A 287762-nucleotide genomic window follows, 5' to 3' on the forward strand; every position below is an offset into this window, starting at 1 on the left:
AATGGAGGAAGTACATTTGGGCACATTCATACAACAGAATTCTATACGTCAGTGGAAAAAGAACTGCAAGTACACATAGCAACATGGATGAATCTCATACGCAATTTTAAGTGAATAAAGCAAGTCACAGAAGAAATGTAAAATATCTTTCTATTTTTATATATTTCGAAATCAAGCAAAACTAGAGACCCATAACTTCTGGGAAGAAGAAAACACTAATGAAAATTAAGGGAATGAAAAAAGTCAGGATAGTGGCTATCTTGGGGCAGGGAGAGAGGAGGATAGGGTCAGAGAGGAGCACACAGGGAGATTCAGTGGCATTGGTGGTGTTCTTAAGTTGGTGGATTCATGAGTACTCATTTTATTACATAGCTTCATAAGTTATGTATACACCACTTTTGTATATAACTGTATTTCTGTAATTTGTACTCCTTTGTATGTTATTTCTTAATGAAACTATTTATAATTTCAGTTTATATTCCCAGTTTATTTTCTAAACCTCCTAGCTCTGCCACTTACTACCTGTGGGAACTTGGGCATGCTACTTAGCCATTCTGAGCCTCAGTAGGCTCATTTGTAAAATGAAAGTTATAATGTAACAATAATGCCTGCCCAGCTGGCCCCTGGGGAACTGCTGTGAGAATTCTATACCTGGTACCCGGTGGCGTTAGTAAGCGCTGGCTCCTCTGGCGGACACTGTGTTCAGATGAGCAAACCATCCAGCCTGAACCGCCTATAAAGATTTAGTGAAAGCAGTCAGTTTTTCTTGATTTGGGACTCATGGTTTCTTCCAGTGTCCTTCTCACTTCTCTTCCACTCCTGGAGGGAAAATTTCTCTGATCAGTAGAGCCCTTTTTAAATGTAACCTTTGGTCATTAACTTTGGTGTTTGTGTTCCTTGCCCACACGATGGCAGAATAGACAAAGAAGTGTGAAATGCATACTGGAATGTCAAGATCTCTTTTTGAGCATAGTCAAAACCTTCTAGAAAACCACCTATTACAATTTCATTAATGTCAGTCACTGAATAAATTGAGACTGGACCAACAGTTCAGATCAAACCTGCTTGTAACCCTTTATGTGGTAATGAATAGAGCACATTAACAGGCATATGAGATTTTAAAATCAAATTTCTAGGCCGGGCGCAGTGGCTCACACCTGTAATCCTAGCACTCTGGGAGGCCGAGGTGGGAGGATCACTCGAGGTCAGGAGTTCGAGACCAGCCTGAGCAAGAGCGAGACCCCGTCTCTACTAAAAATAGAAAGAAATGATCTGGACAGCTAAAAATATATAGAAAAAAATTAGCCAGCCATGGTGGCACATGCCTGTAGTTCCAGCACCTGGGGAGGCTGAGGCAGAAGGATCGCTTGAGCCCAGGGGTTTGAGGTTACTGTGAGCTAGGCTGATGCCATGGCACTCTAGCCCGGGCAACAGAGCGAGACTTTGTCTCAAAAAAATAAAAAAATAAAAATAAATAAAATAAAATTTCTAGTACTACAGATGCTTCCTACAGGTTCTTACCTGAGGTCTTAAGCATATATATGCATGTGTTTGTGAAGACATTTGAGAGCATGTATGTGTGCACATGTTGTGAGCATGTACAGGTGAGAACACACATGACTTTGCACTGGCAGGGAAGTCTTTCTGGCTAAGCACAGGGGCATAGGGAGGAAGAAGTTGCTACTAGCCTTCTCACCAGAAATGCCCAAGCCTGCAAAGAGGAGGGATGCTGGTAGCTGCTGATAGGGGGACATTTGCAATTCCAGTGAAAGTTGGTCTCAGCCTCATTCCCCCTCAGCAGCATGCCCTGTGCTAGAGAGGTGTGGCTGGGGGCCACTATCCTGAGACTAAGCATGTAGAGCCTGCCTGTGACTCACTGATCTGAATTAATGGCTCAGGGGCCCTTTTGGTATTATCCTGTTGTTTACACACACAGCCACACCAATTTGTATTACATAGAGCTCTTGTGGTTGCAAATGACACCCAATTCCAACCAGTGAAACAGAGAAGCAATAAACTGATACATATAATCAAACCACTGAAAGGGCAGGGGTGCAGATGGCCTTGTGAACGACTTGGAAAACTCCCCATCTTTCATCTTTATGTTTCTCTTTATGTCAATTTTATTTTCTCAATTAGCGTATTCTTGCCAACAGGGGCCGTGCCACAGGCGACTTTGGAGTCACATCTTTTCCAGGTTTACTATCACTGGTGATTACCAGAAGTTTAATCTGGGAACTTAGTAGCCCAGATTGTTTGAAAAACCTCGGGGGAAGATCTCTAATTGGCTTGTCCTGAGTCACAGGTTCAACGATAAATGAATCACTGTGGCCAGAGATGGGAAACTATTACTAGTCTAGCCTGAGCCACGTGCCCACCCTTGTGGCCCAGGGGGAGGGATACTGTGATTGCTATTTCTTATCAGGACCACTTGGGTGAGGTGAGGAGAAGTGGTTTTCCAAAATAATAGATATCCTGTTCCCAGAAGATAAGACAACTCATCATGCCCATGAAAAATCTTAAAAATCGGTCATAAAGTTCCATATTTATATGTAGATATGATCAACTCTATTGATTGTGTTGTTTATGTCTTCTATCCCCTTACTAATTTTGTGTCCAATTGATTTATCTTGCACTGAAAGTTGTGTATGGCTATGCTTCTGTCTTTGTGTTCTTGCATCGAGTCTACTTCTTTGTTTCATAAAGGTGATACTAGATTTGGTTGGCAGCCACTCACATTCCTTTCTTGGGCCCTTCTGCTACCCTTTCTGGCCCTCATTCTCAAATTCCCTTAAGTCCCTGATTTCTGCTATTAATGTCATAGGTATTATCTGCTGACCTACTTCATTGACTCTCTAAAGGTGGACAGTATGTCCAACAGTAACAGCTAATATTTCTTCACCACATTTCTTATGTGCTAAGTACAATACTAAGTGCCATACATGCATTATTTAATGTAATCTTCATTGTAGCCCCATTCAGAAGCTTCTATTATTTTTCCCTTTTAAAAAATTTTTGAGGCCGGGTGTGGTGGCTCACGCCTGTAATCCTAGCACTCTGGGAGGCAGAGGTGGGAGGATCACTTTAGCTCAGGAATTCAAGACCAGCCTGAGCAAGAGCGAGACCCTGTCTCTACTAAAAATAGAAAGAAATTAGCTGGACAACTAAAAAAAAAAAAAATATATATATATATATATATATATAATTAGCCAGGCTTGGTGGCGCATGCCTGTAGTCCCAGCTACTTGGGAGGCTGAGGCAGGAGGATTGCTTGAGCCCAGGAGTTTGAGGTTGCTGTGAGCTAGGCTGACACCACGGCACTCTAGCCTGGGCAACAGAGTGCAACTCTGTCTCAAAAAAAAAAAATTTGATACATAACAATTATACATATTTGTGGGGTACATGTGATATTTTGATACATGCATCAGTGTGTAATGATCAAATTGGAGTATTTAGGATATCCATCACCTCGAATATTTATCATTTCTTTGAGTTGAGAACATTTCATATCTTCTAGCTATTTTGAAATATGCAATATATTGTTAACAATATTTAATCAACCTATTATGCTATTGAACACTAGAACTTATTCCTTCCAACTGTGTTTGTACTCATTAACCAATCTCTTTTCATAACTACCCCCCAACTCTTTCCAGCCTCTGGTAACTATAATTCTACTCTCTACCTCCATGAGATCAACCTTTTTAGCTCCCACATATGAATGAGAACATACAATATTTGTCTTTCTGTGCCTGGCTTATTTCATTTAACACAATGTCTTCTAGTTCCATCCATGCAAAAGCTTCTATTATTATTTGTTTTATAGATGAGGAACCTAAAGTACAGAAACTTTAACTTGCCCAAGAGTCACCCACCTGGCAAATGATGGAGCCAGGATCTCAACCCAGTCTGGCTCCAGATCTGTGTTCTGTGATGCATGTAAATGCACAGAAAAAGAACTCAAGGGACATACACCAGACTGAGAACCATTACCTCAAAAGAGGAGAATGGGATGGAGAGTAGCCGAAGGGGTCAGTCATGTTCTACCCTATAAATGTTTGCATTTGACTCTTTTACAAGGAAATAGTTTAGGTCTCAGTTATGTAAGTTTTTTTCTATTTTTTATTGTGGTGACATATATATATAATATAACATGAAATTTATCATTGTAACCCTTTTTGAGTGTTCAGTTCGGTGGCACTAAGTATTAATATATTCACATTGTTGTACAACCATCACCTCCATATCCAAAACATTTCCATCATCCCAAACTGAAACTCTGTACCAATTAAACAATGACTTTTCATTCCTCACTCTGCCCATCCCCTGGTAACCACCATTCTGCTTTCTGGCTCTACGAAATTTGACTACTCTAAGTATCTCATATATTGAATCATATAACATATGGCTTATTTTTTAGTATCATGTCTTCAAAGTTGATTCATATTGTATTATGTATTGGAACTCCCTTCCTTTTTAAGGCTGAATAATGTTCCATTGTAAGTATATACCACATTTTGTTTATCCATTCATCCATCTATGGATATTTGGGTTGTTTCCACCTATTGGCTATTACGAATAATGGTGCTATGAACATTGGCGTACAAACAGATGTGTGATTTTTAAAACCCTGAAAACCAATACTTACAGAATGATCTTATTTATGTGCAGTATGTGTGTGCATCATGTACATAGCTATATATGTAAATGTATAAAAAGAGATCTGAGAGATGCACATCAAACTTTTGAGTCATTATCTCCAGAATAGGAGTAGAGGGGGTGGGAAAGGAAAAGCATCTATAACTTTTTATTCTGTATATGTCTGGGGGGTTTTTTGTACTTTTTATAATAAGAATAGATTAATATATTACTTATGCAATTTTAAAATGCAATTAAAAAATAAAGATGAAGATTTCAAGCATCTTGGCAGGCCGTGGGTAACGAACATTTAAAACAATTTTAAAGGGTTCAGAAGAACTCAAAGGATAAAGGAAATCTGAAATACCTCTGTGTGATTTGAAAGTTTTATAAAGCATATATATTATTGTTTAGTCAAAAAAAATCTAATGAAAAAAAACAAAACAAACAAACAAAAAAAAAACAAAAAAAATCTAATGGGAAAAAAGTCAAAGGCCTGAGGTGGAATTGTACTGTCAATTGATGCCCAGAGGAGGGCAGTAGAGAGCCATGAAGCGGCAGTCCCTGAAAGGTGGTTCCTCCCTCTCGCCTGGAAGAGGGCAAAGGCTCAAACTCACTGTGTGTGCTGGAGGAGCTTGGGTACTATCGATTCCTATGGGAATGGTGCCGGCCACACATTGGGAGCAAGGCAGTCAGATATAGTGGGAGAAATCAGAAAAGTGGCAAAGGTTCAACTCTGGAAATCCAAGGCAAGAGAAACCAGGAATAGGCATTCTCCATCGAGAATGATCAAAGGGACCCAGGAGTAGCTCTCTGGGCCAAATGACCTAGTGAGATTTCTAGGGGTCTTGGGAACACAGCCCTGTTTAGAAGCTCCATGCTAAGTCCTTGGACCCTACCCTCTGCTTTTTAAAGTGGACAAGGATGACACAAAGCTGGGATTACGGTGAGGGGAGTGAGACAGGTCGTGCAAGTGCAGGATCAGATCCTCTCTTTATTGAAAATGTTTGCTATTTTGTTCATCATGGATTTTTTTTTGCATTAATTTCTATTCCTTAAATATTGCATTAAATACTATTTATCTTGATTACTGAGTTTGGGGGCACCCCTTAAATTTTGTGCTAGAGGCAAGTGCCTCACTGGGCCTCAGTCTAGTCCTGGCAAGTACAACAACAATAACAAGAACAAATATGAAGCAAGAAATGTGCATCTTTATAGTGCGTCTATGATGCACAGTTTTAATCAAAATTCTACCCCAGAATTTCTGAGTGAAATGAATAATTACTAACATGCCAGTCATGTAAACTTGCAAATGAAATAAAATCATATAAGTCTATGTTAAAGCCAAAATAAAAGTGTTTCTGTATCTGTTGTGAATATGAAGTTAATGTTCAAATTAATTTGGAAGCTATTTCTGGAATATTGGCTTTAAGATATTTGTCTATCATTTATCCATCACTAGGGAGAAAAAACCTGATTTTTAAAAAAGTCTACAGATACATTTTTTCATTTTATAAGCCCTGCTCAAATTTTAAAAAGCTCTGATTCGGGGGAAAAGGGGGGACAAGGGCAATATGCCTAACCTAAACTTTTGTACTCCCATAAAATGCTGAAATTAAAAAAATCTAAAAAAAATAAAAAGCAGTTTATTTAAAAAGCAATAAAATAACATGTTCTGATCTTTATATAGTTAAAAGATATTTGAGGAGCAGGATTGTTTAGAGCTTCAGGGTAAAAGTAACTTGTATTTTCCAATGAATATTTAATTTTGTTCTATTCCAATGGCCCCACTGCATTCCAAAGGCTGCAACTTTTATAGGGCATGTTCTTTCATCTCTTTTCTATTCATTTTAGAGGTGAGGAGATAGACTTAAAGAAAGGCCTTTAGCACACACGCCTTTCATACTCTGGTCCCTGCTGACCCACTCTAGCCTTATTTCCAAATCCACCCCTACACCCCCCCCCCCCCCCCCCCCCCCGCAGCCCTGGACATTGTTCATTTTGGCCATATGGAAATGAAGTTCCCTCAACCACGCTTTCCACATATTGACTTCTCTGTCTGCAATGCAGTGTCCTTTCCCTCCTTTTTGGGTTGAAGGAAGTCCTACTCATATTAAACAAAACAAAAATCCCAACTCAACTCAAAAGTCATCTCCTCCAGGTGTGGCCATTCTAAATAGATACTCCTTTTCTGTGGTGGCGCATACCCTGTGAGAACACCACAGCCCGCCTGACAATACACACCCACACTGCCTAGTGATTGGTTATGTACATGTCTGTCTCCTCCGTTAGATTTTGAACTCACTGAAGGCAGGGACTATGTCTATTAGAAGATTCATTGCGGTAGGGCGCGGTGGCTCACGCCTGTAATCCTAGCACTCTGGGAGGCCGAGGCGGGAGGATCGTTTGAGCTCAGGAGTTCGAGACCAGCCTGAGGAAGAGTGAGACTCCTGTCTTTACTGAAAAATAGAAATAAATTTGGCCAGACAACTAAAAATATAAAAAATTAGCCAGGTGTAGTGGCATATGCCTATAGTCCCAGCTACTCGCAAGGCTGAAGCAGGAGGATCACTTGAGCCCAGGAGTTTGAGGTTGCTGTGAGCTAAGCTGATGCCACGGCACTCTACCGGGCAACAGAGCAAGACTCTGTCTCAAAAAATATACATATTCATTGCCTAACACACAGCTTCCTGTCACATAATAGACACTCAACACTTTTTTTGTTGAATGAATGAATTATTGTTATCAAATCAAACTGGGGTCCACTAGCCCAGCACAGCCAAGCCAAACACTGAAGCTGAGAGTTGCAGTGGCAGAAAGAGGCTAAATTTACAGGGTGCCACAAAAGGAGAACAAGCAGCTAACACTTAAAACTCAGGCTCCCCGATGGCTTACAAGTTTTTAAAGGGAGGGGTACATTTCAGGTAAGGAAAATTGCGAATCAATACATGGAGGTTATACATTGGTCTAGCCCAAAAAGGCGGGATATCCTGAAGTGGGGTGGGCATAGGTGGATTCAGAGATTCTTGGATTACCAGAAAGGAATGTTAAAATTGGTGTGACAGGGCCCTCGGGGAAATTTAGAACAAAGAATGGTGATCAGAGTTCAATTCCTCAATTCCCTCATATCTGTATTTTCCTTCTGGTGAGGATTTCTGAAAAACAATTCAAGGGCATATGTTAAGATGCCATCTTTTAGGTTCCCATAGGGAACCGGAACACCTCAGGACTCTGTCTCACTTGGAGGGCCACTGTTCTCATCACGTTGCCCATTCACTTTTCCAGGCTATAGCCAGGTGTCCTGACTTCCCCTGAAGGAACTCAAGATTTTCCTTTATTTCCATGCTTTGGGGGCCCCTGGTAGGCCCCTCAGAGTTGTCCCAGCTCAGTTTCATTATCCTTGCTGCCTCTCTTTCCCTCATGCCCCATATCCCACCCATTATCAAGTCCTATTCATTCAACCATCAAAATATTTCTCAAATTAGTCCATTTTTTTCCCATCTTCACCTACCACCCTACTTCAAGCCACCATGCTCTCTCACTTCGTCCACTGTAACAGCCTTTTAATTGTCTTACTATTATACTTTCTTCCACTTGTGCCTCTCAAACCTATTCCCCATACCACACCCAGAGTGGTTTTGCTAAAACACAGATCTTTTTTTTTTTTTTTTTTTGAGACAGAGTCTCACTCTGTTGCCTGGGCTAGAGTGAGTGCTGTGGCATCAGCCCAGCTCACAGCAACCTCAAACTCCTGGGCTCAAGCGATCCTCCTGCCTCAGCCTCCCGAGTAGCTGGGACTACAGGCATGCGCTACCATGCCTGGCTAATTTTTTTCTATATATATTTTAGCTGTCCATATAATTTCTTTCTATTTTTAGTAGAGACCGGGTCTTGCTCTTGCTCAGGCTGGTCTCGAACTCCTGAGCTCAAACGATCCGTCTGCCTCGGCCTCCCAGAGTGCTAGGATTACAGGTGTGAGCCACCGCACCCGGCCTAAAACACAGATCTTATCATGTCACTCCCTAGCTAAAAACTCTATTTTTTCCCACTATTCTTAGAATAAATTCCAGTGTTTTTAACTTGACCTACAAGGCCCAAACTTCTCTAGCCTCAACTCCCTTACCTTCCTCTGGTTTATCCAACTTGCCACTCTTCCTTCCACCACAGTGCCTTTGCACGTGTGCCTCCTCCACTTAGAACATTTTTCTTTTTCCTTGTCTCATAATTCACTCCTACTCATCTTTCAGAACTCAGACCCGGTATTGCTTCCTCAGGGAAGTTTCCTGCGCCCCTCTTGATGAGATCAAACCTATTATTCTTGGTTCTCCTAAGACCTTTATAACATCTATCACTGTTTGTTTTAGTTTAATGTCTTTTTTCACCCACTCAATCATCTCTACCACTGAAACCCCAATGGCACATAGGAAGCTGTCAATAAATATTTGAGAATGACTTACTAGAAATTCACGGCAATACAACACAAAATTGAAAGAGCCAGTCCATTTGAGGGAATGGACTGCGCTTTCCCCATTGCCACAGAACCCTGTAACCACACACATCTCTCCAGAGGAAATTTCCTACAAGTAAGTTGCCCTTATTCATATGTGATACAGAAACTAGGGCAGGCAGAGTATAGCCTGAACAAAGGGAGACTGGAGCATGTACTAAGCAAAGAGTTTCATGATTTCTCTGCTGTAGGGGCCTAGGCTTCAGAGCTCTGAGATGAGTCAGCCCCTTGAACAGTGTGTACTGGTCCATGCATCACATATTGACAGAATATGGTTGTTAGGGAAAACTCTTCAGCAAATTGAATATTTTGTTATGGAGAAGCCCTGATTAACATCTGCTTCTCAAGTAGTATTCATTACGATGATTAATTTTTAACTTAATGAACACGTCAACTACCATAAAAATAGCTTTATCATTAAAGGGAAACATATTTTCTCATAATCCAGAGAAAGGGCAAAGTTCCCAAACATACTGCATTGTATAGCTTCAGTTCTCCACAGCATCTATTTCAAACCTTCCTGTGCCATTCTTCCTTTTAAAGAATGACTTCCACTCTTAATTTATTGGGAAAATAGAAACCATCAGATGGAAAATCTTCAAATTCTTTTCCCCAACACCCCCATCCCCATGCCTACCCCTATCTTGATTAGGTCTGTACAAGATTCCCATCTTTTGATCTGCATTTCTATCCACCTTGAAGGGTGATGTTCTATCACATTCTTTCCTGCTCCCTAAGGAGGAGCCTGAATAGTCAAAGCAATCTTAAGCAAAAGCAATAAATCTGGAGGCATCACATTACCTGACTTCAAATTATACTACAAGGCTACAACAACCAAAACAGCATGGTACAGGTATAAACATAGACACATAGACCAATGGAGCAGAATAGAGGACCCAGAAATGAAACCATATAGCTATGACCAACTAATTTTCAACAAAGCAGACAACATCATACATTGGGGAAAGGATGCCCTATTCAATAAATGGTGCTGGGATAATTGGATAGCCACATGCAGAAGACCCCTATCTCTCACTATATACAAAATTAATTCAAGATGGATAAAAGACTTCAATGTAAGTCATGAAACCATAAAAATTCTAGAAGAAATCGTAGGAAAAACTCTTCTAGATATTGGCCTAGGCAAAGAATTTTGCCTAAAACCCCAAAGGCAAATACAGCAACAACAAAAATAAACAAATAGGACTTAATTAAATTTTTTTTTTTTTTTTTGGAGACAGAGTCTTACTCTGTTGCCTGGGCTAGAGTGCTGTGGCCTCAGCCTAGCTCACAGCAACCTCAAACTCCTGGGCTCAAGTGATCCTTCTGCTTCAGCCTCCTGAGTAGCTGGGACTACAGGCATGTGCCACCATGCCCAGCTAATTTTTTCTATATATATTTTAGATGTCCATATCATTTCTTTCTATTTTTAGTAGAGACGGGGTCTCGCTCTTGCTCAGGCTGGTCTCGAACTCCTGAGCTCAAACAATCCACCCACCTTGGCCTCCCAAGTGCTCGGATTACAGGCTTGAGCCACCACCCCCAGCCTACGACTTAATTAAATTAAAAAGCTTCTGCACAACAAAGCAAATTCAACAGAGTGAATAGACAACCTTCAGAAACGGAGAATATATTTGCAAACTATACATCCGACAAAGGACTAATATCCAGAATCTACAAAAAACTCAAACAAATCAGCAAGAAAAAAACAAACAACTCCATCAAAAAGTGGGCAAAAGACTGGGCACACTTGTAACCCTAGCCCTCTGGGAGGCTGTGGTGGGAGGATTGCTTGAACTCAGGAGTTTGAGACCAGCCTGAGCAAGAGCAAAGCCCCATCTCCACTAAAAATAGAAAAAATTAGCTGGGCGTGGTGGCATACTCCTGTAGTCCCAGCTACTCGGGAAGCTGAGGCAGAAGGATTGCTTGAGCCCAGGAGTTTGAGGTTGCTGTGAGCTAGGCTGACGCCATGGCACTCTAGCCCGGGCGGGCAACAGAGCGAGAATCTGTCTCCAAAAAAATAAATAAGTAAATAAAATCTTAAAAAGAAAAAAGAAAGGAAATCAGTATATCAAAGAGGTATGTGCTATTCCATGTTTGTCACAGCACTATTCCCAATAGCCAAAATATGGAATCAACGTAAGTGTCCATCAATGGGTGACTGGTAAAAAAAAAATGGGGTGTATATTTACATAATAGAATATTATTGCACCATAAAAAATGTAATCTTGTCATTTGCAGCAACATGGATGAGCTTGGAGGACATTATGTTAAGTAAAATAAGCCAAGCACAGAAAGACAAATATTGCATGTTCACACTAAAGTGTGGGAGCTAAAAGAGTTGATCTCATGGAGGTAGAGCAAAGAATGGTAGTTACGATAGGCTGGGAATGGTGCGAAGTGGTGAAGAGAGGTTAGTTAATGTGTACAAACATATGGTTAGATAGAGTGAATAAGTTCTAGTGTTTGATAGCACAGTAGGGTGACTATAGTTATTAATAATTTATTGTATATTTCAAAATAGAGAAATTCATTGTATATTTCAAAATAAAGAAACAGAAGATTTAGAATGTTCTAAATAAAAAACTATAAATGTTTGAAGTGATGAATATCCCAATTACTTTGATTTGATTATACATTATATACATGTATCAAAATATCACATGTATCCCATAAATATGTACTATTATTGTGTATCAATTTTTGAATTAAAAAATTTTTTTAGATACAGGGTCTCACTCTGTCACCCGGGCTGGTGTGCAGTGGCACAATCACAGCTCACTGCAGCTTCAAACTCCTGAGCTCCAGTGATTTCCCTGTCTTGGCTTCCTAAGTAGCTAGGACTACAGGCAGGCACCACCATGCCTGGCCTAATTTTTTAATTTTTGGTAGAGACAGTTCTCATTATATTGCCTAGGCTGGACTTGAACTCCTGGCCTGAAACAATCCTCCTGCTGTGGCCTCCCAAAATGCTGAGATTACAGGCATGAACCACCATGCTGGCTTTGTATCAATTTTTAAAATCCATTCATGACAATCTCAGCTTCTAGCATGCACTCCAAAATTCTTCCAGCCTCCACCCACTACCCTGTTCTAAAGCTGCTTTCACATTTTTAGGTATTTGTTACAGCGGCACTCCACTTCTTGGTACCAATTTCTGTCTTAGTCTCTTCAGGCTGATATAACAAATTGCCATAAACTGGGTGGCTTATAAACAACAGAAATTTATTTCTCACAGTTCTGGAAGCTAGAAGTCTGATACCAGGGTGCCAGCACTGTTGGGTTCTGGTCGGAGTCCTCTTCTGACTGCAGACTTCTGACTTCTCCTTGTATCCTCACATGGTATAAAGAACGAGCTAGCTCTCAAGACTCTTCCTAAAAGGGCACTAATCCCATTCATGAGGGTTCCATCCTCATGACCTAATTACCTCTCAAAGGCTCCACCTCCACGTACCATTACATTCAGGATTAAATTTCAACATATGAATTTTGGAAGAACACAAACATTGAGTCCATAATAGGCTACAAAGTGTTTCCTTATCATTTAATAAGAAGAAATAGTTTTTCTATTTCTGGAGCTATCCCATTTTCCCTTACCTTCTCTAAATACTTCCTTCTCTGATTAATACTGCTTCAATTTTCTTGTTTTTAATTTGATAGGAAGGAGAAATAAATTATTAAAAATAATTTGATAAAATTTGTCCCCAGAAGCTATCCTTCCCCATGGTGAAATTATGTTGTCAGAATGTGACACAAACCGATAATGATGTCATAAACCCCTGGAACATACTGAACCATATAAAAGCCAGTAGTTACCTTAGGAGAAGAAACATTCGAATGAAGCCTTGGACATGAATCTTTTTATTTGTATCCTACTTTTGTCCGTTTGGACATATAATTGTTTAAATACAAACCAAAGTGATGTATCTACTACTACAGGTATGTGCCTAACCTTAAAACTTATAAATTATGATCTATTTGTGGATTCAAGCACTTAGCTAGAAAAGCTTCCTGTGTTTAAGAAATCTATCTCTACTTTGGTGTTATCATTGGTAGGTCATCAAGAGTTTCTGGAACAAGAGCTGATATTTTGACTTTTGTGTGAAAAACCCAAGCAAAATACAAGCATAAAGAGTATAGACTTATGGTTCCCTTTCACCCTTCTTCCCCACCCAATCCACTAACCCCCCCTCCAACCAAACTAGATAATACTATATGAATGGATTTGGCATGGGACTTAACATATAGTAGGTTTTCAGCAAGAGTTTGTTCTTTTCCTATCCCCTTCCCATCACACACATTCACACACTCAAGTGCACTCACACAAGCATGACATAAAGATACGCATACTCAAAAACCTAGATAATGTAGTGAGCAAGCCATGATTCAGCAGTAACCCAGGTCATGGTTTGGATTAACCAGAGATGCCTCCCAGATTTGACTTCTAGACCGTAGCTGGGGACTTGATAGAGGGGAAAAAAAAAACAAAACAAAAAAACAAAAAAACAGTGCAATGCTTATCAGGCTTTAAAAATCATTGATTTGATTTTGATCTATAGTGACAAACCACTATCAAAGTGGAAGAAAACTTGGTTACCTAACACCTTCTCTGATGATACAATCTCTTTGCAGGAGCTAAGCCCTTGAAATCAATGGAGACAAAAATGGACAGTTTTAGGAGACGTCTACTCATTATTGTAATTGGTGTTATGATCATAGCCTTTGTCTCTACCTGTCTTTGTTTCCTCTATTTTAATTGTATGAGCGATGATGCCTCCAAAGCAGGAATGTAAGTTTTACATCTTTAAATTAAGAATACAAGGCATGTGTGTGTATACATATAATGGAAGTTTCATTGTTGTTCAGATTACTTAATGTTAACTTTAGATTTCTAAAAAGCTTCCAACCTCTTTTGGGTGGATACTTTCACTTAAATTATATGGGCTCTTAAATATTCTCAAGTATATTATCAACTTTATCCAAGGCTGTTTCCTATTCAGGGTTCAGCTGAACCCCAGGCTATTAATTTAATTATAAATTCGGGGTAGGAGAAGAGGGCAGGAGTATCTGAATAAGAATGGGAGAATGAAGAGAGAGAGAGAGAGCGAGAGAAAGGGAGTTGGGTCTCTGTTTTCCAAAGACAATAAAACATTTTGGATAATCTGCCATTTTAAGATTTAATATTCTGAAAAATTATTCACTGTTGTTATTCTCATGATCTCAGTTCCTGCCTTTCATATTGGAGAATCAGATTGGCCTTAATATACTAGTTCCCTAAAAATTTCCCAATCCAAGGACTTGTGACAAAAATGTGGTACCAGTGCTCTGTTCCTTTAGTTTTACAGGAATATTATGAATTTAAATATGCATGAATAGATAATCTGATGTTGTAAATATGATAGGAAAACAATGACTTTTGTAAAGAGATTTTTATTTTCTTGTGACATGTTATCAGTTTGTGACTTTTTTATAAAAAATTTAATTTCTGGAATAAGTGAGATATTTCTCCCCTCTCTTTCTCTCTCTCTCTCTCTCTCTCTCTCTCTCGACAGTAGATTTGAAACAACTTTGTGTCATTCCATATATAGGCTATATGGTCATCTAATGTGGTTGAATTAGTAAAATATTCTTAAGAAAAAGCATTCAACATGAGTTCATATCTGTAACATGAGTCATGGCTTTCACCATACTCCAATTCTTACTGTGTCCAGTTTTCTTACTAGAGCCCAAAAAAGACCAAAGGTCTAAGCTGACACAGTATTCTATGGTTTCTGATGTTATACTCTAAATTTTCTATACTTTCAGGGTCAAGAAACAAGGTGTAGCAGCCAAGAAATCCAGATCATCCAAAGTGTCATTCAGTGCATCCAAGACAGCCAGTCTGTGCAGGCCAGAAAAACAACCCATGCTATCCACTGTAGACAGGTTATCTAGGCCCTTGCATGCAGAAAAGTCATCCATAACATCTAGTGCAGAAAAATTAATTAGGCCATTAAGTCCAGAAAAGTCATCTATATCATCCAGTACAGAAAAGTTAGTCAGCTCATCAAGTCCAAAAAAGCCATCCAAACCATCAGGCTCAAAAAAATTATTCAGGTCATACAGAAAACACTCTGTGAAAAAATCATGTAAGCTATCCCATGCCCCTAAGCTAGTCAATCCATTCAATGCAGGTAAGCCAGCCATCCTACAATATCCAGCCAGTGCGCCATCCAAGACACCGTGTCCACTTTATCCACAAAATCAAACCTTGCCACCCAAGCCATCTAGGCGACAGAAATTGGCTAAGCCACCCAGACATCTTAAAAGGTCAGTGAATGTAGGCAAGGCGGTATTGTTATCCAGGCCTCAATTAGCCAATACCTGTCAATGCTATGAGGAAAGATGCCTTGCTTGCAAAACTTTTTCTGAGCCATTGGTCAATGATATTTCTGAGGCAAAGAAGAAACAAGCACGAAACCTACCTGTTTCAAGTAAAGTGAAGTCTTTTCCCGGGTCCTTTCGTAAGGTAGATTTCAGGGACAATACATACCGTGGTAATATGTGCAACAGTGATATGATGACATATAACAGTGATGATGACAGTGACAGGGAGATAACCATTATTTGCAATGTGAGACAAAATGAAGTCATCTTTAAAAGCACCCCAGATAATTAAGGGCTCAATAAAAATAAAATCCAACTGTGAAGGAGCAAACTTATACCAACTATTTTATGCTCATCATCTTTTAAGACACTAATAGAGGGAAAATCCACTTGTGATCACTACTGAGATTAGCCCTATCCATCTTGGAGGCAATTTATTTAAAAAACAGAAATTAAATTCATGCCATAACAAATTATTGTTGTAAGTGTCATTGTATTTTAGTCCAAAATGCTCTTTTGATGTATCTTACTTAGATCTGGTCACTTATATGGGAACCACAAACATACACACACACACATAAACCTAGAAAGGAATTGCAAGATGGGTACCCTGGACTCCACCTTTCCTTGGATTAGCTCTCAACTGAAGTCCCAATCCAATTAAGTTTAGTTTTTAATGTTTATGTGCAGTCCTCACAGTTTAAGACTGTCTCTTTTTCTGTAGTGCCCAGTGCTTCTCGGAAATAACTCTGTGCTATGGACTGAATGTTTATGTTCCCCCTAAATTCATGTTTTGAAACCTAATCTCCTATGTGCTAGTATCAGGAGGTGGGGCCCTTAGGAGGTAATTAGGTCATGAGGGTGGAGCCCTCATGAATGAGATTAGTGCCCTTATAAAGGGCTAAAGAGATTGGAGTTCACTCCTTCCACTATATGAGGACCCAGCCAAAAAACTCTGTCTATGAACCATAGAGCTGGCCCTTGCCCGACACTGAATCTGGTGGTATCTTGATCTTGGACTTCCCAGCCTCCAGAATTGTGAGCAAGAAGTTTCTGTTGTTTATAAGCCACCCAGTTTATGGTATTTTGCTATAGCCACCTGAACAAACTAAGATATTCTGGGTGCTTGGTTCTGGCTGAGTTGGGAAAATTCCTGATAACCAACCACTTCTAACACCATTGCCTCTAGTGGTTGCTACTTAACATGAAGATCCAGCCTGCAGTATCCACACCTGGAGCATCATGATATTAGTCTAAGTGTTCTAATCTTTATAACTCTCAACAAGGCTTTCCATTCTTTTTGTTATCCTTCAAAATGGTAAAAGAGTTTTTCCTGGTATGCACTCTTAAATGATTCCAGTTGGAGGTCTGCTCTTTTATATATTTTTCCTACATGGTACCTCCCCACTCTGAATCAGCAGGGATGGGAGGCCAGGGGAGAATCTTGAAGATGTATCCTCTAATTTCTCCATTGATAAAATATTATTCTTGTTTTCTTCCAAGGGCGTGGTTGAAAAAACAGGCAAAGTCTTAGATTCTCAGCCTATATTCTTGTACAGTATGGTTTGTTCCATATAACATCTAGCAGACACAAGGTGAATGCCAGCAGCAAACATATATTAAATATGTAGTATTTTTCAGGTACTGTACTAGTCCCTTTATGTCTCACAGATCCTAAGGTCACCTTCAAGTTTGCTGATTCACCAAGAGGACTCATAAAACTCAATAACAGGTTATATTCATGGCTAAGATTTAGTAAAGCAAAATTATACAAACCAAAAGCAACAGGAAAAACATATATATCAGAAAAAATCCAGAGAGGTCAGGCACGAGCTTTCAAGTACTTCCCCATGTGGGGCCACACAAGATGTGCTTTCTCTCTAGCAGCAATCTACATGGACATGCAAAATGTTTCTGCTCAGGGAAGTCTGTTCAAATATCTGGGTCTGGGGCTTTTATTGAGAGCCAGCCACATAGGGACATCATGCTATATGACCAGCCATGGCAACTGAAACTCAGGATCCCAACAATGAAACGAAACACACATCATGTATATTGATGTTCGTGCAAAGTAATCCTGACAAGCTGATATAGCATGGTCTGTTGCTCCAGGTGTACACAACGTAATTATCAACCATTAACATAAGAACATTCTGAGCCCATGTTCCCAGGGGTTGGCCCAAAGGTTCCAAATTCCCTTGAAGACATGCAAGGACTGAACAACCAGACCTGCTATGTTAACACTTTCCTTACACTTCACATATTTTATTTAAACTCCCAACGGTCCCCTATTATCTGAGGGATTATATGAGTAAACTGAGGCTCTGTGACACATGTTAAGATCACATCTAGTAATTGTTCAAACTGAAATTTGAATCTATGACTGGCTTATGATCAATCTTTTATTATGCTGTACTGCCTTCTGACTACCAGCTACTAGAGTGTTCATTATTCACAGATCACCCAATCCATTGCTGTGAGCAAAATCCCTGCTAGACTCAATCTCCCAGCCTGCCAGGGGCATATAAAGATGTCTTATGTTCATTCAGATCTGATTTCCCCATGGCCTCTGCGCTACACAGGTGCCCCCCTGACCAGGCTCTGTACCTATAAGGCCATCATAAAATTCTCAAATGGCACAAAGTAACTCCTTATGCATGAAAGTTTTAAGAGATACTATATGCATTAAATAAGCATTGTGGGAGCTACAGACTTGATTTCCTACTGGTATTACTTATTTTAAACAGACAAACAGTACCAGGAATGAGTTGCAGTTCTGGGTTAGAAAAGCCTAATCTTTTAACAACTTACAAGTGGAAGCAAAAGTTATGATCAAAAATTTAAACTGCTTCCTATGAAAAAAGGTCAAACACATACAGAAGTAGAGCAAGTAGTATATTGAACCCCCATATAACCATTACTCAGATTCAACAATCATCACTAAATGGCCACTCTTTTTTCATTTATACTCCTTTTCTCCAGAAGTAGAGAGATAAAAATAAACAAAAAAATCATTTATATTCCTATCTACTCCCTCTCCCATTTATTTATTTAAAAGATAATTACTTTTTAAAATATATAAACACAATACCATTATCTCACCTAAAAATTAATTATAATTTCTTAATATCAATTATCTGGTCTGTGTTCAAATTTCCCCATCCATCTCCTAAAGTCACTACAGTTGCTTTGTTCAAATGATGTTGATCAATATTTGAAAATATCTAAGTTTTTTTTAAATCAAAATTACAATTTCAGTAGGGTGAGGTGGCTCACGCCTGTAATCCTAGCACTTTGGGAGGCTGAGGCAGGAGGATTGCTTGAGCCCAGGAGTTTGAGGTTGCTGTGAGCTAGGCTGACGCCAGGGCACTCTAGCCCAGGCCACAGAGCAAGACCCTGTCTCAAAAAACAAAAATTGCAATTTCATTGCCTAATCTGGCTTCATATTTTAGAATGATTTTGGAGCTAATCTGAGCTAGCCTGGAAAGTGGCAAAAGTTGAAATTGTATGATTTTCAGTTTAAATTCATCTGATGTCTTGACAGACAAAGCCAAATAATCTAAGCTCTATTCTCTTTCTCAGTTGAATCTATAGATATATAATACTTCAAAAGCTGTGAATATTACTATCTGATAAAAATGACTACCAGTGACAATCAATAATAATGACATCTTAAGAAAAGTTATCTGCATGACTATTTATGTTCCTTTTTAAACCACACTTAATTATAGAGTAGGAGTCTACATAATATTTGAAACTCATTCAATATGCAAAATTCTAAGTGCATTAATGGGGCTTCATACATAAAACCAATATAGAATATATAACAAAAATATATGTACCCGAGTCAGAGAAGTATTTTAGCAAGGAAAGAAGGAAGGAAGGAAGCAAGAAAGGAAGGAAGGAAGAGAAAGCAAGCAAGCAAACAAACAAAGAAAGAGTAAAAAAAGGAAGGAAGGGAGGAAGGAAAGAAGGAAGGAAGGAAGGAAGGAAAGGATTTACCAGTGAAAATTTGCCCAGGCTAATAATTAAAATAATTAAGCCTATCACTCCAATATATAGTCTTTAGTACTTCTTAGAAATGTCCTGATTTAAGCAAGAGAGTCACAAATTTCTTCTTACTGCTCTTATTGCAGCATTGTCTTATCTCTTACGGTACTTCACTCCCTTCTCTCCCACTCTCCATTTTTCCCCTACTCAGTAAGAGTCAGGGTCATAGGCTCAGTCCGCCCATTGGTTCCCTACATGTCCCTTGTCCAGAGAGCACTGTGAAGCCAATTTCAAGTGCGGTTCTTCCATTGCAGACCTGCCCTCTTTCTGTTGAATCCGCCTTCCTAACACTCATTTACAAAACTCATACCTTGCTCCTGGCTATAGGACTGAAATGGATTATATTTTGCTCATTTTATTCAGTACAACCTTTTCTAAAAATGCATTATTTTTTTTAAAGTGCTGAAAGGTCAGATCTTATTTTTTTAAACCCCTCCCTCCCCTAAAGGTTAGATTTTAAATATTTCTCTTGTATATTCTTTACATGAACGTATGTAAACATGGAGCTGAAAGGATGCTTAGAGATCCTCAACTCCACCCTCTTGTGGGGCGAGGGGGTACTGTGAAGAGCTGAAAGAATGCTCGTTCAGCAAGAAGACCACTCTTGATCAAGAGTTGGGGTGAGGCGGCTGTGGCATGGTGCTGAGAATCACAGATCTTTAAGCAGCTACCAAGAAGTGATACACCAGATATAGGATGGTTATGGTGGTATCAAGCAGGGACTTACTAAAAGTCTTCAGCTGTGTCAGTTCCCACAATTCTATAGTTCCTGCCACATAGTACGCAATCCCTAAGAATTAGAAGCAGCAAAGAAAGGAAAATAGAAGTAGAAAAAAAGATATTTTGAAGCTTCAGCCAAACATCTCCTTCATCGTAACCCATGTACAACCCACAATTATTCCTGTGCTGCTGCAACCTTAGAAGAAAGGGGTTAAGCATGATTAATTTGTTTTGCAATTATTTGTATAGTGCATAGAAAGGGCATAAACAAGGGCTAATTATAACTTATATCTAAGAACTTTCAGAGAGTTTTACTTGTTTAGAATTAGCCTTTTATGGGCCCGAATCAAAATAACACATCGAAAATATTACTCAAAGAGATGAGGAAATAAATTGCCATCAATCTGTCATATGTAAGTAATTTACTTAAAAAAGTAAAACATAGGAATAATGTAGCCATTTTTCTCTGAATAGTAGAAATTTGCTGATAATAAAAAATTCACCTATATCCTCTATCATCAGTCTCTTCCCTTAGTTACACCATTTCCCAGCAAAATGGGCTATGTGTGAATATTGTATTGAAATGAGCAAAAAGCAGGTAACTGGAAAGAGAAAAAGGAAAAAACAGGACTACAGCAATGCATGGCTGGAATGTTTAGCCCTGGAAATATTGAGAGTTGACTATATCTATCATAAACAGACTTTCTCTACCATTTTATAAAATAAGAAAATCAATGTCAAATTGTTTGGCTACAAATTGGAACAAAAGAATGTTACTGAGCTTCTTGCTTTTAATTTCTACATATTTATCTAAATAAATATGAAGCTGCTCACAGCAAAGTTAAATAAAATTCTAAAATACTTCAGGACTAATGGCAGATATTATAGATTATTACAATAAAAAGTCAACTTCTGAAAGTGATACTTGTTTGAAAAAGGAATATATTACTGTTGTGAAAACAAGCCTCTTTTATAAAGCTTAGTTTCATTGAAGGAACAGAGATGACAAAGAGTGGAATTGTCAAAAATAAAGCTTTCTATGCTGATCTCTTGTGGTTACTATACAAAACAATAAGAACATATTACATGGCCGGGCGCAGTGGCTCACGCCTGTAATCCAAGCACTTGGGAGGCCAAGGTGGGCGGATCGTTTGAGCTCAGGAGTTCGAGACCAGCCTGAGCAAGAGCGAGACCCCGTCTCTACTAAAAATAGAAAGAAATTATATGGACATCTAAAATATATATTAAAAAAATTAGCTGGGCATGGTGGCACATGCCTGTAGTCCCAGCTACTCAGGAGGCTGAGACAGGAGGATCACTTGAGCCCAGGAGTTTGAGGTTGCTGTGAGCTAGGCTGACGCCACGGCACTCTAGCCAGGGCAACAGAATAAGATTCTGTCTCAAAAAAAAAAAAAAAAAAAGAGAACATATTACATAGGCACTTGAACAATTAAAGGTGGTGGAGGAGTAAACTATTACAGGATCCATATGCCACTTGCTGAGCTAATGGATTGCCAGCAAACTAGCCTGGACTACTACGCTCTAATTCAAGCCACTTTTCTTTTTTCATCACTGTTATTTTGAACTAAACTATAAAAGTGTAAAACAGAAATTTATCAGTCTCTGCAACCACTTTTAGGTTACAACCAGTGTCCCAAAATTCGAACACCTCTCTTGTTCATTAACTAGGTACTGGATGCTAGGCTGGAGGGAACAAAATAGTGGGTTTTTTTTTTTTTTTTTTTGTCACCATGTCATCCCATGGGTCCTAGATATATGCCAGGTTTTGTTGTTTAGTTTCTCTCTCTTCCTTCCTTCCTTCCTTCCCTTCCCTTCCCCTTCCTTCCTTCCTTGCTTGCAACGGGATCTCACTATTTTGCCTAGGCACGACCATAGCGCACTACACCCTCAGCTTCCCAAGTAGCTGGGACTGCAGGTGCATACCACCATAGACAGCTTAGGTTCTATTTTTAAAGCTCACATTTTCTTGTACACCTCTGTTGTACCACGGGCAGTATGGATCAAGTTTTATTCAATCATACAAGACCACAGAAGGCTTGCCATAGAAATATTCATATTGAAAACATTTTTTGTAACAAGTACTCAAATAAGAGGAGAAACAAATCCAGGAGATGCTGGAAGCGGTATGTGGTTTAAGAGTGATGGAATACCTTGGTGTTATGGGTTGAATCATGTGTCCCCCAATTCATAGGTTGAAGTCCTAACCCCCAGCACCCCAGAATGTGAACTCATTTGGAAATAGTGTTGTTGCAGACATACTTAGTTAAAATGAGGTCATACTGGGGTAGAGGGGGCTCCTAATCCGATATTACCTGCATTATAAAAAGGGGATAGTTGGATAGAGATACACACACACAGAGAACACATGAATATTGGAGTTCTGCTGCCACAAGCCAAGAAACTACCAGAAGCTAAGAGAGAGGCCCGGGACAGACCCTTTCCTAGTGCCTTCAGAGGGAACATGGCCCTCCTGACACCTTGATCTTGGACTCCTACCCTCCAGAACTGTGAAACAAAAAAATTTTTGTTGTTTAAGCCATCTAATTGGTGGTATTTTGTTATGGCTGCCCCAGGAAAATAACACACTTGGTGAAATTTGCTATTGCCTTCAAAATAGCTAAGAGCAAATAATAGAAAAATAAGAGGGGAGTGATAGGCAGAGAGGGGCTGTCCTTTCACACCCCACCCCTTGCACTGACACCTCCCCACAGAAAAAGAAGCAACCAATCTGAGTGTACAGAGTTTAACGGACATTAGGTCACACTTCACTAGTGGGTAAGGTCACTGCCTTGAGGGGTGACGCATGTTTGCCGTGTTCTCTGTACAGCCTGTGACTGAGTATGTGAGGCAGCCCTGGGGATCCTCATCCATTTTGCTAGTTGGATAAGTGGACTAGAGTCTGTTTTAAAACCCTATTCAAGGCCAGGTGTGGTGGCTCAGGCCTGTAATCCTAGCACTCTGGGAGGCCGAGGCGGGTGGATCGTTCGAGCTCAGGAGTTCGAGACCAGCCTGACCAAGAGCGAGACCCCATCTCTACTAAAAATAGAAAGAAATTATATGGACAACTAAAAATATATATAGAAAAAATGAGCCAGGCAGGGTGGCACATGCCTGTAGTCCCAGCTACTCAGGAGGCTGAGGCGGGAGGATCGCTTGAGCCCAGGAGTTTGAGGTTGCTGTGAGCTAGGCTGATGCCACGGCACTGTAGCGCGGGCAACAGAGCGAGACTCTGTCTCAAAAAAAAAAAAAAAAACAAAACCGTATTCATTTCTCTGCTGCTCTCTCCCTCTCTCTCTCTGCAAGTGCACGTGAACATGCAACTTGTTCCCAAGATTTCAGTTTCAGTGGAAAGTCAGAGGAACCCTCTTAAGTATCCAGTCTAACCTGAATCCACAATTAACCTCTTTTTTTGTTTTGTTTGTTTGTTTTGAGGCAGGATCTTGCTCTATTGCCTGGGCTATACTGCAGTGGCATCATCATAGCTCACTGCAACCTCAAACTCCTGGGCTCAAGAGATCTTCCTGCCTCAGCCAATCGGGTTATTGGGACTACAGATGTGTGCCACCACATTTGGCTAGTTTTTGAAATTTTTTTTTTTTTTATGGAGATGGGATCTTGCTATGTTGCTCAGGCTGATCTCAAACTCCTGGCCTGAAGCAATCCTCCCGCATCCGCCTCCCAAAGTGCTAGGACTACAGGGGTGGTCCACCTCACCTGGCCCATAATTTACCTCTTAACAACACTCTGTGTTGGGTTATTGGATCTTAGCCAGCCATTAATGAATAAATCAGTCCTTTATAATCAGTACTTTTTCATTTGGTTATTGAAGAGGAATGAGTAGTCCTGAAAATCCTGGATATATCAGAACCTAAAAGCCATAAGCCCTGGCCAACATTATTTCACCTACTGTTGAATAAACTGGCAGGAAAGCAATTTTTTGAAATTGTGACATTTGTTATATACTCATGATGCTACAAAAATTCCACTGAGTGAGGTACATAGAATTAACATGAATCGGACTCTGCCTCCAAACAGCTTCCATTCTGTGGTTGAGGACCCACATTAAAAAAAGAAAAGAAATCTCAACTAAAATCAATCTGGAACGAAAAAAAATCAAGTCATCAAGAATAGTCAAAAATAGTAAAACATGTAATATTCTAAACTCAGACTATTACTATGCCACATTGATCTCTGCTAGTCAGAGACATTTTAGTTTAGGATATTTACCCACACTCTGTGGGTAATAACTATTATTATTTATTTATTTGTTTTTGTTGGAGACAGAGTCTCACTCTTTTTGCCCGGGCTAGAGTACGGTGGCATCAGCCCAGCTCACAGCAACCTCAAACTCCTGGGCTCAAGCAATCCTCCTGCCTCAGCCTTCCTAGTAGCTGGGACTACAGGCATGTGCCACCATGCCCGGCTAATTTTTTCTATATATTTTTAGTTGTCCAGCCAATTTTTTTCTATTTTTAGTAGAGACAGGGTCTTGCTCTTGCACAGGCTGGTCTCAAACTCCTGACCTCGAGCGATTCTCCCGCCTCGGCCTCCCAGAGTGCTAGAATTACAGGCATGAGCCACCTCGCCCGGCCGGTAATAACTATTATTAATAAATGTCTAGAAAAAATTTCATTGCACCTGCTCAAGGCATAAGTATAAGACAGAACGCAGGGATAGGTTTGCCAGATTTAGCAATTAAAAATACAGGATGACTACTTAAATATAAATTTCAAGTAAACAATGTATAATTTTTGGTATACATATGTCAAAGAATATTGATATTTTATCTGAAAGTCAAATTTAATTGTGGGCCTCCTATATATTATCTTTCAACCCTACTCAGGGAGGACAAATGGGAGAATATATGTCAGTGGACTGGGAAGTCAATATGGCCACCATAATCGAACTTCTTCAAGTTTAACCTGGTCTGTTGTTCATAACTCCGGGAGGGAGAGCCCTTCTTACAATGTTATTCTACTCCTCCAGCCACAGCTGACTGAACCAAAAGTAGACAATTTGACCCCTAGGAGCCCATCCATTAGTTGCCCATCAGATTTGTTTTCTTGAGAAAATTCTTGAGAATTTTGACTAAGAAAGACACAGAGACTCTAGTGAGAGAACTGGAGAACTGTGTGGATGTTTGAACTAAATAATATGTAGGGTAGGGCTGGGACGGCATATTCGGTAGAAAACAGAAGATGATAGTCAAAAGAAAGAGGAGACAGAGAGAAGCACAGAAAAGAAAGACTATGTGATTGTGATGGTTAATTATAAGTGTCAACTTGACTGGGCAAGGGATGCTCAGATAGCTTATAAAACATTATTTCTGGGTGTGTCTGTAAGGATATTTCTGGAAGAGATTAGCATTCAGATCAGTAGACTGAGTAAAGAAGATTCATCCTCACCAATGTGGAAGGGCATCATCAAATCTGTTGAGGGCCTGAACAGAACAAAAATGTGGAGGAAGGGTGAAATTCATTCCCTTTTCTGAAGCTGGGGCATTCATTTTCTCCTATCCTCAAATGTCAGAGCTCCTGAACTCTCTCCTCTTTTTCTCAGACCTTCGGCCTCGGAATGGGAGTTGCACCTTCCACTCCCCTGGTTCTCAGGCCTTCAGACTAAGCCTGAATTATACCACTGGCCTTCCTGGTTCTCTAGCTTGGAGATGACAGATTGTTGGACTTCTCAGTCTCCGTAATTGCATGAGCCAACTTTCATAATAAATATCTTCATGTAGCCTATTGGTTGTTTCTCTGGAGAACGCTGACTAATACAATGGACTTTGAGAAAAAGAGCAAACAATCTCAGTTCCTGCTTGCCAATTCCAGTTTCAATCACTCTGTGGCCTGGGCTGTACTTCACAGTCCAGACATCTCTAATACTGTCTGTTGTATTAATAAATCCCCCTTTCTTGAGCTAGTTGGAAATCAGTTTTTTCCCCTTGCTAGCCCTGCTCCTTGACTAAGACAATGTACTGTATGTCTTCTTAAGGTTAGAACAGGAATGACAAATGAGTTTTATCTCAAATAACTACTCTGATCTATTGATATGGCTGTGTAGAGGGCTGGACTGAAAAAGAATATGGGATCGCTTCCAAGTTCAGAGACAAAAAGTGCCATAATTGACTAGCACTATCTGTTATGAATGTGAAAGTGGGGAGTAGGGAGTGGCAACTGGCAACAACATGTGTGTCATATATTTGCCATCCCTGCCACTGCGGAAGAAATTGAGATTAAGTATACAATGGCTTCCTCTAAGGAATGCCAAAGGTCACTGTGTGACTACATTCTGGAAATATGAGATACACATAAAGACCCAAATATATTATACATAATCTCATGACCCATAATCACAGCAATTTGCTTAACTTTTGCCTGTTCCTATCCATTCTTATAGTTATGCAATCCTCAGGTCACCAACAGAAATGAATATGAATCAATTACTTTCCTAGTGTGCTTCATTTCAAAGCTTGTTAATGTTTTAAAAGTTTATGGAAAAATATGTCAAAGCTATAAATAAATTCTCTGTACATTTTGAGATCATGAATATTGTTTATGATCTGGGCCAAGAACAAAAACTAATTGGGAAAATTACCATATATTCCCAAGGAAGCTGTGGTTGAAACCAAACAAGATATTGACTTTTCCCACTAAATAATAGTAAGTAGTAGTAACCGATGTTAATATGGCACTTTATAGACTGTCAAAAAGTGAAGTAGTCTCACATACCTCTATTAAATACACAATTGGTGATATCAGGAATTTTGTACATATTTCAAATATGTACACTATCCAGGAAGCACCACCCCTAAAGTGGATGAATCAAGGCAATTATCAAGAGTCCTGTACTTCAGAGAATGCCAAATTGCTGGTGGACTGAGAAATAATTCAGGGAGGCAGCCCAAAAGAGATAAGGAACCTAATGATCCAGCGTTTAAAGAGAAAAAGAAAACTGTTGCCTGAAAAACATGCACACACTTGGTCCATAAACTCTATTCCACCCTGTTGTGACTTTTCTATTCCTTTATTGTGATTTTATTTGGATAACAACGTTGGTATGGGGAGGGGAGTGGGTTTGCAGGAGATTCACAGTGATTAGAACTGGCTCAAACTTCCCGTGGATGCCTGCGGGTCTTTGGAAACATGCCTGCCCCACGGTAAAAAGTACAATAGTCATTAACGATAGAAGATTGCTCAGCACTCAAGGAATGGCAGTTACCAGAAAAATAGCCTAATTATTAATTATGACTTACAGCTGAGCAGGAGTTGAGCTATTACCAATCATAGTCTTAGTAATGTTCTGCAGGAGAGGAGCTAATTAACTTCCTGTGAAGAATGACAAGACCACTGTGTCTTTGAAGTCCCATATTCTGTCTGGTTGCCTGGGTGATTCTGGGCAATCTATACGTATGTATACAACTAGTGAAAGAAGCAGCTTTACTTTTAATTTTAATGAATGTACAGTTGAAGTACTTAATTCATTTGATGGGTTTACTCTTTCTTTTATTGTTGGGTATTTTCTGGTCCCCCCAGTGTTCACTAGGAAGATTATCCCATCCAAGTACTAACCAGGCCCGACCCTGCTTAGCTTGTGAGATCAGATGAGATCCAGCGTGTTCAGGGTGGTATGGCTGTAGGCAAGATTCTCATAAACCACTGATGTGGTAGTATGGTGTGGGGAGGACAGAGTAAGGAGGAGGTATTGAATTTTGTTTTTTTGTTTTTGTTTTTGTTTTTTTCCAAGACAGGGTCTCTCCCTGTTGCCTGGGCTGGAGTGCCATGGCATCAGCCTAGCTCACAGCAACCTCAAACGTCTGGACTCAAGTGATTCTCCTGCCTCAGCCTCCCGAGTAGCTGGGACTACAGGCATGCACCACCATGCCTGGCTAATTTTTTTGTAGAAACAGGGTCTCGCTATGTTGCTCAGGCTGGTCTTGAACACCTGGCCTCAAGTGATCCTCCCACCTTGGCCTCCCAAAGTGCTAGGATGACTGGCATGAGCCACCATGCCTGGCCAGGATGTGTTGAATTTTGAAAGGTAGGCCGACTGGGGCAGAGAGGAAACTTGGCCCTTCCCACAAATGTAAAACAGAAGGTATTGAGCAAAATAGTTCGCGGACACTTAGAAGGTGTGATCTGAAGGGCAGTAGGTGAGTGAACACACCCAAAAAGCTCATTTATTGATATTTGAAATCTCATCACCATAGACTCAACATTACTCATCTCCTAGAAACATCTAAACACTTTTCATTGTAAAACCGTTTCCTTACATGTTCATTATAAACATCTAAACACTTTTAGAAGTCCCCAAATTCTTAGACTGAAGAGGTTTATCAGATCTCATTCTTTCATTCATAAGCTGGAATTGCAGAAGAGCCCTGGACACTCGAGGCAGGGGCTGGAAGAAGGCAGTGCTAAAAGGAGGGGAGGTCTGCAGACACCTGTCAGGGTGGCTGCCTTGATCATCTTGATTTCCTGTTTTGTTGGGAGCTATCTTCTTGAGAAGAATCTCCTGGTTTGCTGATGGGTTCTAGTGGAGACTGAATATCTGGCCAGGTAGGATAAGACACAGGCTGCCCATCACAAACTGAGTGTTAGCTGACCTGCCTGGCCATAAACTCTGGTGTGCCCAGCAGTATCCCATCATCTTGTGGAAGGTGTATATGTGAGATGGGGCCTGAGCAGGCTCTGAAGGCATACGTTAGTTTCATGAGCAAGTGCTCCAGGCCCCCATGGCACTTGCTTCTGCCATACTGCTGCCCCTCCCTCGATCCATACCTGTGGCCTCATGGCAAGTTACCTATGACCACATGACTGAAGATAAAAAAGAAATAAATGAGCCTGATTTACACATAACTCTGCAGTTAAGCTGGCACCATCTGAAAGTGGGTGACTGCAGTACTGCCACCTCACTACGGGGTGCTCCTAGAAGACAATGGGAAAGAGAATTCTCCCTAGTGGACAGAACTTTGAGGAGCATATGTGGTTTTCTATTAATCCTAAGAGAGAGGACTTGAGGTACAGACCTACTCTGATTCACAGGCAGTAGCCAATGAGCTGGCCAGGGATTTAGAACAAGTTTCTAACAGCAATCTAAATATTGCTACTTGGAAAACTGAAATTATATCTGCTTTAAAATGGCATGTAAAATTCATAAAATTCAGTCAGAAGCAATTTAATAAGTCATCCAGTTCCCTCATTTTCACATGGGGAAATAAGGTCCAGAGAGTGTAAGTGATTTGTCCAAGGGGAAACTCTCATTAACAGCTAGAATTGACATCTGCTGAATCTCAGTTTAGGGCTCTCTCCTTAACAGCACATAGATAATCATTCATTCATTCGTCAGCATTTCCTGGGCTTCAATGATATGCCATATTCTTCCCAGGGAAATAGGGGCAAAGATAAAATAAGGCATGGTCCCTGTCCTCAAGCAGGTCTTGTGTTTGTTCTGTGTTTGTGCATGTTGGTGTATTTTTTGTGCATGTTGATGTATTTGTGCACAGTTATATCCTGTGATGAGAAATAAGTGGAATCAAAATGGCAAATACTTTTTCAAGTAGGGCAGATTAAATACTTGCTGAAGAGTGCCAAATGGAATTACAAATGCTAGAAATTGAGCCAGTAAGAACTATAAGACTTAAAAATAAAACAGACACCAACAGAGATATTAATTAATTCAAGGTTGGATTTGATTGTTAAGGGGAGTTTGCATCTTTATCACTGCTGGGAAGAGAGCCATTTTTAATGGATTTTGATGGCATCCTGCCTGAGTCTTAGTACCTAAATGTTGGCCTGGGTGAGACAAAATCTGAATTAATTGATCAGGAAGACTGGAGGATGGTGCAATCTGCTATTATTTTAAAACAGGAGAAAGCCATTTAAATAGGGATGTGGAATATCCAAAGATTTGGTAATTTTCAGATCTGAATCTCAAACTCTGTTCTTTGATTCCTTAGGAAGCCCCATCTCCTTTCCCAATTGTTTGTTCTAACAAAAACTAAGCTTTGCTCAAAAGATAAAGATGGCTGGGTGTGGTAGCTCATTCTTATAATCCCAGCACTTTTGGGAGGCCAAGGTAGGAGGATCTCTTGAGGCCAGGAGTTTGAGACCAGCCTGGGCAACATAGCAAGACCCCACCTCTACAAAAATTTAAAAAGTAGCTGGGTGTGGTGGCACATGCCTATAGTCCTAGCTACTCGGGAAGCTGAAGTGGGAGGTTTGCTTGAGCCCACTTCAACCACTGCAGGTTCGAGCCTACAGTGAGCTACGATGTGCCATTGCACTCCAGCCTGGGTGACAGAGTAAGACTCTGTCTCAATAAAAATAAAAAACAAACAACAATAAAAAAAAATTTTAAAAGATAGAGTTCACTTACTCCCATGCATCCTCTTCATCTAATACCATTGGATTCACTCTCTCCTCTCTCAGCCTTTTTTCTTGCCTTAAGGAAGAAGTATTCCCTCCCCACCTCAAACCTGAGCCCTGTGTTTTTCAGTTCATCCCCGACTCCCTCATTTCACACCCAGCTTTCTCAATTACCTTCTCTTTCTAAAGTCTTTAGCTTCTCGTTTCTACAGAACTTTTTCCCTTTCTGCCTTTAAACATGTACAGGTCTCCTTTAGTTTGGAAAAGAAAAGTTGCTAAATCCTGATGGCCCTGCTAGCTTTTTTACAATATATTTTTCCTTCTTCCACCATCAAGCTTTGCAAATGAACAGTTTACACCTATAAACTCCTGCAATCTGCAAAGTGCAACTACCATTGAAACTACACTCTTAAAGCTCATACAGAATTTCTGAAGCATTAAATGAAATAGCTTTTCTCTATTCTGATTTCCCTTGACCAGGAATAGATTTTTGAGGTTTAGAGCACCTTACCCCAAGCTCTAACATCACACTTTCCATGCATACAAACATTTTTATTGGACATCCTATTGTTACTTAAATATAATTAAAACTGAACTCATCCCCTGAATGATTTTCCTGTGTATGACAGACAGTAAGCTCTATGAGAACGGGGATCATGTTATATTTCTCACATTCATTGTTATATTTCTATCACATTACTTGGGTGTAGTCAACATTCAATAAATATTTGTTGAAATGAATAAATGAACATCATTCTCCTGCTAAATGAGCCTTAATTTTTTAGAGTCATTTTGGATTCACCTCTTTCCTTTGTCCTATAAGTTAAATCAGTGATAAAATCTTGTCAATTATTCCTTCAAAATGTAGTGATTGAGAGGATGGATTTGGAGTCAGACCTCTTTGACTCTTTGCTCTTCCAATTTTTTTTTTTTTTTTGACAGAGTCTCACTCTGTTGCCCAGTCTAGATTGCTGTGGTGTTATCCTAGCTCACAGCAACCTCAAACTCCTGAGCTCAAGCAATCCTCCTGCCTCAGCCTCCCAAGTAGCTGGGACTACAGGCATGCGCCACCATGCCTGGCTAATTTTTTTCTATATATTTTTAGTTATCCAGCTAATTTCCTTCTATTTTTAGTAGAGATGGGGTCTCGCTCTTGCTCAGGCTGGTCTTGAACTCCTGAGCTCAAACGATCCTCCTGCCTCAGCCTCCCAGAGTGCTAGGATTACAGAGGTGAGCCACCGTGACCGGCCGATAGCTATTAAAATTATCTTTCATTACTCCCCAGTGTGGACTCTCACTCCCCTAGGGAGATCTACTTACTATTAATACTTTGTGTCTTTACTGTTTCTCTTGGCTGAAATGTTCTCCTTCTCTTCTGCCCATTCAAAATGCTACTTATCCTTTTTTTTTTTTTTTTTTTTTTTTTTGGAGACAGAGTCTCACTCTGTTGCCCGGGCTAGAGTGAGTGCCATGGCGTCAGCCTAGCTCACAGCAACCTCAAACTCCTGGGCTCAAGCGATCTTCCTTCCTCAGCCTCCCGAGTAGCTGGGACTACAGGCATGCGCCACCATGCCTGGCTAATTTTTTGTTTCTATTTTTAGTTGACTGGCTATTTTTTTCTATTTTTAGTAGAGAAGGGGTCTCACTCTTGCTCAGGCTGGTCTTGAACTCCTGACCTCAAGCGATCCTCCTGCCTTGGCCTCCCAGAGTGCTAGGATTACAGGTGTGAGCCACCATGCCTGGCACAAAATGCTACTTATTCTCTTTTATTAATTTTTATTTTTTAAAAGTAATGTACATTTATAATAAAAAGTTAAATAGATTTAAATGACTTATGTTATGGTCTGAGACTCGAGAAAATGACCACTTGAAAGCCGAATTGAGCCAAAATAGTGAGTCTTTATTAGCTGGCCAGCGACCACCCCTGTTCTGGGAAAGTCCAGACACAGAGAATGGCCCCGATCTTAAAGCGGGCAGGGGTTATATACCTTCACCACTAACAATACTAACAATACACATACAGCTCAGCACAATAATTCATAAGCAAGCGACCTTACAGAAGCAGATAGCATCAGTTAAATTAAGGAACATTTCTTTAAGGAACATCCAAGGAACTGCCAAGCGTAGTACAATGTAACTATACACACCTAATGATTTTAAACAATCAGTTACAAGTTAATCAGTGTATAAATTTTTTTTTTCTGTTATTCATGTATTCTTCTCTCAACTTCACACAGCAGTGAGTCTGTACACAAGATGGCTGCACTAGCCTGTATACAAGATGGCTTCCCTTAAGCTCATAAAACTATAGTGAGTACTGTGCCTCATCACAACTTATAAAGAAAAAGAGCAGACGCCTCCTCCATCCCTCCCAACTTCTAATCTGCTCTACTAGAGGAACCACTTTTAATAAGGTTACCTGTTTCTCTTAGTATTTACTTCCATATTTCTCTATAATGTACTTATACTGATAATTCTTGATCTTTCAGTTTTTAGATAGTACTTATTTCCTTTTTTTTTTTTTTTTTTTTGTTGAGACAGAGTCTCACTTTGTTGCCCAGGCTAGAGTGAGTGCCGTGGCGTCAGCTTAGCTCACAGCAACCTCAGACTCCTCGGCTTAAGCGATCCTACTGCCTCAGCCTCCCGAGTAGCTGGGACTACAGGCATGCGCCACTATGCCCGGCTAATTTTTTCTATATAGATTTTTAGTTGTCCATATAATGTCTTTCTATTTTTAGTAGAGACAGGGTCTCGCTCAGGCTGGTCTCGAACTCCTGACCTTGAGCAATCCACCCGCCTCGGCCTCCCAGAGTGCTAGGATTACAGGCGTGAGCCACCGCGCCCGGCCACTTATTTCCTTTTTATTATGGAAAACAAAGATGTAGGTCTCTTACAACACAGTCCTCTCCAACTTGTTCTCCCTTCATCCTTCAAAAGAACTTTAATTTTGTAAACCAGTAATGCAAGGCTGTTTTTTGTGGATAAAAATATATATATAAATATATTTTTAAAAATATGTAAAATATATCTCATAACACCACATGCCACCCTCTGGTTTTTGAAATCAGATCCTTTACATCAAAATACATGCAATCATTACTAATTAGTCCAGTCCAGCATACTGCATGAATGTCTCCCAGGGTAATGTCACTAAGGTTTGCAGGCTTCCATTCGATCTTACCAGGTTCCAAAAGCAGGAGTGATCTTGGCAAACATATAGCTTCATCCTTTCAGGTATCTGGTATAATTGAGCTAAGAGACAATGTCATCTCTTGCTATGTGCCTCTTTCAAGTGTTAATGTAATATTGGATTTCCCTCAATATATAACCTATTTTTTCATTTTTTTACCATCAGATATTATTCCTCCTTTTCTCCACTTGTCATTTATTTTTACCCAAACTTTTCCACCTTTGGAAGGGACATTAGGTTCAGCTACTGTGCTGATCCAGATTGCTGGTACCAATACTAGTCTAGCAAATGCCTCCCCCCAAGTCCATCCCCATTCATATAGGGTTATGTAGATTCCACACTGGTGAGTCATTTTTACTACCAGGCAATATAGCTGTATTCATTCTCAGCCTCAATTTTTTTAGATGGGGTAAAGGCTCAATCCACCCCCAACAGGCCCTTAGGAATGCTGACATAAAGTTTAAAAAGTCACAGTTGCTTGTTGAGAAATCATCTCTGCTTCCAGCATTTGTAGTTAATAATGCAGTGTTTTAATTGCTATGACTATGTGAATGTCTTTCACTGTGGAACCAAGTAATATTATGTCATGATATTTACTATCTTGAGCAACTTTCTGTTTTTCCTGGAGTTAAAAGCTGCATCGGTTTTTGTTAGTTTGTTTGCTTCACTTTTTATGTGTCTATCACTCATTTTTCACTAATTTTCCCATAGAACTGTAATACCTTTCTGAATGTTATTCTCTGGGTCAAACATATCTGGTAACCTCTTAGCTTCAGTTCTTTTCTTTTTTTCTTTCCTTCTTTTTTTTTTTTTTTTTTTTTTTTTTGAGACAGAGTCTTGTTCTGTCACCCGGGCTAGAGGGCAGTGGCATCATCCTAGCTCACTGCAACCTCAAACTCCTGGGCTCAAGCGATCCTCCTGCCTCAGTCTCCTGAGTAGCTGGGACTCCAGGCCCACACCACCGCACCCAGTTAATTTTTCTATTTTTTGTAGAGATGGGGTCTTGCTCTTGCTCAGGCTGCTCTCAAACTCCTAAGCTCAAGCAACCCTCCTTCCTCAGCCTCCTGGAGTGCTAGGATTACAGGTGTGAGCCACCGTACCCAGCTAGTTTTTTCGTTTTTGTTTTTGTTTTTTTTTTTTGCTAGAGATATACCCCCTTGTTCCCTCTATCTTCCTACTCCCCTCTGGCCTCTCTAGTTGTGCTACATAGCTGTCTAACCCTGAACTTTTATTCATTACCATCCAGGGAATTCCTTTCCAGTCTCTTTTATGTTCCTTCCATTTTCTGGATCTCATATCTTCTTCTTTCTTGGTTTACTCTCTTCATTTGATGAAATGCATATTCCCGTAGCTTCCTGAGAATGGAAGTTAAAATTCTGTATCATTTACTAATCCTCAGCATGAACCTATGGGCAGGTCTACTTACTACTTACTATTTACTGAAATATTTTCACTTCCACATATTTGTCATTTTTCTTGGCTACGATGCTCTTATATTTCCTGTCTGTGTGTCCAAAAGCTAGTTGTATTTTTGAACTAATTTTTATGAAAATAATGCATGTACATAGTTAAAAAGTTGATAAGACTTATAAAAAATAAAAGTCCCTTATTCCTTTCTTCCCCACTCTGGATTTGTGTTCCCAGAGGCAAGTATAATACTTTTCATTGTTTTAACTGTTTCTTCTGCTATTTACCTCCTTATTTCTAAATAAAATAATTATACTGCATTGATATATCTTGAATGAATAACTTCTTATCATGAGATAAGGATTTAGTTTTCTCCATGCCATATAATTTCTAACCTCTTCTCTGTCTATCCTCTCAATGTATTTTAGTAGGACGTAGAATTTTGAATTAGAAATAATTTCTATGAAATCACAGAGGCCAAACTACATCTCAGTGAACTCATTGTGGTTCCTAGTGATTGTCTCTTCCTTTCCACTGTGATAAAAAAAATCCTATCCTTTTAATGGTCGGTTCTAAAAGCTTGCCTGCCTTTGATATCATGATTATTAGACTACACCTACTTCCTCTTTTTGAAAAAAAAAATAATATTAGATCATCCTCAGTCCCCTTGGACTTCTGCCATTCTTCATGATTACTAACCTCATCTGTCAGTACCCTGGGATGTAATTAATATGGGCTATTTGGAGCACAATAACAGGGAGCCCTGATCTCATCTGAGGAAGTGACATTTAAGCTGAGATCTGAAAGATGAATAGCAAAGGCGGGTGAAAGCATTCCAACAGAGATGGTTGCCTGCGCAAAAGCTGTCAGGAGAGAAGGAGCTTTGGGAACTCAGGAATGAAAGGTAGTCAGTGGGGTGGAGCCAGGTGAGTGAGAAGGTAAGTTGTCTACTTGAGGTTAGAGAGGAAGGCAGGGGTCAGAGAATTCAGTGCCTTGTTGGTGATGTTAAAGCAGGATTTTGAACTTATCCCAAGAGCAATGGGAAGCTACTGAAAATTCACAAGCATGGGGGTGATTTGATCTGATTTCTCTTCCAAAGATTTCTGTGGTTGCCATGTAGAAGAGGAATTGTAGAGTGCCAATAGTTAGGAAGATATGGGTAAAATTGGTCATAAATAAACACCAAGGCCAGCCTTGAAAGAGGAAAAGGAATTTCAAATGGGCAAAAGATAGTCTTATGCTTGGAAGCCCAGCAGAGACAGTTGAATTTCTTCAAGTCAATCGATGATGGGGTGATTTAGATGCTGATATAACAGCTTTATTTTTTCTTTCTTCCTTTTTTCTTTTTAAAGTATTAGATGGAAGAAGCAACTCCTTCTCTTCACCATTCCCCTCCTGCCGGATCCCAGAAGCAGTGTGCTGTCCTCCCGAGTGTGGCCTGCAGCCTGTGCCATAGTGGTTGTTCTGCCCATTCGCCATGGTGAGGTTTCTGAGAGGTTGAGGTAGAAGGTAGGAAAAAGCAAGGGGTGGGGGCAAAAGGGAAGATAGGCTCTTGAGTAAATTGCACAGAAATGGGGCAACAGAATTGAAAGGGTTGAGGAAGAACTCTTTCCCTTCCCTCCCTAGGGCAGCAAGGGATTATCTCTAGTCAAGTTGGTAACAAGGACATAAAGAAGATTGCTTCCTCTGAACTCCTGCCTGCTGGAGACTGGGGCTTCTTTCTGCTGCAGTCAGCTGATATACCAGAAGAGTTGGTGTTATGTGCCACAGGTTATGACAGTTTAGGCAGGAGGAAGTTAGTTTTTGCAGTTCTGTTTGTGGAGTTGGCTGAATGAAAATGCTGGCTGACAGTTGGCTTTTCATAGTCATCGACAACGGCTTTCTACAACACCTGGGTTTTCTTTGGAAACTGTGAGGGAGGCACTGAAAAAAAAACAAACAAAAATAATTTCTTCTTCTCTTAAAAAAAAAAACTCACAAAGGAGTGACTCTAAAGGATGTCTGTGAGAGTAGCTCTAATTTCAGGTTGAGTTTGGATATGGAAAATAATCACCTTGCATAAATTTCATGTTTTGTTGAGCATTTTTGATTTGTATGGAATTGAATTTTTATAGTGGAGCAAATTAGTCTGGACCCACGAGTGTAGATGTTGTGCTGAAATAAATCAGGAGGACAAAGAGATAGTGGAATTATAATAACAAACGAAATATGACCAAGAATACTGCTATATCCTGGGGAATCTTATAATCCCTGCTTTTAAACTGCAGCAACATTACAATGGGTGAGTATGAGAGAATACTGCAAAAGAAATTCCAGGTCTAATTTTTTTTAAAGTTAATCTGTTTGAATCTGTAAGCAAAGTACAATTTTTCCATTTGTTTAACATAATTGAACATGGAAAGATATTACTTATTATTTACTAGCAAGCACTTGCATCCCCAAATGCCTAAATTAGTTTCCTATTACTTATTTTATAGTTAAGAATGTGTTTTCTTTCTCTTTTTTCTTTTCTTTTTCTTTTTTTTCTTTTTTGAGACGGGGTCTCACTCTGTCACCTGGGCTAGAATGCAGTGGCCTCATCATAGCCCACTGCAACCTCAAACTCCTGGGCTCAAGGCATCCTCCTGCCTCAGCCTCCTGAGTAGCTGGGACTGCAGGCTCACACCACCATGCCCAGCTAATTTTTCTATTTTTTGTAGAGATGAGGTCTTGCTCTTGCTCAGGCTGGTCTCAAACTTCTGACCTCAAGCAATCCTCCCACCTCCGCCTTAGCCTCTCAGAGTGCTAGGATTACAGGAACAGGCGGGACCCACTATGCTTGGCCTAAGAATGTGTTTTACTGATAAGGATTCTAGACTTAATCCTAAAACAATGACAGTAACCTCCTGCACCTCCCAATTCCAGTATCTAGAATAGTGCCTGCCACATAGTAGTTGCTCCACAAATAATTAGTGAATGAAATTACAGTAGTTGCTGCATTCAGTAAATGTAAAGCCAGAAAATAAATTCTATTTAAAAATACAACTTTAAAGTAGTAGAGAGCAAAACTTTAGCTCCATTTTGTCAATAAAATAAAATATTCTAATGTCTAAGTAATATACTTTTCTTTCGAGACAGAGTCTTGCTCCGTTGCCCAGGCTAGAGTGCAATGGCGTCATCATAGCTCACTGCAAACTCAAACTCCTAGGACTACAGGCACAAGCCACAGTCCCACTAATTCTTCTCCTTTTTGTAGACACAAGGGTCTCATTATTGTACTCAGGCTGGTCTAGAACTCCTGGCCTCCAGGGATCCTCCCGCCTCAGCCTCCCAAAGTGCTAGGATTGCAGGCATGAGCCACCAGGCTTGGACCTAAATAATACACATTTAACATAAATCTTAATCATAAGATACAGCCTGTGGATGGAAAAATCCAAACTCTGAAATATATGAAAGAAGTTTATTCTGAGCCAAATTTGAGGACCATGACCCGGAGCCACGCCCAAGAGGCCTTGAGCAAGTGGACTTGCTGTGGCTGGGTTACAGTTTAGTTTTATACATTTCAGGGAGACAGGGGTTACAGGTAAAGTCATAAATCAATACATGGGAATCACACATTGGTTTGCCCCGAAAAGGTGGGACATCTCGAAGCCGGGGCTTATGGTGGGTTTGAAGATTCTTTGGCTGACAATTGGCTGAGTTAGGCTTTATCTAAAAGACCAGAAAGGAAATGCTTAATTTAAGATAAAGGTGTAAGCATTCTAGGAGGTCCAGACAGGAGAATCTCTCAAGTTAAGATGAGGATCTGCAGGGATACTCGAGTTAAGATGGGGGTTTCTACCTTTTAAGTGATGTTAATGCTATACCAGAATCAGGTTAGGAAGTAAACCACGCTATATTTGGTTAACAAAAACCTGCTTAGTGGGATTTTATCATTTGTGAGCCTGACTCAGCAGGCCTCCTTAAGGAAGGAATTTGAGCAAAAGGAAAAAATCAGAGTTCAGTCCTCAAGCCTCAAGAGTGAGCAAAGAGAAGGAACCATAGCAGAGGAAGAATTGGAAACGGTTGGTTTTACTTCTTGGTAGGTAGGATAGTTTGGGAACAAACCTTAGGACTCCTGCATTTGCACTTTATTGGGGATGGCCTCTTCGTTGATCATAGAATCAAATTCAAACTTCCTAATATGTTTCTGAAGATTCTTTGAGGCTTTCTTCAGCTTTCGTTTGGGCCGCCCCGCCTACACATCCTGGGCGTCTGCCGAGACAGTGTGTTCTTTTTCTTAGCTTATCCTGCACTTTTTCACTGACCTCCCCCTCCACCCTGGACTTTGCCCCCTGGGCTACCGTCGGCTTCTCTAAAGCCTTTCCACGTTTCAAGGCCCAGTTTAATCTCCAGCGCTTTCTGGAAAGTTTCCTTTTCAGATGCAACGTTGGTCTCCTCTATTTCTTTCAGCATTTTGAACTTCTATCCTAACGGCCATTACATTCTAAAGTGGCGTTTTCGCTTGCTTTTATCCCCTAACTAGATTGCGATCACCCTGCTGGGGAGCTTTTTGAGAAAACTGCTCTGTCCAGCCCCTAGCACAGTGCCTGGTACAAAGAAAATACCCAGTACAGGTTATGAAAATGAATCTAAATCCCAGAGTGGAAAAGGAGAAGCACCTGCATCCAGCAGTAAGGGGCCTTCACGACCTTAGGGAAGGCCTGTGGTGTAGCTGGGCCCTGTCCCCAGCTCCAGGCTGGCATGAGAATGCGGCGCGGCGGAAGTCTAGTGTAAATGTCTCTGAACTCCCTTTACTTATTTAGAAGAATCTGCAAGTTCTTTTCCTACAGCCTCGGGCCCGCCTTAGAGGGCGGTGCAAAAGGGGTGGGGTTGGGCGGGGATGTCCAGCCTCGTGGCGAGTCTGGACTCAGCTCTCATTTTTTTAATTTTTAAAGTTTCGCAAATTCCAGTTCTAAGCTAGGGCCGAGGGTGTCTGTAGAGGGTTTCCCGGTGCGCAAATTTCGCGTTCTAGGAAAGGCTCCCAACGTTCGGAGCTTTGTCTAATTTAGCCTTCTCACATTTCTCCCCGCTAGGAATCTCCAGAGCACTCCTGGCCTCCCCACCCAGCCGGTGCGGAACACCGCGGTTAGGCCCGGCGGTCTCAGCCTCTTCCTCAACCCTCTGGGCAAACCCGGGGCGGGCGAGTGGGGGAGCTACCAGCCCGCAGTACGAGGCGGAGGAGGGGGACGGTTGGACTACAACTCCCAGGCTGCTCCGGGAGCAGTGCGGGGGAGGGGGTGAGCGGGAGGGGTTGGGTTTGGGGTGGGGGGGTGGCAGGGAAATCCCGCCCCGCTGCGCAGCAGCGACACAAAGCCTGACTTTACAACCTCACTGAGAAAGTGGAAGAGGGCTCAGGTGGGGAGGCAGGACGGGAGAAAGAACGAGAGGAGGGAAAGCCGCGTAGGTGGGAGAGGAGCAAAGCTAAGCGAGGGTAGTGGGAAGACCCTCGCCTTTGGAGATGAGAGGGGGTCGGCTTTCCTAACTAATCCCCCGCCCGCGCCCCGCCCCGCCCCACCCCGCCCGCGCCGGGGTCTCCAAAAGCCCTGCGGGTCCCCACTCTCTCTCTGAGTCCGGCTCCTCCCCGCCAGGAAGCGGGGAGCCCGGCCGTCTCGCGGGCTCAGGCGGGCCGGCGGGCTGCGCCGAGGCTCCCTGGCCCGAGTGTGGGACCGAGCGCGGGGCGGCGCGGCTGCCGCGGACTGAGGAGGGGCTGCGAGCGAAGCGGCGCGGCGCGGCGGACGAGTTAGGGCCGGGGCGAGGGAGGCTGTGGCTCCCGACCGAGACAGGGGAGTAGTGTCGGGCTGAGGCGAGGTGAGGCGCGGGGTGCCTCGGGAGGGTGCCCCGTGTCCCGAGCGGGACGGCCGCGGAGGCCAGCGGGGGGGCGGGCGGTGGCGCTGCCGCTGCGCCGGGGAAGAGTGTAGACAGCGGGGTGCCGAGCCCGGCGCTGGCGGAGAGGTTGGGGCGTCCCCCCCGCAGGAGGAGCCTAGCGCTCCTCCGCCATCCCTCCCCCGCGTGCCGGGCTCGCCTTCTCAGCGGGCTGCTGCGGGAGCGACCGGCCCGCGGTGCTGAGGCCAGATAAGAGGGACCAGCGGGGCCGTCGCCCCCGGGACGGGCGGGCCGGGGGCGGGCAGCGAGTGAGGCGGGGCGGGAGCCGCGGGCGCGAGGGCGCGGGCGGCTGGGGGCGGGGGAGCGCGGAGAGCCAACGAGGGCAGGCGGCGGGCGGGTGGCCGGGCAGCCCGCCTCGCTGTCCGCTTTGCGCTGCCGGCCCACTCCGCAGTGTGTTTTGTGGACGGCGCCTTCCCAGACAGCCCACTAGAGCCCAGCTCAGCGCCCGGCAGCCTTCGACGCGATGTTCCGCCGGAGCTTTAATCGTTTTGTAAGTACACTCGCTGCGGCTCCACGCGTGCCGGTTTGCTTGTTCGCTACCCCCTTCGCCAGGTCCCTCACGACGATTTTCTGAGGGGGTCATTGCGTCTCCGGGAGGCTCCACCATCGCTGCCCTTTTTCGTTTTAACTGAAACATATTGCCCCGGCGGCCAGGGTTGGGAGGCAGGTAGGGTTCTCGGGGTATCCCACCCTCGCCCCCAGGACAATTTAATCAGTGCTTCCCGGGGCTGTTACGAGCTCTGCCTTAGACTGGGGGCCGCCCTCGGGCTGGATGGTGGGGGACTCGTGAGGTGACCGACCCGGGGACCCCTCAGTTTGCCAGTTAGGCGAAGATGGCGTTTTATTATCCGGGAGGTTGCTTTCTTTTGTTTCCTCTGCCACGAGCACATGGAGGTAAACCTAGACCTGTCACTGTGGCCCAAAAGAAGAGCTGAGGGTTGAGGGAGCCCGAGGCTAGGGCAGGACTCAGCCTTGCCTAGGGCTCGGCCCAGCAGGGCGGCTGCTGACCGGAGACCGGGCAAACTTTGGGGACCCAGCCTAAAGCTCACATTTAGGGTGTTATAAAAGAGAGGGCGATTGTCAGGGTGGGCTGGGTGGATGTGGAGACGCGAGGAGGCTGCACCGCCGCTGGCCATGCTGCCGATCGCGGGTCTGAAGCCTCGCGGAGACATCGAACCCATGGGAGAAAAGCAGGCTGCGACTGGACTCCTCCGTCCACGTTTACCGCCTTCCAAATCCGCAGAAAAGGGAATTTCGTTTTCGTGGAAGTTTGACATAGAGAAAAGCGATTTCTGGCTACTGACTTTTTTGAGTAACCTGTTTACTCCTAGAGGGTATGTTAAGAATGGAGCAAAACAGGGCCATTTACTTCAATGCTGCTATTTGTAGCAACTTCCTTGATTGCTAGAGGTGGTGGCGGGACTAGGATTTTATTTCTGCCAATGATGTGAAAGAAAGGGTTCATCTGCAAATTTTGATTTTTCTGTAGTTAAGAAAAAGGGTTGAGTGCTGAGCGCATACCCCCTTCCCCTTTAAAATACACGTTTTGAGAACTTGTCGATTTGATTCTTTTCATGCAGTTATTCCTAATCAAAGCACTGCTAACCTATTTTTCATACGTTGAATGAATTTGCTCTAATTTTTCTCTATTTGAAACTTTCACAAATGTACCCTGGCTAAAAGTAATACTTGTACGTTCCTTTTTAAGAATATTATTATCACAATATGCTATGTTAATGGCTTTTCTAAATGTTTACCTCACCAGAAACATGCAGTATGAAATTGGAGCAGATTATTACCTGTAGCACAGTACAATAGAGGTTGTATATATCAAGGATCTTGAAATCTGTAGGAAATGTACTGGATGCTTTAAAGCAGGTGACCAAAATTGGTTTCTCACCTTTAGCCTGATAATGTAAAAGAGCATTGTACTTCATAGTTCTATTTCACTTGGATTCTTGTGATCTTGGAGTGTTGTTTAGGAGTGACAAAAAGAGAAAGGTGACAAGAAGAGCTAATTGTATTTAGGAAAACAATAACCTTTTCATGTGGCACTCTCATGGTGGCAAACAACTGGGCTCTGAAGCATAGTAAATTCATTAGCTTAAAATTGAGATGTTGAAGTCCCCGTTTAAGGATTTGAATAACTCAAGTACTGGTCTAAAAGCCCCATTTGCTTCCCTTTTGCTAAGAGTGATCTGCATTATATTATAGTCTAACAATTAAGCAGGACTGGCCCAGGAAGCCAGGGCATGCAGTAGAATTTGCAGCAGTTGTTGAGGTGCCAGCCTGCAGGTTTGAGGCTAGTACTTTGCCTCCCCCACCGAGATCTCCGCAGAGAATCACTTTTGCTCATACTGAAATGAGCTTTGACCTCATCATTGTTTCAGCTGGAATGTCCCACTGTTCACATTTTCCTGTGCAACCATGACTTTGGTAAGTCCCAGGAATTTACCAGTGCAGTAAGCTGGAAGGTTCTTAGGAGTTGTGTCTGAGCGGTAGGCCAAGGAGTTAATCTGCAAACCATTGGACTGAATGTGGAAAATACTATCAAATACTCATTGTTAAAATGGCTTCAGGCCGGGCGCGGTGGCTCACGCCTGTAATCCTAACACTCTGGGAGGCCGAGGCGGGCGGATCCTTTGAGCTCAGGAGTTAGAGACCAGCCTGAGCAAGAGCGAGACCCCCGCCTCTACTAAAAAAGTAGAAAGAAATTATCTGGACAACTAAAAATATATAGAAAAAATTAGCCGGGCATGGTGGTGCATGCCTGTAGTCCCAGCTATTTGGGAGGCTGAGGCAGAAGGATTGTTTGAGCCCAGGAGTTTGAGGTTGCTGTGAGCTAGCCTGATGCCATGGCACTCTAGCCCAGGCAACAACAGAGTGAGACTCTGTCTCAAAAATAAATAAATAAATATGGCTTCAAAATTTTGGGGAGCCAAATTTTAGATCCCTTAGATCAGTAAATCATATGCTGTCCTCATCGTCTGCCTGACAGATTCTTTGAGGGGCAGGCACTCCCATTTAAATCACTAGAAGGCTAAAATTAAAGATTTAGGTGGGACTTTGAGATTTACACAGCAATGTAGATGTAGTCCAAGTTGTCTGCTGTCTTATGATTGTTTTAATATTTTAGAGATAGAGCAATGAATTCCTTTCAAAATCAGTTATTTTTTTTGGTGTACCTATGTGTCTAAACTTGCTTTGAATGTGAAATAAATTTATGGTGGTGTTGATTGTGGTTACTGGTCATTGCATGTTAGAGAAGTGCTTTCTCTATATCTTAAACCTGAAGTGGGAAATAAGAATCTCAGGAGTAGCATCATCTTCTATAGCTCAGTTGTGTTTGCTGAATCATTTTTAAAATGCCATTTATTTTCTGAGGTTCTCCAATTTCAAGCTAAAAGAAATAGTGATTCATTGTATTTTTTAAAGACACTGCCTTGACGTCTTTGCCATTAATTATCGTGTTCCTGCCTTTCTGATGAATTATGACTTTCCTTTTGACAGTTTTGAGGTAGAAAGAAATTGGTGGATTTGGTGTATAGCATTTTAGGGTTTAGGCATGTAGAGGGTGTCTTAAAAGATTTAAGAGTTGGATGTCTCAGTGCAATAAAAGCACTGTCTGTTCTCAGTGAATATCTCCATAAATACAATAAATAAATAATAGTAGCTTTGTACAATTTATTTCCTTCAAAGCCATGTTTAATCAGAAGTCTGGACTACTTGAGACTTAAGGGTCATGGACTTTTATGTTATCCTCTCTTTTAGTAAAATTCTAGTGACTATAGTAGCATTTTCACATGGATTTAAAGGTTTATTGAGAAGCTAAACAACAATTCCCCCCTCTTTTTGGCTTATTAAATTATTTCATTCAAAATAAGAGATTTCCTTGATGAAGTAGATGGGGGGGCTTAGCCAGTCCACTGGATGCCATCAATTTAGCTTGTCAGAGAGTGATATTTGACAGGTATGAATTTCTAGATCATCGATTCATGAAAGTTTAATTATGAGTGTGAAATATTGGAGTAAATTTATATCTCTGATTCTAGAAGCTCTCAAACTGCTTTGGTTCCGTAAAGCATGCAGCATATAATCATAATATCACACAAAAACACCCAGGACTAGAAAGAAATTAAACTGCATAAGGAAGAATGAAAATTCAAAATAAGACTAAAAATGCAAAATAAGAATTAATGAAATAGGTTGCTAATTTATTACTTTTGAGTCCAAGGCTAGGCTCGTCTAATGAAGCAATGTATGGAGGCAATTAACAAAATAATTCAGGTAATTGCTTTTTTATTTCCAGGAGCAAGAAGGTTTTTGGTTTCTTCCTTGAATTATCAGGGTAATTAAACATTGTTTTTCTCTTTCACTTTACTAATAACCTTGGTCTGACATTGCTAAGCATGGAAAATATTGATTTTATTTGATTATGTTTGGAAATATATCTGCATGTATGTTGCAGTATTTTTGCATTTACACAAGTATTACAAATGGTCTGGGAATCTTTGCTCTTACTAGGTAGTTTGTACAGGTCTAGGTTTAGCAGTTGAACTTGACCCTGCCTAAAAGCAACCTTTTTATCATATAATATTGTAATTGCCTTTTAACTTGTGGCTCCCTAGACCAGTCTTTCTCAACCTGGAGAGAATTAGCACTAATGCCCCAGGGCATGCATTGTATGCAATAAATTAACTTTCTCCTATGCAAGGGAGATGAAGAACCCTAATTTTGAAAGGCTGTCCTAAACAGGGACAGTTTACAGTGTGTCCTTAGCTTCTAGCACAGTGCCTGGTGCATAGGTATTTAATAATATTTGGTGAAAGAACAACTTTTACATGTTTCACATGAATAATAACCTTTACTTATAGGCAGTGATTTATAGCAAACCCCTCCTTATCCAGAATGATTGAAGAATGAGGAGTTTTAGTTAATTGGGGTATATCATATACTGATTATCAGTTTTCTGAGAATTAAAATAAATGCATCTAATACCAAAACTATACTGACCATAATACAATCTTAGATGATTAAGGCACTTTATGGTTTTGCAGAGCATTATTTCATTGAACAAATATTCACTGAACGCCTCCTATGTGTTGGGCACTGTGTTAGATTCTGGGGATATATGGGTGAGTAAGACAGATAAAGTTCCTGTGTTCATGAGCTTTAATTATCATTACATGCATGACTGTAAATATAGAGGGCATGGTAACTGTATGGCATCTAATAAGCTTGGTGACATATCAAGAATTTTCATCTTTATGAATAAGATATATACTTCCTTGTCACTGGCTTTCTACCAAAAATAGATTGTACAATATCAGTTATTTTCTGGTTGTTTGGATGTCAGATAAAAAGGAGTTTGTTGCATTTGACTCCTTTGATATGACCTATACATGGCAAATTGTTCTTTTGTAAATAGATACTAGGCTGACCCCTGTGCAAGGTGGGTAACCTATTTAAGAATGAACCACTATAACTTGAAAGTAAATCTTTACACGGTGAAAACCGTTTTTGTCTTTTTTTTTCCCTGATCTGCTTTTTACTGATTAAGCAGCATAAAACTCTGAATGCCTCCTAAATACCTTCTATAAGGGTTTTCTGTTTGTTCCTTTTGTTTATGATTATTACTAATAATTCAGCCCTTTAGTGGGTAATATGAGTGCCTACACGTCAGGTAGTTTCCAATGTTCCTGATGGCCTGTTAGCAGAGGTGAGATTTGGGCAGGTGAAGCTGGCCATTTTCATGTTGATGCAGCTGTCCAAATGAGCTTGTTTTCTTGCCCTAGCTGCCAGTTGACCACCCACTGGGCAGTGGGTTCTGGGAGGTAAAGGATGGCCAGTGACCCCTGAAAGGACCACTATTAAACTCTCTGTGTCTGCATGATGTGCAAAGAACTAGCCCATTGAGTGAATCCAAATACTGGTTTGTTGAATGATGGAAAAAAATCATCAAGACTAACTGTCTAGCCTGGTTGATCAGTTCTCTCAAAGAGGGTGAATGCATAGGATACAAAATGCAATTACAATTTTTCTTCTTCAAGGTGGTAGAATTCCCCGTATATCTGTAGTGCTTTATACAGATTAACAACCTTTTAGGTCTGGAATCCTTGGGATTAGGGGAATTTTTCTGGTTGGGTGGAGGCAAATTCTTGGCTTCCACAAGTGAATTAGGTACTGTTCTCAAGTTTATTTCCCTTCAGTTAACATTTACCTTCTTGCCCTGGTATAAGGGTAGATGAGTGGTGATCGTGAAACAAACATATTAGCACAACTGCAGCATATGTTAACACTGCTGCAGCTTAATGATGAATGAGTGCTCAGCGCTGCAGATATGGGCACAGGATGCCCTATACCAGCACATTGGCAGACAGCCCCTCAATTACTGCAGTGTATGGATGGATTGCTGATTCGGCTGACTTCTTGATGGTTGAAGATGATGTGGATAATAGATGATGTTGGACTATGGATATCCAGGTTTAGGAAATTAATCTGTATTTGTGAGGTATAGACTGTCATTGATTTTTGCCCCATATTTATTTAATAAAATGTGAGAGGATTGTTGAGGCCTGTATTCTTCAAGCAGATATCATCATTTGTTTTTTAGGGTCTTCTATTATATGTTGTCTTAAAGTGTTAAGGTGGCAAGTTTTCCTAGTCCCTTTCTCTTTTCACCAAAGTATTCTTGGAAAAATCAGAACAGTGTTCTTGGTAATGATCTTGCAGCTAGCACAGCATCAGGTAAACAGTAGATGTTCAATTAATACTCGCCGAATTATTTTGAACTGAACTGGTAACAGCCTGAGTCAGTAATAACAGAAGAAAAATGATCATTTGAGTAAGCAGCCACCAAGAAGCTTATGTATTTTGGACTGGGCTATAGATCAAGTGTATAGCACTGAAAATAATTTCCTTTTCAGTGGACAGAGTACTAACTATACTTAATTTTAAATGAGAAAAGATAATAATTACATGTCCACTTAAAAAGTTTGCTATTTACTTAAGACCATTTTTCTCTACCAGAAAGATAATCTTTAACCCCCTTCCCTTTTATGGCCCCTCGTAGAACATTATAGTTAATATATTGCCCTCAACTTCTAAAATTGTAAACAAGTTCATACTGTATTAAGTGCAGTTGATAAACTTATATTTTTTGTTGCCACCAGCACATCAAATCCATTTTGAAAATCAGATTTGCAGTGTTAACCTCCAAGAGCTGTATCATTTGACTTACCCTAATAAGTGTGCTTTCTTTGGATTCAGAATACCACTTAATATTTGGTACTGGAAATGGAAGATACTTACTTTCCTGTTTGCACCCGATTACCATCAGCTGGATGGACACCTGTAGCCAGAAGACAGCAAACCAGAGGAACTGCAGAGTTTGAGGGATTTGGAAGCAGTTGTGTTGTGAAAAGAGTTTCAACCTTGTTAAAAGAGTTAGTTCAAGTCCTACTTCTGCCATTTACTACCTAGCTTGAGAAACTGGGCACCAAAGGCTGTAGTTCATATACATAAAAATGTTTCTTAAAATGTGGTCCTTGGACCACTTGCATAAAAATCATCTTAGATGCTTATTTTATTTTATTTTATTTTTTGTAGAGACAGGGTCTTGGTGTATTGCCCAGGCTGGTCTCTAACTCCTGGCATCAAGCTGTCCTCCTGCCTTGGCCTCCCAAAGTGCTGGGATTACAGATGTGAGAGGATGCTTATTATAAATACAGATTCCTGGGCCTGAAACCCACTCAACCCAAGTCTCAGGTGATAGGTTCCAGGAAACTGCATTCAAGCAAACACTCTAAGTGGTTCTTAGGGTCACTAAAATTTGAGAACACCCATATATAATATAGTAAACACTGAAATGTTTATTTTCTGAGCATACTCTTTGTTTACCTTTTTGAACTCCAGTTTCTTCATCTATAAAATGGGAATAATAGTTACTTCACAAGATTGTTGGAAAAAACATTTGGTAGACTCTTCAACACTATACCAGTTGTGTCAGAGATCCCCCCCCAAACCACTCCTTGGTTCAGTGGTTCATTGGCAGGACTCGGGACTTACTGTATACTTGGGGCTGTGATTTATTACAGCAAAAGGAAAAGCAAAGTCAGGAAAGGGAAAAGGCACATGGGGCCAAGTCTGGAGGAGACCGTGTGCAAGCTTCCAACAGTCCTCTTGCACTGAAGTCACACAGGTCATGTTGAAATTCCTCCAAGCAATGCGTTGTGACAACATGTGTGAAATATTGTCTACCAGGGAAGCTCATTAGAGCCTTAGTGCCCAGGGTTTTTATTGGGAGCTTGTCACATAGGTACTCTCCACCCGGCACATACCAAAATTGCAGACTCCAAGAAGGAAAGCAGGTATTCAGCATAAACCCTATTTGTACAGTTTAGGTACAGTGAGGCACTCTTATCAATTAGGGTGGTGGGAACCCTCCTGAAATCCAAGTCCCCAGACACCAGCCAGGTACCAACCTTGCAAGCAGGCCTTTATAAGAATAGCAGTTTCAGGCCTACTATGTTAACTCTTTCCATCACACTAATGCAAAACACTGGTATTTTTCAGTGAAGGGAAATGATTTGCCCAAGATCATTCATTAAGCAGCAGAGCTGAAACTCGGACCCCTAGGAATCACACCTTTCCATTGCTACCCACAGCCATGCTTCGTGATTATAAGTCATTCCTTTTCATATTGTTGAAAGCATTCACTATTTGTCACTTGCATCAGAAGATCAGCCTGCCGGTGGTAAATTGATGCCCCCAGTGGGGGAGCCAGGAAGTATTGATGTTTCTGCCAGTTTAGCGTCAACACTTGCTGGTTTCCTTTCTGGAGCATCACCAAGTTCGTGGATTTTCATTTTTCCTGACTTTTGAACTTTAATTACTGCTCCCACCCCTCCTTGTTCCATTCATTTGCCCATAATCCCAGCACTCATTTGTTCCATTACTCATTCCATTCAGTACCTTTTGTGTAACACAGTTTCATAGTGGGCATACTGTATTTTGTCAAGGAAGACTATATAGGAAAAACAAATTCTTGGGCTAATAGATGAATTTTATGGCAATATTTACAAATACTGTTTTATTCCAGGATTTATTTTTGCATTTTATCGTCATAGAAAACCCCAGGGATAGCTCTCTGGTTTTTCTTAAGTTTCAGCCTTTTTTACTGTTATCATAAAGGAAAATTAACAATTTGTTTATGAGTTGAGGAAGGAATAAATCAGAAAATCATACTGGAGGGTGCAGTAATCCCACAGATCGACAGGGAGCAGAAGCCAGGAGGGAATTGTCACAAATAAGTAACAGCTGGGTAGAGCAGATTATGTAAGCTACACCTGTTGTGTAAGCAGTGGGGATGTTCTTTAAGCTTCACAATTAATGTAGTTTGAAGTAATGTGGATTAAAGGATCTATAGTATAGTGCGCAATTTACTTTGGCCTCTTTTCTGAAAACATTCATAGGAATCACAGCTTTCTTTGAACACTTATGCCCTACATAGTGCTGGAAGGGTGTGTAAGGTATAACCCTGCTCTCCAGTAGCTTGCAATTTGGCAGAAGAGACAAAAGACAAGCACACAGAACCAACCCCCCCCCCCCAAGGTCAGTGAGTCATCAGTGCCGTCCTCTTGAGAGAGACACAGTGAATGCAGTAGGCATTCAGAAGGAGGCACTGGCTCTCACTGTGGCTTCAGTAGCTGGGAAGAGCTTTATAGAGAGGTAGGTAACATGTGAATTGGGCCTTTGGGGACCCAAAGAACTGAAGGTTGTGAGATTTTAGGGATAAGCAATTTCATTACTGGAGGGGGCAATTCCCTGAGCAATGGTGCAGGGTTATTGTTTATGGCACTTAGAGCAGGAGAACCAGTCAATATAGAGGGCAAGTTCTATCTGTTATAACAAAGTACCATAGTTTGGGTGGCTTATAAACAACAGAAATTGATTGATTGATTGATTGATTGAGACAAGGTCTTACTCTGTCACCCAGGCTGGAGTACAGTGGCATGATCATAGCTCACTGCAGCGTCAAACTTCTAGGCTCAAGTGATCTCTTGCCTCAGCCTCCTGAGTAGCTGGGACTATAAGTGCATGTGCCACAAGACTCAGCTAACTTTTTAAATTTTTTGTAGAGATGGAGTCTCGCTATGTTGCCCAGGCTGGTCTCAAACACCTGGGCTCAAGTGATCCTCCCACCTTGGCCTCCTAACATGCTGGGATTACAGGCACGAGCCATTGTACCTGGCACAACAGAAATTTATTTTTCACAGTTCTCCCGGCTGGAAGTCTGAGATCAGGGTGCCAGCATGATTGGATTCTGGTGAGGGCCATCTTCCAGGTTGCAGACTGCCAACTTCCCATTGGATCCTCACATGGGGGAAAGAGGCCAGAGAGTTCTCTGGGGTCTCTTTATATTATAAAGGCAGTAATTCCATTCATGAGGGCTCTATTCATATTACCTAATCATCTCCCAAATGCCCCGCCTCCTAATACCATCACTTAGGTGGTTAGAATTTCAACATAAGAATTTTGAGGGGGACACAAACATCCAGACCATAACACAGCAGAAAGACTACAACCTTGATCTTCAATGCCTTATGTTTGCTGTAGTATAAAAAAGGGAGTGGTAAAAATGGACATCAGGTGGCTTTAGGTCTCCACAACAATAGCTGTAGATACTTCTCATAGACACTCTTTTCTGAAACCAGTGACTCCAATGTCCATGTCCTCAATCTTCTCATTTGGTGCAGGAACAATAAGGCAGGGACTGGGATGAAATAAGCATTTGGGGTAATATATCATGATACTACTTCATATAATCTTGTATGATTGGTTACCCTAGTTGCCCTGCTTAAATGATGAGTGCACAATTCTGGGAACTTTTTTACAACTTGGAGACAGGGTGGTAGTTTGTTATTTGAGTACAGATGGTCATTTATTTAAAAAGCTGAGTATCAGGCCTTTGTTCAGGAGCATATTACTTACCATAACACTTCTTTTCACTGCTATTAGATAACATGGCTTTTAATGGACTTTCAGATCTGACTACATAATTCTGACTTACCAAGACATGAGTTGCATCTTATTCCCTCATAACCGATTCGTCACCACACCATGCCCAGTCGATGCCACTTTTTCTTTAACATCATGACTGCTACTCTTGTCCAAGTCATCAGCATCTCTCCTCTTTCGTATTTGTTCCTCCTCCAGTCTTTTCCCTCTTAATAAACATTATCTCCTACTTAGTAGCTCAAGCTAGAAACCTAGCAGTCATCCTTAATACTCCCTTTTTCTCTTCATCCCCCACATCTGTCAGCAAATCTAATAAGTTCTATTTCTGAAAGTGCTCTCAAATCCACCCACTTCTCTTCATGCCCACCTCTACCACCATCCAAGTCCAAGCTACTAATATGTCTTAATCTGGACCATTGCAATAAGTGATCTCATCCACTCCTGCCCTCTCCAAGCCATCCTCCACACAGCCCCAGAGGAATCTTTTACAAATGCATACCTGAAGGCGTTCAGTGACTTTCCACTGATTAAATAAATACCTTGCTGGTGTTATTACTCTCTCTCTTCCTTACTTTTTTTCATTCACTTTTAAAAACTGAGACATAATTCATATAACATAAAATTCACCACAGTGGTTTTTGGTGTGTATTCGCTAAGTCGTACAGCCGTCACAGCTATCTGATTCCATCCAGCACATTTGTTATTACCTCAAAAAGAAACTCTGTGCCTATGAGCTGTTAGTCCCAATTCTGCACTCCCTAGCCCTTGGCAACCACCAGTCTACTTTCTTATCACTATGGATTTGTCTGTTCCTCATGTTTCACGTAAGTGAAATCATACAATATGTGCTCCTTTGTGATTGACTTCTTTCATTTAGCATATTTCCAAGGTTCATCGATGTTGCAGCATGTATTAATATTACTACTTCATTCCATTAAAAGGCCAAATAATATTCCATTGTATGGATATACCATATTTTGCTTATTCCTCAGCTGGTGTAGATTTGGGTTGTTTATACTTTTTGTCTATTATGAGTAATGCTGCTTTGAACATTTTTGTACATGTTTTTGTGCAGTTGTACGTCCTATATACTCAATTCTCTTGAGTATATAGGAATGGAATTGCTGGGTCATACGGTAATTCTGTGTTTAACTTTTTGAGGAACTGCCAAACTGCTTTCCACAGCTCTTCCTCACTTCTTACATAATTTTTGGTTTTAATTGTGGTAAAAACACATACTATAAAATTTACCATCTTACCTTTTTTTTTTCTTTTTCTTGAGACAGAGTCTCACTCTGTTGCCCAGGCTAGAGTGCCGTGGCATTAGCCTAGCTCACAGCAACCTCAAACTCCTGGGCTCAAGCAATCCTTCTGCCTCAGCCTCCTGAGTAGCTGGGACTACAGGCATGTGCCACCATGCCCGGCCAATTTTTCTATATATATCTTAGCTGTCCATATAATTTTTTTCTATTTATTAGAGGCGGGGGTCTCGCTCTTGCTCAGGCTGGTCTCGAACTCCTGAGCTCAAACAATCCGCCCGCCTCGGCCTCTCAGAGTGCTAGGATTACAGGCGTGAGCCACCGTGCCCAGCCTTAACTTTTTTTTTAAAGTGTAGAGTAGTGCTAAGTATATTCACATTGTGTGCAACAGATCTCTAGAACTTTTTTATCTTCCAGAACTGAAACTCTATACCCATTAAACAATTCCCACTTGCCCTTCCTCCCAGTCCGTGGCAACCACCATTCTATTCTCTTTGAATTTGACTATTTTAGATACCTCCCATAAGTGGAATCATGCAGTATTTGTCTTTCTGTGACTAGCTGATGTTTCACTTAGCATAATGTCCTCCAGGATTCTCCATGTGACAGGATTCTCTTCCTTTTTAAGGCTGAATAATATTCCATTGTATGTATGCACCACATTTTGTTTATCCTTTCATCCTTGAATAGACACTTGGGTTGTTTCCACCTCTTGGCTATTGTGAATAATTCTGCTATCAACATGAGTGTGCAAATATCTCTCTTTTAGATCCTGCTTTCAATTCTTTGGATATATACCCAGAAGTGAAACTGCTGGATCATATGATAATTCTATGTTTAATTTTTTGAGGAATCTGCAATACTGTTTTCAACAGTGGCTGGTAACATTTTACATTACCATCAAAGGTTCTAATTTCCCCTCATACCAACACTTATTATTTTTATATAGCTGCCTTAATGGGTGGGAGATGATATTTCATTGTGATTTTGATTTGCATGTCTCTGATGATTAGCGATGTTGAGTGTCATTTCCTATGCTTTTTGGCCATTTGCGTATCATCTTTTGAGAAATGACTGCTTAAGTTCTTTGCCCACGGAAGTTCTTTATATATTCTGGATAACACCCCTTATCAGATATATGATTTACAAATATTTTCTCACATTCCATAGGTTACCTTTTCCTTCTGTTGATTATTTCCTTTGATGGGCAGAAGTTTTACTTTTTATTTATTTTTTAATTAATTAAATTTTTTTTTTTAATGAGAGTCTCACTCTATCACTCTGGGTAGAGTGCAGTGGTGTCATCACAGCTCACTGCAACTTCAAACTCCTGGGCTCAAGCTATCCTCCTGCCTTAGCCTCCCAAGTAGCTGGGACTACAACTACAGGTACACTCCACTGCTCCCAGCTAATTTTTTCTGTTTTTAGTAGAGATGGGATCTCACTCTTGCTCAGGCTGGTCTCAAACTCCTGACCTCAAGCAATCCCCCTGCCTCAGCCTCCCAGAGTGCTAGGATTACAGGCGTGAGGCACCATTCCTGGCCTGGGCAGAAGTTTAAAGTTTGATGTAGTTCCATTTGTTTATTTTTGCTCTTGTTGCCTTTGCTTTTAGTGTCCTATCCATGAAATCATTGTCAAATCCAAATGTCATGAATCTTTTACCCTATGTTTTCTTCTAGGAGTTTTATAGTTTTAGGTTTACTTTATAGTTTAGTTTATAAGTCTTATATGTAGGACTTTAATCTACTTTGAGTTATTTTTCACATGTGGTATAAGATAAGGGTCCAGCTTCATTCTTCTGCATGTAGACATCCAGTTTTCCGAGCACCCTTAGTTGAAAAGACTCTCCTTTCCCTGCTGAGTAGTCTTTGTACCCTTGTTTAAGATCATTTGACCATATATATATGAAGATTTATTTTTGGGCTCTCTATTTTATTCCATTGATTTATATGTCTGTCTTTATGCTAGTACCACATGGTTTTGATTACTTTGATTACATATTATTTGGTAATATGTTTTGAAATCAGGAAGTGTGAGACCTCCAACTTTGTTCTTCTTTTTCAAGATTGTTTTGGTTATTTGGGGTCCCTTGAGATTCCATATGGATTTTGTGATGGATTTTTCTATTTCTGCAAAAAATCTTCTTAATTTTTTTTGTGTTCTATCTGCCACAGGACCTTTGTATATATTATTGCTGGTACACTTCTCTCCTATAGTTAATTGCCTCAACTCTTACCTTTCAGAGCTCAGCTTAATCATGACTTTCCCAAGGAAACTGTCCCTGAGCCTTCCTTCAGACAGTGCCAGGTTCTCATATCACTATGAGCCTTTCTTTCATATTTTTTGTGCAATTGACATTTGCTTATTTTATTTGTTTGCTAACTTATTTAGTACCTAGCTTCCCTCTACATAGTTTGCTCCATGAAGGTAAGAACTGTGACTATTTTTGCTCTTTGCTGTATCCCTAATGCCTCAGTGCCTGCCATATAGAATGTACTTAATAAATGTTTGCTGAATGAATGAAATATGATTTCTATTTGTATTTCTAATCTTATTCCCCATTTATACACCTGTAGAGCTTGACTGAAAGATCAAAGATTGAGCGATGGCCAGTCTTTAGATATTACTGTTGTGTTTGGTAAGAAACAAACAAAAACATTACTCATACTTTAGAAATGAAGACATTTCCTCTAGGCTCACATGCTGTGTTTTATAACATATACAACATCATATCTCTTCATTATGATTTTAGGTATTTAATATTCTCTGATGTAGTTAATGAATAACTTTATGAGCATCACCATGGTTGTACACACATTTACAACATTGAGTTTCTTGAGCAATTTGCTATTATATTTTAAAATTACTCACTTTGGGTACCCCCAAAATATGTACGACTATTATATGTCAATAAAAAAGTACTCACTTCACAGCTTGAGCAACATAGTGAGACCCTGTCTCTACAAAAACATTTAAAAAATTAGCCACGTGTGGTGGCAAGTACCTGTAGTCCCAGATACTCAGGAGGCTGAGGCAGGAAGATTGCTTGAGCCCAGGAGTTTGAGGTTGCGGTGGGCTATGATGATGCCACTGTACTCCATCTTAGGAAACACAGCAAGACCCTGTCTTAAAAAAAAAAAAAAAAGTACTCCACTATAAATACCAAATGAAGTATTTACTAATCAAATATTTTTTCATTTTGTAAGTCTTTTTGATAACTTTTGTCTAGATATTTTTCATATACTTGTTCATAAAATTTTTTAAATAGTTTTATTTTATTTTTATGAATTTATTGCAATTTTAATGTATACCATATATTCAGAAATGATAGTGGTGTCTCATTTAAGTCCCTATTACACAAAGATGGAAATAATCTTAGCATTTTATATGGATCAAAATTCAAAATGGGTTTTCTTTTTTATCTTTTTTTATTTTCATTTTACTTTCAGTGTAGGCATTTGTGTTCTGTTAGGATGTCTGTGCAGAGATAATTATTTAAATCAGAGCAGATAATTATTTAAATTAGAGCATTGAATTGCTGATCCATGGTTTCATTGATAAGTTACAAGTTTATGGAGTTGTTTTAGTTGTAAGTTATCTTTCTTTGTCTTACCATTATAATAACAACAACTAGAGTCATAAGTTTTGGGAACTGTTTTAAGTGCTTTATAAGCATTAGTTCATTATACACATTTGATTATTGTATTAGTCAGGATTCTCCAGAGAAACATCCAATAGGATGTATACATATATAGAAGGAAATTTATTTTAAGGAATTGGCTCACAGGATTATGCAGGCTGACAAGACCTAATATCTGCAGTTGGCAAGCTGGAGACCCAGGAGAACTGATGGTGTAAGTTCCTGTCTGAAGGCTGGTAGGCTCAAGACCCAGGAAGAGCCACTGTTTAAGTTCAATTCTTAAGGCAGGAAAAACCAATGACCCTGCTCAAAGGCTGTTAAGGCAGAAGGAGTTCTCCCTTACTCGGGCAGCTTTTTTGTTCTATTCAGGTCTTCAACTGATGGGATGAGGCCCTACCCACATTATAGACTATAATCTGCTTTACTCAGTCTACTGATTCAAATGTTAATCTCATCCAGAAATACCTTCATGGACACATCCATAATTATACTTGGCCAAATACCTGGGTACCCCATGTTGACACATAAATTTAACCATTACACTTATGTCCTGGGATCTTGTGAAGATGAATGAGCAAATCTAAAGTGTCCATAGACCAGAAATCAAAGACCCTACCATGAATAACTATAGTTTGTGAGGCTCTCCATCTGTAAAATGAAGGGCTTGGGCTGCTATATGGTCTGTAAGGCTTGGCAAGTCCTAGAACTGGTAAAGGACCTTTGAGACTTTTAGTAGCTTAACCTTTTCTTTACAGCTGAGGAAATGGACAGAGAGAGGGTAAGTGGCTTGTCCAAGATTCTTCAGTGAATGGGAGTTCAGAAATATGGAATTCAAAAACATGGGTTTCCAGGCTCGGTTCTGTTACCTATGTCCTCAGTTTCCTCATCTGTGAACTGCAAGGGCTCCTGGGTGATCTATATCTATATTCTCTTCCAGCTTTATAATTCTATACTATGTATTTAGGCTTCACAGTCTAGGAGTAGACTTTTTGGACTATTTTCTATTGGGTTATTGTCTGTTTCACTCTTCAGGACTCCATCTCTTGATTTATCATTTAACTCTGCCCCAAATTTTAGTTTCCCCTTTAATAGTCAGTGAGTTTGAACTGAATTGTTTATACTTTGGCTGGGAACAATGAAAAATTTTAGGAAGTGCTATTAAGGGGCTTTTATACATTTTAGTTTTACACTGGCTTGAATGATTGAGGATTAAATATAGACCCATGCCTTTGTTAGTGCTGTGCTCTAGAATTAATTAAACTCAACCCTGATTATATTAAACTCATACCTAATAGCCCTAATGGAGGAAAGGATTTTTGTTGATGCTAGAATGTTATAGGCAAGCTTCTTAGGGAACAACACCATTGTTTTTGCTAGTGGTCACCTGCTATTATTTACCAAAGGCACTCTTACCGATCTCTACTCACTAACACAATTGTTGCAAAATGGTGGATAGAGAGAGGCAGCCCTTGGATTGGCTGAGTGACACTGCTAGGAGAGACTAGGGGGCAGTAAGTAGGTAATTCATATGTATATGCTTGAGAACCATAGTAATTTGGTGGAGCAGAATTAGGTGCCAGCTTTATTACAACCAAAGGATGATAGCCATAGCAAGGGAGTAGTTTCAGAAAATGAAATCTGTAAATAAAATCTATTTTAAAAGTCATAATCATTTGTTAGGTACCTTGATGAAAAGTATCAGAATATATATACCTGTTTTGAAATTTTAAGGCAGAAAAATTAAAATATTCTTGTAGAAATTCAGACATTAACATTTCAAAGATACTTATGAAGGAAATGTAATCAAAATAAAATCAAATGTAATCAAATGAGAAGACTTATTAATGGATTTATAGAATCCATGTTTGGAATTAATGATTTTAAGTAGTCATGAAATTCATGTTACATTAGTGTCTGTTTAATTCCTAATATGTACCTAGCATTGTGGAGGTTCTTTTAGGTTATGGGACTGGAAACCTCTTTGTTATGGTGCCTCCACTAATTAGCAGTATGGCCTTGGAAAAATCACTTCCTTTTTAAAGAAGCTGTTGTTTTAAAATGTAATATTCAGTGCATATAGAATAGATGTAAAATATATGCATAATGATAAAATAAACACATATGCTACTTCCTTATCTCATCTCCCACCTCCCTGCCACCCTGTAACCATTAGCCTTATTTTTGTTATAATCATTCTGTTGATTTAAAAAATAGTTTTAACACATATGTATGCAAACCTAGATAATATAGTATTTAGTTTTCTTATTTTGAGCCTTATAGAAATAATTTATATACTGTTTTTTAATCAATATTATTAGGTCATTAAGTATGAAATGTCCGATTTCAAATAAAAAATGTAGTTTATTATATCTCAAACAAGAAGCAGTACAATTAATCAAAGTATGCGCCTAAACTTATCGACACAGTTTTGCCATCTTAACAGTAGCTTGTTTATGCCAGCAGAGAAGAAGCCTGGAGAGCGAGTGGCGATAAAATCGCAAAAGGCGTTTTCCACAGCTTGTTGAGAATTGAATATTTTTCCTTGTAAGAAGTGGCCCGAGGCCTGGAAGAAGTGGTAGTCAGTTGGTGCAGAGTCTGGTGAATACGATGGATGACAGAGAGTTTCCAAGTCCAGCTGCTGTAGTTTGAGTAGTGTTGTTTGTGTGACATGTGGGTGAGTGTTGTATTGCAAGAGGATTGGCTTGTCTCTATTGACCAATCAAGGCTGCTTAATTGTAACCATCCTCCTCATTTTGTCCAATTGGGTGCAGTAGACATCTGCTGTAATCGATTGACCAGGTTTCATGAAGCTATGGTGGATAATACCAGCGCTGGACCACCAAACATACACCCTTAGTTTTTCTGGATGAATATTTGGTTTTGGACCATGTTTCAGCATTTTGTCTTTAACAGTTGTGCTGAATGCTTGTGATTATCAAAAAGAATCCATTTTTCATCACAGGTCACAATACGGTGTAGAAATGGTTCGCCTTTATGTTGTGATAGCAAAGAAAGTCAAGCTTTGAGACGATTTCTCTTCTGATGCTCGTTTAATTTATGTGGAACCCATCTATCTAGCTTCTTTACCTTGCTGATTTATTTCAAATGGTTCAATATTGTTGGAATAGTAACGTCAAACCTTGCTGGTAATTCATGCGTAGGTTGAGATGGATTCGCTTCCGTTATAGCTTTCAGCTCATCATTATGCACCCTGGTCTCAGGAAGCCCATGGGGCTCATTTTCAAGATTAAAATCACCAGAATGGAACTTCTCAAACCATTGAGGTACTGTGCATTCATTAGCCACATCCTTCCCAAACACTTTGTTGATATTTCGAGCTGTCTGCACTGCATTGGTTCCATAATGGAACTCATATTTGAAAATAACACGAATTTTTGACTTACTCGTGGTTTCACAAAAATTCCTCTAAAAAAAAATTTGAAAGATAATAACACACCAAAATGTGCATTTGAAATACTGAAGATGTACCTTCACAATAAAAATAAAACAAGATGTGTCAAAGTGAAATGTCAGAGATATCAACTGTTGAGCTTAGTACTTAAGGAAATCGGACATTTCATATTTAATAACCTAATATATTGTTGGGATCCTTTATAAGGTTTTATGTAGCTGTGATTCATTCATTGTCACTGTTGAATAATATTTCACTTTGGGAATATACCAGAATTTATTCATTCTTCTGTTGATGAACCTTTAGCTTGTTTGCAGTTTTTTTCTGTTATGATCAGTGCTGCTATGAATAATCTACTGCTATGAAGTGTCTTGTGGTGTGTATGTATAAAAGGGTTTTCCCCCCATAGTATGGGGGGGTGTGTGTGGGTGTGTGCATGTGTACATGTAGGATACGCATGTACACAGTCAGGTGTATATACATATAGGAAGTCTCACACTCAATAGGTCTTGAAATGTGCAGCTTTATAGGAAGAGGTGAAATTGTTGTCCAAAGTGGTTGTGCCAATATGCATTCCCACTAGCAATATATGAGTTTCCATTGCTTTATGTTTTCTCAGCACTTGCTATTGTTTGACTTCTTACTTTTTGCCAGTCTATAATATGTGGAATTTTATTTCACTTTGATCTTAATTTGCATTGCTCTGATTACTAATGAAGTTAAGCATATTTGCATATGTTTATGGGCCATTTATGTTTCCTGTCTGAAATATTCATTTTTTTTTTACTATTTTCATTGGGTTATCTTTCTCGTACTGATTTATGAGTCTTTTTCATTTTCAGGACATTAAGACTTTGCTGATTATATTTCTTGCAGATGTCTTCTCTAAGTTTGTGGCTTGTCCTTTCACTGTTTTTTTGTTTTTGTTGTCCTCTAATAAATGAGTGCTTAATTTTAATGTAGTTAACTTTTTCAGTCTTTTTCTTAATGGTTAGTGCTTTATGTTTCTTGTTTAAACAATTCTTCCCTATGCCAAAGTTGGAAAGCTAGTCCATTTCTAGAAAAAAGTTTGGCAAATTATTTTTTGAGCCTCATTTTTGAGGTCTTTTTTTTTTTGAGACAGAGTCTCACTCTGTTGCCTGGCTAATTTTTCTATTTTTGATAGAGACGGGGGTCTCGCTCTTGGTCCTCAAGCGACCCCTCCCACCTCTGCCTCCAAGAGTCTAGGATTAGAGGCGTGAGCCACCATGTTCGGCCTCATTTTGCAGGTCTTTAAAGTGGGTGTTCCGTTACAACCTTTTACTCTTTGATATTGTGATCTGAAGTAGATAGAGGATATGTGTGTATGTTTTCAGACAGTGTGGTAGTTTTTTGTTTTTTTTTTGTTTTTTTTTTTAGTAATTTTCCCTCTATAAAGTTTCACATTTACTCCTACTTCTCTTTATGTCATTTCCCCAGGCTCTTCCTTCCTGTTTTCTTCAGAAAAGTAACCAGCTGAATTCTGCTGCATCCTAGAGTTTCTATGTTGAAACAGCATTTTTAATGTAAAATTTTGTTGAGATAATACACATGGAATTGTAAGAAAAAATACGTAGATATTCTGTGTAGTCTTTACCCAGTTTCTCCCAATGGTAACATCTTACAAAATTGTAGTATAATGTCAGAACCAGGATATTGACATTGATGCCATCCACCAATCTTATTCAGATTTCACATTTTGTACTCATTTGTGTGTGTACATGTGCGTGTGTATGTTTATTTCTATGCAGTTTTATCCCATGTGTAGGTTTTTGTGTACCCACCACAGGCCAGATACAGAAGGAAACATTATTTTTTAAAAAGTATTGTTCGAAGTCTGTATAACTAAGTACCCTCGGACTCTTCTAGAGTGTTCAGTTTGGCTAGTGCCCACACAGTTTTAGAGGGCCATCACAGGTTATGTAATCCAAAGGCAAATTGATGAGCTAAAACTTTGACCTGAGAAGCAGAGGTCTGAGGTCCTGGGAGGCCAATTGGCATGCTCCCAAAGTATAATAATCATTTATTTTGAATCATATGCCCATATAAGCCTGCATTTGAGACATCCTGGAAAAGCTGTTCTTAGTCTATCATGCCAATAGGAGTCACTGAAATTCTACCTTCTATTTTTTTTTAATAAATATTTTTAAAAATTTTTAAATTTAAAAATTTTCTTTAATATGAAGTGGGTAGTGAGGAGGGGAGTTCAATTTCCTTTTTTTTTTGGAGATAAAGTCTAACTCTGCCCTGGGTAGAGTGCAGTAGCAGTCATCTTAGCTCACTGCAGCCTCAAACTCCTGGGCTCAAGTGATCCTCCTGCCTCAGCCTCCCAAGTAGCTGGGACTACAGGAGCATGACACGATGCCCAGCTAATTTTTCTATTTTTAGTAGAGACTGGGTCTCACTGTTGCTCAGGCTGGTCTTGAACTCCTGAGCTCAAGCAATCCTCCTGTCTCGGCCTCCTATATGCTACAATTACAGGGGTTAGCCACTGCGCCCAGGCAAATTCTACCTTCTTATTAGCAACTAAAAAGTAGTAGAGGAAAGGAGAAATGATAATCCTTCTAAAAAAGCAATTAAAAACATTCCAGGTTGTGCACTGGTTTATATCCCTATAAATAGAAACTTACATTATTGCTAGGCTGGTAGTTAAGGACATTTGAATACCATATTTATGGAAAACTACATATGTTTTAACTCATGCTTAGAATAAACACTCAGCATTTTTAGTGCAGTTCATTCATTCACCCCTTTGTTGACTTTTTATGATCAGCCAGGCACTATAGGTTTCCAGGCTAAATGAATCAGTTCTGCCTTCCTTAGCATTTGGTTTTCAAGTTCCAGCCAGAAAGAAGGAAAGGGAGTCCAGGACAACCCTCTTTAGGAAGGTGACCAGGAAGTTGCACATATCACTGTTGCATACATACCATTAGAGAAATACTAGTCCCATGACCCTCCCTAGCCACAAGGGAGACAGGAAAATATAGTTTTTGGCCAGAAAGCCAGGTGCTCAGGAAGAAAGGAAGAACAGATTTGGGGAGGACAATCAGTGAACAGACAATAAACAAGATTAATTGTTTTTTGGTTTTTGTTTTTTTTGTAGACAGAATCTTGCTCTGTTGCCCCAGCTAGAGTGTAGTGGCATCATCATAGCTTACTTACTGCAACCTCAAACTCCTGGGCTCAAGCGATCCTCCTGCCTCAGCCTCCCAAGTAGCTGGGCCTATAGGTGGGCACTGCCATACCCGGCTGATTGTTTCTATTTTTAGTAGAGAATAGAGGTCTTGCTCTTGCTCAGGCTGGTCTCGAACTCCTGAGCTCAAATGATCCTCCTGCCTTGGCCTCCCAGAGTGCTAGGATTACAGGTGTGAGCCTCTGCGCCCAGCCTGTGATGTCTTATATGCTAGTGATGAATGATAAAGGGAAAATAAAGCCAGAAAGGACAATAGGAAGTGTCAGGTGGGTGGCAATTTTTCATAGGGTGACAAAAGGAAAGCCTCACTGAAAAGGTGTCATTTGAATAAATCCCCAAATGAAGTCTTGTGAGCACGAAATACCATTCTTGGTTGTTATTTAAGCCTACCAGAACACAGGTTTGGTTTTTACGTGCCTGAATCTTAGACCTACCTCATTGGAAAGTGTTAGTGGAAAGGCACCATTATGCCACAATTTCACTTACTGCAAGCAATATAAGGAAGGCCGGTAAACAGTGAATGCTAAACTAATGAATTATAATGCTAGGACCTGGACTGAAGCATCTGTCTGAGAGATTTTGGACTGAGAGATTTTTGTCTTGGCTTTTTGATAGATGTTAAGCTTAGCTCCTGAAGAAGGGAGGGACTAAGATCCCTGTGCAACACATAGTTCAGAGTGTGGTACATATATACTTGGTGTAGGGGTACTTATAGGGGTATTTGGGTGGTAGATTTTTTTCTAAGCGTAGAAATTATTTATGATCTGAGTCTACTGTAGAACTCTAGTTAATTTCAGTCAACCATTGTCAATGCAGTTCTAAGGATGTGGTGACAAAAGAGTGGAAGTATTTTCATCTTTGCCGTCGATCATCCAAATCTTGCTTAGTAGCCCTTCTAATTACAGCAGGCAATATTTTCCAACCTTTTACTATTTTATTATAAATAAATAAATATATTTGAGTGGTGCTTTAAATATATTCTAACATAAAATACATAAGCATTTTTTTTTGTACTCCTGCATCTTCATCACTTTTTTTTTTTAAAGGACAACTCATTTGTTTAACGGGACAAAAGAAAATCTTCTGCCTATCTTTTTCCTAATCCGTTTCCTACTCCCGACACCTGTAGGTTGTGGGGTATGTAGCGTGTCTTTGGGATTTCTTATTTATGTAGTAATCATTGTTTCATTAGTTTACAGTTGAAATTACAGTTTTAAAAAGGAGATAAGATATATAATGAAAACACAAGACAGAAAGTGGTAAATGCCAGGAGAAGGTAAAAATATAAGATGCTCCTATAATTCTGAGACTGCAGAATGAGTAACCCTGTCAGTCTGCTACCACAATTGTGAAAGGAGACAATAAGGTTAACTATGAGCTTAATATATAATGCTCTCAAAAGGAATTTTCCCTTCTTGGAAAAGGGAAGCATTTGATCTGTCGTCCTACTATTTAAGTATTTTTGTAAGCCCAGTCTTTTCCTAGACACAGATAAAATCTATTTTTTTTTTTTTTTTGCCCCTTATGCGATGCCATAGGGAAAAATTCAAGTCAGACTGTAAAAGCACTGTTAATCTCTTTACAGCACTTTATAGAGGCATGGAAATTAGCCTTCAATCTTTCCTCTCCTTCACTCCACCGTACCCAGTTCATCACCAAATTACAAAAATTGTATTCTTCTGAATATTTTCTGATGTGTTCTTGCTACTCTTAATCTATTTCTGCAAAACAGCTAGGCTGACTCTTTTCAAAACATACTTTAAGTCAGTTTCATGCTAAGAATCTTTGGTAGCTCCCTGCACACTTACAGTGAGATTCAAACTCCTTACTGTGCCTGCCAGGCCCTGTGTGCCAGCCAGAAACAGTATGTCTGACCTTCCACACTGCAGTCACACTGGCCTTTCCTCAGGGCTCTGCCCTTATGCTGATGCTGTTCCCACTGTGCACGCTTCTCTCACTCTATATGCTTCTCCCACTGTATGGCAAGGACCCTGTTTTTACTCCTCCTTCAGAACTAAGCTCAAGCATCATTTCCTTAAGGAAGCCTTCCATGACCACAGCTGAGGTCAGACCACCCAGTGTTACAGGGTCTCATTGCACCTTGTCCTTCTCTTCTGCAATTGTAATGAATAATGAATAATGAAACTAGTTATTACTGCCTCCTCCTCTAGAACAAGATGTAAAAAGGCATGTGTGCTTTTATTTATTCACTACTCTACCCAGTGTTAGTGTCTGATCTAGTTCTGGGCACTTGAGTAAATGCTCTAAAAAATACTTGTTGCAAAAGAAAAAGCAGAAAATTTACAAATCGTGTAAATTTGGTTTTGGATTTTGTTTAGGTCTTTACATTTGATTATAGGTTTGCTAATGTTGGAATGTTTACTAAAGACAAGAAAAGGAGTATCATCATCACCTGGGAGCTGTTAGAAATGCTCAGGCCTCTGACTCAGACCTACTACTTCAGAAACTCTGGGAGTAGGGCCTTGCAATCTGTGTTCTAACAAACCCTGCAGGTAATGCTGATGCATGATAAAGTTTGAGAACCATTGTTCTATAGAAATATTGACTGAAGGTTGACTGACTGTCTTAGTTCAGGCTGCTGTAACAGAATACCACAGACTGGGTGGCTTAAACAACCAGAAATTTATTTCTCAAAGTTCTAGAGCCTGGGAAGTCCAAGATGAAGGCTCTGGCAGACACAGTGTCTGGTAAGTGCACTCTTCCTGGTTTTTGGTAGATGTTGTCTTCTGGTTGTATTGTCACATGACAGAGAGGGATAGCAAACTCTGTGGCTTTTTTTTTTTTTTAAGAGACAGGGTCTTGCTCTGTCACCCAGGCTGGAGTGCAATGGCATGATCATAGCTCACTGCAGCCTCAAGTTCCTGGGCTCAAGTGATCCTCCTGCTCCAGCCTCCTGAGTAGCTAGGGCTACAGGTACATGTCACCACCCCTGGCTAATTTTTTTTTTAATTTTTATTTTTGTAGTGACAGGGGTCTTGCTATATTGCCCAGGCTGGTCTAGAACCCCTGGCCTGAAGCAGGCCGCAGGCGATCCTCCCACCACCTACTTTGGCCTTCCAAAGTGTTGACATTATAGGCATGAACCACAGAGCCCAGCTGTCTACCCTCTCCTTATAAGAGGACTAACTCCTTGAGGCTCCACTTCCATGACCTAATCACTTCCCAGAGGCCTCACCTCCTAATATCATATTGGGGGTTAGGATTTCAACATATGAATTTTGGGGGGACACAAATACGCAGTCCATAACACTGGCTAAGTTAAATATGAGGTACAATTTATACCTACTTAGAAAATGAAGTGCATTGTTTCTGACCAACAGTAGGTAATGAACTACCTTCCCCCCCCACCCATTTTATCATTTGATGTCTTCAGATGTCAACTGAAATATAAACAAGGTCTACTTGATCAGTCAACTCTAACTTGATGTTTAAAAACCTCCACCTCCTGTGAACACTAACTTTTGTCTAGTGCCATGTGAATCCAGGAAATGATTGTAAAACTAATAATGCCTATGATTCTATAGTAATTATTGGAGGGTTTTGTTTTAAAATGTTTATTGTATAAGGACAAAACGATTTTTTGTTTTGTTTTGTTTTTGGCTAAAGCTTAGGTTGTTGTAGTTTGTGGTTTTATATGTAAGATATCGTGAAACATGAACAAGGTATGAATGTATATATTCTTGGCTGTGTTTGGACTCCAGGGCTGTGCTACATCATCAAGCTGTTATTGCTGATGGATTGACTGTATTGTTAAAGGTCACTCATCCTCGATTTTGGCAATGACTCTAAATTTGCTTCATGTATGACTCAAGGACACTATTTTGACAAACCATTTCCACCTGGTGACTATTATGTGCCCATAGGAGATTAATTGTAGGTTTGTTTCTCATACAACAGGTATCCAGGGCTCATTGATTCTCTTTCTGATACTTGGTTAGAAGCACAGGGTTTGAATGGGGAATCTTCTTTCTTGATAGCCAAAAAAGACTTTAAAGTGTTATTAAAAACTTTATCTTAGAATAGTTTTAGATTCATAGAAAAGTTACAAAGATAGTACAGAGTTTCCATATATTCCACACCCAGTATCCACGTCTTGCACTAGTCATATACATTTATCACAATTATTGAATCAATATTGATACATTATTTTTAACCAAAGTTCGTACTTTAAGTTTCCTCAGTTTTCCTTTAATGTCATTTTGCTGTTCCAGGATATCATATTACATTTAGTCATCATGTCTCTTTAGGCTCTTTTGGCTGTGACAGTTTCTTACACTTCTCTTCATTTTGGTGACACTGACAGTTTTGAGGGATACTGGTCAGGTATTTTGTAGAAAAGAATGTCTCTCAACTGGGATTTTTCTGATGTTTTTCTCATGATTAGACTGGAGTTATTGAGTTTTGGGAGGATAGGCTAGGGAGGTAAAGTGCCATTTTCATATAAAATCAAGAGTACATGTTATCAGCATGACTTATCGCTGTTGGTTGTTACCCTAAATCACCTGTCTAAATGTCAGATTCCTCACTATAAAGTTACTTTGTTCCCTTTTGTATACTCTATGGAAACAAGTCACTAATAGTAGCCCAATAGATTGTTATTTGAATAGGAGAGTCCAAATAACATCTTTCTTGCTGAGACTTTCTCCGTTTGTTGGTATCTCCTTTTAAGTTTTACTTTAAAAAGTTTTATTTTAAAAGATAGTTATGCAGTTGACGTATGTTTCAAATGTTTGCTTAAATTGTGAAGTGTATTTAGCTGATGAAGGGATTTGAAATTTAAATGAATATTTTAGTGAATATTTGTTCTGTAGCTCTTAGTGGGAACCTAATGTATTTTTGCAAATGCTCCTGTGTCTAGCTGCTGCCCATATCTACTCATTCCCACATGTATTCATCTCTCAACTTCCAAGCCTTCTCTGTTTGCCTGTGGCTCCTGGAATTTAATTGCCTGGTAGCTAAAACCTTTATGAAAACATTTGGGAAGGTAGAGTAGCCTAGGATTTTTTTGCTGGGTAAGAACTCACTTGCTAAAATGGTTTTTTAATATGTTTGTGCCTCTCTATTCTTTTGCCAGAATAGATGCAGCCCTAAAGATTTGCTTGTCTTCTTAATTCCTTTTTTAACATCTCAATAGCAGTGACTGAGCGATTAATCTGAAGGGATATTAATTATAGCCCAATCTGTGCTTTTTGCACGTTCTGATATCTTAAGAACTGAAAGCTTTGAAAAAGAACATTGCTTTACTTTGCATGAACTCAAGGCTGCTTCAAACCAAATAATATATCGCATGTGTCTTAAAGAAGGTTCATTCCTAGAAATCATTAGATTCAAAGGGAGCAAAGGATGAGGGAGAAGGAAGTAAAGCAAGTGACAGTATTTGCTCAGAGACTGATGACCAGAGTCAGCACCATGAAAACACCATCTCCTGCAGTCCCACTCACTCTCTACACACCCCAGCCCTAATTCATGTCCCTGGCTTCTAACATGCACTTAAAGCACTTTTCAGAAAGACTGTTCCAGAAGGAAAGGTACACAGAAAGTAAACAATTAACTTTTCACTGGAGTTAACCTTTAGAATATTATTAATAGTTTTAGATTCTAGTTTGACTCATCAATAGAGAAAATAGTGAACAACATACCTTACTATGTTTAAATGTATTTCAAATAACTGAAGATAATACATCTACCATATAAGGCAAATAGATAAAAATACAGGGTTTTTTTGCTGCGTAAGTTTATTAATCTAAGTTCTGGCTAATAAGGTCTAAGGGAGCTTCCTGAATTTGAGAGATATGCCAGAAAAGGGAGTTAAAGGATATTTAGGTTTACATTCTTATTTTCTCAATGTTACTCTCTAGTATCCTTTATATATTATATTTGTTTACCACATGGAAGAATCTAGTATTCATTTTTTAAACTTGTTTTTAACTTTTATTTGTAAACTTCTTTTAGAATAGTTTTAGATTTGCAGAAAATTTACAAAGGTTCTACAGAGAGTTCCCATATATGCCCCACACCCCAGTTTCCCTTGTTATTAACATCTTATGTTAGAATGGTACATTTTCACAATTGTGAACCAATATTAATATATTATTATTTATTTTATATTAACTTTATTATTTTATATTATTTTATATTAACTTTAAAGTTTATACTTTTTTCAGATTTCCTTAGTTTTTTTCTAATGTCCTTTTTCTTTTCCAGGATCCCAACTGCGACATTGCATCATATTTAGTCATCATGTTTCCTTGGGCTTTTCTTGGCTGTAACAGTTTCTTAGACTTTCCTTGGTTTTGGTGACATTGACAGTTTTAAGGAGTATTGGTGAGGTGTTTTTTAGAATGTCCCTCAATTAGGATTTGTCTGATGTTTTTCTCACTAGATGTGAGTTGTAGTTTTTTAGAAGGAAGACCAAAGAGGTGAAGGGCCATTCTCAATCACATCATATCCATGGTGCATGGTATCAGCATGACAACACTCATGATGTTAACTTGATCACCTGTCTGAAGTAGTGTTTGTCTGGTTTCTCCACTGTAAAGTTACTCTTTTTTAAAATAGGGATTTATATTGATTTTTCTGTCTCTATGATTCTGGGGAGATAGGTGATTCATTTCATTTATTCATTCAACAGAATTTATTGTGAGTTGAAGAAAATGTGGTTTTAGGTAAATTTTAGGCTTTTTCCTTCAAGACCCACTCTTACTAGTTGGAGAAATAAAATATACTTTTTAGGTAAAAAAAGTTGGTCAAGTTTCTGGAGTACATTGTGTATTTGTTTAGCTCTTCTAAATTTACTGGGGGTTTCAACAAAATTCTATTTGATTACAGATGAATAATATTGAATAATTAAAATCATGTTCTTCAAATGTTATACCAACCCATTTGTGATTTACCAGTTATTAGACTTTCTCACCTTCTTTTTCCACTTGTTTTACTTTTTATTGATGCATAATAAATGTACATATTTTCAGAATCCATGTGACATTTTGGTACATTCATATAATGTGTAATGATCAAATCGGTAATTGGGATATCTATCACCTTAAACATTTATCTTTTCTTTATGATAGGAACATTTGAATTACTCTTTTTTTTTTTTTTGAGACAGAGTCTCACTCTGTTGCCCAGGCTAGAGTGAGTGCCATGGCGTCAGCCTAGCTCACAGCAACCTCAAACTCCTGGGCTTAAGCGATCCTATTGCCTCAGCCTCCCAAGTAGCTGGGACTACAGGCATGCGCCACCATTCCCGGATAATTTTTTCTATATATATTTTTGGTTGTCCATATAATTTCTTTCTATTTTTAGTAGAGACGGGGTCTCACTCTTGCTCAGGCTGGTCTCGAACTCCTGACCTCGAGCGATCCACCCGCCTCGGCCTCCCAGAGTGCTAGGATTACAGGCGTGAGCCACTGCGCCCGGCCTAAGCCTAAGGCACCTGGCATTCCCAGGTGGTCTCCCATCCAAGTACTAACTGGGCCTGACCCTGCTTAGCTTCCGAGATCAGACGAGATCGGGCGCGTTCAGGGTGGTATGGCCCTGGACTGAATTACTCTTTTCTAGGTATTTTGAAATATACAATAGAGTATTGCTAATTATAGTCACCCTACTGCTCTATTAAACACTAGGTTTTATTTCTTCTAACTGTATGTTTGTACCCATTAATCAGCCTTTCTTCATCCACCCTTCCCCACTACTTTTCCCAGCCACTGGTAACCACCAATCTACTCTGTCTTTCTGAGATCCACTATTCTAGTTCCCATATGTGAGTAAGAACATGTGATACTTGTCTTCTTCTTCACTTATTTATATTCAGAAGTAACAGTAAAAAGTATTAATATTTCCCTAAATAAGACGCTTTGTATACTCTTAGCTTTAATATAAGCACAAAGGATTATATAGATAGATATTAGGGATAGAGCAACCTCCTGCTCATTTACATTCCTGCAAATGCTAGTTGCAGTAACAGATGAAGATCAGAAAGTACTAGGAAAAGAAACCACCAGCACATGTTGTGTTGAAATTTGTTAGGGAGTTTTGATATCAAGGAATGAGTGTGTCACACAGCAGATGAGCTTCTAGGATGAATTTGATTAATTCTCCACAACAGCAAAATCTCATAATCAAATGGTGCTGCTTGAGGCCTTCTCTTGCTTTGGAGTTGGAAAATCTAAATTGTGTAAGCTTTAGTGGATTTCCATTCTGTCGTGTATCAAGGATCATCTGCAGATGGAAAGAGAAGATTTTCTGTTGGGCTGTGTATGAGCTCATTGGGAAGGGTTAAGCATTGTGAGAGAATGCATTTAACTGGATTTTGCTTCTTAATGACAGGCATCTCTACCAGATTTGGTAACATTGCAAACATGGAAGCAACAGAGGCATCTGGGTTTCTTTTTTTGGCTCTGCCATTAGTTTGTTGTGTGATTTTCTTTTGTAGTTTGTTGTATAGCTTTTCAGTGGTCCTTAGATTTTCATCTGTACAGTGAAGATGAATAGACCAGAGCATTGCTTAAACCTCTTAAGACTGTCTAAGTCTGTGGTTCAGAATGGGAAATAAGATTAGCAATATGAGCTGTCCTCCTAATTACATGTTATGCTCATGATAAGGTACATTAGGTAAAAATGTAAGGGGAATCTGTCCCACAAAGTGTTTTATATATTGTTGGGGGCATGGTCTTGACTAGTGACCTGATGCCAAATTATTTTTGCTATTAATAGACATGACCACAAATTTGAAAATGAATAGATTTCTGGGTACTACCTATGGGGCTATAGAGCTTTTTAAAATATGTATTCTTGATTAGGTAAGTGGTGGTATGTAGAGAAAGTGGACAGAAGCGATGTCTGTGCACTGGATTCCATATTCATTGATCTTCCTGGGTTCTTCCCATGTGATAGACACTCTCTTTTTCATTGGAATTTTTGTAGTCACGGGCTTGCTTCATACTGTCTGACGTTGGGATGACTGTAAGGGCTTGCTGACTTCCATCTCTACACAGCTTTCCGGTGGACAGAGTTGGGGCAGAGCAGCCCTGAATGAGGCTTTGAGCCCCAGCCTGCCCTGAGTTGGAGAGAATTTTGGGAACCTTAGGCTGCTAGCTCAGCATGTTTGCTAGTCTCATTCTTTGTGTGGTCAGGTTTTTGTAAGGCTGTTCTTGCCTAGTTCCTTGTGATTAAGACAGGCCTTGTATTTCTGTGCTAGAAACTGGGCATTGTTCTGTGTCTCTCCTATGAAGTCCTTGTCTGGGTACAATGGTTGGTACCCCAGTTCCTCCAAGAGTAGGAACATGCTTTCTTTTAGCTAAGCCTCTCAGGAACTCAGTCTCTGCCTGGACCCATACCTGTGGTGGGGCCTTTGCTACCCAATCCTGATGTTGCTGATATTTACCCACTAATTGCCTTTCACCACATTTCCCTGTTGTTAAGTTCTGTCTGATTTTTCCCTGATGAATATCCTGATGCTCACTGCTCTCCTGTCTGGACTCTTGCTTGTTGCTGCACTGTTTTCTAATTATGTGCTCGTGTGTGTGTGTGTGTGTGTGTGTGTGAGAGAGAGAGAGAGAGAGAGAGAGTGCGTGCGAGCATGGAAGCATGCACGTGAGCACGCATTTCAGTCCTTAGGGACCTGCTAATCCAATGAGGGTAGAGAACTAAACAATCACAGTGGCTAGCTAGAGACACACAGTGGGCAGGATAATGGGTCATTTTCTCTGCATTTCTCTGCATGGTTCACAGAGGGGCTCTTTCTGCCACTCTAGTTAACACCAACTTTCTGGTCCACCACCAGCTTTTCAGCTACTCAAAAGGGAGAGAGAGGAAACTCTCCATCTGCCTTCTTCCTTTGCCAATTCCTGACTTGCTCTTTGGAATCATCTTTCTACATACAAATCTTGATTTGTTCCTCTCATGTTCATAGGCTGCCCTTTGTTTACCTCACAGCCTGATATTTAACTCCTTGGTACAACTTATAAAGCCCTCAAGCTTTCTGATTCATGCCTGCCTCTCCACTATTATTACACACTATTTTCCATCCAGCTCTCAGTACCAGAGAATTTTATGCAGTTTCCTGGCTACACCGTGCTACCTGCACTGTACTGTTATTGCATATGCCATATACTGTTCTTGCTGCTGGGAGTTACTGCCATTTTTGTCTTCCTGTTGAAATCTGGGGCACTGAGAACCTGATAGAAAATGGTGTACAAAAAGAAATAAATCACAGCTCTAGCTTTCTTCCGTTAAGCTGTACTCAGGCCTGTCGGCTGCTATTGCACTTTATACAAACCCCCACCGCTGCCCACCAGAAGATTGAAAGCTCCTCCAGACCAGGTTATCTCTATATCTTTAGCTTAACACAGAGCCTGGCTCAGAGTGGGCAGTCAATAAATATTTGTTAGATAGATAGATAGATGAATAAATGAGTGAATAAGTGAGGACAGGTCTTCTGTACTCTTCAGTTTAGTTTTCCTTGGAGCCCTAAGAATGGTACTTGAACAACTCCTACCACTGTTTTGACCATAGCTCCCTGCACACCCAGGACCATGCACACTGGCTTATCCTCTGCTCAACACCTGCCTGCAACTGTCACTGAATAGCCTGCCACACAGAGAGAAAAGCCCTTCAGGGATTTTGGACAACTCTTCACCTCTCCCACCCTACAGTCTTTGCTGCCAAGATAAGCTTCTACTGTGTCTTTTCAGAACTCTGATCAAGAAGGAAGAAATTGAACAAAATGAAAATGTTTCTATCCTGCTCTTTTAAGTCAGAATGCTTATGAAGTGAGGAGGATTAGTACTTGAACAGGTTCCTGTCTTATTAGGCAGTCCTTTGAATGAGTTATCTACAAATTCAAGCAATTTATAAGGACAGTTATAGCCATTTATTATCTTATTGGCTTGTTTTGAATAGATACCAAATGGAGTATTTTGGTCCTAAAATATTAATTTATCTCCTTCTTTCCAGAGCCCCCATTTACACAATTATATCAATTAGCAGTGAAGGACACACTAAACTTTCGTGAACTTTGTCTGCCCCATGTCTTCATGTCCTGTGATCATGGATCTTAAATTTACAATCAGAAATCAGCATTTTCAGTTCTAATTAGTTGTAGATCGCTGCCTAAAATAGTTGCCATTTCTGAGGTATTTTTTTTTTAAATTAACACAGTTTCCCCCCCAGGATTACTGAAATATAAAATTCACCCTGTTTAGCTATGTACAAGTCTATGAATTTTGACAAAATTACATAGTTTGTAATTACCACTGAAATAAAAATAATAGAATTTTCTGTCACCGAAAAAGTATCCTTACATTCCTTTGTAGTCAATCCCCTACCTATACTGCCAACCCCTGGCAACCCCTAATCTGGTTTCTGTCCTTATAGTTTTGTCATTTCCAGAATTTCATATAAATGGGATCAAAATATCTAGCCAGACTCAAAATATGAAGTTCTAGGTGTCTGACTGATTTTACTTAGCATAATGCTTTTGAGAGTCAGCCATGTCATTGCGTTTATCCAGTTTACTGCCTTTCATTGCTGAGTAGAATTCCACTATGTGTTGTACTACAATTTGTTTATTCTTTCACCAGTAGTTGAAGGACATTTGAATTTTTTCCCCAATTTTGGGTGGTTATGAATAAAGTTGCCATAAACATTTATGTTTAATTTTTTGTAGATATATATATATATATATATATATATTGTGTTAGGTAAATATGTAAGAGTGAGATGGTTGTATATTTTGATAAGTGTGTATTTAACTTTATAAGAAATTGCCAGACTTTTCCAAAGTGATTGTCCTGTTTTTGATTCCCAACAGCATGTATAAGGTGCCAGTTGCTCCTATCCTCTCCAGTATTGTTATTGTCTATCTTTTAAAATTTTCTTTGTCTTTTTTTTCTTTAGATTTATTGTTTACAGCAAATATCTTTTAAAATTTTAGCCATTCTAGTATGTGGATAGTGATATCTCATTGTAATTTTATTCTGCATTTTTTCTAATGACATGATTTTGAGCAAGTATCTGTTAACATTGTGTTGATTGGGTAGGATTTTTTTTTTATTATACAGTTTTGAGGGTTCTTTATATATTCTGGTTATTGGTCGTTTGTCAGATACATGTTTTGCAAATGTTTTTCCCAGTCTGTGGCTTGTCTTTTTGTTTTTTTTTAATAGTGTCTTTCAAAGAGCAAACATTTAAATTTTTGATGAAATTCTATTTTTCAATTTTTTCTTTTATGGTTCATGATTTTTTTGTCCTATCCAAGAAATAATTGCCTGACCCAGGACCTTGAAGATTTACTTCTATTTTTTTTTTTTTTTTTTACAAGTTTTACAGCTTTAGGGTTTATATTTCAGTCTATGATCCATTTCAAGTTGACTTTCACATGTAGTGCAAGATATGGGTTGAGGTTAATTTTTTTGAATATAGATATGTCTAATTGTTCCATCATCATTTGTTGAAAAGACTAAAAGACTATTCTTTGTCTATTGGATTAACTTGGCATCATTGTCAAAAATTAATTGACCGTGTATGTGTGGATTGATTTATGCAGTCTTTATTTTGTTCCATTGATCTGTGTGTTATCCTATTGCCAATACTGTGCTGTCTTGAATATTATAGGTTATAGTAAGTCTTGAAATCAATGTGAATATTCCAACTTTATTTTTCTTTTTCAGAATTGCTTTGGTTATCCTAGATTATTTGTTTTTTCATATACATTTTAGAATCACCTTGTAAATTTCTGGAAAGGGAAATCTTTGGGGATTTTATTTGGGGTGAATTAAAATCTATAGATCAATTTGCCAGAGAATTGCAATATTGATTCCTCTGTTCCATGAACACAGTATATCCCTCCAATTAGGCCTTCTTTGATTTCTCTCATCGGTGTTTTTTTTATACTTTTCAACATATAAATCATACAATACTTTGTTAGATTGATCCCTGAGTAGTGTGTGTTTCTTGGTGCTATTGCAAATGGTGCTTTTGAAAATTTTATTTCCCAGTTGTTCACTGCTGTATATAAAAATACAATAGATTTTTGTGTATTGATCTTATATTCTCCAACTTTGCTAAAGGCACTAATTAATCTAGTAGTTTTTTATAGTTATTTTTGAATTTTCTTGATAGATAATTATGTTTTCTGTGAATAAAGATGGTTTATTTCTCCTCTCCAATTTGTATGCATCTTCACTTCTTTTTGTGCCTTACTGCATTAGTTAGGACTTCTACCTAGTAAGATGATGTTGAATAGGTGTGGTAAGAGTGGATTCCTTGCTTTGTTCCTGATCTTAGGGGGAAATCATTTAGTCTGTTACCATTCATTAAGTATGAGTTAGCTATAGGTTTTTCATAGATGCCCTTTTTCAGGCCAAGGAAGTTTCTTTCTATTTCTAGTTAACTGAGTTTTTTTTTTTTTTTTTTTTAAATCATGAATGGCTGCTGAATGAATGTCACACTTTTTCTGCATCTGTAGAAATAATCATAAAGTTTCTTCCTTAGGCTGCTGATATTGTGAATGGCGTTGTGTTTGATTTATGAATGCTGATCCAATCTTGCATTCCTAGGCTAAATCCCATGTAGCCATTATATATTATTCTGTTATATTTTATGGCTAAAAATCATGAAGGGATGACATAAAGTAGGTGGCAATTCCTTAACTGTATGTATGTTGTATAGATCATAGAGCTTCTTCATCCTAGTTAAGGGAAGTGCTAGCTCTCTTGCCTGCCACATAATACAGGCAGTAAGTTTTTGCTTCATCTTCATTTGGTCTTTAGGCTATCAAAAGAGAGCAGGGGAAAGGTGACAAAAATAGTGAGTGCGTACTAGGCAGTAGGTATGTTTATCTCATTTAATGTTGCTTAATAGGAAAATGAGGTCTATGAAATAATTTTTATCACCCAAGTCTTGCAGGTGGTAAATGGCAGGGTCAGAATTTAAGTGCAGGTGTTTGAGGGGTAAAACCAATTATCAGGCCGCTACATAGCATTAACCTCTCCGGAAGTGAGTTGGTGCACACGTTCAAGTACTGTGAGTGAAGGAGAGAAGGGAGGAAGGGCAGGAAGGAAGGAGGAACAGGGATTGGGAGGGTAGGGGAGAGATAGACAGAGATTAGGAAAGAGAGAAATGCTCTCCCACCTTTCATTGCCATCTAAAAATCTGGGGTTTTAGATATCTTGGTTTGGATCTTAGCTCTGCCATTAACGTGATTTGTGGCACATTTGTCTCAGCTTCATTTAAAAAAAATCAAAATGTAAAATATTAACATTGACTTTTTATGAGGAATACAGATAGTATATGTATTACTACAATGTCTTAACGCATAGAATGTGCTCAATAGAGTGGTGTCCATTACTATCATCATTATTGATTTCCTACCATTAAATGTGTTTTGTAACTGAAAGTAATTAATTTGGTTTTGGAAGATACCAGGTGAGGCTTAGAGTGATTTCTCTAGTTGTTTGTTTAGTTCTTTTGCCAAAATAGCCTAGGGAAAGTTCTTTTTTATAAAAATTGGATTTAGTTTCTTCCACTTTTTACCCCTCTTCTTACCCAGTCAAAACAACACCAATGTATTTACTAAATCAATTTGCAAAATTGAAAGATTTTTTAAAAGTACTGCTGAATGCTTTGCCCTTTCCTACTGGTCTGGAAGTGGTTATCTCAGCTGGGAGGACTGGAGATGCCATTTTTATTTTACACGGGCAACAAACCATTGGTAGTTAACTTTAGCCCACTACATAGTATTACATAGCCCATGTACATCTGACAGTTTATGACTCATGAGAAGACTCTCTTTAAGGTACACAAGCCAATCCAGGCTGTCTCGATATAATGATTGCTTTTTCCAGCAAGGTCATTTTGATTATTACGGGTAGGGCTCAAGACCTTCTGTGTGTTTTATCAGTCAAGTCAGGGAGGTAGGAATGAGAGAGAAGGCTGAGCCTGAGAAAAGGCATCAGGCTATTATCAAATGACTCTTCAGTGTCCAAGACCTTAGGAGGGCTGTTGGCACCAGCTCCACCAATCGATAGCCTTCTGGGAATTGATTCCCATGACTATTTGATTTCATAACAGTACCCTTTCAACCAAAAGTACTGCTTGACACATCAAAATAAAAGCAAAACAATTGTATTTTGAGAATTTTGGGGATATCACACCGTCCCTTAATATTGTTGAAAATCAGAATCAGTAATCAGTAGTCTTTATTTTGAATATATTCCTTCTAGCCCTGAAGTCCTTAAGTATATATGTTAGGCTTAGAGTTCAAATGCAAACTCTGTGGTTAAAAATGACCTTATTTAGCAAGGTGATGTCACAATTAATGCAATAAATAACTTATGTTTATCATATTTGTTCAGAAATCCAGGACATGTTTGTGTTGGGATGATAATTTAGATTTTAATCTCTTAGATTTGTTCATTTTCCCAAGTTATATATTCGATTTGTAAAATTTATGTTTTCAAATCACATTGGCCACATCTTACTTAATTTTCACCTTACTTTGTACATCAGTTTAGGGTAGGTCTTATTTCCACTTTATAATGAGAAAAATAGACCCTAGGGCTATGTTTTCCCAAAGATCACCATTGGACTTTGTGTCAATATCCGGAACCTGATTCTGATTTTTGTCCAGTACTTTGGATAAGACCTTTGAGCCTTGAGCCTGATCTAGCTTTCTAAACTTCATTGATGTGGTAAACATTCAAAAACTGTCTAATGGCTACTTTTGTCCCCACAATTAGGATCAACAAATGTGATTTGATGCCTATCTTCAAAGGAGTTTATGAAATAACTAGTTGGAGAAAGACAAACTTTTGGGAGTAACTTCTTCCACCCTTCGTTTATTATATATTCCTTTCTAGATTTGCTGGACAGAATGTTTCAGTGTCCAAGCAGGACTGCCCAAACGCTGGTCAATTTTGGGTGGCTTTTGGGTAACTTTAACTAAAACGATAGGCACTGAGGTGAGGCCCAACCTTGTAGATTTAGTGGAGCCTCTTGAGGAGCTACGTTGTGGTAAACATTATTCAAAGCATTATAGGAGGACAGAGATTAAAATGAAACAAACAAAAGATATGATTCCATTCCTTAGGACCAGACAAGCTAGCAGACAAGATGGAAGCATACATAAAGGTGCTTCTAATTTCTGTTTCATCCATTCCATCCTTTCTTCATTCTGCCAGCAAAACAATTTTTTTTTTTAAACATATGCCTTTTGCCTGCTTAAAATTTTCTGGTGGCTCCCTATTTCTCATAGGACCAAGTTGGAGTTTGTTATTAGGACCTACAAGGCCTTCTGTGATTTGGCCCAGCTTCTTCTTTCTCCATATCCATACCTCCACAGCATGCTCCAGGCATATACCATGCCTTGGGGTGCTCAGAGCCTGTCATGATTTTTCATACCTCTAGATATCTATTTCTGCTGAGCTCTCTGTCTAGAATGCTGCATTAGTCTGGATCCTCTGAAAAACAGACACTCAGGATTAAACCTGAGAGGGTTTATTAGGCGCGAATGCCTGTGGAAGAGACAATGGTGAGGGGGCTGGGGAGGGTGGGAGTGCCATCAGTTCTTGATGCAAGTCTGACCCCTAGTGAAGGGGAGAGGGAGAGTTGGTTAGGGAGAAGCTTTTTAGACTGCTGTGCAGTCTGAGAAAGGTTCAGAATAGCTACTGGAGGAGTCCAAAGTCAGCTGTCAGTGGAGTCCTGTAACTTTTAGCGACAGTCTGCCTCTATATCCCTGCTGTACTCAGTCACTGGCTGGGAGCACCCCTTTGGAAGTGTGACTTCACAACCACTGGCATGAATTTCCGAGGCAGATGGGGTCCTTGATCAATTCTGCTCCTTGTAGTTGTAGTGATGTTCCTTGTAGGTAAAGGCCCTTGAGTTGACTCCTTGGCCTTCTCTTGGCTGCCATAAATGCCTTTTCCCTTCTGTTTAATTTCTCCTACTCATCCTTTAAGGGCCAGCTATAAATGTTTCTTCTTCCAGAATACTTTTCATTGAAGGAAAATCTCAGAATGTCCATGATGATCTCACCACCTATAATGACTATATCCTAATCTTTGGCAAATTCTTTTTTTTTTTTTTTTTTGAGACAGTCTTGCTCTGTTGCCCAGGCTAGAGTGAGTGCCGTGGCGTCAGCCTAGCTCACATCAACCTCAAACTCCTGGGCTTAAGCGATCCTTCTGCCTCAGCCTCCCGAGTAGCTGGGACTACAGGCATGTGCCACCATGCTCAGCTGATTTTTTTCTATATATATTTTTAGTTGGCCAGATAATTTGTTTCTATTTTTTAGTAGAGACGGGGTCTTGCTCTTGCTCAGGCTGGTCTCGAACTCCTGACCTTGAGCGATCTACCCGCCTCGGCCTCCCAGAGTGCTAGGATTACAGGCGTGAGCCACTGCGCCCAGCCTTTGGCAAATTCTTAATACATTTATTTGATTTATACCCCTCCCACCTATTATAGGACCAAACATCTAGTAGGTGCTCAGGAAATATTTGTTGAATGAATGTATTGGTAGGACTTGGACAGGCAGACCTAGGGAGAAGATAGTTGAGGCAGAGTGAACTGCTTAAGCAAAGCCATAGAGGGAGAAGAATGAGTTGCTCTGTAGTTAATAAATGTCTTTTTTCCCCAAATAAGTATATCTTGCCCAAAAACTGTCATTTCAGAGAAAGTGTATTATGATGCAAAACAGTGGGGGGAAGGAGTGTCTTCTTGGCAGTTGAAATGATTCATATTTAAGAACTTTGTTGAGAACAATGTTTTGAGTATTTCCTGAGAGACTTCTTTCCTGAGAGGAAACAGAGTTGATGGAAATGGAATTTTACTGCTGCCAGGAAAAGTGCGATAAAGATCAAATCTCATACAACAACTACTACCAGAATAGAAATTTCCATAGAGCAAAGAGATTTCAAAGTCCCAGCTAATGGCTCATGTGTATTTAGTATTCAGTGCAGCTGAATTGTAATTCTGTAATGGAATTTGACCAATTTTGACAATTTAGTTTGTAATGTATGAATTAGTGCAGGCCCATTCATCTTGACGTTTGCTTACTCTGCCAGATTTTGGTCATATTTTTGATAGAAAGAGGGAGCTGGCTGGGATCCCAAATCTCAGCATCATTACCAGCCGCCTACCACTGCCACATGTTGCCAGAGGATATAAACATGCTGAGGAGATGGCCTGAAAAAAATCACTCTGCCAGCAAGTAGAGATTTAGCCCTTGGTCCCTATGAAACATTCTACTTTGGTGGCCTACGTTGGAACAAGTATGAGGCAAGTGCTCCTTTTAGCCCAGGCTCTAGTCTTGCCCTATGCAATCTCCCTCATGTCTTGTTTCGCCAGAATTACCACTTGAAGGCATGCAAGTTTCCTCATTTGTAATGTGGGGACAAATAATGGCACCTATCTCATGGGCTTGCTATGAGGATTCAATCAGATAATGCATGCTAAGGGTTTAAACTGTGCCTGTCATTAAGTGCTCAATAAATGGTAGCTAGATTTTATTATTATGCAATAGAAGCAGGGGTCTGAGGGCAAAATCTTAATATTTCTAGTTGAGCATTATCAAAGTCAGTTGTTCATGCATTTGTTGAGTGTCTGTTCGGTGATAATGCTGCATGGGACTCTAATGACCTGGGCTGCTATGGCCCATACTGTAATCTAACACACACAATTGCTGATATCCATGTCTTCTCTTAAGTGAGGACAGTTCATTTTGACTTTTAGGAAAACAAAATTGCTTGCTTCTCCACTGTGTTCTAACCAGTATTCTGGTATGGAATACTTTTTCTTCTCTTTCTCATGACCCATCTTTCCCACCTTCAAATTTCTATTATAATTCTCCTTTAGGTTACATATAACTAACTTAAGAAAGTTTCAGATGAGAAAATAAGATGGGCATATGAAGCTCCCCACTTCCAATGATTTTTGCTGATCAAATTGGGAAACTGACACAATAGCTCTTGCCATCCATATTTTCTTCCCTTTTAGTGGAATAGTTCACTTGGGATATTTATCCCCTTTACTTCTGTCTTTTATTACTAACATATCTCTTTTAACCATCTTCCTCCTCTTTTTTCGAAGTCTTGCCCTATTACATCAAAAACTACCCCTCCTCACTTTTCTATCCCATTTGAACGCCAAAATCATGGATTGAGTTGTGACTGATAAGAAATAGAATATTACTTATTGATAGATGTGTACCAAGGCAAAAGAAAGCCATACATTAAAATAAGAAAGGGGAAAGTAGTATTTGAATTTCCAAAGGCATCTCAAATCTGAAATCATCCTCTGTATCTTTTTCTCTAAGCCTTCTCCTACTGGAGCCCTCTGAAAGTTTATGCCATAAACTCTGAAGATGTTTCTGAAATGTTTTTTCCCCCCTTCTCACTCCTCCTGTCCTTGTCCTGGACCAGGTTCTCATCATCTTCCATCTTGAGGCAATAACTTCTTTCTTCATCTTTTAGTTACCTCTCTGGCCCCGACTGCCTATACAGTGTCACAAGATGGTGGATTCTTTTTTTCTTTTTTAGCTTTTATATTGTAAAATGAAACAAGGATTCAAAAAAAAAAAAAAAAAAAAAAAACCAAACCAACGTGTACCTTAATACAGTATTACGAGGCAAACATACTTGAAATCACCATCCAGATCAAGAAATAGAACTTTGTCAGCCACCCCAGAAGTCCTTTTAGGTGCCCTATTCCAATCAAAAACCTTTCCTCCTTCCTGAAATAACATTGTCCTGGCTTTTAAAGTAGTTATTTCCTTGGATTTCTTTATTTAGAGGGTGCTTTTTAAAGATATCAGCCTTGCCATATCTGGTTACCTTTATGCCAAAGCCTAGGGGTATAAAAATTCCCCCCTAACAAGTTTTATTTAATTGACAAATGAAGATTGTATATAGTGAAAGTGTACAACATAATAATTTGATATACATAAACATTGTGTAGTGATTATCACAATCAAATTAATTAACGAATCCATCACAACCCATGCTGTACATTAGAGCCCCAGAACTTGTTCATCTTATATTTGAAAATTTGTACTCTTTAATCAACATTTCTCTATTCTGCCTCCCTAGCCCCTGGCAACCTCTATTATCTTTGTTTCTAGGAGTTCAAGTTTTTTAGATTCCAAGTATAAGTGAGATCATATAGTATTTGCCTTTCTGTGTCTGATTTATTTTACTTAGCATAATGTCCTCCACATCAATCCATAGCAAGATTTCCCTGTTTTTTTTTTTTTAAGGCTGAATAATATTCCATTATGTGTATGTACACACACACCATTTTCTTTATCCATTCATCTATTAGTGGATACTTAGGGTGTTACTGTATCTTGGCTATTGTGAATTATTGTGTAGTGAACATGGTGGTGCAGGTATCCCTTTGAAATTCTGATTTCAGTTCCTTTCTCCCCTGTCCTCACAGGTTTTCTCAGGCCTATCTTTACATTCCCCTTTCTATTAACTCCGCCCCCCCCCACCCCCCACATACCCTCCTCTTTGGCCAGACTGCTTTATTCACAGGATGCCCTATACCTCACATGCCTCTAGGTGTTTGCCAGATAGCTCTAGGCAATGGCTCCTGTTTTTGGCTCCTCTTTTTGGAGTTGCTGCTCTTCCTATTCACCAGTGAAATCGTAGCCCCAACTCAAATGTCTTTTCTTCTCTGATATGCTGGCCTAGATGTCCCTTTCCTGACATACCTGGGGCAGAATGAATTCCTCCCTTCTCTGTGCTCTGTTTCTATTATAGCATTTTACGCATGCTTGTATTATTAGCATTTTCCGTAATTTCTGGTACCTGATAGATTGTTTGAAGGTACTCAATAAATGTTTATTGAATGAATGAATCTGTAAAATCCATTTTTAAAGCTCTTTCATGGTGTCAATTTTTTTTCAGAATTTACAGAAAAATCTTCTATTTGATCATATGATCAAGCTTTTTCTTCAGTATTCCTATTTCATGCAAAGTAAAAACATGTTAATTTTATTTTCTTTCAATAACTAATATTACCAGTATTTGGTTTTATTATCTTTTCTTTGTAAATATTTTCTATTTTGACTCCATTATTGGTAAAAATAGGCCTTTGTGGGCCTTTCTGGCTACCTATGCACCTTTTTTTTTTTTTTCCATCTTATTATGGGGGATACAGAATTTCAGGTTACATACGTTGCCCATGTACCGCCTGTCCCCCCAAGTCAAAGCTCCAGGCGTGTCCGTTCCCCAGACATATGCACCATTTTTATTCTTTCAATAATAACAACTAATAATTATTAAGTACCACCTATATGCCAGCCACTGTGCTAAGCCCTGTGTATTATTTACTGACTTGTCACTATAATCCTTTATTATTTTCATTTTACAAGTCAAAAAGTGAAACTTAGAGAAGTTAAACAATTTAAAGTTATAAAGCTAAAAGGGGTAGATTTAGGATACAAATCTAGACATCTGACTGTAAATATAAAACCCATGCTTTTTTCCTACCACTGTTACCTCTTATTAAGAAAGATAATAGGGCCGGACGCCATGGCTCATGCCTGTAATCCTAGCACTCTGGGAGGCCGAGGAGGGAGGATTGCTTGAGCTCAGGAGTTCGAGACCAGCCTGAGCAAGAGTGAGACCCCGTCTCTACTATAAATAGAAAGAAATTAGCGAAACAACTAAAAATAGAAAAAATTAGCCGGGCATGGTGGCGCGTGCCTGTAGTCCCAGCTACCCAGGAGGCTGAGGCAGGAGGATCGCTTGAGCACAGGAGTCTGAGGTTGCTGTGAGCTAGGCTGATGCCACGGCACTCTAGCCCGAGCAACAGAGTGAGAGTCTGTCTCAAAAAAAAAAAAAAAAAAAGAAAAAGAAAGATTATAGTTCTCAGTAGCAAACACTAGAGTTTTGCAAGGCTTCTATGGAGCATGATCCATTTGTAGAAGTATGCTACCCATTGCCTCACTGGACTCTAGTTAGTTCTTTAATGCCTTCATTCCTCCTTCCCTAAATTGCTTCTGTGCAAGGCCCTGTCCAGATCTACTGATATTAGGTGTGTATATCTTGTGTTGAATGGGTGGCAGCTTGGTTAATGACTCTTAATGAGTCACAAAGAAGGAGGTTGCTCCTGTATTGGCATGTCTCTTCTCAGCCACACATGTATTATTTAGCTGATGGCTGCTGCCTTAAGGGTTGTTATCACCACAAATGATGTGCTTTGTGTCCGGTAAGGTGATAAGTTATATCTTTTAAAATGATATTGGTCATTAACATTAATTACTATTTCTTTCCTTTGAGGTGCTAAGAGGAAATCCATGTGTGTACATTTAAAGAAGCAATTAAGTGAAAGAATACCAATACAGGGATGGTCCAATAGTTGGTACCACACACAGGCCATGGGACTTACAGAAACTCAGAGCAAGGACCCTGGAGGAATTGACCTAGCCTCACCCATTTGGGGAATCATTGATGGTCACTGGTAGGCAGGCAGACACATGAAGTCCAGTCTCACATGTGTGTATATGGCAGTGCCAGTGTTTGTCCTGTTTCTCTTATTAGTGTGTCAGCCTCTCCATGGTAGAACTGTAGTCTTTCTTTGGTTGAACCCTGTGCCCCCTAGTACTGTCCAGTCCTGCATATGGCATAGATATGGCATTGCTTACCTGCTAGTGTTTCTTGTCTATTTTAAAGAATTCTCTTACTACATTTTGATTTTTAAAGTCAGCTTTCTACTTAAGCAAATTTCAAGGTTTATCTAGAATTTTTGGTTGTGTAAAATTTTATCCCATGTAACTATTTCTTAAAACGAACAACACCAGCAGCAGCTAACATTTTTTGTTCCCCTAGCAAATGCTGGGTGCTGTTTAAAGTACTTTATGCACGGTTACCTCCTGGAGTCCTCTCAAAAATCCTTTGAGGTAGGTACTATTATTATCCTTGCTTTCTAGCTCAGGATGCAAATAGTTATTACTTACAACTTAGCATATCTCTTGTTATAAAGAAATTTGTTAGCTGGATGTGGTGACATGTGCCTGTAGTCCCAGGTATTTGGGAGGCTGAGGCAAAAGGATCCCTTGATTCCAAAAGTTCAAGGCTGCAGTGCACTATGACTGTGCCTGTGAATAGCCACTGCACTCCAGTCTGGGCAGCATAGGGAGACCCTGTCTCAAAAAAAAATTGTTGTGTTAGGATTTGAACCAAACTGCCTCAGGTACTGCTTTGTTTGGAAAGGGCACTTGAAAACATCAGTGTGGCCAAGAAGGTGCCTCTGCAGATAATGATTGTCTCTAAGATCAGTTATATGTAACCATTTTGGGGAAAAAAACACACCATTTTTGTTGCTGTTCTTCTTGTTAGTGAAGTGGCTGTGGCATTTTCTTTTAGTTGGCACTTTATCAGTAACTTTTCTAGTAAGTTTATTTGTGGGTGGCAGGAATGAGGAAGGTTCAAGGCTGTAGTTGTTGCTGTTACTTCTTTTCCCAGACTACCCTACTTCCTGTTATAGTCTAAGCACTGTGGAAGGATTTAGTGACTGATGGTTAGCAGTTTGGTTCTCTTGTTAGTTCCTGATACTGCAGATGAAGTAATGTGTTTTCTTGTCAGGTAAAATATATAAGGCTGCCGCTCAACTTGACAGGAAGAATGAGCTAGAAACACTTCTCAAAGAAAAACATTTCAGAGACAACTTGGGATTTTTCCTTTTTCATTTCCCGAACTTGTCCTCCCATGCCCTGAGAAAATCTACACTTACCCAAGGGCCAGGATGCTGTCCAGGTCAATACGCTAGGATTGTTGTTATTGTTCTCCAAAGAAAACCCACATAGGTATCCTGATTATCCTAAGGAAGGTTCTACAAAGGTGCTTTGCTTTTCTTGCCTAAAGAGCATGAGAAAAGCAATAACTACTAAGACTTTAGTGGCCAGATGAGAAATCAAGTAGATCTTAGAAATAGGTATTATAATACCTAAGTTTGTGTAATTTTATTCTGAGAATATGACATTTGATTTCATCTTCTCTTTCCGCAATGGAATCAAATGACTGGATAATGAAAAGTGGTGTGATGGGAGAGGATTGAGTCTTAAATTTGTCTGGTATGCTCTTCCATCAAGGATTGAGTCTGGGGGGAGGAGATGGGAAGAGGAGGGAAGAAAATTTAAATTAGATAAGACATTTAGCTGGTCATGCAAATAGATGTCAAGATCCATGCACCATCTGCTAGTAAAGTTAATCAAAATGAGAGAAATCCAGGAAGCCTCACGGTAAAACAGATCTTTTTCATTTTCCTTTTCCCCTCTTCTCCTCCTCTCAAATTCTCCTCATTGTGTCTGCAGCCAGGTGTGGCTGGTAGTCCCACACTTCACCCCCAGAGATTTAGATTCACTAGCTTTGGCTTTGGGTCACAGAGCTCTATATTTTGAACAAGTTTCCTGGGGATTGTCCTGCAGCCCTTCCCAGAAGCAACCTTTGAGAAAGCCTGAATTCAAACTAGGGCCCACATACCCCATAACTGGTCAGCCATAGAGTAGAACACCTGGAATCAGCCACACACATCCACCTGTCCTCTACACCTTTGCCAAAATGGGAACAAATGCACCTTTCTTTAGTTTGGGAAAATCAACTTTTCATACCCATATGGTTGCTAATAATAGCTAAGGTTTATTGAGTGCTTTTAATATTCTAGTTCCTATAATGTACACTGTATAGGTATTATCTCACTGAATCATTAGAGAAACCTGGTTATTTTTGGTATTTTACAGATGAGGAAACTGAGACTCGGAGAGGTTAAATGACTTGCGCAAACACTTAGCTACTTAGGAGGAGAACAGGAAGTTTATTCTGATAATCTAATCTGTACTATTTTGTTCTTGATGGACCTCAGGGGGCATGGAATTAGAATCATCATAATGCTTGGTTCAAGACTTGATGGTTGCACTCTAATTGCTACATTGCAGTGTCTTTGGAGCCAATCAAGTTTTTAAAAAATGTTTTAGGAACAAGTTAATATGCTTTTTAAAAATTATTTGTAATTGTAGTAAAATACACATAACAAAATTTATCATCTTCACTATTTTTAACTGTACAGTTCTGTGGCATTAATTACATTCACACTGTTGTGCAGCCATCACCACCCTCCATCTCTATTACTCTTTTCATCTTGCAAAATAAACTCTATACTTATTAAGCAATTACTCCCCATTTCCCTCTCTCCCCAGCCCCTGGCACCCACTATTCTACTTTCTGTCTCTGTGATGGAGCCAATCAATTTTTATGTTAAGAGTATACCATTAATCTCCACAGCCAACAGCTTTCTATTGAATTTTGAGATTTAAAAAATTACACATCAAATCAGGGTTTACAAACATATACTCAATGTTGAAGCAAGAAGCTATAGACATTTTAAATAGAATTTATAGTATGCCTTTAAAAATATACAATTGTATCTCTTAAAGCACTTGAGGTCTGGTCCACTGTGTAAAACAACTAGATTTATATTTGACAACTTAAACATAAGAAAGCTGCATTGAAAGGAAAAACAAGCCTTATTGCTGGGTGGTTCTTTTACTCTTGGGAGAGCAGTTTCTTTGGAAAATAAATACATTTCTGGTCACATGAATTAATGCAAATTGCTGCATCAGGCTAAAAATTCATTATACTCAGTAATTTTAAATAAGGAAATCATATATTTTGGGATGCTTTGGACACAGCAAAGCATTATATGCTAAAAGTGCTGATTATGAAAGCTGAAGCCCCACTTTTCCCTCCTGTCAGTTTTTTTTAAGTGAATCATCCACAGGCTACTAATATTAATACTTAGAAAACTCGCTTGTGTGGTCATACAGGTATAATAGTTTTATTTCAAGCTTTTAAAGATACAGCCTACCCCCCCCCCACCCCTTGTCTTTCTGGGAAAATCTTAAACCTAGAAGTTTCTTTTGCTAACTTTGTTCTACAGCAGATAATTAGATTAAAGGTAAGCTTGATGTAGGCAATTTCAGATGCTGTTGTTATTATTCTGAAAGTTACTGTGGTCAAAATCAGTTTTTACCTATTGAAAGGTAGCAGTTCTGTGTTTGAATTCCGTAGGTTATCTTTAAAATATTTGAGTTGTGTCAGCCAAACAGGGACTGAAGTATACTTTATAACAACTTAAAATTTGAATCTGTTTTTATCTGATCATAAAATCAATAGAAGTGATTTTTTTTCTTTCAGGGTCAGTCTGTCTCCCTCTGACTCTCTTTCATTTTCATTTTATGTAACTAGTATAGATATGATTAAAAAAAACTTTTACAGCTAGTCATCAGGATAGTTTTGAAATTGAAAAGTATTGTATGGGGTTAGAAATTTTAAAACTACAGAAGGTATAGAAAAGTTTATCTCCCTGCATTATTTATAGTCCTATTCCCCAGAGGTAACTACTATTCAATTTCTTGTCTAGGCTTTCAGATGGTTTTTATGTCTAAGCGTGCACACACATACACACTCATACATATGTCTTTTTTTATACATGATAGGAATTATACAATGCATAATACTCTTTAATTTTTAACTTAATGTATATTACAGATGATTTCATATTGGCACTTACAGAGCTCCTCATATATTTTAACCGTTACACAGTGGTCCATTGTTTGGATATTCCTTAGTTACTTAAGCAGTCCTCTCCTGATGGACATTTGGATTATTTAGTTTAGGGTTTTTTTAAACTATTATAAATAATGCTGTTACCAAACATCCTTCAACATTTTTGTTTATTCTTGTTTGTAGAATCACATGCTAATTTTTTAAAAGAAAATTTGGAGTAATGATATTATTGCAAGTTTATACATTTTACTGTTTGATAATTAATAATTTTGAAATAAAGCCAGATTAGAAAGAACTTCTGGAACAATAAAAATGAAAACCATTATTACATACTTGAACACAGTTATCTAAAAATGTGTGTAAATATTATTTTGAATACTATAGCTATCATTTAATGATCACCAATGTTCTTACTTAATTCTCACAACACTATGGGATATGCACTGTCTTTAAAAAAATATAAAGCAGCTCTTTTTTTTTTTTGAGACAGAGTCTGGCTCTGTTGCCCGGGCTAGAGTGCCATGGCATCAGCCTAGCTCACAGCAACCTCAAACTCCTGGGCTTAAGCGATCCTCCTGCCTCAGCCTCCCGAGTAACTGGGACTACAGGCATGTGCCACCACGCCCGGCTAATTTTTCTATGTATATATATATTTTTAACTGTCCAGATAATTACTTTCTATTTTTAGTAGAGACGGGGTCTCACTCTTGCTCAGGCTGGTCTTGAACTCCTGACCTCAAGTGATCCTCCCACCTCAGCCTCCCAGAGTGCTGGGTTTACAGGCGTGAGTCATCGCGCCTGGCCTTAAAACAGCTTTATTGAAGTATAATTGATACACAAAGATTTGCACATATTTAATGTATACAATTTGATGAGTTTGTGCATATGCATACACCTGTGAAACCATCACCTACAACTAAGATAATAGACATATCCATCATCTCCAAAAGTTTCCTTGTGCCTCTTTTTTTGGGGGTGGGTGGGAGGATTTGCCAAGTGTGGGGAGTCCTCAGACTAGGCCCACGCAGGGGCCAGACTTACTGTATTTTGGGGTCCAACACAAGGAATTTGAGGTTTTTTGGGTTTTTTTTGCCAAGGTGTATTACAGAACTATGAAAAACAATTTTTTCATCATGGCCCAAATGGCGGCCTCTGAACCTTCTCTTGGTGGCTGTCACTAAGGGGTGAGTCTCCAGGCAGCTGTCAGCATTCACTATCTCTGTGGATCTGTTCTTCTGAAATAGTGGCCTCAGGCTGGACGCACAGGCCTTGTGCCTCTTTGGTTTGTTGTTGTTGTAAAAACATTTAACATGAGATCCGTCCTCTTAATAAATTTTTAAGTACACAATACAGTATTTTTAACTACAGATACTTTGTTGTACAGCAAACGTCTAGAACTTACTCAACTTTTGTAACTGAAACTCTATACTCATTGAACGAGAACTCATTTCCCCTTCCTGCCAGCAACAACCATTCTATTCTCTGGTTCTATGAATTTGACTATTTTAGATATTTCATAGAAGTGAAATCTTGCATTATTTGTCTTTTAAATGGCTGGCTTTTTTCACTTAACATAATGTTCTCCAGGTTCATCCACATTGTCACAAACGGGAGGATTTCCTTCTTTTTAAAGGCTGAATAATATTCTATTGTATGAATATATAACCATCATTCATCTGTCAATGGACATTTAGTTTGCTTCCTTATATTGACTATTGTAAATAATGCTGCAATGAATATATGGGAATATGGGAGTACCGATATCTCTTCAAGATTATGATTTCAAATTTTTGGATATATATCCGGAAATGGAATTGCTAGATCATATAGTAGTTATATTTTTAATTATTTGAGGAACCGCCATGCTGTTTTTCATAGCAGCTATACCATTTTACATTCCCACCAACAGTGTTACACAAGTTCCAGTTTTTCCACATCCTCACTGGCTCTTGTTATCTTTTTGTTTTTTGATAATACCCATTCTATTAATAACAGGTCTAAAGTGGTATCTCATTGTGGTTTTGAAATGCATTTCCCTGATGATTAATGATGTTGAGTGTCTTTTCATATGCCTATTGGATATTTGTATGTCTTTTTTAGAGAAATGTCCATTCAGTTCCTTTGTCCTTTTTTCTTTTCTTTTTTTTTTTTTCTTTGAGACAGAGTCTCATTCTGTTCCCTGGACTAGAGTTCCATGGTGTCAGCTTAGCTCACAGCAATCTCAAACTCCTGGGCTCAAGTGATCCTCCTGCCTCAGCCTCCCGAGTAGCTGGGACTACAGGCTGTGCCACCATGCCCGGCTAATTTTTTTTTTCTATATATATTTTTAGCTGTCCAGATCATTCTTTCTATTTTTAGTAGAGATGGGGGTCTCACCCTTGCTCAGGCTGGTGTCGAACTCCTGACCTCGAGCGATCCTCCTGCCTCGGCCTCCCAGAGTGCAAGGATTACAGGCGTGAGCCACCGCACCCAGCCCTTTTTCCATTTTTTAAATTAGATTATTGGGGCTTTTTTGCCATTAAGTTGTAGGAATTTCTTATATATTTTAGATATTAGTCCCGTGTTGGATATATGGTTTCCAATTATTTTCTCTCATTCTATGGGTTGCCTTTTCATTCTGTTGATTGTTTCCTTTGCTGTGCAGATACTTTTTAAGTTTGATATAGTCTTATTTGTGTATTTTTGCTTTTATTGCCTGTGCTTCTGGGGTCATACCCAAAAAATAATTGCCACGACAGATGATTTTTCCTTATGTTTTCTTCTAGGAATTTTGCTCTTTCTGGTGTTATGTTTAAGTCTTCAGTCCATTTTGTGTTGATTTTTATGTGTGGTGTAAGATAGGGGCCCTGTTTCATTCTTTTGCATGTGGATATCCAGTTTTCTCAACATCATTAGTTGAAGACATTGTCCTTTCCCCATTGTGTGTTCTTGGTACCCTTGTCGAAGATCAGTTTGACTTTATATGCCTGGATTTATTTCTGGGTTCTCCATTCTATTCCATTGGTCTTTATGTCTTTATGCCGTTACCATGCTATTTTAATTACTGTAGCTTTGTTATATATTTTGAAATCAGGAAGTGTGATGTCTCCAGCTTTGCTCTTCTTTATCAAGATTGCTTTGGCTATTCTGGGTCTTTTTTCTTCCATATGAATTTTAGGATTGCTTTTGTTATTTCTAAAAAAATCCTATTGGAATTTTTTTCTATGTCTTTCCATTTATTTGTGTCTTTAATTTCTTTCATCAACATTTTGTAGTTTTTAGTGTATAAGTCTTTCACTTCCTTGGTTAAGTTTATTCGTAAGTATTTTATTATTTTTGATGCTATTGTAACTGAGGTTACGATTCTTAATTTCATTTTCAGAAAGTTTGTTGTTAGTGTATAGGAATGCAACTGATTTTTGTATGTTGATTTCATATGTTGCCATGATCATGTCATCTGCAAAATAATTGTACTTCTTTCCTATTTGGATGCCTTTTATTTCTTTTTCTTGACTAATTGCTCTGGCTAAGACTTCAGTATTATGCTGAATACAAGTGGTGAGAGTGGGCATCCTTGCCTTGTTCCTGATCTTAGAGGAAAAGCTTTCAGTTTTTCCCTGTTGAGTATGATATTAGCGGTGGGCTTGTCATATATGGTCTTTATCATGTTGAGATACATTCCTTCTATACTTAGATCATCGAGTGTTTCTTATCACAAAAGGGTGTTGAATTTTGTCAAATGCTTTTCTGTATGTATTGAGATAATTATGTGTTTTTTATCTTTCATTCTGTTAATGTGATATAGCACATGTATTGATTTATATATATTAAAGCATCCTTGCACGCCAGGGGTAAATCTCCCATAATCATGGTGTGTGGTCCTTCTAATGTGCTGTTGTTTGCTAGTATTTTGTTGAGAGTTTTTGCATTAGAGATATTGGCTTGTAGCTTTCTTTTCTTGTAGTGTCTTTGTCTGGCTTTGGTATCAGATAGTGCTGGCCCCATAAAATGACTTTGAATATGTTTCCTCCTCTTCCATTTTTGGGGAAGACTTTGAGAAGTGTTGGTGTTAGTTATTTTTTTAAATGTTTGAAAGAATTCATCAGTGAAGCCATCTGGTCCTGAGCTTTTCTTATTGAAAGATTTTTGATTACTGATTCAATCTCTTTACTCATTATTTGTCTGTTCAGATTTTCTATTTCTTCCTGATTCAATCTTGGTGTAGGTTGTATATTTCTAGGAATTTATCCATTTCTTCTAGATTATCCAATTTGTTGATGTATAATTATTCATAGTCATCTTTTATAATCATTTTTTATTCATGTGGCATTGGTTGTAATGTCTTCTTTTTCATTTCTGATTAATTTAAGCTTTCAATTTTTTTTTTTTCTTAGTCTGGCTGAGGATTTGTCAATTTTGTTATCTTTTCAGAAAACCAACTCTTAGTTCTTGTCTTTTTTTTTCTATTGTTCTTCTAGTCTCTGTTTCGTTTGTTTCTGCTCTAGCATTTATTATTTACTTCCTTCTGCTAACTTTGGGCTTAGTTCTAATTTTTCTAATTCCTTAAAGTGTAAAATTAGATTGTTTATTTGAGATCTTTCTTTAACGTAGGTTTTTATTGCTATAAACTTTCTTTGTATTGCTTTTGCTATATCCCATATGTTTTGGTATGTTGCGTTTTCATTTTCGTCTCATGATCTTTTCAGATTTCCATTTTTGATTTCTTCTTTGACCCATTGGTTGTTCAGGATTATGTATATTTCCACATATCTGTGCATTTTTTACTTTTCTTTCTACTATTGATTTCTAGTTTCATGCCATTATAATTAGAAAATATACTTAGTGTACTTTACTTTTAGTTTTCTTAAATTTGTTAAGATTTGTTTTGTGGTCTAACGTGATCTATGTTAGAGAATGTTCCGTGTGCACTTAAGAAGAGTGTGTATTCTGTTGCTGTTGGGTGGAATGTTTTTATATATCTGTTAGGTCCATTTGGTGTATAGTGTTGTTCATATCCACTGTTTCATTTCCACTGTTTCATTATTGATTTTTCTATCTGGATATTTTATATATTATTGAAAAGGGGGGGATTGAAGTCTCCTACTGTTATTTGTATTACTGTCTATTTTTCCCTTCAGCTCTGTCAGCGTTTGCTTTGTATATTTAGGTGCTCTAATATTGGGTGCATATATATTTATAATTGTTATATCTTTCTGATGAATTCATCCTTTTACCGTTATGTAATATTCTTCCTTGTCTCTTATAACTGTCTTTTAGTTAAAGTCTTGGAGTAGGTACTTGTATTGTTCCCATATGTAGATGAGGCACGTGAATAGAGAAAGATGAAATTATGCATCTAAGATCCCACAGGCAGTAAGCATCAGAGAAAGGACTCCAAAACGGTGTGTATTCAACAGTAAAATGACAAAATAACCCATTGAAAAATAGACAAAGGATTTGAATAGACATTTCTCCAAAAAATATATACAACTGCCCTATACATGGAAAGATGCTCAACATCGTAAGTTACTAGGGAAATGCAAATCACAACTGCTCGCTAGGATAGCCATAAAATATAAAAACAGAAAATAATGTTGATGCAGATATGGAGACATTGGAACCTTCCTACATTGTCCGTGGAAATTGACATGGTAAAACTGCTGTGGAAAACAGTTTGCCAATTCCTCAGAAAGTTGGACATGAAATTACCATATGACTTAGCAATTCTGCTCCTAGGTGTATTCTCAAGAGAAATGAAAACATATGTCCACACAAAAACTTGTACATGGATGTTCATAGCAGAATTATAGCCAAAAGGTAGAAACAACCCAAATGTCTACTAGCTGTTGAATGGGTAAATAAATAAAATGTGGTATGTCCATATGGTGGAATATTATTTGGCCTTACATAAAAAGGAATGAAGCACTGATATATCCTACAACATGAATGAACCTTGAAAACATGCTAAGTGAAAGATGCCAGACACAAAAAACCCACATAGTATATGATTCCATTTATAAAAAGTCCCAGAGAAGGCAGACAGTAAAATAGCGATTATTCAGGGCTTGATGAATGGTGGGAGATGGGTAGATGGGGTGTTGGGGAGTGACTGCTAACAATTATGGGGTTTCATTTTATGGGGATGAAAATATCCTCAAACTGGACAGTGGTGATGGTTGCCCAACTCTGTATACATACTAAAAAACCCCCATTGGATTGTACTCTTTAAATGAGTAGGTTGTATATAGTGTCCAGCATTATAAAACTATAGAGAGCCCTAAAAATATTGATGGCCTTAGAGGTCTGTCCTTGGCCTTCTTTCTGTGGGTTGATATCATCCAATGCCATGCCCTCAGTTGCTGAATTTAGGATGAAGAACAAATCTCTCTTCTCCCGTGCGGTCATTTCCCCTGAGCTATACAACTATATTTGGGGCTGCCTACTGAAGAGGTCCACTTGGATTTCCTACAGGCCTCTTACACACAGGAGTGTGTCCAAAACAGCTCATTATCACCTCTATTTATAAATCTAGTTCTTCTTCTGTATTCCCTGTCTGGGTGGTGATGTTCCCATTTACTCTGTCATCTAAGCAATAGACCTTCAAGTCTTTCAGTTGTTTTTTTCTCTCTCAACTCTGTCTACATCTTTTTCATTCTCATGGCCATAGCTATGGTCCAGGCTGTCAACAGTTCTTGCCTATGTCAATGCAGTCACAAGCACCCCAGTGTGGTTTGGCCCCCGTCCAACCTTGCCTCTTGTCTTTCTCCTTATATATTTTCCTTCAGCAATAGGTGGACTCATTGTATGTCACTGAGTCACCCCATACTATCTCTTGCCCTTGGGCCTTTGCACATGCTGGTTCCTCTGCCAGATCCTTCCTCTTACTTTTTAGTCTATCTAACCATTACTGATCTTTGAAAGACTCACTTCAGACATCAGATCCGGAAAGTCTTTGCTGACCCCTAACTGGGTTTGGGTTAGGCACTCTCCTTTCCCTGACTTGCCTGTAGGTCCTCTGATATTATATTCACCATACTGGGTAATGATGATTTATTTGGGTGCCTGTCATCTCTACTAGATTATAAGTTCTGGAGACTACAGCCACAGGGAAATCTTTATCAAGTCTCTGTGTATGAATGGTGGGGGGATCTCTCCTTTAGTCATAATGTCTCCATCTCAGGGAGGCCTTCCTTCGCAACCCTATCTAAAATTACAACCTCCCTAACACTTCTTATCTGCCCTCCTTGATTTATTGTTCTGCTTGGCGCTCACTACTGTCTACCATACTATATATTTTACTTATTTATTGCCTGTCTCCTTCCATTAGAGTGTAAGCTCCAGGGGGGAAGGGATTTTTGTCTCTTTTAACTGTTCTATTCTTACTGCCTAAAGTAGTACAAGATATGTAGTTAGCAATCAGTGAATATTTGTTGAATGATTTGAAAGAATGTTTGCCTTAGCTGCCTCACAGAGTATACTGTTAAGAGTGTAGTGTCTGGAGCCAGTCTGTTGGACTTCAGATTCTACCTATAGATTTTCATCTGTGTTACTATGGGGAGGTCTCATAATTTCTGTGTGCCTGGATCTTCTGTTCTATAAAATGGGGCTAATAGTAATAGTTACTGCACAGAGTTGCCATGAGGATTAAACAAATAAGTTTATATAACATATTACAAGAGTACCTGGTATACAGTAAACATTTAGAAAGTATTAGTTATAATTATTCGTATCTTGGGAAGTTGGCCTCAGAGACACAGAGCCTGGCTTGGTATTGCACAATTGAAAGTATCAAATAATTCTTTGTGAGATAAATATTTGAATAGAATTTAAACGGTTTTTAAAAAACTATTATTTTATCTTTAAATTTGTGTTTTGGATTTTTGATGATTAATGTAGCAGTTTGTATTTAATTAGATACGTTAATACCTAAAGGAAAATCATAAACATTTTAGACCAAAATAAAAACTTTCAAACTTTGACCTTTATTAGACCAGTAAGTCTGCTCAGAGTCTGAGATTAGAAGCCCCTTCAATTTTTTTTAATAATTTTTATTTCAAAATATTAGGAGGTATAGGTGTTCTTGTTATGTGGATGAATTGTATAATGCCGAAGTCAGGGCTTTTAGTGTGCACGTCACTAGAATAGTGTACATTGTACTGAATAAGTAAGTTTTTATCCCTCCTCTCTACTCCCTTCCCCCTTCTTAAGTTTGCAGTGTCCTTTAAACCACTTTATGACCATGTGTACCCATCGTTTAGCTCCCACTTATTAGTGAGAACATGTGGTGTTTGTTTTTCCCCCTTAGATTTTTGAGGAATATGAATAGTATTATAGAAATCCAGACTGTGCTTGAGCTAGTGGATCTGTTCTACTTTTTAAGTCCTTGCTTGTTTGTTTGTTTGTTTCTTTTGTTTTACCAGTTCTAGAGCCCTCCATCTTTTGCAGCCGGGAAAGAAATTGGTTCAGGCCTGTAAAGACTGACATCTAGTCAGGATAGGCAGATCTTGAGTTTTCAGAAATCTGGTGCAGAAAAGGCAGAAAACTACTCATCTTGCTATCTTGGAAAGTGAAATTGTATGTGTACTAAGCTCCATCTGTCCAAAGTAGTATTTTATACTTTTTCCTTACCATCTTTTCAGAAAATGGGAGCGCGGGTGGTAGTGATGGAAATTAACATTTACTGAGTGCCAACTATGGGCCAGGCACTATGTGTATGTCATTTTTACATCTTAATAGGAATATAGTATGTCCCCAATTAATGTATAAGGGAACTGAGGCACAGAGTGGGTAAGTAACTTGCCAACTTGCTAGTAAGTGGCAAAGCCAGGGTCTTGATCCAAGGTCTTTTTTACCCCCACTTTTACAGAAACTTGGGTAAAAAAGTACCATTGTTGTTCATCTTGAATGTTGATAACTTGTCTTATTTGTCAGGTTTTTGCTACTTTTCAAAAATTTTTACCAAGTTAAAAGAACCTTAGATTTCTTAAAGTTGAAAGGTCTATAGTTCCACTTATAAGAAGTTAAATCCTAAAAATATATTGTCAAGTATGTTCAATGAGCAAATTAAAAATTAATAGCTATAAAATTATATGTTGACATTTATATTATACATACACTGATTAATTTTATGTAATATAAACCACAAAATTATTTTAGATGTGTGAAGTATCCTTAACATAATTACATGTATTTCAGTTATTCTAAAATACATTTTTTGCTAATACTTTTTTCTTTAAAAATACTTTAAGGATTTTTTTTTAATGGCTTCAACATTTTTTGGAATTGTACTCTAACTCTGGAGCAGTATTTCTATGTGTCATCAGTCATTTAAATTTGAATAAAGCATCTTAGTAATTACATACCACTTGGGCTGCTATGTGGCCCTAATGAGTGCTATTTTATACAGTTTTTAGGAATGATGAAAACAAATGTGTTTTTCTAAGTGTTAGAACAGATAAGATCATTTAGAAATTAAAGTCAACAGGTAATGTTACAGTAAGTGTTACAGTGAGTGGTACCGAGGACAAACCGAGCGGCACAGGGAGAGTCAGAGAATTAAGGTTTATTTGCCGGCGGGCTCACAGGGGTCTTGTTACCAAATTTTGAGCCCCGTCTACCCAATTTTTTCCACTTTTATTAAGTTGGGGTGATCCAAGGGATGGGGTCTCAGGTGACTAATGCCCGCCAGGTAATAGGTTAGTATTATGTTGATGTACCAGGTAATAGGTTTAGTGTTATGTTGATGTGCCAGGTAATAGCTTAGTTGATGGGCCAGGTGTTAGGTTAGTATTATGTTAATGCAGGTCTTTTGTAAGGGGTGGGGGGTCTCAGGTGGCTGCTATGTTAAGTAATAGATGGGGGTTTTCCTTATCAGTAACATAGAATGTTTTTCCCTAGGCCGTACAGACAGTGGCTCATGCCTGTAATCCTAGCACTTTGGGAAGCCAAAGTGGGAGGATCGCTTGAGGCCAGGAGTTGGAGACAGACCTGAGCAAGAATGAGATCCCAACTCTACAAAAAGTAGAAAAATTAGCCAGAAGTTGTGGTGTGTGCCTGTAGCCCCAGCTACTTGGGAGGCTGAGGCAGGCAGATCACTCAGGATCACTGAAGCCCAGGAGTTTGAGGTTACAGTGAGCTATGATGACACCACTGAACTCTAGCTCAAGTAACAGAGCCAAGACCCTGTCTCAAAAAAAAAAAAAAAAAAAAGAATTCTTTTTCCTAATTTTCCCTAAACAAGTCATTATGAAGCACGCTCTAATTACAACAGATCCAGTTGTGTTATACCAACAAAACTATAATAATGTCAATCCTATGTCCTGGTTGTTTTCTCCTCTGGGGGTGGTTCTGTCTTATCAAAACAAATTAGAGTTCACTGTGTGTTGCTAGTCTTCAAGAACTGTTAGTGTCTGTGGTTACTGTGTGGTTAGCACTTACATCTCTAAAATATAAAGTGTTTTAAAGCCAATTAGGATTTGTATTCTGGCTCTGCTGCTTAGGTGGAAGACTTTGAATGATTTAGTTATACTCTCTGTGCCTCAATTTTCTCCCCTTTAAAGTAGGGATGACAAAACTTACTTCATAGCTTTGCTGTGAGGGTCATTATCCAGGACTACGTGAACTTGATTTATGCATTTGATTAAGACATTGTAATACTGTGGTTAAGTATGCAGGCTTGAGAGTCAGTCTGTTGAGATATGAATCTTTGCTCTTTTCTTGCCACCTAAACTAAGATAATCCACATAACCTCTTTTTGCTTCAGTTTCCTTATCTGTAAAATGGGAAGACTAATATCTACCTGTCTCATAGAGTTTTTATAAGGATTAAAGGAATCAATACATATGAAATGCTTTGAACAATACCTAATGAGTCGTCAGTACATGTTAACCATTATTGTTATCATTAATATTATTATCTCCACTTGTCAGTGTACTGTGTCAGTGTTCATTTACTATGCTCACTAAACTGAGACCTACTTGAGAGCTTGGCCAAAATCTCAGTCTTTATATCTTTTGAGCTTGGCATATATTGGTACTTAATTTAAAATGTTTGTGAAATGAATGAATTAGTGAGTGAAAGAATACCTTTATGATTCTCAGATTTACCCTTTTTCTACTTTCCATTTCCTTCTTTTCCTCCCATGACTTATGGTATTTGCAGCTGTACTGACCATGTTTTCTACGACAAAACTTTGGGCTACTTCGTCTAAACAGAACCATCTTGTTGAGGCCATATTACTTATCACATATCCTGCCTCATCAGATGTATATCTCTTCTACTTAACTCTGAGGAAGGGGATGATGTCCTCTTCCTCTCTGGTCCCCTACACACGATATAGAATCTGGGGCATAGTAGTGCTAGATTAATGATTATATTCAAAGTATCTACGGGGGTGATCCAGGGGATGAGTTTACTCTCCTCATGCTTTGATCTCAGATGGAAATAAAGAGCTGCCCATTCACACCAGTAATGGTTTCAAAGTTATTGGGAACTATGGGATTTGAATCTGACTTACATTAAAGTAACACATTTCAAACCTCAAATCAGGCACAGAGTATATGAGAGCAAGAAACAGACATTTGAAAAAATTCTCCCTTGTAAAAGTTGATAATGATGAAATGGCTATTCTTTTCTCCTATCTCTTAAAACCTGCATATCTATTTTCTTTCTTTTTTCTTTCCTGGTCTATTCTAAGTCCACAAAAGGTAAATTAGATTGGAAACAACCCATTAGTAACTTTTAGTCACTGAGTAAGGAGAGCTGGCATAAATGGTACAGTTTTACTCTTGCTGCATTTGTCTACCTATAACAGCATAGAAATACCTTCTCTAATTATAGTTGTTAAAAGTCTGATGAACTCCTCTGTTTAAAAAAAAAGACTTTACCATTTTCTTTTGTTAAGTACTTTCTTTTCATTTGTGCCATATATGCTGTTGATAATTACCATTTATATACCCTTCTGGCTTTGAACAATTAGTTTCATTTTTCATGTAACTAGACACATATACATTGTGCAAAATTATGTTTTTAAGGAGAGGTCATTCTTCATTCAGTCTCATAAAGGTGTTCTCTTTTTTTTACTCTTGTTCACATGAAGGTTGAATATGTCTGCCTTCTGGTAACACATCAAGGCTTCAATACTTGCGTAGCTGTAGAAATATTAAGCTCTTTCTTATTTGAATTTGATATAGTATATGGGTAACTAATCCTAGTGGTAAGCTCCTTTTAATTTTTAAAAAAAATTTAATTGATATAATGTACATATTTATGGGGTATAGAGTGATATTTCTTTTTTTTTTTTTTTTTTTTTTTGAGACAGAGTCTCACTTTGTTGCCCGGGCTAGAGTGAGTGCCGTGGCGTCAGCCTAGCTCACAGCAACCTCAAACTCCTGGGCTCAAGCAATCCTCCTGCCTCAGCCTCCCGAGTAGCTGGGACTACAGGCATGAGCCACCATGCCCGGCTAATTTTTCTATATATATTTTAGTTGGCCAGATAATTTCTTTCTATTTTTAGTAGAGACAGGGTCTCGCTCTTGCTCAGGCTGGTCTCGAACTCCTGACCTTGAGCGATCCACCCGCCTCGGCCTCCCAGAGTGCTAGGATTACAGGCGTGAGCCACCGCGCCAGGCCTAGAGTGATATTTCTATTCATGTGTACACTATGTAATGATAAAATCAGGGTAATTAGCATATCCATCACTTTAAATAATATTTCTTTATATTGGGAATATTCAAAATCTTCTCTTCTGTTTGAAAATATATAACTATTAATTATAGTCATCCTACAGCTCTATAGAACACTATAACTTATTCTTCCTATCTAGCTGTATTTTTGTATCCATTAATTAGCCTTGTCCTATCCTTCCTCCTGCCTACCCTTCCCAGCCTCTAGTTGCCACTATTCTATTCTTTGTTTGTATGGTATCAACTTATTTAGAAAATTTTCTTTTAAACACACAAAAATAATCTTTTCTATTGTAAACCCAATGTATGTAAACTATAAAAAAAAGTTTATCTTAATTGACTTAATACAATTCTTCAAGTTTATTTTAAAAATGTAATTATCTTAAAATTTCAGTTTCTAAAATCAAAGTTAAAATATTAATGTCAGTGCTTACTAATAGATACTGGGTTGGGTTTATTTTTGGCATGATGGCAATGTTCTAAAGTTAGATTATGGTTATGGTTGCTCAATGCTGTGAATATTATATTAAAAACCATTGTATTATTAGATGAGTGAATTCTCATTTAGTGTGTGGAGCATACATCAATAAAGCTGTTTTTTAAAATGGTACTCATATCACTATATTTCAGCTCTACCACTCACTAGCTGGCTGTGTGACCCTGGACAAGTTGCTTCCATTCTGTGCCCTGGCATCCACATCTGTACAATGGGGACAATAATACCTTCTTTGTGAATTGATTGTGAGGACTAAATGAGTAAATATATAAAAAGAGCTTAGTATTGTGCTTTGCAACATAAACCTCTCAAAGGTCAGTGGTTATCATTTGTTTTTTTGAGATAGGATCTCTGTTAATTCAGGCTGGAGTACAGTGGTGCAATCATAGTTCACTGCAGCCTCAAACTCCTGGGCTCAGGCGATCCTCTTGCCTTATCCTGTGGAGTAACTAGGACTACAAGCACATGCCACCACACTGGCAGATTTTTAAATTTTTTGTAGAGATGGGGTCTTAGTATGTTGCCTAGGCTGGTCTCAAACTCCTGGCCTCCCCAAGTGTTAGGGTTACAGGTGTGAGCCACCACACCTAGCCTGTCATTATTCTTATGTTGTGTGTAGAGTTCAGAAGAGAAGTCTGGGACTGAAGATAAACCTTTTTGGTGTCATCAACATATAAATGGTAATTAAAGCCACACATGTGGATTAGGAAACCCACGAAGAAAATGCAGAATGGGGTGAAGGACAGAGAGCTGAAGGCCAAATCTAGGGAAATACCAGCATCTAGTGTGGGGCAGCACAAACAGATCTAGCAAAGGAAACTTTGCCAGACACTCAAAAGGAGTGTCCATAGTGGTAAAAGACAAGTGGCATCATGGAAACAAAGGAGAAAACAGTCTTCCAAGAAGGAGAATATGGCTAGTAGTGTCAGTGCTAAAGAGAGGTTGCCTTAGTTCATTTTGTGTTGCTAAAACTGAAGACCACAGACTGGGCAATTTATAATGAAAAAAAATATTAATATATTTCTTAACAGTTTTTTTTTTTTTTTTTTTTTTTTGAGACAGAGTCTCACTCTGTTGCCCGGGCTAGAGTGAGTGCCGTGGCGTCCGTCTAGCTCACAGCAACCTCAAACTCCTGGGCTTAAGCGATCCTACTGCCTCAGCCTCCCGAGTAGCTGGGACTACAGGCATGCGCCACCATGCCCAGCTAATTTTTTTGTATATATATATTTTAGTTGTCCATATAATTTCTTTCTATTTTTAGTAGAGACGGGGTCTCACTCTTGCTCAGGCTGGTCTTGAACTCCTGACCTCGAGCGATCCACCCGCCTCGGCCTCCCAGAGTGCTAGGATTACAGGCGTGAGCCACTGCGCCCGGCCTTCTTAACAGTTTTGAAGCCTGGGAAGTCCAAGGCCGAGGGGCCTTCTTGCTGTGTCGTCCTATGGCAGAAGGCAGAAGGGCAAGAGAGCATGAGAGCAAGAGAGGGCAGAATTCACTTTTAACAACACTAAGCCATTCATAAGGGCAGAGCCTTCATGGCCTAATCACCTCTTATCAGTCCTGGTCTCACCTCTTAATACCATCAGAGTGGCAATTAAATTTCAGCATGTGTTTTGGAGGGAACATTTCAAATTATAGCATTCTGCCCCTGACCCCCCAAAACTCATGTCCTTCTCACATATAAAATATATTCATTTCATCCTAATAGTTCTCAAAATCTTAACTTGTTCCAACATCAACCCAGAATTCCAGAGTCTCATCTAAATCAGATATAAATGAGAGACTCGAGGCATAATCCATTTTGAGGTGAATTCATCTCCTGCTGTAAGCTTGTGAAATTAACAAATTATATGCTTCCTAAATACAGTAGTGGGACAGGAATAGGATAGACATTCCTATTCCAAAAGGGCATAGAAGAAGCGGGTATCTGGTCCCCAGTAAGTCTAAAACCCTTCAGCAAAAACAACATTGTCTTAAAACTGGAGAATAATCTCTTATATTTTCTGGACATTCTGGTCACACTGGGACAGAGTTTGGGTCCCCAAGGCCTAAGGTGGCCCTGCCCCTATGGCTTTGTTGTGCCTAGTCCATCCAACAATTCTCACGGGTTGAAGTCCCATGCCTGTAGCTAACCTGGGCTGACGCTATAAGCTGGTAGCTCTATAGTTCCTAGGTCTCAGGAGTGCTGCTCTAGTAGAGGCTTTCTACAGTAGCTCCACCCCTGGAACACATCTCTGCCTGGGTCCCCAGGATGTCCTTGACATCCTTTGAAATCTAGGTGGAGGAAGCCATGCCCCCACAGCTCTTCCATTCTTCATATCTGCAGAATTAGTACCACGTAAAGCCACAAGGTTGATGGCTTGCAACTTCTGGAAGCAGCAGGTCGATTTATACCTGGGCCCCCTTGATCCATGGTTCGGGTGACCAAGGAGTGCTGCACCAGAATGTGGGGAGCAGAGACCTGAGACGGCTTCTGTGGAGGATGTCCTGGGCCTCTCCCCTAAAACCATTCTGCCATCTAGAGGTCTAGGCCTGTGATGGGAGGGGCAGCCTCAAAGATCTCAGAAATGCCAGGGGTCTGTCTTCTACTGCCTTGGTGATGATCCCTTCTGTTCTACTAATCTAGCAAATGGATGTTGACCATATCCCTGGTTTGCTCTCCCAAACTGGCTTTTTCATTCTTTACATGGCCTAGCTGAAATTTTAAAAAATCATTCCATTCTGCTTCTCTTTTAATTATAAATTCCATCTTTGAGTCATTTTTTTCCCTTTCAGATCTGTATATAGTTAAAAGTAGCCATGCCACTCCTTCAGTATTTTCCTTAGAAATTTCTTCCACCAAATATCCTAGTTCATCAGTTCATCACTCTGACAAAATTCAGCCAATTTCTTTGCCACTTCATAACAAAGATGATCTTTACTCCAGTTTCTTATATTTCTCTTTTCTGTCTGAGACCTCATCAGACAAGACCTCATATTAATATTTATACCAACATTCTGATCACAACCACTTAAGTAATCTCTAAGAAGTTTCCGACTTTCCCTATAGCTCTTTTCTTCTGAGCCCTCATCAGAATTGCACTTAATACTCCATTTATGGCAACCTAGGCTTTTTCTAATCTTCTCTTCCAAATTCATTCAGCCTGTACCCATTATTCAATTCCAAAGCTGTTTCCACATTTTCAGGTATTTGTTATATCAACAACCTGCCCTTGGTATCATTTTTGTGTGTTAGTTCATTTTGTGTTGCTATAACAGAGTACCATGGGCTAGGTAATTTATAAGGACAAGAAATTTATTTCTTACAGTTCTGGAGGCTGGGAAGTCCAATGTTGAGGGGCCCACATCTGCTGAGGGTATTCTTGCTATGTCATCCCATAGCATAAGACAAAAGGACAAGAGTGCAACAGAGCAGGAAAGGTCAAGAAAAAGCAAGCAAGAGAGGGCCTAACCTGCTTTTGTAACAATTCATTCTCGAAATAAGGAACCCACTTCTGTGATAATGACACTAATCTGTTCATGAGAGCAGAGCCCCCATGGCTTAATCACCTCATAACAGTTCCAGTCTCACCTCTTAATAGTGTCACAGTGGCAATTAAATTTTATCACGAGTTTTGCAAGGGACATTCAAACCATAGCAGAGGCTAAAGTAAGGTAAAGATTAGGAACTATCCACTGGATTTGGCAAGTTAAAGTTGCAGGGATGTGGAGCTAGGGACCAGCTTACAGAGAGAGGGCTGAAAGAGTGAAGAGGAGGCAAGAAAGTAGAGTGAGTGAGTGTATTCTTTTGAGGAGACTAGTCACTTATTCAGCAATTATTTATCGGACTCCTACTATGTGCTAGTCATTGCTCTAGGTTTTAGCGATATGCCAGTGAACAAAACAAACAGATGAAAAATCTCTACCCTAAAGGATATCACTTTACATTGCAGCTACAGAGGGAAGAGGGAGAACAGGCTAAAAAGGATACCTTATCAAGAAAATTGTGGTCTTTTGTTTTTTTTTAAAGAAGCACTTAAAGGTATGTAAGTTAAGGAACCATGGGGAGATAGAGTAGAGATGAAGTAGTTGATGATAGAGGGAAGATGAGATTATTGGATTATTGGAGCAAAAAAAAAAAAAAAAAAGGGGAAGATGGAGATCAAGAACATGGGTGGAGGCTCTTTATCAGTCTTTTTTTTTTTTTTTTTTGAGACGGAGTCTCATTCTGTTGCCCCGGCTAGAGTGCCGTGGCGTCAGCCTAGCTCACAACAACCTCAAACTCCTGGGCTCAAGCGATCCTCTTGCCTCAGCCTCCCGAGTAGCTGGGACTACAGGCATGCGCCACCATGCCCGGCTAATTTTTTTTCTATATATTTTTAGTTGTCCGGCTAATTTCTTTCTAATTTTTAGTAGAGATGAGGTCTTGCTCTTGCTCAGGGTGGTCTTGAATTCCTGAGCTCAAACGATCTGACTGCCTCGGCCTCCCAGAGTGCTAGGATTATAGTCTTTATCGGTCTTGAGTGGGAGAAGAGGTCTCCTCTTCTCAAACTGTAGGGAAAGAGCTGATGTGCACACACAGGGAACTGTGAAGGAATGCCCCATAAATGACCCTGATTTTGGAAAGGATGTAGGAGCGTGGTCACCCATAAACAGAGGATTATGGTAGGGCTCTTGTGATTCATGAAGCTTTATGATAAGTGGAGAGTGAGATGAATAAGAACAAATGGGAAGTTTGTGGAATGTCACTGAAGAATTTGTGATGACATCAGTTGTCACATTAGTATGGTTCTACCAAAACTGTTCTCAGCTTTCTGTATGCAGGATTGGTTTCTGAGATTGGTTCTGGATTTAGGGCTTTGTAGGTAGGTCAATTATGGCAAAAAGCAAGGAGTTTAAGGCTGTAGTGAGCTATGGTGATGTCATTGCACTCCACCCTGGGCAACATAGTGAAACTCCATCTCTAAACAAAACAAAAACAAATAAACAAACTAAGAAACCAGAGTAGAGGTCTTAGCATTATAGTGAGAGTTAAAGAGCTAAAAAGATGAGAAAGGGCTATTGTTAAGGTATCAAGGATGAACCAGTAGGTGATAATAAATTCTAGCCTCTCATAGAGTAGTTGGCTAAAGCAGAGTGGAGGAGTAAATCCTTAAAGCAAAGGAATTTTGGGACTTGGCAATCTAGGTTTCTGGATGGGGGAGGTCCATGTTGATGATGGAATTTCCAAGTACTGTGAAATAGAGAACAGGACTGTAAGCCAAGTTTCAAAGTCTTCAGTCAGTGTCAATAAGTGACCAGAGATCTGTGCTTGATAGAGATGATGAGGGGATAGTAAAGGTCACTAAAGATAAGGAAGTCCACAAACTATGAAACAGGTATGGAGTAGGCTGTCCACACGTACGTGAAAATTTCATCAGCTAATGGCAGGAGATGGGATGGACAGGCCACCCAAATGAATGAAGGGAAGTGTTCAGGAGATGCATAAATGACCATGATGAGGATGGATAAAAACTGGTATCTCCAGATGGTGTGAGCCTAAATGGATGATCATAAGGTTAGATTAATGGGCTGCATAAGCAAGGGGGAGGCAAGAAGAAGCTGGCCCCTAGCCCTCTGGGATATAGATATAGGGGAAGTGCCTCCAGAAGAGAGCCAAATCTGAGGGAATGTGGGTAGTTGTAGAGAAGGCTTTCTGATGTTGAGGATGTAAAGAGTTTGATTAAAGAGGATGGTGAGTTGTGTAGGACATAGCTTAATCAATGGATTGGGATAGAGAGGGTTGGGGCATATATGTGGGGTAGAAGAAAGAAACTTCTTGGCAGAGGATGAGGATGGGCAGTTAAATGAGAGTCATGGGTAGATGTAACTGGCCTTTAGGTTCTACTTTTTTTTTTTTTTGTACAGGCATTTTCAGTAAATGCTGTGTGGGCAGTCCAGAATGCCACAGGAGTACCTGGCAATTGCTTCCACCAACCCCTTCCCTCTGCAGATATTGTCTGCCTGATTAGAGTTCTAGGTTATGTGCTTCCTACTCCAAACCCTAACATTTATTCTAACTAATTTAGGTCTGCTTCATGCAAAACACAAACTATAACAACGAGCATGCTGTTTTAGAAATGCTGCCAAAACCCTTACTTGTGATATACATATTTGTGTTACTTTTAAATTTTAAATATGTATTCCTAGGAGTAAATAAAGGCATTTCCTCATAGTATTTTATAGTCACCATTAGAGCCCAAATCCTGCTTTCACTATAGCAACTGGGTAGTTGGGTGTTTACTCATCTATTTATCAAATTATTTATTTAAAAAGTAAAAGGAAAAAAGAATGACAGCAAAAGTAAAGTAAACTGTAGGAGTTACACGGTAGATTGCATTCTTATGCTATGGGCAATTGTTTACCTAACTCTACTAAAACATTTATAAAGCCAATTTTGATTAGCCCTTTAATCCTGATTATCAAAGAGACTCCATTGTAGTAAACCAAGTCCAGAGTGATCATTACTGAGATTTATAGCCACTGACACCAGAACGTCTTATAATTTAGCTGTTTAGGATTTCTTTTGGATGAAAATTATTTAGGAAGGAAATCCAGTGTTCATCAGTGTGGAAACAAGTAGGCATTAGTAAAATTGAAATCCCTTAGCAAATCTTGTTACAGTTTGTTATATAACATACTGGTTAACAGCCAGAGGTTACCTGGGCTCGTGCAAGAGGCAGTATTTCTAAAGGTCAAGCAATGCATGGCCCTTTATTATAAACTTTTAAATATAAATGTATAAGACAAACTTACTTTTGGAGGGTCACAGTGAAACCAGATGACTGGTAATGAAATTTATGTGATAGAGATTCCCACACAACAACAGTCTGATCAATCTCTGTAGTGATCTACAACTTCCCTCTTGCTATGGCTGTTTCTTAAATTTAATTATTCCCAAAGCAAATCCATTGAAACATAAAAAAAGAATGGGACAGTATTTGGCAAGCATAAGCATGTTTTAAAAAGTGATTTCGAAGATTTTTTAAAAGGTTGTAATAATGATGCAAAATTAGAAAGGCAGAGAATTAGCAGAGTTCTCTTGCCAAGAATAATTATGTAGGAAACCCTACCTTGGGCCTTAAATAGAGGGAATTATGAATAAAGATAGTAGTTCCTAAAGGTGAATACAGTATAATTATTAACGTGTTATTAGTGTTGTCTCTCTCTCTCTCTTTTTTTTTTTTTTTTTAAGAGACAGGATCTTGTTCTGTCACACAGGCTGGAGTGCAGTGACATTATTATAGTTCACTGCAGCCTCAAACTCCTGGGCCCAAGCAGGCCTCCTGCCTCAGCCTCCTGAATAGCTACAGGCATGGGCCTCCACACTCTGCTCATTTTTTAAAATTGTTTTTTGTAGAGATGGGGGTCTCACTATGTTGCCCAAGCTGGTCTTGAACTCCTGGCCTCAAGTGATCCTCCTGCCTCAGCCTCCCAGAGTGCTGGGATTACAAGCATGAGCCACCTTGCCTAGCCTCTAAAGTGTATTTTAGATATAGGTTATTAAGTGTGAAATATCTGATTTCCTTAAATACTAAGTTTGACAGTTGATATTTCTGGCATTTCACTTCAATACATCTTGCTTTATTTTTATTGTGAAGGTACATCTTTAGTCTTTCAAATGCACATTTTGGTGTGTGATTATCTTTCAATTTTGTTTAAGAGTAATTTTTGTGAAACCATGGATAAGTCAAAAATTCATGTTATTTTCAAATATGAGTTCCGTCATGGAACCAACGCAGCACAGACAGCTTGGAATATGAACCAAGTGTTTGGGAAGGATGTGGCTAATAAACGCACAGTACCTCAATGGTTTGAGAAGTTCCATTCTAGTGATTTTAATCTTGAAAATAAGCCCTATGGGCTTTCTGAGACCAAGGTGTATAATGATGAGCTGAAAGCTATAACGGAAGCGAATCCATCTCAACCTACGCGTGAATTAGCAGCAAGGTTTGACGTTACTATTCGAACAATATTGGGCCATTTGAAGCAAATTGGCAAGGTAAAGAAGCTGGATAGGCCGGGCGCAGTAGCTCAAGCCGGTAATCCTAGCACTCTGGGAGGCCGAGGCGGTGGAATGTTTGAGCTCAGGAGTTCGAGACCAGCCTGAGCAAGAGCCAGACCCTGTCTCTACTAAAAATAGAAAGGAAATTATATGGACAACTAAAAATATATATAGGAAAAAATTAGTCGGGCATGGTGGTGCATGCCTGTAGTCCCAGCTACTCGGGAGGCTGAGGCAGGAGGATCACTTGAGCCCAGGAGTTTGAGGTTGCTGTGAGCTAGGCTGATGCCATGGCACTCTAACCGGGGCAACAGAATGAGACTCTGTCTCAAAAAAAAAAAAAAAGAAGAAGAAGCTGGATAGATGTGTTCCCCATGAATTAAATGAGCATCAGAAGAGAAATCGTCTCAAAGCTTGACTTTCTTTGCTGTCACAACATAAAGGTGAACCATTTCTATACCGTATTGTGACCTGTGATGAAAAATGGATTTTTTTTTTGACAATCACAAGTGTTTAGCACAATGGTTGGATAAAGATGAAGTGCTGAAATACTGTCCAAAACCAAATACTCATCCAGAAAATCTAATGGTGTCTGTTTGGTGGTCCAGTGCTGGTATTATCCACTACAGCTTCATGAAACCTGGTCAATTGGTTACAGCACATGTCTGTTGCACCAGATAGGACAAAATGAGGAGGATGCTTGTGATTAAGCAGCCAAGGCTGGTCAATAGAGACAGGCCAATTCTCTTGCAAGACGATGCTCCACCACCTGTAACGCAAGCAACTCTGCTCAAACTACAGCAGCTGGACTTGGAAACTCTGTCATCCACTGTATTCACTAGACCTTGCACCAACTGACGACCACTTCTTCCAGGCTTTGGACTTCTTCCACTTCTTGCAAGGAAAAATATTCAATTCTCAAGAAGCTGTGGAAAACACCTTTTGCTATTTTATCGCCACTCACTCTCCAGGCTTCTTCACTGCTGGCGTAAACAAGCTACCTACCATTAAGATGGCAAAACTGTGTCGATAGTTTAGGCGCATACTTTGTTGTACTGCCTCTTTTTTGAGATACAATAAGCTACACTTTTGATTCAAAAACAGACATTTCATATTTAATGACCTAATATAAACTTGAGTACTTCAGTGTTTAAAAGTTTTAATTAGTGTAGTTTATACTTAGTATGAGGCACATCGAGGTCTTTATTTTCTCCAGTCACTTGAATACACGATCTATATTCAGACTCCTCACTGCTTTCCCCTGTACATTTATTCCCTCATATTTTTCTCTCAAAAACGCCTGAACTTTCCTGATATTAAAATAAATTGCTTTAAACATTTACTGTTAATAAATGCATTAATGACAAAGCAGAAACATTTTTGGTGGTTTCTCTAATTTTTTAAAACTAGAAGCTCTGGAGTAGTTCTAGATTTGGTTCTGTCCCACATTGCCCTCTGGTCACTAAAATCAAACACGGGACCACTGCTGCTTAGAGAGGTGGCATTATAGCAAGGCTTAATGTTGGAAGCCAGTTTTGAGCTGACTAGAGGCTATGTGCCCCCAAAGGAGAGAGAGAGAGGCTCCCTGGGGCCTGAGGCTTATCAGTAATGGATTGGGGTTGGGTCCAGCCCCTGGGGTGGTGAGGTACACTGAGGAGAGGCAGACAAGTTTGTCCACCAGGACCTCAGGTTGGTCATGACTTCTTACCCACTTAATCATCTGACATTCTTTTAGGTAAATATCTGCTTATATTCCTGTCACCATTTTGAACATTCCGTCTTTAGGGTTCTAACTTGGTAATTTTTGTTTTCACATTTAAGAAGTTGAATCTGCATTATTTCATCTTCTTTATGACTGTCTTTTTAAAATTTATTTTTATTTTAATAGATTTAGGGAATACAAGTTGAATTCCATTACTTGTATATATTATATAGTGGTGGAGTTTGGGCTTTTGGTGTGCCCATCACCCAAATGGTGTACATTGTACCCAATAGGTAAATTTTTGTCCCTCATCCACTCCTACCCTCCCCCCAATGTGAGTCTCCAACGTCCATTATAGCACTCTGTGTGTCCTTGTGTAGCCATAGTTTACCTCCCACTTACGAGTGAGAACATGTCGCATTTATTTGTCTGTTCCTGAGTTACTTAAGATGACGGCAACAACTCTGCAATCTCTAAGCAGCTCCCTATGGTAGGCCTGAGACCTGTATGGCTTAGAGGATTCTCTTGTAGCCAAGACTATAAAAGCTGCCCTCGGAGAGTGGAGCATTGGAGTTGTCTCTCTTACTGTTTCCCCGCCTCCAGGAGCTTCTCCTGACTGTTAGCCAGTCCCTGGCAGGAACTCTCCCTTTACCCACTTTTGGTGCTTCCTGTTGCTTCCCTGGTGAATCCTAGCATTTTCTCCTAGACGACCTGTTCAAAACATGAGAATCTGCTTACCATTCTTGTTCCTCTCCACGGAAGGGGCACGTACTACCTGTGTCTAGTTGGCCATCTTGATCCTATCTTTCTTGGTAAATTTTTGGTAAATCTGTAAAATATTGCATACCCAAAGGAACCTTCTCATTCAACTCCCACATTTTGTGAATGGGAAAACTGAGACAGAGAGGAGGAACTGAGATTCACAGTTGGGTTTCTGGTGAAATAAGCTTCCTAATTTAGCATGGGAATGATGCTTATCACTGTGCCTAGCTCATTCCACGTTTTTAAAATATTTATTTCAATAAAACAGGATGGGCCTTTGGTTTAGAGGGAATCTTACGAATACATACGCCCCTACACGCACACAGATTATTTGATTGGATTTGGAAAGATTGGTAGGAGAAGGTGAATGTCCGAGGCCAGCTATTTCCAGTTCTAAACCTGTGGCCCTCTTTTTGTCTATAGCAAGTGGCTGCTCTGACCACCTTCTTCACTTTAGTGAGGGTGCTCCCAGGGCAGCATGGGAGGTTTCATCCTACTGCCTGCCTGTGTATGTGCTTTCCTCTTCCTCTCAGTGTGCTATTTTCCCTGCATTGCAGGTGTTGCAGAGCCATGTGGTATGGCATAGTTTTGTAAATTTGATTACACATGCTGTTTATTTCTGCTTCTAGCCTACTGTCTACCCAGAGCCCCCCACTTTCTGCTACTCCATGCATTGTACCCTAAAGGGAGTCATTTATCATAACCTTTGAGGAGCCTTTTGAAGTTGGTTTTTCCTTTCTTTTTACAAGCACCTTGAATGTTCTGTGAAATCTTGAATAAAGACACAATGTACTATATTACCTTGTTCATATGCTAATTAAGAAGTGTTATCTGGTTAGTGTCGCATAGATTATAGAACAATTTGTGGTCATTTTGATTTTGTAAGCTTGTTCCCTTTCTCATTGCTTTTATTTCACAAAGATTACATCGGTTTTTATTTTAGTTAGAAAAATGTTCACGTTGATTTCATTTGTGTCCATTGAGTTTCAAGTGTAATAACCCTGCAGATGTACTTTAATTATTTGTATTAGGATTACATTTTTTACATGGACATTAATTTTTTATGTGTATCAGAAGCAACTAGTTATTGGCAGCAAAGGAATTTACTATTCCATTTTGCTGTATAGCAGCAACTAATACTTTTTGTCTTTACTATATGAAGGCACTGTTTCGTAAGTTGCTTTATAAGTTGTTATTAACATCATTATACCCTTTTAGACTGGTGGTGAAACTGAGACATCATGTGGTTAAGGAACTTGCCCCAGGTCATGTAGCTAGTAAGTGGCAGATTTGAACCCAGACATTTGGCTTCAGCACTCGCACACTTAGCCTGTATGCTCCTCTTCTTCACCATCCCTTGTATGGTCATTTTGAAACAACCTGGTACTTGCCATACTCTCTGAAAGAAGGTCATTAAAATCACAAATGTCAGAGTACCTCTGATTTTTGAGCATCAAAAAAACACCCATTAGAAGATGTTCACGAGACAGTTAAACATGGAGATTCTAGCCTTGATAAAACTGTATTCTGATCTCAAGTTATAGCTTGATGATCCTTAGTGATCTCAAATGGCTCTTAATGACACTGATTTTGGCCAAGCTGGTTTAGTCAAACGAGTGAGCCATATCTGTTTGTAATTCTTCTATCCTTCCCTCCATCCATCGTTCCATCTATCCATCTATAAAATTCTTAATCTGCTCATAACACACACTTAGGTGTTGCTTTATCTTCGCTGAGGAATCAAATCCCAGTCTTATACTAAGAGAATAAGACACAGATCTTTAGGAATCACTGGCTGATCACCTTGAGGGGAAACCAGTCTATAAGGGTTTGCCAATTTTATGTATCTACAGCTGTCCATATGTTACAGGGACTCTTAATTAAGCTGGTGAATTTGGTACTAGTTGAGCTTTTGGTTTGCTTTCAAGGAGACTCATGCAGACAATTCCAGTCCAAGAGAACAGCACTTGGGAGTAAACTGAGATACTTGCAGAGAAAATGAGGTGGGACACCAATCTAGTGAGAGAGTAGAGCATTCTGGCTGAGGACTACTAGTGGAAAATGCAGTTAGTATGGCTAGGGAAGGTCAGGTTTGTTAGAGGAGATCTGAAACCAAGCACAGTATATGAGTGAAAATAAAATTCTCTTTCCATTGTATGCAAACTCTGGAGCATGACACATGTGAAATATATGACTGATTTTAAAACTAATTTGCTTGAATTCTGGATTAGAAGAGGCCAAAATTATCCAAGGCTCAGACATATAAATCTCCTGGAAATTTTAGACTAACTCTACCCAGTCCCAGTCAGCCTCTACATTCCAGCAACCCTTATTTCTTTCTTCCTCTGTGTTTACTTAGCAGTGTGCTGCAAATATATTTATGTACTTCCTTCACTTATGTCCTACTTTCTGTCAACCCCATGAAGTTGTGAACTTGTCGCTTGCAGGATCTGGTATAGCTCTAGATCAGAGGTCACTGAAGAGTGCAGGCAAAAGGAGCAAAATGATTGGCCTTCACAAAACCAGTCTTTTCCTATTTGCTGACTGATGACCTTCCACAACAGCAAAAGGTGAAAGAGTAAAAGAAGAAGGGGAGAGTTGCTGCATTGCAGGGTGGCAGGGGGAAAATTGGTAGTCTTGGAGGGCATGTAGATGGTTTGGAATTTAAAACCTGCTCATGCACTCTAGGCCAGGCAAGGTAAGATAAGTGAAGCCCTGGAGAGCCATGGACCCATCACCTTTGAGTTATAACCTGATATTGTTCTAGTGGCAGGAACATAGTTAGCTAGGGGAACTAGGAAGAGAGAACAATTTTCCTTAGTGAAATCAAATTATCACTTTTTTAAAAAAAAGTCATCTTACTAGGTTATATTTTTTCTGAGCTCCAGGTGGAGTGTGTATGTATATATAATGTTTTTAAAGCTCCATTGTTTATTGCCTTTTCTACTATCACAGGGTGCCAAAAAATTTGGTAAGTAGAAATTTTTGTGATTGAAATATACCACTTGTGTGTTTGAGTTGTTTTTCTATACAAGATTCATTGTAGTCTCAGCACAGGGACAGCAAAAGCTAAAGGGAGAAAATTCGTTCGCTTGTTTTTTGAATATCGATGAAAGGAGGGCTTTTTTTCTTACAGCTCTGCAGCTCTTGAATGTTGAATTTTAGTATACTCATTTGGAGTTTCATTTGAACAAATACCTTCCTTTTCCAACCCACTGTAACAACACCATTTCAACTTGGAGTCCTTCTCTACCCCACCCCACCTTATAGGAGGGTTTTCCATAGGAGGAGGTATTTGCTGTGACCAAATAGAAACAATTCTTTGATCTTAGTAGGGTTTAGGCACACTTCATGAACTAGCATTTTGTATTTATAAACATTCAGGAGTACAGATGAAAACTACTAAAAATAAACAGACAAGTTTTGTTTTCCACTTGGGGTAGGGTATCTAGATTTTGAGTTGATAGCTCAATAGTGTTCTGGAAACTATGATCCAAGAAATAGTGGTGTTGATTACATGCTACTGTTTATTCATTTATTAGTAAACTCTTTGTTAAAGCTTAGTTACTAATTGTTATGTGAAATATGTGTATAAATAAATAGTATCTGTTAATCATTAAGATGTTATTCTTTAAATAATTTTCAGGTTCCAAAAAGAACCAAGATAATGTTGTATAAATGTCTTTTGACAGCTTTGGCAGGGTCTTTTTTGTGTGGGACTTTCTGTAGGTTAGTGATATTTTTCTCTGCTCTGCTTGCAGGGAAATTAATGCTGTGAAAAATACCCTGCCCCAATTTATGTTTATTAAATGAGGTAAACTTGAAAAGAGAACAGCACATGTCTGGCTGATTTGAATTGTGTTTGCCTTGGTCCCAGCCTCTGTTCCATGGTGCATGTTTGTTCCACGTGGTGGGCCCTCCTGAAAACCTTTTACAATTTGTCTTTGCATTTTATGGCAGTTTATATTCATGGAAAGTTTCCTATAGGTTAAATTAATCTAAGTCTAACCTGATATTCTTCACAGAAACAATATTATGTTGATTATATTTTTAGCCTAAAGCCTGATTATTTTTTTAAAAATAGAAATAAACGTTACTGCTGCTTTTAATCAACTGTTTAGTCAGCTGGAAATGATAAATCTGAATACTGTTCAGAATAAAAATTGAAGTATGTATAAATCAATTAACAAGGCATCCTAATAACCAGTCACATTAAATTATGTTTAATTAACAAAAGTGTTCTAATGGACTATACAGAGTTCTTGTCACAATCGCTGCCTTGTTTTTACTGAAAATGATCAGAAAGTTTTTTTTATAAAGCACTTTTTGCAAAGTCAAGGAATTCACAAAGGATTTCTTTGGGAAAATATTGATAGGTATGTTGGAGGAGACTTGGAGTTGTGGCTTTTTGAGAAACTGAATTGAGATTCTCTTCGTGCTTTGCTCGTTCCCTGTAGCAGACAGAGATTTTGGAGAACATGTTAATGGTTTCTCTTCATTTGAGTTTTCATCAGGGAAGGCTTGGTGAGAAACTGATGGTTGGTGAGATCTGAAGGATGATTGTAAGTAGCTAAAGAGGGAAGAGTATTCTATGCTGAGAGAAGCAGTAAAATACAAAGCCTGGGGACAGGAAGGGGCCTGAGGCTCACCTGGAATGGAAAGAAGACCAATGGGCTATAACAGAGAAAGAGCAGAAGGAGAGGCTTGGGGCAAGATGAAGTTGGACAAATAGGAGAAAGAGGCCAGATCACATATAAGACCTTGCGGGTCAGAGTAAGGATTTTAATCTCCAATTTTAAGATCAGTGAGAAACCATGAAAGCGGGGGCTGGAGGAATGATACAATCAGGTTTGTGTTCTACATGGTGGTTGTATTCCTTGCTGGGTTAGCTTTGTAAGTAATACGCAGCCATCATTCTTGACACTTGGCTGATTTGTGTGAGCATTTGATGATTGTCTGGTCTCCCCTGCTACACTCTAAGCTCGTTGAAGGCAAGGACTGTCTGTGGTTTTTTTCTTTTTCTTCTCTTTTCTTTTCTGATAGAATCTCTGTCACCCTGGCTAGAGTGCAATGGTGTTACCATAGCCCACAGCAACCTCAAACTCCTGGGCTCAGGTGATCCTCTTGCCTCCGCCTCCCGAGTACCTGGGAGGGACTACAGGCGTGCACCACCATGCCCGGCTGATTTTTTCTATTTTTAGGTGCCCAGCTAATTTTTTTTTTTTTTTTTTTTCCTATTTTTAGTAGAGACAGAATCTCATTCTTGCTCAGGCTGGTCTTGAACTCCTGAGCTCAAGCAGTCCTCCTGTCTCGGCCTCCCAGAGTGCTAGGATTACAGGCATGAGCCACTGCACCCGGCCATTGTCTGTTTTTTTATTCATCACTTTCCTGTGCCTTACACATAGTAGGAGCTCAATAAATAGTGGTTGAATGAATGCATCAACTGTATTAAAAAATTTACCTTGTGATCTGCTATTAGGCAAGGGGGTTAATATTTTTATTGAGGTAAAATTCACACCACATAAAATTAACCATTGTAAAACGAACAATTTATTGATGTTTAGTACATATACATTTTATGCAACTACAAACTCTTACCTAGTTCCAGAACATTTTTATCATCCATGCATATTAAATAGTTACTACCCATTCTCCCCTTCCCGTACCTCCTGGCAACCACTAATCTGTTTTCTGTTTTTATGGATTTACTTAATCTGCATATTTCATGTAATGGAATTATACAATACGTGACCTTTTGTATCTAGCTTGTTTCACTTAGCATAATGTTTTTGAGGCCCATCCACTTTTTTTTTTTTTTTTTTTTTAGAGAAAAGGTCTTGCTCTGTCACCCAGCCTGGAATGTAGTGGCATTGAGTATAGTGGCATGATTGCAGCTCACTGCAGCCCCAAACTCCTGGGCTCAAGCAAAGCAATCCTCCTGCCTCAGCCTCTCAAGTACTTAGCACTACAGGCATGTACCACCACACCTGGCTATTTAAAAAAAATTTTTTTGTAGAAACGGGGTCTTACTATGTTGTCCAGGCTGGTCTTAAGTGCTTGGCCTCAAGTGATCCTTCCACCTCAGCCTCCCAAAGCGCTGGGATTATAGGCATGAGCCACCAAGCCTGGCCCACTTCATTCCTTTTTATGCCTGAGTAATATTCCATTGTATGGATGCATCACGTTGTGTTTATTCATTTATCAGCTAATGGACATTTGGGTTGTTTCCACCTTTTGACTATTGTATTTTTTTTTCTTTTAAATATGGAACGCTTTACGAATCTGTGTGTCATCCTTGTGCGGGAGCCATGCTAATCTTCTCTGTATCATTCCAATTTTTAGTATATGTGCTGCCGAAGCAGGCAGTGACTATTGTATTATAAATAGTGCTGCTATGAACATTCATGCACAAGTCTTTGAATACCTGTTTTCAGTTCTTTTGGGTCTCTACTTAGAAGTGAAATTGCTGGGCCATATGGTATTAATAAGTATATGTTTTAACTGTTTGATGAGCCACCAAACTGTTTTCCCCAGCAGCTGAAACATTTTACATTCCCTCCAGCAATGTGTGAAGCTTCCAATTTCTCCACATCCTCACCAACACTTGTTATTTTCCATTTTTTTAATTCTAGTCATCCTAGAAGACGGTTACCTTTAAAATGCGTATTTCATTTTTTGATATCTCATCACATTGTTACTAAACAGTATGAAAGTTATAGTGAAGTTCAAAGGCACATTGGACTGAATTGGATTGTAAATTCATAAGATCTGAGTCCAGCAGCATTCTGGTCCATTGCTAAGACAGGCCTGCAACTATTAGAATGCCTGCTTTCCCCCTTATCTACCATTTTTAGGATTGAAGATGAGGTGTAAAGGACTAATCTCACATCCAAAGAAGTTTCTTCCTTCTGAATGTATGTGTTGGTTAAAGCATTTAAAGACGACTTCTACTGGAGGTGTCTTTTGAGGGTTGCACTGAAAATGATGAGGAAGCCCCATGTAGTCTTACAGCAGAATGTTCTCATCACAGGTAATTTTCTTTTGGTTTGACACATTTGTATTTCTATCCTTCTCCTTTCCATATCCCCTTATTCCCCACTTTTTTTTTTCTTTTTTTAGTTCAGCTGTCCCCACCATGCAGGGAGGAGTTGTATCTGCTTATAGTAAATAACTTAGAGCCAAGCTGGGACATCAACAGGGCATGTTAGAATATTCAAGAACACTGACTGTAAGATCATTTTCAGACTGCCTGCCCATCCAAAGTCTGTCATTCCACCATTAATTGGCCATTGTTAGTAATGCTAAACAATGCAAATGCACTTTAATTTCCAGCCTTTGAGGTCTGCCTGTATTCCATTGGGTTCTACCATTTTTCTACCCTTAACTAATATTGTATTTCTTTTCTGTTTGTCATCATTTAGAAAGTTTAACATCATATCTGAGTTTACAAAGTAGAATAAGAAAGGACTTAGAAATATATTAACACATTTGCGTACACATATGCTTTTTATAATGTGAAGTGGAGTGAAATGCATTGCAATCAGGAGAATTGAGTCTTTATGAACATTTAATTTTTGAGTACTGGTCATGACTAATATTTCATTCCACTGAGCAATAGTCACTTAATGAAGAGACCCACAACTACTGTGCTGTTTCATGATTTAGCTGAAAGCATTTTTCCTGTTTAAAGTTTGCTGGGTATTTTTAATGTTGACTGTAAATTCTTATAATTGTTCTAGATAGTTCCTTGTGTGTTTTAGAAATATCCCATTGCTGTTTTCAATCATATACTTGAATAGAACCTCAAACTAATGTTTGTCTTGTTTCATTAAAAAAAATTGTTTTGTGGAAAATTGTTTGGTTTGGGGGCAGTTTGGTCTTTAGTGTGAGTGGTGATGTTTTTGAGAAATCATACGTTTTGAATGTATCTACTCTAATAATTCTTTCATGTGGTTTTATTTCTGCATGTGTGTGTTTTCATTTTATAGCAAAATCCCTGTGTACAAGTAAAATTTGTAATTCTAAGTGGTTTGGTATTTTTTAAAATTGCCCTTATGGGCTGGGTGCGGTGGCTCACGCCTGTAATCCTTGCACTTTGGGAGGCCGAGGCGGGAGGATCGCTCGAGGTCAGGAGTTCAAGACCAGCCTGCGCAAGAGCGAGACCCCATTTCTACTAAAAAAAATAGAAAGAAGTTAGCTGGACAACTAAAAATATATAGAAAAATTTATCTGGGCATGGTGGTGCATGCCTGTAGTCCGAGCTACTTACTCATGCTGAGACAGAAGGATCACTTGAGGCCAGGAGTTTGAGGTTGATGTGAGCTGGGCTGATGCCACGGCACTCCAGCCCTGGCAATAAAAACAAACAAAAATTGCCCTTGTGGCAGTTAATCCTAACCTGTTTTACCTTGCAGTTGTTTGTACCTTTGGTGCAGGGACATGGATTTTATTCTGTTTTATCAGAGGACTAAACTGTTTCCCTAGCGTAAGAGGCACATTTGAGAAGGCATTCATTTTTTCACATCTAAAGATTACCATTAAATAAATTGCCACTGTGGTGCTTTAAATGGGCATCTTTGAAGCCTGAAAGATCCAATGTACCTTCTAGTGTACCAAAATCAGTACCCCAAAGGAGTTTAATCTAATCAGCTTATACTTAGATATTAAAAACGGGCATTAGCACATGAGCCTTTCTCTGATCTTTGTGACTTCGTAATATTTCATTTATTTCTCCCTCCTTTTCTGCTTTAAAGCCTACAAATAAATTTCATCCCCAATACCTTATCTTCTCATGCGTATTTGTTTGTAAACTTTTCCCCACCCTTGACTATTTTTTTTGTTTGTTTTGTTTTAGTGGACAAGGCAGAAAGAGATGGCAAATGAGACAACATCCAAAGCCACGTTTCAGGTTTTATCAGTAGAAGATCTAGCCCCAATTCCCCTGCATCTTCTTAGATCAGATTATTTTGTGAAGCCCTCTCCAAGTTACATAGGAAGAAACCAATGCCAGGACTTCCCTACATACAGACCAATTGATAGTAGAAGGCAGTTAGAACCAAGATCTCCTGGTTTCTTGCCTCTCTTAATTAAGCTTTAGAAGCAAAAGCAGCCACCTGGGATCATGGCCAAATACTTAATTTTACTTATCTATTTTTGGCATACAGGAATAGAAGTTCTCACAACTATAATGCTTATCTCACCTCATACCCTTGAATGCTTTGTCAATATAAGTGATTGTGAATACCATGTATTTTTTCTACCAGTAGACCCTAACATAGATGTAGACTGGATGTGCTGTGCAGATGTGTTTGATGAGGTAAGAAATGTATTAGAGTAGCAATGTCTAAACTATGTTGCACAGAACGTGATGCCACTGGATTTTCCTTGGCAGAGGGACGGGGAAGGGTTCTATGGTCAAATAATTTTGGGAAATGCTGACTTAAAGAATGTTAAAGAAGTTTACTCAAGACTTTTTAGGCCGGGCGCGGTGGCTCACTCCTGTAATCCTAGCACTCTGGGAGGCCGAGGTGGGCGGATCGTTTGAGCTCAGGAGTTCACCAGCCTGAGCAAGAGCGAGACCCCATCTCTACTAAAAATAGAAAGAAATTATATGGACAGCTAAAAAATATATATAGAAAAAATTAGCCGGGCATGGTGGCGCATGCCTGTAGTCCCAGCTACTCGGGAGGCTGAGACAGGAGGATCGCTTGAGCTCAGGAGTTTGAGGTTGCTGTGAGCTAGGCTGACGCCACGGCACTCACTCTAGCCTGGGCAACAGAGTGAGACTCTGTCTCAAAAAAAAAAAAAAAAAAAAGACTTTTTAGAGCTTTTAGTATCAGTATGCATTGCAAATAGCCAAGAGATGGGTTACTGGAGCAGGCTTCCCCCTTCTCTAAGGAACCTCATTACTAACTTGTTTCATGTAAATGCAGTTTGGGAAATGTGGTATTCTGCTATTCTTGTCAGTTCTTACTATGGCATTCCTAGTGGGCAATACTGAAAGGTACATTAAAATTTAACAATCCAAACAATTTTTATACACGAGGCATCACTGAATATTTGCTATGCTCTTCTTTCTATGCTTCAATATACTAAAAGTTATACATTATACTTCATGTCTTGCTAATTTCTGTAGTCTGTTTAACAGACTATATATACATGTTTAAGCAAGCTTTAGGAATAATTACAATCAAATTATCTGTTACATTTATAGCAGACCCAATCTTTGTAGGGCGCAGCAGATTTGAATCCAGACCTTTGGGTGGAGGGAAGGGAGATTTAGATACAAGGTCAATAATTCTGGTAAAGTTCCCAAGTGACCATGTGCACTGCCACAAAAGGAGAAATGAATTCCTAATTTTACTGTGAGTGTCAGATCAACAATTCTAAAGGATTAATGGCATATGTTATAGACAGCAGCCTCCAGGGACGCCTCAAGTGGCTCTTAATTGCTGTCAAACATGCCAACTCTAGTCCTCTTCATGTATACTAAAAAATAGTGTTTTCAAAACCAAGCACTCTCTGCCAGTGGACCATACTCACCTGCCCCTTTGGACAGAGGTGGCCTCAGAATTGCCTATGCTGCTTCTGTAGAGCCAGAAACTTGCCTGCTTTAAATAAAACATTTATACCCAGATTATGTTGAAGACATTGCCTAGTTCTGTGCTGGTCCAGTTGCTGGAGTTTTAATATTTCCATAGTCAGTGAACATCTGCAAACCTCATCCTTTGTTCATGTGAAGAATTTAGCGTCATTTAAAGTGATCTTTGGGTGTTAATCCTACTGTTAGCAGCCTTTTAGGTTGTATGACCTTATTTTAAAGATAAGAAAATTGAGGCTCAACTGAGGCATTTTCCCCCAGGTCTCATGTTGAAGAAAGCATAGGTATAAATAATATTTCCCAGGGTCGTATCTTTCTTGCTTCTCCTGTCCCCTCCCAACCTTGTCCTGAAAGCCTTCACCTATAGGAAGGACGTTTTTTTCAAGAACAGGCTTTTCTTTAAGACATTATAAATTGAGCAGAGAAATTGTCTGTTGTCATGATTGAATTAAAGGCTAGAAATGCTTCACTGAAGAAGTGGCTACCTTTTGTGAGTCAGAACTCACCTCACTGCTTTCATTGCTTATTCAACTAAGCCATGCTCCACAATGGAAACTTGCTTTTCACTTTCCTATTTTGTTGAGTATGTTAAAAAAAAGAAACAAACAGAGGTACCCTGGATGTGCTATTTAACCTAATTACAACTTGGGCATTTTTTTCTAGCCAATTTGCTTTCTGTTTGGTATTTAACAATTTACCTGGAAAAATGCATTCATTAGTTTTACTGGACATGCTCCAGCTTACATTTGAACTGGAAGACCTTTCTAAGAAAGTTATTAGCACTTTTATAATAAAGACACTATCACTGACACAGGAAATAAAATCCTGTTCAAGTCATTGGACACCTCTTTTACAATTTCTCCCCCTAGCCAGATTTTCTTATCTCTTCTTATCCTGTAATAAAAATTCTTCTCTGGCTATCTGGAAAGTAATTTTTGGATGAGAATTTATCTCTTATAGGTAATGATATTGGCAAAGGCATTTTCTCCCCTAATACCCAGTAGCTCTTATCCTTTTGATTGTTAGATATTACTATTTACTGCTGAGATAATAACTTTCTTACCCATGAGATCTCTAAATAGTGAGGAAAATATTCCAGCCCTAAGGAACCTTTCCACAGAAACCATCTGCTTAGCCCTTGTATATATTTTTGTACACATTTTTGAAGCTTCAGTATACCATATTACAGTCACTCTTGGGGTGGGGAAACTCAGTGTATCATAGTAAATACCTAGATTATATCTCTTCTTCGTAAGGTATTTACCTGCCTACAACCAAAAGTTCAATTGTTGAAGCTCATTGTTTAGCCCCACTTATCATGGTCCATGTATTGTAGGCAGGAATTATTAATAGAAAAGAACTTCCCAAGATGAGAAAATACTGTGTGGTGTAAGCTACTGATATTTTAAAATAATGATACTTTATAAAATACAAAAGTTACAAAGGCAAATCAGGTCTTCGGAGAAGAGTAACAAAAAGATGTGAAATGGTGCAGTAATGGAGACCAGGCCACCAGAATGCTGCTTCAAACTCTTAAGGAATAGACCAAGTCTTCTAATGCTTCCTTTGCTACCTCCTGTGGAAGTACATGAGCTAGGCAAGCCACAATTGGCTCTCTTCCCAAATTCTGGGAAACTTTACAAGGATCATGGGGGTTGGTACAAGTTGATTGATAATTTGCAGCATTCTCTCTGTGATTTAGCTGCCATTCATTGTGTTAGCAAAATTCTGCATGTCAGTATGCAGATGGTCCCATCTTTCCCTCCAGCCTCTGAGGTTTGTGATCTATATTTTATTCTGTTCTCTTTTCAGCCAAGTTGGGCTTTGAGGACTTGGGGCCTTCTTTATTCTTGCTTTTTATTTGTATGTGTATTTTTATCCATTTGCTGAGGGCAATCATAAATGCTTAGCTGGGTTGTCAGCCTCACTGCCTCCCTATTTAGAGTTTTAAATTTTGTTAAGTGTTTGGAATGAAAGGTGTGTGTAGATTTGTGTAGCGAAAGTGAAAAGTAACTTCTGAAGCTTTTGTATACTTGCTAGTTAATTTTGTGTGCATATTGTCAGGCTCTGGGTTAGGAAAGATTCTGTTAATGAGGAAAGTTGAGTTGCTGAGCCCCTGTAGGAACTTTGAGAGTCTTGGATTACTTTCTATAAATGGAAGAACCTCCGAATCATTAAAAAAAAAATTCCTCTTAGAATCTCGAATCACAAAATGTTTACAGCATTTTTGATCTATCAACTCTCTGTTAGCCATCCTGTAAGAAAGATGCATTTCATTTTTTAGAGCTACAGTTTCAATAGCCCTGAGGTCCTTGGGGTGAGGACATAGTGGGGGAGGGGAATCAGGATTGGGAACGCTTAGAATTGATTGTCCCTGGTGAAATTAAATGGCTCAGTGATTCACACTGAGATAATGAAAGTCCAACTCTGAGCTTCCAAGCAAGGCATTTCCAAGTCTTCATGGTCAATGCTTTTTCTTAAGTATTGTGCTTGCTGGTTTAGATGTTTGTTTATGTGAGGCTTAATATCCATTCCTGTAGCAATTTTAATTTAATTAAATGTGCTGCCTTTGGATAATGCCTAATTAGAGACAGTCTTTGTCTCTGGGGATGAATTTTGTAGTCAGTTGTCTTTTGGTCAGGTGTTTGAGAATTTCAGTTAAAAATGATCATAATTAAGCTTTAAAGGCAAAAGGACACAAAGTGTTCTATCTCAGCCTTGCTCCACTTCCTCTGGCAAAAGAGGGAGGGACAACTTAATCACTTAAGTTGCAGTAAAAGCAAAATCTGAAAAGAGCAATTTTAAGGATCATTTTAGAGTTATGACTAAATTACACAAGATTATTCATCTTGGCATGTTATAATGGCGTGGACTTGGAAACCTCATGACCACTGAATACATTGTAGCGATTTTAACCAAGAAGCTTAATACACTGGAAATGTTCCCTGGCACTGTAGTGCTCACCTCCCAACCCTAGTATGGACATGCTGACTTTGAGGGGAGCATTTCAATAGACGTCTGAAATTTTATGACATACTCTTTCAATTTTGAATTCATTTGGCCTTTTAAAGACATCATGCTGTTCAAAAATACTAGTGCTTCAGAGAAGAAAATAGCTTTGGCTTGGGGTGTGGAAAACAGTTTTAAACCATTGCCAAGTGTTCAGATTTTAATGAGGTTATTTTTTTGTTGTTCATTTTTGAGCAAATACTTTTATTTGCTATAGGAATTCACGGAGAGCAGTTGAATGACCAATACAAATAATGCTGTAATTGCCACAGATTACATCAGTTAAGATTATTTGCTGATAACCCAGGTAGCTTTGTATTATATCAGGGCCTGCAATTTTCGTTATCAATGGTCTAATTGGTGAGACATTAACTACATGTAAAATGAAATATTGAAAGAGAATCTCATTTTGTGAGCAGCTTAAAATGGTTGGAGGGGACATTATTTGTGGGTTATTTGTATTTTTATTCATTGAAAAGCAAGTTGTTTCAATTATTTTAATTGAAAAGTGCAGGATTTTTTTAAATTTAAATTTTAATAGATTTAGGAGGTACAAATTGAATTTCTTTACATGTATATAGTGTATAGTAGTGGAGTGTGGGTTTTTGGTGTACCCATCACCCAAAATAGTGTACATTGTACCCCACACGTAATTTTTCATCCCTCACCCCTTCTCACCTTCCCCGAAGTGTAGGATTATGGCTGGTATTCTAAAAATTTGTGTAATGTTAGTTAAGGGCAATCACTGACTGAAAGAGAGAGTCTGGGGAAGTAATTCTCAGCCTTGGTTGCAAATTAGAATTATCACCTGGGGAACTTCCCAAAAAATTAGATATTAAATGAAAGACTCAGGCATCAGTATTGTATTTAAAATTGATGTGTGGCCAGGATTAAGAATCACAGGTCTATGGCTAAGTGATAAATTTAAGCTCTCTAACACTTGGAAAGCATGGAGAGGTAGGCTTTGTTTCAGATCCTGTGCCAGCTTTTATAGTGACAGTTTTGTATTGAGGTCTCTATTTTTCCTCAGTTCTTATCTAGTCACTGGTCTGGAGGCAATCAAAAAACAAATTATGCTTCCAACAGCTTTTCATTTTTTATTACTAGGGAAGACAGGATTTTAAGACAATACCAGTTGAATAAAAGTACCATTTTACTACATTAGATTTTTATTGAGAGGCTGTTTTGGGGTATAAATTACTAGCTTTTTAAAGAACAGTATTCAGCTTATACTGTGAAGGTGTAAATCGGGAGTACAAAGGGTGATTTTTATTTTGGGGAGGAACTTTAAATTGCTTTCTCTATTAACTCTTATATTGTAAATATGCTTTTTAATATTTGCCATACTTTAGATGTAGTATGTGATGTGTCATTAAAGTAGAGTCGGTGCCAGCATATTTCAAGTTAAGAAAAATGCTGTTCTTAAGGACATTTGGATGGGAAGCAGTTCAGCACAGAATGGACTCTTAATGAGTTAAAATTCATCACAAGGTAACAGGAATCCTACATTCCCACTCTAGACTACATTATGTGCCATCCAAATGGGAATTTTTTTTTTAATGAGAAAGCATAGAGTTTTCTCTGCTTTGGCACAGGCAAGTACATTGTTCAAAATCGCAGGAACTAACACAGTTTTAACACTGTATATTGGCAGCAAGTGGAAAATTACAAAAAAATTACATGTAAGTTCAGCATTGCCATTTTTATGTAAACCAAACAATATTATACCGTTGCAGGAAATTCCACCAGGAATTGCAGGTTCATCAAATTTTAGGGTGAAACAGGCATGGAAAAGTCATGTGCTTCATACCAACTCACCCCTAGTCCTCAGGCAGCTCTAAACCCAAACCTGCCTGGGCCAACGAGATTTTGCGCTATTTTGAAAAATGTTCAGAAGTGGACATTCTGCAGCTTCTTTCAGGCCTCTATTTTATCATCTAACAACAATCACTGCCATGATCTACACACACACACACACACACACACACACACGCCCCCAGGTTCTATACACACACACAAACCTGCACAGTAATTTCAATCCATTTTCTCCAATTAAATGGAGATAGAGGTCACTTAGGCCTTATTCAAAAGAGATCAGAGAGATAATATATGGGGAAAGCTCTTAATAAAACTATAAATGCCATTCAAATGTAGGGAATTCATAAAAATATGTGCATAAAAATTGCATTATGCTTTTTTTCTTCCTTTTATTCTCTTGCACAGAAGAATGTCGAAGACAGCTCAGAATTGGAGAAGCACTGGTTCATTTTTGTTTTAAGTTAATCAGTAGCCGCTGTAATTTAGGGGGAAATTAATGTATATTGGCAGTGTAGGAAACATCCTGCTTCATTGACCCTCTACCTCCTTTGCCTCTCCCCCATTTTTACTTTGGTAACGTGACTTGAGAACTTGCATAAAAACTCTTCCTTATTTACTCTACAGCCACTTCTTGGTTGTGTGGAAAACTAAACAGCCATATGAATATTAAATTAAAAGTTGCAGATTGCACAGTATACATGGACTTGACATTTTTTGTAATTCAAATTGGTACATTATAAGGGTCAGGTCTGCTGTGGAGACTACAGAAAGGTCTTACCCTGCAACAGAAGGTGGGAGTAGCACTGAAGCCAAATAAACTATACGTCCGGCAGGTGTGTTCACTTTAAGTTTTGCAAAATGTACATTATGGAAAATTTAGTGCTCTTATCAGTAAGCTGTGTCAGACCCTGTATATTACAGTTGCAAACAGAGAAGTCAGTCCCTAAATCAAAGCTACCATCTGATAAAGGTATTGTTTGCTGGTTTCCAGGAACCGTTTGAAAATTTACCTGTGAATCACTTACTCTTAGCCTACAGAGGAACTTGAACAGTCAGGTGTTCTAATGCCTTATCTTTGGGCAGTCAGGAAAATAGTTAAGCTATCCATAACAGTTACTTACTGACTTTTTCCAGATCTCCAGGGATCCCACAAATTTCCTTAGCCTATGCCAGGGTAGCTTTCCAAATTTTACCCTTTATATACAGCCTGAATCTCTCTCCTACTTCAATTTATCCCAATTACTTTGAGCGATTCCCTAGGAATTTGGAAGGCAACACCACACTAAATAGGTCACAAGCTTAAATGAAAATGGAAAGGCAAAGAGATTTTACCTGTACTTTGGGGCAATTTTTATTTTTTAAACTAAGAAATAATTTTCTGTATAATATTTGCATAAGGTACACAAATTCAGCCTTGAATACGCCCAAACATGGTAGACACTTGGAAGACTTTGCAAGCTATAAGTAGTAAGTAATCTTGCTAAAAAATGATTATTTTGAGGGTGGGAATTTATATCTTTGACCTTTAAGTAGATCATTGAAAGGAGAAAAATCTTTATGGCTACATGTATTAAAACATTTTAGGTTGGAAAATTATCTTTTAAAAATAATGGAAATACATAAATCAATATTGGTTTCTATCATACTTCCTTTGACTTAAATTTTATTTGGTAGTCTCAGACATGGTAATATAGTACCATCAAAGGAGACTATCCCAAATTTATATAAGAAAGTGTATTATCCTGATTTAAGAGAAGAAAACAGAGTGAAGCCTCAGTGATATTAAAGGGTGACGTGGGACTTTTAGATTCAGCAAATCTACTTTTAAAAAATATATAAAAGGGGCATTAGAAATATATTTGTAAAATGGGAGTATACGACAATAGGCTCTGAGAGATTGCAAAAGAAATTCTTTTCTGTAAAGCCAAAGAATTACAGTTTCTTTGTAGAAATTATTGATCTTTCCATTAATAGAAACAGCCATTCTATTTATGACCTGTATACTTATAAGTATTTTTGTGTGTGTTTAGAAGTTATTTGCATTGTGTTTCTGCTGTCTGGTAAGGTAGTTGACAAGGTTGTACTCAGTAGTTATATGGTAAATATTCCCAGTCCAACCTTTTCTAAGTTAGTATGTTGCTGTGAAGGTGATGCTCGAGGTTCATTTGGGCTGTGGATGAAAGAAAAATAATTGGCAGTAAAAATATTGTTTCTCTAGGATACTTTCTTTAATCATTTTAGAATTGTACTTTTGGCCTCAGAACAGTTGGTTCAAGCAACACGTTTACTAATCTTTACTAAGTCAGCAAGTAAGAGCTTAGTGGATTTTGAGTTTCTTAACAAGGTTTTCTCCTCTCCTTACTACTTTCTCCCCAGGTTATGGCCAAATATGCTCAGACAAGAATTCTGAGCTTGGTAAAAGCATGGGGAAATGTGATGAAAGACTGACTTTTTTCCTCTTTCTCTTGGTCAGTGTGCTGGAGAAGAGAAACGAGTTGGTACACGTACAGTGTTTGTTGGCAGTCATCCAGTTTTGGAAACAGACGCTTACATTGCACAAAGATTTTGTGATAATAGAATAGTCTCATCTAAGGTAAGTTTTAAAAAAAACACTCAATAGATGTTCATATAGTGAGTCAGATAATGTACTTATTTTTATGCTTCTGAGGATGCTAATGCACTTATATATACACATACATGGATGTGCACTTATACAGATGATATACCAACTATGGTAATTATCCCTCTGAAAGGCAGTTTATTAAAAAAAATTCATCACTTTGTCTTGTTAGCTGAAAGATATTTACTTGCCTTCCATTATGATTCACAGTGCCTATTGATCATGTATATTACTATACGACTTAAAATGTGCTAAAAGTAGGAATTATTTACTTATGCAAAGCTTCTAGAATTACCCTTGAATGGCTGGACTAGGACATAAATGATTTGCATTCTTTTGGAGGATGCTGTTTTGGTATGACTTTATTTGCATCACTTTCTGTTTCCCCTGCCAACCCCCCACCCCCACCCCACTTCTCAAGTACATTTCTGGGTCCTAAAGGGTTCATTCTACTCAGTATACTGCTTGAACTGTGACCTGTTAAGAGTTAAATCACTGCAGCTGTGTCACAATTTGACTACTCGTCCTTAGCATAGTGTAGCACTAAGCCCAGTGGCCTGGAAGTCTGAACACCTGCATTTATATCCTGGCCCAACCATTTACTAGCTGTGTCACCTTGGCCAAATTAATCACTCTGAGTCAGAATGTCCTCATTGGTGAAATGGGACTAATACTCTATATGTGAAAACACTTTTTATAGTTTCTAATACCTGGTAGTCACAATAGTCATCATTCTGTAAGTACTAATTTACTAATCTTTACCTCTGGTTGACCAGGCTAGGTGCTAGGTGTTAGATGGTTGGCCTACTGCCATATCTTGTAGCATGGAACAGTTCTTGATGATTTTCCTCACTTCCTCATGCAGCCTGGTAAGGCAGAGATAAAATGTTTGGTTCACTGCACATTTGCAATCACTTAAGACCTGAAACACAAAATTATGCCCTTCCTTAAAACATACAACATTTTGGTTTTCAAACATGCATTTAATTTCTTTTTTTTTGGTTAGTGATACAGTAGAGAAACATGTGAAATATGCTAAGGACAAGTGGAAACTTTGTTTCCTAAGAGCAGATCTACAGGCTTATAGAACACTCTGAGTATATTTGGATAAAATGTCTGTTTCCTGTTAATCTTATACCCTTGTGGCAGAAATTTTATTCTCAGCCTGAGGTTTATATACCTGTGCCCAAAATAGTGAATAGTCTTTTTACTGGAAATTTTTACTCACCTTGTGGTATCCAATTAAACAATCAGTGCTAGTCCTTTGACTCGGAATTGTGGACTTGTAGACCTGAAAAGTCCTAAGAGGTTATTTTGTTCAACTCACTGACTTTATAGATGGAGAAACCAAACCCAGAGAAATTAAGTTAGTGACATGGTCACCAAGCAGAGTTAGTGATAAAGTCAGGAGCAGAACAAATATATAAGGTCTAATGGCACTGAATAAAAGTGCTATTTTCACATCATTGTGCTATTTGGGCTCCTTCCTCACTTTTTTCTCTCCTTTTGCATCAAAGTGAAATATAAAATATTTTCTAGGGAATTGTTGTTTTCCATAGTATTTTATGTGGAAGAAGGTGAAGTGACTTTCATTGAACTAGTGGTAATTGTTCTGTTGTGATATAATTTATGTTTTCACTTTTTTTTTTTTTTTTAAACAGTGTTCCACTTTGTTGCCTTAGGCTGGAAGGCAGTAGCATGATCATAGCTCACTATAGCCTGGAATTCTTTAGCTCAAGCCATCCTACTGCCTCAGCCTCCCCAGTAGCTGGAACTACAGGCGTGCGCCACTGTGCCCAGCTAATTTTTTTTCATTTTCTGTAGAGACACGATCTCGTTATGTTGCCCAGGCTGGTACTCCTGGCCTTAACTGATCCTCCTACCTTGGCCTCCCAAACTGCTGTGAGCTACTGCGCCTGGCCAGTTTTCACAGTTTGAAAGAATGTATGACTCAGTTTAATTCTCACTCTTTATGTATTTAATGGAATATTTTTCCATATGTTATCTAGCTTCAGTTTTGCCAGTAGGTAAAACAATACAGTGCAATATTTTTAAAAAATAGGAGCCCATGTGCAAATAAAATTCTGTTTCTAAACAGATTTTCACATATATATGAAACTAGGGTAAAGAAGTGAGCATTTCTACATTGATAGACTGGGATCTCTTTTTTCTCTGTGAATATTGTGTTTATAGTTTTTCTAATTAACTATTGATCAACTTATCTACTTTTTCATAAACACTGTAGAGCAAAAAAAGAATTGGCAGTATAGTAACTTCTGAAAAAGAATGAAATCTTAATAATATAATCTTAATATAATAAATAATTATGAGGATAGTATACAATGTAGCACTGAAGAGCTTCATCCCTGGAGACTGAAGACCTGGGTTTGAAGTTAAAGTGAGTCTTTTAATCTCCCTGCATCTCAATTTTCTTTTCTGTAAAATAGGAATATTAATAGATAGTATCTACCTCATGGGATTGTGGTAAGGATGAAATAAAATAATCCACATAAAGCATTTAGCGCTGTGCTTTGCATGCAGTAACAACTCAGTAAATGGTAGATCCTATTGTTATTTGTGTGTCTGTGATTACTATTATAGTACTGAACAGTACTATTAATATTAATTTCCTCAGGCTTATATGTTTTGAATGTCTGGGACGCTCTCTCTTAAAAGGAGACCTTCAGGTCTACTCTGGAGAGACCAATAATTTCACAATTTGACTTTTTCTTCCTCACATTGTCTTTTGGCTCTTTGTACCAGAATCTTTTAATTGAAGAAGTATACAATTTATAGAATATGTCAGCTGCTTTCCAACTTCATAGCAAGTGTTGATTTCCTTTCTCTACCCTTCAGTGATAAAAATAACTATCTTAATTGGGTGCCTTTTTTGTTTATAAATATCAGTAATGTCAATGTAACACTGGGAATAAATGTTAATGCAGGGAATACTGAAGATAAACACTTTGACTTACTTTAAATTCTATTTAATTATAAAATTAGTGTCCTTTTATTTTCTCCTGAGAATACAAATATTTTCATTAGAAAAACTTGTCCTCTACAGCCTTACTACTTTAATGTACTGTATAGGGATTTGGTGAATCACTAGAATTTTGTAACTGGTACAAAACTTAGGAATTCCCTTCTTTAGCAAAGGGAACATTGATTGAACTATGTTAGGATCTTTGGTTTCTATCTTGATTATTGGTTCTGTAGTGTTTTCTTTAAAAATCATGAGCCTCATCTTGAAGGCCCTTCGAAAGAATAAGAGTCAGTGAGTTCTACCTAACTCTTTTTGAAAGTATACTCAGGGTTAAGCTTAGTACTCCCATGTGCAAGAATGTCCTGGATTAAAGTTTCAAGCCTAAAATTACAATAGCATGTCTCCTTATTTTAAAAATCAGAATCATCAGTAGAATTTATTAGACTTCTCTTTGTCTCAGTCTTACCTAACTCTCTGAAGGTGCCTTTTTAAAGTGACTAAATTCTGGTCTAGTTATGTCCTGGTAACTTTTTTTGCTGTTGAATTTATAGTGGAAATTTGAATTTATGGTGGAATTTATAAGTGGAAAGGGCAGTGCATAAAAAATGGGAAAGTTCTGTGTGATAATGGTAATGAAAATGAAAATAGACTGCTGTGATGCTCAAAATTGGATTTAATGCCTACATCAACAAGAGTTGATAATAGAATGAATAAAATAATTTAGCAAAGTGAATAGTTAAGATAGAGCTGCTTATTTACGACTACTCAAAGTAATATATTTTGTTCCATTGTTTCCAAATCCTTCTGGTAGTTAGAAGTCAGTGTTCATTCTAGTAGTTCATTTACAATTGGCTGTTAACTTTATTAGTTACTTTAAATAGCTACAACATTTTTTTTAAATTTCAGCATATTATGGAGGTACAAAAGTTTACGTTACATATATTGCCCTTGCCCCCCGCCCCCAATCAGACCTTCAAGCGTCCCCTAGACGGTGTGCATCGCACTCATTATGTATGTATACACCCATCTCCTCCCTCGCCCTCACATCTGCCCGACACCCGATTAATGTTATTCCTAAATGTGCTCTTAGGTGATGATCAATGAAACCAATTTGCTGGTGAGTACATGTGGTGCTTGTTTTTCCATTCTTCGGATACTTCACTTAGTAGAATGGGTTCCAGCTCTATCCAGGAAAATACAAGAGCTGCTATATCCCCATTCTTTCTTATAGCTGAGTAGTACTCCATGGTATACATATACCACATTTTATTGATCTCATGTATTGATGGGCACTTGGATTGTTTCCACATCTTTGCAATTGTGAATTGTGCTGCTATAAACATTCGAGTACAGATGTCTTTATTATAGAGTGTCTTTTGTTCTTTTGGGTAGATGCCCAATAATGGGATTGCTGGATCAAATGGTAGGTCTACTTGTATCTGTTTAAGGTATCTCCACATTGCTTTCCACAGAGATTGCACTAGTTTGCAGTCCCACCAGCAGTGTATGAGTGTTCCTGTCTACTACTTTATTTTTTACCTGCTTCCCTTTCCTTTGTGCTACACAGACATATTTCTCATCATCATTTTTAATGCTAAATTAGAAATTTTAGATAAAACAAAACAAGTAAAGTTCTAAAGCCTCTTTTTGCTTAAATGAAGTAATAGACTCTCAAAGCTGAGGTTCACTTCAGCGTCCCTCCTTTGAATTAGGAAATTTTGTTTAGTAAATTTGTAAGATTTTTGATTCAAATTAAATTAGATGGTAGATGTTAAGGCAGGGACCCACAACTTTTTCACATAATTGCATGTTTAGAGGCCACACTTGTGTATCAATTATTTAATTCACTACAAAGCAGATGGAAGTTACATTGTATATACTTGGAAAGCTGGCGTTTTTTCTGAAGAAACAGTTTTAAGCATGTTCTAAATGTCAGGGTTCTTTTTCGGTTTATAGTTGCATGTTAAGATAGTATAAAAGATCCATTTACTGACTTCTGAGCAAGAACTTACTTATGACCACCCCCACCAAAAAAAAACCTCAATTCTCACCATTGTGTCTAAAACAACTGCGGTACACATTTTCTCCCTGTGATTAACATTGCTTTTGGTTTGTAGCAACTGACCAAGCCTGAGAGTCCACTTTTTAGATAAATAAGTCAATTTGAATAACTTGGTATATATGGCTCTAGCACAATTTCACTTTTAATTAGAAAACTCTGCAAAAAGTAAGCTTGTCTTGGTCTGCATTAAAATGTTACATTTCTATTATAATGAAAAGATGTTATAGTGACTTAATTTGCCTTTTAGCTAAATCAATGGAGTAAATGGCCAAGGCAGGCTTTTTTTTTTTTTTTTTTTTTGAGACAGAGTGTCGCTTTGTTGCCCAGGCTAGAGTGAGTGCCGTGGCGTCAGCCTAGCTCACAGCAACCTCAAACGCCTGGGCTTAAGCAATCCTACTGCCTCAGCCTCCCGAGTAGCTGGGACTACAGGCATGCGCCACCATGCCTGGCTAATTTTTTTTTCTATATATATTTTAGTTGGCCAGATAATTTCTTTCTATTTTTAGTAGAGACGAGGTCTCGCTCATTGCTCAGGCTGGTCTCGAACTCCTGACCTTGAGCGATCCACCCGCCTCGGCCTCCCAGAGTGCTAGGATTACAGGCGTGAGCCACCGCGCCCGGCCAAAGGCAGGCTTTTTAATTGAGATTGCTTGTATGTCTTTTTTTTTTTTTTTTTTTTTTTTTTTTGTGAAGACGAGAGTCTCATCATCATAGCTCACTGCAACTTCAAACTCTTGGGCTCAGGTGATCTTCCTGTTCCAGCTTCCTGAGTAGCTGGGACTACAGGTGTGTACCACCACACCTGGCTAATTTTTCTGTTACTTGTTGAAACGAGGTCTCGCTCTTACGCAGGCTGGTCTCGCAGGCTGGTCTCGAACTCCTGGCCTCAGGTGATCCTCCCACCTTGGCCTCCCAAAGTGCTAGGATTATAGGCGTGAGCTAAATTTTGTGCTAGGCACCTGTGGTAAGGGGGCTTATGACATGCTCCCTGACCTCTTATTTGCTTATGACCTTTTGAAGGAGAGAAGAGGGCAATAACCAGAATTCCTTAAGGAAGCAATTCATTTAATAAGTTAAAACAGTGGTAAACTAAGAAGAGTTGGTGCTTAGAAACAACAACAATGAAAGTGTTCCCTTTTGATGTGTTTGCATCACCTTCCACAGAGGACTATAACTGTCCTTAATATCTATTTGTTTAATTAAAAACCCTTTAGTTTGGGAACACAAAGTCAGCACACCAGAAGTTCAGCTGTTACCCTGTTGGCGTTTAGCTTATTGTTTTAGAAAGTTGATATTAAATAATTGGGACAGTTACGTGCTACTATGGAGTGTGTCAACTTCAAATTGACTGGATCAGTGATTTTGAGTGGCTTTTATGTTTGGTTACAAGGTACCTTGGAACCTCATGAAAAGTATAGACTTTCTTCTCCTAAGTAAGGCACATCCACACGCAGTTCTTGCATTTAGTTTTGAATGATTCTCTCTAAGGCACTTTCTTGGACCCAGGGAAAGAACCTTTTTAGTTGGCTATTGGTTGCAATGTAGCTGCTCCACTTAATGTGTTTTTTTTTCTGTGTATTCTCTCCGGATTCCCTGAATTTTCAGCCCATAAGCCTTTTAAAATGTAAATTCTCATGTACTACATCCTGTGCTGCCACTTTGGCTTTTCAGTCACCTTATTAATGGATATGTTCTCAGATATTATGCAGATAATTAGGATGGAGATCGTTCAAGTTAAAATTTATCCTTTTAGGTTAAAAAAATTTCTTCCTGGTCTTACTGATTAAGACATCTAGAAAACCCAACTTCTTCTGGTAACTTTTAAATGAACCAATCCTTTAGCTTAAGGTATCAGTGAGAAAGTACATGTGGTTTGATAGTTGGCCCGAGAGTTCTCTCCTTCTGCCCATGTGCAATTTAGCATTGAAACTTTTACCTATTACCAGTTACCAAAGCCCAGGGTGGTATATTGTTGATTAACAAGTGAAAGCCCTCTAAGACCCAGAGTTGTGTGTATACCTTCTCTGCTGTCATGGAGATGGGAGATACTGATAGGAACAGAATTATATCTTTTGGTGAAGATAATCAAGACTCCATAGGTTAGCTGAACCAGGGGAATTAATTTGTTCATTCATCCAAGTAATTTATTGTCAACTTCGTACCAGGCACTGTGCTAGGTTTGGGGAAAATGTAGTAAACAAGACTGATGAACAACCTCCCCCTATAGAGCTCATTGCCTATGGAGGGAGAAACTTTAATAAAAAAATGTACACATATATATTAATAATTCACTATAATGAGTGTTATCAAAGAAGTAAAAATAGGATGATGTGAGAGCACATAGCAAGGAACCTAATTTAGATTGAATCAGAGAAAGCAAAGATATGGGACTAGACAGCCATTGTAATACTCAGAGTGATAACTTCATTTCTGAAAAATGTTTTTGTATGCTATACCTCTAAATATATGTTTATGCATATATGTGAGGTTTAAGTTTCTAAGTGTTGGACATATTAAATATCACTATATGATAATCTAGACCTATATTAGTCATTACTATTAAGATTTTTCAAGTTTTTTTTTAATTTCAAAATATTAGGGAGTACAAATGTTTTAGGTTACATGGATCACTTTTGTAATGCTTGAGTCCCAGCTATAGGTGTGCCCATCACCGAAATAGTGTTCATTGTACCCATTAAAGTAGGTTTTTGTCCCTCCTCTCCTCCCCCTACTCCCTGATTGATTTCCTCTGTGTTTTACTTCCCTCTGTGCACATGTGTGCTCATCAGTTGGTTCCAATTTAATAGTTAATACATGTGGTGTTTGCTTTTCCATTCTTGAGTTACTTCACTTAGGAGAATGGTCTAATACAACCCTTATGGAAAACGGTATGGAGATTCCTCAAAGAACTAAAAGTAGATGTACCATTTGATCCAACAATCCCACTTTTGGGTATCTACCCAAAGGAAAAGAAGACTTTTCATCAAAAAGACACATGCACTTGAATGTTTATTGCGGCACAATTTACAATTGCAAAAGTATGGAATCAGCCCAAGTGCCCATCAATTCATGAGCAGATTAATAAAATGTGCTATATATATATATTATACACCTTGGAGTACTACTCAGCCATAAAAAAGATGAATTAATACCCTTTTCAAGTTTTCTTTCTAATAATATTTTTTTATTCTTCCCCCCTTACAGTATACACTTTGGAATTTCCTCCCAAAGAATCTCTTTGAACAGTTTAGAAGAATTGCAAATTTTTATTTTCTCATCATTTTCCTTGTACAGGTAAGAGCTCCATAAATAGCAGTGCAACTTTTAGATACTTGATTGCATCAAACAAATTTTCAATCCATTTCTAACCTTAAAATGCCCTGTAATTATAAAAAAGACATTCCAGGGATTATTATAATATGAATTTTTAAAGTAGAAATATAACATTTTAAGATTTATATGACTTTGTAGATTTTTAAAGTGTGGCATGTTTCTGGAAAACTTGAGCTTTTATTTCATTGTTACTTTCTTTAACACTTTCATGAATTTACATTTTTGCTCATCCTAGAAGGATGTGTATTGTGTACTATTAAATGAAATGGTATATATCAAAATTGAAAATAGTTCAAGCTAATAAATAGTTTCATATACTTTGTTAAACACCAGTTTCAGCCTGATTGAAAACTTCTGTTATTTTCATGATTACCAGTTTTGCTCTGCCTCATTCACCTACCTTAAAGGTGGAAGCCTAGTAGATTGATCTATTTCTCTGTGTTCCTTCTACTCTTCTGTTTCAAATTTTAGACATTTTAAATTGCATCTTCCATCTTTAGGTCTATAAGCTATTGAAATCGTTCCCTTGCCATAATTACCCCTGAAAAGTTTACTACATTAAAGGTACTTTTTCTCTTATTTCATTTTTTAAACGAAGCAGAAAAAATTCCAGTGAAATCACTCAAATGCCTTGTTCATGTTAAGTGCTTCTGGTTATCTACTTTGAGGCTTTGATTAAATGGTACCATAATTGAATTTAGCCTTGGTATATAAAACCAATCTGGGATGCAGTATGGGAAAGAGCCAATTTTAATACTGAATGATGGAGCATTTGAAAAGGAGGTCCTCTAATTCCATGGTCAGATGTCTTACAGACATAGAATAAACTACATAGAAGATTCTGCTTGCAAGAATCATTCTGCTTGGCGGGTAGTGCATTTCAGTTCAGTTCAGCAAACCTGTAACAAGCACCTAGTGTGTGCTGTGCAGTAGTACAGGCAACAAAGATGGTAGCAGGTACAATGAATATCAAGATATATCTTTTCTACCCTTATGGAATTTATGTTATAGCTGAGAAGACAGTCATGTAACAGTCATGTATTCATGTGATTTAGTGTAGTAAAGTCATTCAAGTAACATGAGCAAAATGCTATAGGTATACAGTAGAAGTTATGATTTTTTTGTAACTAAAAGAATGCTTCAAAGAGTAGATCATATCTGAACTGAGCCTTGATGAATTAGAGTGAGTTTACCTGGTAAAGAAGGCCAGACCAGCATCTCAGGGGTAGGGAAAAGATTGCCTAAAGGCACAGAGCCATGTAGAAGCCTTGTGTGTACCTGGAAGTATGCACTGTATTTGCAACATGAGGAGTATGGCAGGGGCAGGTCTAGCTTGGGGATTGGAGATGAGAATCAGTGAGTTTTGTGGATGGATCTCTCAAATATATTAATAGTTTTCTTTCAGCATTTCTTAATTTCGGTGAATGATGACAACATCCATCTAGGCATGTTAACAAGGCACTTGGAAGACATCATTAATTGACACTTGGCAGTATTACCATTTTTGCCTCCTAAATACCTCTAGAACTTCTTTCCATGTCTGCTGCTACTACCCTAGTCTAAACCATCATCTTTCACCTAGATTATAGCAATATATTGCCTCCTAAATGGACTCCCTGCCTCCACTCTTACTCCCTTCTAATCTATCTTCCACAAAGAAGGGAGAATGATCTATTCAAAATGCAGTTCTGTTCATGTGATCGCTCGCTGCCTAAAACCTTCAAGGATTTCCTGCTATTTGTGGGATAAAGAATGAACAGCTTTCTCTGGCCTAGAGAGCCCTGCACAGTCTGGACCCTGCCTCCCTCTCCAGTTCCATCTAACACCACACTTCCTCTTGCCACTGGCTTCCTTTATTTCCTAATGTGTGCCATAATACTCCCTTCTACCATACAGGCTTTGCATATACTGTTCACTCTGACTGGAAAGCCTCCTTTTGTCTACTTAACTCCTGTTTACCCATCAAATCTCAGCATCTGTACACTTGTTTTGATGACTGGTTTTCCCTAAAAGCCGCCAGCTACATGAAGACAGGGACTTGTCTCCATCTTGTTTAAAGTAGTATCTCTAGAGACTGGCTGATAATAGCACAGGGGCTGACAGAGTGGTTCTCAATAAATAGGTGGTAAATGAATGGATGTATTTCAGTAAAGGAGTTAATCCAAGCTGGGATGAAAACTATGCTCGAATATAGGATTATTTTATAAACTAACTGCTGTGTCGTTTGCTTTTGTTAATGTTAATGAAAATTAACATTCACCCTACTATTGGAATATGTTTTGTCTGTATTTCTGTTTGAAATGTTTGTAGCATGTAAGTGCTGCATGTAAGTTAATAGCTAATTTTCATTTTACTTTCAATTTAATTTCTTTACCTAGGTCATAGTAGACACACCAACTAGCCCAGTTACCAGTGGACTTCCACTTTTCTTTGTTATAACTGTTACAGCCATCAAGCAGGTAAATTTCTTTTTTATACTTATGCCTGCATTTCAGTCCAGGCTGGTTTGAATTTCATTGTCATGGGCTGTTTTTCTTATTTAAATACGGTGGGCAGTATCCTTTATGGATTTAATTTGTATTTGGCTCCCATTGAAAACCTATTAAAATGATTGTAAGGCACATCTTTAATTTATTTTCTTCTTTCCTCCTCAATGTGTGTGTGGTGTAAACAAAAAAGAAAGAGTGGGTAGAAGGTATATAGCCCAATCGGGAAATGGGAGATGGATTTTTTAATATGTATTAATTGTTTCAGTTCAGTAGCTTTCTCTGAAAAATTCCCATTCTTGTGAATTTTTTGTTACTATTGCCTATGGCAGAGACCTCAAGAGCACAAATACTTTAATTTTATTGTTTCTTCTGATGCTGCTGAAGGGAGCGGTCGGTAGAGGAGACTTTTATTACTGTTTCTTATCAGAGCTGATGAACTGCCACAGATTATGATATGGATGTCTTTGAAATATTTTAGATATTTTATATTCTAGTACTTTTGAAAAATTCCAGATAAAATTGAAAATGCAAACAGGAAACTGGAAGTGAAGGGGATGGGTTAACGATATTTGTCAAGTATTGGGACAGTCCATAGCACCTGACTAGTTGCAAACATACTTTTAGATAGTACTTGTCAAAGTGCTTTTTAAAAGGGTACCAAAGAAACTTGCAAAATAAAGGTCTGCTTAACAGTACCAGGAACAAGATTACCTTTCTTCTTGGGGTTATCTAGTTTTCTATCTTGCCTACCAGGAACTGTAAGGATATTTTATTAAATGTTTGGTTGCTAAATAAAGACTTTTGGAATGTTCTTTCCCTTAGGCTGTAGAATTATTTTCTTTCATATCCTAAAATTGCTGGTACCAAGAATAGCATGTATGGTTTTCAAAGGCTTTTACTGATTCATTCTACTCCCAATACTAGTTCATGTTAGGGCCTTTCTTTCTTCACTGGCATCACAAAATGTACCCTATGAAGTGATAGCCTAGCATTGTCATAAAGAAGGACAGAAGAAGAAAGGATATAGCACCTCAGGGGGGAAAAAGGGAGCCAGGGAGGTGATCAAGAGATTTTTCAAACAGTTTTATTTGACAAGGTACAGACATCACAATGAAAAAAAAAAAAAAAAGCAAAGGGGTATAAAAAAGAGAGGAAGTCATGCTCAGACAATTGAACATCTTCCTTCCTTAGTTCTTTTGGCTTAAATCTATTCCAGACAAAAAACTCAAAGGAAAATGAACCATCAGATCTTACCCTGATTACATTTAACTCTAAAAAATAAATACCAACTTACATTTTCTTTTATTACCAAGTCAGTAGAGAAGTTTAGCTGTTAATCTCTAAAACTTACTAGATTCTCTGCCAAAACAAGTGTAGCTTATCTTTTCTGTTCTCTGAGAGCGGGAATTACAATATTTCCTTGGAAGTGATCACTCTATCAGTCTACTATAATATGTATAGAAGATTATATTTAAGTGATTAGATCTATAAGAAAATACAAACTCAGAACAATCTCTTTTCAAGTTAAAATGTGAGAGGATTAACATTAACTTGCATAAGAATAGAATTAGAAGAATAAATCACACTCTTTCACAGATGAAGAATATTAAGACTCAAATGCCTGTGTTTTCATTACTATTTATCTGAAGAATGAAGAAAACTTTTAACACAATAAAGCTATTTACCTAAGTGGCATTTTGAAAATGTATCTCAGATTTGCTATTATTAATAAAATATACAGCATTGTCTCTTTAGCATTCTGAGTTGAAATTAACACTGTAATTATAAATGTCTGCTGTTGACTCAGAGGGTATAGAAGTTAATTAACTATTATCTGAGCTTGATTATATAGTTATTTTTATCTTTCTAGGGATATGAGGATTGGCTGAGACACAGAGCTGACAATGAAGTCAACAAGAGCACGGTTTACATTATTGAAAATGCAAAACGAGTAAGAAAAGAAAGTGAAAAAATCAAGGTATTTTTTTTTTTTGTTCACTCTTTTTTTTATTGTGGTAAAAGTACATCATTTTAAAGTATACAATTCAGTGTCATTTAGTACATTTACAATGTTATGCAACCATTAACTCTATCTAGTTACAGAACATTTTCATCACCCAAAAAGGAAGTCCCATACCCATAAGCATTCACTCCACATTCTTCATTCTTCCCAGGCCCTGGCAACAATAATCTTCTTTCCGTCTCTATAGATATGCATATTTTGAATATTTCATATAAATAGAATCAGACACTCTGTGGCCTTGTTTGTGTGGTTTCTTTCACTCAGTAATGTTTTTGAGATTCCTCTGTATTATAGTATGTATGAACACTTGATTCCTTTTGATGGCTGAATAATATTCCATTTTGTTTATTCATTAGCTAATAGACATTGGGTTGTTTCTACCTTTTAGCTATTATGAATATTGCTGCTATGAATGTTCCATTTTTTTTTATTCTAATAGGGATAGCCTCCCCCACACCCTTTTTTTCTTCCCCTTTATTTCAGCTTATTATGGGGGATACAGAAGTTCAGGTTACATACGTTGCCCATGTACCACCTGTCCCCCCAAGTCAAAGCTCCAGGCGTGACCGTTCCCCAGACAGTGTGCATAGCACTCATCATGTAGGTATATACCCATCCCCTCCTCGCATCCCCCCTCCCCGAGTCAGCACCTTCAAGCGTGACCATTCCCCAGACGGTGCACAACACACTCATTGTGTAGGCATACACCCATCCCCTCCCCCCACCCCCCACCTCAGTCTGATATCCGATTGGTATCGTTCCCAGATGTGAATTTAGATGATGATCAGGGAAACCAATTTTCTGGTGAGTACATGTGATGCTTGTTTTTCCATTCTTGGGATACTTCACTTAATAGAATGGATTCAAACTCTCTCCAGGAGAACCATAGAGATGTCGTATCTCCGTTATTTCTTATAGCTGAGTAATACTCCATGGTATACATATACCACAGCTTACTAATCCAATCATGTATTGATGGGCATTTGGGTTGTTTCCACATCTTTGCAATTGTGAATTGTGCTGCCATAAACATTCGGGTACATGTGTCTTTGTTATAGAATGACCTTTGTTCCTTTGGGTATATGCCCAATAATGGGATTGCTGGATCGAATGGTAGGTCTACTTGAATCTGTTTAAGGTATCTCCATAATGCTTTCCACAGGGGTTGCACTAGTTTGCAGTCCCACCAGCAGTGTATGAGTGTTCCTGTCTCTCCACATCCACGCCAACATGTGTTGTTTTGGGACTTTTTGTTAAAGCCCATTCTCACTGGAGTTAAGTGATATCTCATTGTGGTTTTGATTTGCATTTCTCTGATGATTAAGGATGTTGAGCATTTTTTCATGTTTGTTAGCCATTCTTATATCCTCTTTTGAGAAATTTCTATTCATGTCATTTGCCCACTTTTTGACAGGGTTGTTTGATTTTTTCTTGCTGATTTTCCTGAGTTCTAAATAGATTCTTGTTATCAGTCCTTTATCTGATGTGTAGTATGCGAAAATTTTTTCCCATTCTGTAGGTGGTCTGTTTATTCTCGTGACTGTTTCTTTGGCTGTGCAGAAGCTTTTTAATTTGATCAGGTCCCATTCATTTATTTTTATTGTTGCTGTGATTGCCTTAGGGGTCTTCTTCATAAATTCTTTGCCTAAGCCAATGTCTGTAAGAGTCTTTCGGACATTTTCTTCTAGAATTCTAATCGTTTCACACCTAAAGGTTTAAGTCTGTTATCCACCGTGATTTGATTTTTGTGAGAGGTGAAAGCTGTGGGTCCTGTTTCAGTCTTCTACATGTGGCTATCCAGTTTTCCCAGCAACATTTATTGAATAGGGATTCTTGTCCCCAGAGTATGTTCTTGCCTGCTTTGTCAAAGATTAGGTGTCTATATAAGGATGGTTTTATATTTGGATTTTCTGTTGTGTTCCGCTGGTCTGTGTCCCTGCACTTGTGCCAGTACCAGGCAGTTTTAAGAACCACAGCCTTGTAGTATAGTTTTAAGTCTGGCAAATTAATACCTCCCGTTTTGTTTTTATTGCTTAAAATTGCTTTTGCTATACGGGGTCTTCTCTGATTCCATACAAAGTGTATAATTATTTTCTCTCTATCTCTGAAAAATGATGTTGGTAATTTAATAGGGATTGCATTGAATCTGTAGATCACTTTGGGTAGTATAGACATTTTAACAATGTTGATTCTTTCGATCCACAAGCATGGTATGGTTTTCCCCCTATTTATAAGTTCTGCTATTTCCTTCCTCAGTGTTTCATAGTTTTCCCTATAGAGGTCCTTTACCTCTTTAGTTAAATATATTCCTAGATATTTTATTTTCTTTGTTGCTATTTTGAGGGGTATTGAGTCTTTAATTTGGTTCTCCGATTGACTGTTATTGGCATATATGAATGCCTCTGATTTGTGTATATTGATTTTGTAACCTGAGACTTTGCTGTATTCGTTAATCAATTCCAGGAGTCTCATGGTTGAATATGAATGTTCCATTTTTTTGTGTGGACACCTGTTTTTAATTCTTTGGGGTATATACCTAGGAGGTGAATTGCTGGGTCATATGGTAATTATAGGTTTAACTTTTTGATGGACCACCAAACTATTTTTCACAGTGCCTGTACCATTTTAAATTCCTATCAGCAATGTATGAGATTTCTAAGGCACTATTGTTTATCTGAAGATCTCAGGGAATTTAATTTTCTATTCAAATTAATCATTGTTTATTATATTTAATAAGACCCCTGTCAAATAACATTTTAGACTTACCTATATCAAAGACTTAATTTTTGGTTCCCAGTAGATTTTCTAAATTAATAAACTTTATTTTTTAGAGCAGTTTTAGGTTCACAGCAAAATTGAATAGAAAATATAGAGAGAGTACCCTTGTACCCACTATTTGCAAACACACACATTCTCTCCTACTATCAACATCCCACACCAGAATAATATGTTTCTTACACTCAATGAACCTACTTTGGCACATCATTATCACCCAAAGTCCATAATTTACATTAGGGTTCACTTAGTGTTATACATTCTGTGTGTTTTGACAAATGTATCCACCATTGTAGTATCATACAGGATAGTTTCACTGCCCTGAAAATCCTCCGTGCTCTTGCTATTCATCCCTCACTGCCCCCTGGCAACCACTGATCTTTTTACTATTTCCATAGTTTTGCCTTTTCCAGGATATCATTATAGTTGGAATCATATAGTATGTAGCCTTTTCAGATTGTCTCCTTCACTTAGTAATAGGCATTTAAGTTTCCTCCTTGCATTTTTATGGCTTGATAGCTCATTTTTCTCTAGTGATGAATAATATTTAATTTTCTGGATGTACCCCAGTTTATTCATTCACCTGCTGAAGAGCATTTTAGTTGCTTCCAATCTTTGGCAATTTTAAATAAAGGTGTTATAAACATTCATGTGCAGGTTTTTGTGTGGATATAAGTTTTCAGTTCATTTGAGTAAGTAAAAAGGAGGGAACTTGCTGAATTATATAGGAAGAGTATGTTTAGTTTTGTAGGAGACTGCCACTCTGTCTTCCAAAGTAGTTGTATCATTTTGTATTCCCACCAGCAATAAATGAGAGTTCCTTTTGTTCCACATCCTCACCAGCATTTAATGTTGTCAGTGGTTTGGATTTTGGCCATTCTAATAGGTGTGTAGTGGTATCTCATTGTTGCCTTAATTTACCATTTCTCTGATGACATATGATGTGGACCTTCTGTTCATATGCTTCTTTGCCATCTGTATATCTTCTTTGGTGAGATGTCTGTCTGGTTTTTTGCCCATTTTTTAAAGCAGGTTGTTTTGTTATTAGTGAGTTTTAAGAGTGCTTCATATTCCCATCAATAGGTAAATTGTCTTTCATCTTATAGTAACGATGGGAGGAAGACTACAGAGTCGGAGGGTCACCTGGGTTTGACATAGAATGTCTTCCTTTTTCTCCTTTTTCTTTTCTCCATTCTCCGTAACCCAGGGGGAAAGACCCTATGCTGAACTAGGATAGGTTGAGATCTGAAGTTTCCCAAACAAGTATAGAAACCCAATATTATTGTTCAGCAGAAGAACCAAAGACAGTCTGAATGGCTCATAGCATTAAATCTGTCTCTCCCAGGGCACTGAGAAAAATTGCAAAGCAAGCAAAGACCTACATCTCTCTTTTCTCATTTCCTGTTTCTGATTTTGCTGTCACTCCCCACCCACCCCCACTTTTAGAAAGGCCCCCATCTTTCACTTTCCCATCACCAGGCTTCTTTGCCTTCAGGCTAGCCTCAAGCAGGTATAATCTTGATTAAATAAGTTGATACTTTTATGTGAAATGCTATTTGATTTAGCCCTGTCTGAAGTATAAATGTATAAGAAGACATACTTATTAACCAGTAGTCTCTAAATGGTAAATTCCTTGGCTGAGAGTAGGGGGAGAGGGTGTCAGTAGGACACTTTTTGTGCAGGAAAGTGACTTGATATGCATCCTCAGTGTGATGGGGAATCTTTGAAGTGTATCTTTTTTTTTTTTTTTTTTTTTTTAATAAAACTGGAGGGTAGGGAAAGTGGAAGTATGGGCAAACCTGCAATCAGGCAGACTAGTTAGGTGGCTATTGCCATAGTAGATGAGTTTATATTAGGATGATAGTAGTAGTGATGATGGTAAAAATAATGGCTACCATTCATATAGTATATCATGTGTTCCAGACACTCTTTTTTACATGACATTAACTCATTTAACCTTTACTTCCTAATAGCCCTATGAAGTAGGTACTTTTATTATCCCCTTTTTACAAATGATGAAACTGAGGCACAAAGAGGTTAGGAAACTTGCCCACAACTAGTAAGTGGGAAAGATGGGATTTGAATTAAAGCAAGTCTAGATGTAGACTCCATGCTGTTGGCCACAACTCGCTGCAACCTGTCTAGATTTTAAGGGAAATGGATATATTGAGGAAATTTTTTGGAGTTAGAATCATCAGGATTTAGTGATTTATTGGATAATGGAGGGTAAGAAGGATAAGAGAAAAAAGAATAATTAAGATAGTCTTCTTGGTTTTGGCCTGAGCAACTGGGTAAATTACATTAATGCTATTAAATAAAATGCTAGTGTTTTAAAATAAGATGGGGAAGACTGGGAGACAGATTTAGGGACAGAGGTGGGAGTGAAGGGAAACTAGGAATTCACTTTTGGCCATGTTAAGTTTGAGATACCTATTAGACATACAGTTGGAGTTGTCAAGCCTGAAGCTCAGAGGAGATGTTTTAGCTAGAAATAGAAAGTTGGGTGCCATCAGCTTGTAGATGCCATATGGATGCCATGAGACTGGGTGGAATCACATAGAACATGGAGAATGAGACCTAGTAACAGGACTTGAGGAATCCCAGTGTATAAATACAGTTATTTCTAATGGAAAGAGTACGTTTTTTGGCATCAGAAATATTGGAAATAAGATATGTAAGGTACCTCTTGATAATATGTCATGGTTTAATGCCAAATAGAAATAAAAGTTGTTCTCTGGTACTTCAATCAATGAATCAACCAAAATGTATTGAGAAGAGTTATATATAGAAGAATGAAAAAAAATGGTTATTGTTCTCAAGAAGTTTTACAATCTGAGTCATGACACATACTGCTAAAAGAATAAAAATATAAGAAGGTAACTGATAACCCAGTGAGTTCTAAAAAAAATACTCTTTGAATATAGAGAAGGAGAATGAAAGCAGTTTTCTCAGATGAGGTGGCATGAAATAGATTGTAAAATTCAGAGAGACAGAGTGTGAAGACATTAGGATCAGGGCAGAGAGTGAGAGACTACAGAGTGAGGGACAACGGGTAAGAGGTAGAGAGGAAGTTCCATGGGCTAGAATGAGGAGTTAGGTTAGATTTAATAGTGAAAGGAGTTGAGTTGAATCTTTTTTTTCAATATAAACATTTAATCTATAAATTTTGATCCAAGTGCTGCTTTAGCACCAGCCCACAAACTTTGATATATTTTCATTTTCATTCAATTCAATACTTCCTAATTACTCTTCTTCCTTGATTCATGGAAATTTACTAATATTTGGAAATTTTCTAGATAGCTTTTTGTTATTGATTTCTAGTTTAATTTCATTGTGTTCAGAGAACATACTTTGTATCATTTTGATTTTTAAAAATATATTCAAGATGTTTTTTATGGCTCAGATTGTGGTATATTTTGGTGACTATTCCACATGCACTTGAAAAGCATGTATAAAAATATGCATTCTGCTGTTGTTGGGTGGAGTTTTATGTAAATGTCAATTAGGGCAAATTGGTTGATAATTTTTTTCAAATCTTCTATATACATGCTAAATAATTTCTTACTTGTTCTATCAATTATTGAGAAAGGAGTCTAGAAATCCCCAATTATAATTATGAATTTGCTTATTTCTCTTTTCAGTTTTATCAGTTTTTACTTCGTAGTACTAAGTGAAAAAATAATTGGGATTGTTATGTTTTCTTGGTGAATTGGTCCCTTTATGTAATATTCCTCTTTATCCCTGGCAGTATTCCTAGTTTTGAACTAATTTGTCTTATAATATTAATATAGTCAATCCAGCTTTATTTTGATTAATGTTTGTATGTTATTCCCCATCTTTTTACTTTATTCTTTTTTTTTTTTTTTTTTTTTTTGAGACAAAGTCTCACTCTGTTGACCGGGCTAGAGTGCTGTGGCGTCAGCCTAGCTCACAGCAACCTCAAACTCCTGAGCTCAAGCGATCCTTCTGCCTCAGCCTCCGGAGTAGCTGGGACTACAGGCATGCGCCACCATGCCCGGCTAAATTTTTCTATATATTTTTAGTTGTCCACCTAATTTCTTTCTATTTTTTTAGTAGAGACGGGGGTCTCACTCTTGTTCTGGCTGGTCTCGAACTCCTGAGCTCAAACGATCCACCTGCCTCGGCCTCCCAGAGAGCTAGGATTATAGGCGTGAGCCACCATGCCCGGCCATTTTTTTTGCTTTATTCTATCTATGTCTTTATATTCCTATTTAGGTATTATTTTTTAAATCCAATCTGACCATCCCTGTCTTTTAATTGTATTGAGACCATTTATATTTAATGTAATTGTTGATAATGGTTTGGCTGTCTGTCCCATCTATTCTTTTTTTTCCTCTTTATTTGCCCTCTTTTGGATTATTTGAGCATTTTTTGGTGATACCATTGTGTCTTCTCTGTTGGCTTGCTAATTATATATACTGTTGTAAATTATTTACATGATTGCTCTAGGGTTAACAATATATATTTTAAAGTATTAATCTTAGCTTCAAATAGTATTATACTGCTACATGTATAATGTAAGAGCCTTATAACAGTATACTTTCATTTCCTCATTCACATCCTTTGTGTTATTGTTGTCATACATTTTACTTCTGTATTTCATGAAGCTCACAATGTTAGTATTTTTGCTTTAGACAGTTGTCTATTTTTGTGATAAAATATGTATAGTATAAAATTTAACTTTTAACCAATTTTAAGTATACAATTCAAAAGTATATTCACGATGTACAACCATCACCACTGTTCATTTCCAGAGCTTTTCCATTATCCCAGACAAAACTCTGTATCTATCAGACAATAACTCCCATTCTCCCTTCCTCAGCCCCGTGTAACCTCTATTCTGCTTTCTGTATCTGTGAATTCTACTATCCTAGATACTTTATATAAGCGGAATTAGACAATACTTGTCCTTTTTTGTCTGGATTATTTCACTTAGCATAATGTTTTAAAGGTTAATCCATAGTCATAGCATGTATCAGAATTTCCTTCCCTTTTAAAGCTGAATAATATTCCATCTTATGTATATAACACAGTTTATCCATTTGTCTATCTGTTCATGGAAATTTGGGTTGTTTCTGAGTATCTTTGACTATTTGACTATTTTGAATAATGGTGCTGTGAACATTGATGTACAAGTATCTCTTTGAATCTCTGCTTTTAATTCTTTTGGTTATATAACTTGAAATGGAATTGCTGGATTGTAATTATCTTTTTTAAAACTTTTAAAAAGATTAATAATAACAACTATGTTTATCTACATTTTTACCATTATTCTATATTTCCCCATGTAGCTAAAAATCTTCATATAGTATCATATTATTTTACCCACAAAGGACTTCCCTTAGTATTAATATTTTATAGTGTAAGTCTGCTAAAAGTGAATTATATTTGTATGAAAAAGTTTTTATTTCACCTTCAATTACAAAAATTATTTTTCTGGGTGTCTTGATTAGAGCTGCAGGTTTTTTTCTTTCAGTCCTTTAAACATGTTACTCCATTGTCTTCTGGTTTGCATAGTTTCTGATAAGTCTGTTGTCATTTAAATTTTTTTCCTCTGTATGTAATGTTTCTTTGATGCCTTCAAGTTTTTCCTTTCCTTTTCAATTTTCAGCAGTTTGACTATGTTATGCCTAGATTTTGTTTTTCATTGTAGTTATCCTCCTTAAAGCATTCTTGGATCAATTATTTCTTGGCTTTAACTTTGGATCATTCTTGGTCATTATCTCTTCACATTTTTTTCTGCCTCATTCTCTTTCTCTTCTTCTGGGACTCCAATTACATGACTGTTAGATTGTGATATTTTCTTACACCTCTTGAGTAATCTGTTCTTTTTTAAATACACTCCTTTTTTGCCCTTTGTGTATCATTTTGGATAATTTTAGTTGACCTTCCTTCAGGTCTACTGTTTTTTTTTTTCCCCTTTGCTGTATCTAGTCCTCAAGGTGAAAACTATGTTTTTTATTTTTAACTTTGCATTTTGCTTTTTTTGGTACTATCCCATCTTTCTGCCAGAATTCCTCATCCACTCTTGTATGTTGTTTACCTTTTCAACTAAGTTCTTTAACATACTAGTCATAGCTATTTTTAAGTCCCTGTTTGATAATTCCAAACCCTGGGCAATTGTAGGTTTGATCCCATTGAGTCTTTTATCTTTCAGTGAAGGCTTATTTTTTCCTTGTGTTTTTATGCATCTTATATTTTTAATTGAATTTTAGACATTATATGTAAAAGAATGGTACAGGCTGAAGTAAGTAGTATGTATCTTCTGAAATGGGCCCAGCCTCTTCTCTCAGACCACTATCATTGGGGTTTGAGTCAATCTAGTCAGGAGTTGGACTCGTTTTGGTTTTTGTTGTAACTATTGATACTTCTATTGTGCCACTGGACTTCAAATTCCTTGAGTGGTAGAATGCTGTTACCTTGAACTTTGTGTAGGGCCTGGTATGCTGGAGGGTTTTTCATGGGGTTCCTTTTCTACCATCTGCTCTCAGCACATCCTGCACTCATGAGTCACAGAAAATGCCTCTTCCTGTTCCCTTGCTTCTCCTCCAGTTGTAGACTACTATTTGTTATTCAGTGTAAGGCTCCTGGTGGGAACAGAGTGGTTTCTTGGTTCTCTTATTCCTTTCTCAATATTAGGCAGGCCTTATACACCTGAGCCTCAGGTTGAGAGACTTTCTCAATATTTTCACCCCGCCTCCCACAGTAGCTGAACTTTTGCCTTGTATTAGTGCCAGGTCCTTGGTATAAGTGAGTTTCCTGTCCCATCCCCTACATCAGGTTGCTTTTGTTTCTACCTCTCTAGGAGTAATGATGTTTCCCTGAGACTATGTCAGGGAAGGTTTCCTGCCTTTCTCCTAGATGTAGATGGCTTTTGCCTCATATGAGAGAGGAGTCCGCAATTCTGGCATGTTTTGTGCCTGTCTCTCCACAGCAATCAGTCACTACCTATATGACTATAACAATGAGGAGGGTCCTTTTTGGTCTTCTGCCCTCATGCTTTCTCATGAGTTTCCAGTGGAAGCCTGTGAAGAAGAGCTGGTGAGTGGTTATCCTCTTGTCTCTCAGGCTTGTAGAGGTTCTAAACTGTCATATTAGCTCACACCCAGCCTTTAAGAATTGGTTAAAAATCTAGTTGTTTTCTTCTTACCCACTTTTATGGTAACCATCTCTTCCTCCTGTGCTGTCAGTTGTGAAACAGTTCAACTGTCCTATCACTCCTCACAAGGACTTGTTACTCTTTGAAATTCAGTTTACTTGGTTGCCTTGGCAACCTCAGCTCTCTGATGGACTAAACATTTTATTTTTTAGATTATCTGTTTTGTTCTGATATTTATAATGGGCAATGGTGATGTTTTCTTGTGGCTTTTAAAATGTTAAGTATTATAGAAACAGAAGTCTAGAGTTGATTGTCTAGCTTGATCATGTCATTCTCTTTCTTTAAAAGTCCTGTACCTTTGCCTTCAGGGTGAGGCCTGAATCCCTTGGCCTGACCTGCCAAGCCCTTTGTGATCTGGCTTCTGTCCATCTCACCTGTCTCAACTTGCACTGCAGACACAGGGACATTTATATTTCATATCTGAGTGAATCATAGGTGTTGAAAAAAATGAACCCTTTGTGTGTTTTATTTACCAGTGCCTGAGGGTAATCTTCCAACCTCTGATGAGTATTTCCTTCTTCTAAGATGTGTTAGGATTTTGTTTGTTATCCTTCTTCTGCATATTTAAGCAGAGATTGTGGTTTTATGTAAGCAACATAAGTGTTTATGGAAGTGAGGAAGGAAAAATCCAACGAAATGAAATATTATTTACAAATTAGTTAAATTATTGATGCTGTCGCTCTTGGCTACTGATTAAGATTGGCAAAGAAAATAAAATTTTTCCTGAATAAGTATTGAAATCCTCATCTTTATCTGCCAAATCATATTGCAAATAGAAGACAGGTGTTCCACGTATTAGTGCAGCATTTCACAGCTAGTGTGTCCAGGTCAGTGTGCCAAATATTGACTCCCTCTTCTGTATCCAGCAACCTCTTCCCTTTACCTGAGGGTGCTGTATAAAAGTATTATTTATCATTTTCCATATGTACCATGGTATGAAAAATACTGGGAAGCACCAGACTAGAGGATTCTTACATGCTTCCAAAAAAGTGTTAAGACTGTTCATAGGTTGAGAGTAAAGTAGTTATATAGGGTATTAGTAATAATTATAATTAATACTTAACATGTACTAGGCACTTTGCTTAATGTTTTACCAGTATCATCATTTCATACTCATATTAGTCCTCTGAGGTGGTTGCAATCATCTAAGACACTTACCCAAGGTCATACAGTTAAGTGGCAGAGCTGGGACATAAACTCATATTAAGAAGTCTAAGCTTTTAAGTATTATGATTTATTCCCTACATTAATAAATTGTTCAGAATTTCTTCTCTCATGTTTTATTTCTCTACTTGTGCTTTGGGTACTTGCTGCTAAGAAATTGTTTCTCATTGCTATATTAATTGACTCTTCTGATAGCAGATGAATTCTTGGAAAGTGACCTATAGAAAAAATATTTTTTCAAATATTATGAGAAAAACCAATGCCTCTCTAATTAATAGAGGTTTTCTGAGCACTGAAGAAGAAACTGGCACCCAGCAATCAGTTGTTATCACATGGCAGGCAAAGTATGTGGAAATATGCATGGTGCAGAGTGGGAGTGTAGCTGCTCAGTATCCATGAGTGCCCAACTTGTGACATGTAGATTTTCTTGATTTATTGATAAAGTGATAATGGTTGTTTTCTTATAAAACTTTAGTGCCAGAAATATCAGAGAGCAAACAGGTGTTGGAATCATTTATTAGAGTTAAAGGTCAGTGCTAAGCTAATCTAAAAGAATCCTAAGTCCTTGTGATCTTTAAGAGGATTCTGAATGTTGAGTAATATTCTTTTATTACCTTTCAGGTGGTGTAGGATGTTAGGATACTCTCAAAGCCCAGAGCTGCAGATATCTCTTGCTAATGTTTTGCCTTTAGTGTGAGATATAATGAATATTTTGTTTGGAATTTAAAATATTTATATCTGCATTTCTTTCCATTCTAGGTTGGTGATGTAGTGGAAGTACAGGCTGATGAAACCTTTCCCTGTGATCTTATTCTTCTATCATCTTGCACCACTGATGGAACCTGTTATGTCACTACAGCCAGTCTTGATGGGGAATCCAATTGCAAGGTAACAGAGACTAAACCTTGCCTAAAGATTTTGATCTTCGGATAATCATAAAGTACTGCTTCGCACCACCTCCTATTCTTTTATTTTATCTTATTTGTCTTATCCTACTCGTGTAGGTTTTGTATTTGAAGACCGCTGTTATATAACTGACTTTTGACTTCTGAGCAAATACTTATCTTAGAGGAAAAGGGTAGTGTTGAGTGGGGAAAAACCATGCCCCAAATAAGGGCCACCACAATTTTTATAGCACTGCGTGAATTTACTATTGACACAACTCATTTAATATTTTATTTAGGCTTTTAAAAATAGGAGTAATCATAGGCTAAAACTATATAAGTATAAAGATAACTTCATGAACTCTAACCTTACAGTTTGTTCTATTTTTATTCTAAAAGTGACGTGTATTTTCTTTAAAAATTGTTTATTCTTGGGTTATAAGATATCTAACCTGGAGTAATTTGATTGCTTTTTAAAAATACCTTAGCATGTAGTTTGGCAAATATTCACTTTATTACAACTCGGAAGAATTATAAGTGAGTTAAAGTAAATTTGGTCAAACCGGGGGACAACTTCTCTTATACTTTGTGGGACAGTCAGTTCTTTGCCATCGTCCAGAGCCAGGGCATGAAGATGTATCCTCTCTATGTTGACTTTAAAGGGGGATACTGATATGGCTCACCTCTGGGAATATCCTTGGAGAGTTCCTCTGCTTGTTCATTCCATCTAGAGTTGGGGACCAGGACTCAGTATGTGAAAAAAGAACTTTATCTCTTGGATGACTAATTCTGTATTTCAAAAGCATCGTAATGAGCAAGAAGCATTTAAACTATTCAACAACAAAGTTATATTTTAGAGAATGTCAAGATAAAAATCAAGAGATCTACCTGAAGATTTCCTAATAGCAAAAAAGTTGTTTAGAGGAAGAAAACGTTCAGGGAGTTTCTTTTTTCAATTAAGTTGATCTGCTCAAATCAGCTAAAAGTACAGAGGTTTTCAAAAGCAGGAGGCAGTTTTAAATATAGCTCAGATAGTTCCGTAATATTCCCTGAAGACCATGGCAACAGCTTTCCCTTCTACGTAAATGGTGCATTCTTTGAGTCTGTATTACCACTTGTTTGACGATGTATAAATTGGTTCATTGGAGCCTGCCTTGAGTTCTGGATGAATCAAGTGCATAATGTACGCTAGTAGAATATTCTGTCTGACTAATGTGAGACACACCATCTCCCTGCCCTTCCCACGAAATGTAGCCACTTTGAACATTTTCAAGATCATTAATTAAGCTATTTGTGTAATGGAACTATTAATGATTCTTTTTCTTGATGTTGGCAAAATTTTAGCATTCTTATGAACAAAAAGGTTATGTTCAATTCATATGTGTATGTCTACATTGCCATACACTATAGTGAGAAAAATAATAAGTATCGGTTCCATAAATAAGAGAAAAAAATGTATTAAAAATTTTCATGGGGTCTTGGTTAATTAGATGCATGCTGCAAATGGAATCCTCTGAGCTGTCATTATCAAGAAGAGCTTTTAGTTTTTTCATTATCTTTGAAATCCCCTTGCAGCAGGGTTATCTTTCTAATTATCTGTAATATATTTTAAGAATAATACCATAAAACTTATTAGGTGGGAAATGTGCATCAGTATTTGTTTATTCTGCCAAAGCCTCTTATTAAAACAAACTATGGTCCTGGAATTAGTTGGGTGTACAATTATGAAAAGAAACATTTTGTTTTTGCTTTTGCTTTTGCTTTTGCTTTTGCTTTTGCTTTTGCTTTTGCTTCTGCTTTTGTCTAGACACATTATGCAGTACGTGACACCATTGCACTGTGTACAGCTGAATCCATTGATACTCTCCGAGCAACAATTGAATGTGAACAGCCTCAACCTGACCTCTACAAGTAAGAATCACCTGGTTTCATTTTACTGCTATCTGTTGGCTCTGCTTCTCTTCACCAACAATATTGCAAAGAAACACCCACCACTTACCAGCCTACTCTCATTTATGTTTTTATGAGCTGTTCCTTCCTTCTGGCAGAGAAATGAATCAAATCAGCCTTGTTCACTACCAGCCAAAGATAAATCATTGTGGGCCCAGACATCCTATGATTTTTCTTTTACTTTTGTTACTTATAAACATGGCCATGTATCATATTTTAAAATTAAGTTATCACGTAAGACTGACCGGTCTATCAGGCTGATGCAGTAACCAGAGTTAATTAAAACAACAATAAACCCTTTTACATGCCATCTAACATTAAAGAGAGAAGGGATACCCTCTTCATGCAATTAGTAGGCACTCTATCCTTTCTTACAATGATGGTGATACGCTAAAGATTGCAAATAGGCAGTTTCTTGTCCACAGTAAACAGTTAAGGGAGCAGTAAAATGGTGTAATTTCCTCTATTTTACTATACTTAGGTTTCTGGAAAAGATTTGCTGATTAACCATCATTGTGGATTGTCAAAAATTTGGTGTTTGATTTCGGACCGGTTAGTTTGTTTGATTAGAGCATGGTGCTAATGAGGGTAGAGTAACCTGAGGTAAAACAGGTTTTATCCCCATGTGGACCAATTTCATTCTATTCCACCATTACAGATGGCATCCATTACCCATCCTAGCCATCTTGTTAATGAACAGTCTTAGTCATAAGTGGTTGGATAGTCCAAGTGGTTGGATGTAATTTATACTAACACCTAGTAGTAGAAAAACAAAGTATTCATCGTGCCTCAAGAACAGTACCCTCTCTCCTTCCCATCACTTTTTTCCTCTTCCCTTTCCTCTTCTGTGTCCACATTGATCCTAGGAACTAGGGCCACAAAGTATACCAGCTTTTCTCTGCCTTCAAGGGGCTCATAGTGAGTAAAGTAGATAAAACAGTAAAGCTAAGCTTACACTACAGTGTTATAATAGAGGTGAGTACAAGGGCCGTGGGATCACGGAAAAGGGAGTGAGTTATTCTGCCTGAGTTAGAGAACAGTATCTATACCCTTGCATATTTATAAGGAAACTCTCACATTTTTCAGTTGCCTTAAATATGAAGGAGAATGTTACGACAGGGAAGGTTATTCCTAATTCTCCTAGACTAGATCAAATCCCTTGCTATGTGACTTCGGAATACCTGGTACTTCCACCACCCTTAGTGGTGATCACTGTTTACTTGTCTTTCTTAGGACAAGGAACATTTTTTTTTCTTTGCTTATTAGTGTATCTTCAGCACTTAGTACAGCACTGGCACAATTAATATATGATGAATGAATGAACAGACCCTTCATATTTTGTGTACATAGTAGTATAAAATATTTCTATTTTTTTTTGAAAAGATGGTGTTTACAATGCAAATTACAAAACATAATAATTTTGCTAACGAGGAGTTGGCCTTTTTACACCATTTTGCAGAAATACAGGTTACCATGTGCTTAGTCATATTAAGTGATTAGATCAAGCTCAGTTTTTAGATCAGCTGCAAGACACAGGCTGGATATTTCCAAGATAGTAATCAAGTGTTCACTGCCTAAGATCAATGTTTTGGTTAAAAGGGTGGTCCCTAGACCGGCAGCATTAGTATCAACTTGGAAACCCAAATCAGAAGCTCAGGGATGGGGCTCAGAAATCTGTGATTTAATAAGGCCTCCAGTGATTCTTATGCATGATTAAGTGTTAGAACTACTGAACTAATGGTTTTGAAAGTGTGTTTTAGCACCAGAAACCTTTCTTCTTCGTGTGAATCTAAAATAGAAGTCACGTTATTTATATAAAGGTATAAAGGAGAGAGGTGTTATGTGCATGCATAATGCCAAATAGAGCTTGAAAATCAATTTAGAATCTTTGTTTACATTCTTATAATCCATGATGTTATTTCAAAAATTAGATGGAAATGTTATATACCTTATCAGTTCAATATAACTTCTTTTTCCAAAAATATAATAGGCTTTTGTACTTCAGAGTCTAATCTTTTCTGCATTATTTGTATTTTGCTTTCTTCTCATATTTGTGGTATATGGATTTCACCTGGATATAGAAAACACATTTGCAATTATGCTCTTTTTACAGGTTTGTTGGGCGAATCAATATCTATAGTGATAGTCTTGAAGCTGTTGCGAGGTTAGTTTGTTATTTCTTTAATCTGTCCTTTGGCTGGGGGTATATTTTTCTTTTAAATCCACTAAAATAGCCAAATACCTTTCTTTATAGAAAGGGATATAAAGGTGAATAAGTAACCTTGTAATTGGTAGGGTTGTGGTGGTAGGATCTCTGTGTGCTGGGGGTAGGGGGGTGTTGGAAATAATGCTTAGGGTTTCCAAAATAGCAGAGCTCCAGACACTTTGACTGATGTTTCCAAACATTTTCTAGACACTGTATGTGTTGTCCTTGGTTGTACAGTGGCTGACAACATTGGAAGTGTACTTGCAGAACAGTGGTTTAAAGGAGAGTAATTGAGAGACTAGGCAGTGGATAAAATGCTGGAAGAATTACTGGGACTTAAGTAAAATGAAAGGCTGATCATTTATAATGAGGTAATTCATACAAAAAAGGATGCTTTCTTTCCTCTTTTATCATCCAGTTAATTACCTTAACTTTTCCACTTGCCCTTTATAGCCACACTCAGAACAGTATCTATACTCAGAAAGAAGTTAAACACAGAGTTCCTAGTGATCTCCCAAAAGGAGGATTTACTCTCTATAAATACATCAGTGTGTTTTTCCCCACCTTGGCATTTGCCTTCCCAGTCTTTTTATCTGTGACCCTCTGTTTCTATTTCTCTCTGTCTGCTGCTTTGTCCTGTCCTTGTCTCTCTATCTATGATTCATAATCCTTTTATCCCCTTATGCATTTCTTTACCACTGTTGCTGGCTACTCCTTTGCTGTGCTTCCATCTGTGTTATACCCTGAAGTAACTTCAGAGAGAGGGATCTTTCAGCTTTTCCTTGGGAGTAAGCAGATAGTATAAGTAGACAGAACCCCTTGGAGATAGATGTGTTTCAGAGCAAAATCTGTCCCCACAGTTGATGATGCAATTGTGTTGTTTGGATACACTGTGGTTGTTTTTTATTTAGGTCTTTGGGACCTGAAAATCTCTTGCTGAAAGGAGCTACACTAAAAAATACTAAGAAGATATATGGTAAACAATTTTTAAGATATATATGTATCATAAATATGCTTTGTAAAGCCTGTGAATAAATAGTGCATGTTAAAAAGTGAACATGGTAGATACTGCCATTTAATCTAAACCTCTGTTTAGATGTTGGGAATTTATAAGATGGTAAACTAAGATGGAATATGACTAATGTTATATAGAATTAAAAATTATGCTATTAATGATATATCAACTGGTGAGTTGGAAGGGGACTTAGAATTCCCACTTCTATAGATTTAGAAATTTATAGCAGTAACTGGATGGGGAGTTGGTTGACAAGTTCATTTGCAATCCAGGTTTCATTATATTCTGTTATTCCTTAGGAGTTGCTGTTTACACTGGAATGGAAACCAAAATGGCTTTAAACTACCAAGGGAAATCTCAGAAACGTTCTGCTGTCGAAAAGTTAGTATGCACCACAATTTCCTTAGTTGTTATTGATTGAAATAGTTACTTCTTCAGTAATTCCAAATAGCAACCATAACAAAAAACAACTATAATAGCAACTACCATTTTAAACACTTGTTTATGTTCCAGAAACTGTGCTCAATTATTTGTATGTCTGATTTGGTTTAGTCTTCTGAACAACTCTGTGAAGTAATTTGTGTTAGCTTCTCCACTTTAGAGCTGAGGAAATGATCTCAGAGATGGTATATGACTAACCTAAGCCCCCATAACTATTAAAGGACAGAGTTTATTTGAACTATAAATTTATTCCTTTTTGTTACTGGAATTAATGGTGTGGGGTCCTCTCGTTACTATATGCAAGTTGGTTCTATAACATAGATTATAGTCTCCTGGAAAATATTGAAGTGTTACCTGGTAGATCCTTAAGCTAGGTGCCACTGGTATGGCCCTCTCCCTATCACCTGCATGGATAACCAGTATGTCACTGCCACCCTCTCCCTAGCTCCACTTTTGAATTGAAAGAATCTACACTGAGCTTGAGGATTTCACATTGCTATTGTACCCTCCACCCCAAACGTTTAGGATTCAGGGAAGTGGAGACAAGCTACTCCTTCTATAAGGTTGAGTAGGTTATGGGGGGTGTGTGTGTGTGTGTGTGTGTGTGTTCCGTCACTTTACAGGAACCTTACTAAAGGGGTATTAAGTTAGTCAGCCATTGTACTTGGGGCGATCAATAAACAGTTCAGGGCTAGCGTTTCCATTTTGCCACTTGAGAGTGATGCTGCAGCTGTGATAACTGAGGTGCATATGTAATAAAGGTTTATGCTGTGGTTACACATCATACACAGGAGAAGCTTTAGATAACTGAACAGTTAAATTCATATCTGGCTGATGTCTTAAGTAATTAGGTGGTTTTAAAATCCATACTGTCTTATTTTTCAGATCTATTAATGCCTTCCTGATTGTGTATTTATTTATCTTACTGACCAAAGCTGCAGTGTGTACTACTCTAAAGTATGTTTGGCAAAGTACCCCACATAATGATGAACCTTGGTATAACCAAAAGACTCAGAAAGAGCGGGAGACTTTGAAGGTAATTTGTTTTCCGCTGAGTATTGTAACTCTAGAACTTTGCAATCAAGCCACCCTTTATTGAAATACTGCTCAGAGAAATGACACTTTTTGTTAGCTTCTGGGCTTTCTCTTGATTGTATGGTGGCCCTAAGCTATTAAATATGTAAGAAGTTTTAGAGAGTTTTTTTTGTTTGTTTTACTTTGGGCATCGGTGCTTGATTTTAGCTTTTTAAGAGTTTGAAGCAATTTGGCAAGAAGCTCTGGCATTTTAATATGATCTTGTGAGATGTTATAATATGAGCATAATGGATGCTTACATATAAACTTTGATCTCACATTCATATCTAGGGGTGGAGGGAACAAAGAACTTACGAAAGTGAAAAAAGTGTTGACAGAAGGTATATACGCCAAAGAATAATGATAAAATTGAGGGTGTTCTTAAATGTTGTTCTCACATACTGTGATAATTTTGACTACAATGGTATAGCGTCATTGAGAAAGTTCCTTATTTATAGCAAGAGCAGTGCTTTCAGCACTGAAATAAAAAAATACAAAGTTAACTGTTTCTATTATACTCATCTGATAGAGTGGTTTACCTAATTAGCATGAACTCTCTTTTATTTCAGGTTTTGAAAATGTTCACCGACTTCCTATCATTTATGGTTCTGTTCAACTTTATCATTCCTGTCTCCATGTACGTCACAGTAGAAATGCAGAAATTCTTGGGCTCCTTCTTCATCTCATGGGATAAGGACTTTTATGATGAAGAAATTAATGAAGGAGCCCTGGTGAACACATCAGACCTTAATGAAGAACTTGGTCAGGTTAGAACATACTTTCACTTACAATAAATCAGTATCGTGAAAATGTATTTTTTTGTGTTCTGGATTACCAATGTATGTGACTGTGTCACATTTGGAAGTGTGATTCAAAGAAAATTCTTTTATGCAGACATGTAATGAAGCTAAGCAGTGTTTTCATAGCCATAGCATCAGGTTTTTGCCTGCATTTTTGAGAAGGATACAATTTGTGTATTAAATTTGAATGTTACTAAATTCTCTTTAAAACTCACTGGATGATGTTATATTATGAATTATTGCTTTGAAATAGGAAACATATAGTCTTTATCACCACCTATAACCATTTGTGGATACAGGGTAGTAAATATAGGTATTTTATAATTGCATTTTGTTCCTTAAACAAAATTGACCAGAGTTGTCCTATTGACATTTTCTTGGTACATTCTGATCAAATAGAGTATAGACCTAGCTAGCAGAGCTGTTTATTCCAGTACAAGAATTTAAATGAAGGGAAAGTGTGAGGACATGTATTCCTCAAAATGCTTTTTGCTTCATATTCCAGTGTAACCCAAACTGTGACCGCATTTCTAACCCAGGTGCATTTATTTCCCAATGCAATGCAGTCTAGCTATAATTCTTCAAGTGATGACTTCTTAGGTGTTTTTCTTATTAGTATTGAGAAAGTTTTCCCTTTGTTTGAATTTACTGTGTGTCATGTAATGATCTTCACAAGTTGAGGGAATTTTTTGGTTTGCATTTGATTCTCACGACATTTTGAATGTCAAGGCTGTGGAAATGTCATTTCTATGATAGGGAGATGCAGATTCAGTTAATGGAACTGTGTGGCTGGAACATGGCCTCACACTTGTTTTAAATGGGGCTCATTTGCATCTACACCTCAAAACACTCTCTTCCTAAGTGTAGCCTTCCCACTGCCCCGACTCTATTTCTGCTCTTGACACAGCCTTTGCCTAAAGGTACATGTGGCCTTCCAGGTCCTTAAGTGCAGCCTTTTGATTGAATCGAAATCTTACAGAACAAATTCTTTTATTAAAAGGGGTGCAGCAGAGAAAGATGAAGCTTTTCTTGCCTCCTTTGATGCTTAAAAAAGAACAATCTTGAAATCAGAAGGCCGCAGGTTCCCTAGCCCTAGCCTAAACCAAAGTACCCTCTTAAAAACTTCAGTTGAAAAAGTAAAGGCTCTCCAGATACCATTTTGTTTAGAACTGACTTCAGGACACCAGTGTTTCAGACTATGGAGTCTGCATCCCACATAGATACTAAGGCACCAAGAATAGGATAAAAAATGAATGGACGAATGGCTTTTCCCTTAGATATTGTTCCCAGAAGATTCTTTTGTTGGTAATGTGAGCTGCCACAACTAATCCTTGCCTTTTTAAACAAGAAGTTTTCTGTCCAAGGACAGAGCTTTCTATGTAGAACTACTTTAGTTTCAATAAAAGCTATAATTTTGCAGATTTTTTTTGCATTAAAAATATTTTTAAGTATATAAGCCACCTCTGGTGAGCCTTTCCTTGACAGCTATTTTAGTGGTTCACTCTGAATGCTGAATAAATCTGCCTGTTCTAGATTCAGTGCCTGGCTCTGTAATGAGCGTGGCTAGCCTGGCACTAGCCTCAACCGTATACTGCAAATAGAATGGCCATCATTCCAAATATGATACTTAATATTCACCAGAAACAGATAGGATTCCCAGCCAGGTTTCACTTGATAAGACTCTTATCTCTTTCTTTCAGATCTCTACCTCAGCAGATTCTATATTACCTTGTTCTTATCAGACTGTATTAACACTGCAGAAAGTAAAGTAGAGCTTTGGGTAATGATCTGGTAAATTTGATCAGTGAAAAGAAGCTACAGTTTTCCTTTTAGCCATCACTCCCTTCTTCCACCTCACCTTGCATTTCTGGATGTGATTGTCATTTAGTCAAATCACTAAGTTAATAGCAAGACTACCACTTCAATTAATAGCGAATAAACTATTTGCCATCGTTATCAGCTTGCATGTATAGAAAATCTACCTGAATAAAAATGGAAAGAAGTCTTGAAATAGTTTCTTGGGCCATTTAGCATTCAATGGACCAGTACACACAAAATTACGTGTAACAAGTTTCCTCTTTGATGAGTCATAATTTAAGATATGTGGGGCTTTTAATGTTACTAAAGCCAATGTCAATTAATTCCCATCAATACCATTGCAAGCATTTGTTTGACCCTTTAAAATGACCCACATTGGTATTTGAAAAACAAATATATGTTTAGGATGGTGTTTGATGTGAGAAACAAAAGGAAGTAGACTGCTCAGCACAGTTGGAAAATAATGGGGTCTTTTATGATTAGACATCAATCGTTTAGACAACCAAATGGTTTTCATCCATCTTGAGAAAATTGTAAGGCTAGCCTTCTAGCCTTTCCCCTCCCAGTCTTGCAGCTATGCCTATGTAACATTATAGTCTAAGTATATACTCTAATTTCAATAATTCCAGTGACTGTTCAACTTCTTCTGTGTACCTGGGATGTGTTCTAGGTACCAAGGTTACTATTGTAAAGTAAACAAGAAACCCTCAAATTATTTACCATGTAGTTGGGAAACACACACATCAAACCTAACTATAGCAATATGATCATAATCAATCAGAAAAATTAGAGAATGTGGGACAATGGAAAGAGTCCAGTACTGTGTGATTTTGGTCAACAGCGGTGACAATAAACAATAAAGCACCATGTGGTTTACAGAACATATTTATTATTGAGCTTTGTTTTTTAATCTAAAGATTAAGTCTTATGCAGCAGGTATTGTTATTTAAGGTTAATATTTAAAGTTTAGAGAGATGAAGAGATTTTCCCAAGGTCACAAACCTAGTAGGTGCTGGAGCCAAGATGGAATCCAATTGTTCCATTAGGTTGAACCATATGAAAATTTTTGACCTACAATATAGGTGATTTCATATGTTCAACATATAGTTCAGAGCTCTTTGTACCCTGTAGTAGCTACCTCACTAAGAAATAGAAAAAAGGTGTTTTTTCCTTTTTCCTTCACTTTTCTCACACAGCCACTCTGACACAAGATATGTGAGATTTTTCCCCTACACACCAAGCAGTCAATTCTCCAGTGAAAACCAGCTGGGTGTCCTCTAATTCAATTCACTTTTGACACTACCTACCTGGAGATAGTGTTAGATCCCACAGGTTGGAGGCTCAGTCCCACAAGACTGCTCCCCACTTCTGATGCCAATCGCAAGCACAGATCGTAACCTGTGCTTCTGCCTGACCAGTTATAAGTCGGAGTTCCCACAACCCTATTCCTATTCGTTTGATCAACTTGCTAGTGTGGCTCACAGAACTCAGGGAAACACTCGTGTTTTCTGGTTTATTATAAAACGATATGACAAAGGATATAGATGAACAGCCAGATGGAAGACGTGCATATGGGATGAGTTATATGAGAAGAGGCCCAGAGCCTCCATGCCCCCTCCAGGCGTGCCACCCTTCAGGAACCTCCACATGTTCAGCTATCGGGAAGTTGTTTGAACCTGTTTTTTGGGTGGTTTTATGAAAGCTCCGTTACATAGGCATGATTGATTAAATCATTAGCCATTAGTTATCAGCTTAACCTTTAGTTCCTCTTCCTTCTCCCACCCCACATCAGGGGTGGGGCTGAAAGTCCCAACCCTCTAATCATGCCTTGGTTTTTGCAAGATTAGCCCCCATCCTGAAGTTGTATAGGGGCCCTCAGCCACCAGCCATTTTGTTAGCATACTAAAGACACTTATCACTCTGGAGATTCCAAGGGTAATTTTAGGAGCTTTATGTCAGGAAACAGGGAAAAAGATCAAATATATATTTTACGATGTCATACTCAATTTAGGCTTTCCATCCATAAAATTATGAGTTTGAGCTTGCTGATATAGAGGAGGCTTTTCAGGAAGCCCAAAGAGGAAGAGGCTGCTTTGATAGAGTCAACCAGCAGCCTTTCTCTTTATCCCTCGCTGTCCTTTAAATATGAGAATACTTTTTAATATGAATCATAGCTGATCCCAACTTCCCCTCTTTCTGAGTAGATGGCATATATTAGGGCAGTGGTTCTTTAAGTATACTCCTGAGACCAGCAGCATGAACATCACCTGGGGATGTAGAGATGCAAATTTCAGTAGGTCTGGCCCCGCCTCAGACCTACTGAATCAGAAACTCTGGAGGTAAAGCCCAGAGATCTGAGTTTTAACAAGCCCTCCAAATGCATGTGATGCATGCTACAGTTTAATAATTGCTGCATTTGAGTATAATTTGTTGGCCTAAACCTGTGAGATTCAATGTGTGCAGATGCATATGGCCCAAACTATTACATATAGGCAAATAAATTGTACTTTATATTTTAAAGCTACCACCTTTCATACTAATGAAAGAGATTCTGAAAGAGTTAATGCTCATTCAAAGGCAGGAGGTGAAACAACCTAGGACAGACTTCAGGGGAAAATGAAAGTTAATAATTTTGATCAGAAAAAAACCCCAAAGAATTTCATTGTAACTGGAAAAATCTAAACGATACATGAATAATACCACTTGGATTAATTTAAAGAGAGAATTCAAACTTGGCTGGCTTAACAGGAAAAAAAAGGGAAGATTGGAATGCTATATTTGTGCCAGTGCTGCTACCATGAAAAGCTTTGAAAAATAATTAGAAAGCAACTACTGCAGGAGTTCATCTCTTTCTCCCTTACATAATAAAACCTTAATCTTGTACTTATGCTTGTTCCTGTCAGCCCATAATTTTAACTATTTAAGCATAAATTGCCAAAAAGGAGGATAAAATTGTGGGTTTCCAAAAGCCAGATGTTATAAATAGAAGAGATAAAAAACTGAGATAAAACAGAAATGCCCAAAATGGTTTATTTTAATGGAAAATTGATTCATAGCTTATTTTTCCCATTATTTATGAAAATATCCTTGTCTTATACTTTAACCCATCATTATGAACTCTTTATTTAATTTGGAAACTTCTTTGAGGTATATTAAAAATATGCATAGTATGTTGAAAGAAATTTCAGTTTTGTTTTGATCACTATTGACATATGTCCCAAATAGGTAACTGTTAACATTATTATTTCCTCTGTCTATATTTTCTAGTTCTTATGTACATTATATGATGTAATGGATTCTACTTCAGCCCAGTATTTTTATAGAAAATTTTACTTTTCAAGGGGCAAAAGAAACTCCATTAGTTTTTATTTTATTTTGCTACATCCCAGTTAATTTAAGCTCCTATTAAATATTTTTTTAATGGGTAATGTATATACCAGCTCATAAAGTGTGTTTATGTGTCTGAGTGTGAAATAAGTGGTCAATAGATTCTTATTTCCCACTTGAAAAATTGACTTTTTTTTTTTTTTTTTTTTTTTGAGACAGAGTCTCACTCTGTTGCCCAGGCTAGAGTGAGTGCCGTGGCGTCAGCCTAGCTCACAGCAACCTCAAACTCCTGAGCTCAAGCGATCCTCCTGTCTCAGCCTCCCGAGTAGCTGGGACTACAGGCATGCACCACCATGCCCGGCTAATTTTTTCTCTATATATATTTTTAGCTGTCCATATAATTTCTTTCTATTTTTAGTAGAGATGGGGTCTCGCTCTTGCTCAGGCTGGTCTCGAACTCCTGAGCTCAAACGATCCGCCCACCTCGGCCTCTCAGAGTGCTAGGATTACAGGCGTGAGCCACCGCGCCCGGCCGAAAAATTGACTTTTTTAATGTAACTTCTTTACATCTAAACAGGTTAATTCAAATTGAGGGGTTCTTAGTTTGATAGAGTGGTTGCATTTTTTTTCTTCCTATTAATCTACATTTGAGTAGGTCTACCCTTAGACATATGATACTATTTCAGTGTCTTTAAAAATACTTATTTATTTCTCATCTCTTTGATAGTGTCTTTAAAAATACTCATTTATATCTCATCTCTTTGATAATATTGCCTCTGTAATTCTCTGGACGTTTGACAGGAAGTCTTAGAGGAGGTGATTTTCTGGGATTTTCTATGGATATGAAAATAGCCCTGCCTTAAATTGAATTAAAAATTAATCAGACTGAAGAAACTGAAAATGTATATGTTTGTGTTTTTGTTCTTAGGTGGATTATATTTTTACAGACAAGACTGGAACACTCACTGAAAACAGCATGGAATTCATTGAATGCTGCATAGATGGGCACAAATATAAAGGTGTAACTCAGGAGGTTGATGGATTATCTCAAACTGATGGACCTTTAACCTTTTTTGACAAAGCAGATAAGGTGGCATTTTCTGTTTTTATCTGAGAAATCTATCTGTGTATGCATGTGTTAACCCTGCATAGTGGAAAGAATTTTCCAGTAGGCATACAACATAGATTTTTGAATAACCATTTGTTTATTCTTTTGGCTTCACCTTTCTTGTTTTACTAACACCTCTGGAATTTGTAAACTAGTATAATTTACAAGTAGAGAGAACTGTCGGAAAGGACATTTGGGTAAAAGCTTGCCTGTCAGTGTGATTATAATTTTTTGTGCTTTGTCTTTTCAAATATAAGCTCCTTCAAGAATGATGTCTATTCAAATGATTAAAGTCCCAGGAGTATCTAGGCATTAAATGAACCAGAGTCTCCCTACACCTGAGCTATTGCTGGATTGTGAATTAAATACTGAATGAACTCTTTTAGACCATGAAGAAGTCACTGCTTTTGTTTAGGTGGCCCTATAATAACCTGAATGAGTTAACGCAGCCTTTAGGGTACACTAGCTGAGAACCAGGAACTCTGTTGGGTACTAGGAGGATGATATATAGCTTATTTGAGTATTAGGAATTTATAGATTTATGTTACTCAGCTTTATTGAGGTTATAACATTCTCTCACATTAGTATCTTTTTTTTCTGTTCACTGCCTAGTTACTGAGTGATCAAAGTAAAAATAATAGCCATTCTCCTGTTGCTGTTCCACAGAATCGAGAAGAACTCTTTCTGCGTGCCTTGTGTTTATGTCATACTGTAGAAATTAAAATGAATGATGCTGTTGATGGAGCTACAGAATCAGCTGAATTAACCTATATCTCCTCTTCACCAGATGAAATAGCTTTGGTGAAAGGAGCTAAAAAGTAAGCACTTGGTACTTCTGAGAAAGTGAAATCACAAGAGGACAGAAGTTATTTTGGTTTTCCCTGTTTGCTTCAATAACCTTATTGTGTACATCTCCTGCTATCTAATATTAAAAAAATGTGCTTTGTTCAGAAGTTTGTGGAAAATTCCCAAACCTATCCAATTAAGACCAAAAAGAAAATAGTGATCCATAGATATAACTTGCCTTACTATTTATGCATGCCAGCCAGAAGTCTGAATGTTCATATTATATTTTGCAAATCATACAATAGTGGCCACTTTTTGTATAACACATGTTATTTCTGAAATGCCCCCAGCAATTTTGGTGTCATTTTGATAACTGACAGACCAGTTTTACCCATGAGGCCCAAGATGATTACGTGGCTGAAAGGTCACCCAGTGTGTTAGCCGCAGAATTGGAATTACAAATTGCCTCTCCCTTGGTTACAATAATTTGTGGCTGGGCATTGACTTGCTCTGTGTTATCAATTCATCCAGGAAAGGGAAGTGCAGTTCTTGGTTGAGATTATATGAAAGCAAAGCAAAGAAAACAAGCATGAGCAGCCCCAATGCAAGGGAAAATTAATCGTTCTATTCAGGTACACAAAGGTCTTTTTTATTGTTTTTGATAGGTACGGGTTCACATTTTTAGGAAATCGGAATGGACTTATGAGACTAGAGAACCAAAGAAAAGAAATAGAAGAGTAAGTAGCTCTGTGTTTGATGTTTGTCAGTCACTTCCTAACCCCACAGTCAACTTTAAATGGATTCAGGCAGGGCAGCAAAGGAAATTGATGCCCCTATAAATACAGGACGCTGCTCTAACAGTTCAGAGTTTTATATAAATTTAGTTGGAGTAGAAGCCATTTTTCATAGAATGGCAGAAACGGGGGTTGGCGGTGGAAATTCCAATTTGGTTCACCTATGGATCTAGTAGCCAGAAAGAGAGTCTGCCTGGACTATTTCTGAAATCTAGATGCCATTTCAGGTGTCTAACACGTGCTCCAGGAAAAATCAGTGAACATACATTAAACCTTCTGCTGTCCAGAACCCTAGCAATCACTCTAGGATTGTAAGCACAGCCCATAATGGCAGCTTTGGTGTGAACCAGAAGCTTTGTCTTATTCTAGATGTTCAAGTGTGAACCTCAGGGCTAGTATTCTGATGCAGCAGTGTTTCCACCTTTCCTCTTTTGCCACAAAGACCCCAATGAACAAAGCTACTTTGGCTTAATTAGGTTCTGTGATTAATTTAAAGTTCTTCATCTGAACTTGAAATGTGATTGTCTTACCTGACTTCCATTCTGGCCCCTATGGTTTCCTGAGACCTATCTCAGAAACCTGTAATACATGTAGAGGTGCTTTAGGTAATGTGCTCCCTTGGGAAAGGATGTTCAAAAGCCCAGAGGAAGGGCATCTGACTGCCAGGGACCCAAGGTCATTGTCAGAGTTCAGAGTCTAACCAGTTCACAACAGTGCTCCCATCTGGCCAACACCAAAGGAGATGCTACATGTAAATATCTTATATAAACATACTCCCCCCAAACCAGTGACCCCCTACTTCCCACCAAAACCAAGCCATATAGTAATATTTTTATGTTAAATACATGTATCCAAGTTGTTTATTTTAAAGAAAATATTCACTTACACTCTTTGTAATAATTAACTCTTATTTTAACTCTTCTGTATCCCTTCATCTGATTAATTGTTCAGCCATCCACAGACAAATCTGATCAATCTCATCATGTCATTCCATAGTTTAAACCCCTCACTGGCTTTCTGTTGTTCTTAGGATAAAATCCCAAATGACCTACAGAGTTCTCAGTTTCCAGCCTCTGCTTACATTTCTTGCTTCATCTCCTGCTGTTTTCTCATCAGTGAGTTTTTCTGGCATTGGTGAACTACTTAAAGTCCCCTGTCAGCCATGTTCTCTCATGATGCTGTGCCTTTGCACATGCTCTTTCCTCTACTCAGAATGCCATGGTCCTCTTTCTTCATCATATTACTTTTGCAGAACCCAGCTCAGGCACAACCTCTTCCAGGAAGCCAACCTTCAGATGGTTTCCTCCTGTGCTCTCCCATCTCCTCTGTGAGTGCCTTTATCATAGGATTCAACAGACTGGGAGAGTAGTTATTATCCTCTGTTTCCATTATCATATGGTGAGCTCCTTGAGGGAAGGGACTCTGGCAGACTCATCTTTGTTTCCCAGCACCTAGCACTGCGCCTGGCACATAGTAGGCACTCCATAGATGCTAGTAAAATAATTGGCAGAGTGGGACTATTTCTAGACCCCTCCAGATATAGCTTAGTAGGACAGCCCTTTGTCCTCCATTCCTACGTAGTCATTCTCCTTACTGTTTTAAGTAATATAGTGAGAGGATATAAATACCCTTTAACCAACACGGGTGTTCTCTGACAGCATGTTTGGCACGTAGAGATATTTCAAGATAAGGGAAAGTATCAGTTGTGCACACGACCAGTGACCCTCACCCAAAGAGGAGAGCTATGTGTTCATCTAAGATGTTAAAATATCTTAAGATTTCTATTGTGTTTTATTTTTCTCAGTGTGGTCTAGGTATTTTACTTTTCTCATTCCTCTTCTCTTAAAGGTATGAACTTCTTCACACCTTAAACTTTGATTCTGTCCGCCGACGTATGAGTGTAATTGTGAAGACTCAAGAAGGTATATATCTTAAAACTTGACTTTTTCCCATTTTTCAACTGTAGGCATATATGTTAATCAACTGTATCAGGAAAGAGAAACATTTCATATAGTGGTTTTGGATTAGCTAAAGTCATTCAAAGCAGTGGCTTTTGTATGTGCCTTCATGTATTTATTTAAGGACATATGTTTAGTTCGCCAAACTATCAGTGACAGAACCCCTGATACAACAGTATATGCATTTTCTTGGAAACAGAACTTTGTTCCTCTGCCCTGGGTGTTCAAACAGGCCCTGAAAGGGTGACTTTTATATGGCTCAGGGTACTGACTAGTCACCAGTAATGTTTCTATGTAGCAACTCAGTATAGTTGGGCGGTTTGGGATTTCTAGCAGCAGAAGCCTTGAGTGCAGAGAGTTGCTGGTTATCTCTCCCTGCCCTTTCTGATTCCCCTACTGCTTTACACTCCCTGGATGCAGATGAGGTAGAGATGACTAAGGGCTAGGCTTCTGGGAAAGGGCATTGCGGTTTCCCACTAGAGCTTGGGCTCTTTGTCAGTAAAGCTTGCCCTTTGCAGGGCAGCTGGTACCATCGTCCCGGGCTCCCCCATGTCTTTGCAAGGCACCATGGTGGTTTGCCTTCTGCTCAGATTCTGCAAGACCCAGGGGGGAGCACTCCTGCTTCATTTGCAGGCTTTCAGCATGTGTTTGTGTGTGTATGTGTGTGGTGTGCCCAGGTGGTTTGTTTTTAAAATATCCTTGATTTATTTCCCAGTAATTTACTTTTTAGCATTAAATCTGTTCTGAATCCCTTAGTGTGAGAATGGGAGGATGCAGACAGACTCCTGGGAGAGCATATCCCACTGTATTCATACTTTGTGGTGTGACTGCAAAGTCATGAAATTGATTTTAGTATGTGACCATGAAATTTGTTTTGTGACTTTTAAACACACTTTGGATGTGTAAGAGGAAATGGAAAAAAAACAGACTTAACATTTTAAATGCTTGCTGTTCTCAGGTGTCTATATCCATATATATGTTGTACAAATGGTGAAATGTCTGGGGAAATGGTCTGCAAAGTTCATTGACCTCAGAGCTACACTTTTTAATTTGTTGAACTCAGCTGTTACCCTTATAAGGATAAAGTGTATGTCTTAGTGCTCAAATGTGAATATTCCCTGGGTGCATGAACTGATCTAAAGCTGCAATTGTACCAGAATTCTGCAAAGCTATTCTCAAAATTCCAGTAAAAACCATTAAGCCAGCATTTTAAAAGTTAATTTGTATAGTTTATTCAAAATGATACCAGCTTATTTGAGCTTGAGTTTGGTTCTCGACATCTGCAGATGCCATATTCATGGCACTCTAGGCCATGGCTGACTACATTTTCAAAAAGAATTCAGTTGCAGCTCCTTGACAGAAGCCCAGTCCTTTATGGTTTGCTGGGAGGACTTACATTTTAACAGAGGTGCATGTTGTAAACTCTGGCTTATTAGTTGTATCCATGATAGCCTCAAGAGGTGGTGAATGTTCTCCTGACAGACTAAAGGTCAAGATGTCTCATTCCATTTAGGTGAGATTTGCAAGGCAGGCTCAGAATATACAACACCTGGGTGGGAGAGGCTATCTTAATAATTCCCAATGCCAGTCTTAAAATTCTAAGTCAAGTACTTTGGTTCTTTATTTTAGGAGACATACTTCTCTTTTGTAAAGGAGCAGACTCAGCAGTTTTCCCCAGGGTGCAAAATCATGAAATTGAGTTAACTAAAGTCCATGTGGAACGTAATGCTATGGTGAGCCTACACCCCTTCTCCTACCAATAAGTAAACAGAGAAATGTTAGAGATGACCATGTTTATAGGAATTGCTATTTAATTGAATGTTTAAATGAATTTTAATTTATTTTTGTGGTCTATATTTTGTGTTTGGGAATTTAATAATATTACTTTTCTTATTTTAATATAAAACGTTATGCTGGAGCAGGTGTCTAGTCAGAATTTATAGCCTTGAAGACTTTTCAAAAATCTTTGTTAAAAGAGCTATTATTTTGTTATTCTGAACCTAATTGAATGTTACCTTTTTAGTTAGAATCTGTTCAATTTTTAAACTAAAAACGTGTCAGAATTTCTATTTTATGTATATGGGTAAAGCAAGAATATTTAAAAAGAGTGTGGTTTTTTTTTTTCCCATTATTATGAAGATAACTACAGATTTTCTCCTTTACTTCTAGGATGGGTACCGGACACTCTGTGTAGCCTTCAAAGAAATTGCTCCAGATGATTATGAAATAATTAACAGACAGCTCATAGAGGCAAAAATGGCCTTACAAGACAGAGAAGAAAAAATGGCAAAGGTTTTTGATGATATTGAGACAAACATGAATTTAATTGGAGCCACTGCAGTGGAAGACAAGTAACTAGAAAATGATACTCTTGTTATTTACATGACCAATCATTTAGGGTGGGATCTGTCCCATATTAGTAATTTATTCTCAAGGTTTGAAATCTTTGATTTAGCTTTGTTGTCTTTATGGGCTTAAAGATTCCTTTACTATAGCGAGTATGAAAAATTATACCAGATTTTGAACTGTTTGTGGGAATGATTTTTAAGTTAAATCCATGTAACTTAGAAGAATGAATCAGTTATCACTAAGATCTTTTGAACATTTCACTAAGCCATCAATTTACTTATGCAGATGTTTATGAAATAGCTTTGGCATGTTTAGAGAGGGGTGCTAGAGCCATCATTTGAGCTGTTGCCTGAAAGAAAGGCTAAGATTTTGACAGAGGTGAGCAGAAAGGAAATTCAAGGTAGAGGAAACAACATAAGAACTTAATCTAACCTGGTTTTAACAGACCAGAGTGTTGAGTGTTTTTGTATACTTTAAAATAATATGCTTTTAACTTTACAGGCTGAGCTCTTTCAGACATGATTGTAGGATTCCAGCATTGATCTACTTGAAATAATAAGTTTAGATTCTTAATATTTGGGGAGTTTTCTAAAAATTATGAATGCAAATTATGATACTTAACCAAACAAAAAGTTACAAACATATATTCAGCCACATTGGAAGGTATCAAAATTCTAATGAAATTCATTTAGTCTAATTTCATTGTTTTTCTATGGCCAAAAGGAACCCGAAGTAAGTATTATTTTTGTATCCTTGTCTTTCAGAATTATTCTTTTTTTTTTTTTTTTTTTGAGACAGAGTCTCACTTTGTTGCCCAGGCTAGAGTGAGTGCCGTGGCGTCAGCCTAGCTCACAGCAACCTCAAACTCCTGGGCTCAAGCGATCCTACTGCCTCAGCCTCCCGAGTAGCTGGGACTACAGGCACGCGCCAACATGCCCGGCTAATTTTTTCTATATATATTTTAGTTGTCCGTATAATTTCTTTCTATTTTTAATAGAGACGGGGTCTCGCTCTTGCTCAGGCTGGTCTCGAACTCCTGAGCTCAAGCGATCCACCCTCCTTGGCCTCCCAGAGTGCTAGGATTACAGGCGTGAGCCACCGCGCCCGGCCCAGAATTATTCTTAAATTCTCATTCCAGGTGATGTGCATTCTTGTTTTGTTGTTGTTGTTGTTGTTGTTTTTTTTTTTTGAGACAGAGTCTCACTCTGTTGCCCCGGCTAGAGTGCGGTGACATCAGCCTAGCTCACAGCATCCTCAAACTCCTGGGCTCAAGCAATCCTTCTGCCTCAGCCTCCCGAGTAGCTGGGACTACAGGCATGCGCCACCATGCCCGACTAATTTTTTCTATATATTTTTAGTTGTCCAGCTAATTTCTTTCTATTTTTAGTAGAGACAGGGTCTTGCTCTTCTTGTGCAGGCTAGTCTCGAACTCCTGGCCTCAGGCAGTTCTCCCACCTCGGCGTCCCAGAGTGCTAGAATTACAGGCGTGAGCCACCGCGCCTGGTCCATTCTTGTTCTTAAAGCTCCTCAGGGATGGGGATTTACTAACTTCTGTCAGTATCTGATTAGAATGTATTTGTTTTTTTATATTTTGAACCATGTTAAGTGTTTGTGTGGTAAAATATAACATGTGATGAAATTTGCCAAAGTGACAATAAATACAAACATTTGATTAGTTTCTGAACATTTTAGCTTAGAGTGACAATTCTCAATTCTGCCACTGGATACTAGTTACCTCGAAAGGTATCACAAACTTTTCTAAACTTCATTGTTTGAAATTCACTTTAGTATGTAAAACTATGCCAGAGATAACACTCTCACAGTGAATAGGGGATATATAAGAAAACCAACCATGATAAGGTGTCAGGACTCTAGAATTGCTATGAATTGTAAAAACATTCTCTTTAGCAAGCCTTTTTGTAGAATCTTGATAAGGAATTTTAGAGGATAACAGGGTTTCCTTTGTGTTACCAGGCTGCAAGATCAAGCTGCGGAGACCATTGAAGCTCTACATGCCGCAGGCCTGAAAGTTTGGGTGCTTACTGGGGACAAGATGGAGACAGCCAAATCCACGTGCTATGCCTGCCGCCTTTTCCAAACCAACACTGAGCTCTTGGAACTAACCACAAAAACTATTGAAGAAAGTGAAAGGAAAGAAGATCGATTACATGAATTGTTGATAGAATATCGTAAGAAGTTGCTGCATGAATTTCCTAAAAGTACTAGAAGCCTTAAAAAGTAAGAAAGTACATCAGTTTCTTATATTTAGACATTGGTACAGATGTAAATCATAGCTGTTTAAGCAACAAGCTCCATTTTCTGTAATTTATCATTTCTATTTGTAGGTGTTTTATCCTTACAAGTTAAAATCTTCCCTGAGACTTGGCTAATGGCCGATTTGAAATTATTTGGCACTTTCCACCTCTCCTTTAACTTAAAAGAAAACTCAGCATTTCTCAGGGTTTAGAAAAATAGTTCAATTTTTAAATGTTTAGAGTATGGGTATTTAGTATTGATATTCTGGCCTGGTCTATGTTAAGAAAAAATATTTCTTTTCATGGACTCTTAAATTGAATGTTATAAAATCAGTCTCTATAATAGTTTCCATGCACTTTGAGTTGTAGAACACTTTTCTGTGGATTCTCACGCCCCAGAACTCCAAAGGGAACCAGATACTTGTTAACATGGCCACTTTGACTCTGCTTTCAGCTAGCTGCTTAGGAAGAACTTGTGGAATTTAAGAGTGTCAAGGAAAGCCACTCATCCATAATAATTCAATGCCCAGAGATATATCTTCTATACTTCCCATCGATCAAGGCTCAGCCTTGTCTGAGCCAATTACTTGAATTTACCTTGGCCATAAGCAAATTGATTTCCTATTTTGGAATGCTATTGAATTTGCCTGCACCAACTCCAGAGACCCCTAAGCAGTATTATTTTCCATTTCTTGAGCACTCTTTATATTCCACGAACAGTGTTAAGTGCTTTGTATGATTATTCTCATTTAATCAATATTAACAACCAAGTTAGGTAATCTTATTTTCTTCATTTTACAGATAGGGAAGCTGAAGCTCAGCAAGATGAAATGGCTTGTTCAAGATCATTCAACTATTAAGGGGTTGAACAATTCCCCTTAATTATATCCAGTTCCAGGGCCCATGCTTTTAAACTATGCTATTATCTAGATCCTCTTCTCTAATGTTTAAACTTAGCTTTAAAAATGAATAGCCCAAATTCATGAAGCTATGGCCAATTCTTAAACAACTGTTGTTCTTCTGGTATTTGGGCATCAGTGAGTATAAACAGGTTTTTATTAATTGCCCATGAGAAATGTTTCCTTTCTTTAGCCAAATGGTACTTATAAAGACAGTCCAAATTACATGAATTTTACTTGTGCTTTTGTCTTAGTCTGCTTGGGCTGCCATAACAAAATACCATAGACTGGGTGGCTTAAACAACAGAAATTTATTTCTCACAGTTCTAGCGGCTAAAAGTCTGCGACTGGAGTGCCAGCATGGTTGGTTTCTGATGAGGGCCCTCTTCCTGGCTTGCAGATGGCTGCCTTCTTCCTGTGCCCTCACATGGCAGAGGGAGTTCTGGTGTCTCTTCCTCTTCTAAGGGCAATACACCAATCACGGGGAGCCCACCTTCAACTCATCTAAACCTAATTACCTCCCAAAGGGCCTGTCTCCTAATACCATAACATTGGGAGTTAGGGCTTCAAGAGATACCTTTTGGAAGAACATAATTCAGTCCATAACAGGCAGAAATCCCATCATGAGGGCCCCACCCTCTTGACCTTGTCTAAACTTAATCACTTCCTAAAGGTCCCATCTCCAAGCAATGTCACATTGTGGGTAGGGCTTCAACATGTGAATTTTGGAGGAACACAGTTTGGTTCATAGCACCATTTAACAGCTCTGGGGCACTTTTGCAAAAGCCAAGGTGTATGGAAAACTTATCACACCATCACCATCTCTGATCAACCCCTCTTCCTGGTGATCTGTTTGGAGTTGGGCACAGGTTCTTCCCTGGTTACAGAGGCTTCAGACCCAGAATCGCCTTTGCCAGCTTCTTCTGCTCCTTTGCCCCTTCCACTTTCAAATCAGCCCCCAAGCCTTATCCATGCTCCCATTCTCACCACAAGTGCGTGAGGCCTAGCACCTCACACCTCAGATCCTTATGCCCCTCTGCCAAGTGAGTGGTCTTTAAGTGAAGCACTGTTTGTATCAACCATGCTCTGAAACCTGTAGTGGTTCTCCATTACCCACAGATTCAGGTGCACCAAAGGCCTTAAGTGACCTTTTCACTTTGCTTTCCCAGTGCGCCACAACATTCATTCTCTCCCTTCACCTCTTTCTTCCCTATCTTTCAAGTCTCACTTTAGATATCACACCACCAAGAACCCACTGTACTTCCCTGTGTGATTTATTATCCCAATAACTGGGTGTTAACCATTTATTATCTTGTTTGGTCTGGTATGTTCTCTCATGTATGCTTCTGTCACTCTCAGGAGATTTTCTGTCCTCTAAAAAAAAGATTAGTCAATAATTCTTCTGTATGGCCTGCTTATAGTTGGTGCTTACAAATATTGCTTGATTGATTATTGAGCTGTTGTTTCCTGGCCAGTAAGTTAGCTATAATAGTAGGGGAACAAAGAAAGAGAACACATCATGGTTGTTTCTTTAATTAGTGAATAAAAAGTGCTCATAAAATTATGAAGCAAAATATGGATAAGTACAATATATTATGGTGTTAGCAGTATACACTGAAGAAATATGGAATAAAGGGGAGTGTTGAGGTATATTAGGCCCTCACTGTTCAAAGTTTAGTCCATAGCATAGCAGCTCCATTGTCACTGGGCAGCTTATTAGAAATGCAAAATCTCATGTCCCACCCCAGGCCTACTGAATCAGAATCTGCATTTTAATAAGATTCTCAGGTGATTCCTTTGTGCATTAAACATTGAGTAGCATCAAATTAGGTAGCTGAATCTATAACTATGAGATCCTTCTGTGTCTAATGCTTGCAGTGGTTCACAAATGACACACAAGATTCCCTGAACAAAAATTGAATAACCACTCTTTTTTAATTGCAAAAAGAATTTTAATTGGTAGAATTCTCTCAGTTTTAAGTTTTCCCCCATATATTTTTCTTAAATACTTGTCACCTGTTATATTTGTCTTTCCTGGTACCTAATACCTCTTAGTCCTGGCTATACATGAGAACCACCTAGGGAGCTTTTAAAATATACCTGCATATAGCCAAGCCCTGCCCAAGATACTGTGATTTAATTGGTCTGGGGATGGATCCCAGGCATGGGCAATTTTTTAAAGCCACCCAGGTATTTCTAACAGGAAGGTTAGGGTTGGGAACCACTAAGCTAGTATAAATAATACTTATGTAAGGAATATATATCAGAATTATATGGCATTCTTTAATGAACATCATTTCTTTTAGATACTGTCATATTTAAGAGGCTATCTTTTATGGATAGTTATTTTCACTCAGGCAAAGATTAATATTAGAGAAAGGTCTCTGATTTGTTTACCCTAAAACCATTTTGTCTTTTCCCCAGGTTGTTAAGGAGTTTCAATTAACTGATGATTTGTCTTCATATCAGAGTTTGAGTGACTGATCCGTAATTCTAAATATTCACCTTGAATTTCTTATACAAAGGCAGGCTGTTCAACCTCCTTTATTTCCATTCCTTTTATTAAATAGAACTTACCATCATCTACATGGGCAGCTTGAGTCTTAAAGATATGATTGAAAGTCACTGTTGTGCCATTATTAGAATTAGTTGCTTCTTTAGAATGAACAGGTCAAGTAACCAGATTGATAACTCCTCTTATCTGGGACCCTCCTCTTTGTGGTTTAAAAAAAAAAAAAATCAATATTCTATATAGAAATGTATAATAGATTCAAACACAGCATTGCTTTTCTTTTTCAGAGCATGGACAGAACATCAGGAATATGGATTAATCATCGATGGCTCCACATTGTCACTCATACTAAATTCTAGCCAAGACTCGAGTTCAAACAATTACAAAAACATTTTCCTACAAATTTGTATGAAGTGTACTGCAGTGCTCTGCTGCCGGATGGCGCCATTACAGAAAGCCCAGGTAACTCTGGACATTAGTTAATGTTCCATTCTGGATACTTCTGTACACATATGTGCAAATGTTTGGTTTTCTTTTAATTTTTTTCTTCCTCAAATAGCCATTATTAGGTATAATTTCTTCTTCCCTATCTTCTTCCTCTTTGTGATCAAACTCAGAAGTCTTCCCCCATTTTGAATTAAACCCATGCTGCACCTTGTTGTCCTCTCAAGTTTGCTGTCCAATGTTTCACTTTCCAGACTTCTCTCTCTAATGAGAGCTTCATGCCTGCTGCCTTCGTCCCTGCTGCCTCCGTTCTACTGCTTCTAGGTCCCCTGTGACTTTAGCCCCATGCATTCTTTTTGTTCTTCTTACTCTGTTGTCTTGCTTATAAGCAAACTTAGCCCAATCACTTGTGCTGTCTACCATTCTCTTTCTCATTTCTCCTTTGCGATTGACACTATCAATTATGTCCTCCTTCCTTCGTTTCTGTAATAGCCTGTGGTCCTCGTGTTTTTTATCCTCTTTGACAACCTAGTGTCTTTTTTATTTTGTATTATCCTCTATCTTCTCCCTAATTATTGGTTCTTTCTAAGGCAAAGTTAATCTTTCTGGTTTTTTTTTTTTTTGGATCAGGGAACACAAGAGACCTGGTGTATGTACTCTGTGCTCAGGAACATGGGTTCTGGAGTGAAATTTTATTTTTTTTTTATTTTTTTTTTTATTTTTTTTTTTGTTTGTTTTTCAGCTCATTAAGGGGGTACAAAAGATCAGGCTATATACATTACCCATGCCTCACCATCCCCCTGAGTCTGAGCTTCAATTGTGTCCATTCCCTAGACAGTGCACATCACACTCATCATGTAGGTGTGCACCCCTCCCCTCCCCCCACCCCATCCCCCCCAGTCAGAACTTTAATCGTGTCCATTCCCCAGGCAGTGCACATCGCACTCATCAAGTAGGTATACACCCATCCCTCCCCCCCAGCCCCGACCTCTGTCCGATACCCAATTGGTGTTATTCCCAAATGTGCACTCAGGGAAACCAGTTTGCTGGTGAGTACATGTGGTGCTTATTTTTCCATTCTTGGGATACTTCACTTAATAGAATGGGTTCCAGCTCTCTCCAGGAGAACCAAAGAGATGCCATATCGCCATTATTTCTAATAGCTGAGTAATATTCCATGGTATACATATACCACATTTTGCTAATCCATTCATGAATCGATGGGCATTTGGGTTGTTTCCACATCTTTGCGATTGTGAATTGTGCTGCTATAAACATTCGGGTGCAGGTGTCTTTTTTATAGAATGACTTTTGTTCTTCTGGGTAGATGCCCAGTAATGGGATTGCTGGATCGAATGATAGGTCTACTTGAATCTGTTTAAGGTATCTCCACATTGCTTTCCACAGGGGCTGTACTAGTTTACAGTCCCACCAGCAGTGTATGAGTGTACCTCTCTCCCCACACCCACGCCAACACGTATAGTTTTGGGACTTTTTTGATAAAGGCCATTCTCACTGGAGTTAAGTGATATCTCATTGTGGTTTTGATTTGCATTTCCCTGATGATTAGAGATGTTGAACACTTTTTCATATGTTTGTTAGCCATTTTTATATCTTCTTTTGAAAAACTTCTATTCATGTCCTTTGCCCACTTTTTGATAGGGTTGTTTGATTTTTTCTTACTGATTTTCCTGAGTTCTAAATAGATTCTTGTTATCAGTCCTTTATCTAATGTGTAGTATGCGAAAATTTTTTCCCATTCTGTAGGTTGTCTGTTTACTCTCGTGACTGCTTCTTTGGCTGTGCAGAAGCTTTTTAATTTGATCAGGTCCCATTTATTTATTTTTGTTGTTGCTGTGATTGCCTTAGGGGTCTTCTTCATAAATTCTTTGCCTAGGCCAATGTCTGTAGGAGTCTTTCCTACGTTTTCTTCTAGAATTCTAATAGTTTCTGACCTAAGGTTTAAGTCTGTTAACCACCGTGATTTGATTTTTGTGAGGGGTGAGAGCTGTGTGTCCTGTTTTAGTCTTCCACATGTGGATCTCCAGTCCGGGGAAGAGATTCCTTATTTAATAAATGGTGCTGGGAAATCTTTCTGTTTTGTACTTTATGGACTATCTCTTTGGATAAGGACATCCATTTCTCTGACTTCCTTTGATAAATCTCTGGCCCTGGCAAGGCTCAGTGGCTCATGCCTGTAATCTCATCATGCTGGGAGGCTTAGGCGGGAGGGAGGATTGCTTGAGGCCAGGAGTTTGAGACCAGCTTGGGCAACATAGCAAGACCCCATCTTTACCAAAAATAAACAAACAAAAAACAAGTAGCTGGGCTTGGTGGCACACACCTGTAGTTTCAGCTATTTGGGAGGCTGATGCCGGAGGAGAGCTTAGGCCCAGGAGTTGAAGGCTGCAGTGAACTCCACTCTGGGTTCAGAAAAAATCCCTGGCCCTGACTTTTTCTTGATGTTCAGTGTCCTATTTCTAGCTGTCTGCTAGACAGCTCCATATGGGATTCCCTACTATCATATTAAATTCTAGTGTCCAAGACAGATCTTGTAATTTTCTATGCAGACTGGTTTGGTTTTTCCCTTGTCTTATATTATTCCTGTTACCAGTACCGGTTTTCTTTTGCTCCCTAGGTCTTAAAACTACCTTTGATCTTCCTCCTCTCCTTCCATATTTAGTCATCATATCTTGTTGATCCCACTTTTTGTCATAGCTCTCATTTTGGTGCCATCTTTTGAAACCTTTTACTGCCAGCCTAGTCTAAACTCTTAAAACTTTACGCACAGAGTGTTTGATTTAGTCTCCTCACTGGTCTGCTTGCTTTCACTCATGCACCTTCAATCTCTTTCCCCACACTTCCACATTAATATTATTAAAACACGACTCTTCCCATGATATATTCTTTCTCAGACACTTTTAGTGGTTTCATAGTCCCTTAGGACTGAAGGGTAGATGACTGAATGTGGCACTTGGGGCTCCCACAGTGTCCCTTAATGTGTCTCTACATGGTTGTGTCCATTATCGCTCCCTTATCCAGCATAAATTCTCCACTCCTGTTGGTTGTTCTCTCTTTATGTCTCTTCCATGTGCTATGCTCAGAGCAGCTTCCAAAACTTTTCTCATATCATTTCCTCATCTGGAATTCTCTCTGAATTCCCCTGGTCTAACAAAAATTTTACTCATAATAAAACCCAGCTCAAGAGCCATCTCCTGTATGCTACCTTTTCCAGCCCACACAGGCAGAATTGATCTGCCTCACCTTGCTTCTTTGTGTTCACTAGGTACCAGGAAACTTAGGATATCATTTACATATTTTTTCACTTCCGTATATACTGCAGGATATTCTTTCATACGTAGTTTTGCTTCTTCAGATTCTTTAGCCAATTGCTCTAGACCAAAGGATGGCTGCATTTGTGGCTTCTCCTCACACATCACGTACACACACACACACACACACACACACACCCCCCATCCTACTTGGGGCTTTTCCTCTGTCTACCTTCTAACTCATAGTCCCCACTGCAATCAGAGGCTCTTCTTCTCTACAATCTTGAAAACCTCCCTTGGCCCCAGCGGGGGAATCAGTTCCAGCCAGTATCCATAGAAATCTGTCCCCTTAGTCAGAGGCTTGCCTCCAAAAGTGGTATCTATCTCTCTTTCTCTTTCTCTGTTTCTTTTCTTTCTTTTCACCTTCACTATGTGCTGCTTTAAATTGTTTACCTGGGTTTTGACTACTTCACTGCCCATGCAGGTATGTGAATGCCTAATCATATCCTGCTTGTCCCACCCTGAACATGGCGCCCCTTGGGTTTCAGTCCTCAGTCTGTTTTATTTCTCTCACTGTAGTCACTTTTTCAAGGGTATCACCTATTCATTTGTCATGTCCAAATAGGTGATGTTCAAGTCACTATCTCCAATCCAAATCTTTGGGGTTCTACATCTTCAACTACTTAACAAACATGTCTTCTTGGGTGTGTCATTATCACCCCAACTCTGCCTTCTCTAGAGCCCAACCATCATTTTCCTTGCCATCTTCTATTTCTATGACTGAGCTCACTATACTTTCAGGTTTCTAGATTGAAAACCTTGAAGTCTATGTTGATTTCCCTCATGCTTTACTCTTCCATGTGATCTTTGTCTATTTTTTAGTACACTGTCTTCTATTCCTTTCTTTTCATTACCTTCCAGGGCCAGGACTTTAAATAGCTCATTGAACTCCACCTGTAACTAGTCACATAACTTCTCTCTTTGCCCAGTCTTGCTTTCCTCCAGTTCTTCCTGCATCCTGCTGTCACTTTCATAATATCCTTCCCTGTTGATCTGGCACCAGACAGATATAGTTGTCCACGCCCTCTATATAAAAATCTCATTGATCTGGTCAAGCCAGATCTATTTTCTCAGCATGTACTATATTTACCTGGCTGTGTGCCTTTGAATATACTATTCTCTTTCTCTGGAATATACCCCTCTTCCCCGTCCATTTAAATCTGACTGATATTTCATGACTTATATCAGATCATTCTTCCTTCTGTGAAATCATTCCTAATCACTGTAGTGTCTTCTCACTTCTCTGACATCATAGGCCTTCTTATGTGGATGGCAATGTCATGTATTCCTGCACAAATGTTATGTTTTGTCACCTTGTGTTGTTAACCTAGTTATCTAATATTCTTGTACTCATAACCTATCCATACTACTTCATTGTATGCTTCTTAAGATGTGTGATCAAGCCTTATATCTTTTTTGGATCTCAGCAAATTGCTTTCCATAGTGCATTGCAACCAGTTATAGTTGATGAATGAATAGTTTTTTGGTAAAATTATTTCTTTTTCATGAAAGCTATCCTAGAGATTGAGGGGAAGATCTTAATCCAGTTGACCTGGGACTCAGTGAAAAGCTCCCTGTTTACCTGTATAAGTCCTTCATGATTTTATAGTCCATGATCATATATCCTTTTATGTTTCCACAGTGACAAGTTTTACTCTTTTTAATCTATATTTTCATGCAGAAGCTGCCACCCTTGATGATTTTATTGCCTTCCCTAGACCTTTCCTGGCTGCAGTTTTTCTTCCTTGAAGTGAAAATCATTACTGTACATGGTATAATTGGTGTAATTAGTTAACCAGTATTGTAGCCTACCAAAAACAAATTTAGTTTGGGTTCTTTAATTTTGTCTTTGAATCTTTTAACTTACAGGTTATTTCTGACAGTCTTTTAAAAAGTTTTTAAGAAGAACCAAATGAGGGGAGGGACTGGGGAAAGGTGGCATTTCACAGTCACATCATTTTTGTGGTAAATGGTTTGGTTGTGTGTTTTTTGGTGCAATTTTAATATAACTAAAACCTGATTGAATTCTGTTAAAAGAAATAACTGCAGAGTGCTTTAGCTTCATATAAATTATTTTTAATTCAGGTATGTTGGAAATAGATTTTATTTATGTTAACTGGTCAGAGAAATTGTGAGGACAGAATTTTTGCAAAGCATTATTTAAACTTTTTAAAAACTGCTAGATTGCAAGGGGTTTTGAGGGTTGCCACATTAAACAGTGATTATTTTCTAAAACATAGGGTAGGAGGGCAGCTGCTTACCCAGTGCACTTCCCACAAGTAACTGCCAGGAGGTTTTGGAGAACCCCAAGCCAGAAGTGTTTTAATACCAGGGATTAACATTTTATTCGGTACCTGCCATGAACACAGTACTGAACTACACAGTAGCATTTACACATCTTGAATAAACACTCAGGGAATAGTGACAGGCTTTGTACACATGTCTTGGGCAACTTTCTGCAAATCTCACCCCCTTTAAAATGTCCCTTTTAAAATACAGCTACCTACAGGAAAGGTCAAACCATATTGAGCAGTAAGAGATTTAGTAAAGTTTAGTTGGCAACCAGATGGGTATAATAATTTAACATTAGATAAGTTCCTGGGAATAAGGGTTGATGTGCTCCTAGGGAAGGTGGAAGTGTCAGCAGGGAGGAGAGAATCAGAGGTAACCAAAAACATTATTCTCTGACTTCACATTTTTGTTCTGGTGGCCCTGTATGTGTCACCCCAGATCAGCTTTCTGGCCTCCAGTGTCACACATTCAACATCTGATCTGAAAGGACACTTTATGCAATGACAAAAGAGGGAAATGTGTTCATCTCCAAAATGTGTGAGAGGCAAGATTTTTGATAGTTCATACATGCATAGAACCAGAAACAAGTGGGTACTAATGTTACATTTTGAATGGCTGTCTTCTGCATCTGAGAATTCAAGACTATTGTATATACAGTTGGCCCTCCATATCCATGGGTCCTGCATCTGTGGATTCAAAGAACCATGGATCAAAGATATTAGGAAAAAAAAACCCAAATAATAAAAAATTACAACAATAAAAATAATACAAATTAAAAACTAATTCAGTATAACAAATACTTACATAGAATTTACATTGTATTAGATATTATTTTTTAAGTAATCTAGAGATGATTTAAAGTACTTGGGAGATTTTGGTATCCATGGAGGGTTCTGGAACCAATCCCTTGCAGATACGGAGGGATGACTGTATTCACAAGCTACCTACCTTTCTGTTTGCAAGGCTGCCATTTACAAGTGTGAATGAGGCATAAATCCCCAAAGTAGTCCAGTCTCACATTCTGCTTTGACCTTTTTCTATACCTCTTTTCTATTTAATGTTTAGATTGTCAGAATGGTGAAGAATTTAAAAGGCAGCCCAATAACTCTGTCGATAGGTGATGGTGCCAATGATGTTAGTATGATCTTGGAATCCCATGTGGGAATAGGTAAGAAACTTCTAATGAGATAGCAGCTGTAAGGTATCATTATTGCTTTCAGGTAGAGTGGTCTTATATTCTAGAGAGATTGTTTTGGTTGCTCATCTTAAATTTGAATTTTGTAATGATAATTGTTAATTGAATGAAAGTCCTCATCTGATAATGGAACATGTCCATCCCAAGGTCCTACCCCTGATGGGAATGTAGCAATGCATATTTAGAGGATATTTTTAGATTAGCCAAGTAAAGTGAATTTCCAAAACCTACTGGCAACACAATTGATTGTTTAGCTCTCACTTTGACATTATGTGTGAAATTTTATTGATTTTCTGCCCCTGGCCAGACTGCCTGCTTATGTTGCTGCACTATATCTTTTGAGATTCTTAACTGTTTAGGGCTAAGAAATGATAATTGGTTGGCTGGTGTTCAACATGGCAGTATTTATGGGTGGTTTGAGCTATAGTGTTGAATTTATTTTCTTTTTTTTTTTTTTTTTTTTTTTTTGAGACAGAGTCTCACTTTATTGCCCAGGCTAGAGTGAGTGCCGTGGCGTCAGCTTAGCTCACAGCAACCTCAGACTCCTCAGCTTAAGCGATCCTACTGCCTCAGCCTCCCGAGTAGCTGGGACTACAGGCATGCGCCACTATGCCCGGCTAATTTTTCTATATATATTTTTAGTTGTCCGTATAATTTCTTTCTATTTTTAGTAGAGACGGGGTCTCGCTCTTGCTCAGGCTGGTCTCGAACTCCTGATCTTGAGCGATCCACCCGCCTCGGCCTCCCAGAGTGCTAGGATTACAGGCGTGAGCCACCGCGCCCGGCCTATAGTGTTGAATTTATATGTTGATATTCAGCAACAGATTTTCTACCACCTGTACCATTTTTTTTCCCTGTCAGGCTGCTGTTAGGCAACAAACCTAATACCCCAGGAACTTTTTTTTTGGCAGGGGGCTGGGGACAGATATGGAATTAATATCTTGGGAATCATTGCACTACAGTTTAGATTCCCAGTTCTTTTTTCCATTTGGAAGTAGTCCTGTTTAGTGTAGAACTCTTAAGTTCCCCTCATTGGTTATTCATCATGGAAATGGTCCAAAGCTGTTTGAGCTCATGGACCCTTAGGCTGCTAGTTAGAATTTCATTCAGTGTGGGGATTTCACCATTTTCTCATTGAGCTCCTAGACCACAAACTTGCAAGTTTCTAAATTGCCTTAATATAGCACCTAGTCTAGTGTCATAGACAATTAAATACTTAATGAGTACTTTAAAAATAATTTTCAGGTTGAACTTTTTGCTTCCAGATAATGTTTTGTCTTTTAATGATTGAAATAATGATTCATACTTTTATATTGTATAACAAATAAGTGGTTACCAATTAAACTTAGTTTCCTTTTATTTGGTAAGGTTCATTGTCACTGTTAAAGAAAGCCCTTTTTGGTTTAAGAAAAAAGCAAAGCTAAACTATACAATTGAACTATAACATTTAAGCAAGTTGAAAATATGAAAATAAACCAGGGGGTTGCTTATTCTATGGAGTATTCACCCTATAGAGACATTCTCTTTTTAGGTATTAAAGGCAAAGAAGGTCGCCAAGCAGCCAGGAATAGCGATTATTCTGTTCCAAAGTTTAAACATTTAAAGAAACTGCTTTTGGCTCATGGACATCTATATTATGTGAGAATAGCACACCTTGTACAGTATTTCTTCTATAAGGTATGTGATAAAATATTTGTAATTTAATTTCTGACTATTTAATTCAGCGTTAGCCCAGATTGGTCATGGTTTTATTCTTTCATTTTTCATACTGCTTGTGCTGTCTTGATACTGAAATTTATAGTCATCAAAGTAGAGGTGGTCTATTTAATGAATCAGAAACATTTGATGCAAGAGATTTGAGATGAATTTTTAAAGCCAATTTTATTGAATTATAAATTAAACATAATAAAGTACATTCATTAAAATTGTACAGTTTCCTGAGTTTTGGCAAATGTATACATCCATATAACCACCCCCTAATTAAAAAATAGAATAGTTCCATCACCCCGGAAAATTCTCATTATACTCCTTCCCAATGTCCTCTGCCCTTGCCCCAAACAATAACTAATCTGATTTATATTATTATACCATATGTAGTAGTATGTATGACAGATAAAGATATAAATATAATATATGCAATATACACATTTGTTTTTCCTGTTCTAGAACTTCTTATAAGTGGAATCTGTGTCTGGCCTATTTAACTCAGCATAATGTTTTTGAGCTTCATCCATATTATGTATCAATAGTTGGTTCCCTTTTTATGCTAAATAGTATTTAAAGCTACATTTTCGAGTAGCAGAATCCTGTGTTCAAATGAAATTACCCAGATAAAGTAGATAGAAGCAGGATTGCATTGACTTAAGTGTGATGTGCCAGGGCTGCTTACTTGTTCAACCTCCCTTTCCTGTCCCAGAGGTTTCTCAGAGCACAATTTGGAATCCATGAATATAGTTAAAACCACTTATTTTATGTGTAATGAACTTGGCATACATGACAGTGAAGTAACTGGTCTAAGGTGTGCAAATCATTTTAAGCTGATGTGGGCCATAACTTTATCTCCTGTCCTGTGTTCTGGTCAATGAAGTTTAAAATTATTTTTTGGCTTTTCATTTTGAAATAATTTCAGGCTTTAAAAAAGTTGCAAAATTAGTGAAATAATTCTCATATAGTCTTTGCTCAGCTTCATCAACTGTTATCACCTACAACATAGTTATCAGGATCAGCAAATTGGTATTAATTAGCACATTACTATTAATTGGTCTGCATACTGTATTCAGATTTTGCCAGTGGTCCCACAGATGTTCTTTTTGTGGCCCATTTCTTTTCAAAATCACCTTTGCATTGAAGCTGTCATGTCTCCTTAGTCTTCTTTAATATAGGACAGTTCCTGTCTTCTTTGTCTTCATGGCTTTTACATTCTTGAAGAGTACTGAATAATTAATTTGCAGAATGTACTTCCACTTGGGCTTCTGTAATGTTTGCTTATTATTAGATTCAAGTTATGCATTTTGGGCACAAACACCACAGAAGTGATGTTATGATAACCTTTTTAGCGTATCGTATCAGGAGGCACATGTTGTCAATAAGCCTCACTAATGATAATGTTAATTTTGATAATTAGGTTCAAATGTTGTTTTGGGTGTCTTAAGACCCTTCCACTTTGCTCTGTGTAATTTCATTTGAAAACAGGATTCTGCTACTAAAACATGTTTTAGTTTATGAGTTAAAATCCACTGCTATCATTATTTATTTTGTTACTCAAATTGTCCTGTATTTGGCCATTGGGAGCTCCTATGTCCTTATCCCCATCATTTTTGAAGACTTCTTTATTTTCTGGTACCACAGGATGTTATTTTCCCTGCCCCGGCCCTGGATTCAGACATTTTTCCAGGGATCACTGGTTCCTTTTATTTGCAAATAATATTTAGAAATCAAAATCTGGGTGCTACTTGTGCTCATTGCTGCTAGGTGAAGTTGGTTCTAGGCCTTCTCAGTAGACAGAAGGTATGCACAAAATATCTGTATCTGTGTGTATATATCTAAGTCCTCACTTAAGAACATTGATAGGTTTTTGGAAACTGTGACTTTAAGTGAAACAATGTACAGCAGGTCCTCGAATGACATTGTTTCATTCAAAGTCATGTCATTTTGTTATAATGTTGATGAGAAAAAACAATTGGTTATCTTACACATCATGTCACCTAAAGTTGCAGTTTCCAAGAAACTGTTGATGATGTTAAGTGAAGATGTATGTGTATGTGTGTTTACACACACATATTTTAGACTGGAATCAAAAGGATCAGTCTGAACTAAAATAATATCTCTGATTCCAGTCCAAACAGCACAGAGTTCATTCTAGCTTTTCCTTCTTTATTTGTAACTATTTCTCCAGTGGTGAGAAATGTGGTTCTCCTTGTCCACAATATGTATACTTACTTGCTCAATCCTAAAATACACTTAAAGTAGTTTCATAATTGCTAACTCATACTCCTGAGAAACAAACTAACTTGAGTATGATATTTGTGTGCAGTTTTTAATTGACAAAAATTATATATATTTATGGTATATGTGATATTTTAATATATATACATTGTGGAATGGCTAAATCAAGCTAACATATGCATTACCTCACATGCTTATTTTATGTGTGTGATGAGAACATTTAAAATTTACTCTTAGCGATTTTCAAGTATACAGTATATTTTTATTACTATATCCCAGAGATACAATAGATCTCTAACTGAAATTTTGTGTCTTTTGATCAACATCTCCCCAGCCCCTCTCCCCAGCCCCAGGTATCCACCATTTTACTGCTCTGCTTCTATGAGTTTGACCATTTTAGATTCCACATATAGGTGAGATCATGAGGTATTTGTCTTTGTGTGCCTGGCTTATTTCACTTAACACAGTGTCCTCTGGGTTCATGGGTTCATCCATGTTGTCGCAAATGTGTGCAGTTCTTTTTATAATTTAGCCTTAAAGTATATAGTCAAAGTACTATTTTCTAAGGTTGCTTATTTTTTTTTCCCTTTCCACCACTTCAGTATGGTTAGGTTATTTTTTTGTTTGCATTCCATTTGGGTCCTTCCCTTCTAGTCCTGATTTATTTTAATTATTTATTTTTTGCGTATGTGAAACACTGGCATGGTTCTAAAAGAGCTACACCAAAAGGTCTACTCAAGATGAGGTTTTCTGAGAATGTTAGTGACTTAATGCTCTAAACAAAAAGAATCGTGCAAAAGTGACTTTTCTAAAATCTCTCTTTTAAAGTACACATAATTCCTTTTCTAAAATGAAATTTTTGCAGTCATCTCTAATTGTCCATAAGCATACCAAGAGACCCAACGGTAACATTTTATTATGTGACCTTCTGATCTTTTATTATACAAATTAATGTATGTATATATTTTTATATACTACACAGAGGTTTTCTATTTTTAATTTTTTGATATATAATTCACATAACAAAATTTTCCATTTTAAAGTGTATGATTTGATGGCTTTTAGTATTCACTCTCCTTTGCAACCATCACTACTATCTAATTCCAAAACTTTTCCATCACCCCCAAAAGAAACCTTATTTATCCCTATTTGGTGCAATACATATTGTTTCACACTGCCTTTTCACTTAATATATTGTGAGCATTTTTCTCACTCAGTTTAATATTTTTCTAAAACATGATAATTGTACAATATCTTAAACTCCCATTATTGGACACTGAGGTTGTTTCTGCAACAAATACCTTGGTTTTCTTTTACTGCCAACCATTATAGTACACGTTAAACTGAGTCTTCATACCTATTATTGTCTACCAGGGAATAGAATTGACCAAATTTCTTAATTAGATTCCAGTTTGTAGGTATAGTATCAAGTGTATGTTCTAGTTTTAAATGATTGAAGCAGTTATGGCATTTGAATTTCATTCCCTATATTTCACAGGAGGGAAAACTCAGCAACTGCTTTTTTGTGTCAGTTGTCTATAATCAACCCTAGGTCTTTCCTATTAACTTTATATTTTGTAAAATAAATATAACTGTGAACTCAGGTTCACAGATTTGCTAATACTCTGCCAGCCAGTATCAACTGGTAGCCAGGCCAAACACTGAGGAAGAGGAGGATTATAATGATGATGGTGATGATGATTTCCATTATGTGTAAGGTATTTTGCTAGTTGACAAATTTATGAGGCAAGTAGTATTATTTCCATTTAAAATATGGGCAAAGTAGGGCTCAAAGAGATATAACTTGCCTTTGGCTCTCCAGCTATGAGGTGACAGAGCTAGATTTCCAGCATAGGCTCAGGACTCTTTCTGTGTCCTAGTTAGGGTCTATTGGGCCTTGCACTCAGTAACTAACAGCCCCACATGGGAATAAATGGTTATTCTCTCTGAACCTCCCCCTAGTAGGAGATCTCATGAAGATTTGCCATACAGATTTGCCTAGTAATTTGATCCTATTCTAGAGGCTTGGTTTGCCTATTTTGGATCTTGGCCTGCAATTCAAGCAACTGCCACCAGATGGAAGGGATGCTCTGTTAGGAGAACAAAACAAGCATTAAAATGGCAAATGTTGATCAGTGATCTAAAATTGGCAAATCCCTGTTCCCAATATAGGGGATTATTTAGGTAGATAATGTCCTCTATCTTAATTAGTATTTCTATGCCCATTATCATCTTGGTGACTGACTTAGCAGTATTTCTTTTTTATTGCTGGCTTTTGTCCCAAGAGTATTTCTAAAGTGTTCAATCCTCATTGGCTAAGCTAAGAAGTCTTTCCTTCCTCCTTTCCTGTCATTGCATCTTCAAATTATTATTACCTCACTCCTGGTGTACTTTAGTGACAGGTCTTCCTGCCTTCCGTTTCTCCATTTAATCCTCCTTGCATAATTGAACCAGGTTAATGTTTAGAGAATGCCACTTTTCAGTGTGTCCATTAGAAACTTTACTCTCCATTGTTTCAGGATTAGTGTGGCTTTTAAGGCACCCCACAGTTTGACCCTGCCTTACTATACATGTTTAATATACATACTGCCTTGCCTTGGTTCCTGCTATCAACATACCCTATTTATCTTTAAGACGTAGTTCAAGTACTAACTTTATTCAGTCAACAAATATGTTTTGAATGTGTTACCGTGTGCCAAGCACCGTTTTAGGCACTGAGGTTTCACCATGGAATAAGATGGGCAACGTCCCTGTTCTCATGGAACTCACGTTCTAGTGGGGGAGGCAGACACTCCACTTTTCATGAGTTACTCCATGATCCCCACTGAGCTCTGCCTCTTACAACCTCAGAACACCTATATATTTTTTTTTATATAAAATATGACTCTAGAAATGCTGTGGACGATGTTTTGCATTGTACCAGAACTGACACATACAAATGAGTCTTGTTCTTCCAGGTGATGACCTTGGGGAGTTCTATTCTCATGCTGCAGGGGTGATTGGAAAACACAAGAGCCCCCGCTTTTAGGAACTTCCTCCAGAGCCTGTAGTATATCCATCTAAATATCCTCAGCCATGTCAGATGTTCATCCTTTAAGGTTGCATTTGATTTTTAAAAACAGCTTCCAGTCTCCCAGAGCTGAGTCTGATGAATTAGCTAAGTGAGAATGTGTGACAAAAGGGAGGAAACTGGTTTTCTGACAAGACTCAAAAGTGGGCTTTTGAAGGGGCTTCCCAAGGAGAAGTCCAAAGACATCATGAACAAGTAACAGCAGCTCTCAAATAAGCCCACAGCCTACTTTGAAGGATAGCACTCATTTGAAAACTCTAGTTCTGGTACTTTTGCCTGAAGACATTAATTTCAGTATTTTATAGTCACACTCAGTGGCTTTTATTACCTTATGAATTTCCAGCTTGTATTTTTATAATCTGCATATTTTCAGTATTTTTCTAATTAAACAGTAAGTCCCTTAGGAGAAAGAAGTTGGCACTTTTTTTTTTTTTAAGTATCACCCACAGTGCCATCTTAGCATATAGTAGGTGCTCCATAATGATATGTTGATTGTTTGATGAGGCAGTAATAAAGGCAATGAAGCATTTGTTGATACTGTTAGTATCAACATAATCTATAATAGTTTCCTAACAATTTATTGGCATTGACTTTAAATATACACTTACAGCATTATCAGTCTACCTTATGATGATTTTGCAAATCTAACTGATATTTAAAGTACGGTATTCATATTGGATAAACTCATTTCTTCTCTGGAAAAAGAAGAGCAGCAAGAGGTTTTCATAAAGTGAGTGAGATCCTCTTCCGCCTTGGTAGGGCAAAAGTTGGTCTTAATACGAATTTCTTTTTGAGTGGTTTCCTTATGTCTCTGGAATAGAGATTTATTGCATTCTGACATTAGAAGGATTTAGGAATGACTAGAGACTGAAGTACAAGCTCCCGATTTAGTTTATAATGCTGATCAAATGAAAATATTAACCATTGTCTTAATTTTTTTCTAGAACCTTTGTTTCATTTTGCCACAGTTTTTGTACCAGTTCTTCTGTGGATTCTCACAACAGGTTTGTTTCCCAAGTTATTTGTTATAATGTAGTTTACATTTGCTGTTAATAAATCACCTTTGTGTTATAATAGATGGATAGAGATTAGGAAAGTCTGTCCAAAGTAAAAGGATCTCTTTTTCGTTTCAACAGTTGATTGTTCTTGACCTGGTTTTTGATAGTAGCAAATGTGTATGTCTTTGCTTTACTAATTATCTTACTGTTATTTTCCTTTTGAAACACTTTTGGTACATCCTGTTGGAGTTGAGATAACATTAACAAGAATATTTGAATTTTGTTCTTTTTATCAATGTATAAAATGTATTTTATAATTCTAAAATATTATAGTTTATTTCATCAAGTAAAATATCACACCTTTGCAGTTCCTCAGGTTGGTTTTACATAAAAACATTGGTCTTTAAACTGGCCAAGAAGCTGTGATTCCTACATAAAGCCTTGGATTACTTAAAGCAACTCTAGATGTTTTGGCCTCTATTGTTTTCTGAACATTTACTACATAAAGAATAGGCTATATATCAACTTGATACATAAGTGGTGGGATGGGCAGGCACATTTGTTTTAACAGCTGAAACAGATTTGACATTGCTTCTAGTGGGAAGTATAGCCAAATACAGGAGCTATAATGCTTAGTAACTCAGAAATTTTGTAGTTAATCTATGAGCAGTTCAGTGATTTTTGTCAAGCTGAGCTACCACATTGCCACAGATATTAAAGACTGAGAGTCTAAATTTCAAAGGCAAGCCTTATTCCTTTTGGTTCCTTGTGATAGGAAGTGATTTTTTTTTTTCCGAATTCCTTCGCAGTATTTTTAAGAGAATGCATCCTACTAATGAGATTGCTCCCTTTCTCTTGAATTTACCTCTTTGCTATTTGGTATGCTCTCTTACATCAATGCCATGTCATTAGCCCCATGGTGCCAGTTAAGCAGATCATGTTATGAATTAAGCATCTTTCGGGTGTAGGAAGTGTCATCAGCCTTCTTACATTCGAAAGTGATAGTATTAGTTACGGAGAGTTTTGTAAATTCTGATCAATCTGCTTTTCTTGAACATTCAAATTGCTATTGACCAAAATGCTGCTAATTTCGTGCTTTTTTGGATGAATGCAAGTATTAAAAAGATGTTTCAAATTTTCTTAACTAATTTGTAGTGAAGTGCTAAAGGGAAGTTGGCTTGATCTGGTTGAAATGTTGTTTTTATTTTGAAAGGAGTCTGTTGTTTTGTCCTTTTAAAACAGGTTTACCAAGCACAAATTGTATGAAGAAGGAAAGGACTTAACTCCTTAGACAGCCAGCTGAGTGAGATTCAAACCCTGTTACTGCCTTTGGTCTTAGGTTACCTTAACTACTTAGGTTTCCATAGGAGTTGGCATTTGGCCTCTTCAGTTCCTTGACTCATAGATTCGTTCCTTTGACAAATATTTTTTATTTTATTTTATTTTATTTTATTTTATTTTATTTTATTGAGGCAGAGTCTTAACTCTGTTTCCTGGGCTAGAGTGCCATGGCGTCAGCCTAGCTCACAGCAACCTCAAACTCTTGGGCTTAAGCAATCCTTCTGCCTCAGCCTCCCGAGTAGCTGGGACTACAGGCATGCGCCACCATGCCCGGCTAATTTTTTCTATGTATATTTTTAGCTGTCCATATAATTTTTTTCTATTTTTAGTAGAGACGGGGGTCTCGCTCTTGCTCAGGCTGGTCTCGAATTCCTGACCTCGAGCGATCCGCCCACCTCGGCCTCCCAGAGTGCTAGGATTACAGGCGTGAGCCACCGCGCCTGCCCGACAAATATTTTTTTAAATACCTACTTTGTGCCAGGCTAAGTGCTGAGGTTATAGCAGTGATCAAAACAAACTCCCTTACCCTCATGGAACCTGTAGTATAGGGGAAGAGACAGACAACAATCAAATATATTATGTCAGGTACTAATGTTCTCTGATGGGAAAAAAAAAATAAAGCATAATACAGGGATAGAGTGTGATTAAGTTGATCTGGAAAGGTCTGTCTCTTAAGGTGATAAGTTGACAGAGACCTTAAGGAGCTGAGGGAAGGAAGTATGCAGGCATCTTAGAGGAAAAGTATACCAGGTGAAAGGAAGGTCTCTCTGAGAAGGTGACATGATGTGTAAAATCTTTATTTTTGACTTTTGGCTTTGTGCTAGTGCTGATTGTAGCAACCTTTATTGCAAATATCTTTAGAGTTTGTATGAGTAGTCAGCCTTTTTCATTCCATAACCACTTTAGGTGTTTTCTGGAACTTGGAAAGTGGGCTATGGGAAATGTAGAAATGAGACTAAGACTCGGACTCTTTATGCAAGAAGCAACTCTTTCTTTAGCAAAAAGATAGGATAGTACTTGTCTTTTTTTTAATAATGAAAACATTGTAAGATGTTTAACAAGAAACAATATTATCAACTAAACCTGTTGTTTGTTTTTGGGACAGTCTGTCTCCTTTAATTATGTACCTAAGAATTACAATTGTCTCTCACATAACCTTAAAGTAACATAGTGAAACAAAAGTAGATTGATGCTTCTTTTGTTTAAATGACATTCAAGACTAAATTACACACTAGTCAATCTTAGTTGTAGTTATTAAAATTTTACTCATTAGTAAAAATGGGTAGTTTCCAAGGAAAATGTAGTATTGTGTGCCACAGACTAGTCCTCTCCCTTGAGACGTAACGGGAATGTAACACCTTTTTTGGTCCTTTTTAATTCAGTAGAATATCTTTACTGAGCTTAAATTTTTGTTTATAGAAAATATATTGGAAGTACCTCCATGTTCTTATGCACAACCATTTTCATTTAACTTCATTGAGAATGTTGCATGCATTATGTCTTGCTTTGTCTTTACTGCGGTCCAGATTTGTGGTTCCCTCCCCTGGGCTTCCCTAGCTCCCTGTACACCTCCCATTCTATCTCCCTATCTAGAATTTGAACTCCCTGGTAGAGAGGATTGAATCATCTCTGTCCCCAGTACTTGGCGCTTAGTAGGCACTAAGTAAACATTCTCAAGTCAACTAATGAATTAACTAATGCTCAATTCAAGTCATTCCCAACCCTTCTGAGTCAATGTCCATTATGATAGTAATTATCTTTAGTAGGCATTGATAAAAAATACATAATTGTGTTAATTTTATCACATTTTTATGATAGTAATTATCTTTAGTAGCCATTGATTAAAAATACATTTTTGTGTTAATTTGTGTCACATTTAAATGCATTAATCAAAAGGCATTCATATGTGTGAAAAATACATATGAGTATGGGGCATTATTTATTCAGGCCACAGAAAATGGTTGTATGATATCTAGCACTGTGTACATAAATACTGAACTCACTAAGTACTTCCATCAGAAGCTCATAGAATACCTTAAATATTTTTCAGTAAAGCAAGATGTATAATATCAGTTCAGTCCTTTACAAATGTGTTATAGCTTCCAGTCTGTACTCATTCATTCATCCAGTATTTATTGGATGCTTTCTGTATACCAAGTTCTGTTCTAGGAGCTGAAGATTGTCAAAGTTCTCCAGCCAGAAATCACCAGGAACAAACACACTTGTAGTTGATCAGATCAGGTTTATTACTCAGTGCAGGGAGAAAGAACATACACCACGAGGAACTGTGGGGCCTCTCAGGAAGAAGATGTTAAAAAATACATTATAGGATTTGGACTTGAAAATACTAGCCAAAAAAAATATGTAAAGTATTAACCAAAACAACTGTGACACAGGCTGACCACTGTCTATATTTAGTCTTTTAACGGTTTGTTTTTTGTTTTTGTTGTTTGGTGTCTTTTTTTTTTTTTTTTCTTTTTTCTTATACTTATTTGGTCTTTGTTGATATAGCTCCTGAATAGTTGAATTTTTAGCTATTAAATTTTTTGAAAAGTTATTAATGTCTATTAGAAATACAGCTTATAGCATGTAAACATTCTGAATAAGATTCTATTGAAGGGTTAGGTATACTAATATGACACATAACAACATGTTTTGTTTTTATTGTTACCATGGAGTGACCTCATACTATCACAAAAAACATGAAAGATAATCTTGTTTTAGCTAGCAATTTTTCTAAATACATAAATATCCTCTAGTAGATAATTGTTACAGTAAATTTTTTTCTTTCCTCTGTTGTTTGTCATTTCAGCCACTGTATGATGCTGCTTACCTTACAATGTACAATATCTGCTTCACATCCCTGCCCATCCTGGCCTACAGTCTACTGGAACAGCATATCAACATTGACACTCTGACCTCAGACCCCCGATTATATATGTAAGATGAACACATAGTTAAAATCCCCTCATAGTTTCAGAGTTGTGGGTTTCATTTCATCGGCAGATGGGAAGGACACAGAACTGCCCACTCGGTTTGATTATATGGTTATCTTTGGAATTTTTAGCTACTAAAACCAGAGCACTCGACAGTACAATGATGTATTTTCCAGGTGTAGGTCATATACTTGAATGTGTGTAAATCACTAATTCCTAAAACTTAAACCTATATTTTCATAGTGTTCTAGTATGTTATAGGAAGACATGATATTTTTAACTGCAAAAACAAAAAGCACACACAAAAATCTTTGGTATTTTAGAATATTGATTCTTACCTCTAGTGGATTAAACTGAGGAGGTTGTTACTCTTTCTCTTGTAAATAGCGCCTGAAGCATTAGCCGCCCTCTTTTGTTAGCCCCATTCTAAAACTGTTTTGTTAAACAAAACAATTAACTCAAGCCATTGTATTCATTTTGTGTTAGCTGGAAATGGATGCTTTTCTCTATGGATGGGGAACTTGGCATTAGCCCCAGTTGTTTAACTTAGGATTTAATTGGATTTTTAGAAGTTAAGCCTACAGCTAAGGATAAAGATGTTAATTTATAGCAGATTATAAGCATTGCTACCTAGTGGATAAAATAATGCAATAAAGAGGCTCAGGTGGTTTATTTGTATGAAACGAAGATTCACAAATATAAGGGATTTCTTTAGCCAGTATGACTCATAAAATTGACATTTAGCAACTGTTAGAATTTTACAGACTTACAAAATTTATCATCATTTAAAAAGGGGTATTTATTAAGGAAAATTTCAAACATACATAAAAATAGGGAGAATACTATTTATAGAATGAACTTCCCTGTCCTCAGCACTCCACTTCAACAACTATCAATTCATTGACAAACCTGTTCGATTAATTCCATTAATTAACCCTATATGCTCTATCTAGGCTTATTTTGAAGCAAATCTCAAACATTATATAAAACAGTTACTTCAGTATGTATCTCTTAAAGATTTTTAAAAATAACAGTACCCTGTCACTTAACAAATCTTTAATATCATCAAATATCCAATGTTCAAATTTCTCCAGTTGACTCTTCATATGTTGATATGCTTCTTGAGTCTCTTTTAATCTAATCTGTAGGTTAACCTTGCAGTTTATTTATTTATGAAACCAGATCATTTATGTTGTAAAGTTCCCCCAGTCTAGAGTTTGCCAATAGCATCCTCATGGCATTATTTAATATGTTCCACTGATTTTCCTGTATTTGTTGTAAATGGATGATTAGATCTGGAGGAGAATCATTAGACATCTTGGTAGAGGCCGGACATGATGGCTAACAACCTATAATCCTAGCATTCTGGGAGGCTGAGGCGGGAGGTAGATTGGAGCTCAGGAGTTTTAGGCTGCAGTGAGCTATGAATGAGCCACTGCAATCCAGCCTGGGCAACAGAGCGAGATCCTGTCTCAAAGAAAAAACTTTGGTAGAAATCATACAGAGTATCAGTTCCCATACCCTACACCCTCTTTTTGAAAATGAGGAACCAAGGCCTAGAAGTGACTTACCTAAGGACACAGAGCACACAGGGTATAACCAGAGGCAAAACAAAGATCAGAATTCAGCCCTCTTTCCAGTACTTTTTCCAGCAGGCCAGTGGTTTTCAAACATTGAACAGTGGTTGTCTTCAGACAACCACTAAAGTGAAGCCCAGTAGTGTAGCTGCTCTGGTTAAAATGGGGTTTGAGGGGTAGTAAGCAAAATTCCTCCCATTCAGTCCCACCAAGAAAGAGTTTTGGCTAACTGCTTGGGCTCAGATCTCACCTCTGTCACTTACCGTGTGACCTTGTGCAGGTTACTTGACTGATATGTGCCTCAGTTTCATCTTCAGTAAAGTATGGACAACAACATTCAGTCACAACGGTTTTGTGAAGATTAAAGGAGTCACTACATGTAAAAGAACTTTAAAAACAGTGCCTGACAAGTTTTCAATTGACAGTAGCTATTAATCTTATTATTCTAATGCCCTCCTCCATATGCCTTTAGAGCTGTGCTGAGCACTTTTATAAATTGAGAATGTTGAAAATCTACAAAGCTATTGAGTACAAAATATTGTAAGGGTTTCCACGAGGTTTGAGTTACTGCATTGCAGGTGTAGGTCATGATTTATTGAACAGTTTTGCACACTTACCATATCTGATGCAAAAATTAAAACCATGGCATGCCTATTGCCAAGCTCAAAGTTGGGCTTTCCTTCTTAATCTCATACTTGTAAGTACTGAGTGCCTGCTCTGATCAGACCCTGCTCTTGGCTGTCTGTAGATTGCTCCGTTACTCTATTACTTTGTAAACGTGAAGCCCAGGTCTTCATATATGGCTCTCTCTGCAGTGTACCACTTAATATTAGCATTGGCATTGTGTAGCATATTATAGGTGTGACCTTCTGGAATTTAGTGACTCAGGCATTTCTAAGCACTGAAACAAGACATAATTGGTTATTTTCATAATTTTTAAGAGAAATTTAAAAAGTAAACTGTAGTTTTTCTATAGAGGGAACAGATGTAGTTTGTTCCTTCTACAGTTTTAAAAGGCAAAAGAAAGGGTCCTGGTACATCTGCTGCCTGCCATCATATGGAGGTGCTTAGGCTTAGGCCTATGCTGCTGATCAACCTCTCTCACAGATTTTCATTCTCATGTTCTCCTTCATGTTGATTGTCCTATTCTGGGTTTCCAACAGCATCTTAATTCATCTGGGTGCTGCTAGAAAGCCTGGCCTACTCTCCTGTATTTTTCGCACTGAATGTAATATAATTTCTGTAGACGGTCTGTAAAGACAGAACCACGTCCTGCTTTTGCCCTCTCTGCCTCAGCCCAAGTCAGTGACTGTCAAAACCCACATTGGCTGGCAGTTGTGTACTCCTTGCAGGGAGGTACCTTCCCTGTGACTCTCAGTTGCCTTGGAAACATGAGTTACTGGCTGCGGGGAGAGCTTGTTTCTGGGAAGCAGCCACCTCCTGCCATTTTTCTAGGACTAACAACATTCCCTGAATTTCAGAGTCCTGTATGCACCTGGAAATCCTAGTAGGTAAAAGTTGCATAATTGCCATGTTTTCAGGAAACCCCATAGTACTCAATACCTACTGAAGAAGGATCAGTTGCATTTACATTGCAAAGGTGTTTCTTATTCGATGCAGCCCTGTCACAGTCTCTCGGTAATATTGGCAACAAGTGTGCTATTTGAGTGATCAGCTACCATTTGATAAATGTTAAGAGCAATTTGAAATAGAATCCAAAAGATATACATACACGAACCCATCTTTTTTCTGCAACTCTGCTTCATTAGTATTAGTAGCCTTATTTAACATTCTGACTTGTGCTGAGGTTATGCTATTTTTGACAGATTTAAACTTTTATTCTGTCCATCTGCCATTTATCAAAACATCATTGTACAACTTCAAACATGTTGTTTGACTCGATGGAAAAAAAGGGCACCCTAAGACCTAAAAAAGGTTAAATTTCCAGGAAGAAATCCTGATTTAAAGAAATATTTTAACAATTGTAGTTGGAAAGCTTGGTAGCTTGGTTCAGAGCATATGCTCTGAAGTCACATCGATCCAGGATTATGTATTAGTTCTGTCTGTTACTAACTGTGTGAACTTTGGCCTGCTGCTACACTAGTGGTTTCCAAACTATACTGTGCACTGGAATCGCCTGGGGAGCTCTAAAAACTATCCTCATGCTCAGTTTGTAATGTAAATGCAACTGATCCTGATGATTACCATGTGCATCAAAGTTTGGAAACCACTATGTTACACCCCCTGAGGCTCATTATTGTTTGTAAAATAGGAGTGGTGATAATACCTATTTCATGTAGATGAAAATAGTTAATGAACTTTTAACCCAGTTCTTGGTATATAATAAGTACTCATTAAATGGGAGCTAATTATTATTGATGATGTCATTATTGTCAGTGACCAGAATTTTAGAAATGTTTTGACAGTTTACTCCAGTGCCTCAGTCAGGAGGTGATTACATGAAAATCAACCTTCGGCTCGGTCTGGCCCTTTACCAAAAATCTTTCAGGCCATCGGGGTAGCCCTCTTCATTATAATGGGGTCAATTCCCATGCCCACTTTTGGCATTTCACTGTATCTTCTTTTTTTGAGGTTTTTAAAAAAATTATGTACAAAGAGTTAGCATGATTTCTTTCATTGGTTGGATGCTTTGGATAATCTATTCAAGAAAGATCACTTAGTCCAACTTAATGAACTCCTTCGTGTACTGACAGAAACACTGGCAATGCATTTTGAGACCGTATTTCTGGATCAGCCCATGCTGGTTTGAGCAGCTGCAACAAGAGTGAGAACTCTGGCTGAATTTTCATGGGTGACTTCAGTAGAGCTGCTAGTGACCCATCTTACTTTCTGCAGTGCAACAAGGCAAAATGAAAGGGCTAGCACAGAGATGTACTCTTCGAAATTTCTGTGACACAGTTAAACTCACTGTATCTTTAAATGAAAAGATTCATTAACCTATTTTTTTCCCCCATTTCTCAATAGGAAAATTTCTGGCAATGCCATGCTACAGTTGGGACCCTTCTTATATTGGACATTTCTGGCTGCCTTTCAAGGGACAGTGTTCTTCTTTGGGACTTATTTTCTTTTTCAGACGGCATCCCTAGAAGAAAATGGAAAGGTAAAAAAAAAAAAAAAAGCATCATTACATCTTCTGGTATTATAAGCATGGCTTATCTTTTTTTCCATAGGCACTGGATCTGTCATACACATACTGTAGCTGTAATCATCGTGCAAACTATTTTTCTTAAGATACAATATTTAGTTCTTACAACTTCTTTAGAATAATACAAGTGTTGAAGTAAGAAATCACTTTCTGTGTGCATGGTTAACTAGAGAGCTTATGTGCAAACTTTCAGGAAGCTTAATTTGGACGTAATTTTTACTAGATGAACAGAGGTCTTGGGACTTCAGATTTTAGACCCCTGCTCTTTGATATAAGGAAGGCTTTTCTCATTTTAAAGCACAGTCTGGCCCCACTCATTTCTTATTCATAGTGGCCTTCCATGCTTGGAGTTGAAGGAGATAGCTGCCATATCTTCGTAGTGTTTGCCTGATAGGTGAAGAGAGGGAATTCTCTTCTCTCCCTCCTTCCCTTCCAAATTGAGAGCATAGTGTTCTCCAGAAAGGCTACACTGGTCTTGTCAGTGCCTTCCCAGCAAGTGACTATCTCAGGCAGCAGCTGCACTGGGATGCTTTTGCCTTGGCTGCGCTTTAGGAGAGAATTACTGATGGGGGGCAGTTCAGGCCTTCTTCTTGTAGCCACACAAGAGGAAAACGAACACACTGCCTGGCATGCTGCTTTGACCATGTTCTCTTTTGCCATTTCTAGGATTTCTCTTTTATGGTCATTCATTCTTTATAATCATAATGTGAAGCAAAGCTAAAGTTCAAAAAGAGTTTACTGAGTACAGTGACTATGCCTGGAACCTATTCACACCTGTTAAATAAGTGATAGGCTCAGTGAATTTGAATGGTACTTTGAAATTAGGTACTACAGTCAAAACCTCTCTAATTTAGACTAACAGAAATCAGGGTAGTATGAATTCATGAAAATTATTAATCACAAAGTAATTGTTGGGGAAATACAAATCTGCTTTAGGGTAGTCCCATGTAGCCCTTGCCAAGGAGCGTGTCCTGCTAAATCCTTGCATGTTCTTGAGAAAGTCACATTAGCTTTCCAATCACCTTTGCCCATCAGTAAGAATGGATTTGATTTTATGATTTCTCTGTTTGCTTCAGTTTTTTGACTGATTCTGTGACTTCTACTTTTTGTTTTGTTTTTATTTGACACAAAATTGTGTATAGCTGGCTACCCTTAAAAAGAGTTTGCTCCAGAGAAGGGGCATAATCCTACAGTCCTGTTGACTTGATTTATTTACTCAGCACACTTTACAGGTGGTACATGAGGAGTGTCAACCCCACCCCTGTTCAATTTATTACCCATTTTGAGTTCATGAAGTCCAAATAATAAGGTTTTAACTGTATATGTCATCATCCTTCTAAATGTTTGCTAAAAGTATAGTAAGTGCAAGAACTGCTATTAGCAACTAAACATAACACCCATGTATGATTTGACTGAATCCGTTTTTTGCTTCTATTAACCTTAATTTTTTGTTTTCATTTTTTAAAATCCTTTTACATCTCATTTTCTGTTTTAATGTTACGCATTCAGATCTTGACAGCATTTGGTAAGCATATGTGCCATTCATTGCCATCGTTTGGATTTATACATGGTATCTGCTTTTCTTTGATGTGCACATGCTGACAGCTCTATTTACAGCCAAAAAATTAGACTCATTTAAAAAATGTGAGTCCATTTGTCTACAAATTATTGCTGATTTGAGAGCTTTCATTCTGTATTCTAGGAAAAGCCCATACCAAACTCTTTAGAGATGTGAATCATCCAGATGACTTGTTTCGATGAACATTGCTGTTAGCAGAATAGTTATGGGTTCTTTTCTTGCCTTTATCACAGCAGTGCGTTCCCTGTTCAATGCTGCATGGAATAATGGAAATAAATGCTACCAACCACAAGTGTGTTGTACCTGTCCATGAAATATAGGATCACAGGGAAATCCAGCATTGTGGCCTGATCTTATTGACTAGCTGTTTCCCTAAGAAATTCATACAAAAACCTTTGGCAGTTACATGCAGGATTAAACTTGGACTTTTTCTTTTTTTAAATAGGCTTGTGTCTCCATGGTACATGTAATTGTTAAATGTTTTTCAGGTATATGGAAACTGGACGTTTGGAACCATTGTTTTTACAGTCTTGGTATTCACTGTAACTCTGAAGGTTAGATTTTTATTTATTCAAATATGTTTAATACCATTTTGTAATGCTTTCCTATCTTATCCTAATATATCATTTTTATCTCTTATATTTTGTTGGGGGTTGTTATTCAAGCCTTTATCTGACTATTTACTAAAATGTGTATGATGGTAGGGATTTGGGCATTTGTATACTATCTGTGATCCAGTTTTTCAGTATACTGTCTATCCTCTCTGTTTTGTTCCGGTTTTAAAAAAAATTGAAACACCATACTTATGTTGGAAATCTTTTTTTCTTTACTGCTAATTTTAAGGCATCATGATAAGTGGCATATAAACACCCTGTGAATGTGCGTGTGTGTGTTTTCAAGTTAAGCACTTGAATCTTTTTAAAAATTATACATCTATTTAAGAACCCCAGGTCCACAAGGAATTTGGGTACTTAAGACATTAAGTGAATATACATGAGTGAGACGTGTGCAAAAGAGCTTGGTAGTAATGAAATTTTATAAAATGTATTTGTCACTGAAATTTACCCATGTTAGTGATGAAGTGCATAAAGAGACACTGCAAGTAACAAAAGAGAAGGGTATTTTGGCAAAATCATTGACATTGACTTGCAGCCATGTAATAATGCTGTGAAGCCTCACTGAATCTTACCCTTGAGGCTGCTCAAGGGATGCTCTTGTAGTTGAAAGTATAACCAAATTCTATTGATAATTACAGTAATAAGCACCTCACATGGGGTCCAAGAATGAGTACCTTTCAATAAATTCCAACACGCTCAGTGTTCAGAACCAAAATTCAGAAATCTAATTATCAAAGGACCTCTCTAATCATTTTCCCTCTAAATTTTTGTTTGTGGTTCATCTCTCATACCAAATAGGGTGAATACATGTTTGCTTGATTCATCTACTATTTCAGTAATATTTTAGGACTTTAAAAAGGCATATTACAGTTCATCTCAGTTTAGCCACTTATTAGCCAGCCGTATGTCTTTGGGCAAGTGACTTCACTTCTCTGTGCCTGTTTCTTCTATAAAATCAAGATAAAAGTAATACCTACCCCGCTTAGGGTTTTTGTAAGGAGTAAATTAGTGAATACATATAAAGCACTTAGAATGATGTCTGGCACATAGAATGTGCTCATTATAATAAATGCTATTTGTTATTATCTATTACCATGTTTCACAGGATCGTAATCTGAAATAGAAGCTTCCCCCTCCTTTTTTACACCTGGCCTTGCGTATAGCCCTAGGGCTTCCAAATGGCCTTCACAAAGTCAGCCTTATTGCTGCATCTTTCATGTGCACCTGAGAAGACATTCACTTACTCCTCTTTGGATTAGTATTAATGTGATGGTTTCCCTGGCAACCCAAAGGGTAGGAATTCAAGACTGGGCTACAATAACAATGTTATCAACAACCTGTTTATGAATGAAAAACTGTAACAGAGAGCTGAAAACCATGGTGTCACAGCAAGTAACAAAACTGAGACACTACTTACCTCCTCTATAAGAATTAAATGTTCTGGATATTAGCCCATGTGACCCAGAAGTTTTTAAGCAAGCAGAGCAGACCATACTTTTGTGGTTGTTTTGTTTTTGGTTAGTTTTTGTTTTTGTTTTTTGTGAGACAGTCTCACCCTGTCACCCTGGGTAGAGTGCAACGGCATCATTGTAGCTCACAGCAACCTCAAACTCCTGGGCTCAGGCGATCCTCTTGCCTCAGCTTCCTGAGTAGCTGGGACTACAGGCACATACCACAATGCCTGGCTAATTTTTCTATTTCTAGTAGAAACTGGGTCAGGCTCTTGCTCAGGCTGGTCTCGAACTCCTAAACTGAAGCAATCTTCCCACCTTGCCCTCCCAGAGTGCTAGGATTATAGGCATGAGCCACTGCACTCGGCCTCATACTTTTGTTTTTAGATCACATTTGAAATTCCTGTGTACCACAATCAGAAAACATGATCAGTCCTGGTAGAAACATGAAGAGATTAAATCTAAAGCAACTGAACATTTTATTAATTTAATGAAATAGACAAAGGTTTTACAACTGGAAAGGCACATGACATGGTCAGACCCATGATCCATTTCTACATGATGTTAGATGTGTAGCGCTGATTGCCTTTGCATTTAGTGACTCGGTTGTGTTTGAGCTTTCATGACTCCTTTGTAGTTTATCTACCCTTCCTAGCTTACCCCTTCCCTTTCTTACTGCATTCCAGCATACCTGCCTCTACCAGCTAGGCCTTCTTTTGCCAACATCTTCCTGCCTGAGGACTTGGGGCTCCAGCCTCCTGGATATTACCATTACCTCATTCCTGGCCCATCTCCCAGTACTGAGACATTTGCAGCCTCACACCTACTGGCTACTTAGCTTGACCACACCTCCATGCCTTGTACTCTAGAGTTTAGAGGCCTTAGGGCAGAGCTCAGCTTTCACACCCTAGTTCTTTGAAAAGCCTAGATTCTGTTCTTTTAGTTCCCCTCTCCTCTGGATCCCTGGCCCAAGCTAGATCCTCCCATAGGTATCATATTGTGTACAAGTGATCAGTCAGGCACCATAGTGTATTGCCATTTGTATCCATCATGAAATCTCTTGTGTTGTCTTTTCAGCTCGCCTTGGATACTCGTTTCTGGACATGGATAAATCACTTTGTGATTTGGGGTTCTTTAGCCTTTTATGTATTTTTCTCATTCTTCTGGGGAGGAATTATTTGGTAAGCAACTGTATATGTGTGAGTAACATGTAAATAATAAAGTAGATATATGTATATGTACATTGTGTATATATAAGCATTTGTTATACTTCTAAAGTTTTGATTATATAAAATGGCAGGTCTTTAATATTAATGGATTACAGGTCATTTGTAGCCAATAATGCTACTAAATTTCAGGTAAGATTTTAAATACAAGTATATAGACTACAGGAGTTACTCTAAGACCTCTCTTTGGTAGCCCCTGTCCAACTCTTTCAGTTTGAAGGTGTGTAAACATCTCTCTGTGAAGTGAAACTAATTTTTAGCATGACCTCCCGTGTGATTTCCAGGGGAAATAATCATCCTGCTAAGTTTCCACCTGATGTATTGGCCAGTAGATACATTATTGTCCATTTGGAACCTATTCTCTCTTTATAGTATATAACTGTCATTTATGTCACTACAGGTGTGCTCAGAGTATAGTATATATACCGCTTAATACTCAGAGGGTTATACCTTGAAATGACCATCCCACTGTTTTGGTGGAGGTGAAGGTGGGGAGGGAGAAAGGCAGACTCCACCGCTTGACCTTAAAACTCATTTGGTTCATCTTGGCTCAGTAGATGTTTACTTAGAATCCATTTTGTGCTTGGGACTCTATGGGATAGAGAGATCAATAGACTGTACCCTGTCTCAAGTTTATAGTCCAGTGAGGGACACAAGCTGTGATGGGGGCAGGTATAAGAAATGTAAATAAGTTAGATTTGCGTCTCTTTTCCTTACTCCCAGAGACCTATATTTTATTTTTAAATATCAAAGTTGTTTTCGTTAGTCAATGGCTTCCCCTGCCAAGGATGTCAGCAGCAGAGAGCATGGCTAGAGCAAGCCATAGGGTGAGATTGCAGGAGTACATATTTTCACTGCTTTGAGCAAAATCTTACCAACAAAACATTTTATCACAGAGATGTGAGGCCCAGGTTTATGTCCCTTGAGACTTAATTAGAAGAAACTCCTACTATTTTGAAAGGCTCTTTTTCAAATAAAAGCATTAAGAAATAAAAATTTGAAAAATCTAATCATTTAAGGAAGCACCAGCTCCAAAATGTGTCATTACAGCATGTATTTGGCACGTCTATAGGTAATGATTGAGAACAAAGAAGCTGAAGGAAGTTCAGCTGTATATTTTTTAATATATACAAATGAATTAAAGTTGATTAACCAAACGCAGCATATAATTGTATGTCTACCCAGAGTACTATAATTCTGTCTATGAATCTGTATAATCAGCATTTGGACTAATTATGCAAAATTTCTACAAGAATAAAATGTTTTCAACAAACTAGTTTCTAACCCTTTCCACAGACTATTCTTATTGATTTAAATAAATCCTTTAAATGATTAGGACATTGTCACATCTATTTCTATTCATTAGCATACTTAGTAAAAATGAAATGTTATTGTCATCTATTTTTTTAATTTTATTGCCTGAAGTGCTATCTTTAAGTAAAGTTGTCTGAGTTGAGCTACTACATGAATATAAACTTATATTATAAAGCAACCAGTAAAATGAGACTAGAAACTATGTGAAACTTCAGCTGAAAGCTGGTTGTACCTATTGTCTCTGAACATGTTCTGGCCTGAGGCATTGAGACATACCCTTCTTTCAGGTTGGGCAGTGAGAATGATGATTTCTGATCTCTAAACCCAATCCAGGGATAATAGCTTTTGTTTTTCACTGCCTTCCTGCAAAGCTCCATGGATGCCATGGTGATTGAAAAAAAAAATCTAGAGAGATTAATCAGAGGGTATGGTGCAAAGGAACACTCTGTGACCTCTGTGACTAGCTTTTGGTTGTCTGCTGTACCTTTGTTATGGCCCAGTACCTAGAAAATTATTTAAGGTGCTCTTCAGAATTAGAGTGGGGTAGAGGTCTGCAAAAGTCTTTTCTATGTGGTAGACCTTTCCTAGACAGCCTCTATGGCCTAGGACTCATGACACCTCACTGTTCTGCTCACTTTTATTCCACAGTCTAAATCTAGTCTTCATATATGTAGAGCCACAACCTTGGTGTTATCATGTTACATAAGGGTGCTTGAACATTAATTTTTAAATGAGAAACCAGGTCGTCTTCACCGAGCATGATGTGTCATCTAACAAATGGGAACCAACCAGTCATCTACCTAGAGCTCTTAATCCCAGGATAGGCTGATGTACATCCTGACCTTGAGCAGCCACTTCCTCCCCCTCAGCTTAGAACAACAGTAACTTAGCCTAGTGAGGCTCTCTGTGGCTCAGCTCAAACAGGGAAAGGGATATTGGCTGTGCTTCTCAATGGCCATTGAGATGATTTGGAGTGAAATCTAACTTCATAATGAGAGGTACTCCTGGATTTCTGGATTCCAAGGCTTAATGTCCTATTAGCAATATTCTTCTATCAGCCTGTTTGGCACACGCTGTTACTCAATATATATTTGTGGATGAAAATAGTAGATTCTTCCCATTTGAGAGAGATGATAAGCTCTACAGTCCCTTTTATATTTACATAGGGTTTTTGCAGGGGCAGGGGATAGTTATAAAAATGTTTTTTGAATTTCTGAGCGTAGAGCACAAATCCATTCTCATCTTAATAAAATAGCTGAGGAAATAAAATGCTTGTTAGGATAAAAGTGAACCATCATTTCTCTTGAATATCTTTGAAAGCTCCAGCAATTTCTAATGCACATAAATGTTCACCAATTGGCAGCTTTAGAGTTGATTGCCTGATTGTTTTCAAGTTAAATGCATTTCATTATCTTTTTCCCGTTTGATTACCATTCCTTTTCTTTCCAAACATTTGATAACTGAAATTTGTTTTCTACTTCTGGGACATTCTAGAGAAAATTATTTTTATTAATGTGTGCAAGGAGGATTCCTTTTAAATACAAAAGACAGTTTCAGTTAAACTTCTGTCTGTTTCATATGACAAGAACTGATTTTGTTTTTCCGTTATGTATTTTCTTTCCACTGCAGGCCTTTTCTCAAGCAACAGAGAATGTATTTCGTATTTGCTCAAATGCTATCTTCTGTATCCACGTGGTTGGCCATAATTCTTCTAATATTTATCAGCCTTTTCCCTGAGATTCTCCTCATAGTATTAAAGAATGTAAGAAGAAGTGCCAGGGTAAGAACTAAGTTTATATTATAACCTGATTTTTGGAAGGGGCTTCAATATCTGCCATGAACTAAAAACCTTATTTAGAGAATTACATTAGTTACAGCATATTAAACCCCTCCTTACAGGTTCATCACTTAATTTCCTCTTCTGCATAAAAAATATAGTAAAAACTTCGTTATCCAATGCAGGTGGTAAGTAGATTCCTTAATAGTGTTCTATGTGACCTTTAGCAATCCATATGGAGTATCTCATATGCTCCATATGGAATTTTAAAAGGAAAAAGTGATTTTATTTTGTATTTAGCCTAGAATTTTCACACCAGGAATTTCCACACCAACATTTCAGCTTTAACCTTAGAAATTTCCCTGTAGGCTGTTTGCAGATTTTTTTTCAGTTGATAATCCCGATTTGCCTCTTTCAAACCTTTCCCCTTCCTTTAATTATAGTGCTGCTTAATCTCTGTGTTGCTTCTAGCCCTATCTGTCCAGCAGTATATTTGATCCAAAGGGAATCCCCTGGATGTGGTTTCTACATCCTTACCCTCTTGAACACACTTGTAAAAATTCAAGATTGTTTTATGAGTGTGTTTTCATTTTTGCCTATTAAGTTGTAAATTTACTATGAGAAAGAAAAGATATTTTCCTCTATCACCTTGTCATGATATCTTTTCAACATTTTTTTAAAAAGCCTTTAAAGTGAAAGGGGGAGATAAGCATGGAAAATAAAACTTTTTGATCAACAGGTTAATTAAGTATGTCATATTTCTGCCAACACTGGCTGATTTTGCCAAACAAAACCCTGTTTCTGTCATATTGACACCAACTAGATTTTGTAGCTCCTCCAAGGCAGTATTTTCAGGAAATAGTATAAGCTACGACTGCCTGACCTATTTGACCAAATTTGCCAACCAGTGTAACTGGCATATCATTATCCTTTTTGCCTCTTGAGTTGATAGAATCCAGTGGTTGATAATATGCAGACATGGGGATCTGAAATGATTACAGTAGGAAAATCTTCAGTAATTAGAAGTATTAAAAAGGAGCTTCATGTTACAAGTCAGTGCCAGCCCCATTCAAAAACAACAGAACTGTCAGTGACACAAGCTACACTGGTTCTTGGTTATACAAGGCCACTCATTGTGTAGTTAGGTGGTCAGAATTGCCCTGAACTCCCTACTTCTGCATGCCTTATGGACTGAAACTAGACACAGTAACCTTAGTCCCTCTATGACTGCCTTAGGCTACTCTTCAGTCCTTCCCATAGCCCTCCAGCTAATTCCCTCTAGCCTGGTGTTTAGTTTTAGGATGGAAAAGTAGCATTTAATTACCTAATTATACCCTACTATGAGTTGAACAGGAGTAAAACAGGTTGATATAACAGGTTCCTCCCAGAATGGCTCAAGTGGCAATTTGCGTGAAGCCAAATAAGAAATTTTGCTCTAAGAAATGGTTTGTTGCCTTTTTATAATAGCAAATTTATCTGAGGTAGATCTCCGAGTTGCTCCTCCATTCTGCTTATTTGGGAGTACACTTTGGAGTGCTCCTAAATGTTTTTCTTATTTGGGGTAAAGGAGTTCATTTTAAATAATGGCTCACACCCAGCTTCACGCTCTAAAGATGATACAAAAATCTCAGAAAATAAAATCTTCAAACATATCATCTTATCTTCTTCCTTAGGCCCTTTATTTAAAACAGACGCTGGCTGGAGGTAACTTTGATACAGACCATTAAATGGAGAAATGCTACTAGGCAGTCATAGATAAAGACTTAGAACATTTTCTTTCTATACAAACAGTAGATTCCAGACTTCTGTTGAAAGTATGGAGTTCTGGGACTACACTTCTTTTTACTTAGCATGGAATGTTACCAGGAAGTTCAGCATGAAATTTGTTTGTTATGGGTTATGTCCATGGTAGGAGGACTTCTAGTGTTTGGGCTGTAGCTTGGCATGCTGGTGTGCTGGAACAACTAGGAAAATTTTCCATAATCATTTTCATTCATTCAATCATTCATTCATTTATTCCTACCCTCATTGAACCAATAGACATTTGTTGAACCACCTACTGATGAACATCTCTCTTTACATCCAATGTCTGAAAGGCTAAGTGGTTTTTCAGACTCTGTAGGATTTTGAGAGTTGCAAATGAGGCAAAACATATGGGCACTCAGCAGCGCTGCCTCTTTTTTTTTTCTTGTGAGAAAATGCAAGAGCGAAGTAGTGCATATGAATGCATAAAGGCCAACTGAAACATCACAGCCACGTCTATTCTAAGTCACATCTGTTTATATAAGGCCCTATTTGGCCATGGCAAAGGCCAGCTTCTAAGATAAACGAGAAAGAGTATCTTACTTTCCCCAAAATATGTTAGTCTTTATGCTTAGTGACCAACAGTCTGACCTCCTTGGTGACTTCCTACTTTGTTCAATATTCCTTGCTAAGACATTGGCCTCATTTTAAAGAGAGGCAAAAGATTCTTTTACACTGGGTCTGCCTCATACTCCGATAGGCTCCTTAATGGGGAAAAGTGTGTGTCCCTGCCTAAAGTGGAGGATCCCCCTGACTTAAACCAGTAAGCATCTTGGACACTTTAGGCACACCCAGAAATGCCTGTGGCGGGTAGGCTGCTAGTGCTGTCCTTATGTGGGTCTTGGCAGCTGCTTTGAGAAGGGAACTTAGCAGTGGATAGTGAAAATGTGTCTGTAGCATTTGAGAAAAAAGCTAAGCTATTTTATATTTAACAATTATAGCAGCAGCCTTGAATGAATGATGAATTACATTCCATTCAGCATACTTTGCCTGAGGGCCCACTATGAGTTAGCTACTATACTAGGTGTTGGTAATTCAGGGATGATCAGACATGGCCCCAGCTCACAAGGAGCTCTTACTCTAGTTAAGTTATAAAGGGCATTCATATGGAACATTTTCTGTAAGCAGGTATTAAACAGAGTGGTAGAATCAATGATATGGCTTGTTATAACAGAACTGAGCTATTTCAAGGTCCAATTCACTACCTCCTGAAGCCTCCAGTAAAAAGGCTAGTATGGCACCCTCTACCACAGCTTAGTTCTGTCATGATGCTAGCATTGTAAAGAATTCTATCTTTGGAAATAGGTTCTCTCAGTTGTTTAACTCAAAGACTGTAATTAAGCCATGTATCCCTAAGCTATATTTTCAGCAGTGAGGTTAATTGGTGTGCTAAAGTCCCATTATTAAGGATCATAGGGCTTTTCTTTAGCTTCTAAAGTGACAAAGCTGCATAACCCTGCTACTGACGGTGTATCATGCAACTACCATTGAGCACTGATCAGTGGAACAGCAAGATAACACTTCAGAGGAAATTCAAAGTTTAGGATTTTTGGTATTTGAAAAAGCTGTCCCGTTTAAGCACAGTCATTAGCCATCTGTAAATCAATGAAATACACCTGGACTTGCTGGCAAAGTTGTAAATACCACTTCACATTCCTAATAGAGGAATTTTTCACATGTCCTTATGTAAAGTTTTCTCACATAAACCACCACTATCAAAAGGGAGGCTTGACTTGCTTGCTAGACATGGGAAGACTGTGATCCAATGGGAATGGACCCAACAGCATGGCAATGCCTAACATGGGATGTCAGCACAAACAGGAAGAAATACTCCATTATGTAGGGAGCTCTTTCAGATTGGTAGACAGGGAAAGGAAGAGTATCAGTTGTTTGAGCCAAATTCTCAGAGAAAGCACTTTGGAATTTTGGAGAATACAATTTCTTGTTATAATAATAATGGTAATAATGATTATTATTGTAATTCTTATGGTGTCATATATAACTGGGTTTGGAGGGCAATAGTCCCTGTGAATTGGATTAGACAAAAATAAAGTTGAAACCTTATGTCGTGGCTGTTGAGATGGGCCTTTATCCATTGGCCTCTTTGACATACTGCTAATTGAGCTAGTGTCAACGCTCTAGATGACTGCGAAGGAACGTAGAAATTTCATTTTGTTTTAGCTCATTATTTCCTGTCCTCTTCGTCTCCCCTCCCCACTGCCAATTGCTAGCTCTATCAGTTTTTTATTGCTTTAGAACTCTTTCCATGCTTTCTACTGCTTTCTGTACTTTCACATTTCCTTTTATTTCCTTTATAAAGTAATTTTAACCCCTAATCTGTTAACCCCTAAAATTTGTGCATCACAGAAATAGTTTGATGACTGGGTGCAAGTTTTTGAGCACACAGAATGTGCTTATTATAGTTGCAGTCTTCAATAGTTAGGCTTGTCGTTAAACATGGGGGTGGGGGACTTGGTGTCATCTTAATCTTTTTGCAAGGTTTTTGCCCACAAAATAGAAGATAGACGCAATTAAAATTTTTTTTCTCAGAAACTAAATCTTTACTTTTTTAGCTTTATCAATTGGTAATTTGCATATTATCAAGAACTTTCATTTAAGCTAAAATATTAATAGGAAAAATGTAGTTATGTCAAGATATGTGAATAAATTGAAATATTTGCCCTTTAAAAGTTTAATTGTTTATTAGACTCTGCTGGATATATTTGTTACTTTAGCTGGTTCTATTTTCTTAGCCTATTTTTATTAGCCACTAAGTAAATAATACGGGTAATCTTGATTAGCAGAGTTGTTCAACTCATCCACATAGTTGACCACTCATCGTCCTCTGTTTTGCTTGGGCAATGCTAAAACCAAGTCTTTAAATTACTTTTTAATTTCAGGCACAGAATAAGAAGGAAAAGTAACCCCTTAGGTTTTCTAGTTAAACTTTATTAATTTTTACGTTTTGTGTTTTAAAAGGAAAAATCATACTTAACCTAGGAAAAATTCTGCCTGCCTTACTTAAAGAGGTCTCTGTAGGAAAAACAGGGAAACCAATCAAATTATTTTGGAAGAAAGGAAGTTGAGCATTGGTCGAGAAGTAAATGAGATTGAAGTATGATATCACCAGATGTTTTCCCATTACTTTAGTTTTGGTTAGGTTTTTAACCTGCAGCTGCCCAAGGGCAGTCAGTCCCTTCATAATGTACCTGTGGATTCGCATAAGGGAGATAGTTAAATCAACATTGATTGGTGATGGACCCTGGACGTAGCTCTCTGACCAATGGATTTTGAAGAAATGTAGATTAGTGAATTAATGATTAGAGATAAGTCTTATTTTAATGAGAAGCATATTTTAAAACTATTTAAAACAGGCAATTTTTCCATTAACAAAATCATTTTAAGTTGATATGTGGAGAAATAATGGGCACATAATTATAGACTATTCCTAACTCTAACTCTACTTTTACTTTAAGAAGTAATGTCTTCAAAACTAACATGTCGACTTTGAATTCTCAAAATTTCTTTTTAAATGTCTTACATTTGAGAGAATATTTACTTTTTTTTTTTTTTTTTTTTTTTTTTGGTTTCTGCATTTCCCTTTTCTACTGCAATTTTCCACCTTTTGTGCAATTGTGAACAAGGTAACGAAACGCCTCCCTTCCTCAGGAACATCTACTATCTTCATGCTTTCTCAAACTTCCAGCAATCACAGTTTCTCTTGGAGTGAATAAGGTGATTTCCTTTCTTAATGTACCAACTTGCTTGCATTCTCATTTGCCTGACACCATTTTCTGATTCTTTATAAAAAATTACTTCTCATGATTCACATTTTTATATCTTCTATCGATAGACAATTTTGTCATTTTCATCATTTGTTCACCTTCCAAACTGTCACACTGGAGAGGAAGTCATTTTCAAAAGCTTGAACTATAGGTCTGTAGTCTCATTTATCCACGGTATGCAGTAGTAGCCATGACGTGTCAGAGCCAGTCTGTTCACCAGGAAAGGAATGTTTTGCACAAGTTTCTCTTTGACTGATACACTCATAGCACCGGCACAACTCTCAGAGGTGTTCACCAAAAGGATGGTAAGGTTTACTAATCAAACCATATTGACTCATCTTACCATATAACCTACCAGTGCCATTTCAAAAACCCAAGTTTGCCACTTTACTATTATTGTCTCTTTACTTTTACCGCAAAAACAATTCAGTTCAAGTTGGAGACTTTCTTAGGCCTTTACTTGTATTCATTTGAATATTACGTGTTTGCTATATAGTGTCATCATTTGCCCTTTGGGCCAGAAGGGCAGTCTATGAGAAATGATTTTTTTCTTCTACGTTTTTTATCACCAGGTAGGTTAACCAATTATCTAAATGCTTTAAGTATCTTTGCCTCACTATTACAGAGGAATCTGAGCTGTAGAAGGGCATCTGACTCATTATCCGCCAGACCTTCAGTCAGACCTCTTCTTTTACGAACATTCTCAGACGAATCTAATATATTGTAACAGGTACCTAGTGTTAAACAAGTGGGCTGGCTTTAAAGAAACAGATTAACAGCATTATAAAGAAAAAATGAAAATATCACTCTCTAAATTTTCTCTGCTGTTGGTGTGGTGAACTTTATACTATTCTTTACAAAAATATAAAGATGCATTACTTGGAATATGAGGAAATACACGTTTTAAATTTGCTAAGGCCCCCCAATTCAAAGCTGAATGATAATACAGTATATTTAATTTGTAAGGGGCAAGTTGTCATGGCAGTACTGTCATGTGAAAATGCCCATTAATACTAATGATGAAATGAAATTTTGATTTATAAAGATCATTTGGGAAATTGAAAATAAATATTCCAAAATTGCATCTGTATAATATCAAGTCAGTTTAGCATTGCATGTTCTTGGGAATTATGTGAAAATAATTAAATGTGTTTGTACCTTCATGTGCTGTGTCTGTGTGTTTGCAGGTACTGTATACACTTAATGTCCTTGTAAATGTCTGATCTCCAAATATATATTAATGAACCAGTCTACTCTAATCATAACTCTTTCTAATGCCAAGTTTTATTCAAACTAAATGTTTCAACTTTCAGAGGTAAAATCTTTCCTAGTCATTCAGGGGGATGCTTGCCTAATGATATAAAATGCTTCATAATTAATATTTCCAAAAATGAGTAAGTTCATTTTATAACATATTATTTCATTTACCCCAAAAAAATATTTGGAAGGAATTGATATGCCATGGGATGAACGCTTGAACTCAGAATGACTCCTTTATGTGCACTCTGTGTTTCCCTTGGCAAGGGGTATCTGGTACCCAGACCTCTGGAGGTCTTTTATCCATCCATGAGAATTTAGAGTAATTCATGAACAAGGCTTACAAGCTTGTCAGCTTGGAAACAACTCTATACAGCTTATGGCAGGGTCATCTTTCATGCACAAATAAAAATTAATGATCGTCATGAATAAAATTGTGGGTCAGTTCACTTTGAAGCTAACAATTGTGAGTCTACCTCATAGGCCCACTTTTTCATCAACTGTCAACTCCCCCACCGTCTGGCAAAGAATAAAAATTAAACTAATGAATCTGCTGGTTCTTCTGTCTCCTGCAGTTCATCACAGTCTACATCTGCACTGTTATTTTAGAAGCAGACTCATTTTGCCACAGTCAGCATCTTTTTATTTGTTTTTGAACAACTCACCTGTATACTCTTCCCTCGGTAATGAATCTGCTTCACAGTAGCCTTCAAAGTCTTTGACCCTTTTGTCCCAGATTACCTTGTTCTAAGCTGTGTGATTTTAGCTATACATTTCAGCTGTACTATTTCCATTAATTTTGTATCCCCCTGGATTGCTTGCTTTAGCTTGGTCTGTGGTGTGGGGAACTGGGTTGGGTAGCAGACTCTGCTACAGCTTTTGGCCTCTCCAGGGCCTTATCTCCTACAACATCTAACATAGAACTGAGGAAGTATTTTTTAAATGGTCGTTTTATTTTTAATTAGTTATTTTTTCCACAATAGATTTTCATGTAGTAGTATCTCTCCTCCAAGGAAAATATTTGGCAGTTAGTTTAGCCACCTAGTTTGTTCCTTGGTTGGTAGAGGAGCTACCTGACTCCATTCATATATTCTCAATGTAAATGGCAATCTTATTTTGGTTATAGTCACCATGACCCTGCAGAGCTACCTGAAGACCTAATAGTAGTTCTGGAGAATGTGAAACAAATAAAAATGGAAATGGACTTCTAGTCCAACCATGGCAAGGAAAGCGTCTCAGAATGGGAAGAAAATAGCACACTATTTAAGTCCTTCCACTACTCAGATTCAAAAAGGTTGAGTTTTAAAGTGGAGAATCAAAGTTAGGCTCCCTCCCTTAACATATGACTTCCCCCTCTCAACATACCTGAATTATACTTGGTGATCAGTTTGTCCTTCTTGCCCCATCCTGATCACAGCATTTGATGATGTTTAGAGGACAGAGAAGAATATGCAGATTTGTTAGAGAAATTTTCATGGTTTCTCTTCTAAAAAGACAATGCGGAAGAAAAACAGAAGAGTCAATTGACCTCACAGATACATGATCTACCAACAAGAACTAACTTCAGTATTTTGGGGGGTGGGGCATGCTTCTTTCAGTAAAGGAAGAATATTTTCACAATAATCTTCTAAAACTGAATATATCTTCAAACTTCCTCTGTCAAAATTAACACATCCAAAAAAAAGTAACCCATTCATTCATTCAACATTTTCTGAGCATCTGCTATGTGCTAGACACTGTACTAGGTGCTGGAGATAGATAAATAAAATGTCCCTGTTTTCAAGGAGCGCCCAGCCTAGAGGAAAAGATCATAGCAAGCTAAACCTCTGCTATGGTAGATAATCCCAGTGGTAAAAAGTATTAGGAGAGCCCTGGAGCAATCCAAAAGCAAAAAGCAAGCCTGGATCTATTCAGCTGATAGATGAAGAAAGAATTCAAATCTGGTTATAGTATCACTCTTTTTTTCCCCCTGCATGTGAATAAATCTTGGCACTTTGTTAAGACAGTTGCTTTACTTTCATAAAAAAATTTACTACTTGATTTATTTTTGAAAATGCTAAACAGATGGTTTCACATTATTATTAAAATAAACCCTTTAACTCTGTATATTTTGAATTTTTCAGAATCCGCATCTCGAACTGCCTATGTTAGTGTCCTACAAGCATATTGGCAGTGGTTACAGCTAAAAAAGAAAGCATGAAGAAAACTACAAAATGTTATCATCTCAGGATACTCGAATATGCAACAAACTAAACCACTCTCATGTCTTAGGGTTCAGAATAAATGTTCATTAAAATACCAAGTGATTCCCATAAATATTTACAATTATTGTAAGTAGCCTTTATGGCCAACTGTAAGTTAGGAATTATATGGAAGTTGAAAGCAAGAATATGTATAATTCTGGCTTTAGACAGAATAATATAACTACCAAATGGGTGCTCTTTTAACCCATGAACTTTGTGAATGGATTTAAATACAGTAGTATAAAGTAGAAGTTATTCAATGAGAATGAATAGATTTTGCTAATATTACTTTTTAGCTTGGCAGAAGAAATAGGCTGTTTGGATCACATTTCTCATTTCTGCTGAACGATCATCTTAAATTATTTTTTTTTTCAAATGTGTAAGGAATACTTGAAAATACAGAAGGATTAAATGGTATCAGTGAATCAGACAGAATCGTTAATCCTTTCTGTTCACCCACACGCAAAGTGTGTCTTGGTAGGATATCCTTGCCAAAAAATACCTTGAATGCTTACGTGGAAAGTATTAACTCCAGGTATTTTTGTGGGAATGGAAAATATTTATTTATTTTTGTTCTTCTGAATTAATCCCCACTTACGGATGTAAGGCTACTAGACTTGAAAATAAAGTATCAAACATTTCCAATCACAAAGTAGCCGCTCAAAATAGTTAGGAAACAAACTGAGTTTTCCAAAGTCAGTTTTACTGGATATAAGTAAAGTGGGTCAAACCATAGTTACACAAAAATAAAGGCCAATCTGAACATCAACCTTCTATAACTTTACGTGAAAAGGAAGGAAGAATAGCTTATTTTAAACTGTTAACGATTTTATTTGAAAGCGGTTGCATTTATGCATATATGCAGCACTTTTCTTTTAACTTGCCAATTTGGGAAGAGGAGGGATCCATCCCAAAATGATAGTTTAGCCTGTAGAGCCATGACTCTATGAACATGAATGTTGTCTCTCGTAGCTAAGTTGGGCCAGGGCAGTGGTCTAACTCTAAACCATGAGATTGACCTTGGTAAAGACCTTGGCTTACTGGACTAAAAGGAGGTTTTAGCCTCCTAATGAGTTCACTTAAAACATAAAATAAATGTGAAATGTATTTATTCAATGTTAAAATTATATACTTTTTTGGATATATAAATGACCATATTTGACTGCTAGATTGAAATGGCCTTTAAAAATATTTTCATATCAGTTTTCATTTGTGTTTGTCTTTCTGGCATGCCTGTACTATTATTAATGTTTATGTTGTACCTTAATTTGGAAAAGTATTGAAGTCAATCTGTATCAATATATTTATATAGTCCATATGGCACATTTGATTCTTCCACATACATTTTGTGTTAATGTTTAGGTGTAATTTTTCTTAAATTCTAGAAAAGACTATTTCAGTTATCAAAAACTATTCCATCATTACTGACCCTTTTTCATTATTTCATTTATTCTCATCTATCAGTATTATTTTTGAGTATTTTGTTAAATGTCATTCATAGCTTATGTAAGTGTGCTCTGTTCTGGTAGCCTGTATTTGAGATAAGCTGCTGAAAACAAAGTCTTTATATTCTTGCTTATTCCAAAGAGCTAAAATGTCTAACCCAGGAAAGCTTTTGATATTTTGTTGTTGTTGTTCTTATTTTCTTATAATTATTATAGCTGTATTGTTGTTGTTTTACATAAGAACTATAGGGACTGTGAATATAAACAAGAGAGCCACAATAGAGGCTTATTTAATGCAGAACCATTGGGGAGTTGACATAATCAGAATATCCAGGGTAGTAGAAACATAACTGGTTGATGTAAAATTTCCTACAGCCAATAAGAAAGTGAGATGAGGAGTAAGGGGGGTTTAGAATAATGCCTCAACTACACATTACGCTGTATACTGCAGCTCAAATTCAGAATGGCAATGATACGTCATAGCAGGTCTTGAGAGGGACCTGGCTTTCCTTTTTGAAAGATACTAAAAAGCTAAAAAATGGCTATTGTGCGGTTAGCAGATGGAGTAGCTTGAAATAAGCCATCCAGTATTCCTAAGCACTACAATCTAACCATTCTACTTATGACAGAGAAAGGGGGAAAATGTAATAATAGGATCATATGCCCATAATTTGAATAATTTTGAGCTATCAAAATGTCCTTGTAATTTTCACAACTGTTGTCCATTATTTGAGGATGTTACCTACTAAACTGAAAACGTTCATTCCATATCTACCATATATACACCAGCAACGGTATAAATGTAAGCCTAAATTTGCAAAATTCATATAATTTAGTGATGGAATTTTTTAATAACATGCAGTATATAAATGTGCAGATTTTATGCAAATGTTGACAGTCATTTTTCAGCTTGCAAAACAGGACTGCAATATTACATTTTTTCACTTAAGCAATTTTTTACATCTACGTTGTTGCTTTCTAAAATGAATGTGAATGCCATCTTTTATGAATGCAATTTGCCTTTTCATTACAGAAGTTTTTGTTTGATGTAACCAATAAACTTTGGTATGATATGATTGATATTTCAGCCTCTTTTTTGGGAAGGTCTCAGTTTCATATCAGAATAATATGGTAGCAATTTGGTGATTAGGAAATAAGTTTCTAATTTCCTCTTGACCTATACCATTCACAAAAGGTTGACTGTTTCTACCTGGGTTCAGCTGACATTTTATGGCAATACCTAATTTGGGGAGGGTAAGATATTTGTGGGAGTTTTTAATAAGACTGTATGTTGTTACTGCATAGATCCAGCCAAATCAGCAAATATATATTAAAAGTCTACTGTGTACTTGGCAATGTGCTTGCTGCCACCCACATGTTGGAGGTAGTGTGATGTATGGTCTTTGTGGTCTGAGTCTCTAACCCATTGAAATCATTGGATTCTTAAGTAGCCAGATATGAAGGGATTTCACAATAGTTTGAAATTTGGTCCAAAGGTGTGTGTGTGTACATACCTTCCCTCCATACCTCATCCCCACTGCCTATCCTTACATTGCTCAGCCTGTACCTAAGACATTGTGAAAGTCCCTTTTCTTAAAAAACCCTGCTGTTCTTGACTGCCAAGAAACCAAAGTTGCTTCACTGAAGATGGTTGCATTGCATTTTTTCACTTTAGTCTATATGTTTTGGTAGCCTTTTAATCCTGTTGGTCTTTAACCTATATTAAGTGCATATTTTCTTCTTTTGTTGTTGAGTGGAAAATGTGCTGTATTCAGAGGCAAGACCTGAATTAAAGTTTCAGCTTTGCCACTTAGAGCCATTTTTCTCTCAGTCCTCTTTCTTCTCACCTGTAAAATTGTGTGGGAGGTGGCAAATAAGGTAAAAGATCAAAATTGCTTTGTAAAGTGTCACTGGCTGTTCAGATATAAGCATTGTTATTTTTCTATTAAGTGGTTTTTACTATTTGACTTTTTTATGAACAGTTGTCATTTACCACATTTTCACAGATATCTTGCATGCTTTCTAGCTTTTTGGAATCAGTCTGTTCAGGCTTCCTTCCCCCTCCCATTCAGCCCTGTGAGGAGCTTCATCTGTACCTCAATGATTAGTCTGCCCAGGATTGGCCAATACAGTGGGTCTTGTGGTTTGGCCCCTTCAACAAAGAAGACGCACAGGCAAAGCTTATGGGCTGAGGTTATCACTATGGTTATTCAGTGAGTGTGTTCATGGGTGAAGTGCTGGCCATATACTAATGAAACCTGAAGGCCTGGGTTCTAGGAATAGTTGTTCAGGAAAAAAGGGGGCTTAATTATTTTGTAACTTTTAAAAAAAATTATTTTTTTATTTTTAAACTTTTTAAATTTTCTTAAATTTCTATTTTTATTTTTCTGAATATTAAGGGGATACAAGTGTTTTTGTTATATGGATGAATTATATAATGCTGAAGTCAGGGCTTTTAGTGTGCCTGTCATCAGAATAATGTGCGTTGTACCCGATAGGTAAGTTTTTATCCTTCACCTCCCTCCCACCCTACCCTCTTCTTAATTACCAATGTCCTCTACAACACTTTATGACCACGTATACCCATCATTTAGCTCCCACTTATTAGTGAGGGCATGTGGTGTGTGTTTTTCTATTCCTGAGATACTTCACTTAGGATAATGGGCTCCAGTTCCATCCAAGTTGCTGCAAAATGCATTATTTCATTCCCTTTTATGGCTGAGTAGTACTCCATGGTATGTATACATGTGTGTTTATATGTGTGTGTATATGTACACACACATACATACCTACATACCACATTTTCTTTATCCACTCATGAATTGACGAACACTTAGGTTGATTCCACATCTTTGCAGTTGTGGATTGTGCTGTGATAAACATTTGAGTACAAGTATCTTTTTGGTACAATACCTTCTTTTCCTTTGGATACATACCCAGTAGTGGAATTGTTAGATTAAATGGTAGGTCTACTTTGGGTTCTTTGAGTAATTGCCATACTGTTTTCCATAGATATTGTACTAATTAACAGTCCCAGAAACAGTATATCTGCTGTATTTTTCACTGCATCTATGCCAACATCTATTGTTTTTTGATTTTTTAGTAATGGCCATTCTGATAGGGGTAAGGTAGTGTCTCATTGTGGTTTTAATTGACATTTCCCTGATGATTAGTGATGTTGAGCATTTTTCATATGTTTGTTGGCCATTTGTCTATCTTCTTTTGAAAAAAAACTGTGTGTCTTTTGCCCACTTTCTGATGTAGTTATTTATTTTTTTTCTTGCTGATTTGTTTGAGTTCTTTGTAGATTCTGGATATTAGTCCTTTCTTGGATGTATAGTTTGTGAATATTTTTTTCAGATTCTGTAGGTCTATTCACTGTGTTGTTTCTCTTACTGTGCAGAAACTTCTTAATTAAGTTTCATTTATTTATTTTTGTTGTTGCTGTTTTTGCCTTTGGGGTCTTAGTTGTAAATTCTTTTTGCCTAGGCAGATATCTAAAAGAGCTTTTCCTACTTTTTCTTCTAGAACTTTTATGGTTTCAGTTCTTACATTTAAGTCTTTAATCCATCTTGAGTTAATTTTTGTATATGGTGAGAGAGAGGGATCCTGTTTTATTCTCTCTATGTGGCTATCCAATTTCCCCAGCACCATTTATTGAATAGGGGATCCTTTCCCCAGTGTATGGTTTTGTCTGCTTTGTCGAAAATCTGTTTGGTCATAGCTATATGGTTTTATTTCTGGGTTCTCTATTCTGTTCTATTGGTCTGTGTGTCTATGTTTATACCAGTGCCATGCTGTTTTGGTTACTATAGCCTTGTAGTATAATTTGAAGTCAGGTAATGTGATGCCTCCGGATTTGTTCTTTTTGCTTAAGATTCCTTTGGCTGTTTGGGCTCTCTTTTGGTTCCATATGAAGTTTAGGATTATTTTTTCTAGATCTGTGAAAAATGACGGTATTTTGGTGGGAATTATGTTGAATCTGTAAATCAACTTTGGGCATTATGGACACCCAATCCATGAGCGTGGAATGTTTTCCCATTTGTTTGTATCATCAATGATTTCTTTCATCAGTGTTTTGCAGTTTTCCTTGTAGGGTCTTTCACCTCCTTGTTTAAGTATATTCCTTGATAAATAAATTCAGCAAAATCTCAGGTTGCAAAATCAATGTTCACATCAGTGGCATTTCTATATACTAATAACAGTCAAGCTAAGAGTTAAATCAAGAACTCAATACCATTTATAATAGCTGCAAAGAAAATAAAATACCTAGGAATATTTTTTTTATTAATTTGACACATCTTTCCCAGCAACTGATGTGCAAGGAAACATAGGCTCAGTTTCTACTGCGTGGACATATTGTGCTGAAGAAATGTAGCCGTATGGATCCATCAAGTCCTCTTCTCATGGGCCTTCGGAACAAGTGCTGGAAGCATGCCTGTTGCTGAAAGGAACAGTGCACCTCTTGGTAGGCCAAAATTCCTGCTGGTAGCAAGGGTTTGGCCTTGGATCTTTGGGCAGGAATGAGCAAAAGATATACATAGCTATAATACCTGCCACTTCTTTGGTCTCTTCATCAGTTGCCAAAACCAACTCCTCATATTAGCTAACTCTTTTTTTTTTTTTTTTTTTTTTTTTTTTTGAGACAGAGTCTCACTCTGTTGCCCGGGCTAGAGTGCCGTGGTGTCAGCCTATTTCACAGCAACCTCAAACTCCTGGACTCAAGCAATCCTCCTGCCTCAGCCTCCCAAGTAGCTGGGACTACAGGCGTGTGCCACCATGCCCGGCTAATTTTTCTGTATATTTTTAGCTGTCCAGATCATTTCTTTCTAGTTTTAGTAGAGACGGGGTCTCGCTCTTGCTCAGGCTGGTCTCGAACTCCTGAGCTCAAACAATCCTCCTGCCTCGGCCTCCCAGAGTGCTAGGATTACAGGCGTGAGCCACTGCGCCCGGCCTAGCTAACTCTTATACAGCACTTATTATGTGCTAGGAACTGTTCTAACCACTTTACATATATTCAGTACACTCCTTTAATAATCCCAGCAACACTAGGAGATAGATACTGACATTTCTCCATCTGACAGGTAAGGAAACTGAAGCACAAAAACCCCCGAAGTCACACAGTCCAGTAGAGCCAGAATTTGAACCCAGGTATTCTGACTAGAGTCTGGGCACTTAACTAGGACACTATATTTACATCAGTATACTACCCCTGATGACATGAATAAACAAGCCATCAAAATATTAGTATTAACCATGAGAAAAAAATCAAACCCAAATTGAAGACTATTCTGCATAATAACTGACTTGTAATCTTCAAAGTTATGAAGATTGTGAAAGACCAAGACGGAAGAACTGTCCCAGATAAAGGAAACCAAGACATCCTGACAACTAAGTGCAGCATGTGATCTTTAATTGGATCCTGAACCCGAAATTGAACATTAATGGGGTAATTAGTGAAGTTTGAGTACAGTATATAGGTTACATAACATATAAGTAATATATCAGTGTTAATTTTCTGATATTTGAAATTAATGCCATGAGTTACCTAATAGTAAAGAAACCAGGCCAGGGGTGGTGGCTCACGCCTGTAATCCCAGCACTTTGGGAGGCCAAGGCAGGAGGATCGCTTTAGGCCAGGAGTTGGAGACCAGCCTGAGCAAAGGTGAGATGAGACCCTGTCTCTACAAAAAAATGGAAAAGTTAGCTGAGTGTGGTGGCACGTGCTTATAGTCCCAACTACTTGGGAGGCTGAGGCAGGAGAACCCAGGAATCTGAGATTGCAGTGAGCTGTGATGACACCACTGCACTCTACCTCAGGAGACAGAGCAAGACCCTCTCTCAAACAAACAAAAAGCCCATTTGACTTCGTTTAACCCACTATTTTCTAAACACTGGACCAAAGAATCCTTTGTGCAGACCATCTAATAACATCACTGGACACAAGTTTTCTGTGGAATACACTTGGAGTAATAAAGCCGTAGCTAGGTTCTCTAAACTGGTAATTGTATAAATCACATCACTTTCTCCCCACTTGCATTTGTGGGGGTTCATTTTCTTGATCTGAGAATGATGTCAATGAAGAAAGTTCTCAAGCCAAGAGCATCAGTCAAGGTCCAAACTGGAAAACAGACCATTCTATGTATTTTAAATGGGGCAGATTAATACAGGGCATTGATTACACAGGTGATGTAGCTGAAAAGCCAACTGGGGACTCTGGGAAGCAGCCCAGAGATCAGAAAGAGAGACCAGAACCACCCTTAGGCTGGGAGGAAAAAGGGATGAAGTAGAGGTCCTGGAGCCTATGCCTGGTCACTTGGTGGAAGTGGGAATCACCGTGGGCCTATTTGGAGCAGCTGAAGCACCAGCTGGGTCCCAGCCACTGTAGGAGCTGCAGCCTGAGGTAGAAATGCCCTGGCTTCTCCTGCCCTTGAGCCTCCAGTCACTGTCTGCCATTGGCTGAACTCAGCTTACGTGGGGGCCTGGGAAACAGTACAGAGCAGAGCAAGGAATGCATCTGAGGGTAAACAGGCCCCAGGTCTGGCACATCAAGAATGTAAGAAGTCAGGCCGGGCGCTTTGGCTCACGCCTGTAATCCTAGCACTCTGAGAGGCCGAGGCGGGAGGATCGCTCGAGGTCAGGAGTTCGAGACCAGCCTGAGCAAGAGCGAGACCCCGTCTCTACTAAAAATAGAAAAATTAGTTGGGCGTAGAGACGCACGCCTGTAGTTCCAGCTACTCAGGAGGCTGAGGCAGGAGGATCGCTTGAGCCCAGGAGTTTGAAGTTGCAGTGAGCTATAATGCCACTGCACTCTACCCAGGGCAACAGAGTGAGATGCTGTCTAAAAAAAAAAAGTACTTATTGAGCACCTGTCTTAGTCTGTTTGCATTGCTATACAGGAATACCTGGGGATGGGTAATTTATAAAGAAAAGATGTTTATTTGGCTCACAGTTCTGCAGCCTGTACAAGAAGCATGGGGCCAGCATCTGCTCCTGGCGAGGGTTCAGGGAACTTCCAATCAAGGAGGAAGGCAAAGGGGGAGCAGGTCTGTCATGTGGAGAGAGAATGAGCAAGAGAGTGGCAGTGGTGCCCAGCTCTTTTAAACAACCAACTCTCACATGAACTAATAGAACAAGAACTCATTATCATGGGGAGGGCACCAAGATATTCATGAGGGATCTGCCCCCGTGACCCAAACACCTCCCACCAGGCCCCACCTCCAACTTTGGGGATCAAATTTCAACATGAGATTTGGAGGGGACAAATATCCGAACCATATCAGCGAGTTCTTCCACATTTGCTACATTTCTTAACAGCCTGCCTTTCCTATTATTTTTAAAGCATTGTCTCTTTCATCCTGCGCGGTCAATTTTTACACAATTGGATTTGCTAGATAATTGCAACTTACTCCTTACTCCAGAACTTTTTCTTTAGGTCTTTTTGGGTGAAAGTCCTTATAATATGCTGCATTCTTCTTTGGCTTCATATGAAGAAAGTGCAGAAGACCACCTCACCTTACCTTGAAGACACAGAGTCGTCATTATGGATATCTACCATAGCACCAGGCAGTAAGTACAGTAGTACCGGCATTTGTATATCTCCACACTGCTTGGCTTTAGGAGGATATTGTGTTTCTTTCCACAGTCTTCCTGTCACCTCCCTTGCTCTCATTGTCAATGATTGCTTTTTGCTACATGTATGGGTCCATATCTGCCTTGTTCCTCTTGACTTCCCTGACTGATTTCTTTTTAAATTATAGAGTGTAACTGGCCGGGCGCGGTGGCTCATGCCTGTAATCCTAGCACTTGGGAGGCCGAGGCAGGCTGATCGTTTGAGCTTGGGAGTTCGAGACCAGCCTGAGCAAGAGTGAGATCCCGTCTCTACTAAAAAAATAGAAAGAAATTATATGGACAACTAAAAATATATACAGAAAAAATTAGCCGGGCATGGTGGCGCATGCCTGTAGTCCCAGCTACTCGGGAGGCTGAGGCAGGAGGATTGCTTGAGCCCAGGAGTGTGAGGTTGCTGTGAGCTAGGCTGATGCCAGGACACTCTAGCCCAGGTAACAGAGCCAGACTCTGTCTCAAACAAACAAACAAACAAAAAAAATTATAGCGTGTAACTGACTAAAAATCCAAATAAGTGTGTCAGAAATGAATGCACACCCTTGGGCTGTACTGCACTCTCAGGGTGTGCTCTCTTCATCCCACCCTTTGGGACCATGTAAAAACCCCTGCAGCTGGCTGGGTACTCCTTGGTTCAAGACATTTTTCTAGTCCTCTTCGACCTGCTTCCTGTGTTGAGCCTCTCATGTATGGAATTCCAAAGAGGCGTTCCCACTGGCCTTCCCGTTTATCTTCCCTGTTTGTGGAGACTCCATGGGACACTACTGCTCTTTTTTGCCTTCACCTACGTGTTCCACAGCCCAACAGCCCAGGCTGTCCCAGGCTCCTAGGATGCTGCTGATCAGCCCTCCAGCTTGCCCTTCGCTTCAGGGAGGAAGATCAGACACTGCATACGAAATGATGAGGGAAATGCTCCAAGTGAGCAGGCCCAGAAGATCTGTAAAAATAAAGTTTATGGGCTTTAATGCATAGACTTTGGCACAACTATTTTCACTGCTCAGAAAACTACTGATTCTTTGGCATGTCTGAGATAGTTAATGTGCCCAGTTAGTGATTCTTGAGGAAATGACACTGCATTTTATGGTTTGCTAAATTCAGGTGTGGCAAAGGGTCGATATGGTATAGGGGAGACAGCATGATTTAGTAGAAAGATTACCAGAAACAGGGGAATCTGAGTTCATGTTTTAGCTCAGCCACATGTTGGTTTTATGACTTTGGGCAAGTCACAATCTCTCTGAATCTCAGTGCTCTAGTCTATAAAATAGAGTTGTATTAGGGTTCTCCAGAGAGACAGACCAATGGGAGATGGATAGATAGATAGAGATAAGAGGGGATTTATAGGGAAATTGGCTCATGCGATTATGGAGGCTGAGAAGTCACATGATAGGCTGTCTGCCAGTGGGAGAACCAGGGAAGCCAATAGGATGGCTCAGTCCAGGTTTGAAGGCCCAGAACCAGGGAAGTCAATGCTCTAACTCTCAGTCTGAGGCCATAGGCCTAAGAACCTGGGGGTAGGGTGGAGTTGGGGGAGGTTCTAGTGTCAGAGCCTAAAGGCCACAGAACCTGGAGTTCTGATGAACAAGAGCAGGAGCTGAAGGGTGTCCAACCTTCAGAAGAGAGAGAATTTGCCTTTCCTCTGCCTTTTTGCTCTATTTGGGCCCTTAGCCAACTGGATGATACCTGCCCACATTGGGTGACGGCAGATCTTCCTTACTCAGGCCACTGATTCAAATACCAATCTGTATAGAAACACCCTCACAGACGTACCCAGAAATAATGCTTTACCAGCCATCTGGGTATCCCTTAATCCAGTCAAGTTGACATCTAAAATACACCATCACAGGGGTCAATATACCTGCCCTGCAGTGTGGAGACACTTATATGGGGTCATGCATGTTAAAACAACTATTAATAGCACAGGTCCTAGCTTTAGCATAGAGTAGGCACTCAGGAATTGCAAAACATATTAGCAGTTTCCTTAAACAGCTAAGATAGAATGGGAAGCAACCGAAATCAAAGAAACTGCATGCTTTCACAAAGCATCCAATTTAACCCCTTAATTTTACATAGAAGAAAACCAAGGTCAAAAGAGGGGAAATGACATGTCCAGAGTCACACAACCAATTAACTGCAGAGGCAGGACCAGATTCCGTGTCTCTGAAATTAGAAAGTCAATACTTTTCCCCCTTTCAAATACTTCCAGTGTTTTCAGTTTTCAGTGGCAGTCATTAGTATTTTCTTCTGTTTTACTTTCCACTTGCTGGACCAATTTTGCCTCCTGGAGCAACACAAAACAAGATGACTTCCTGGACAAGACAGACTTTCCCATATTCCAAGGTTACTGTCATGTTTATCAATTCCTTTTTCAGGATGCCATCACCAGTGCTATCAACTCATCCTTTCTATGACAAGCTTGTGAGAACCATCACCATCCCGGTCACCTGTCTCTGGCTAGGCTCCCGTTCATCATTTTCCCTGCTAAAAGGTGGCACTAAGAGCAGAGTGCAATCCTGCAGCTGTATGGTAGAATGATTACTTTCCTCAATCTATTAACTCTGTTTCTGTTGTGGCAGCCAAAAGTTTGCATTTGGTTTCTTTATTAGTCATATCATACTGTTTGCCCAGATATTTTTTACATAAACTGTTGCCAAGCCTTGGGTCCCTGTATTACTTTCCTAGGGATGATGTAACAAATTACTACAGATTTTGTAACTTAAAACAACAGAAATTTATTCTCTATCAGTTCTGAGCCCAGAACTCTGAAATCAAGGTGTCAGCTGGGCCACAGTCTCTCTGAAGTTTCCCGAAGTATCTTTCCTTGCTTCTTCCAGTTTCTGGTGGTTACAGAAGATCCCAGGCTTGTGGAAACATAACTCCAGTCTCTGTTCACATCTTCACATGTCCTTCTCCTTTCCTCCCAGTCTTTCCTTTGTGTATATCATATAAGGATTCTCAGGCCGGGCGCGGTGGCTCACGCCTGTAATCCTAGCACTCTGGGAGGCCAAGGTGGGCGGATCGTTTGAGTTCAGGAGTTCGAGACCAGCCAGAGCAAGAGTGAGACCCTGTCTCTACTAAAAATAAACTAGCTGGACAACTAAAAATATATATAGAAAAAATTAGCCGGGCATGGTGGCACATGCCTGTAGTCCCAGCTACTCAGGAGGCTGAGGCAAGAGAATTGCTTGAGCCCAGGAGTTTGAGGTTGCTGTGAGCTAGGCTGACGCCACGGCACTCACTCTAGCCTGGGCAACAGAGTGAGACTCTGTCTCAAAAAAAAAAAAAAAAAAAAAAAGGATTCTCGCCATTGGATTTAGGACCCACCAGGATAATCCAGGATGATCTCATCTTAAGATCCTAAATTTAATTATATCTGCAAAGACCCTTTTGCCAAGTAAAGGCACATTGACAGGTCCCAGGGATTAGGACATGAACATATATTTTGGGGGACCACCAACCCACTACAGCTTCCCGTCCTTTAATTGTACAATTGTTTTAGGGAGCATGAAGGCAGGACTTTTGATTTACCCATGTTGTTCTAACTTCCACTTCCCAGGCCGTACCAGCTGGTTTAAAAATTGCATCACAAAAATAAGAGTGTGGTGTTTAGCTGATTTTGTACTTACCTGCTCCTGTAGGACCTGTAGTCCCCCATCAGTCATCTCTCCTGCAGACTTTCATAAGAGCTCATGGACACAGCCCTCTCCATGTGGCATCTGCAGGTCTCTTCTGCTTGTGCTCTGCCCCCCTGCAGTGAGGTGTCTGTGTCCACAAAGCTGCTGTGAAGGTGCCTCCTGGCTGCCCCATTACACTAACACTACCTCCCGCCGTGGATGCCACCATGTGATTGATGCTCTCTCTCCAGATGTAGGTGTAATGGGGAAATCCTTCTCTCCATCTCTTCTGTGGTTCCTAAACAATTTCCCTTGTGCTCCCTACGTCTCACACAGATGACATAGAGTCCCATCTTTCTCTAGGAGGGAGAAGGCCCAGGGGCCTCCCCGCTAATCCCCCATGGGCCTGAGCCAAAAGACAAGCTGAGTGATGGAGACATTTGCTTCCTGACCTGGGCCAGGGTTCCGAGCTATCTGTTCCCATTACTCTCTGTGGTTCGCTTTTCATGTCATTTCTTCAATATCTTCCTTCCCTGCTGGCCTGCAGGCTCATTGGGGACAGTGAGTAAAACACTCTTGTTCATCAGTGTGTCTTCATTGCCCAGTGCAGTGCCAGCCACGCAAGAGGACCGTCCCTAAATGTTTACTAAGTGAACAACTGCTGAGCGACTGGTGGTGCTAAATCACCTGAAAGTTGTGAGAGTCACAATTCATCACCTGACCTGCACCATCTCCATCCCAAGGCAGCATGGCATAGGAAGTAAGCACGTGGATTGTGCCACTTACAAGTCGGGTGGCCTTGAGCAAGTCTCTTAATGTTATTGTGTGACAGGCTCCTCACCTGTAGATGGGAGATAATATCAGTGCCTGCATCATATGGTTGTTGTGTGGGTGAACTACATGTAAAGTGTTTCGAACAATACCTGGCACAAAGTAGGCCCTATGTAAGTTTGATCAAATATTACTATCATACTTTATTGGCTTACATATATCCCCCAATTATACATGTGAGCTCCTTGAGCACAGGGCCCTTGCCTGTTTTTGCTCCCCACATATCCCTCGGTGGCTGGCACAATGTCTGGAAAATAGTATGGGCTTGATATTTGTTAAATGAATGAACAAATGAACTAATGTACCTACTGTACTCAAAATCTTTCTCCTTTTCATAATTAGCCTAATTACTGTCCCTGGGCCTTGACACATCCCTTAAGTGATTTCTTTCCCATGAGGCAACTCAATCCCTTTCTCTGGATCTAGACCTACTGCCAGGTCGCCTTATAGATCTTCTAGACATGCTCCTATACAGATGAATCCTGGGGAGAGCACAATTTTAGGTCCAAGCTGGAGGCCTTGCTCTACTGGTTTTTAACTGAATATTCCAACTTGCTGAGATAATTTAAATCTTGAATCCGTGATCTCTGGTAACAATGTTACCTCCAAACTCTGTGGCATCTGGAAATTTGATAGGCAAACCTTTTAAGATTCTATACAAGTCATTGATTCCAAATAAATAATTTTGCTTGACTGTAATAAATTATACAACACTTTATTTTTTTTTACAATTCCACTTTTATTAGGTATCTAGCTCTAGAGTAGTCAAATTCATAGAGACAGAATGTAAAATGGTAGTTCCCAGGGGCTGGGGACAAAGGGGAACAGGAAGTTGCTTAACAGGTACAGTTTCAGTTTTGCAAGATGAAAAGAGTTCTGAGTTTGGTTGTACAACAACGCAAATGTACTTAACACTAGTGAACTGTACGCTTAAAAATGGTTAAGATGGTAAATTTTATGTTATATGTAATTTACCCCAATTAAAAATTTTTTTTAAATGATAATGATTTGTTGGAAAGTGATGAGTACCCTGGAGACAGTGTGAAGCCAACTGATGGGGAGTGGGTGTGCAGGATGGATTTGGTGTTGCAACTTACAATGATGTCTTTAGAGTAAGCCACATTGTAAGAGTGACATTGGAGTGAAGACTTGAAATTGGTGAGGGCTACACAACTCTTTGTATTGAAAATGGTGTATGGGACAAACCTATATATATAATCATTACAATAACAGGTCAGCAATCATGAGAAAGGAAATTCTAGAAGTAATAACTTCTTTATGAGTATATGATAAATGATTGATGTAAAAGGTAATAGACATTAGTGATTTATACTATTGAAAATAGTGAAAATAATATTGAATTCAATGGTAAATTCATAAACAGAATCAACTTGAGAGTGTAATTTCCTTGTAAGATAGAAGTATCAGAGTCAAATATGTTTTCAGTACAGTTCAGCACAATGCAAATTTGTGGGAGAAATTCCACTTATATTTCTCCAATAATTAAACTCATGTAAGCTATCACAGGACAGATGGCTTTGCTATTTAAAACAAATTATAATCTTTAAGGATGAACATGTACTATTGAAATCCAAATATAAATTTGCTTTGCATTTTAATTAAATAGTACTATTGTTTAACAGGTAAAGCTGATGTGAAGACTTGAGTGTTTTTTTAATGAAGTAAGAATACATCTTAAATGACAAAAATATTAGACAAAGCTTATTTATGCAATTTGTCAATATATCTGGAAGCTTATAAAAAGCTTTTTCCTGACATTTAAATTATCTGTTCTATTGGATAATTTTGGAACTAGAAAGAGATGACAGATTTTTATCTTGTTTTCTTTCCATGCCTTGATGTTGGCCTGAATATAAAATTTGGATAGAAATTTTACCTTTTCTTGTCAATCACTGTTGTGTCATTGAAAGGTGTATGTAACATTGTGTTCACTGATGGCATATTGACTATTTTCCCCCAAAGACCCTACTTTTGTTTCATTTTTTATTTAAGTCTATTTGGCGGGTACAAGTGGTTTTTGCTACATGGATGAATTGCATAGTGGAAAAGTCTAGGCTTTTAATATACTCATCGCCTGAATAGTGTACATTGAACCAAATAGATATTTTTAATCCTGCACCCCTGTCCATCGTCCCCCTTTTGAGTTTCCAATGTCCATTATTTCACTCGATATGACTGTGTATCATCATCTAACTTCCACTTATAAGTAAGAACATGTGGTATTTGGTATTTTTTTCCTGGGTTACTTCACCTAGGATAATGGTCTCCAGTTCCATCCAAGTTGCTGCAAAAGATATTATTTCATTCCTTCTTATGACTGAGTAGTACTCCGTGATATACATATACCACATTTTCTTTATCCACTCACCAGTTAATGGTCACTTAAATTGATTCCACATCTTTGCAATTGTGAATTATGCTGCAGTAAACATTAGGGTGCAGATGTCTTTTTGATATAATGACTTCTTTTCCTTTGGGAAAATACCCTGTAGTGGGATTGCTGGATCAAATGGTAGGTCTACTTTTAGTTCTTGAGGAATCTCCATACTGTTTTCCGTAGAGGTTGTACTAATTTACATTCCTACCAACAATGTTCCCTTTTTGCCACATCTGCACCAATATCTATTGTTTTTTTTTTTTTGGCTTTTTAATAATGGCCATTCTGACAAGGACAAGGTGATATCTCATTGTGGTTTTAAGTGGCATTTCCCTGATGATAAGTGATGTTGAACATTTTTTCATATGTTTTTTGGCCATTAGTATATTTTATTTTGAAAAAATTCTGTTCATGTCTTTTGCCCACTTTTTGATGGGGTCATTTATTTTTTTTTCTTCATGATTTGCTTGAGCTCCATGTAGATTCTGGATATTAGTCTTTTGTCAGATGTGTACTTTGTAAATATTTTCTCCCATTCTGTAGGTTGTCTATTCATTCTGTTGACTATTATTTCCTTTGCTGTGCAGAAACTTTTTAGTTTAATTAAATCCCATTTATTTATTTTTGTTGTTGCTGTATTTGCCTTTGGGGTCTTAGCCATAAAGTCTTTGCTGAAGCCAATATCCAGAAGCATTTTTCCTACATTTTCTCCTAGAATTTTTATGGTTTCAGGTATTACATTTAAGTGTCTTTAATCATCTTGAGTTAAGCCAAGTATCTGCAGTCTTCAGGAAACACATCTAACCCATAAGGATGCATTCATACTCAAGGTGAAGGGATGGAAAACAATATTGCATGCAAATGGAAGTCAAAAGAAAGCTGGCATAGCAGTTCTGATTTCAGATAACTTAGTCTTCAAATCAACAAAAGTGATGAAAGACAAAGAGGGTCACTATATAATGGTGAAGGGTACAATTCAACAAGAAGACATACTAATTCTAAATATTTATGTACCTATCTCAGGTACACCCAGATTCATAAAGCAAATCCTACTTGATCTAAACAAAATGGCAAACAGCAGCACTGTAATAGCTAGGGACTTTAACACCCCTGTGACAGAACAGGACGGATCCTCTAAACAGAAAATAAACAAAGAAACAATGCACTTAAACAGAACTCTGGAACAAATGGGCCTGACTGACATTTATAGAACATTCTACCCCAAACCCACTGAATATACATTTTTCTCATCAGCTCATGGGACATTCTCTAAGATTGACCATATCGTAAGCTACAAGGCATGTCTCAACAAATTTAAAAAAATAGAAATTATGCCATGCATCTTCTCAGACCACAGTGGAACAAAATTAGAAATCAACTCCAACAGAACCTCTCATCTCTACACAAAGTCATGGAAACTAAAAAACCTTCTGTTGAATGATTATTGCATTAAGGAGTAAATCAAGATGGAAATCAAAAGATTCTTTGAATTAAATGATAAAGGAGACACAAGTTATCAGAATCTGTGGGACATAGCTAAAGCAGTCCTGAGAGGAAAATTTATATCCATAAATGCCTACATCCAAACGACAGAAAGATCACAAATCAACGATCTAATTAATCATCTCAAAGAATTGGAAAGGGATGAACAAACCAACCCCAAACCCAGCAGAAGAAAAGAAATAACAAAGATCAGAGCAGAACTAAAAGAAATCAATAAAAAAAAACCTATATGGAAGATTAATAAAACAAAAAGTTGGTTCTTTGAAAAAATAAACAAAATTGACATGCCTCTTGCTAGATTAAGCAGAAGCAGAAAAGAAAGGACTCTAATAAGCTCAATCAGGAATGAAAAGGAGAAATTACAACTGATACAATGGAAATACAAAATATCATCTATGGATACTATAAAAACCTTTATGCATGTAAACTTCAAAATGTGGAGGAAATGGACAAATTCTTAGAAACACACAGCCTCCCTAGGCTCAATCAGGAAGAAATAGAATTCCAGAAATGACCAATGTCAAGTACTGAAATTGAAGCAGCAATATAAAAACCTTCCTAAAAAGAAAATTCCCAGATCAGATGGTTTCATACCTGAATTTTACCAGACCTATAAAGAAGAAGTTGTGCCTGTCCTGCAGAAATTATTCCACAACATTGAGAAGGAAGGAATCCTCCCCAACACGTTTTATTAAGCCGATATCACCCTGATACCAAAACCAAGAAAGGACACAACAAAAAAAGAAAACTACAGACCAATATCCCTTATGAATATAGATGCAAAAATTCTCAAGAAAATCCTAGCAAACCTAATGCAGATGCTTATCAAAAAAATCATCCATCATGACCAAGTGGGCTTCATCCCAGAGATGCAGGGATGGTTCGACATACGTAATCTATAAATGTGATTCACCACATAAATAGAAGTAAAAAAAAAAAAAGACCATATGATCCTCTCAATAGATGCAGAAAAACATTCAACAAAATTCAGCACCCTTTTATGATAAGAACGCTTAACAAAATAGGAATAGATAGGACTTACCTGAAAATGGTAAAAGCCATATATGACAAGCCCACAGCCAACATCATATTAAACAGGGGAATACTGAAAGCATTCCCGCTTAGAACTGGAACCAGACAAGGTTGACCTCTGTCACTGCTTCGAGAACCCAGGTGTAAAACCATCCTCATATAGCCATCTAATCTTTGACAAAGCAGACAAAAGCATACTCAGCAGAAAAGAATCTTTATTCAATAAATGCTTCTGGGAAAATGAGATAGCCACATGTAGAAGACTGAAACAGGATCGACAGCTCTACCTTCTCACAAAAGTCATCTCACGGTGGATAATAGCCTTAAACCTAATGCACGAAACTATAAGAATTCTAGAAGAAAATGTTGGGAAAACTCTTATAGACATTGTCCTAGGGAAAGAATTTATGAAGAAGGCAATCACAGCAACAACGAAAATAAATAAACGGGACCTAATCAAATTAAAAAGCTTCTGCACAGCCAAGGAAACTATCTTGAGAGAAAACAGACAGCCTTCAGAGTGGGAGAAAATATTCACATGCTACACATCCAATAAAGGGCTGATAACTAGAATCTATATAGAACTCAAGAAAATCAGTAAGAAAAAAATCAAACAACCCCATTAAAAAGTGGGCAGAGGACATGAATAGAAACTTTTCAAAAGAAGACAAACTAATGGCCAACAGACATATGAAAAAATGCTCAACATCTTTAATCATCAGGGAAATGCAAATCAAAACCACAATGAGATATCATTTATCTCCAGTGAGAATGGCATTTATCAAAAAGTCCCAAAACAACAAATGTTGGTGTGGATTCAGAGAGATAAGAACACTCATATACTGCTGGTGAGACTGCAAACTAGTATAACCTCTGTGGAAAGTAATATGGAGATACTTCAAAGAGCTACAAGTAGAACTACTGTTTGATCCAGCAATCCCATTACTGGGCATCTACCCAAAGGAAAAAAAGACATTCTATAAAAAAGACATCTTCACTCGAATGTTTATGGCAGCACAATTCACAATTGCAAAGATGTGGAAACAACCCAAGTGCCCATCAATAGATGAGTAGATTAATAAAATGTGGTATATGTATACCATGGAGTACTACTCATCCACAAAAAACAATGGTGATCTAGCACCTCTTGTATTATCCTGGATAGAGCTGGAGCCCATTCTCCTAAGTGAGGTATCCCAGGAATGGAAAAACAAGCACCACATGTACTCACCATCAAATTGTTATTAACTGATCAACACTTATGTGCACATATAGTAGTAACAATCAGTGGGTGTCAGGCAGGTGAGAGGGGGAGGAGGGGATGGGTATATTCACACCTAATGGGTGCAGTGTGCACCCTTTAGGGGATGGACAGGCTTGAAGCTCTGACTTGGGTGGGGCAAAGGTAATATATGTAACCTAAGCTTTTTTTACTTCCATAATATGCTGATATAATAAAAAGGTTATAAAAATTCTCAAAATGACAAAATTATAGAGATAGGAGATAGATCAGTAGTTACAGAGGTTAGGAATGGTGGGGAGAAGGAGGTAAGTATGACTTTTGTATCTGGTTACAGTGGTGGTTACAAGAATCTACACGTGATGACATGTAACAAAATGGCATAGAACTAGACACATACCCTGTCCCAATGTCAGTGTCCTGGTTTCGATATTGTGCTACAATTAGGTAAAATGCTATCATTTGGAGAAACTAGGTAAAAGATAAACAAGACTGCTCTGTAGTATTTTTGTAACTTTCTATGATTCGATAATTATTTCAAAATAAAAAGATAAAAAAATAAGAGCTATGAGTTTTTACTGTCGGGTGTTTTTACACTGGTGGGTATCAATTGTTCTGTTCCATGTCTAGAGCGCTTTTAAGCATTTCTTGTAGTGCAAATCTAGTGGTGACAAATTCTCTTATTGTTTGCTAAGACCCTAATATTGATGATGAGAAATCTCTGACCACCTGATTGATATCACTGTCTAGTCCCATGTTTAGATTTCAGTGTGTTGCTCTTTTTGTCTTTACTTTGATTATTCTTGTAGTATTTTAAATGTAATTTTGTCTATTTGGAATTTTTAACAATGGTGGTATGAAAGAACAAATTGTTTAAATATAATCTGTTAACCTTATTTCAATGCTAGTTTATTATTGAAAGCCTAGACATGTTTTTCTTCACACTTATTAGAAAGCTATTATCAGTGGGAAATGAGTATGCTTTAATGCTTAGTAAAAAACAAAATATTCAAAATTATAAACAGTGTGATCTCAAAATGACTAGGAAAAAATGCCATAATGTTAACCATGGTTGCCCCTGAGTTATGTGATTAAAGCTGGGTTTTGCTTTTCTGTTTCTTTATGCTGTTTTATAGTTTTCAGATCTTCCACAATTAGCATAAATTACTCATATAATAAAATTGCAAAAAATAAACATTTACCCTCAAAGAATAAATGTTTAATGAGTTTGAATAGTTTTGGTATAATACTCCCATTTTGTAAGTTAGAGCTTTAATCTAAAGCCCAATTGTAACATTGTCAGTGAATCCTTTTTAGTTGAATACTGAAATCTACATTGTCGATCCAAAAAAGCTGCTCTTTTGTGTGACACATGGTGCGAGTGAAGTGCTATGCAGGGCACCAGGGCTGTGACGCTTCTTTTCATTTACAATTTCATTTTCAAACATGGCGAGCTTGCGTGATGGAGGAAATGAGGACCGCTTGGCTGCAAATTAAAGGTAGCGATGTGAGTAATGCTGTCACACTGGTTCCCAGGGTGCTCTCCAAGAGAAAGTTTCTCAGATGCTTTTCACCATCCATCTTCTCTCTCTTTTCTGCTCCCTTTCTTCTCCTGGACAGTGGTCAATGGGACGATTTTCTTGTACTCCCATTCTCCGTGCCCTAAGTTGAGAATATGATCCTAATGTGATGCCAGAAACTGTCCACAGAGAGCTGGAGAAAAGAGATGGCTGAAATTAAAATGCTGGACCTTAGATTTCCCAAACAAATATTTGTAAGGTAACAAGTTAATGAGTAACTTTGTCCTTTCAGTACAAGAAGCAAGCCAGAAAGCAAACAAAACCCATGAATATTATTTGTTGAAATTGTGTTTTGTGAAAATAATTTCGGAAGAATAATTTTAGAAAATGGTTGCATTTCAGACAAGCCATTTTAGTTGACCTGAAGTTTTGCTAAATTCAATAGGAATTTTATTTTTTTATGATTACAATGATGATACCTGCTCAAAATCAAGCAATACCTAATAAAACAAACATAAAAGTCACTTAATGTTCCTACCCCCCTGAGGTCACCATATTGTTTGGAATATCTCTCTATGTATATGTACACACATATACACAAATATGTATATCTATATACATATTTTATATACATTTGTTTTATTTTTTATATTTATTTTTTTAGAGACAGGGTCTCGCTCTGTTGCCCAGGCTGGAGTGCAGTGGTGCAGTCGTAACTCACTGCAACCTCAAACTCCTGAGCTCACACCACCACATCTGGCTAATTTTTTAAGATGGGGATCTTTCTATGTTGCCCAGGCTGGTCTCGAATTCCTGGCCTCAAGTGATCCTCCCACCTTGGTCTCCCAATTTGCTAGGATTACAGGCATGAGCCACCACACCCAGCCTGTAAATTGAACCATGTTATACATACTATTTATATATTTTTAACTATGAAAAGCCATAAGACCTTTTTATGTTAATTAATTCAGATATATAGCACACTTTCATTTATTTTTTTTACCTGATAAACTTCTTAATTTTAAAAAACTGACATTTTTATAGTAACACTTTAAAACACAAACTCATTGTACAGCTGTACAAAAATATTTTCTTTTTTTATATTCTTATTCTGTAAGTTTTTTTTCTATTTAAAAAATTTTTAATTTTGTTTAGTTTTAAACTTTTTGCTAAAAATTAAGACAGAAACACACAGATTAGCCAAGGCCTACACAGGGTTAGGATCATCAATACCACTGTCTTTCTAGAAGATCTTCAGGGGCAATAACACACATGGAGCTGTCACCTCCTACGATAACACCGCCTTCTCCTGGGTACCTCCTGAAGGACCTGCCTGAGGTTATTTTACAGTTAAATTTTTTTAATAAGTAGGAGTATACTCTAAAATAATGATAAAAGTATAGTATAGTGAATACATAAACCAGTAACATAGTTGTTTATTATCATTATCAAGTATTATGAACTGTTCATAATTGTATGTGCTAGACTTTTTTTTTTTTTTTCTTGAGACAGAGTCTCACTCTGTTGCCCAGGCTAGAGTGTCGTGGCATCAGCCTAGCTCACAGCAACGTCAAACTCCTGGGCTCAAGCGATCCTCCTGCCTCAGCCTCTCGAGTAGCTGGGACTACAGGCATGCACCACCATGCCGGGCTAATTTTTTCTATATATTTTTAGTTGTCCAGCTAATTTCTTTCTATTTTTTAGTAGAGACGGGGGTCTCGTTCTTGCTCAGGCTGGTCTCGAACTCCTGACCTCAAGCCATGCGCCTGCCTCGGCCTCCCAGAGTGCTAGGATTACAGGCATGAGTTACCGCGCCCGGCCTGTGCTAGACTTTTTAATAAGATGTATTTCAATAAATTCAGGGGACTCAAATGGTTTTATTGTTACATGAATGAATTGTATAGTGGTGAAGTCTGGGCTGCTTTTAGTGTAGTACCCGTTTAAATAGCTATGTTGTATTTCATTTATTCATGTACATGGTTTATGTAACCATTCCCTAGTTGATGGCTATTTGAGATTTCTCATTCCCCTCCTCCTCCTGCCTGCTATTGTGAACAACATGGCAATGTACTCTGTACAAAAATATTTCCATTCTTGCCAGATTAGCTTCATGGTATAAAATCAAAGATGTGGAATTCCTGGGGCAGAAGATGTGGACCTTTAAAATCCTGATCTATATTGATAAACTGTCCCTCAGTAAAGCTATATCAATGTGTGCCCCCAGCAAGAGTCAGCCAGTTCCCCCTTGCCATTCTCAGCAGTAAGTGTTATCCATTTTTAATCACTCCCCATAGATCTGGGGTCAGCAAAACTATGACTCCTGGGCCAAATCCAGTCAGCAGCTTTGCTTTAAATGGTTGTGAAGAAAAAAAAAGACAATGAAGAATGTGTGACAGAGATTGTATGTGGTCCACAAAGGTGGCAATTTCTACTATCTAGCTATTTACAGAAAAAGTTTGCCAACCCATAGATTAGAGGAAAAGTAGTATTTTACTCTTAGTAATATTATCTTTGCTTTATTTGTGAATTCAAATATTTTTCCTATGTGCTTGTGGGTGTTTGTATTTCTTCTTTTGTCAATTACACTTTCTTTGTCCTTTGTCCTATTAAATTGCTCATCCTTTTTCCTTCTTTACTTTTAAGAGCTGTTTGTATATTAAGAAAATATACATTTTATCTTATATTTTGCAGTATCTTTAGATTGCATAGAAAGTTTTAGTGTTTATGTAGTCAATACAAGTGTTCAGAGAGTGACAGCAGTTGCTATTTTAGATACGGTAGTAAAAGAAGTTCTCTCTGACAAGGTGACATTTGAGCAGAGAACTGAATTAAGCGGGAGAGGGAGCCATTCATATAATATATATAGGTGAAGGGGAACCCAGGTTGTGTAAACAGCAAACAGACCTTGAGACAGGCACTTTCATGGCGTATTGGAGGTACTGCCAGGAGGCCACTGTGACCAGAATAGAGGAAGAGTGGTAGGGGTTGAAATTAGTGAGATAGGGAAGAATGAGATCATGGAAAACCTACCTTGTTAGGCCACATTAAGAACATTGGATTTTATTCTGAATTCCAATGGAAGTTTGCATATTTGGATAGAGGGGTAACAATCTGACTTAGGTTTTAAAAGAATCACTTGGGTCTATTTTTGTTGTCTTTTAAAAGTATGTATTATATTTTCTTACAATAAATACATGTCCATTTTCAAATATATAGATAACAAAAGTATGAAGAACCAAATGAAAGTGATAGAATTTTAATAAGCTTTTAGGGATATACGTCCATGTCTGTATCTACATCTATATATCTACATCTTTATCTACACATCTTAAGGTTGGGAGGGTATCTTAAAGATCTTCTGATCCATAAATAAATCCAGGTATTTATGGTCAATTGATCTTTGATAAAGGTGCCAAGAGCACACAATGGGGAAAGGGCAATCTCTTCAATAAATAATGTTGGGAAAACTAAATATACGTGTAAAAAAAAAATGAAATTAGACCCTTATCTCACACCGTATGCAAAAGTTAACTCAAAATGGACTAGAGACTTAAAGTTAAGACCTGAAACTGAATAGTCTAACCACAAAGAAATGATAAATGTATGATGTCATGGATATGCTAAATATCCTGATTGATCATTACACAACGTATAGGTGTATTGAGACCTCACAGTGTACCCCCCAAAATATATACAATTACTATGTGTGTATCAATTAAAAATAAATAAATAACATAACATAACCTAGGAGAAAAGCTCCTTAACATTAGGCTAGGAAAAGATTTTTTGGATATGACCCCAAAAGCACAAGCAACAAAAGGAAATATAGACAAACGGGATGGCATCAAACTAAAAAGCTTCTGCACGTCAAAGGAAACAATCAACAGAGTGAAGAGACAACCTACAGAATGGGAGAAATATTTGTGAGCCAAACGTCTGATAAGAAGTTAATATCCAAGATATATAGGGAACTCAACCAACTCAATAGCAAAACAAACAAACAAAAAACCCTGAATAGCCCAATTAAAAATGATCAAAGGACCTAAATAGACATTTCTCAAAAGAAGACATAGAAATGGCCAACAGGTATATGAAAAAATGTTCAACATCACTTATTATCAGGGAAATACAAGTTAAAACCACAATGAGATAACACCTCACACCTGTTAGAATGGCTGTTATCAAAAAAGACAAGCTAACAAATGCTTGTGAGGATGTTGAGAAAAGGGGACCCTTGTACACTGTGGGAATGTAAATTAGTATAGCCATTGTGGAAAACAGTATGGAGGTTCCTCAAAAAATTCAAAATAAAATTATCATATTATCTGGCAATTCTATTACTGAGTATATATCCAAGGGAAATGAAATCAGTATGTTGAAAAGATACCTGCACTCCCATGTTCATTGCAGAAGTATTCACAATAACCAAGATATGGAAGCAACCTAAAGAGAATGTGGCATATATACACAATGGACTGCTATTCAGCCTTAAAAAGTACTGAAATCCTGGCATTTGTGACAACATGGATGAACCTGGAGAACATTATGCTAACTGAAATAAGCCAAGCACAGAACGACAAATACTGCATGATTTATTTATATGAATGTGGAATCTAAAAAAGCCGAACTCATAGAAGTGGAGAGTAGAATGATGGTTGCCAGGAACTGAGGCAAGAACTGAGGAGATGTTGGTCAAAGGATACAAAATTTCAGTTAGAGCGGAGGAATAAGTTCAAGAGATCTATCGTATATCATGATGAGTATAGTTAATAACAATGTATTATATATTTGAAAATTGCTGAGTAGATTTTTACATATTCCCACCACAAGAAAAGATACATATGTGAGATAAAAGATATGTTAATTAACTTGATTTAGCCATTCCATGATGTCTACATGTATAGAAACATCATGTTGTACACCATAAATATCTACAATTTTATTTCTCAATTAAAAAATATCTGCTCCAGCCTCTTGTGCATTTTGCCAAAAACATTCTGCTTTCAACTTGTCGGCTTTTCAGTGGAAGTTCCGTTTCCCCAGATTTGTCCTTGTAAATAAAAACATTTTAGGTCTCCTTCCTTTACTGTGATACAGTGTATGATTTGGAAAATTCATTACTGGGTTCTACTTCAAGTCAAGGCTTCTCCATATTTTTAGTTGCTGAGACCAAGTTGGTTTTGCAACTTATTTTCACATTGAATTTGAAGTTAAGAGCAAGAGTGCTTCTGCTCTCAGTTGGAGCAGACGGAGAGACAGGCTTCAGCGTATTGTGGTTTCCTTTGGCTGAGGAAAGAGAATGAGCAGTGACTGTCTTAAGGACAAACATTGGTGGTAAGAATTTCTTTACCATAGGCTAATATAAGAAATGGATTGAGTCATGAGTGGGTCAGTCCTGGAATAGTCCTGTTTCTTACTGTAGTTTTCCCTTTCCCCAGAATCCCACATTTCTAAGATCAGCGATTTGCAGGACACAGTGCAGTTCTTGTAAAGCTATGTCTGTATGCACAGACTGCAACAACCTGCTTCAGGTTTTTCGGTGTCTGGAGCCTCAAAGAAAGGCAGGTGGGAATTTCTCAATTCTGGATTAGGGACCTCACTACTAGTAAATCCGGGATTATGATGACATTTCTCAGATTTTTGAGCAGGGTGACTAGTGAGGCAAAACTTTACATGGTATTCTTGCCCTAAGGTATTGACTCGTGGAGGCAGAAAGTTTCTGGGGGAAGGAATGGGAACATTTATATAAAGAGCCCAGAGGTCTTCTAAGAATTAAGGGGATGGAGACTCCAACCCTTTCTTTCTCTGATAAGCAAGGGTCTTGAAGCCTGTCTGGGTGGACCAAAAAGGCCCTAATGTAAATGAACCAAACTTGGTTAGAAAGAGGTAGAAAAAAATGGGAGCAGCCCCTCTCAGAGTCCTCTGTCCTCCTTCCCCCGTTGGAGTTGGTTGTTCTCCAGGCTGGCTCCACATCTCTTCCTGGAATTTCCTTTGTCTGTACTCCTGGATTGTATCATTATTTCCTAAGTTCATTGTCTTCTGCTTTATCGATGTACTTCTTCATTTTGGGGGAATATATTCTCTAGTAACTTCCTAAGAAATGTTTATGGGTGATAAACATTTTTATCGTTATTAGTATTTGTATGTCTGAAAATGTCTTTAGTCTACCTTCATTTTTGTTTGAGAGTTTGGCTCAGTATAAAATCCTAAGCTGAAATTTTTTTTCCTCATGATTTTGAATGTATTTTTCGATTAGCTTCTAAAATCTAGTGTTGGTATTGAGACATTCAATGTCATTTTGATTCTCAATCCTCTGCAGGGAAATTACCTCTTTCCCTCTGTAAATATTTAGGTTCTTTTTTTAAATACACCTAGTGTCCTTAAAAATTGATAAGGATGTGTATCAGTGTAGTTCTTTTTTTTAAATTATCTCATTTTGCATTTGTTAGGTCCTTTTAATACAAATAACTATGTTCTTCAGTTCTGGAAAATTTTTTCTTCTGTTTCTTCTATTATTTCTTTGAGATGTCTCTCCCTATTTTCTCTGTTATTTCTTTCTTAGACACCTGTGGAATATTGGATCTCCTGAATTGATTATTTATGTCTCTTATCTTTTCTCTTACTCAATACTGTCAGAAAACCCAGTTATATTTTCCTAGGAAGTTCATTTCTCACTCTTAAATGACTATTTCATCCTTCCCTTCTTTCCTCAAATTTCTCACACCCACTCCTCCTCCTTCTTTTCATCCTCTTCACTGTCGTCTAATAACTTCAATTCATGACTTTGAAGAGAAAATAGATACAGGAGGTGTATCAAGATATGTTATTGGGGTTAACACATGCAGAAGAGTAGGGAAGAGAAGTGGGTAGAAGAAGTCAAACTGTAAAGTGGTCTTTACAGAAGCCTCATTCAACCCTACAGGAAGTTCTTCTTATTATTATTATTTCAGCATATTGTGGGGGTACAAAAGTTTAGGTGACCTATACTGCCCTTGCCCCGCCCCCCCCGCCCCCCCCCCCCCGTCAGAGCTTCAAACGTGTCCATCCCCTAGACGGTGCGCATCGCACTCATTATATACATATACATCCATCCCCTCCCCGCCCACATCTGCCCAACACCCCATCAATGTTATTCCTGAATGTGCTCTTAGGTGTTGATCAAGGAAACCAATTTGATGGTGAGTACATGTGGTGCTTATTTTTCCATTCTTGGGATACTTTACTTAGTAGAATGGGTTCCAACTCTATCCAGGAGAACATAAGCGATTCTATATCCCCATTATTTCTTATAGCTGAGTAATACTCCATGGTATACATATACCATAGTTTATTAATCCACTCATGTATTGAGGGGCACTTGGGTTGTTTCCACATCTTTGCAATTGTGAATTGTGCTACTATAAACACTCGGGTGCAGATGTCTTTATTATAGAATGTCTTTTGTTCTTTTGGGTAGATGCCCAATAATGGGATTGCTGGATCAAATGGTGGGTCTACTTGTATCTGTTTAAGGTATCTCCATATTGCTTTCCGCAGAGGTTGCACTAGTTTGCAGTCCCACCAGCAGTGTATGAGTGTTCCTGTCTCTCCGCATCCACGCCAACATTTGTTGTTATGGGACTTTTTGTTAAAGGCCATTCTCACTGGAGTTAAGTGCTATCTCATTGTGGTTTTGATTTGCATTTCTCTGATGATTAGAGATGTTGAGCATTTTTTCATATGTTTGTTGGCCATTCTTTCTTCTTTTGAAAAATTTCTGTTCATGTCCTTTGCCCACTTTTTGATAGGGTTGTTTGATTTTTTTCTTGCTGATTTTCCTGAGTTCTAAATAGATTCTAGTTATCAGTCCTTTATAAGATGTGTAGGATGTGAATATTTCCTCCCATTCTGTAGGTTGTCTGTTTACTCTTGTGACAGTTTCTTTGGCTGTGCAGAAGCTTTTTAATTCTATCAGGTCCCATTTATTTATTTTTGTTGTTGCTGTGATTGCCTTAGGGGTCTTCCTCATAAATTCTTTGCCTAGGCCAATGTCTATGAGAGTGTTTCCCACATTTTCTTCTAGAATTCTAATAGTTTCACACCTAAGGTTTAAGTCTGTTATCCACCGTGATTTGATTTTTGTGAGAGGTGAAAGGTGTGGGTCCTGTTTCAGTCTTCTACATGTGGCTATCCAGTTTTCCCAGCACCATTTAGTGAATAAGGATTCTTTTCCCCAGAGTATGTTTTTGTCTGCTTTGTCAAAGATTACATGGCTATATGACGATGGTTTTATATCTGGATTCTCGATTCTGTTCCATTGGTCTGTGTCCGTGTTCTTGTGCCAATACCAAGCTGTTTTAATAACCACAGCCTTGTAGTATAGTTTGAAATCTGGTAAATTAATACCTCCCATTTTGCTCTTATTGCCTAAAATTGCTTTTGCTAAACAGGGTCTTCTCTGGTTCCATACAAAAGCGCAAAATTATTTTTTCTGTATCTGTGAAAAATGATGTTGGTAATTTAATAGGGATTGCATTGAATCTGTAGATCACTTTCGGTAGTATAGACATTTTAACAATGTTGATGCTTCTGATCCACAAGCATGGTATGGTTTTCCACCTCCTACAGGAAGTTCTGAAGGTTAGACAATTTTTCAGAATGGTCCCTAGTTGGGGAAAGGGGGCTAACCCCTGACACTGCATGTTGTTCAGTCATTTGATATGGGCTGCCCTTGAAGGGGCTGTGACCTTGGACTAGGCAGTTCTTTTCAGCTGAGCTAATCTCTGAAGGGGGCTGACAGCCAAAGATTTATCTGACAGCATTCTCAACAGGTGGGGTAATAAGTCCTTCATTCCAGAAGGAGGATCTGAATGGGCACATCACAGCTTCTACCATATGAGCTACTTGCACCTGCCAGCAGTGTGCTGAACTGGCTCAAACCAGTTAGTGAGAGCCAACTCTGTACCTCCCTTCCCAGCTTTGCTTTTGGTGACTTGGAGTTGGTAGCTTTAAACTGACTGTTCTGTGGAATTTAAAATTTTTTGTCAATCTTTTATAGCCCTAGGAGCTCTATTTCTTGTTCTCCAATTGTACCTTGTTCCTCATATTCCATGATTGTTTGTGGATTATAACAATGATTAGACTCTTTGAATGTATAACCAGCTAGCGTTGTTTTTAAAATTCACTGTTCCCTCAACATTTAGTCATGACTTTATCTACTTTTGACCTTCCAAAAATTATCCTGTAGTGGAAATAGTGCGTTTCATCTGCCATTTCAAACCACTCAGGCTAATTTTTGCATGGAATAGCCTTGAGGGCAAGGTGGGGAAGGGAGTGTCTTTCTTTGTATGCTGAAGAACCACAGTGGCCAGGGAGGGGTCTGCAATACAGAGTGACAGTGGCAGAGTCAGTGACTTAGATTCAGCTCAAATGTTGCAGACCATCGAGGTCTTAGCTGACACCCAAAGCCCCTGATTCCATGGCTTGGTCAGCATACTGGTAGAGTGGTAAAATTCTCCTCCAACTTCAAGGGTATTTCAAGTTATTGGTAATCTATTAAACTTGAGATATGGTTATCATCTTCGTCCTAACATTATAACGTGCTGCTCCTCCTGGGGGAAGCTCAGATGAGGCTGTTCTGTCCTTCTGGCTTGAGTGCCCCAGATAGGATGATTGAGAAAGAAGCTCCTGGGTAGAATAAATTATCACAGAGGGGGAGGGATGGGATCCTAAGAAAAGAAATCTGACCTGGATGGAAAAGGAGGAGGGAAGAAGAAGTAAATCAGAGAAAAGGAAGCAGTCAAGTTCAAGGTGAAGCACTGGGAATTGGGCCTGACAATCTCCCAGCATCCATCCCTCTACTCTCATCATCCCCCTATAAGAACTTCATGCTCACCCTCCCTGCTTTTGCCCGTCACACCCCATTCTAAGTTCACTCCATCAGAGACCTCTGGAAGGAGACCAGGGGCACAAACAGACTCCAAGAAAAGAGACAGATGATCAGGAAACAGAAAGAAATTCTTTTTTTTTTTTTTTTATTGTGACGAGTTTCTTTTCTTTTATTTTTTTTTTTATTTTTTTTTCTAACAGTATATCTTGTTAGATACAGTATGTCCTCATAATGTATACATTATTTCTTGTACAATGATATGAAATAATATGGGAAATATTCATGATAAATTATTAAGTGAACAATGCAAGTTAAAAACAACAGTTTCATATTTTTTTTCCCCACCCCCCCTTTCAGTCAGCACCTTCAAGTGTTACCACTCCCCATACGGTGCGCAATGCACTCATTGTGTAGGCATACCCATCCCCTCCCCCACCCCCCCCACCTCAGTCTGATGTCCAATTGGTGTCGTTCCCAGATTTGTATTTAGGTGATGATCAGGGAAACCAATTTTCTGGTGAGTACACGTGATGCTTGTTTTTCCATTCTTGGGATACTTCACTTAATATAATGGGTTCCAACTCTCTCCAGGAGAACCATAGAGATGTCGTATCTTCATCATTCCTTATAGCTGAGTAATATTCCATGGTATACATATACCACAGCTTACTAATCCAATCATGTATTGATGGGCATTTGGGTTGTTTCCACATCTTTGCTATTGTGAATTGTGCTGCTAGAAAGAAATTCTTAACCACACAGGTAAGCCAGAATTAGCCATTTCAACAACAGTAAGAGGTCTTGGAAGCGTTGCCTTTAGAACACTTTCAAACTGAGTATATCTCTGGTTTGAAATTTTACCGCAGGATATTCTCTGTGCACATCCCAAGATTATATTTCAGATAAAAAATGACAATATTCTTAGGGAAAAAGCTTTTTTTTTTTTTTTTTGAGACAGAGTCTCACTCTGTTGCCCAGGCTAGATTGCCGTGGTGTCATCCTAGCTCACAGCAACCTCAGACTCCTGGGCTCAAGCGATCCTCCTGCCTCAGTGTCCTGAGTAGCTGGGACTACAGGCATGTGCCACCATGCCCGGCTAATTTCTTTCTATTTTTAGTAGAGACGGGGTCTCACTCTTGCTCAGGCTGGTCTCGAACTCCTGACCTCAAGCAATCCTCCCACCTTGGCCTCCCAGAGTGCTAGCATTACAGGTGTGAGCCACCGCGCCTGGCCAGGAAAAAATATTTTGTTAGTTTAAAAATATCCGGGTTTCAGTATTTATATATTTAAAAAGCATAGTATTCATCAACTGATGAATAAACAAAACCTGGTATATAGATACAATGGGCTATTATTCAGCCATAAAAACAAATGGAGTACTGACACTTGCTATAATATGGACAAACATTGAAAACATTATGCTAAGTGACAGAAGCCAGACACAAGACCACTCACATTTTTTATTTATTAATATATGAAATGTCCGGTACAGGCAAATCCATTGAGACAGAAGCAGATTAGTGATTTGCCAAAGGCTAGTGGTGACAGGGGGTTTCGGGACAGCTAAAGGGTATAAATTTTCTTGTGGGGTGATGAAATGTTCTATTAATAAAACGAGATTGTGATGGTTGTACATCTCTGTGAACGTACAAAAACCATTGAATTGTGCACTTTAAATGGGAGAATTGTATGGTATGCAGATTATATCTCAATAAATCTGTTACCAGAAAAAGCATGATATTCTGGAATACTAGAATCCTTAAAATTGAGACTGCAATTGCTAAGAGGTGAATCTCTTCATGGATTGAGAGACTAGACTTTATAAGCGTTCAGATTCCTTTAAGACAGAGGAAGCATGAGAATTATAGAATTTCGGTCTGGCATACTATTTTCAAGCGCCAGTTCTGCAAAATCACAATTCATTGGTGTGGTGGTTTTCACTTCACAAATGCTAGCAGTAGAATCAGCAGACCTACAGTCTGGTTCTAGTTATGCTACAGACTAACGGCACGAACTTAAGAAACTTTCTCAGCCTCTTAAAACCTCGGTTTCCTCACCTGGAAAGTGAGGATAAATAAACTGGGCCTTCCTCGTACGTTTGTTGGGATGATCAGATGAGATGACAGATGAAAAAGTCCCTACAAGTGTTATGCAAATGAAGACGGTACACTTATTATTAATTTGGCTATTATAAGTAATAACAGCAACTCTAGTTTATATTGAATTAAGATGGTGATTTGCTAATCTTATAAAGACTTAATTCTTATTCCACCCAGTACCCCCATAATATGCTGAAATAAAAAAAAAGACTCAATTCTTTAAATTTGGCCTTATATGAACTAAACATGTCTTATATACTAAGTCCTCTTTGTATATTTCTTATTGGTCATTGGTACCAAAGGATACATATTTTTGAGAAATAACCTGGTAATATGTAGAATTATGAACACTTAGCTTGGGTCTATTACCTATACTTCTTTTATCCTCATGTGACCTATATAACTAGTCTGATAAAACTGGTTTTCTTAGGTGAAGATGTTTAACTTGGTCATCTAGCTATTTAACTTGATCATCTTTGCAGATGCCAGTCTTTTTTTTTTTTTTTTTTTTTTTGAGACAGAGTCTCACTTTGTTGCCCAGGCTAGAGTGAGTGCCGTGGCGTCAGCCTAGCTCACAGCAACCTCAAACTCCTGGGCTCAAGCAATCCTCCTGCCTCAGCCTCCCGAGTAGCTGGGACTACAGGCATGCGCCACTATGCCCGGCTAATTTTTCTATATATATATTTTTAGTTGTCCATATAATTTCTTTCTATTTTTAGTAGAGATGGGGTCTCGCTCTTGCTCAGGCTGGTCTCGAACTCCTGACCTTGAGCGATCCACCCGCCTCGGCCTCCCAGAGTGCTAGGATTACAGGCGTGAGCCACCGCGCCTGGCCCAGATGCCAGTCTTGAGTTCCAATCCACCTTGGTAAATATTTGATTGAACAGTGCAGAAATTCACCGGTAAACAATCTATACCCATTTCATTGTTTAGGCCTAAACTCATCATGTCTAATGCGGAAAGAGGTATTCCTAGCCAAAAATTAAAGAAAGAGTTGGGAAGTTTTTTTTTTTTTTTTTTTTGAGACAGAGTCTCACTCTGTTGCCCGGGCTAGAGTGAGTGCCGTGGCGTCAGTCTAGCTCACAGCAACCTCAAACTCCTGGGCTTAAGCGATCCTACTGCCTCAGCCTCCCGAGTAGCTGGGACTACAGGCATGCGCCACCATGCCCGGCTAATTTTTTGTATATATATATTTTAGTTGTCCATATAATTTCTTTCTATTTTTAGTAGAGACGGGGTCTCACTCTTGCTCAGGCTGGTCTTGAACTCCTGACCTCGAGCGATCCACCCGCCTCGGCCTCCCAGAGTGCTAGGATTACAGGCGTGAGCCACCGCGCCCGGCCCAAGAGTTGGGAAGTTATGATTCCAAATTTCTACTCCTGACTCTAATTTTGCCCCAAGCAATTAACATTTATTTACATTTCCAATATATTCTCATAGTTTGAGCAAGTACTCAAAACATTTCATAAAAGGACTGCCAACATTCACAGAAGCAGTTGTTTGCTCCACTACAAGTAAAATTGCATATTGGAAATATTCTTAAAGCATTTAAAGAGCATTTGGCCATCAGAACAGAGCAAGTTTTGAAGGAGCCACTTCCTTTAACAGACAACAGAAATCAAAACATTTACCTCTGAAACAATGTTTTCCTTGGAAAGGAAAGTTTTGGCCTTTAATATGGCAACAAATGGGAGATTTAAGAAATGGAAACAAATGAAAATAAGGTTTCTTAGGAATTTTCTGAGAAGAGGTAAAAATTAAGTCAATGTCTGGGCCTCGACTCAGATCAATATGTTGCTTGATCTTTTTGGACTTACTTAGCTAAGGGTGTCAACGTGGCTCCCTTGTATTTTACATGCTTTTCAGGATTTAAACAATAGTTTAGGAAAGTTTGCCCAATAACCGACACCTTTTGGATTTTTAATAGTGAAGAATGTTACTTGTGCAAGTCAGAATCTGATACCAATTAAATGGTGACAGCTTTGCCAATAAACAAGAATATGTTCTTCCATGGCTAGGAAGGGAGACCGCCACAGCTGACAGGCCCCGAAGATACATGGAGGCTTTTCAGGATTTATACATACATCTAAAAGGTTCCATGATGCCAATCTAGCGTTAAATGAGATTATAATATATTAGTCATAAGAATTCTTTTGGCTGCAAATGATAGAACCCCAACTACAAACTAGTTTAAGCACAAAAGACAATTTATTGATCTATGTAATTGAAAAATCCAGGGGGTGGATATTTCTTCAGGCATGGCTGGATCCAGATGTTCAAATGATGTCATTAGGAATCTGTCTCTTTCTGTATGTCAGCTTTGCTTTCATCATATTGGTTTCATTCTCAGGCAGGCTCCCTCTGCAGCCTCAGGTTTACCTCACCCTTATAATTAACTTACAGTCCAGTAAAGAAAATTTCTACCTTTCATTGGTTTCAGAAAGTCCTGGGATTATGTCTCATTGCTTCAAACCTATCACAATGGCCAAGGGAACAGAATACACTGATGTACTAGGCCTGGTTTACCCTCCTGAAGTAGGAATTTGCTGGCAGTCTTGTTCGCATCACATGGATTTAGAGTGGGACAGGGGAGGTTCTTTGTAGAAATATTAAAGTACATAGGTGCTAACGAGGCAGGCAAAAATAACTGATGCCCCCTAGGTGCATGGCAAAGAACCTAGTAAAATGTGAAACTTGATAAAGCCCATTATACAATCATATTTAATCTATACAAATTGCGAGGTTGCCACTATCCTTATTCTGTAAACAAGTTGTTGTTTGGTAATCCTTTTGCATGTCAATAGACTTCCTAAATTCTGCATAATCTCTCAAAACGAAAGGTAGTAAGGATACCTTCAATTTCATTGCCTACTTCCACTTTCAGCATTTCAGATATTCTAATTTCTCAAAACCTGTGCCTTATGTATGATAATGACATACTATTTTCCTTGTTTCTCAAATTCCCTCTGTTCTACTCAAGGGAGGTGAGATTTACACATTTAGGCAAATGGCATGAAAATTTACCACATCAGTGACTGGAGAGAGGAATTCGGTATAAGGTAGTTTATCCTTAGACTTTATCCAAGGGCATTAATGGAATACCAAGGGGCCTTATTTCCAACAGTGTTAGTTACATTATAAACCCAGTGGCAAGGACCCCAAAGGCTGCACTATAGAGTAACTCAATGTGGATGGATTTGAATGTGCTGTGCAAATTGGGGAAGACTGAGTCATGGCTATGCATTTTTCTTTTTCAGACCTGAGAAACCCTGAGATTAGTGTTCTTTTGAATAAGGATTGGCAGTAAAATTAAGACTGTTGTTCATCCATTATCACTTTATTCATCCGTTTGATTAACCCACATTTTAAGTGCCTACTATATGCCGAGCCTGGGAAGACAGTGCTTAATAAGACAATTTTCCCGTCCTCAAGGACCTCAGAATCTTTCTGGATGACAGAACTGCAAGCAATTGCAACACATGATGAGAATCAGTACAAAGGAGATAGGACAAAGGGACATGAGAGAAGGCACCTGGCTCCGGCAGTCTAGCAAAGCTTCAGAGAGGAGGTAGTCTTTTTCAATGGCTGCATAATTAACAACCCTATGGATGACACAGAAGGAGCTCATGTAAGCTCATTCTCTCTCCTCTCTCCCTCTCATATTTGCCTGTCTATATGTCTGTTTGTCTATTTGTCATCTATCCACTCAATGTTTATTCCAGCATTCTTTCCATGCTTATAGACAGCATATAACCGAGATTATATTGCACCATCATCTTGTCTGCAGAGAATTCAATCAATGTAAAAAGGTCATGACCGTTTTCTTGTGTCCTTAAAAATCCTTCAAGAATGTCATTTAAAAAATTAGACTTTTTTTCTGGCCGGGCGCGGTGGCTCACGCCTGTAATCCTAGCACTCTGGGAGGCCGAGGCGGGTGGATCGCTCGAGGTCAGGAGTTCGAGACCAGCCTGAGCAAGAGTGAGACCCCGTCTCTACTAAAAATAGAAAGAAATTATATGGACAACTAAAATATATATATATACAAAAAAATTAGCCGGGCATGGTGGCGCATGTCTGTAGTCCCAGCTACTCGGGAGGCTGAGGCAGTAGGATCGCTTAAGCCCAGGAGTTTGAGGTTGCTGTGAGCTAGGCTGACGCCACGGCACTCACTCTAGCCCGGGCAACAGAGTGAGACTCTGTCTCAAAAAAAAAAAAAAAAAAAAAAATTAGACTTTTTATTTTAAGATAATTCTAGGCCGGGCGCGGTGGCTCACGCCTGTAATCCTAGCACTCTGGGAGGCCGAGGCGGGTGGATCGCTCAAGGTCAGGAGTTCGAGACCAGCCTGAGCAAGAGTGAGACCCCATCTCTACTAAAAATAGAAAGAAATTATCTGGCCAACTAAAATATATATAGAAAAAATTAGCCGGGCATAGTGGCGCATGCCTGTAGTCCCAGCTACTCGGGAGGCTGAGGCAGAAGGATCGCTTAAGCCCAGGAGTTTGAGGTTGCTGTGAGCTAGGCTGACGCCACGGCACTCACTCTAGCCCGGGCAACAAAGCGAGACTCTGTCTCAAAAAAAAAAAAAAAAAAAAAAGATAATTCTAGATTTATAAGCAACTGTAAGAAATAATACAAAGAGATTCTATATATTCTTTACCCAGTTTCCCCCCATGGTGATATCTTGCAAAACTATAGTACAATATCCTAAGCAGAATACTAACATTGATGGAATCAAGTTACAAAACAGTTTCATCCTACAAGAGAATGTTACTTTTAATAACTGTTTAACAATCCATTTTATGAATGTGTCATAATTTATTTGTCCTGCTATTGTTTGACATGTAGGTTGCTTCCAATTTGGGATTATAATTAATAATGCTGTAGAGAACATCTTTGTATATAATTTTTGGCCAAAATCTCTGTTTATTTTTGTAGAAAAGATTCCTCAGGTCAAAGTGTATATACATTTTAAGGTTCTCAACACTGATTGCCAAATTGCTTTCCAGAAAGATTGTACCAACTTATGCTCCTGCAGTTCATGAAAGTGCTTGGCTTACCACACTCACCAATGTTGAGTATTAAAAAATTCTTTGCCAGTTTGATGAATGAAACGTGGTATCTTAGGATTTTTTTAATTATTGAAGGTAAATATTTACATATATTAATATATTAGATTTTTGCATTTTTCTCTTGATAGTTACCTGTTCTTTTGATCATTCCTGCTTCATTTTCTTAATTTATAAATACTCTTTACATATTAAAGATGTTATTATTTTTAGCAGCTTTATTTAGATAAAATTAAAACACCATACATTTCACCCATTTAAGCTCTACAATTCAATGGCTTTTAGTTTGTTTAGAGTTAAGTGTCCATCAGCACAATCAATTTTAGAACATTTCATTACCATAGAAAGGAATGCTACTGCCCTTAGCTGTGACCCCCAATCTTTCCATCCTTTCTATTCCCCGGCAACCACTTCTCTACTTTTTGTATCTGTATATTTGCCTATTCTGGATATTTCATATATGTTCTATTTCATGGATCATATATTATGTGGTCTTTTATGACTGGCTTCTTTCACTTAGCATATTGTTTTCAAAATTCATACATGTTTTAGCATGTATCAGAATTTCATTCCTTTATAAGTCTGAATTCCATTATATGGATATACGACATTTTGTTTATCCATTCATAATGGATATTTGAGTTATTTCTTCTTTTTGGATATTATGAATCATGTTGCTGTGAAGATTCATGTATAAGACTGTGTGGATACATGTTTTCAATTCTCTTGGGTAGAAAGCTGGGAGTGAAATTGCTGGGTCATATGGTAACTCTATATGTAACTTTATGAGGAACTGTGAGACTATTTTCCACAGCAACTGGACCATTTTACACTCCTATCAACAATGCATGCATGTTCCACTTCCTCCACATTCTTGCCAACACTTTTTATTGTCCATCTTTTAATTGTAGTCATCCTAGTGGGTTTGAAGTGGTATCTCAGTACGGTATTGACTTTCATTTCCCCAATAACTAATGATGTGGAGCATCTTTCCATGTTCTTATTGGCTATTTGTATATCTTCTTCCCTATTCAAATTCTTTGCCCATTTTAAAATTGAGTTGTCTTTTTACTTTAGACTTGTGGTAAGAGTTCTTTATATATTATGAATACAAGACTCTGATAAGATACACAATTTACAAACATTTTCTCCCATTCTGTGGGTTGTCATTTCATTTCCCTGGTAGTGTCCTTTGAACCACAATTTTAAAAAATAATTTTGATATGTAGTTTATCAACTTTTTTCTTTCATTGCCTGTACTTTTGGTGTAATATGTAAGAAACTATCACCTAATCCAAGACTATTAAAATGTATGCCCATGTTTTCTTCTAAGAGTTTTGTAATTTTAACTCTTACATTTAAGTCATTGATCCATTTTGAGTTAAATCTTGTGTATGATGTGATGTACAAGTCCAACTTCATTCTTCTGCATATGGATATCCAGTTGTTGTAAAACTATTTGTTGTAAAGACTATTCTTTTTCCATTGAATTGTCTTGGCATCATGGTAAAAAAATAATTTACCTTAGATGTAAGGGTTTGCTTCTGGACTCTCAATTCTATTCCATTGATCTATAAGTCCATCCTTATGTCAATATCACACTGATTTGATTATTGCAGCTTTGTAGTAAAGTTTGAAATCAGGAAATGTGAATCCTCTGACTTTGTTCTTTTTTGAGATTGTTTATTTTGGCTATTCTGGATCCCTTGAAGAATATTATTATTTTAATCACCATATTTCTTTGTAAATAACTTCCCATTTGTGATTTGACTTTTGTTTATGCTATTTAATTGTACAGAAGTTTAAACATTTCCTTGTTGATTTTTATATTGTTTTCATATGTAGAAAAAATTCTTTTATATTGTTAATTTTATAATAGCTTTCTAAACCTAGTTATTTTTCTATTTATTTTCTTCTTTAAAAATGAGTTATAAAAATAACAATTGCTCACTGTAAGAAATTAACATGATTACTTATTAAGCAAAAAACATGAAGTTCTCCTATAACCAAGTGCTTTCCAATTTCATTCTCTAGAAATCACTGTTAGCAGTTTGTATCCTTCCCAATCATTTTCTTTTTATAATTTTTGTTTTTTCTTTTCTTTCTTTCTTTCTTTCTATTTTTTTTTTTTTTTTAGACAGAGTCTCACTCTGTTGCCCGGGGCTAGAGTGCCATGGCGTCAGCCTAGCTCACGGCAACCTCAGACTCCTGGGCTCAAGGGATCCTCCTGCCTCAGCCTCCCGAGTAGCTGGGACTACAGGCCTGCACCACCATGCCCGGCTAATTTTTTCTATATATAATTTTAGTTGGCCAGATAATTTCTTTCTATTTTTAGCAGGGACAGGGTCTCACTCTTGCTCAGGCTGGCCAATCATTTTCTATGCATATGCACATGTATAGTTTTTAAAAAGAGGTATCAAAATATAAATATTGTTTGGTTTCTTTCTTTTCTTTTCACTTAACAATATAGCAGGGCATCTTTCCATATGTAGATCAATCTCATATTTTTTATTATGCTAAGGAAAGCCTTTCCTACTCCAAGATTATAAAAATATCCTCCTATGTTGTCATCTAGTGCTTTTATAGACTGCCACTCATTTGTGTCTTATTTAGTTTTAACTTATTTTACAACAACTGTAGCATTAGTGGAATTCTTGATGTCATCCTATCCCAGGAGTAGGGACGTTATAAGTGGTTGCTCTTCTTCCCTTTGCACATATTCAAGAGAAGGGCGGGCAAACATTCTGCCTGTTGACTTACATTCAGACAGCTTAAATTGGCTATGCCTAGGGAAAGAGATGAGTGTATGTCCCTCCCCCAACTCATTCTGCCTTTTGTACTTGCCTGCACCCCATTTTCCTCAACTATAAATCAGGTGTTCCCCATAGAGTGCTTAAAAGATCTCCTTGGAATGATTAGCCTATGTAACATCAGTCCACTCTCCTGCCAGAAAATTTTGAAAAGGTTTATTATAGAAAAAAGTGACACTTGTAATTCCCATAAAGACTTCTAGTATTTGAGCAAAATCGGGTGAATCCCTCTGGCACTGGCTGGGTTTCAGACTTAGCACAGTTTTTATGCTGACACCCCAACCTCTCCTCAGCTGGCCACAGCTTCATGGGCAGGGCTCTCGCAGGTCCCGCTGGCTCTTTTTTCCCCAAGCACTGCTAGCTTCCCTTGGCCCAGTCCCAGGGGGCTTTGGGCTCAGAGCGAGGAAAAGAGCTCCAGCTTCTTTCCTTTTCCACTTGTCTTCTCTACGGGGCTGCCTCCTCCTACCTTTTTGTTTTGTGCCTGCTCTAGAGCGTGTCAAGACTCCCAACCCCATGAGAGATGGCAGCCCGGGTGTCTATACAGGGGGCTTCCTAGGACGCCAGCGTTTGGGATTCAGGGATCTGGAGGGCGCGGGGACTGGGCATATCCAAGGCCTAAGCTCGTGTGAGTGTGTGTGAGTGTGTGTGAGTGTGTGTGTGTGTGTATGTGTGTTTTTGCGTTGCTGTTGTTGTTGTTGGGGGCATATTTCGGCTTCAGCACAGGCCCTTTCACACTATCCAGGGCTCGTATCTTCTTGGCGTAAGCAAGGACAGCAGCTCTGACAGGGCCACCTGCATGTGCCCTCACCGTGCAACTCCCCAGCGCTGAATCTTTGCTTCGGCCAGTACCGGCCGGGATGCTAAGGAGCCGCCAAGACTTGCATGAGTTGCCATGGGAGTGCGAGGCCGGGCCACCTCCTCCCACCACATGTGCCTGCCTAGCCCTGCCTACCCTTCCCTGACAATGGGCGTCTCTGCAGGGGTTCTCGCCTCTGGCTCCTAGCGTCCCTCCTTCAAAGCCCCCGCCTCCTCTCGGGCTCCAGGAAGCGCCTAGGCGTGGGTGCGCACCCAGGAGGAGTTGCCCTCGCGGCAGCGGCGGCCAGGAGCCCTCCTTTGGAGCCCCAAACTCCAACCAACTTCTCGGACTCCGCGCGCGCGGCGCTCTCAGGCCGCCGGCGCCCCTGCCCCTACTGGGGGCCTCGGGCGGGCGGGCTGCGGCAGCGCAGCTGGGCTGAGCGGGGCCGGGGGCGGTACTCCTCCGGCAGCGCCCGGGCGCACAGGGGCGGTGCGCTGGGCAGAGCTCCGCGGCGGCGGGCTGGGGTGGCGGCCCCGGCCCCGCATTCCAGCGGGAGGATGGCGGCGGCGGGGTCCCGGCACCACCTGGGCTCGCCAACTAAGGCGGCCAGGCACTTGTTCCAAGCTGCCGCCTCGGCGCCACGGACCCCTGTGCTGTGCCGCCGGAGCCCGGGCCTTGCCCTGAAGCCGGACGGCTGCACTTTTGTGCCGATCGCCCAGGCGATCCCTCTGCAGGTGGACATGGCCATGGCTCTGCGGCGCGTGAGGGTTGCCGAGAAGTACGGGAAGAGCTACCTCTGCCTCCTGCAAACGGTCTTCGTCGCAGGTAAGCTCCCTCCTAGCACTGGCTGCCCGGCGGCCTCAGGCTGCAGCCTAGCTCGCTCGCTCCTCTCCTCGCCGGCTCCAGCCCCAGCCGGCTCGGCGAGCACACTTTGTCTTCCCCTCCACCCCGCGCGCACGCTTCCCCACTGCAGTGGCGCTCCCCGCCGCGGGCTCGCCCCGCCATCCGTGCTCTGTTGCTCCGGCCAGCTCCGCGCTGCTGGCGTGCAGCTCTCGTGTGGGCTCGGACGCTGCAGGCGGACCGTGAGAAAGTCCGGGAGGCGGTGTGAGGGTATCCGCCGTCGCTGGTTCAGGTCTCCTTGTCCACTTCTTACTCACTTCGGTGCGTCACGGGAAAAGTGGGAATAGACCTTATGATCCAACCCCGCATCCCGCACACCAGAACCCAGCCTCCCGGAGGGTGAACTTCCCTTGTAATATTCCCTGGAACTGGAAAAGCGAGGTCCCCCCCCCCCGAAAAAAAAACCCACATATGGTGGAAACCAACTAAAAAAGACGCTCGGATTCTGGTACGGGCGGCACAGCATTTGGAGGAGCAGTTGTAGGGAAACAGCTACTGCCACCGATTTGGGTTTTTTATCCAGACAAGTGCATCTTTCCATCTTGGTCCATGAGCTTTCTGCCTCCCAGGGCCCTCACCACTAAGGCAGAAGCTCTTGTTTGTCTGGAAGGACAAATAAAAACAAAGTCAACAAACTCGCAAAACCTCTACTGCCACTGCAGCGGTTTGGTTAAGGGTGTGAGTGGTGTAATGTGGACTTGGTCACTTGCCAGTGATGATGAACTCAGGGTTAGCAAGCCCAGGTCTCCCAGCTTTGGGGTTGGTACAGCAGGGAGGGTGCAGCGGGCTCTGGGGCTCTGAGGAGATTCGTCCTATGGGACCATTCTGACTGGGGCGCTGGAGCAGCCCGACAACGGAGTGCAACTTTGAGATCTTAAGTTCAGTTGGGGCTTTTCAGACAAGTCCGCAAGGTGCTGCAACTGATGATATGTCTTCCTGGGCTCCCACGGTAGCATTGGCTTACCAAGTGCTAAACCTTGCAACGGGAGTTTTGGTATTCAAAAAAAATCGACTTGGTGGCCATTTCCCACAAATCAGGGAGTCACAACGCATGTTCCAAATACCCCTCTTTATTCAGGGTTATCTGCGAGAATCTGAAGGAGCCATGCAAACCGCTTCATTTAGACCAGAGGAAACAATTCAAGGCTGTGGTCTATGCATCTTTATAACACAGAATTCTTTGGTCTTGCTTGTTTTGTTTTGAGGTGGTCAGTATTATTTTCTCTGCCTGACAGATCATTAAGAGGAATGTGGTGAGGGGGCACAGAATCCTTCCCATCTTAAGAGCAATTTAAATAGTCTTTGGAGTCTACACAAGAATTTCACTGAAACTTTCTGTGCAGTGCAGTGGAAAGGACTTTGCGTCATGTTCTCGTTATGTCCTGCATCTTCCTAAGAGCTAAAAATAAGTCAATAAATAAAAATTAAAAAAAAAAATCTCCATAGGAGAAATGGGTGCTTGCTTAATCACGAGTGTTAGCTCCGCTATTAAATGTAAGCCAACATTTCTACTGCCAATGGTTTCTCTTATTTCTAGAGTTGGGTGATGTTTGCTCTTACTATACCTTTGAAGCCTCCTGTATGTTGAGAAGCCCCCATTGCTGTGGCATCACAGCACCTAAATGACATCAGTTGCTGTGCTGTGTTTTTATACGCACTTGTAGTACTTTTGTACCTTCCAGCATTTTCAGCAGCAACCTCTACCTCCATATGGAACAAGAGAGTGCACTGAAAGGGGTTGTACCCATGTGGATAGAGCAAATGCACAATAATTTTAAATGTGAAAAAAAATTCATGTACTTTAAAGCTATTTATATATTTAAAAATATGTTTACTTACTGGACACAGTGGCTCACACCTGTAATCCCAGTGCTTTGGGAGGATCACTTGAGCACATGATTTCGAGATCAGCCTGAGCAACATAGTGAGACCCTAGTCTCTACCAAAAATAAAAAAATTAACCAGGCGTTGTGGCATGCACCTGTAGTCTCAGCTACTTGGGAAGCTGAGGCAGGAGGATCACTTGAGCCCAGGAGTTTGAGGTTGCAGTGAGCTGTGATCACGCCACTGCACTCCAGCCTGGGGGACAGAGGGAGACCCTGTCTCAAAAAGAAAAAAATGTTTACAAAGCTTTTCATTGTGGATAAGAACTTTCTGAAAGATCACTTGGGTAATGACCATGTATGGATTGCCCAGGGCCATAAATTATGCTACAGTGTAATAAGCTAATCATATATGTGGGTGCAGGATCTGCCTTGGGGCAGCCAGAGGAGGGAATGGTTGACTTCACTTAGGGAGTTAGGGAAAGACTCCATGGAGAGAGTTATGCATGAGTTGAATTTTGAGGGATGCATACAAATGTCTAGGTGGGCGAGGTGGGAGTGGTGGAGATTGTGTGTGGCAGGGATAGATGGGGAGAATAGTATTCCAGGCAAAGGAAATAAGATGTGCAAAGACAAGCAGAAGGGGAAAGAATAGTAGGTTTCAGGAATTGTAGGGGCCTTTTAAATGATTGGAGTGTAACATATGAAAGGTAAAGGAGAGAGAAATTTGGAGAGATAGGCAGGGGCTACATCAGGCAGAACCCTGTAAGTAAGGTATATTAAATGGTTTTACCTTATTTCCAGAGCAATGGGGAGTCATTGGAGTATTGTAAGCAGGGGAGTAGAGCGAGGCTGTTGCATATGGTTGTATGGGTTGTGCACTGTAAAAACTTTTGGAAGCTCCATTCACACAGATTACACCGTGAATGATGCCCTTGCTAAGGTTGTACGGTATACAATATGCACAGTGGTCAAGAGTGGCTGTGCATGGTGGGACTTTTTGCTTTTACAGAGATCACTCTGGTAGTGGTGTGGGGGATTCCGTGTGCGGAGTATGCAGGGGAGAGGTAGAGTGACTAGTTAGAAAGCGGTTGAAATAAGCTGGTGAGTGAAGGAAGGCACGGACTGTCAGTTCTGGGGAAGGGGAGAGGGCTGAGAGGAATTGAAAGGGTGGAATTGATTTGACATGGTGACTAGTCGTGGCATTTGAGAGACACAGAGGAGACCAGGTTAGTTCCAGGTTTCTCATTAGGGTGACTGGGTGGAACGGGACACCATTAAGACAGGGAATGGAGGAGGAAGACCAAGTTTGGGGTTCAATTTCGGGTGTGTGGTTTCTGTGGAACATTCAGGTAGAGCTGACCAACAGGTCTGGAGCTGGGAAGAAGTAATCTTATTTCTTACCCTCATCTATAGAGTCTGTTAAACTGAAATTCTTTCCTTAAATCTACTCATCTATGGGCTGTCTTCATAACTCAGCAAGTCTAGTACAGAGGTAGCCACACATTTATTATAAAATTACCTTTCAAACTTGCCCTTTGTTTTTTTCTTCACATATCTCCTCCTTACCTGATGATAAAAAAAAAAAAAAGAAAGAAAGAAAAAAGAAATGTTTGCATTCCCTGCAGGAGAAAAGAATATAAACCATATTGATCTAAGATGAATTCAGATAACTTAGATAAGCAGTTGTGAAAACCTGTTCATTGCAATTTTTATTTCATCAGATTTTAGCTCAAGGAGATGTGTAAATCACAGCAAAATTTATCCAATGCGCATTCTCGTATGGTATAAAGATGTATTCCAATAATGATGGGTCATTTATCGAGCCACACTGTACTGTGAGTGTTCCACGTGAGTGATTTTTCTAGCTAACTGAGGTTCAGCACTTTCAGTACCTGACTTGTTTTTTTCCCTCAAAATCTCTAACCATTTTGAACAAAAAGCTTTTCAAAAAGACTATTTACCTTTCTGACTCCTGAACTTGGAAATAACTGCATCCTTTCTTTCTGACTCAAGATTGTCCTTGTAATAGCAATAGTTATTTTAATGGCTGTATACAGGGACTCCTAAACTGTGGAAGGCTGTTTGTCCCTACGTTAAATGGGCACAGTTTGTTCTGCCTTTTAATTTGCAATGCCTGTTTTTTCTAATCTTTCCATATATCACCTCTCTGTTAGCTGTCATTTCTTGCTGCTGTTAACTGTTCCTACCAACTAGCTGTTATTACCTAACCCTCCATGTCCCCTCCTCTTTTGCTCTTCTGATGTGTTATGAGCTAAGGAACAAGATAACCAAGCTTGTTAGAACTGTCTGAAAAATATGAGTAAATAGGCTATGAGTAGGACTGTGGGGAGTCCACTTCTACTAATATATATGAACCTTAGGACGTGGACACTGTGATAACTATTCTGATTGCATAAAAGCTTTTTATTTTCTTTCTCCCTAGTTCTTGTCTGTGTTCTGGAGGGTTGATGCTATTAAATTAGTTAATCAGTAAAATGTGTGTTCTCCTGCTAATTTAGGTATTACAGCATATGAAATTGTAATACTTTACTTCCTTGTAAAACAAACAAGTGTGTTCAAAATCTATCAGTAAATCCAGATGCATTTTAGCCATTGCATTTCTCAGGCATGCCTATAAGTGCTTGGCCTCAGGGAGCATTTCATTCTTGGAAGTTGTCCCCAGGATTGGATGCAAATGTCCATGTCCCTGATTCGCATCTTCTCAAGTAAGCATCTTTTGCAAACAATTGGCTCCTCATCTCCCCCAGGGTAGAAGCTCAGTAAACAATTGGCACCTCACCTGCCCCAGGGCAGAAGCTCAGTAAACAATTGGCACCTCACCTGCCCCAGGGCAGAAGCAGAGGCCACTCCCATATGGAGAGATGCCTTCTGTCTGATGGCTGATGAGGCCAGTGTCCCTTTCTATTGTTGCCAGGTCTCTTCCAGAGACAGCTCCTGGCAAGAGGCCAGTGGTACAGAACTTCCTCCGATTTATTTCTCACTCAAACCTTCCCCTCACTGTATGTGTGTGGCAAGTGTAAGAATCTTACTGACTTCTTGGAAGTTGACGTTGAGCAAAGACCTGAAGGAGGCGAGGAAGTAAGCCAGCAGGAGTTTCTGCCTCTGCTTTAGGCAGAGGGGGCAGTTAGTGGAAAGGCCCTGAGGTGAGAGAGTGCTGAAAAGTTCAATAAACAAGAAGGGAACCAGTGTGGCTGAAGCAGAGTGAGTGTTTGCATTCGTGTCACACACGCGCGCGGTGAAGCCACAGATAAAACAGGGTCTGGATCATCGGGGCTTGGTAAGGACTTAGGTGTTTTCACTGAGTCAGATGAGGAGCCATTGAAAGGTTATGAGCAAAGAAGTGATTTCTGTTTTATCAGTATCGCTCTGGATGCCATGTGGAGAATAGGCTTAAGCTGGGACAAAGATGGAAGCAGTGAGACTATTTAGGAGGCTATTAGGATTGATGATGGCAGTTTGAGCCAGAGTGGTAGTCATGGAGGTGGTGAACAGTGATCAGATAGATTCTGGGTATATTTTGAGGATAAAGCCAGAAGGATTTTGCTAATGGTTTGGATATGGGGTATGAAAGAAAGAGAGTAAAGGATGTTGCTAAGATTTTTGGCTTTAGCAAGTGGATGGCAGAAATTTTCGTCAAAGGGGATGGGGATGCCTGCAGGAGGAGAAGGTTTGTGGGGGAAAATCATGAGGCTCAGAAGTTTCGTTTGGGACCTGTTAACTTTGAAACGCCTATCAGATATCTATGTGGTGATGTTGAGTAGGCAGTTCCATGTAGGAGTCTGGCTTTCAAGGAAGGGATCTGGGGTGGGGACACAAATTTGGGAGTTATTGGCCTCACAGGTGGTATTTAAAGCCTGGATGAGAGAGTATCAATAGGGGAGATCAGTCAGAAGAGATAAGTGTTTGTGTCCTACCAATGAAGACTTGTGGTGGACCTGTAGCTCTTCCCCAAAGCAACATTTATTTTGGGCGGAAAGAAAGCACAAAGTAGAAGCAGTGCTCTAAACAACAAATCATTTCTGTGGTTTGTTGTTCAAATGTTTGTCCTGTCAGATTTGTTGACAGGTCACTTTGACTCATGTTCCTCTGCTCATAGTCTGGAACCAATGCAATCCATGCCTGGGGATAAAGATGAAGGGACAAAGCCTACAACCTCAGTGTTAACTGCTCCTTCATTATGGATACAAGAAATCTGTAGTTTAGTAACTTACGGTTTAAATTCATGCTGAAGATGAATCCCTTCCTGTCTTATTTTCTTTCCTCAAGACAGCTATTTAATATTAAGCAGCCACTATTGCTCTCTAACTGAGAAGACCTTTATTCAATTACCTCTATCACTTTCAACATATGATACAATTTTCTAAAAAATCAAATTTTTTAATGGAAAAACCAATCACTGGTAGCAAATTGGAAAGGACCATTTTACACTCACAATATTTGGGGCTTACAAAATAGTTGAATTTTAGCCTTCTAATGTTCCCCAGGCAGCAAATATAGTAACATTTTAATATAGTGAAATTTACTCTTAAAGGCAGATTATCTTCTTTCTGACTTTCTTTTAAATATTTATTAATGATATTGTAACCTCTGCCATAAAGAAATGTAACTGTTTATGTTAACCAGCAGATGCTGGGAAAGACTTTTTAGCAGCAATGAAAATTTATGTATGCATATTTTATCTCTGGAAAATTATGAGCCAGCAACCCTATGGAGGTATGTCTGCTCTGTTTTCAGATAATTTTTTTTTTTTTGCATCAATCTGAAAAGAGAATGAGAGCCATTCCTAGCAAAGGGGAGAAGAAAAGAGTTTTGTTAGCAAGAGGGCAAATGGGAGAAACAGAATGTCATTCCAGTTGAACCTGAGCCTATTTTTTCAAACAGCTTTTATTGAGATATACTTTATATACCATATAATTAACGCATTTGAATTCAATGCTTTTTAGCATAATCACAGAATTGTGCAACCATTACCACAATCTAGGCTTAGGATATTCCCATCACCCAAAAAGAAACCCCATACCTGTTAGCAGTCACTCCTCATTTTCTCCCAACTGCCCTTCTCAGCCCCTGGCAGCCATTGATCTACTTTCTGTATCTATACAGATGTGCCTACTCTGGACATTTTATATAAATAGAATCATACAATGTGTGATCGCTTGTGACTGGCTTCTTTCACTGAGCATAACATTTTCAAAATTCATTCATGTTGTAGCATGTACCAGTACACCATTCTTTAAGTGGCTGAATATTATTGCCTTGTATACATATACCATATTTTAATTAGCCAATTCAAATGATATATATTTAGGTGGTCTCCACCTTTTGGCTATCATGAATAATGTTGCTATGAACATTCTTACACAAGTTTTTTTTTTTTTTTTTGAGACAGAGTCTCGCTTTGTTGCCCGGGCTAGAGTGAGTGCCGTGGGGTCAGCCTAGCTCACAGCAACCTCAAACTCCTGGGGGCTTAAGCGATCCTCCTGCCTCAGCCTCCCGAGTAGCTGGGATTACAGGCATGTGCCACCATGCCCGGCTAATTTTTTCTATATATATTTTTAGTTGGCCAGATAATTTCTTTCTATTTTTAGTAGAGACGGGGTCTCACTCTTGCTCAGGCTGGTCTCGAACTCCTGACCTCCAGCGATCCACCCGCCTCGGCCTCCCAGAGTGCTAGGATTACAGGCGTGAGCCACCGCGCCCGGCCCCCTTATACAAGTTTTTATGTGGACATAGGGACATAGGTTTTCATTTCTCTTTGGAATCTAGGAGTGGAAATTGCTGGGTCATAGAGTAACTGTATGTTTCATCTTGGAGGAACTCTCAGACTGCTTTACAAGGCAGCTGCACCATTTTACATTCCCACTATCAATGTATGAGAGTTCCAATTTCTCCACATCCTTCCTAATACTTGTTAATTTCTGTCTTTTTGATTCCAGCCATCCTAGTGGGTGGGAAATGGTTTCTCACTGTGGTTTTGATTTGCATTTGCCAAATGACTATTGACATTAAGCACCTTTTCATGTGCTTATTGGCCATTTGCATAAACATCTATGTAGATTCTTTGCCCAATTTAAAATTGGGCTATTCTTCTTTTTATTGTTGAGTTATAAGAGTTCTTTATATATTCTGGCTTTAAGATCCTTATCAGATATTTGATTTGTAAATATTTTCTCCCATTCTGTTGGTTGTCTTTTTATTTACTTGATGGTTTCCTTGAAGCACCAGCTTAACTTTGATAAAGTTAAATTTATCTATATTTTTCCTTTGGTCACTTGTGCTTTTGGTGTCAAATATAAGAAAACACTGCCTAATCCAAGGTCACAGAGAATTACAACTACGTGTTCATCTAAGAGTTTTATGGTTTTAGCTCTTACACTTAGATCTTTGATCCGTTTTGAGTTGATGTTCGTGAATGATATGAGTTAGGGGTCCAACTTCATTCTTTTGCATGTGTGTATCCAGGTGTCCCAGCACCATTTGTTGAGAAGAATATTCTTTCCCCATTGGAAGGTCTTGGCACCCTGGATGAAAATGAATTGACCCTAGGTATAAGGATTTATTTTTTGACTTTCAATTCTCTTCCACTGGTTTATCTATAAGTCTATCATTATTCCTATCTCAATCACTGTAGCTTTGTACTAAATTTTGAAATTAGGAAGTGTGAATTTTCCACGTTTGTTTTTCTTTTGTGAGATTGCTATGACTAGTCCCAGTCCCTTGCATATTCATATGAATTGTATGACTAGCTTATCAATTTCTGTGTAAAAATCCAGCTGGGATTGTGCTAGGGATTGCACTGAACCTGTAGATCAATTTAGGGAATATCTGAACCTCATTTTTATAGTTGCACAAATTGAGGTTTTGCCATCTATAGGGTATTCACATCTAAGGTATTTGGGGATTATTTACTATAACAAATATTTGCATTCTGTCCGTTAGTGCTCATATTGGATGGTTATTGATGTTTAGCTTGTCATGAATTTAGAATGATTACAGTATATTAGTTCATTCCTGTTATGAGAACTATTCTAGAGGCCCTGCTAAAGACTTAAGAGGCAAGAAAGTATTAGAGACAATAAAGTATCCACCTGACCTCTCCCAAAGGAAAACAAAAACAACAACAAAATATTATCACACTAACTCAATTGCCTTAGTGTTTGTGATTCAAATGTATATAAGACTGCGGTGGGGTAACATAAAGAAAATGAGAGGCACATGTTTGGATGCCACACACTAGGAATCTGCAAAGACCTTTCCAGGCTAGACAAGACCATTTGTCAATCAAGCGTGTAATCCCCCTCCCCGTGGCAGGAGATGTTTTTTAGGAAAAGAGATTGCAGTGGCTAGACAGATGGGCTTGGACCAGCTCTGCAGAGGATTTTCTGATGTCTTAAGCAGGAAAAACACGTTTATCATTTCAATTTTTACATCTAGTAAATCACCACATATGCAGTTCTTTATAGAATGATACAGTCACTCTCAAAATGGACCTATGCATTTTGGGTTTTTGAATAATGAATTCATTTATCTGTGATCGTTAGGCAGGTTCCCAAGACAATGGTAGCTCCTGCTGCTATGCAGGGAAAATCTGCCATCTCTACTGGCTGGTTGTATTTATTTATTTATTTATTTTTTATTGAGGTAAAATACACATACAGAATTTACCATCTCTATCAATTTTAAGTGTACACTTCAGTAGTAATAAATACACTTATATTCTTTTTTCCCCTTCATCTCCTCCTCCCCCTTCCCTTTCCCAGCCTCTGGTAACCACCAATCTACTCTCTTTCTCCATGAAATCCACTTTTTTTCTCCCACATATGAGTGAGAACACGTGAGATTTGTCTTTCTGTGCTTGGCTTATTTTACATAATGTAATGGCCTCCAGTTCCATCCATATTGCTGCAAATGGCAGAATTTCATGGCTAAATAATATTCCATTGTGTATATGTACTACATTTTCTTTATCTGTTCATCTGTTGATAGACACTTAGGTTGATTCCATATTTTGGCCATTGTGAATAGTGCCGCAATAAACATAGGAGTGCAGATATCTCTTTGATATATTAATTTCCTTTGTTTTGGTTATATACCCAGTAATGGGATTGCTGGGTCATATGGCAGTTTTATCTTTCGCTTTTTAAGGAACCTCCATAGTGTTCTCCATAGTGGTTGTACTAGTTTACATTCCCACCAAGAGCATGTGAGGATTCCCCTTTCTCCATATCCTTGCCAGCATTTGTTATTGCCTGTCTTTTTTATATAAACCATTTTAACCAGGGTGAGATGACATCTCATTGTGGTTTTGATTTGCATTTCTTTGATGATTAGTGATGCTGAACATTTTTTCATGTACCTGTTAGCCATTTGTATGTCTTCTTTGCAAAAATGTCTGTTCAGATATTTTGCCCATTTTAATTGAATTATTTTATTTATTTAACTAATGTGTTGTTTGAGCTCCTTATATATTTTGGTTATTAATCCCTTGTCAGGTGGATAGTTTACAAATATTTTCTTCCATTCTGTGGGTTGTCTCTTCACTTTGTTGATTGTTTCCTTTGCTTTCTTTTTTAGATTGACGTAATCACAATTACCTATCTTTGCTTTGGTTCCCTGTGCTTTTGAGGTCTTACACAAAAAATGTTCACCCAGACCAATGTCCTGGAAAAATAAATCAGGAAAGCAATCACATTTACAATAGCTACAAAAGACATGAAATACCTAGCAATCAGTCTAACCAAATAAATGAAAGATCAATACAAGGAAAACTATAAAATTCTGATGAAAGAAATAGAAGAAGACACACAAAAAATGGAAGGATATTTTATACTTATGGATTGAAAGAATCAATATTGTTAAAATGGGCCAGGCACAGTGACTCATGCCTGTAATCCTAGCACTTTGGGAGCCCGAGGCAGGAGGATCCTTTGAGGTCGGGAGTATCCTTTGAGGTCAGGAGTTTGAGACCAGCCTGGGCAACAGAGTGAGACCTCTTCTCTACAAAGTACAAAAAAATTAGCTGGGTGTGGTGGCACGTGCCTATAGTCCCAGCTACTCTGGAGGCTGAGGCAGGAGGATCTCTGGAGCCCAAGAGTTTGGGGCTACAGTGAGTTACAGTTGTGCCACTGCACTTCCTGGGCAACAGAGTGAGACCCTGTCTCAAAAAAAATCGTTAAAATGACAATACTGCCCAAATCAATTTACAGACTCAATGCAATTTCTATCAAAATACCAATGAAATTCTTCACAGAAATAGAAAAATATATCCTAAAATTTGTATGGAACCACAAAAGACCCTACATAGCCAAAGCAGTCCTGAGCAAAAAGAACAGAATGGGAGACATCACATCACCTGACTTCAAAATCTACTACAAACTTACAGTAACCAAAACAGCATGGTACTGGCATAAAAATAGACACATAGACCAATGGAACAGAATAGAGAACCCAGATATAAATCCACATATTTACCACCAACTCATCCCACAAAGGCTCCAAGAACATACAGTGGGGAAAGAACAGTCTTTTCAATAAACGGTGCTGAGAAAACTGGATAGCTGTATGCAGGAGAATGAAACTAGGCCCCTATCTCTCATCTTACCAAAAAAACCAAATCAAAATGGATTAAAGACTTAAGTCTAAGACCTGAAGCTATGAAACTACTAGAAGAAAATATTGCAGAAACTCTCTAGGACATTGGTCTACTGGGTGATTTTAATCTGAAGGGAGGCTGAAGGAAAAGGTTTCCACAGATGTGCTCTTAATTAATCACCTACAAGAGACATATATAGTCAAGGGGCAGTGACCTGGGACACCAAGCTCATGGGTGGAGGCCTTCTCACTGTCATTTCCCACCAGCTGCACCTAATTTTTCCTCATGCATTTCTTTCTGCCCTTTCCTTTTCTTATTTTATATATATTTTTTATTTTATTTATTTATTTTTTTGAGGCAGAGTCTCACTCTGTTGTCCAGGCTAGAGTGCCGTGGCGTCAGCCTAGCTCACAGCAACCTCAAACTCCTGGGCTCAAGCAATCCTTCTGCCTCAGCCTCCCGAGTAGCTGGGACTACAGGCATGTGCCACCATGCCCGGCTAATTTTTTCTATATATAATTTTAGTTGGCCAGATAATTTCTTTCTATTTTTAGTAGAGACAGGGTCTCGCTCTTGCTCAGGCTGGTCTCGAACTCCTGAGCTCAAGCGATCCTCCCGCCTCGGCCTCCCAGAGTGCTAGGATTACAGGCGTGAGCCACTGCGCCCGGCCTGCTCTTTCCTTTTCATCCCTGTTTCTTCTCGGGTTTTCCTCTTCCTTATTTCTTCTTTCTTACTCCCTTCCTTGCCCAGTGCCTTTGGCACTTCTTTTTCCTGTTTTTGTTTTTTGTTCTTGGTAGGGAAGTATCTTTTATTCCCTTATTTTCTTAGGTTTATAATTAAATTATTTATATGTGATCTTTGTAAAACATCTAAGCAATACAAACATTCAGAAACTAATAAGTAAAAGTCACCCGTGTGCCTAGCCAAGTCCTACTCTCTGGAGGCAAACACTGCTCCGTATGTGTGGGCAGACATAAGAGGTTTTCTATAAATATAGGTATATCAATTCAATTCAACAAACATTTTTTGATCACCTCCTATGTGCTAGACACTATGGGAATATTTTAGTGAATAAAATAAATCTCTGCCTTCAGGGAGCTCATTTCTAACTGGTGAGAAGGACAATAAAGAGTCCCTGTATATCTAGGTATTTTACCGAACTGGAATCATACCCGGTATGTTGATCTAAGACTTGTCTTTGAATGTGTGTATTTCAAAATTATTTCATTATGAAAATTTTGATACACATAACAATACAAGAGAAAAAATAAGATATATACTATAAAATCACTTTGTTATTTTAAAGTTTTCCTTTCATAGAGCACAAAAAGACTACTATATCTTTTCAGCACAGAGAAATCATCTGCCCAGTTTTGTCTTAGTGTGCTTATAATTTCAATAAACCCCTGGTGTATATACACACCTAATGGGTGCGGTGCTCACCGTCTGGGGAATGGACACGCTTGAAGCTCTGACTCGGGTGGGGCAAAGGCAATATACGTAACCTAAACATTTGTACCCCTGTAATATGCTGAAATAAAAATAAATAAATAAATAAGTAAATCCATGGAGAAACTAGTGTATTTGAGAATGATGAATTATATACACAGTTGTCCACACTGCTTATGTCCAAATAAGCAGATGAAATTTAGAAGCTCCTTTCTGTCTTTATTTGCTGTAGACTGGACCAATTTCCTATTCAGACCACCTCCAGCCACTCAGAAAATTAGTTAAAATTAAAATGAAATTATACAAATATATTATTTAATAAACGGGTCAGTGTTTGCCTGAAGTACCTTTATAGATGTTAGAACCAGTGACTTTAAAACATAGTGTCAGTGTCATCATTACGACTTTAATTCCTCAATATTCAAATAATCTTTTACTCAGTCACTAAAAGTAGAATTCTGGACTTTAAAAAATCTAGGTATCAACTCCCACTTCTCAAACAATTCCACAGGCTGGGCGTGGTGGCTCACGCCTGTAATCCTAGCACTCTGGGAGGCCGAGGCGGGTGGATCGCTCGAGGTCAGGAGTTCGAGACCAGCCTGAGCAAAAGCGAGACCCCGTCTCTACTAAAAAAAAAATAGAAAGAAATTATCTGGCCAACTAAAATATATATATAGAAAAAATTAGCCGGGCATGGTGGCGCATGCCTGTAGTCCCAGCTACTCGGGAGGCTGAGGCAGGAGGATCGCTTGAGCCCAGGAGTTTGAGGTTGCTGTGAGCTAGGCTGATGCCATGGCACTCACTCTAGCCCGGGCAACAGAGTGAGACTCTATCTCAAAAAAAACAACAACAAAAGAAAAACAATTCCACAAAACAACAAGATAATTACCTGTAATTTTCTTCACTGGAAATCAAGTTTTAAAATCAATTTACATATATACTTTATATATAATATATATTATATATGTATTTGATATATATGTGATTATATAGTGACATCATTTTTAATAAGTTGCTAATGAATCTCTTTGTAAAGTTTCCAGGTGAAGGAGACAGCTTGTAGATGCTACTGGGATATGAATTTTGAATAACTTGGTTGTAGCTGGAGGGTCTGGTAGAGGTTGAGCTGCCTTTCAAATACAGCTTGGCTGAGCCGGCATCAGCGACTGCTGTCAGCCAGGAGTATTCTATATGTTCAGGGATACTGAGAATTCTTTGGCCATCACGCCTCCATTTGCATTCTTGTGCCACCGTTAGTTAAGTTGAAGCATTACCTATTGAATATCCAGTCTGATGACAAGAATAACCTTAGAGAGCTAGTTTAAATAATATTTTCTCTATTTCAACTAAAATTGTATGATTAGGTATATGTGTCCATAGACTCTTTGATGGCACTTAGAAGGAATATGCATATTTGGGGACATCTTTGAATTTGCAATTGCAAGCCAGATCATGGGATTAGTCACAGAGCAAAAAGCAGCAGCCCTGTTTTTGTTTGTCACTTTGTACTTAGTTTACAAAAGAGGATCAGTTTTGCTTCCTTTGTTAACATATTCAAGGACCATTAACAGATGTTGTGTGTTCTTCTTTATGCATTATAAACTAAAAGTAAGTCATTTTAATTGGATTTACCATTGCAGATGCTGTGTATTTCTAAATTAGATTTTCTGAACCCAAGAAGAGATGAATAGCCATGGAGTAGGAGATGTGGCATTTTAGTCATATGTCTACATGGATAGTCTGAGTTCTGATATTAGTGGGTCATCTTGTCTATTTTTATAGCTTGTTCTTTAAATAGCTGCTCTCTAAACATCTGCTGCTATGATAAAAATTGAAAAGAGATTAATGTAAATATTTACCTATTGCTAAGATAGTATGTTTAGAATTATTTAGTGGTGGCTGTGGCTATAGTGGTTGGGGACTATCATGTCTTTAAGCTGATGTTCTAGCATGTCCCTACTCATTTGCACTGTGCGTACTGAATGATGATGGTTTGGCTGGATAAAGTAATGTCCCTTACGGTGCCTTTTCCTCAAATTTCTATTGTTAAGGAATAATCTGGAACATTCAAAATGTGTGATGAAGAGGGGTTTTATTTTATTTATTTGTTTTTAGCTGTGCTTTCAGAATTACCCGAGAAAGTTAATTCTCAAAGACAGTTATTTTCATGGCAATGTCTAGTTTTGAAGACGATGATGGTACATTTTTAAAAGACCCTTTACCATAGACCTGGCATTTAGCAAAGATTTTGTCAACTTTTATGAACTGTAAATTTTAAGACACATGATCAACTCACAAAATTGCTTTAGCACTGAAGAGTAAGAAAAGGCTCCCCACTGTGTTTTTTTCCTTTTCATCTCAGTGTGAGCTTCTTCATATTGGATGTTGATTTTACAAGTGGTTTTAAAGATGGAGAATGAACTTCCGAAACCCTCCATTTTAATTACAACACTTAGCATTTTAATGTCTGTGCACTATATGTATGCACATATATGTGTAAATATCAGTGTTACAAAAGTTACAGAGATGAATAGCTCCCCTTCATTTGCAACACACACAAATATGTCTGATACATGAAAAGATGAGGGGGGTTGCTATCATACTGATCTCCTTGGAAGCAGGTCTTAATTATTAATATAATTAAGGTTATAGTATAACCTTAATATAGCACTGAATCATGACTTGAAAGTCAAGTGCTGAAAGGGTCCCCGGAGGTATTTGGCATAGGTTAGGTATAAAGCCATTTTGTTCGTTTTTCATACATGATCTATTTTATCAGTTTAATGCTAGACGTCCTTTCACTGCATGCTCGCGGCACCCTGGGCTCAGTACTATTGTTAACACTTAGCACTCTGGGCTTTAACTGCCTCTTGCTTCTAGGTGAAGAGCCCCATGAGATACAGGGCCAGCGTCTAACTGATTTCTGTATGCCTCGCACTGCACAGGGCCTGGCATAAGACAGAAGCCTAACAAAGGCTTGCTGAAAGAACAAATGCATGAATGATTAGAGTAGCTGAAAGATACATAAGAAAACACTTAAAGTTGTGTTGAAATGTGGATTTCTGTTTTGTATTCCTATTCTTTCTTTCTATCCTCTCATTCCTTCCTTCCATTTCCCATCTTCCTCTAGAATTCCACTTGGTGCTACTGGGGGTAAAATCATCCCATGGTTCCTTCCATCAAAGCACACTTAAAAGGCTGAACATCTGAGGACAGCCAGATCTGTGGACGTTCTGCCCTGATTTGGAACCTATACATTAGTATGTGCTATGTAAGCGACATTGAATGCATAGTAGGTACTCAGACGACACTTCGAATGTTTGATTTGACATTATACATGTCTTTAATGCAATCTCAGCCTTTCTTTGATCATTATTGCCGCACCTAATTTTTTTTTTTCATTTTAGACTGTTTGTGTCAAGTCACTCATATTTATCCTTCAGCTCTAATGGGTTAAAACTCTACCCAATATATTTTCTTTCAGTTACCACTAAACTCACTTTAAAGTAATCTTTCAAAATGAATGCTTTGTGCAAAATGAAAAGTAAACCTGTGGTAAAAGCCAAATTCAACACCAAAACGCATCTGTAATGATTATGTTGTTGCGCACGTAAATGCTTGCTGATGTTAGATTTTTGAAAATTGTTGCTTGAGTGCAGGGTATAATAGGTTATCCTACTGCCTTTGCCGTTTGCATTTCACACATTACAAATGCAGTAGAGCATCTTTTCAAATGTTTATTGGCCATTCCTGTTTCCTCTTCTGTGAAATAAACACCTGTTTGTGTTATTTTTTTTCCATGTATCTATTGGGTTGTTTTCCTATTTCTTATTGACTTATAACTTTTTATATATCCTTGATATGGTGGCTCATTCTTTATCAGTTATATTTGTTGCAAAAATTTTCACCCAGTCTGTGGCTTGTCTCATTGCTTTCTTTATCATGTCTTCTGATGAAAGAAATTTTTAATTTTAATGTAGCCTAATTTGTCAATCTTGTCTTTTATGATTTGTGCTTGTATCCTGTTTTAAAAATTCTATTCTACCCACAGGTTATATAAATATTATCCTATATTTTCTCTGATCTAATTCCTAGTGCCATGGGGTTTGAATCCTCACCAATGTATGACCATTAACACCAAGCTTGAGTCACTTAGGATTGCCAACTGCTGTTCTTAGTTGGCGTCTCCCCCGCAGGATATCTGCCCAGGTAATGGTTTTGACCTCTGAGGATTTGTTTGTCTTTCCTGCCACCTCAGCCATGCATTAAAAAGGATTTAATTTTCTTCTTCCCAGCATGTTTTCATGGTTTGTAGCAGGAAGGCTTTTCAGGAATTTCAGCTCTCCGTATGACCAATGGGGGAAGCTCTTCCATTTTATTTTCAAACTTGGCAGTTCAATTTTTAGATTCTTGAACTCATATTAGATATGAGTTCTTTTTGTATATAAGGTCAGAGATAGGGAAACATGACCCATTACCCTACCCATTACCCTATTCACAGATGGCCTAAAGGGGGAAAAGGTAGGCATGGAGTTCTGGCTCTGGGGCCTTTGTGATTGGAGAAGATGATGAAGTGATGCAGAATTAAAATCTTTGCAGAACTCTAATGCTAAACTCATCATTGTCTGCTTCTGTATGAATGCTCACTTTTACATGAAGCCTTTAAAATTATTATATAATGTTATTTTTTCTTTATTCTGTAACAATGACTGATATTTATCAAGCACTTACCATATATATACTAGACACTGTTGTAAGTGCTTTGCATATATCAATAACTTTACTAATTGCCATAGCTCCATGAAATAGGTGCTACCATTTCTCCCATTTTACAAATAAAAGAAACAGGCCCAGAGAGTTTAAGTAGCTTGCTCACAGTCACTTAACTAGCAAGTGGTAGAACTGTATTTGAGTCCAGCCAATCTGTTTCTGGAGCATGCACTCATAAGTACTATGCTATATGATCTCTGTAAGAAGTACTTATTTGTGAAAAAACATTCAGAATTTAATGTATATGTATCATCCAAGATAACTATGCTCAAATGTAACCACTGCGTTTAACATATTGGTGCTGTGATGTTATGGTTTATCTTTAGGCACAACCATCTTTTTTCCTTAGCATATGTTTCTAAAACTTGAGACCATTTCTTGTGTTTTTGATACCTTTTCTTTTCTATCTGTTTTTTATGATAAAATTTCTTTAGGAGAAGTGGAAAAAGTACATCCATTGTTCAAATGAACTTTTTTCTTACAAATATTGTTTTCCTTGATTTTTTTTTTTTTGGTAATGGCTCTATTGAGACATAATCCACATACCATACAATTTACCCATTTAAATTCAATGTTTTTAGCATATTCACAGAGTTATGTAACATCATTGCAAGCAATTTTAGAATATTTCGTTACTCCCAGAAAAAATCCTATACCCTTTAGCTATCATCTCCCCAGTTTCCTCATTCCTGTAAGCCTTAGGCAACCTCTACTCTACTTTGTCTTTCTCTATATGCCTATAGTGGACATTTCATATACAGGGAAACACATAATGTGTGGTCTTTTGTGTCTGGCTTCTTTCACTGAGCATAATTTTCTCAAGATACATCTATGTTGTAGCATATGTCAGTCCATCATTCCTTTTTATTGCCAAATAATTTTCCATTGTATGGATATACCATTTTTGTTTATGCATTCTTCAGTTAGTGAACATTGAATTATTTCCACTTTTTGGTTTTTATGAATAACACTGCTATTAACATTCTTGTGTAAGTTTTCTTGTAGATGTATGTTTCCATTTCTCTTGGGTATATACCTGGAAGTAAAAATGGTAGGTCATATAGTAAATCTATGTTTAACTTTTTCAGGAATTGCACAACTCTCTTCCATAGGGGCTGAACTATTTTATATTTTACATGAACATTTTACATTTACATGTATGAGGGTTTCAATTTGTCTACATACTCGCCAACACTTGTTATTGTCCTTTTTTCTTTTTGAGACAGAGTCTTGCTCTGTTGCCCTGGGTAGAGTTCAGTGGCATCATCATAGCTCACTGCAACCTCAAACTCCTGGGCTCAAATGATCCTTCTGCCTCAGCCTCCCGAGTAGTTAGGACTACTCAGCCACAACACCAGGCTAATTTTTCTATTTTTAGTAGAGACGGGGTCTTGCTCTTGCTCAGACTGGTCTTGAACTCCTGAGTTCAAGCGATCCTCCCACCTTGGCTTCCCAGAGTGTTAGGATTACAGGCGTGAGCCACCGCCCCTGGCCTGACCATCTTTTTTTATTATAGCCATCCTCTTGGGTGTGAAGTGGTATCATTGTGGTTTTGATACGTATTTCTATAATGACTAAATGATGTCAAGCATCTTTGCGTGTGCTTAGTACCCACTTGTATTAATATATCTTCTTTGGAGAAGAACCCATTTTAAACTGGGTTATTTGTCTTTTGTTATTGATTTGTTAAATGTTCTTTATGTATTCTAGAGACATGTCCCTTATCAGATATATGATTTGCAAATATATTACGCTATTCTGTGGATCATCTTTCACCTTCTTGGTACTGTTCTTTGAAGCACTAAAATTTTAATTTTGGTGAAGCCCAATTTATTTTTTTCTCACTTGTACCTTTGGAGTCATATATAAGAAGGCTTTGCCTAACACAAGGTCACAAAGATTTACGCCTGTATTTTATTTTAATAATTTTATTGCTTTAGTTGTTATATTTAGATGCTTGATCCATTTTTGATGAATTTTTGTATGTGATATATGTGGCTATCCTGTTATCCCTTTACTGTTTGTTGAAAAGGTTATTCTTTCCCCAATGAATTGACTTGCCCTTGTCAAAAATCAATTGACCCTTGACATATGAGCTGATTTTTGGACTATTCCTTCCATTCCATTGATCTTTATGTCTGTCCTTATGCTGGTATCACACTGTCTTGTTTATTGTAGCTTTGTGCTAAGTCTTGAAATGGTGAAGTATTAGTTCTCCAACCTTGTTCTTTCGTTTCAGGATTGCTTTGGTTAATCTGGCTCCCTTGCATTTCCATGAGTTTTAGGTTCCACTTGTTAATTTCTGCAAGAAAAAAAGCCAGCTAAAATTGTGATAGGGATTGTTTTGAAACTGTATACTAATTTGGGGAGTATTGCTACCTTAATAATATTGTCTCCCAAGACATAAATGTGGAATGGCTTTCTGTTTATTTAGATCTTGAATTTCTTTCACGGTTTTGCAGTTTTCAAAGTTTTGCATTTATCCTCTGTACAATAGAAATACAATTCATTTTTGTGTCTAGATCTTGTATCCTGCATTTTTGCTGAACTTATTTATTTTATTTTATTTTATTTTGAGACAGAGTCTCACTCTGTCCCCTGGGCTAGTATGCATCAGCCTAGCTCACAGCAACCTCAAACTCCTGGGCTCAAACGATCCTCCTGCCTCAGCCTCCTGAGTAGCTGGGACTACCAGCATGCACCACCATGCCTGGCTAATTTTTCTATTTGTAGTAGAGATGGAGGTCTCACTCTTGCTCAAGCTGGTCTTGAACTCCTGACCTCAAGTGATCCTCTTGCCTCAGCCTCCCAGAGGGCTAAGATTACAGCTGTGAGCCAACATGCCCACCTGAACTTATTTATTCTAACAGGTTGTGTGTGTGTGTGTGTGTGTGTGTGTGTGTGAATTCCATAGTATTATCTACATACAAGATCATATCATCTATGAATACAGAAAGTTTCATGTCTTCCTTTGGGGAAGTGACTGTGTGTGGGGGTTCCCCAAGACCACCCCAGGTAAAGTGATTTACTAGGTGAACTCATAGGACCCGGAATATAGTTGTACTGATGGCTAATATTTATTACAAAAATATACTCATATATGTCACATATATGTCAACTATAAGGAGGTTTGAATTTATTTTTTGAATTTCTTATTTTTCTTTTCTATAATTATATTTGGTTCTAAGGTACTTAATATAGCGTTTTAGGCAGAAAAATGAAAAACTGCATCAAATGTGATGATGGCATTCAGATCTAAGATACATACAGATTTTGGAAATGTTAACATTTGAATAGAATAGTACTTAGCACCTTAGAATAGAACTCCTGCCAAGTTTTATTGGGAGTTTTATAACTCATGGGGGAGACCTTTCCTCTTCCATTTCCCTTCCCATCCCCACACATTCTGTTGGGGGTTATGTACATGCTTGTACATAACCTGAGTCATAGGGAACCTTCAGTGAATTGCCTGAAGTTATATCAAAAGTTGGTAGCTAATTGATTGTAGAATCCACCAGATTCTACATCCCTGCCCTGCTGTTGCAGGGTTTGCCTGCCTAGACATCTCCTTGGTGCTAAGTCAGTGATGCTGAATCAGAGGCCTTCAAGAAGCCTACTCCTCTGGATGCATGCAAGATTCCCCACTTTCTGCTTCTGATCTTGCTTTCTAGCTTTAGCCAGACTACCCCGTCTCTATACTTAAACCATATCAGGCCACAGACAAGCCCCTGATTCCTTCACCTGCTTCTGCATTGGTGCCTTCTTTCTTCCACTTGAAATGTCATTCTCTATTCCTTGTTCGTGTATTTGAATATTAATCAATTTTCAAGGCATGGCTC

General features: G+C 38.5%; 3 protein-coding genes and 4 non-coding genes across 9 annotated transcripts; 2 read left to right on the top strand and 5 right to left on the bottom strand.

The window, feature by feature from the left end:
• The first annotated feature begins 12996 nt into the window (after window positions 1-12996).
• On the top strand, window positions 12997-41075 carry C30HXorf66 (chromosome 30 CXorf66 homolog). Its single transcript, XM_069464181.1, has 6 exons — window positions 12997-13084; window positions 13778-13934; window positions 14951-15758; window positions 39768-39915; window positions 40318-40521; window positions 40873-41075. The coding sequence occupies exons 1-6, from the start codon at window positions 12997-12999 to the stop codon at window positions 41073-41075; spliced, it is 1608 nt and encodes a 535-aa protein (XP_069320282.1).
• Window positions 41076-41415: 340 nt separating this feature from the next.
• Window positions 41416-223470, top strand: ATP11C (ATPase phospholipid transporting 11C). Of its 3 annotated transcripts, XM_069462993.1 has the most exons (30): window positions 41416-41657; window positions 131840-131959; window positions 140236-140325; window positions 142743-142823; window positions 144724-144831; window positions 156755-156883; window positions 158687-158790; window positions 160943-160993; window positions 161947-162011; window positions 162350-162431; window positions 163377-163527; window positions 164135-164332; window positions 170439-170600; window positions 171285-171436; window positions 172070-172141; window positions 174047-174120; window positions 175786-175889; window positions 176326-176507; window positions 178480-178743; window positions 182459-182633; window positions 189305-189407; window positions 190966-191111; window positions 197394-197453; window positions 201601-201728; window positions 206287-206422; window positions 208535-208600; window positions 211192-211295; window positions 214284-214434; window positions 220645-220749; window positions 223400-223470. In XM_069462993.1, the coding sequence occupies exons 1-29, from the start codon at window positions 41631-41633 to the stop codon at window positions 220744-220746; spliced, it is 3387 nt and encodes a 1128-aa protein (XP_069319094.1). In that variant the 5' UTR covers window positions 41416-41630; the 3' UTR covers window positions 220747-220749; window positions 223400-223470. The 3 variants fall into 3 exon arrangements, with proteins under 3 accessions (XP_069319094.1, XP_069319095.1, XP_069319096.1); XM_069462994.1 differs by lacking the exon at window positions 220645-220749; XM_069462995.1 differs by lacking the exons at window positions 41416-41657; window positions 220645-220749 and adding an exon at window positions 126280-126315.
• Window positions 71153-71271, bottom strand: LOC138379170 (5S ribosomal RNA). Its single transcript, XR_011231976.1, has one exon. It is a non-coding gene; the product is annotated as a 5S ribosomal RNA (ribosomal RNA).
• On the bottom strand, window positions 77337-77462 carry LOC138379362 (U6atac minor spliceosomal RNA). The gene has a single exon (XR_011232126.1). It is a non-coding gene; the product is annotated as a U6atac minor spliceosomal RNA (small nuclear RNA).
• LOC138379279 (U6 spliceosomal RNA) lies at window positions 120198-120303 on the bottom strand. The gene has a single exon (XR_011232056.1). It is a non-coding gene; the product is annotated as a U6 spliceosomal RNA (small nuclear RNA).
• LOC138378694 (small ribosomal subunit protein uS14-like) lies at window positions 205979-206143 on the bottom strand. Its single transcript, XM_069464060.1, is given in 1 exon segment — window positions 205979-206143. A coding segment is annotated over 1 exon segment (165 nt).
• A 35153-nt stretch (window positions 223471-258623) lies between the features above and the next one.
• On the bottom strand, window positions 258624-258754 carry LOC138379339 (small nucleolar RNA SNORA24). Its single transcript, XR_011232106.1, has one exon. It is a non-coding gene; the product is annotated as a small nucleolar RNA SNORA24 (small nucleolar RNA).
• Between the last annotated feature and the right edge of the window lie 29008 nt (window positions 258755-287762).

This window comes from Eulemur rufifrons, chromosome 30 (genome assembly GCF_041146395.1).
Source record: "Eulemur rufifrons isolate Redbay chromosome 30, OSU_ERuf_1, whole genome shotgun sequence".
NCBI lineage: Eukaryota > Metazoa > Chordata > Mammalia > Primates > Lemuridae > Eulemur > Eulemur rufifrons.

Bases quoted from the DNA above. Each gene is read 5' to 3' on its own strand.
- ATP11C (XM_069462993.1), top strand. From the start codon at position 41,631: ATGTTCCGCCGGAGCTTTAATCGTTTT. The intron at 131,960-140,235 runs GTAAGTTTTAAA...CCCCCCTTACAG, and splicing joins ATAGAATAGTCTCATCTAAG to TATACACTTTGGAATTTCCT. The intron at 140,326-142,742 runs GTAAGAGCTCCA...TTCTTTACCTAG, and splicing joins TCATCATTTTCCTTGTACAG to GTCATAGTAGACACACCAAC.
- C30HXorf66 (XM_069464181.1), top strand. From the start codon at position 12,997: ATGAATCTTTTTATTTGTATCCTACTTTTGTCCGTTTGGACATATAAT. The intron at 15,759-39,767 runs GTGAGACAAAAT...TCCCCTAACTAG, and splicing joins AGATAACCATTATTTGCAAT to ATTGCGATCACCCTGCTGGG. The intron at 39,916-40,317 runs GTAAGGGGCCTT...TCTCCCCGCTAG, and splicing joins AGAAGCACCTGCATCCAGCA to GAATCTCCAGAGCACTCCTG.